Source organism: Phoca vitulina, unplaced genomic scaffold (assembly GCF_004348235.1).
Source record: "Phoca vitulina isolate PV1807 unplaced genomic scaffold, GSC_HSeal_1.0 scaffold14, whole genome shotgun sequence".
Classification (NCBI taxonomy): Eukaryota; Metazoa; Chordata; class Mammalia; order Carnivora; family Phocidae; genus Phoca; species Phoca vitulina.
This window is the reverse complement of record NW_022589717.1, coordinates 42,575,606-42,805,803: the sequence shown is the minus strand read 5'-3', so window position 1 is coordinate 42,805,803 and position 230,198 is coordinate 42,575,606. Positions and strand designations below refer to the sequence as shown.

General features: G+C 36.1%; 1 protein-coding gene, 1 long non-coding RNA gene and 1 other non-coding gene across 14 annotated transcripts; all 3 read left to right on the top strand.

Annotated features, from left to right (window-relative positions):
• The first annotated feature begins 46,179 nt into the window (after positions 1-46,179).
• LOC116637607 (probable ATP-dependent RNA helicase DDX60) lies at positions 46,180-156,987 on the top strand. 12 transcript variants are annotated; one of them, XM_032413163.1, is made up of 39 exons: positions 46,180-46,256; positions 47,284-47,446; positions 53,221-53,330; positions 53,443-53,512; positions 54,117-54,306; positions 55,612-55,953; positions 58,368-58,484; positions 64,764-64,925; positions 66,758-66,916; positions 76,111-76,252; positions 77,340-77,495; positions 80,810-80,915; positions 81,376-81,491; positions 82,769-82,929; positions 87,829-88,075; positions 89,645-89,811; positions 90,360-90,512; positions 91,975-92,124; positions 94,324-94,443; positions 95,620-95,715; positions 99,032-99,147; positions 99,998-100,140; positions 100,227-100,336; positions 104,757-104,861; positions 105,419-105,547; positions 106,855-106,979; positions 118,080-118,238; positions 121,319-121,466; positions 122,838-122,990; positions 125,192-125,296; positions 126,874-127,074; positions 132,111-132,215; positions 132,479-132,620; positions 134,269-134,390; positions 140,485-140,632; positions 142,321-142,463; positions 145,962-146,113; positions 153,165-153,227; positions 156,250-156,987. In XM_032413163.1, exons 3-39 carry the CDS (start codon positions 53,327-53,329, stop codon positions 156,347-156,349), a joined length of 5,127 nt encoding a protein of 1,708 aa, XP_032269054.1. In that variant the 5' UTR covers positions 46,180-46,256; positions 47,284-47,446; positions 53,221-53,326; the 3' UTR covers positions 156,350-156,987. The 12 variants fall into 12 exon arrangements, with proteins under 12 accessions (XP_032269054.1, XP_032269056.1, XP_032269048.1 ...); XM_032413165.1 differs by lacking the exons at positions 153,165-153,227; positions 156,250-156,987 and adding an exon at positions 147,735-147,874; XM_032413157.1 differs by lacking the exons at positions 153,165-153,227; positions 156,250-156,987 and adding an exon at positions 51,369-51,472 and having other exon boundaries at positions 47,284-47,405; positions 145,962-146,322.
• Positions 156,988-158,520: 1,533 nt separating this feature from the next.
• LOC116637666 lies at positions 158,521-158,625 on the top strand. Its single transcript, XR_004300526.1, has one exon. It is a non-coding gene; the product is annotated as a U6 spliceosomal RNA (small nuclear RNA).
• An 11,652-nt stretch (positions 158,626-170,277) lies between these two features.
• On the top strand, positions 170,278-188,880 carry LOC116637509. The gene is made up of 4 exons (XR_004300495.1): positions 170,278-170,372; positions 172,422-172,512; positions 173,785-173,942; positions 188,694-188,880. It is a non-coding gene; the product is annotated as an uncharacterized LOC116637509 (long non-coding RNA).
• The last annotated feature ends 41,318 nt before the right edge of the window (positions 188,881-230,198 follow it).

Sequence of the window (230,198 nt, the reverse complement as noted above, 5' to 3'; positions counted from 1 at the left end):
TCTTTCTTTCTTTCTTTCTTTCTTTCTTTCTTTCTTTCTTTCTTTCTTTCTTTCTTTCTCTCTCTCTCTCTCTCTCTCTTTTTCTTTTTCTTTTTTGGAATGTTGAGTGAGACCATTTTTTTTAAGTATTTAAATTCCAATTAGTGAACTTACAATGCAGTATCAGTTCCAGGTGTATAATATAGTGATTTAACATTCCATACATCAGCTGGTGCTCATCACAAGTGCACTCCTTAATCCCCATCACCTACTTAACCCATTCCCCACTCACCTCCCTTCTAGTAACCATCAGTTTGTTCTCTGTAGTTAAGAGTGTTTCTTGTTTTGCCTCTTTCTCTTTTTTTCTCCTTTGCTTGTTTGGTTTGTTTCTTAAATTCCACGTCTAGTGAGGGATTTCTGTTTCTTAAATAGGAAATTTTTTCCCCCCCGCCCCTTGGTCTGATGTCTGCTTAGAGACTGTTGGTGTTGAATCTCCATCACCAGGGGATGAAGGGCTCAAAATGCTTTGGAGGGAGGGGGAGAGTGAATAAATTAATAAATAAATCCATAAGAAGCTTTCCTATGGTCAAGTTCAATGACATTTCTTTCTCTTCATTTTATTACGTTTAGTCCTTTATCAATAATCTATACCACTCAGAAATCTAGAAAATTTTCTGTGAGAGCACTATTTACTTTTTTTTTTTAAAGATTTTATTTATTTATTTGACACAGAGAAAAAGAGCACAAGCAGAGGGAGCAGCAGGCAGAGGGAGAGAGAGAAGCAGGCTCCCCACTGAGCAGGGAGCCCGATGTGGGGCTCGATCCCAGAACCCTGGGATCATGACCTGAGCCAAAGGCAGCCGCTTAACTGACTGAGCCACCCAGGCTTCCTCACTATTTACTTTTATAATGAAGTTTAAGTAGGTCTGAGTAGCACAAAGACTTTAATTTTAAGAAAAGTGCATTGGAAATATGCCAGTTCAAGAATAGGATGATAGTCAAAATCATCAGTAAATACATGAAAACTACTTTCTCACTAATGAAATATCATCTTGGAATATTTCCACTTCTTTCATGTTATGTTCCTTTTCTTACTGAGCAGGATGCTGAACCTGATAAAATTATTAGAAAGGAAAAGAAAAAGTTCAGTTTTCAAAGAAGATCAGAAAGAAGAATAGCAATGGGATGATCTACTATTTTCTATTGAGAAGCAGTTAAGAGAAATTTAAACTCTGGAATAAAGAACCTGGAAGATTTTTAAAAAATCATGTAAAAGTAACTCAGTGAAATTCCAAGTTGAAATGGTAGGGTTCATTGCCTCCTTTAAAGCATGGAAAGAACATTGTTGAGGTAAAAATATGTGATTCTATATTCTATGGGTAAAGAGTAATGATAAAAAACATTATTGACTCAGTACAGCATAGAGAATATAGTCAATAATATTGTAATAATTTTGTATGCTGACAGATGGTAACTACACTTACTGTGGTGAGCATTTTATAATGTATATAAATGTCAAATCACTATATTGTACACCTGAAACCAATATAATATTATAGGTCAACTAAGCTTCAATTAAAAATTAAAAGACTTCTGGGGAAGATGGCAAAGTAGGAGGACCCTAAGCTCATCTTGCTTCATGGATGCAACTAGAAAACACCCACATCAATGTAAATAACCCAGAAAATGACCTGGAGACTAGCCGAACAGCCTTTCCACAGCTAAATTTGGCAAATAGTTCACATTGAAGAGGATAGGGAAAGATGGAGATGTGGTCAGGAGAAAACTGATCTGCAGGACTATCTGCAGAAGGGAGGGATACTGTGGGCACAGAGAGAAGAGAGGAGCAGATCCCATACCGGGCATCCCAGACGTGGGGAACCTACATTGGGAAGACAAATCTCCATAACATTTGGGTTTGGAACCAGAGGGCCCTAATTTTGTAAGTTCTTAAAATCAGCAGGGCTCAACAGCTGGAATTTTAAAATTCAGAGGGCTCAGCTCTGGGAGAGCTGGAGGGAGAGAGGAAACTGAGTCTCTGTCCTTGAAGAGACAGCACAACAAACAGCCCCACTGAGATACAGCATAGAAGCAGCAGTTTGAAAAACACCTGGGGTATATGGATGGAGATTTGTTTACTAATCTGAGCGCATGTGCTGGAGGGGCAGAGATCTTTGGGAGACTTTCCCAATAAGAAAAGAGCTGGCAGGCACCATTTCCTTCCCCTTCTTCCCAGCCTATATACATGGACACCTGCGGGAACCAGCACTGCAGGAACACTCTCCATCTAGCTTGTTAACAGCATGCTCCACCCCTGAACACTTCTGTGGATCTGCCCCCTCCAGCCCAGCTGGCCTTGGCAGTTTTCCTGGGCAGCTACAGCTCCTCTCCCGCAGTGGACCTTGTTGGCACCTTGTGCTTAGCCCCCATATTCTCCTCCAGATGCACCCCATCCAGTCCAGTGGCAGGAGTTTTCTAAAGCTGTTGCAAGTCCCCTCCTGCAGCAGACCAATGCAAACCTTGCTAACACTGCATGCCTGCCCCTGTGTTCTCTTGCAGACCTGCCTTCAGCAGAAGTCAATCCAAAGTGGCACCACAAGCCTCGCAGTGTATAAGCAGCCCCAATAGACCAGTACCACTCCAAAGTAACTCCTGTCCCAGGGAGACAAGTGAATAAATTAATAACATACCAGTCTGACTGCAGCCCCAACAGTAGGCTGGGGGCAGACATCTGGTCTGACTACAGGCCCTGCCCACCAATGAAAGCTTCTAAGAGGACAACACAGAGAGAGCACCCTGCAGTTCAGTGCTCCTGCAGCTCTTGCAAATGCCTGGTTTGACTCAACTCAAGCCCAGGGCAGCCCCATACTGGCCCACTAACAGCACAGGGACCAAACCCTGCCACTACAGGCAAAGAGAGCCACTGCAGACAATTAGGCTGAAGGCAAATATGGCTCAGTCACAACACTAGAGTGCACACAACACACATAGGAGATGCTTATGAGGTTCTGATGAACAGAGAACATTGCACTGTAGGACACTACAAGACCTCTTATGATCATAAGACCACTACTTTCAAGAGCAGGAGATGAGCTAACTTTCCTGACATGGAAACAGACATAGAGAGCTAGTCAAAATGAAAAGACAGAAGACTATGTCCCAAATGAAAGACAAGACAAATCACAGCAAGAGAGCTAAATGAAATGGAGATAAATAATATGCCTGGTAGAGAATTTACAGTAATGGTCATAAAGATACTCACTGGACTTGAGAAAAGAGTGGAAGACTTCAGTGAGACACTCCACAAAGAGAACACATGAAAAAGAACCAGTTAGAGATGAAGAACTGAATAACTAAAATTAAAAATAGTCTAGAGGGAATAAATAGACTAAAGGAAGAAGAAGAAAAATGGATCAGTGAGGACAGAGTATTGGAAAGCATTGAGCTGAAAAGGAGAGAGAAAAAAAGGAATAATTAAAAATGGAAGTAGATTAAGGGAACTCAATAACACCATCAAGTGCAATAACATTCACATTATAAGGATCCCAGAAGGAGAAGAGAAGGGGAGGGGTCCGAAAACGTATTTGAAGATATAATAGCTGAAAATTTCCTGAATCTGAGGAAGAAAACAAATCCAGATCCAAGAGGCACAGAGAGCACCCACTAAAAAACCCCAAGGAGGTCTACACCAAGACACATAGTAATTAAAATGGCAAAAGGTGGTATTAAGGGAGAATTTTAAATGCAGAAAGAGAAAAGAAAACAGTTACATACAACGGGGAAACTCCATAAGGTGATCAGCGGATTTCTCAACAGAAACTTTACAGGCCAGAAGGGAGTGGCATGATATATTCAAAGTGCTGAAAGGAAAAAAAACCTGCACCCAAGAATATTCTATTTAGCAAGGCTATTATTCAGAATAGGAGAGATAAAGGTAAAGGAGTTCATGATCAGCCTTACAAGAAATGTTGACCAAGGGGACTCTTTGAGTGGAAAGGAAATACCATAAGGAGGAGTAAGAAAAGTAGGAAGCACAAAAGCAGTAAGTATGTCTATAAAAATCAGTCAAGGAATTCATAAAATAAAAGGATGTAAAGTGTGACACCATATACCTAAAACATGGCGGGAGGAGAATAGTAAAAATTTAATGCTTTTATTAGAGTGGGTTCAAACATAAGTGGCCATCAACTTAATATAGACCTCTATATGCATAAAATATCATATATAAACATAATAGTAACCACAAATCAAAAACTGGTAATAGATATGCAAAAAAATAAATAGAAAAGAATCCAAGTATATCATTAAAGAAAGCCAGTAAACTGAGAGAGGAGAGCAAGAGAAGAAAGGAACAGATAAGAACCACAAAAACAACCATAAAACAAGTAAAAAAATGGCAAGAAGTACATATCAATAATTACTTTGAATGTAAACAGACTAAACACTCCAATCAGGAGACATAGGGTGATGGAATGGAAAAAAGCAGACTCATCTATGTGCTGCCTACAAGAGTCTCATTTTAGACTTAAAGACACATGCAGATTGAAAGTGAAGGGATGGGAAAGCAGTTATTATGCAAATGGAAATGCATAGAAAGTGGGGGTAGCAATACTTATATCAGAGAAAATAGACTAAAACAAAGAGACAAAGAAGGGCATTATACAATCATAAAGGGAATGATCTAACAAGGAGATATAATGATTGTAAATATTTATGGACCCACTATGGGAGCACACAAAAACATAAAGCAGCTAATACCAAACAAAGGAAGTAATTGAAAGAATTTCAAGAACAGTAGGGGACTTTTAACATCTCACATCAATGGACAGATCATCTGAACAGATAATCAAGAAGGAAACAGTGGCTTTGAATGAAACATTGGACCACATGGATCTAACAGATATGTTTGGAACATTCAATCCTAAAACAGCAGAAAAGCCATTCTTTTCTTTTCTTTTTTTTTTTTTTAAGATTTTATTTATTTATTTGAGAGAGAGAGAATGAGAGACAGATAGCAAGAGAGGGAAGAGGGTCAGAGGGAGAAGCAGACCCCCGCTGAGCAGGGAGCCCGATGTGGGACTCAATCCCAGGACTCCAGGATCATGACCTGAGCCGAAGGCAGTTGCTTAACCAACTGAGCCACCCAGGCGCCCCGAGCCATTCTTTTCGAGTACACGTGGAACATTCTCCAAAAGAGATCACATATTAGGCCACAAAGCAAGTCTCAACAAATTAAAAAAGATCAGTGTCATACCATGCATTTTTTCTGATCACAATGCTATGAAACTAGAAATCAATCACAAGAAAAAGTCTAGAAAGAACACAAATATATGGAGGTTACATAATGTGCTACTAAACAATGAATGGGCTAACCAAGAAATCAAAGAGGAAATAAAAAATATGTGGAGACAAGTGAAAATGAGAACACAATGGACCAAAATCTTTGGGATGTAGCAAAAGTGGTTCTAAGAGGAAAGTTTATAGCAATACAAGCCTACCTTAAGAATCAAGAAAAATCTCTAATAAACAACCTAACCTTACACCTAAAGGAGCTAGAAAAAGAACAAAAAACAAAACTAGTAGAAGGAAGGAAATAATGAAGATTAGAGCAGAAGTAAATGAAAGAGAAACTAAAAAAAAAAAAAAAAAACCACTAGAACAAATCAAGGAAACAGAAGCTGTTTCTCTGAAAAGATCAACAAAATTGATAAACCTTTAGCCAGATTCATATGAGAGAAGAGAGAGGGAGGGGGGAGAGAGAGAGAGAGAGGACCTAGGGAATTAACACACACGATGTTTATGCTATGCTAGTTATAGAGTGAATAATAAAGTTCTTTGTTTCTTTTTTTTAAATTTTATTTTATTATGTTATGTTAGTCACCATACAATACATCATTAGTTTTTGATGTGGTGATCCACGATTCATTGTTAGTTCTTTGTTCCTAACCTGAGCATCTCATGTCTTTTTCTAGCATCCATGAAGCTAAGTCAGAGTAAATGGTTAGCTTGCAGATAGGATGAAATCTCAATATAGTTCTTGATGGGAATAAGGAAAGAGAGTGGTTTTCAGAATACTTTGAGAGCTGTAGCTACTGGGCAGTAGATGTCCAATAGCAACCACTTATAAACTATGGTCTAGCAGAGAAGGAATTGGGTCCTGCCTGCTTAGTGTTCTAAGTGCTCCCTAAAGTTTCTGTGGCTCTGCATGATCATTTATTTATCAATGTCTTCAACAGGTAGTAGAGTCATCTTTGTGAAATATATATGAGAAGTGTTGTGTGCGTACTATTTTCAGGTATTATTTATTCATGTGACTCAGATAGTCTGTGTTTTTATTCTTTATTTTCCTGAAGATTGAAACATGAAAGTGACAGCTAAGGGAAAAATTAGAGAAAAATGGGACTGAATAGAGATGTAATTTTGATCCTAGATGAAACTACCACATGTCATTACATTTCCAAACTGACAGTTCTTTTTCAAGTAATTCTACTTAATCATCCTGTCTTGAGTAGTTCCTACTTGAGTAGTTCATACTTCGGCAAGGATGCATGTGACTCTTCTTGGTATTCACCCTCATATCTCATTATTTTGTTATCCAACAAAGCCAGTCCCTCAGCCCACGTGTACCATGCTCATTTCCATCTCTAAGCCTTAACTTATGTATTTTTACTTGTCCATAATATTATATCAGAAATTGCCATTGACTGCAACTAACAGAGAGTTGACAATGGCTTTAAAAAGAGAAAATTTTTTTCTCCCTTATGTAAAGGAAGTCCAGAGATAGGGAGTTTATTCCTGCTGTGGCTACTCTTTTGTGTCACGAGGGACATAGACCCCTCTATCATGTTCCACCATAGCTGGTGTGTGGCTTATATTCTTAAGGTTATTTCATAGATGAAACTTCATTCTTTTTTTTTAAAATTTTTTTATTGTTATGTTAATCACCATACATTACATCATTAGTTTTTGATGTAGTGTCCCATGATTCATTGTTTGTGCATAACACCCAGTGCTCCATGCAGAACGTGCCCTCTTTAATACCCATCATCAGGCTAACCCATCCTCCCACCCCCTCCCCTCTAGAACCCTCAGTTTGTTTTTCAGAGTCCGTCGTCTCTCATGGTTCGTCTCCCCTTCCGATTTCCCCCCCTTCATTCTTCCCCTCCTGCTATCTTCTTTTTTTTTTTCTTAACATATATTGCATTATTTGTTTCAGAGGTACAGATCTGTGATTCAACAGTCTTGCACAATTCACAGCGCTCACCATAGCACATACCCTCCCCAGTGTCTATCACCCAGCCACCCCATCCCTCCCACCCCACCCCCCACTCCAGCAACCCTCAGTTTGTTTCCTGAGATTAAGAATTCCTCATATCAGTGAGGTCATATGATACATGTCTTTCTCTGATTGACTTATTTTGCTCAGCATAACACCCTCCAGTTCCATCCACGTCATTGCAAATGGCAAGATCTCATTCCTTTTGATGGCTGCATAATATTCCATGGTATATATATACCACATCTTCTTTATCCATTCATCTGTCAATGGACATCTTGGCTCTTTCCACAGTTTAGCTATTGTGGACATTGCTGCTATAAACATTGGGGTGCACATATCCCTTCGGATCCCTACATTTGTGTCTTTGGGGTAAATACCCTGTAGTGCAATTGCTGGATCGTATGGTAGCTCTATTTTCAACTTTTTGAGGAACCTCCATACTGTTTTCCAGAGTGGATGAACCTTCATTCTTAAGGTTATTTCATTGGCTGCTAATGGTTCTAGCCATCATGGCCATATTCCGGAATAAAGTAAGAAGAGGAAAAAAAGGCAAATATGTACCATTTCAGTTGTATTTCCTCCATCTAAGGAGGCTTTGTAGAAATTCTACCAACTTCTGCTTATTTCTCAATGGCCAAACTTGTTACAAAGCCATGCCTACCCACAGGGCTGTTAGAAAATACAGGCTTTTAGTTGGGCACATTGCACTATCCTTTAATACAGGCAGTGATAAGGAAGAATGAGTTAATGGATATGGAGGTGGCAATTAACAGTCTCCTCTACAGATACCTCCTTCCTTGTCTTCATCTGCCTAAATTCTATCTGTCCTCCAAATTCAGTTTATGGTCCATCTTTTCATGAAGGCTTCTCAACTACTTCAGTTGTGTAACTCTACCTTTATCTCCTGTTGGACTCTATCTCCTGTTGGACTCTGAATTATAAATTTATTTCATAATTATCTAGGTCAAGAGCAAACCCTTGTTTCACCCACCAGACTGAAAGTCCCTGGACATAGGAACTGTGTTAAATGCCTTTGTACCTTCTTTTTTTTTTTTTTTTTGCCTTTGTACCTTCTTAAAGCATACATCCACCTTCTGCATAAGCAGATGTTCAGGAACACTTGTTGAAGAAAGAGGGCATTACAACAGCCCTGACTTTATATTAAGAGGCTATATGGGAACATGAGAGTTTGTATAGAATGATTGGGATGTGGTGAGTTTCTATCTTAGCCCTCCATGATTCAGAATTTCTGCTGATTGTTTCATAAATGCAAATACCGTATATGGCCAAGAATAGGCCTTGGAAAATGTTGCTCTGTTTTGATCAGATAACTAAAGTCATAGAATTTTTTTTCTATGCATATAGAAAAGAAGATATGCATATTATGTGCAAGTTATTATGTTATTTTCCTGTAGAAACTTGTTCAGAGCTGAGTGCAAGTGATTCTTACTTCTGCTATGAATTACAAAATTTGTTCCTTTTAAAATTTTTTTTGCCTACATTTACACAGCTATTTCAGAGTTATTTAAGATGATGGGGAAGTGTGGATAGATGGAATATTAATTTTATTTAATCATGAGCTTTTTTTTTTTTTAATGGGCTCCATGGTAGGCCTGAGCTCACCACCCTGAGATCAAGACCTGAGCTGAGATCAAGATTTGGATGCCTAACTGACTGAGCCACCTAAGCACCCCAAGTTTGTTGTTGTTGTTTTTTAATGCTCTCAAACCTCTGCTAAAGGCAAGCAGAATTGAATTTAATCAGATTAAGTTAATTGGACTAGATTATTGACATAAGTGATAGAGCAATTATTTCTGATGCTTTCTGTAACAATTTTATTGTTTCTTTAACAAGGCAAAATTTCAAAAGATTAACTCTAGCTGTTTAAATGATAAAAAGGATCTGTTAGCTCCTGGAGAAATACCCAGAGATTTTAGAAGAGGAAGATAATCAATTTATAGCCAAAGCCTTAAAAATTTAGGTTTTAATGCTTTGGCAGACTCTTTAGATCCAACCCTGAGGGTAAATGTAATGTCTCATTACTTTTAATCAATTTTAATATAGTAGAAAAATTAATTGGTGTTAATGAAGTATCTCATATATAGAGTTATCAACTGAACGTATTTACTGATTCTAATTTATAATATAACAGATTTGAGACTAGTTATTGGTAACCTGTTACCAAAATTTGAAGTATATTAGAATTAGAAAATTTGTATGGACACTTTCTGGAAGCAGAGATTAAATATCAAATGATTTCCAGATGACACTTCGAAGCCTCTTAGTAACAAGAATTAATCCTCTACTTGATTCTGGTACTATGCATATCTATAAATTGTAGTGAGAGCTAAGAATAGTCTTTAATAGGCTACTAACTTCCAATTCCAGGATGTACTTTGTTTTTAACATTAATATCTACCTTTTTATTTATCCCAAAATGATGTTTTAGGTGATAAAACTCATCTTACTTAAATATCACACTATTTAACAACATGGTAAAAATGCCTTAGGTGTGGATGTGCTCAGTAAATATTTATTAAATGTTTATTCAGTTTTGTGTTTGAGGTGATTTCAGATAAAACTCTATATTAAAATAATAGCAGATAACAAGAGATGATAAGATAAAGAATACATATTGTAGTGATACCAGACCAGCTTGGTTTCCACTATGATACATGGGCCATTACTTGATATGAGATGAGACAAAAGACCCAGATTCCAAGGTCCAGGATTTTATTTCTGACACGTGGCAGGTAATGACAGCAATCATTGTATTTTTCAAATTAGTGTGATTTTGCAGCTTCTTTTTACTGTGTCTTTACATGTTGTATTTACATAAAATTTTAGATTTTGTATAATGTCATTTGAAACTGTTTCATCAAAAAGGTCAACTACAAGCTTGTGGAATGTGCCCTTTCTTTTTCTTTCTTTATTTTTTTAAGATTTTATTTATTTATTTGAGAGAAAGTGAATGAGACAGAGCATGAACTGGGGAAGGAGGGGCAATGGGAGAGGGAGAAGCAGACTCCCCACTTAGAGCAGAGAGTCTGATGTGGGGCTCGATCCCAAGACCCTGGGATCATGACCTGAGCTGAAGGCAGACACTTAACTGACTGAGCCACCCAGGCGCCCTGTGACTTTTTATCTAACATATAAACCATCACTGCCTCCCTCAGATTTGATGGAGCCCTGACAAAATTCCAGATCAAGCTGGTGTCCTATCCCCACATTCACTTCCCTCTGCTCATATATGCCCATCATCTCTGCTGAGAAAGCCTACCATGAACAGCTTTTTGTAACAGAGATCACCAATGCATGCTTTGAGCCAGTCAACCAGATGGTGAAATGTGACTCTCGCCATGGTAAATACATGGCTTGTTGCCTGTTGTACTGTGGCGATGTGGTTCTCAAAGCTGTCAGTGCCACCATTGCTACCGTCAAAACCAAGTACAGCATCCAGTTTATGGACTGGTACCCTACTAGCTTCAAAGTTGGCATTAATTACCAGCCTCCCACTATGGTATCTTGTGGAGATCTGGCCAAAGTACAGCGAGCTGGGTGCATGCTGAACACCACCTCAGCCACTGCTGGGGACTGGGCTCACCTGGACCATAAGTTTGACCTGTATATGCCAGGTGTGCCTTTGTTCACTTGTATGTGGGTGAGGGTATGGAGGAAGAAGAGTTTTCTGAGACCTGGGAGGACATGGCTACCCTTGAGAAGGACTACAAAGAGGTTGGTGTGGATTCTGTTGAAGAAGAGCATGTAGAAGAAGGAGAGGAATACTAATTACTATTCCTTTCAGCCTTGCAGCACGTGACACTCAGAACTTTAGCTTTAACATTAGCTGACAGGCACTGAAGCTTTCTGGTTAGATTGTCTTCATCACGCATGAGTGGGGAGAGGGGCAGAGGGAGAGGGTTAGAGAGAGAGAATCCCCAGGCAGACTCCCTGGTGAGTATGGAGCCCAACGTGGGGCTTGATCCCAGGACCCTGAGATCATGACCAAGCCAAAATCAAGAGTTGGCCACTTAACTGACTGAGCTACCCAGGCGCCCCTAGATTGTTTTCACTTTTAACTGTGATCATGTCTTTTCCATGTGTATATGTAAGATTTTTCCATCATGTCTCAAAGTAAAGGCTTTAAGAAAAAAAAACTGTGGTTACTTTGATTGAGTCACATAGACATCTTTGAGTTGCATTAGCCTAGAGGAGCTTCCAAATATTGCCTATGATAACAGAAAAACTTGTATGTAGGTGTATATATGTACAGGGAAATTTGGTGGTCTAAACTGGGAGTTCATATCTAGGTGGATATGACTGGATAAGAAAGATAATACTGATTGTGCATTCTTTGCTCTTTGATTGCTAGTAATACAAACTGTCACCATCCAATTTAGGCATTTTTTGAAAGTTAACTTTTTCTAAAGTGATCAGTCAATTTTGTCTTGGATTTACATAGAAGAGTTGTGGGAAAATGGGCTAAAACATTTAAACCGAAGAGAAAGATGTGCAGAATCCATAGACAGTTGTGTGCTGGACTCCCCCTATCTTAGTTGTTCTTAAACAAATTTATTTAAAATTGAAAAATATTGAATAACAAATGAAAATAAAATATATCCATGTAGGAAGTCAGAACCTGATTTTCTGTTTTTCCTAAAGCAGGAGGAGCAGTTTCTCACTTCACTATGGATCACAAGACACACATATTCTTCATTATTCCTACATAAGTTATAATTCTTCTAATCAGTTCACTCTAGCATGTCTCTGGAAGGGGACCTGAGCAAAGAGGGTGGATAGGTAGGTATGTTTTCCTATCTCCTGCCTATCATATAGCAAGCAGATAGTATTAAAATTCTTTGACTAGTCATCATCATTTTGATGTGATATAAGCATGGGTCCTAGCGATGAATGTGTGTGAGACATTCTCACATGTCCTCAAAGGTAGTAGATGGTTTTCTCCCGTGTCCAAAGAATGTAACTAGAGAATGATGAATCATTGACTTTTTTCCTTCTTGGCCTTTTTATTTTCATCATCAGGAAAAGATATATTAATATCTATCTATATGTGAAGCTAGACTGACACGGCATTACTAACTTCTTGGAATTCAGTTATGCAAAACTTTTTCTGTACTTATGAAATACCAAATAATTAGAAAACTAAAAAGGATGTTTCACTCAGCCTTACTTTCCATTTTTCAGAAAGAAAACCCTCCCTCCAGGCCAAAATGTAAAACAAAATTTCTTTTCTGAAGTAATGACTTCAGTAATCAGGCATTCTCCCGAATCATTCCTCTGAATGTTTACCATACCTAATCTTCAGAGATTCAAAGTTCTGGGTGTAGCATAATCTAGGTGAAGAAGAGAAAGAATACAAATGATATCCTCTTTGTTTTGGTAACAGGCTCTTCACTCTCTTGACAAATGATGGTGCTCTGAATCCTGCAGTGAGCTCCCTGATGTGGGTAATAATGAGTCAGCAGCAGTGATTGTTGCCTCAAGTCTTGGCAAAACCAATGCTTCCTACTAGTGCATGGAGAAAGTGCTGAAGGAGAGCAATGAAGGGGTGGTTGTGTATGTTGCACCAACAAAGTTAGTACACAAGTGACTTGAATTCTCTTTCATTCCTGAATCTCTCCTTTAAAAATAATGCACATGGCCATGTGGTAGATTTAGGTCACTTTATTTTTTAAGTTGCATTTTCTCTTTCAGTTTCAAAGGCTGTAATATCACTTTCCTTAGAACTAGGGATAAGAAAAAGCCTTCAGATCTTGAGGTCTGCTCTCAGATTAGGCTTTATGCTTAGATTCAGAGAAGCATCTGCCTTTACTGACTCACACCTTCTCTTTATGCTTGATCGTGTGGGAAGTTTTTTCTGATGGGTGGGGATCTTTTCCTGGATTTTCCTTTGGATGAAGCCATGTTTATCTTCATTTTACTGTTATCTAAGTGTTATCACTTAAGCCTATTTGTTTAGTCAAGTAACACAAATATAGCTATTTAATACTGAGGGATAGGAAAGGCATTAAGCTTTCTAGGCTCATCGAATAATACACTGGCAGACAAAGTCCATTGTCCTTTGAGGTTTTTACGTCTGTTCTCTCTTAAGTGACTAGTGGGTCTTTTTTCTTGTCAGTCAGACCCTTGGCAGCACTGTTGAGAATCATTTTACCAAAAAGTTAACCATGTAGCAGAGCTCTGTGTGGTGTTTTCACAAGAGATTACCATTGTAACACCCTAAACTGTCAGGTATGGCATATTAATGAATTTATAATTAAATTATACAACAGTACTTGTATATATCTCTTTTATTGGGAATCTGCAGAGTTACAAATCCTTGTGGAAATACTTTCATTGAATTTATAAGAAATGTAATTGTTATAGGGAAAAGTTAAGGTTGTTCTACTCTAAAGAGTGAGAACTAGGATCATCATTCCCTAAGGACACTTACATGAAATTTCAACTGATAGGTTATTATATCTCATTCTAATTTGTAAAAGGATTCAAGTAGATTTAACAAACCTGAAACATTATAAAATGACTACCCAAGTTCTTTTTTCCATTCAAAATTCTTGTTCTCATAAATAATATTTAAGAATATTCATAATAAACTTGATTAAAAATAATTGTGTTTCTGTTGTTACGTAAATCATATTTTTTTCCCTTACTGAACTTAAAAGTAAACAATTAAGACTAAGCAAAATGTAGAGCATAAGCTTTTCCAGTTTCATTAATCTAAATGCTCATAAATAGGACTTAAATTACAAATATCAGATATACTTGATCTGAATAAAACTTCCCTCAACAGCAATACTCTATGCTAATTTTTTTATTATGTTATGTTAATCACCATACATTACATCATTAGTTTTTGATGTAGTGTTCCATGATTCATTATTTGTGTATAACACCCAGTGTTCCATTCAGTACGTGCCCTCTTTAATACCCATCACTGGGCTAACCCATTCCCCCACACCTCAGTTTGTTTCTCAGAGCCCATAGTCTCCCATGGTTCGTCTCCCCCTCTGAATTCCCCCTCTTCATTTTTTCCTTCCTACTATATATATATATTTTTAACATATAATGTATTATTTGTTTCAGAGGTACAGGTCTGGGATTCAACAGTCTTACACAATTCACAGCACTCACCGTAGCACATACCCTCCCCAATGTCTACCATCCATCAACCCCATCCCTCCCAACCCCCCACCACTCCAGCACCCTCAGTTTGTTTCCTGAGATTAAGAATTCCTCATTATCCGTGAGATCATATGATACATGTCTTTCTCTGATTGACTTATTTCGCTCAGTATAATACCCTCCAATTCCATCCACGTCGTTGCAAATGGCAAGATCTCATTCCTTTTGATGGCTGCATAATATTCCATGGTATATATATACCACATCTTCTTTATCCATTCATCTGTCGATGGACATCTTGGCTCTTTCCACAGTTTGGCTATTGTGGACATTGCTGCTATATTCCTACATTTGTATCTTTGGGGTAAATACCTAGTAGTGCAATTGCTGGGTGGTATGGTAGCTCTATTTTCAACTTTTCAAGGACCCTCCATACTGTTTTCTAGAGTGGCTTCACCAGCTTGCATTCCCACCAACAGTGTAGGAGGGTTCCCCTTTCTCCGCATCCCCGCCAAAATCTATCATTTCCTGACTTGTTAATTTTAGCCATTCTGACTGGTGTGAGGTGGTATCTCATGGAGGTTTTGATTTGGATTTCCCTGATGCCGAGCGATGTTGAGCTCTTTTTCATGTGTCTGTTGGCCATTTGGATGTCTTCTTGGGAAAAATGTCTGTTCATGTCTTCTGCCCATTTCTTGATTGGATTATTTGTTCTTTGGGTGTTGAGTTTTATAAATTCTTTATAGATTTTGGATACTAGCCCTTTATTTGATATGTCATTTGCAAATATCTTCTCCCATTCTGTCAGTTGTCTTTTGATTTTGTTGACTGTTTCTTTTGCTGTGCAAAAGCTTTTTATCTTGATGAAGTCCCAATAGTTCATTTTTGCCCTTGCTTCCTTTGCCTTTGGCGATGTTTCTAGGAAGAAGTTGCTGCAGCTGAGGTCAATGAGGTTGCTGCCTGTGTTCTCCTTTAGGATTTTGATGGACTCCTGTCTCACATTGAGGTCTTTCAACCATTTTGAGTTTATTTTTGTGTGTGGTGTAAGGAAATGGTCCATTTTCATTCTTCTGCATGTGGCTGTCCAATTTTCCCAACACCATTTGTTGAAGAGACTGTCTTTTTTCCATTGGACATTCTTTCCTGTTTTGTCAAAGATTAGTTGACCCTAGAGTTGAGGGTCCATTTCATGGCTCTCTATTCTGTTCCATTGATCTATGTGTCTGTTTTTGTGCCAGTACCATACTGTCTTGATGATGACAGCTTTGTAATAGAGCTTGAAGTCTGGAATTGTGATGCCACCTTTTTCAACATTCCTCTGGCTATTCGGGGTCTTTTCAGGTTCCATACAAATTTTAGGATTCTTTGTTCCATTTCTTTGAAAAAAGTTGGTGGTATTTTGATAGGGATTACATTGAATGTGTAGATTGCTCTGGGTAGCATTGACTTCTTCACAATATTTATTCTTCCAATTCATAAGCATGGAACGTTTTTCCATTTCTTTGTGTCTTCCTCAATTTCTTTCATGAGTATTTTATAGTTTTCTGAGTACAGATTCTTTGCCTCTTTGGTTAGATTTATTCCTAGGTATCTTATGGTTTTGGATGCAATTGTAAATGGGATCAACTCCTTAATTTCTCTTTCTCCTGTCTTGTTTGTGTATAGGAATGCCACTGATTTCTGTGCATTGATTTTATATCCTGCCACTTGACTGAATTCCTGTATGAGTTCTAGCAGTTTTGGGGTGGAGTCTTTGGGGTTTTCCACATAGTGTATCATATCATCTGCAAAGAGTGAGAGTTTGACTTCTTCTTTGCCAATTTGGATGCTTTTTATTTCTTTTTGTTGTCTGATTGCTGTGGCTAGGACTTCTAGTACTATGTTGAATAGCAGTGGTGATAGTGGACATCCCTGCCGTGTTCCTGACCTTAGGGGGAAACCTCTCAGTTTTTCCCCAATGAGAATGATATTCGCTGTGGGTTTTTCATAGATGGCTTTTATGATATTGAGGTATGTACCCTCTATCCCTATACTCTGAAGAGTTTTGATCAAGAAAGGATGCATACTTTGTCAAAAGCTTTTTCTGCATCTATTGAGAGGATCCTATGGTTCTTGTTCTTTCTTTTGTTAATGTATTGTATCACATTGATTGATTTGCGGATGTTGAACCAACCTTGCAGCCCAGGGATAAATCCCACTTGGTCGTGGTGAATAATCCTTTTAATGGACTGTTGTATCCTATTGGCTAGTATTTTGATGAGAATTTTTGCATCCATGTTCATCAAGGATATTGGTCTGTAATTCTCCTTTTTGATGGGGTCTTTGTCTGGTTTTGGGATCAAGGTAATGGTGGCCTCATAAAACGAGTTTGGAAGTTTTCCTTCCATTTCTATTTTTTGGAACAGTTTCAGAAGAATAGGTATTAATTCTTCTTTAAATGTTTGGTAGAATTCCCCTGGGAAGCTGTCTGGCCCTGGGCTTTTATTTGTTGGGAGATTTTTGATGACTGCTTCAATTTCCTTAGGGGTTATAGGTCTGTTCAGGTTTTCTATTTCTTCCTGGTTCCGTTTTAGTAGTTGATGCATCTCTAGGAATGCATCCATTTCTTCCAGGTTATCTAATTTGCTGGCATAGAGTTGCTCATAATATGTTCTTGTAATTGTTTGTATTTCTTTGGTGTTGGTTGTGATCTCTCCTCTTTCATTCATGATTTTATTTATTTGGGTCATTTCTCTTTTCTTTTTGATAAGTCTGGCCAGGGGTTTATCAGTCTTATTAATTCTTTCAAAGAACAGCTCCTAGTTTTGTTGATCTGTTCTACTGTTCTTTTGGTTTCTATTTCATTGATTTCTGCTCTGAGCTTTATCATTTCTCTTCTCCTGCTGGGTTTAGGCTTTATTTGCTGTTGTTTCTCCAGCTCCTTTAGGTGTAGGGTTAGGTTGTATATTTGAGACCTTTCTTGTTTCTTGAGAAAGGCTTGTATTGCTATATACTTTCCTCTTAGGACTGCCTTTGCTGCATCCCAAAGGTTTTGAACAGTTGTGTTTTCATTTTCATTTGTTTCCATGAATTTTTTAAATTCTTCTTTAATTTCCTGGTTGACCCATTCATTCTTTAGTAGGATGCTCTTTAGCCTCCATGTATTTGAGTTCTTTCTGACTTTCCCCTTGTGATTGAGTTCTAGTTTCACAGCAGTGTGGTCCAAAAATATGCGGGGAATGATCCCAAACTTTTGGTACCAGTTGAGACCTGATTTGTGACCTAGGATGTGATCTATTCTGGATAATGTTCCATGGGCACTAGAGAAGAATGTGTATTCTGTTGCTTTGGGATGGACTGTTCTGAATATATCTGTGAAGTCTATTTGGTCCAGTGTGTCATTTAAAGTCTTTATTTCTTTGTTGATCTTTTGCTTAGATGATCTGTCCATTTCAGTGAGGGGGGCTGTTAAAGTCCCTTACTATTATTGTATTGCTGTTGATGTGTTTCTTTGCTTTTGTTATTAATTGGCTTATATAATTGGCTGCTCCCATGTTAGGGGCATAGATATTTACAATTGTTAGATCTTCTTGTTGGATAGACCCTTTAAGTATGATATAGTGTCCTTCCTCATCTCCTATTATAGTCTTTGGTTTAAAATCTAATTTGTCTGATATAAGGATTGCCACCCCAGCTTTCTTTTGGTGTCCATTAGCATGGGAAATGCTTTTCCACCCCCTCACTTTCAATCTGGACGTGTCTTTGGGTCTAAAATGAGTCTCTTGCAGACAGCATATCAATGGGTCTTGTTTTTTTATTCAATCTGATACCCTCTGTCTTTTGACTGGGGCATTTAGCCCATTTACATTCAGGGTAACTATGGAGAGATATGAATTTAGTGCCATTGTATTGACTGTAAGGTGACTGTTACTGCATATTGTCTGTGTTCCTTTCTGGTCTATGTTACTTTTAGGCTCTCTCTTTGCTTAGAGGACCCTTTTCAATATTTCTTGTAGGGCTGGTTTTGTGTTTGCAAATTCCTTTAGTTTTGTTTGTCCTGGAAGCTTCTTATCTCTCCTTCTATTTTCAGTGACAGCCTAGTTGGATATAGTATTCTTGGCTGCATATTTTTCTCATTTAGTGCTCTGAATATATCCTGCCAGTCATTTCTGGCATGCCAGGTCTCTGTGGATAGGTCTGTTGCCAATCTAATGTTTCTACCATTGTAGGTTACAGATCTCTTGTCCCGAGTTGCTTTCAGGATATTATTTTTGAGTCTGAGACTCGTAAGTTTACTATGAGATATCGGGGTGTTCACCTATTTTTATTGATTTTGAGGGGGGTTCTCTGTGCCTCCTGGATTTTGATGCCTGTTTCCTTCCCCAAGTTAGGGAAGTTCTCTGCTATAATTTGCTCCAGTATACCTTCTGCCCCTCTCTCTCTTTCTTCTTCTTCTGGGATCCCAATTATTCTAATATTGTTTTGTCTTATGGTATCACTTATCTCTCGAATTCTGCCCTTGTGATCCAGTAGTTGTTTATCTCTCTTTTTCTCAGCTTCTTTATTTTCCATCATTTGGTCTTCTATATCACCAATTCTCTCTTCTGCCTCATTTATCCTAGCAGTTAGAGCTTCCATTTTTGATTGCACCTCATCAATAGCCTTTTTGATTTTACTTGGTAGATTTTAGTTCTTTTATTTCTCCAGAAGGGATTCTCTAGTGTCTTCATGCTTTTTATATGCCCAGCTAGTATCTTTATAATCGTTATTCTGAACTCTAGTTCTAACGTCTTACTAATGTCCATATTGATTAGGTCCCTGGCAGTCATTACTGCCTCTTGTTCTTTTTTTTGAGGTCATTTTTTCCATCTTGTCATTTTGTCCAGAGGAGAATAGATGAATGAGAGAACAAAATGCTAACAAGGTAACAACGACCCCAGAAAAATATACACTAAACAAATCAGAAGACATCTGAAACCAGGGGGAATGAAAGGGAAAGAAAGAAAAAAGAAAAAATAATAGAAAAAGAAAAAGACAAAAAAAAGAATATGATCAAATATGATCAGGCTGGTGACTAGATCAGTGCCACACACTAGATTTTGGGTGTATTTTGGTCTGTTAGAAGAAACTGCCTCCCAAATTTTTAAAGAAAGAGATGCTTATATATATACAAAAATAAGGGTAAATACAATGAAGGGATGGAATATGACTGTAAAGATGAAAATTATAAAAGAAAATTATAAAAGGAATTGATGAGAAGTTGGTTGAAAAAAGAAAGAAAAATTTTAAAAAAATGGGGAGAGAATGTGATCAGGCAGGAGACTAGAACAAAGCCATACACTAGAGATTTAGGGTATATTTTGGTCTGTTAGAAGAAACTGTATCCCAAAATTTTAAAGGGAGAACAACTTATATATATACCAAAAATAAGGTTAAGTACTATGATGGGATAGAATATAACTCTAAAAATGAAAAATAAAAAAGATTTTTAAAAAAAGGATTGGTAAGATGTTGGTTGAAAAAGGGAGAAAGAAAAATTCAAAGAAAAAGAAAAAAAAAGAAAATTACAAAAATTAACTTTGAAAGACTAAAGAATCAGGGGGAAAAAAGCCATGAATTCTATGTGCTGTATTCCCCTAGTGGTGGAGTCTGCCGTTCTCTTTGATTGGTAAACTTGGTCTCGGCTGGCTGTTCTTGCTGATCTGGGGGAGAGGCCTGTCGCTGTGGTTCTCAAATGTCTTTGCAGGAGTGGGAATTGCCCTGCCCATGCTGGGTCCGGGCTAAGTAATCTGCTCAGATTTGCTCTCAGGAGCTTTTGTTCCCTGCAAGCTTTCTGTACAGCTTTGGAAGTCGTCCCTGTTTGGAGTCTCCAAACCCAGCAGATTCCTGTGGTGTGCTCCCGCGCCACTCCTCCCTGGGGAGGAAGGGAGTCTCCCCGGATCTGCCACTTGTTGGGTCCCTGCTGGAAGAGCAGTGGCCCGACTGTGCTGCGGATCACGGTTTACGGGAACCCCGAACTGAGAGCCCACTCCTCGGCTCTGTCTTTGCAGCGGCTTCCCTGGTCCGATACCTGGGAGCTCTGCCACACGCAGGCACCCCTGGTCTTCCTGTGACCCTGAGGGTCCTGAGACCACACTGTCCCAGCGAGGGTTCCACCCCCTGCTTAGCCACTGGAGCGATGTCTCTCAGTGGAGCCGACTTCTAAAAGTTCTGATTTTGTGTTCCGCTGCTCTATCACTTGCGGGTAGCAGCTGATGGAGGCTCCCTCCCCCTGCCGTCTATCTTCCTGTATATCGCCTCGGAATCACTTCTCCGCACATCCTACCTTCCAGAAAGTGGTCACTTTTCTGTTCGGAGAGTTGCTGCTATTCTTTTCTTCGATCTCCTGTTGAGTTCGTGGGTGTTCAGAATGGTTTGATCCCTATCTAGCTGAATTCCTGGGACCAGATGAAATTTAGGTCTCCTACTCTTCTGCCATTTTCCTCCTCCCCGCCAAAAAACTAATTTAAATATAAAGACACATAGATTAAAAGTAAGGGGATAGAGAAATATATACCTTGCTAACATTAATTAAAAGAAAGCAAGAGTAGCCATATTAATTTCATATAAAGTGAACTTTAAAGCAAGGAAAGTCATCAGGGATAAGGAAGAGCACGACATAATGATAAAGGCGTCAATTTTTCAAGGAGATATAACAATCTTTAATGTGTATGTGTCTACCAACAGATAATCAAAACATGTGAGGCAAACACTGATAGAACTGTAAGGAGAAATAGAAAATCCATTCCATAGTGAGACTTCAACACCCCTCTATTAGAAATGGATAGATCCAGCAGGCAGAAAATAAGTAAGGACATATGTGAACTCATCAACACCATCAGTCAAGTGACTGAAATTAACCTCTCTAGACTTTCCAAAATAAATTTCTAAAATCAATTTTCTAAGGTTCTACCTTAGGAAATTATAAAAAGCAAGAACAAATTTAATCCAAAGAAAGCAGTAGAAAAGAAACAATAAAAATTAGAACAGAAACCAGTGAAATTGAAAGCAGGAAATTAATGAAGAAAATCAATGAAATCAAAAGCTAGTTCTCTCAAAAGTTCAATGAATTCAATAAGCTGCTAGCCAGGCTAAGTAAAAATGAAGAGAGGAAAAATTACTAAAATTAGAAATGAAAGAGGGACGCCTTGGTGGCTCACTTGGTTGGGTGTCCAACTCTTGATTTTGGCTCAGGTCATGATGTCAGGGTCATGAGGTAGAACCCTTCATCAGGCTCTGTGCTCAATGGGGAGTCTGCTTGAGATTCTCTCCCTCTCCCTCTGCCCCTTGCCTTGCTCTGTCTCTCTTTCTTTATAAAATAAATAAATAAATCTTAAAAAAATGAAAGAGGGGACCTCGCTATAGATATTATAAACATTAAAAGGATAATAAAGGATTACTATGAACAGTTCTATCCCATACATTTGATAACCTAGATAAAATGGACCAATCTCTTAAAAGACACCATCTTCCAAAATTTTCACAAGAAGAAATAGATACCTGAACAGGCTTATATCTATTAAAGAAATTGAATTTATAATTAATAACTTTCCAAAACAGCAAGCCCCAGATCCAGATGGGTTCACTGGTGAATTCTAACAAACACTTAAAAACTATACCAATTCTTTTTTAAAATCCTTATCAGAGGATAGAGAAGGGGGAATACTTCCTGACTCCTTCAGTGAGGCCCACGTTACCCTAATACCAAACAGGCAAGAATATTATAAGAAAAGAAAACTACAGATTAATATCTCTCATGAACATAGATGGCAGAATCTTCAACAAAATATTAGGAAATTCAACAAGGTATAAAAAGAATTATATACTATGATCAAATGGATTTTATCCCATTATACAAGCCTGGTTCAGCACTTGAAAATCAATTGATGTACTTCATCACATCAGCAGGCTAAAAAAGACAAACCCTTGATTATCTCAATAGGTGCAGAGAAAGTATGTCTCACCACTCTTTTCCAACATCATACTGGAAGTCCTATCCAATAAAATAAGACAAGAAAATAAAATAAAATGTATACTGATTGAGAAGGAAAACCTAAAATAGTTTCTGTTCAAAAATGACATGATTGTCTACATAGAAAACATGAGTCAACTGAAAACTCCTGGAACTAATGAGCAATTATAATAAGGTTGCAGGATATAAGGTTAATATAAAAAGTCAATCTTAAAAAAGTCAATCTAATTCCTATATACTTGAAAAAAACAAGTGGAATTTGAAATGAAAACCATGATACCATTTACATCAGTGCCCCTCAAAATTGAATGGTTAGGTAAAAATCTAACAAAATATGCACAAGATCTGCAATGAAAAAACTACAACACTCTATCGAAAGAAATGAAAGAATAAATAAATGGAGAGATAGTCCATGGTCATAGATAAGAAGACTCAATATTATTAAGATGTCAGTTCTTCCCAACTTGATCTATAGATTCAACACTATCCCAGTCAAAATCTCAGCAAGTTTGTGGATTTTGACAAACTGATTCTTAAGTTTATATAAAGAGGGTAAAAAACCCAGAATAGCAATTAATATATTGAAGAAGAAAAATAAAATTGGAGGACAGACACTACTTATCTTCAAGACTTACTATATAGCTATTCTAATTAAGACGTGGTATTGACAAAAGAATAGACAAATAGATTAGTGGAACCTAATAGCGTGCCCATAAAAAAATACCCACAAATATAGTTACTGATTTTTGACAAAGGAGCAAAGGAAATACAATGGAGCAAAGAAAGTCTTTTCAACAAGTGGTGCTGGAACAACTGGAATCCACATGTAAAAAATGAATCTTGTGCCCTTCACAAAATTAACTCAAATGGATTATAGACCTAAATGTAAACCCCAAAACTATAAAATTACTAGAAAATAACATAACAGAAAATCTGGATAACCTTGGTTTTGGTGATGACTTTTAAGATATGGCATTAACAGCACAGTCTGTGAAAGAAATACTTGGTAAATGGGACTTCATTAAAATTAAAAACTTATGCTCTGTGAAAGACACCATCAAGAGAATGAAAAGGCATAGAAACCACAGCCTGGGAGAAAAATTTTGCAAAAAGATGCATCTGCTAAACCGTAACCCCCCGCCCCAAAAAAAGCCTCTTAAAACTCAACAATAAGAAAACAACCCAATTAAAAAATGGGCAAAAGAACAATAGAAAATGGAAATTAAATTTCAGTCATGAATGATGAAAGAGTTCTAGAGATCTTCTGTACAACTTTGTGCTTATAGTTAACATACTGTACTGTACATGTAAAATTTATTAAGTGTATATATCTCTTGTGTTTTTACCACAAAAAAATCATAGAAATAAATACATTACAGACATGTCCATTAATGGAAAAATTTGATCCTTATTTCATGGCATTTATATCACATTTATCAATTGTCAACTTCATGTAGTAAAATCTAAATTAAATGTTAGTGATTCTAGACACATAGAAATATTTGATTAAACAAATATTAATTTGTTGAGTAGTGATAATGTTAGTTCTGTCAGCAGATTTATACATTCCTTCTGAGATTTGATTTCTCTAAAGAGTTAGAGCCCAAAAATGTGTTAAAATGAATGGCATGGTATATTCAGTAAAGTTCTAAAATATCTATAGATTGTTTTTCTACAAAGATGCTACATAAATTTTAAAAAAGAAATAAATAGAATGAAGTAATGGGAGCTTTGCTAAAGCTAATGATCAGATAAATAATTCCACCAACTTAAGTCTGACCTAATATATTGCCTAAAATATTTTTGACATTTACAAATTCTGAATTTAAGAGTTTAAATGACAATTATCCATATTGATTTTAGTTTTTCTTCTGTTGCTTATAATATTATAATCAGTATTTGTAGTAAGTCTTTAAATGAAAAAGCCAGTGTAATTTTTTTTTTTTTTTTTTTTAATGAGAGAGAGAGAGAGCATGAGGGGGGAGGGTCAGAGGGAGAAGCAGACTCCTCGCTGAGCAGGGAGCCCAATGCGGGACTCGATCCCGGGACTCCAGGATCATGACCTGAGCCGAAGGCAGTCGCCTAACCAACTGAGCCACCCAGGCGCCCCAAAGCCAGTGTAATTTTAATGATGATTTGTTTCTTCAAAATAAAAATCTTTAAATGAAGAAAAAGGGTGTCTGGATGGCTTAGTCAGTTGAGTGCCCAACTCTGGATTTTGGCTCAGTTCATGGTCTCAGGGTCTTGGGATCGAGCCCTGCTTTGGGCTCTGCACTCAGCTTGGAGTCTGCTTGAGGATTCTCTGCCTCTCGTTCTCCCTCTGTCCCTCCCCCACACATGCTCTCTCTCTCTCTTTCTCTCTCTCTCTCTCAGATAAATAAATCTTTAAAAAATAAATTAAGAAGAGACCTGAACAGAAAACACACTAACAAAGATATCCAAATGGTAAGTAAGCATATGAAAAGATGCTAAACATCATATGACATGAAAGAATTGCAAATTAAAACAATAATGAGATATAACTAAACACACATTGGAATGGCTCAAATCCTGAATGCTAAGAATGACAAATGCTGACAAATATGCGGAGCAACAGGAATTCTCATTTTTTTCTAGTGGAAATGCAAAATGGTATATCCACTTTAGAAGACAGTTTGACAACTTCCTTTTTTTTTTTTAGATTTTATTTACTTATTTATTTATTTATTTATTTATTTATTTTTAGAGATTGAGGGAACATGAGCAGGGGGAGGGGTGAAGGGAGAGGAAGAGAGAATCTCAAGCAGACTCCACATTCAGTGTTCAGCATGGAGCTCAACCTGGGGCTCAATCTCATGACCTCGGGATCATGACCTGAGCCAAAATCAAGAATCTGATGCTTAGCCGACTTAGTCACCCAGTTTGGCAATTTCTTATAAAACTAAAAATACTCTTAGCAAAAGATCCCACCATCACACTCCTTGGTATTTACCCAAAGGAGATGAAAACTTATACATACATAAAAACCTGCACATGGATGTTTATAGCGGCTTTTTTTTTTTTTTTAGATTTTATTTATTTATTTGACAGAGAGAGACACAGCGAGAGAGGGAACACAAGCAGGGGGAGTGGGAGAGGGAGAAGCAGGCTTCCTGCGGAACAGGGAGCCCGATGTGGGGCTCGATCCCAGGACCCTGGGATCATGACCTGAACCAAAGGCAGACACTTAATGACTGAGCCACCCGGGCGCCCCAGCTTTTTCATGATTGTCAAAACTTGGAAACAACCAAGATGTTTCTTCCTTCAGTAGATGAATGGATAAATAAACTGTGGTATAGCTAGACAATTGAATATTCTTAGCACTAAAAAGAAATGAGCTATGAAGCCATGAAGACAAGGAGGAAACTTAAATGCATATTACTGAGTGAAAGAAGCCAATCAGAGTAGGAGCGAACTGTATGATCCCAACTATATGACATTCTGGAAAAGGCAAAACTGTGGAGACAATGGAAGAATCATTGATTGCCAGAGGATAGAGAGGAGGAAAGGATGAATGGGCAGAGCACAGGGGATTTTTAGTGCAATGAAATACTCTGTATGATACTATAGGGGTAGATAAGTATCATTATACATTTGTTTAAATCCATGCAACACGTTAATACTAAGAGTGGACCTTAATGTAAATTATGGACTTTGGGTGATAATGGTGTGTCGGTGTAAGCTCATTGATTGTAACAAATATACTCTGGTGTGGAAATTTTGATAGTTGGAGAGGGTGTGTGTATATGGTGACCAGACTATATGAGAAATCTTTGTCCCTTCTGCTCAGTTTTTCTGCGAATCTAAAACTGCCCTAAAAATTAAAGCAAAAAAAACCCCACAAAAAATTAGCACACAGACAGCAGTTTTAGAAAAACAGACACCTGGAAACCATAGGGATTTCTGTGTGTGTGTGTGTTTTTAATCATGTACACAAAATGAACAATATTTTACCATGGTAGCTTTTAACTTCTTAGTTCTGGCCTTTGCTTGAGAGACAAAGCCCTTTTTTTCAGATGCCTGAGCCAATGTTGACTTTTCTTTTGGAAGAATAATAGCAGGTACAGGATCTGTTTCAGAGGGGGACTCTTCCTAACCTTTTTCCAGACCTCTCCTTGGGAGGATATTATTGGCAGTAATTGTGTGCAATCATAATTACATTTCTTCATTTGAGATAAGTTCAATAGGCAGGCTCCTTTCTGTTTTGTTTTGTTTTTGTTTTTTAAGTAAGAACTTTAAAGAGCAATCTAACACAGAAATTTCACAGGGAACTCACAGCATTGTATATTCCATTTATTTTAATATTGTGAAATATTTTAATAATGTGAAAGTTGTCTCTTAAGATCCTTCTCTGGGATTTTTTGGACACAGAAATACCAAACTGGATAATATTTCTTTGATGGAAGAAGCTGTGAAATGAAAGCCTCTCTGCTCTGTATCAGAGAAGTAGAGTTGGTTGGTTGGCACAAAGAAGAAAAATAGTAAAACAGGGCGCCTGGGTGGCTCAGTTGGTTAAGCGACTGCCTTCGGCTCAGGTCATGATCCTGGAGTCCCTGGATCGAGTCCCGCATCGGGCTCCCTGCTCAGCGAGGAGTCTGCTTCTCCCTCTGACCCTCCCCCCTCTCATGTGTTCTCTCTCATTCTCTCTCTCTCAAATAAATAAATAAAATCTTTAAAAAAAAAATAGTAAAACAAATCCTTCATAGAGAGAGTATTGACAGCATTTGAGTCTCTAGTTCATTCCTTTTTTCATGAGTATATATTGAGCACCTCCTATGCATCAGACATTGATCTAGAATCTGGGCATAAATAAGTAACTTATATAGGAAAAAACTCCTTACTTTTAAGGAGTTTGTATTCTAATGGGGTAGGCAGATAATAAACAAGCAAACATGGGAGAAGAAAGAAGTCATGCAATCATTTGGGGAAATAAAATTCCAGGCATAAGTAGCAGGAGTTCAGTAGCCCTAAGGAAAATATTAACTTGCATTCAAGATACAGAAAGAAGGCCAGCATAGCTGCAGCATAGCAAACAAAGAATACAGTAAGAGATGAATGTGGAGAGGTAGGAAGACCACAGAATGTAGGACTTGTAGGTTGTAGAATCTAAATATTAAAGAAAACCATTGGAATATTTTGGCCAGTATATAGAAATAATCTGATTTGCATTTATAAAAGATGGTTCTGGTGATTATGAAAATAGGCAAAAAGTGGGGATAAGAAGGGAGGCATATTACTGTGATAGTCATGGGGCTTAGATTAGGTTGGATGCGATTGGAAGGGTTCAGTATTTAGCCATCAGTATGTAGCTTAAGTATGGATGCATTTTCAGATAATTGGCCAAATTTAAGTAAAGCAAAGAATTTGCTGATAGGTCATACAAGGCGTATGAGATTAAGAGGGGAAACAAAGGTGACCTGTAGGATTTTTGCCTTGTGTTGAGGTGGGTACTATTTAGTAAGATAGAGAAGAGCAGATATGAGGATATGGAAGGATGAAGAGTTCTGTTTTGGAACTATTTAGTTTGAGAAGCCTATTAAGTATTCAAACGAACATGTCTTGAACTCAGAGATTGGAGCTTGAGGTAAAAATATGGAAGTAATTAAATAATATATAAAGCCACAGGAGTGGGTTAGACCACCATGAGTGAGTATGAATAGAAGAGAGATGAGACTTGGTTCAGTCCAACACTGTAAAGTCAGAAATCAATGGAGGACCTGGAAATAGTGACTAAGGGGTGGCAGTGAGGTAGGAGAGAAATGAGGAGAGGGTGATGTCCTCCGTCAAGTGAAGAAAGTATTTCAAAAGGAGGGAATAATCAACCATGTAGACCTTTGAGTAGGATGAGGATGAATTTAGCAAGTGGAGGTTGTTTCCCTTGATAAGCAGTTTAATAAGAGAATGATCAAGATAAAAGTGTGATGAAGTTAAGGAGAGACTAGAAGCAAGGGAGTAGAGAAGGCAAAAAAAGACAACTTTCGGCTTCTACATACAAGGAAGCAGAGATATGGAGTGATATTTGGCGTCTGTCTTAGTCTGTTTGGGATACTATAACAAAGTACCATAGATTGGGTGGCTTATAAGCCACAGAAATTTATTTCTCACAGTTCTGGAGGCTTGAAGTCCTAGAGCTGGGCGTCAGCATGCTTGGGTTCTGGTGAGAGCTCTCTTCTGGTTTACAGACTGCTGACTTCTTATATCCTCAAATAGCGGAGAGCAGAGTGAAGAAGCAAGCTCTCTCTTTACTCTTATAAGAACACTAATCCTATTCATGAGGGCTCCCCCTTCATGACCTCATTTGATTCTAATTAATTCCCAAAGGCCCTACCTCCTAACACCAGATCACATTGAGGGAGGTAAGATTTCAAATTATGAATTTGGGGGGACACATTCGATCCATAATAGGGTCATTTATGAGATTAAGTGAATATTTTTTTAATGGCAAAATTAACAACATGCTTGAATGCTGTTAATTTATTAGCTACTTATTAGATTAGAGGGAGAAATCAATGAAGCACAGGATATTAGTTTACTATGGCAGCTATAACAACTCACCCCAAGTTTGGTGGCTTAAAACAACAGAATGTGTTTTATTATTCTGGAGGCCAGTTGTCTGAAATGAGTAACACTGAGTCCAAATCAAGGTGCCAGCTAGCTCTGCTGTCTCTGAACTCTAGGGGCAAGTGTTTCCTTGCATTTTCCAGCTTTTTAGTTGCTTTCCTTGCACTCCTTGGCTCATGGCCCCTGTTTCCATCTTCAAAGCCAGCAGTGTAACATCTTCAAATCTTTCTCTGTTTCTTCTGAAGCAGAGGTGGTCACATCACCTTCTTCTGAAGTCAAATCTTTCTCTGTTTCCCTCTTATAAGGATACTCTGATTGTATTTAGGGTTCACCTAGATAACCCAGGATAATTTCTTTGTATTAAGAGTTTAACGCAATTACATCTGGGAAGTCACTTTTACCATATAAGACAATATTCACAATTTCTAGGGATTAAGACATGGACACATTTAGGGCTCATTATTCAATCTGTCACAACAGGAGAGAGGGGATGATTCCAGGAGCAATGTCCCTGGCCATTGAGAGAGTTTAGGTACGAATAGGAATGAAAATATTTTACTCTTTGTAACAGTGTCTTAGGTACTGATGCTGATAGTCTGATATATTTGCTAGTGGGAAGATGGTACTATTTGCTCTTGAAGCCTAGATAAATTCCAGTCCCTGGATTCTGTGAGACACTTCAGAATCTTAATAAATTTTCCTTTTATGTCTAACCTACTTTGAGCAGGGCTTCTGTCATTTGCAACCAAGGGATTCCTGTTTAATTTATAAGGTGGTTATTTAAATTTGTATTTGATACAATATTTTTAAGTAAGTTTTCTGCAGAGAAAATTTCTTCTTTTTCAAATTTTCCAAAAAACAATTGTTTGATTGTTTTGAGTTTCTAGGAAATATGAATAATATATTAGCTGGTTGGCCAAATAACTCTCTCAGCTCTTGTCTATAATTGCCAATAATTTGATGAGTAGTACTTAATTTTATCATTCTGGATAAGTCAGCTGAACAGTAGAGCTCTTTCTTTAATTCCTTGGGCTATTTTCTCAAACTCTTAGTCATAGCCACAAAGATAAAATTACGGGAAAGGATATTTATCATATAATTGGTTTTGATTTCTTTTAAAAAATGATTGAATGAATTTTTAATGGTTTTATATTGGTGGAAATTTGTCCTTTATAAGTAATTTGTAAAATTATACTAGTAGGCAATTAGCCAATTTTAGCAAATGTCAAAAAATAATATGAGCCTGAAATCATTCCTATTGGCCTCATATACCTCATAACCTTGTAGCTGTAAGTCATCAGCTGCCCTTCTAAACTTCTAACCTGTTCTTAAACAAGTAAAAGTACAATGGGTAATTTCAAGTAGAAAAAGTGACCCTTACAAGGAATGCTCTTATAATCTACTGCTATATGCATATAAATTTTACTCAAGTGGCAGATTATCTTAAAATGGTAATTCAGTAGCTACTTAAAAATAGCTACCCATTTTACCCATATCTACATAAAAATGATCATACAATGATGATGAATATTATGGACATAGTCTATAGCAAGAAGATGAAATAGGAATCATAGAGGCATGGAGCTGAAACCATTTTGCTACATTGAGTTCAGTGCCTGCACATCAACAGCATCCAAATAATGTTTGTTGAAAGAATCAATGATTGAAGGAGTAGATAAACCCAACTTGCATATTTTTTATGGAAACTATTTACCCTTTAAATTGGCTTTCTAAGATTCTATGTAAAAGTTATTCTATATAAAAGGTCAAGATAAAAAGCTGGAAGAATTCTCTAATTGATGTAATTCAGTTTTTTTTAAAAGGTTTTATTTATTTATTTGACAGAGAGAGACACAGTGAGAGAGGGAACACAAGCAGGGGGAGTGGGAGAGGGAGAAGCAGGCTTCCCGCGGAGCAGGGAGCCCGATGTGGGGCTCGATCCCAGGACCCTGGGATCATAACCTGAGCTGAAGGCAGATGCTTAACAACTGAGCCACCCAGGCACCCCGGATGTAATTCAGTTTATAACAACTCATCTTTCCATTTTATTTCATCTATTAACAATATCTTAAATGGGATTATAAATACTTATAAATAACATAAATTTAACTTTAGTGTGGTCAGAGATTTCTTTATATTGCTAATAAATGTGAGGCCATAAGCCAACAGGGGGTGTCAGAATAAAATATATTCTGTCAGGTAAGACCTGTTCATGATAAGTACAAGCCTTCCTGTAGTTGTAAAAATGCTCCACAACCAATATCTCACCTATTCTGTAACATCTCCTTGTAATGTAGTCTAATATTTTATCTCTCAAGTAGCAAATATAGGCAATAAAAACAAAAAGCACTTCCGTCTTGACATCTGGCAGCAGAACCATATCTAAGAGGCAGAAATACACAGGCATACCTTGTTTTATTGCACTTCACTTTATTGCACTCCCAAGACACTGCATCTTTTACAAATTGAAGGGTTATAGCAACCTTGGATCATGCCAATCTATTGGTGCCATTTTTCCAATAGCGCCCTGTGTCACGTTTTGGTAATTCTTTGCAATATTTCAAACTTTTTCATTATTATTATATTTGTTATGGTGATCTGTGACCAGTGATCTTTGGTGTTACTATTATAATTGTTTTGGGGCACCATGAACCCTTCCCATATAAGATGGCAAACTTAATAAGTGTGTGTTTTCTGTCTCACTGATCAGCCATTCCCCATCTCTCTTTTTCTCTCTCTCTCTGGCTCTCCCTTTCTCTGTGATACAACAATATCAAAATTAAGCAAATTAATAACCCTACAATGGTCCTTAGGTGTTTAAATGAAAGGAAAAGTCATGTGTCTGATGGGTATTAAAGAGGGCACGTATTGAATGGAGCACTGGGTGTTATATGCAAACAATGAATCATGGAACACTACATCAAAAACTAATGATGTAATGTATGGTGATTAACATAACATAATAAAATAAAAAAAATAAAGGAAAAAAAAAAAAACAAAAGCTAGAAACAATTAAGCTTAGTGAGAAAGGCATGTCCAAAGCCAAGATAGGCTCAAAGCTAGGTCTCTTCAACCAAACATCCAAGTTGTGAATGCAAAGAAAAAAGTTCTTGAAGGAAATTAAAGGTACTACTTCAGTGAACACACAAATGATAAGAAAGTGAAACAGCTTTATTGTTGACATGGAGGAAGTTTTAGTGGTCTGGATAGAAGATCAAATCAGCCACAATATTTATTTATTTATTTATTTAATTAATTTATATTATTATTATTATTTTTTTAAGATTTTATTTATTTCTTTGACAGAGACAGAGACGGTGAGAGCAGGAACACAAGCAGGGGGAGTGGGAGAGGGAGAAGCAGGCTTCCCGCTGAGCAGGGAGCCCAATGTGGGACTTGATCTCAGGACCCTGGGATCATGACCTGAGCCGAAGGCAGCCGCTTAATGACTGAGCCACCCAGGCACCCTATTTATATTATTTTTAAAAAGATTTTATTTATTTATTTGTCAGAGAGAGAGGGAGAGAGAGAGCAAACACAAGCAGGGAGAGTGGCAGGCAAAGGGAGAAGCAGGCTACCCCACTGGGCAAGGAGCCTGATGCAGGACTTGATCCCAGAACTCTGGGATCATGACCTGAGCCCAAGGCAGACACTTAACCGACTGAGCCACCCAGGAGTCCCACAATATTTATTTACTAAAGCCAAAACTTAATCCTGAACAAGACCCTGACTCTTCAATTCCCTGAAGGCTGGGAGAGGTGAGGAGGCTGTAGAAGAAAAGCTGGAAGCTAGCAGAGGTTGGTTCATGAGGTTTAAGGAAAGAAGCTATCTCCATAACATAAAAACACAAGGTGAAGCAGCAAAATGCTGATGTAGAAGTTGCAGCTAGTTAACCAGAAGATCTAGCTCAGATAAATAAGGAAGGTGGCTACACTGAAAAACAGATTTTCAATGTAGATGAAATAGCCTTTTGTTGGGAGAAGATGCCATCTAGGACTTTCCTAGCTAGAGAGGAGAAATAAACACTGGCTTCAAAGCTTCAAAGCACAGGTTGATTCTGTTGTTAGGGGCTAATGCAGCTGGTGACTTTAAGTTGAAGCAAATGCTCATTAACCATTTCAAAATGGCCCTTAAGAATTATACTAAATTATACTAAATCTACTCTACTTATGCTCTATAAATGGAATAATAAGGCCTGGATGATAGCACATCTGTTGTCAGCATGGTTCACTGAATATTTTAATCCCACTGTTGAGACCTAATATTCAGAAAAAAGATTGCTTTCAAAATATGACTGCTCATTGATAATGTACCTGGTCACCCAAGAACTCTGATGGAGATGGACAGTGAGACTAATGTTATTTTCATGCCTGCTAACACCACATTCATTCTACAGTTTATGAATCAAGGAGTCCTTTTGACTCTCAAGTCTTATTACTTAAGAAGTACATTTGGTAAGGTGATAGCTGCCATAGACAGTGATTCCTCTGATAGATCTGGGCAAAGTAAATTGAAAACCTTTTGAAAATGATTCACCATTTTAGATGCCATTAAGAATATTCATGATTAATGGAAAGAGGTCAAAATGTCAATATTCACAGGAATTTGGAGGAAGATTCCAACCCTTATGGATGACTTTGAGGGTTTCAAGACTTCAGTGGAGAAAGTAACTGCAGATATGGTGGAAAAAGCAGGAGAACTAGAATTAGAAGTAGAGCCTTAAGATGTGGCTAAATTGTTGCAATCTCATAATAAAACCTGAGGAGATGAGGAGTTGCTTATTATGTATGAACAAAGAAGGTAGTTTCTTGAGAAGGAATCTACTCCTGGTGAAGATGCTATGAAGATTGTTGAAATGACAACAAAGAATTTATAATAGTTCATAAGTTTAGTTCATAAAGCAGCAGCAAGGTTTGAGAGGATTGACCCCAATTTTGGAAGAAATCATTCATGAAAGGAAGAATCAATTGATGGAGGAAACTTCATTGTTGTTGTTTCTTTTTAAAGAAACTGCCGCAGCTACCTCAGCCTTCAACAACCACCACTCTGATTAGTCAGCAGCCATCGACACTAGGCAAGACCCTCGACCAGCAAAAATACTACAACTCACTGAAAGCTCAGAGGATGGTTAGCAATTTTTTAGCAATAAGGTATTTTTAAAATAAAGCATATACTTTGTTTTTTTAAGACATAATGCTCTTGCACACTTAATACACTACAACATAGTGTAAACATAACTTTTTTATGTACTAGGAAAACAAAAAAATTATTTGACTCATTTTATTGCAATATTTGCTTTATTGTAGTGGTCTGAAACTAAACCTGCAGTGTCTCCAAGGTATTTGTGTGTTAAAAAAACTCTGTGTTATGTTAACTTAGAATTGAATTGCAGAGGCTTTCTTTATTTAAATGAAACTTCATACTCACATTTGATTGAATTTTTTATGTAAAGGAGTTTCTTGGTGAGCTTGGCTGGTTGAACACATGATTTTCCCTCCTAAACCCCCACATATAGTAATACAAACCTATAAGGATAAAGTTGGGAGTAAGAGATAGTAGAAGATTCCAGAAACCAACAAAATTGTTGGAAATGATAAATAGATGAAGCAGTGGTCTAATTAAATTAGAGAGCAGAAAATCAGTCAACTGATCAATCAATCAATCAATTAGAGAGCAGAGAAGGGAAAACCTAAAGCCCTGTGGAAAGAGATGCTGATGAGAAGCAAATGAATTGTCTACAGAGCCCCAGAGAAATCCAGAAATTGAAGGCATCAGGCACTTCTTTGTAAGTACTTTTAATTGGCAAACTATGGATATATGTGGGAATGAGACAGGAGCTGAAAACAGGGTTGAAAGAATGTCTAAGGGGCACATAGAGTATACCTTCCCATCCCCACTTTTTTCACAAAAAATAAACCAGAAAGGCTTCCACCTAACAACACAAACCCAGAAGACAGCAGATGAATCACTAGAATATGTCTGGGGGAATTGGATTATTTATAGAGGGGGAAATAAGAGCTTCAACCATAACTGTAATTTTATTTCTTCAAACAAGATATGATTTAAATATATAAAAATGTTAATATTTGAAAAATCATGGTGGTGTTGTGTTAGGGAATGGAGTATCAGGATTAACTAGGTAAATGGTGAATAATACCATATGTACAATGTATTATTTTCAAATAAAATTAATTGCTAATTTTTTCTTAACAGAACTATAACAAAATAAATCCATATCATATCATAATAAATCATATCAATGTTTTTAAATGTTTTATTGTTGAATTAATAGTGCATTGTTCAGAGTCCCACCACTTTTTCTCCCCAGACTAAACTATATCAAGACATAACTTTTGGAAATCCCATGTAAACTTTACAACCCCATCTCAATGTGTGCTGAGGATATGTGTGCCCATTTTAATATTTTCTTCAATAAAATAATACTCTTTTCTTTTTGTTGCTGTGGACTATTTGCAAATGAATGTAAAAGTTCCCCTTCCTCCAAGATGTATAAAAAAGTATAAGTTCCCCCTTCTATCTCCCAGGAAGTCTAGCCAAGTCTTTTAAATTTAGAATTCTTTTAATCCCAGAGGGAAATTCACAACTTTTTGTATTTCTGAATCATAAAAATAAAAAAGTTGCAAATGCAGGTATAACCCTTACCCCCCCAAAGTGACATTGATTTGGAACAAACATGTTGGATAATCTGCTGGTGTTTCTAGGGTAAGATGCTGGTTCCAGCCTGGGAGAGAGTTGGGTTCTCAGAACCTAGAAAGACAGAGTGATGGTAGGCTCTGTGATTGGCCATGGTACTCATACAGGGTAGGAAAAGCACCCATTCATAGCAGAGTCTGAGTGAAGACTCTTGGGCACTGAGCATTAAGAATCATGGCCTTGGGGGCTGCAGTGACAGGTTGGATGACTTTACTTTTTAACAGCCATGGGGGCTGGAGCAATAAATCTCACAATGAATCTCAGTGGTGAGGATGCCGGACTAACCAGAGGGAGACCTATCCCACATTTCTTTAGAATACCTAATTCCTAAATCCTGATGTAATGCCATGGAAGGGAGAAATCCAGAAGAAGGAGGAGAAGGGGAGGAAGGAAGAAGAGAAGGAGGAGAGAAGGAGAAAAGGAAGAAAAAGCTTATGCTTCTGAGAGAGGTCTTAGAACTGGACATTCTTTCATTCAAAAAGATATATGACATTTCTTTTGTCTATCCATAATGAAGAAAAACATACTTGTTATAAAAGTATTATAAGAATATGAAATGCAAAATTTCTTTAATTAGAAAATTTACACAAAGTAGTTTGGCTAAAACTCAAGTTATTATAATAAGGTTCCACTGATTTATTAAGGATGGAATAGTGCATGGAAAGTAATAAGGTTTTGTAATAAAGTTTTTAAAATGTTTTTTTGACCCAGTTTTGAGGTCCTGACTAGAAGCTGGTTCGTTCCCCTTCTTGAGCAGTCCTTTAAGTCTACACCCCCAACCACCTCCGATATAGGGCTTTCACACTCTAGGCCACTATATACCCACCCTAATCACCCTAGAGCTCAGTACCAGACAACCAGGAACAGTCCTTGTGCCTCAGAGCCCACTAATTTGAAATTATTCAAATCAACCAATCCTAAGGCTGCTTACCCTGCCTCACCAATTCCTTCCCAGGGAAAGCACAATAAAGATGCTTGTCACATCTTTTTTATCCCTTCATCTATTGATGGACACTTGGGTTGCTTCCATATCTTGGCTATTGTAAAAAATGCTGCAATGAATATAGGGATGCATATCTCTTTGAATTGGAGTTTTGTCTTCTTTGGATAAAAACCCAGAAGTGGAATTGCTGGATTGTATGGTATTTCTATTTTTAATTTTTTGACGAACCTCCATACTGTTTTCCATAGTGGCTGTGCCAATGTACATTCCTACCAATAGTGTATGGGGGTTCCCTTTTCTCCACATCCTTGCCAACACTTGTTACTTTTTGTCTTTTTTATAATAGCTAATCTGACAGTTGTGAAATGATATCTCATGGTGGTTTTGATTTGCATTTCCCTGATTAGTGATGTTGGGCATCTTTTTATGTGTCTTTTGGCCATCTCTGTATCTTCTTTGGAAAAATGTCTATTCAAGTCCTTTGCTCATTTTTAAATCATATTGTTTGTTTTTTTGATATTAAGTTGTGTAAGTCAGTTATACCTCAGTAAAAAATAAATTAAAAAAATGCTTGCCCACAGTTCTCCCTCTTCTTCTACTTCTTAACTGGCGCTTCCTTTGAGTGGCCCTGCACAGTATGCTTTACTCAGGGATCTGTGAATAGCAAAACTGTCAAACTCTTCCTGGTCTCTCTTTCTTGATCTGAATTTGGTCTCATCATATCTCACTGAAGGTGTTATGGTTGAAGCAAGTTTCCCATGCACTTTCACATTTACCACCAGAGCCCATTTCCATGTGCATTGGAGGTTGGGAAGTGAGATCAGTGGCCTTTTTGGTGGGCCCCAGTACAGTTTCCAAATGATTACTTCTTATAAAAAGCCCTGCTTTGAGGGTGCCTGGGTGGCTCAGTTGGTTAAGTGGCTGCCTATGGCTCACCATCATTGGGCTTCCTGTTCAGTGGGATGTCTGCTTTTCCTCTCCCTCTGCCCTCCTTCCCTCAACCCCGTGCTCTCTCTCTCAAATAAATAAATAAAATCTTTTTTTTTTTTAAAGCCCTGCTTTTTTGAAGCTCTTGTCTTTTGAGTTGATCATCATCCACTCTATCTTATTTAATTAAGATTTTGGATCCAGTTGGGCTCTTAATTCTTTTCCTCACACTAAGACCTGCATTATCTTGGGTGACATCAATACCCATTTGTCTATTTATTCCACACCCTTGGCATATTGCCTCATATTTATTGTTTGGCCTGCTTATATCTGCTAATGTTCACCTCTATTCATCTTCAACCCCTTGGTTCTGTAGCCACACTTGGTTGTGCTTCATGTCTGAAATCCTAAATCAAAATGTATATCTGTGTCTTGCTGGATAACAAATTACTCTAAAACTTAGAGGCTTAAAGCAATTCACATGAACTTAGTATGTTTTTATCTAGAGCATTAAAAATGACCCTCATTGATTTTAAACCCCTGAAAGAAAATGTCCTCTACCCTATGCCAGTTTTTGTCTGTGGAATTGCAAATCTTTAGATCCTTTTTTAAAAAAGATTTTATTTTATTTATTTGAGAGAGAGAGAGAGAGAGAGCATGAGAGGGGGGAAGGTCAGAAGGAGAAGCAGACTCCCCGCCGAGCAGGGAGCCTGATATGGGACTCGATCCTGGGACTCCAAGATCATGACCTGAACCGAAGGCAGTCGTTTAACCGACTGAGCCACCCAGGTGCCCCTAGGTCCTTTTATAAAGAGATTAGCTTCTGTAAACTTTAAGTGTTCCCACTTTTAAAAGTTTATATCCTTTGATTCATCCCACCCTACTCTATTTTGAGGACCTATATGATATCATGTTTATCCCAACATTATTTATAATAGCAAAAATGGGTAACAACCTAAATCTCTGATTTATGGAATGGTTAAATAAACTCATGGAATTTTAAAGTGGTCATAGAAAGTGATATTTGTGAAATGTTTATAATAGCATAGAAAAAACTCATAGAATACTAATGGAAAGAAGAAGAAGAAAATCACATGTACTTACAATATGAACACATTATTAAAAATGTAGACTTTTTTATGGCTGATTTTAATGTTTTAAATTGAGTTGATATAAAGAGAAACAAAGGCTTGACTGGATGAAGCATTTTGATTTTTTTTTCTTCACTAGAGGAGAAAGGCAAATCTACCAAAGGAATTGACTATTTAAAAATGGCTTTCAAACTTATTTGATCTAAATAAAAACTAATAGCCTTCATTTTCTCTTAAAATTTGCATTGTACATGCCTCATGGAGTTACTTAGCAAGGAAATATCAAACTTGCAAGTAGAATTGTCACTGGCAGACAACTAGGGACAGCTGTATAACAGTTTCTGGAGCTGTTTACCAAAGAAAGTCTAATGTGGAAGGATGTGGCTGTCAATCCTTGGGAAAACGGAAAGGAAGGAAAAATATGGTAAAGGAGGAAATCAGCTGTTGGACCAAAGAAGGAATTCCATATTAAAAAAATTCCAATCATTGAAGACAGTTGCTCTACCACACAAAATCCTGAGGTATGTTCATTGTCTACTTCTGTTGAACTAACAATTTGCTCACCACTATTTTGGGAAAGAATTTCTACAGAGCTGGCATATCTTCAGCCCCGTGTTTCCTCTCATCGACTCATCAACAGGTGTTGAAAAAGCCTATGGCAGAAATATCACAGACCCAGTAAGCTCATTTTAATTTCATACCTGCATCTCTGATTTTGTTGAAATGTTTTGTTTCTGTAGAATAAAGAGGCAAATAAATTATTGTTGACATGACTGTCTTTCCATAGGTATACATATGAATTTATTAATACGATATGTTTATTTATGATTTGTAAATTTAACATCGAGGGTATGATCACACAATTCAAACCTAAACAAATTTAGTAGAGAATGAATTCTCTTTGTAATGAAAGATGCTGGCGTTACGATTTTAAGAAAGCATGCAACAATCTTGACTTAAAAAAAAATCTATTATATCTGGAAAAATAATATCGAAATTTCTTACAAAGCCACATGTCAGGTAAGCTTCAGAGACAACATTCACATCATTATCAGAGAAAAAATTAAAAACAAAACAATATAGTATTAAATTGCTATACCCTTGACAAATAATTCTCAGGAATTTAAGCATAAGACATAATTATATGTGACCTAATGAATGAAGGAATGATCATCCTCACTGCTTCTCCATTTAACAGCCTAATTTGCCATGTTCCTAATCCTGAAAAGAAGGAATGCCTCCTCACGGTGGGTCACTACAGCTTTAGTGAGGTCCACAGCATTAAGGTCCACCTCATTAAGGCCCTCATTCCCAAGACTCAGTATTGTTAAAATTACTGCTTCCATCCAATCAGCAGCCACTAAATAATTTGGCATTACAGAAATAGTTAATTATGGTCTGTTCAGTGCCTATTTCAAAAGCCTCTCAGTCTCAATACACCTCTACCAGGCTACCCATGGGGTGCCTCAGCAACCTTGCCATTGCACGCAATCTTTGAAGGTAAGATCTTAACTCTGTCCAGCTATGAGGAGATTAATTTATTCATTTGAAATGCTCATTCAGGACATACAAATACTAACAGTGTGCTTTACAAAAAAGGGGATAGGCGACTGCTCCACACATAGTGCAAGGTCCTGCTACCCAGATGAAATTCTTGAAAATTATTTTGTGAACTTTGAGGGCAGCTCTATCTCAGGCCATGTCATGACCCAGCTACTGTCCCTCTTTGCACCTACAATAGTAATACAAGTCTAACAACTTTTAGTTTTTTGGGGGGTCTGGAGACAGCATATTCTGTATTTATTTATTTTTTAAATCTCACCGATACTTTAACTTGCAAGTCAGTCCACCTTAAATGGGGTCCCCTCCAACAAAATGTTATGAAATCTGTCTAAATTGAGATCAGGAGGCACCCTCAGAAGTGTCTTCAGAGACACCCTACTGTAGATGCTTTAACAATCTCCTCTTATGACTCCCAGAGTCTTTGGGCCACCTATGTCCATAAGTTGCCCATGGACTTCTTCTGATACAAAATACTGCCCTTCCTTAGCTCTGTACTATACACTATTAGAGTGGCATTCACTGGCTACACACTGGGATCTTCTGGAAATAGAGACTTTTTATAGACCCTGAGCATATGACCTTGTGTACTCAGTTGCCCATTATGCTTTGGGTCATGGAAGCAATACCTCACAAACTTGGAATTGCAACCAAGGCCTCCTTGCTATAGGATGGAGCCAAACATGGACTTTCTGGCACATCCCACTTTTACAAGTCCTCCTTATCTCTTTTTCTTAATCCCTTGCCAGATGCCATTGTATTGGAGGAGGTCGCCCCTCTCCCAGACACTCTGGCTACCTGGAGAACAAAACTGAGTGAACAGAATTGGGAATTTGCAGGTTTTATAGATGGACTCCCCCACTGTATGTGATGGAGCTCAGTGGAGTGCTGCTGCTTTCCCATCTCTTAACCAAGTTGTCCCTGCTAAAGGAGAAGACCCAAGACTCAGCATAAGTGGCCAAACTTTAGACAGTTATCTCATCATGGATGCTCAGAGCAATAATTGGCCCCAGCTATACATTTTTACATATTCTTGGGTGGTGACCTAAGAGTTTCTCCCTTTGATAGAGAACTCTGGAAATCTCTTGCTTCACAGATACCCAAAATATAAATTAATGTAACAGGTATCTCTGCATATACTAAAGCCACAATACAACACCTCAATAGAACATTCATTATACATTTGGAGTTCCAGACATTACTGATAGTGAGTGAAGACTCATTTCACTTCTTAGAAAGCATAGTGCTGGGCTCTTTAAAAAAACATTCAATGGAACTTCTACCTTCCTTATATGCCATTTGCAGTCAATTTAATTGGTTTAATTCAGAAGCCCAATGAACTCTTCAAAGAGCTCTTATTTAATTAAACAGTAGCAAATGGATTTCCCAGTGGGGTCCTTTGCCACCGTCATTTATTAAACTAAATTCATACCTCCTGGGGACATGTGCTCCCTCCATCAGTGCCACACAGATTCCTCAGCTGCCTTTGTTGGCCATAAAGAGGGGCACCTCTAAAATTTATGTTTTCAATGATCACCTCTCTGTTTGGTTTTCTCCCTCATGGTCAGGTACCTACTTTGCTTCCTAGGGAGGCATTTCTCCTTTTCCTCCTTTCCTTCTCCTTTTCCTTCTCCTCATCACCACAGCTTCAATTGCTGTCAAGGCATTTTATTGTAAGGCCTAAATTTTCATGTGTTGTTGTAAGGGAGGAAAAATTCTCTTCTACCCTCTTTGGGTCTCTGGCTGCGCCTAAGAATTAAACTGACATAAGACAGATTAACAGGAGAGAAGCATACAAATCTTGCTGAATTTTTACATGTACATGGAAACCTTCATAAGAGAATAAAGACCCAAAGAAGTGACCAGAGCAGGAAGCTTTTATACCTTTTAGACAAACAAACAATAAATATGTCAAGAATTGACAAGTCAAAGGTGTTTGGGCTATGGGTAATAAATGGTGAAAAAGTAACAAAGTTAGTTATACAGCCTTTCTGGCCCTAAATTTCTTGTGTCTGATAATAAGGATATCTTCTTTCTTCCTGGTACTGGGAGATGGGGGAAAGTACCTTTCACAGGAGATTTATCTCTTGCTTTCAGGGAAGAAGGGTGTGGGGGGAGGTCAGAGTGATCTGCTTGCTTCTACTGTGCTCTCAACTCTTTCAGCTAACATATTCAATATGCCAGGGTGCCATATCTTTGTGCATCATGTCCTGAAGTCACTATCTTGACTTCTTTGTACCTCCCAGGGCTCCATGAGTTCCTCCACTGGGACATATCTCCTCTCTTGTGGCCATATCTGGTGAGAAGGGTTCCCTACTTGGATAGTTCCTTTATCAGCCAGAATAGCTGCACTTGCATAACAGATTCACTTCCTGGTCAGCCAGCAAAATTGCTTTATTTATTTATCCCTTTTTAAAGATTTATTTATTTGAGAGAGAGAGAGCGTGGCAGAGAGGCAGAGGGAGAGGGAGAGAGAGAGCCTCAAGCAGACTCTATGCTCAGCACAGAACCTGATGTGGGGGCTTGATCTCAAGACCCTGAGATCATGATCTGAGCCAAAATCGAGTCAGATGCTTAACCGACTGAGCCACTCAGGTGCCCCAGCCAGCAAAATTATTTAACGGAGGGGCAGACTAGAGTCAGGAAGGAAGTAGCCTCTTCCAGTTACCCAGATGAGAAATGGTGTTGCTTATTCTAGCCTTTGGAAAATGAGAGAGAGAAGAAATCTCAGATTCTGTAAGTGTTAGCAGAGTTCCAGTTCACTAAGATTTGAGGAAGGTGAAGATGCAGCAATGATTCCCAGGCTTCTCACTTGAACAGTTGTTAGGTGATAATTCCACCAATTCTGATAGAGAAGGTAGGAAGAGAAATAGATTTGAAGAATACTGTAAACTAAAAGAAAAGAGGCTCTATGGAAAAGAGAGCTTGGTTAAAAATCTTTCAAGTATTTCAGAGAGAGAGAGAGAGAAGTAAATGGGATTAAGCAAGCATTGTTCAGGTTTAGATTTCTCAATGATTGGATCATCACTGGTGATCTTTGACAGGGCAATTTCAGAGCACATCTGGACTAAAGGGGCCTGAGGATTTGGAAGAGGGTGAAGTATAGACCACTAAAGTGTACATCACTAAAGGGTACTGTGCCAAAAAGGGAAGGTATGAGATGGAGCAGGAGATCATTTTTGTTACTATTTTAAAATAGACCTGAGTCTATTAGTGGAATGAATAGTACATTTTAGTTGACTGGGTGAAGTTGTGGGTACATCAGTCTGAAGAAAAATGGACTGAGATGCTTGAGGAGGGAACCAAATCCAGATCATAGAGGGTTAGTTATGTTGGGTCTGGGTGGTGCCTGGTGTATTCTTCTCAGACTCTAAGATGGGATGGTATATGGAATTATCCTAAGGTTGAGAGAGAATTGAAAAAAAGAGATATTCTGTCATCAGAAAGAACTTGAGGAGAATATAAAGTGCTATATGATTGTAACCATCATTGTAAAATAGGCAAAAGGCTTGGGGGTAAAAGTAAAAGACATCAGCTGTGTTTGTGAACAGTTTGATGGGGTACAAACTTGGTCATTTTCTTCAGTATCCAGAAACAAACAAACACATTTTCGAATTATTCCAGATTATTCAATTGCAGGCACAAGTGTAGAGGAAAATCAATAAGCTCAAGCGGTTGTACATGTTACTTAGGGGAAGGTTGAAATGTTTACTTACAGGGTCATCCTGATAAGAAAAATTCAGGAGTCTCAAAAGCTTAAATGCAGGAAGTAAAAGGGAGGGGTCTGAAAAGTAGAAATGTAGTTTGTGATTCTGTTTGTGATGATTAAGATTCTGGACAAAATCCAGGGTGTGCATGGGAGTAGGTGTCAGTAGGTTGTTGAAGTGGAAAAGAAAAACTGGAGTTTTTGTGTGTTGTCTAAATACAGAGGGGTGGAAAATTGAAAATAATTGGGTCATGATTTACTGAGTTTTCACTTGATAAATTTAAAGTCAATAAAAATCAAAACAATCATAAAATATTATGTACACTAAAAAACTTATCTCAATAATTTAACCAAAACAGAAAGCAAAATGAAATCATTTGTCTATTAGTGAAAGGCTTTCAGCTGTAGAATGTGAAGAATTTGTCTGAGATCATGTAATGGAGAAGACTGTAGGTAGACCTTTGGGTTAGACCAGATTTTGAATCTTGGCACCATTTACTAGCTGTGTTATCCCTCTAAGGATTATTTATTTCATCTATAAAATGACAAAAATAATAGTACACAGCTCATGAAATTGTTGTGAGAATTAATGTAAGAATAAATATAAAGATATTAGCATATTGCTTAGCACACAGTAGCCTCCTCAGTTAATGCTGCCTCTTAAAACAAAATCCATTATTTGTGCTCCTAGCAAATATGTTTTCTTTCTTTCCTTTCTTTCTTTCTCTTTCTTTTTCTTTTTCTTCTTTCTTCTCTCTCTCTTGCTCTTTTTTTTTTGCTATCAGTTTCTTATTATATGAGTTTACAATAGTGTATCAGTTTCCTATTGGTGCTGTAACAGATTAGAACAAACTCAGTGGCTTGACACACACAATTTAGTCTCTTATAGTTCTGAAGGTCAAAAGTCCAGAATCAGTCTCACGAAGTTAAAGTCAAGGTGTCAACAGCACTGGTTCCTTCTAGAGGCTCAACAAGAGAATCTATTTCCTTGCCTTTACCCAGCTTCTAGAGATCACCTGACTTCTTAAACTGTGGGCCCTTCTTCCATCTTCAAAGCCAGCAGTGTAGAGCTATCACTTTGCCTTCTCTGACACTTTGCTCCTGACTCCCTCTTTTAAGGACCCTTTGAGCCCACCCGGTTTATTCTGCATAATTCCTCAACTCACAATCCTTTATTTAGTTTATTTTGCAAAGTACCTTTTGCTAGAGAATTTAACATGTTCACAGGTTACAAGAATTAGAACACTGGCTTCTTGGCAGGAGGAAGGAAGGGTATTACTATTATTAGAGATGTTAGTGAAGGACAAATATGAATATAGTATAACTTTAGACCAGTCATGTGTCAAGTTCCAAACTTTTTAATTTTCTTTCTCAGTTTCATCATCAACAAACACCATCACAAATTTGCAATTAAGTGAATGAATGAATGGACACCTGATGGATGTGAGAAATGCTCACCCTCTCCATCCCTACCTTTTTCTTTAACATCTTGACTCTCCAATTTATGACCAGAAAATATGTCATTCACTGCTCTGTCTGTTCTCTGTTTTCTCTGTGGAACAGTGTCTGCACATCTGTTCTTTACTCTCCTTGAAGACAAAGCAGTTGTGGCTTCCTGTTGCTAAGATTACCCAAATCCACTGTCACCTCCGCTTGCCTCCTCCTAGAATTCCAATATATTTGCACATGAAATTAAGCACACTAAGAGACTAAAAAGAAAGAGAGGCTAGTGTCAAAACCCAAACTGCAGATATCAACAGGCAGATATTTAGTGAAAATAACATTCAGGCAGAAATAAACGTGAGCATGTTGCATTTTCAATTTAATTTTTAATGGTATTTCTTGGCCCAGGAAAGCTCCAAATACAGTTCACACAGAACAGTAATCATTAGCTTCTCATAATGGAAACTCCGAGTTCATGTATTCTTCTATACTGTTTTTGTTTTTCTTTTTGCTTTAAGATGGAACTGCAAGACTCCACCTCTCACGGTAGAACTTCAGATTCCACACTCTCATATTTCATCTATTTCTAAACAGCTCTTCTTGATTTTATGTTTAGAGGTCCCAGATGTCTCTGCCTCACTTTCCCCTATTTTATGTCCAAATTCCAAAGCCCATATTATTGTTTTTGCTATCTCTTAAGGTTTGGATTGAAGAGAAGGAGGCTAAAACTCATTTTTCTGGAAAACTGTCTTACCTACTTCCTGAAGGAAAACGAAACTCAGACGTCCCTGAGAGGAGAAATGAAACCAAAACTCCCTTCCAGGGTATAAAAGACTGGCTGCGGCGGCTCCGCTAGTCAGAAGCCCGGGTTCAGACCCTCCGCCCAGCTTCCTCTCGGGCTCCAGGTTCGTTCCCTCTTGGTCTCTTCTTCCCGGCGGGCGGCTCCTCAGGCGCAGCAGGTCGGCGCCCGACTTCGGGGGAGGTCTGGGGTGGGGAGTGGGAGGTGCTCGGACGCAGGACCCCAGCTGGGGGCGGGGAGTGAGGAGCGGGGGCTGGCTGTGCGGAGCGGGCTCCAAGAGGACAGGTATAACTAAGGGAGAGACTTGGAGTGGAGATGTCCCGCGCGGGTTCAAGCTCTCTGGTCGGAGCGGGAGGCGGCCCGGGAGCCTCTCTGGGTGCGCGGGGCTCGTGGTGCGGGTTGCTGCGGGCGCCACTACGGCCCCCGGAAAACGGTGGTGGTGGACGGATCTCTTCATTGGCCCCGGGAGGCAAGGCTTGGGGAGAGGCAAGGAAAGAGATGCTGGTGAGGAGCGCCGGGGTCTAAAGTCTGGAGAGGGCCGAGCGTTCAAGCATTTAAGGGGTCCTCTTGAAAGAAAGGGTGCTGGGGATCTGGGGCCTTGAGGAGAAACTAAGAGAGGTCAGATCTGAGCACGGACAATAAAATCTAGACGTTGACAGCAGCAAGCAGCTTCCTACTCCACGCAGAATCCGATGCCCAACTACAAACTTGCAGAACCGGAATCTGCATTTTAATATCTCGCAGATTCCTACGTACCCCTACATTTCAGTGGCTTCATACAATAATTTCTTTCTTTCTTTTTTTTTTTTAAAGATTTTATTTATTTATTTGAGACAGAGAGAATGAGAGAGAGAGAGCACATGAGAGGGGGGAGGGTCAGAGGGAGAAGCAGACTCCCTGTCGAGCAGGGAGCCCGATGCAGGACTCGATCCTGGGACTCCAGGATCATGACCTGAGCCGAAGGCAGTTGCTTAACCAACTGAGCCACCCAGGCGCCCCACAATAATTTATTTCTTAAAAGCAGTTAAAAGAATGTATTCATGGTGAAGGGGCATGCATTAGTTTTCTAGTGCTGCATAACCTATTATTGCAAATTTAGTGGCATAAGTCAATAAAAATTTATTATTTTTCAGTTTCCACGAATCAGAAGTCCAGGCACCTATTAATGGAATCCTTTTACTCAGCATCTCACCCGACTGAAATGAAGGTGTCTGCTGAGCCTGCCATCTTGTCCAGGCCCTGGGTGCTCATTCAGGTTGCTGGAAGAATCCAATTCCTTGCAGCTATGACATTGAGGTTCCCTGTTTTCTTGTTGGCTCTTGGCTGTGGCGGCTTTTGTCTTCAAAGCTAGAAGGAGAATCTGTCTCCTGCTATGTTAGAGTCTTACATAATGTGACCTAATCATGGGAGAGACTATCCCCTTCAATTCACCGATCCTGTCCACACTCAAGGGGAGGATATTGTACAGGGAAGTGCACCTGGGTGGCTGGAGTTTTGAAGGCCGTCTAGAATTCTGTCCATTGCTGGTCAGCTCTTCTCCAGACAGTGTTTCAGGAACTTGAGTCTTTCTATCAAGTGGTTGCGTCATTCCCTGGGCCTTATTCTCTGGATTGGACTGTATCTACTCCAATAATCTATGATTTCTCTTTTTTACCCTTCTCTTCTTCCTTTTAAAGATTGTTTAAATCAGAATCCAAATAGAGTTCTGGCACTACTATGATTGGGTGATATGTCTTTAAGTTTTTCTTAATCTCTTTTTTCCTCTTGTAATTTATTTATTAATAAATTGGGGTCCTTTCCCTTCCTTTTCCCTTCCCTTTCCCTTTCTCTTTTTCCATCTTGTAGAGATTCTCTTAGTCTTCCTGGTATCACTTAACAGGTTCCTCTAGCTTATAAATGTCTTGTTAATTAATTGTTGCTACTAGAATTTTGATCAAATTAAAGTTAAAAAAATTTTTTTGATTGGAGTATTTCAACAATGGTGTAGTTCTACATGGAAGTAGATATTTGCCTGTATTTTTGTTGTGCTATCATCTAAAAATAGCAAGATCTATAAATTCATTAGAAGTTGTAATAGAAATATAAATAAAATTTCCCCATTTATAGTATTTGGTACCCCATTGGTTCAGTACCTATATAAGAAAGGCAATTTAACTTCTTGATTGTAGAAACCCTTAATTTTTGATGTATTATCTTTAGATGCTATCTCTGGGCTTTCTTCTATGAAAAACAAGGGACTTAATATACACTCTTCTTTTTCTACTATTCATCCCTTTCTGAATCTCCCAATTTGGTTATTATATTATTTTTATATTGTCAAGGTTTATCATAGTTTACAATATTTTAAAACTTTAATTCTTGTGATTTGTTTCTAGTTGAATCAAAAATGGAAAGCCAAGTAAACAAGTTATAAAATTATTTATTATGTTATTCATTGTAGAAGCAATCTATATGTTTGGCTTGGAAATGTAGTTATCATTTAGACTGCTGTTTGAAATTGATACTTTTCTAAATTCAAAGTATCATGGATCCTCCTATTTTTCTTTATAGCTTCCTTTAATTTTTCTGGATCATATGTAGTTTCACTGTTTCTTGACTGTCATATGCTTGATCCCCCCCCCCCGGCTAATTTTCTGTATCATCTCTTTAAATAAAATTATCGTTTAGGATAGGTGGTTGGTGAAATTTCTGACTTCTCTAATGTCTGGTGATACTTTCTGCCCTCTTAATGGATTGAATGACTAGATATGGAATTCTAAGTTCAAAATATTTTCCCCTGGGAAATTTGCAAACATTGTTTTTTTTTATCAAAACATCCAAAGATGCTCCTCATTTTATTCAGTTCTGTGTGCCAGGTACTATTTTCATCAATTTGTACACATCAGCTCATACATTTAAAAAGCTAGAAAACACAGCCAGAGGAAAGTAACATTATTGTCTGTCCCAGTTTTATAGAGGAGTAGACTGAGATATAGAGAAAGTAAATAACTTGCCTAAGATTATAAAACTAGAGTATGTTTCAGAACTAGGATTAAAACCTAGGCATTCTGCCAATAATGCTTATGCTTTTAACCACTTTACTTATATTTCTTTGCAGCATATCTTCATCTTTCTCTTTGCTCTTGGAGCTCTGCAATTTGAAGGTGCTATTTCTAAGTGTGTGTTTCTTTTTTGTCATTATTTCTTCTTAGTACTTGGAATAACTTTTCAGTCTAAAAATGTGTACTTTAACTGTGCTCCAATATTATTGTATGACTTTAAATATTATATCTTTGGTTATTTTTATCTCCACTCATTTTAGAATCTTAGTTTTTTCCCTCTGGAATTACTGTGGGATGAATTTAAAACTTTTAAATCTATCCTCTGTATTTCTTAATATTGTTTTCTATTTTCCATCTCTTTGTTTTTTTCTTCTGTCTTATAAATTTCCTGGGGTTGCCTGGGAGACTCAGTTGGTTAAGTGTCTGACTTCGGTTTAGGTCATGATCTCAGGGTCCTGGGATCGAGCCCTGCATCGGACTCCCCAATCAGAGGGGAGTCTGCTTGTCCCTCTCCCTCTGCCCCTCCCCCCACTCATGTTCTCTCTGTCTCAAATAAATAAATAAATAAATCTTAAAAAAAAAAAGAAATTTCCTGGATTTTAGATCTCCAACTTAAGATTTCAGCATGTCCATTTTATTATTCTGCACATGATTTTTTCCTGAAATTATATTTAAAATTTTTATGAGCATTTACTTTTTTTTCTGTAGCGGTCTGTTATTGTTGTATTAGATAATATTGTAATTATTGGGATGCTAATTTGAACTTTTTAAAGGACTATTCTGTCCTTGAATCGTGTTTATTCATCTGGCTTCTTCTTAATAGCCCCCCCCAATATCTAATGATTCTAATTTTTTCATTTACATTTATTCAGTGGTTATTATGATGGGTAGTTTGTTTTATTTTCTCTAATGTGCCTCTCCCTTAAATAAGAAAGAACTGGGCATAGTGATATAAATTCTGTGTAAATGTTAAATGAGGCATGAATTCAGGGTGAAATTTCATAAGGAGTTTCCTGTAGGATATGTGAGAGGAGATAGGCAGGCAGGCTCTGGAATCCCTTAGTTGTCAAATTGAGAAGGGTTTTATTCTGCCACCATGGCTCTTGTTGAAAAGTTGTAGTGTCCAATAATAGGCACATATGTCTCATTAGTAATTTTTTTTTTAAAGATTTTATTTTTTTATTTGACAGAGAGAGACACAGCCAGAGAGGGAACACAAGCAGGGGGAGTGGGAGAAGGAGAAGCAGGCTTCCCGCGCAGCAGAGAGCCTGATGCGGGGCTCAATCCCAGGACCCTGGGATCATGACCTGAGTCGAAGGTAGACAATTAACGACTGAGCCACCCAGGCGCCCTCATTAGTAATTGTTGTTATTTAATTTAAAAATGGTGTTCTTTCTTTCAATTTATGTGTATTCTATTTTCAAATGATTTTGTTAGGACTTATTAATTTGTTTGGAGCTAACTACTTAATAAATAAACTATTAGGTATTTATTTTGTCCTAGGAGTACCATAAACATTTTTCTGAGACATTAAGGGCATTGTGAACATCTGGGAATCTATGAATTACCTTGTTTCATCTTATTTCATTCAGTCTGACCCTACCTTTTCTGGAGCTCTTCCTTCTATAAGATACTTGGGGTTAATTTTCTCCTGTTTACTCAGTTCTCACTGACTCATCTTTTCTGTTTGAGCTTGGTACAATTTGGAGAACTGAAGGAAGACAATATGGCTAATGTGCAATTAGTGAGGTTGAGGATTGCATGAATTGGATGGCAGAGGGTTTTCAGGAAATTCTCTAAACTTCTTGCCTGGGCAAAAGCCCCTTATAACCTGGGCTACACCTACTTTTCCTGTCTCATTTCCAACCAAGTCATTCTGTTTTATACCATGTGGAACAGTCTGTGGCATCAAACTTGTTATGTGGTTTCATATCTCTGTGCATTAAACCAGTGCTATTTTGTTGTCTGAAATGGGATCCTCTATATCTCTTACCTTCTCCAAAATGCTTCCATAATTCTTCCACATTTTTTCAATGTGTCCTTAAAACCTCAGAACAGAGGACCTCTCCAGTTGATTGAAGAACTCTTTCAATTCTCTAATAGCTTCCTGTACCATTTCTGCTGGATCACTCAGCACATTATACTTTTTGATTTAATTCTCTCTAAACCATTACCAGATTGTAAGGGCCGTGTTTTATGCATATTTGCATATGTTGCAGCAAGTACAGTGCTTGGTGAGGAGTAGATGTTCTATATATCTGAAAAAAGGAGGAATAACTAGGTAAGTGAGAGACCGTGATTTTACCCTTGTCTCCATTAAGTGTTTCCTAAACATTCCATTCCAGCCCACAGTAATTTCTTCTTTCTTTAAGCTTACTCATTTTTACAGTCATAAACTTCCTTGCATTGTTATTTTAATATTTAATATCAATGTATGCCTCACCATTATATTTTCCTTAATGTCATATAATATGAATATTTATCTATCTATCTATCTATCTACCTATCTATCCATCTATCAAGTTTCACTGCCCTAACACACTGTATGGCATATTTGAGGAATGTCTCAATATTTGGTTTTTCTGACAGAATGCTCAAGTGCATTCTCTTCTGCCACTTTGACAGTTCTTTCTCAGTTACCTTTGCAGATGCTTCCTCTTCTCTGTTGACATTTATTATATATTAGTGATCTGCAAAACTGGATTTTCAGTCCTTTTTTCTTCTTCCATGATACTGTGTCTCTCTGTCCAAGCAAGCTCATTTATATCAATGGCTTTGTTTGCAATAATATTAAAATTACTCGCATATTCAGGTCTAGCCCAGACCTTGTGTTTGACCTCTAGACCTGTATATTTTTGAAAGATTTTATTTATTTATTATGTCAGAGAGAGAGAGAGAGCACAAGCAGGGGGAACAGCAGGCAGAGGGAGAAGCAGGTTTCCTGCTGAGCAAGGAGCCCAATGTGGGACTCGATCCCAGGACCCTGGGATCATGACCTGAGCTGAAGGCAGACACTTAACGACTGAGCCACCCAGGTGTCCCATTGACCTGTATATTTCATTACTCCTGTGACCTATCCTATGATAGGTCTTGAAATCAAGTCAAACTCAGACTGACCACAAATTTGCATTCATGATCTTTCCCTGAAATGTGGGCTTGTTCCAAGTTTTCCTGCCCAGGGAATGGCCTCGTCCTCCATCCTGTTGCATCAGGTAGAATCCTAAGAATCATCCTTGACAACCCTCACTCAGTACCCCCTCTTCTCCATCCATATCAGATCCATTACCAAATTATGTCAAACTTACCTTCTAAATATTTAATATCCGTAAGTTCCCCAAACTACCAACAAACTATATTACATCAAACTATGATCATTACCCTTCTGGACAATGGTTTTTCTCTCTGCTCCAGTAACAGGAACTTTGCTCCCATCCTATCTATTCTCTCTACTATAGCCAGAGTAATCTTTGAAATTGTCAAGCCATTCATAACACTACCTGCTTAAAATCCATCAATGGCTTCTAGGATGAAAATATGCCCTCAAAGGCTCTGCATGCTCTTATATTTCTGGAACTCTCTAGCACAGCTAGCTCTTTCCTCACTCTCTCCATTCCAGCCTTGCTGGCTTCTATTTTGGATCTAGTAGCACCCACATTCCTTCATGCCATAAGACTTTTGTACATGGTATTTTGATATTCCCTCTGCCTGGAATGCTACTCTCCTCTCCTCCTTTGTTTAATTAATTCTTGTTTCATTCTTCAGAAATCAGCTCAAGCATTACTTCATTAGGGAAGCTTCCTCTGTTCTCTTTGACTTTGTCACATTTGTAATTTTCCATTGTTTATATAATTATCCAATTAATATTTGTCTTTCCTGATGGAGGTTAAGCTCCATGAGAACTGACCGCATGTTGTCTTTTGTTCATTCTTGTATTCTCACTGCCTGATGTTTTGCTTAATACACAGTAGTTATTCAATACTATTTGTTGATGGAATAAATGAATTTCTAATTTTTCTTCTTTCTTTGTAGGTCTGTCATTTTCATTAATAACTGCTGCTTAGAGGTACCAAAGTAAAGGATATTTGCTATATTTAATATTTTCCAGTTCAGGTTCGAGGCCCAGGTAGCAGCAAGAATGGGTAATTTTCAATTTAAAATTTTTATAAATCATAAAATAATGATTCTTTAAGCTACACAATTTAATAGAATTAAAATAACTTTAAATAATAAGTAAACAATCTTTTTTTACAGATTTAGAAGAACACGTGATGGTTTTAGAGAGAATGTCACAGCTAATTTTGAGTGCAGTGCCAAAAGCTGAGTGAGTATTGTAGTAAGAAATAAAGAGATGTACAATTCAATATCATATTTCCTGTATATCTATTTGACATTAAAGTAATGTCTGTCTAAAAAGAGTAAAGTCTATCATCTCAGTATATATTATAGTATATTATATCTATAATTATATATATATGTATGGTTTTTAACACAGAACTTTTCAAGCTGTTTGATGGTGAATGGACACAGTTTTCTCTTGCTTTATTTGTACACAGCTGTCAATGAACCTATTGTTTTAGAAAGATAAGATTGATTAAGTGGGAAGCATTTAATACAGGTCTGTATGCAGAATAGAGGTGTTAAATTCCTGATTCCAATCCAGATTCTGACACGTGGTCTTACATAATTTGCTCTATCTCTTTGAGCCTCAGTTTCTGTATCTATAGAATAGGAATGATCTTCCTATGAAGGACAGTCATGCATATGGATATACTTGAAAAGTCTTATCATAGAGTCTGACATAAAATAATTACTCAACAAATTACTTGCTGGTGATAGTGATAATGGATAATAATAACAACGCTACTGCCTTTTTTGGGCCTTATTGAGTCGATATGTAATTTTTGTTTTAACTGCTTTCATTTTAGATATTCCAGTTTATTCAATGATTTTGTTGAATCTGAATTTTTTCTGATTGATGGAGATTCATTACTTGCTACATGCATACGTGAGAAATCATTAAAGCCAGGGCAGGAGCTCCACTTCTTCTATCTGGTTGAATGCTATCTTATGGATCTTATCAGTAAAGGAGGACAATTTGCCATAGTTTTCTTCAAGGTAACATGTGACAGTAGAATTCTTTACTATGATTTAAGAACTAAAACTAAAATTCCTTACTGTTTTATATTTTTTTCCTTATTACCAAGTTAAATATATCTATAAGAATTCAGAAAATTTAAAGGGAAGAACAGAAAAAAAATACTCGTAATCCCAGTATTCAGAAATTACCATATTTGAAATTATATTTTAGGGATGCCTGGGTGGCTCAGTTGGTTAAGCATCTGCCTTCGGCTCCAGTCATGATCCCAGGGTCCTGAGATCAAATCTCGCATTGGGCTCCCTGCTCAGCGGGAAGTCTGCTTCTCCCTCTCCCTCTGCCTGTGGCTCCCCCTGCTTGTGCTCTCTTTCTCTCTGACAAATAAATAAATAAAATCTTTAAAAAAAGAACATATTTTATTCTCAATAATTAAACTTCATATAAGGACACACAGGATCATGAAGGAGGATGAGAAATCCCCTCAACGGAAGCTCAGTTGATCTCTGGATTCTGCTTTTCCAACTCTGAGAACTGCTTCTGTCTTCAGAACTCAGCAGTCAATTTATTTGAACCCAGAAAAATGTCAAACTCATTAATACTACTTTGTTTATTATTTGCTCTATAGTAAATACTTCTGAGGGAATATATTTTGTCTTCCTTTTCCAATTATGAATATAATTAGTAAAATATTAAGAGTTTCAACTACAGATAGGTATAACCACTACCACCTCTTCCTTATCCTGTCCTGAAGGTAACCAGTGTGTTACTCTTAAGGATTTTGGTGTGTGTCTGTTCACTTTGCAATCTACAATATTGCTAGATTTTTAAACATTGCTAACTTCTTGCAAGCAATGTTTTGAATAAAGAGCCATGATTCTAATGTTTATAGTCTAGTTTACTGCACTAATTCTGATCTGTTGAGAAAAACCTCTGCCGATTCAGGAGGATCATACTAAATTGGAACTATCCTCTCAAAGTGATTCACCTTGGTTCCCTGTTCTGGATAATTTATATCCACCATTTGCTTTTGCATATTTTTCTGTCCTTTTTCTTTTTGAGCTGACATTGGAGAGGAAAAGAATAGGAAGGAAAAGTATGATAAATCTTGACTATTATGTGCCTGCTTAAAGGGGATGTATGTATTTAAATCCAAATTGTGATTTATGGCATGTATTTGTGAAATGACAGTCAAGGCTTAAGGGTCTATTCCCTGACTATAAAGCAGAACAAAACTGTGTTGGAACATATTCCTTTAATGACTAATGATATATGTAAACCAATTAAATGATAATTTCAAAAGAATATACTTTATCCCATCCCCACAGGATGCTGAGTATGCATATTTCAACTTCCCTGAACTTCTTCCTTTGAGAACTGCTTTAATTCTTCATCTTCAGCATAATACCAGCATTGATGTTCGAACAAAATTTTCTGGATGCCTGTCACAGGAGTGGGAGATTTTCTTGGAAGACAGTTACCCATATTACCTGATAGTTGCCGATGAAGGCCTGAACCATCTACAAACATACCTTTTCAACTTTTTAATTACTCAGTCTTGGGCAATGAAGGTCAACATTGTGCTTTCCTCAGGGCAAACATCTGATATTCTTCGACTTTATGCATACCTTATGCCAAGCATGTATAAAAACCAAATATTTTTCAAAGAGGTAATTGATATCTAAAGATAAATTTCTTTTAGAATTTTACAAAATTTTCCATGTTACTTGACTTAATTTTATTTCTGCCACTTCTATGGAAATTATCATAAGCTTAACAGAGAAATCTAGAAAATTGATAAGGATAATACAAATGCAGTCATAGGTTCAGAACTTGTTGTAATAACAACAGTGATTGGTACTTCTCATGAGTCATTTTTTAAAACCTTTACAACAGCCCTTTAAGTTAGGTGTTAGTATCACCTGTGTTTTGCAGGTGAGGAAATAGATACTTGAATAAGCAATTTGCTCATCATCAACACTAAATGAATAAAATAGAGCATGGATTTGAAAAGTAGTCTGACTCCAGCCCTTACTTGACTAACTACTATATGGTATACTGCCTCCAAGTTAATGAAGGCCAGAAATGCATTAGATTGGAGGGAAAAACTTATGCCTCTATTGCTGAGACATACTACTGAAATGATCTTTGATATGGTAGTTTTAAAAAAATTTTTTATTGTTATGTTAATCCCCATACATTACATCATTAGTTTTTGATGTAGTGTTCCATGATTCATTGTTTGTGCATAACACCCAGTGCTCCATGCAGAACGTGCCCTCTTTAATACCCATCACCAGGCTAACCCATCCTCCCACCCCCCACCCCTCTAGAACCCTCAGTTTGTTTCTCAGAGTCCATCGTCTCTCATGGTTCGTCTCCCCCTCCGATTTCCCCCCCTTCATTCTTCCCCTCCTGCTATCTTCTTTTTTTTTTCTTAACATATATTGCATTATTTGTTTCAGAGGTACAGATCTGTGATTCAATAGTCTTGCACAATTCACAGCGCTCCCCATAGCACATACCCTCCCCAATGTCTATCACCCAGCCACCCCATCCCTCCCACCCCCCACTCCAGCAACCCTCAGTTTGTTTCCTGAGATTAAGAATTCCTCATATCAGTGAGGTCATTAATATGGTAGTTTTAATAAAACAATGGAGAAGGGTGATGAGGAAGGAAAATAAGTGAAATGTTTATTTCATAATATTAAATCATTAATAGAACTTTTGAAGTATTTAGAATTTAATCCCTTGCTTGAGTTTACTCTTTTACTGGATTGATATATTTGTCAATTACTCTATTGAACTTTTGGGAGTTAAAAATGCATACTGATATTATAAATAAATCTAGTTTCTGTTCAAATTTCACTACTTATAGTGAATTCTAAATGTGAAGATAATGCTGTATTTCTTTTTTTTAATTTTTTTATTTTTTTAAAAGATTTTATTTATTTATTTGACAGAGAGATAGAGAGAGAGCACAAGTAGGCAGAGAGGCAGGTAGAGGGAGAGGGAGAAGCAGACTCTCCACTGAGCAGGGAGCCCGACGCAGGGCTCGATCCCAGGACCCTGGGATCATGACCTGAGCTGAAGGCAGCTGCTTAACCGACTGAGCCACCCAGGCGCCCCAAGATAATGCTGTATTTCATCAAAATGATTTTTGAGTCAGTTAACATTCTTTACTCTGAGAATAGTAATACCCTCATGGTATTTGGAGACATCCAGATGGTTGTCATGAAATCTGATAAGATAATTTATTTTGCTTTAGTTAGAACTCCAGTCATTAAACTATTTCCAACTCTAGTTGCTTACTGTGAGTAGGAACAGCCCTGGGATTGATTTTTAATTTGGGAAGAGGTACTATAATCACTTGATCTCATTTTATTCTGTTAGAGCAATTTCTGAATCTGAGTTTGAAGGGTGCCTTACAAACATCTTTCTCAATCTCTCCTTAAGAAGATTTTTTTTAAGTGTTAGATTTTATTTCTAGTATATTAATATAGTTCCTAGTTTATTGAACACTCATTTTAAAGAGGTTATTTCATTTATCTCTTTGAGGACTATATGAGATGAAAATAAAAATGTAGTATATGTTGATAATGGTTGTTGCAGGATGATAGGTACCTGGGGGGAGATTATGCTATTCCTTATTTACGTGTGTGTTTGAAATTTTTCATAATAAAATATAATGTATTAAATGACACACTCTTTTTGAGATGTTGGAAATGTTCTAAAATTAAATTATAGTGGTGACTGCACAACTCTGTAACTTTACCAAAAACCATTGAATTGTCCCCTTAAAAAGTGAGTGAATTTTATATTATGTTAATTATACTTTTTATAAAGTTGTTAAAAAAATAAAATGCACTAAATTCCCAAACAAAAATTAATTCAGCAAGAACAAAATAGTGCTGCTTGACAGGCTTTAAAAGCATTGTTGATGATCTGTAATTACATTAGTGTAATTTTTTTAACTGGGAAATATATTTTAACAATTATATCTTCAATATATGATTTTCTGTAGCTGGAAAGTGATTAGCTATTTTATTTGTGACAATTTATGTGACTTGCCATCCTTTTACAGAATAAAAAGAAGATTGAGAGTGCTTATAAAACCCTGATTAAACAATTGGAAGAATGTAGAATTTCAGCACTGGAATCTCTTTTTGGAAATTTAAAATGGAAGAATATGATGGAAGAGGTACTGAAACTTTAAAAAAAAACCTTTTTATTTGAACTAATTTTTTGATTATAAAAAAGTTGCAAAAATAGTACTGATTTCCCATAGATTTCTCACCCAGTTTCCCCTAATATTAGCATCTGATGTAACCATGGTACATTGTTCAAAACCAGGAAATGAACATCAGTATAATACTATTAACCAAGATTCAGACATTATTTGAGTTTCACTTACTTTTCCACGAATGTCCTTTTTCTGTTCCAGGATTCTGACCAGGATCCCACATCCATTTAGTTATTTTTCTCTAGTTTCCTCCAATCTGTAGTAGTTTCTCAATGTTTCCTTGTCTTTTGTGACCTTGATGTTTTTGAAAGGTAATGATCAGTTATTTATTTTTTTGGGCTTGTCTCATGTTTTCTAATGATTGGAATGAGGTTATTATGTATTTTTGGCAAGAATGCCAGTGAGTTGGTGTTTACAATATATCTAAGGTTCATGATGTTGATGTCTTAACACTGATTAAGCTGGTGCCTTCCGGCCTTCTCCACCATAAAGTTACTATCTTTCCTGACTCTGCAAATCCTGTTTTTTCTCAGACTTTTGCCAATTAATTTTAGAACCCATCAATGGATCTTGTCTGCGACAGTTATTGCTAGATCTGTTTGCCTAATGGTTATTTTCTATTTCACTTTTTCCTTCTACTTTTCTTACTTTGCATTCTCCTGTAAGGGAGGGCCCTTGTATCTCTGACCTTTACTTGTTTATTTATTTATATCAGCATGGACTAGTGGATATTTTATATTATAGATTAAAGTCCAATATTACAATTGTTTTGGTGCTCAAATTGTTCTAGGTTTGAACATTAGAGACTCATTCAGGTTTGCACTCTTTTGCATGCCCAACCCCCCTCCCCATCTTTTTTCTCTTCTAAAACCCTTTATTGAGGTTTGATGACATACCTTGTGGTGATGGTTACACAGATGTATATTTATCTTCAAATTCATCAGGTCCCATCTTTTTGAGCACTGTTTTACTTTTTGAAACCACAAGATGTTCCATTCTCATCTTGTATTTTCTCTGCCTCAACCTTGAAATTTACCACTTCTCCAAGGAGTTCTGGTTGCTTTTGTTGGAAAACAGCATTTAGAAGCCAAGATCTGGGAATTATGTTTGTTCATTTCTACTGGGGTGTCATGAGGACTTTTCAGCAGACACAGCTAGGAAATACATGTATGTATGCTAAGCCATGCATATATGCCTGTCTATTTTTTAATCTATCATCTATCTTAAATATCATGCATTCATACCAATAACTTATACTCCAATCCAACTTCATATCCTTCATTTTACACCTCCCCTTTCTTTATTTGTAATTTCTTTCTCCAATTATGAGAAAGTCAGCTCTCATTACATACAATATATTTACTTATTTTTTCAATTCTAGTATATACATGAAGTGGTTTTAGAATTGCTAACCATATCTTGTGAGAAACACATTTACTAATTGGATTACAGGATTTATGTGCAGTTCTTTTTATCTTTAGTCATAGAATATGTAAAACACTGCTTTCCAAAGTTATTTAGGTTAGTTCTTTTCTTGCACACCCCATTTAGTTTGGTTGTTATTCATTAATAATATAGTTAGGTTCATTGGTTAGTATTTGTATTTCACTTTGGGTTCCTGCAACCCATTTCCAGGTTGTTTTTAATTACCTGTTTATTTTGGAGGGTATATGAAATGTATAGGAAGCATACTTAGGATTCTAAGAATCAGAGATATAAAAAAAGATATGCTCAAAGAAGTGACGCTTTGTTCTTATCCCTGCTACTCTGATCCCATTCTCCTCTACAGTTACCCCTTTCCCAAATACTTTCTGTAGGTAATTTTTCTCTTTAGTTTCAGAGTTATCCTTCTTGCATTATTATTACTATTTTTTGCACAAAAAAGCAGATGTGTGTATTTTCTTGTATCATCTTTCTTAAATAAATGATCACATATTATAGATATTTTTCAGTACCTTTCTTTTTACACTTAACAGCATGTTTAGAAATCATTTTAAAAGCAATTTATAGATATCTCCCTCATTATGTTATATAGCTGCATAGCACTCTCTCATATAGATGTACTATAACTTGTTTAACCAATTTCTTACTACAGAATTTATATTTGTTTTCAACATTTTGCAATTATAATCAATGCTATAATAAATAATCATCTGTAGTATATGCAATTTTGTATTATTGGAGGTATAGCCTCAGAGTAGATTTTAAAAATAGAATCGAGTCAAAAGATAAGTGTATATGTTGCTTACTTAGGTTTTGTCAATTTTCTTTCTAGAAGGATTATATCATTATTTTCTTTCAATTATAGATGTTTTCTCTATATTACAGATATTAGCACTTTGTGATATATTTTATGAATATTTTCTTCCAACTTGTCAGTTGTCTTTTGACTTTGTTTATGATTTTTTTGTGTACATTTAAAAAATTTTTTTCCTTCTTTTTATTTATTTATTTATTAATTAACATATAGTGTATTATTTGTTTCAGGGGTACAGGTCTGTGATTCATCAGTCTTACACAATTCACAGAGCTCACCATAGCACATACCCTCCCAATGTAAAATTTTTACTGTCAAATTTATTAATCTTTTTGTTAAGTGTTGTTGCCTCTAGATTTTGAGTCACAGTTAGAAAGCCTTTCCCTACATACATCAAGGTTAAAAAGAAGATTTGCCTGTGGTTTCTTCTTATACTTACAATTTTTTAAAATTTAGATTCCTAATCTATTTGCAATTCATTCTTGTAGAGAGTGTGAGATATGGATATAATTTTTATTTTTTCAAAGGGATGTTCAGTGGCATTTATTAAAAAGTCCACTTTTATCCCAGTGATTTTAGATGCCACATCATTTATTAAATTTCTATATGTATTTGGAAATAAATCTGGACTTTCTGCTCTGTTCCTCTGGTTTATTTGCAAATTTTACACTCTTGATTATAGAGACTTAATAGTATTTTTAATGTATTGTTTAGCTAGGTTTTCCATGTATAGTTTTTCTCTTACAGCCATTTTGCATTTTTATTTTTCCATGTGAAATTTTGTTATCAACTTGTCTAAGTTAAAAAAAATCTTGTTATTTTTGTTAGAGTATATTGAATTTATAAATTAAACTGGAGAGAATTGGCATCTTTATAATGTTGAATTATTCCATGCAAGAAGAGGGGGTGCATCTGTTCTAGTCTATTTTTGTGAGTTAAAAAAAATTCCTTATATATGTTTTGTATATTTCTTGTTAAAGTTTTTCCTAAGTATTTAATGTTTTTTTGTTATTAAGTAAATTTTGCTGTTATTCCAAGATTTTATCTACCATTGTGTTCTTCAGCTCTTTGTTGTTTATACATATGAAACCTGTTGATTTTTGTTGCAATTCTTTGTGCTGATGTCTCATTGACATTTTAATTTTTGAATTAGTTTAATTATTCTTTGGGGTTATCCATATATACTATCATATCATCTGTGAACAGTGATAGTTTTAAATCTTCTTTACCCATTCTTATGCCTGAAGTTACCTTTTCTTGTCTAGATGCATTAGGTAACAAACCTGGTACAATGGTGCATAGTAGCAGATATAGTGAGCCTTGTTCCTAATCTTAGTAGAAATGTCTCTAGTGTTTCCCCATTATACAATACATGTATATATAGATTCATTCTGATGTTAAGACTGTATCCCTCAACTTATATTTTTTTGAGTGTTTTTATCGTGAATGTGTATTGAAATTGTGGATACAATTATGATTTTTAAATAATTAGTTTTATTAATATGGTATTTTGATATAAATGGATTTTTAAATATTGAAGCAACTCTATTTCTGGAATAAATCCTATTGGATCATGGTATTATTTTCTTAATATGGTGTTGGGTTCTGCTTGCTAATATTTTGTTTACAATTTTTGCATCAGTATGCATGAGTGATACTTTTCTGTAGTTTTCTTTCGGTACACTGTAATTATTTGGTTGGGTATCAGTGTCATGCATGCTTCATAAAAAAAGATTAGAATATTTTCTTTTTCTTTTCAGTATTCCAAAATAATTTATGGATCACTGGGATTATCTGGTTTTTGAAGATTAAAATAGAATTTCCCTATAAAGCCATATGGGACTGGTACTTTTTTGTGGGATAATTTCTTAATTTTCTCTATTTGTCCTATGGAAATTGGTTTATTTAAGCTTAGTAACTCCAATGGGGTCAATTTTTATAATTAATCCTTATGAGGAAATTATCCATTCATTTACATTTCAAATTTATTTGCATAGAAGTTTGCAAAGTAGGCTATATGACTTTTAAAAAATTGTTTGTTTCAGTAATTTTATCTTTACATTTTTATTCTGTACATTTTTTATTTCTCCCACTTATTAATGATCAAATTTGCTAGTGGCTTGTCTGTTTTTTAAAGTTTTTCAAAAATCCCTAGAATTTTGATTTATTAATTAGATCTACCAATTTTCTCTTAATTTTTGCATACTTTTATCTTTATTTTTCACCTCCATTTGCTTTCCTTTAGTTCAGTTTGTTGTTCCTTTTTAGATTTTCTTTTTGGAGCTAAGAACTTAATCCATTTTTTTATTCTTTCATTTTTATTGTTAAATATGTTTAATGCAATGAATTTTCCTTCGGCCACTGCTTTAAATTTATCCCATAAATTATGATATGTAGTGTTTTTATTATCATTTTTATAAATTCTGTTTGTATTTCCCTTTCACCAGGAGTAGCTTTATAGAAAATGTTTTTAAGCTTAGATTGAAGGGTCTTTGTGCCTTTTTATTTTTAAAACTAAATTCTACCTGTAGTGTATTTTGATCAGAGCGCAGTTTGTAGTGTTTCTACACTATGGAAGTTACTGGTGTTTTCTTTGTGACTTAACATATGACCAATTTTTATGGATGTGCTGGGGCACTTAAGAGGAATACATATTCTCTATCACCAGAGTTTAATTCATTGGATCTACACTATTGATTATGCTGTTTAAGTCATCTATCTTCTTGCTTGTTTTTTGTCCACTTGATTTCTCTTGTACTGAAAGTAGTATATTAAATTTTGTTATTATTAGTGTGTTTCTGAATATAGTTCCTTTAATCTCCTGTAATTTTTGCATCGTAAATTTGGTTGTGACATTATATGTTGCATAATTATTCATAATTATTCATATGAGATGAATCATTCATAAAGGTTACATCTCCATTATAAATTGTGGCTTTTAGAATAAAAGAGTGCATTTCTTTTTCACATTTAATGCTTTTTTTTCACATTTAATGCTTTTGAGCTTGAATTCTCCCTAGACTGCTGTAAAAATTGCTAGCCTCTCTTCCCTCCTTTTTTTTCCCCGCCATTTGCCTCGTATACTTTTATCCATCCCTTTATTTTTAGTCCTTCTGAGTCACTTTATTTAAGTTGTGTTTCTTGCATACCACATGTATTTGAGTTATTAAAAATTCTTCACATATTCTATTTTTATTGGATGCATAATATTTCCCTAATGCTAAACACCTAAATTATTTGAGAATTGGTTTCTACAAATAATTCTGTATGAACATCTTGGTGCATAAATCTTGGTACAAATTTTGTGTTATTTACCTAGCCTGGATACCTAGAACTTGAATAGCCAGTCACAAAGTATCAATATATTTAATGGTAATCATATGTATTGCTAAATAGCTTTGCAGTAATTATGTACCCATCTGTACTCTTATTAGCAAAGTATAAGAGAAATGACACATCACATGATTTACAGTGCTGTCTTTTATCATTAGAATATTCTAATATTTGTTAATTTGTAAATAATATGCTATTATATATTTTTTATTTATATTTGTATTTTTAAATTTATATTTATTTTTAATTTAAATTTATTTATATTATATTTATTTATATTTTTTATTTATATGTATATTATATATATTTTATAAATAAAATATGCTATTTGTTCATTTATTACTAGAGAGGTTGAACATTTTTTCTATTTTGTTAATATTTGTACTTCTTTTGTGAATTATCTGCTCATGTCTTATTAAAGGCTGAGATGTTTTATTATTGATTTATAGGAGCTCTTTACATAGTTAAATTTTAATGATTTTACAAAAATATGTATTTTCCCATCTTAAAATTTTCTTTATCATTTTTAACAGAAATATTTGTAGTTTTATATAGTCATATCTTTGTATGATTTCTTCTAGTAAGATTACTTATGAATAAAAATATTTTTTAAATATCATGACATTTACAGTTTTCTTCTGTGACAGGCATGTGAAACTATTTCTCAGCTTAAGCAACTCTGGCCAGAAGGATCTGACATTCGGCGTGTTCTTTGTGTTACTTCATGCTCATTGTCTTTGAGAATGTACCATCACTTTTTAGAAAATAGAAAGAAGACTACCTCCATTGAGAAAACTAACATCCAAGAGGTGTGATTGTTATAACTTTACTGTGAAACATCATTGCTTTCCACTTTTGAAATTTTAGTGATTTTCATCTACCTTTTCTTCCATTTGGTATTTTATTTATTTCCCCAATTTAATTATATAAATTTCTCCCAAAAGAGGGAAAAACTGGAATTTGTTTATCAGAAATATCTATGATGCTGTTATATGATTTAGTGTTTTACTATACAGACGTTTCCCCTTAGTACACATTTAATCACATTTGTCCAATTATCTAGAAGAAGGGGTAATAAGAAAGGAAATTAGCGCTTGGTGAGAGCTTACATTATAATGTTGCAGGTTCTTTATATGCCTTGTGTCTTTATATCCTCACAACAGCATTTTAAGGGAGGTATTTATTCCCGTTTCACATATGGAAATCCCTGAGGTTCAGATAGTCCAGGTAACATTCCTTAATTAAATAGCAGTGTGGAATGAGGATTGAACCTGTATCTGTCTTGTTCAAATTCCATAATACCAAACTGTCTTTAGAAGGAACATTCTTTTTTTTTTTTTTAATTTTATTATGTTATGTTAATCACCATACATTACATCATTAGTTTTTAAAATTTTTTTTATTTTCTTATGTTAATCACCATACATTACATCATTAGTTTTGATGTAGTGTTCCATGATTCATTGTTTGCATATAAGACCCAGTGCTCCACGCAGTACGTGCCCTCTTTAATACCCATCACCAGGCTAACCCATCCCCCCACCCCCTTCCCTCTAGAACCCTCAGTTTGTTTCTCAGAGTCCATAGTCTCTCATGGTTCGTCTCCCCCTCCGATTTTCCCCGAACATTCTTGCTGTAGTGTCTTAGTGCCATCCTAGCTGGAAAAATACTAAAGCTGTTAACCTTCTTTATGGTTGATAGAGTTCATTAAGAATCTGTTGGCCAGTATCGTTTGTTGTCCAGCTAAATAGTCATCCCTATAGATATGTGTACATATGCACACGTACACACACTCACACACACACGTGTACACATACCATTTTGTATACAATCTGACTGCTGGGGATTCTTGCCTGAATTTTTATTAAAGTAAATGAAGCTTTCTGTAACTTTTGTGCACACTCCGAAATGAACAAGACTTACTACCTTTTACCTAGCATCCTTTATATTTGGTTTTCCAATATCTACTTGAATATATTCTTAGTAAAATATCTTTTATGTCATTAGGCATGCCATTTTACATTATTATCACAAAAATGATACCGAACCAAGTGTATCTCTTTGGAATTTCTAGTCATTAGACCCGATTTGGCCCTATTTGAGGCACTCCAAAATAAGTCTTAGTTTTGTTCCAGTGACAACCCTGCAAACATTTGAGGATGGTGAAGAGGTCCTTGTGCCGTCATGTTAAATATGCCCATTTCTTTACCCTTTTTCTAATTGGGTAAGTTTTTTTTAGATGTGTCCTGGTTTCTTCACTCTGATACTATTCAGTGTAACTTTTAAAATATGATTCCTTGGACGGAATAGGGCATTTAAAGGATGGCTCCATCCTTGCAAGGTCCTGTGGGATCATGACTTCATTAGCTGCTGGGACAGCTCATGTGAAGTTAAGCTTAACTAAAAATACTTAGAAAATGCTTTATGTAAACTGTTATTGAGCTGGCAGTTCCCTGCCCCCTTACCTGACATCTATATTTTATATGCAGCCAAATTTATGCACGAAGAAAAAAACTCAAAAACCTATAGAATGAAGAGTGTAATAAAGCAGAATGTGGCTGCCGACCTTTGTGGTGCTGCATGTGTATCATGCAATTTCATAGCCTGCTGATCTCTATTTTACCTTCTTTATTTTACTCAGGGGGAAAGTACTTGCTTAGCCCTGCAAGAGATGGAAGATTTGTGTAAACTGCATTGTCTCAGTGTGGTTTTCCTACTCCACTTACCTCTTTCTCAAAGAGCCTGCACTAGATTCATCACTTCCCACTGGACTAAGAACATTCACACTTTCTTAGAAATGGTAAATATGATCTTTGTTAGTTTATTTATTTTTTTGTTTCCATTGTTTGATATAAAGAAACCACAGTCACCTTCAAAAGTAGATTTATAAGGGTGTGCCTGGGTAGCTCAATTGGTTAGGCGTCTGACTCTTGGTTTCGGCTCAGGTCATGATCTCAAGGTTGTGAGTTCAAGCCTCATGTTGGGCTCCACTCTGGGCACGGAGCCTAATTTAAAAAAAAAAAAAGATTTATAAGGGAATATTGTCAGCCCTTTGGGAACCTTAAAGATTTAATGTCTTAAGTCAATTTCTTCCTAATTTCAACAACTGTGGTAATAATAACAAATAGCATGATATATACCCAATCTAAGGATAAAAAAAAAGCCTCTCTATTTTCCTTCTAATTTCTGTCAAGATCAGGTTTTTGTGTCATTAATTACAAGAGATTGGTGACCATTGTGTTCTGCTCTTGAGAGGAATTGAAGATATAAATGTAATGGTTATTTTTGTCCATTATAGATGTTAGTTAGAGAAAATTTGTAGACTTTAGGAAAATAGCAAAAACAAAAGAAACACCAAGCGACCCACACTATTCAAATAAATTCATATATTACAATGGAATGAATATATATTCATGTATGAATATATATAAATATTTTTCTTTTCATGTATTTTAAAATTTTCTTTCATACTCTTGGTTAACCTCATTTTTTAATGGCTACTATTTTTTAATGGATGTACCATGGTTTACTCACCCATTCTTCTATTATAAGATATTAAGAGGTTTTAATTATTGTACTATAAATGCTGTTATTTTCCAAGTTCTTTGAGTGTAAGCCTTTTCTTTTTTTTTTCTTTTTTTTTCTTTTTTTTTTATTTTTTTTTATTATTTATTTGCGAGAGAGAGAATGAGAGACAGAGAGCATGAGAGGGAGGAGGGTCAGAGGGAGAAGCAGACTCCCTGCTGAGCAGGGAGCCTGACGCGGGACTCGATCCTGGGACTCCAGGATCATGACCTGAGCCGAAGGCAGTCGCTTAACCAACTGAGCCACCCAGGCGCCCCTCTTTTTTTTTTTTAAAGGAAGCCTTTTCCTTTAATTTGGGGATATTGACTTAGACCTCATGCCCAGAAGTGGGATTAGTGGATCAATTTAAATGGAAAATTTTTTTTTTTTTTAAAGATTTTATTTATTTATTTGAGAGAGAGAATGAGACAGAGAGAGCATGAGAGGGTCAGAGGGAGAAGCAGACTCCCTGCCGAGCAGGGAGCCCGATGTGGGACTCGATCCCAGGACTCCAGGATCATGACCTGAGCCGAAGGCAGTCGCTTAACCAACTGAGCCACCCAGGCGCCCCTAAATGGAAAAATTTTAAAAATCTTGATACTTGCAGTCAAAATGTTCAAGGAAAGTATTTTAGGGGGCGCCTGGGTGGCTCAGCCATTAAGCGTCTGCCTTCAGCTCAGGTCATGATCCCAGGGTCCTGGGATCGAGCCCCGCATCGGGCTCCCTGCTCTGTGGGAAGCCTGCTTCTCCCTCTCCCACTCCCCCTGCTTGTGTTCCCTCTCTCTCTCTCTGTCAAATAAATAAATAAAATCTTTAAAAAAAAAGAAGAAAGTATTTTAGAACCAATCAATTAGTAAGCTAGTCCACAAATATTTATCTAATGTATATGCATTGTATGAGTCACTGGGGATACAGTGAGAAAATATATTTACCCATCTCACCCCACCACATTCATAGAGCTACATTTTGCAGGAAGATAGGTGTTGAATTTTTAAAATTAATATTAAGGAGGAACTACAGGATACTTTAGAGTCTGATAATAAAAAGATCCAATTCAGTTAGAAAAAGGTGGCTTCTTTTAAGAGATGAAGAGAAGTGAAGTAATGTAAATCTTGAAGGATTTGCAAGTTGGAGAGAGGATGAACACTGGATGCTAGGAGATGAAACAGCATGTGGGGTCACCATGAGAATGACATGATCAAGGAACTGGAATACAACTTGTGTAACGAATAGAAAGAATATGGGAAAGTGATAAAGCTGAAGAGATGGATAAGAGACAAATCATATAGGACCGTATAAATCCTGTAAAGAGAATGGAGATTTAACTTGATCATAAGTACAATGAGAACCAACTGAATGATTTCAGGCAGATGAATGGCACTTTCATTAAATTTTTTTTTTCTTTGGCTTGCAATGCAGAGAGTGCATTGTAGAGACAAAACTGGATTTAGGGAAACCAGTTAGGTGACTGTTACCTCAGTTCATGTAAGTGTTAGTTATATTAGGGACTAAGGAAATGGTAAGTAAGGATGAATGGCAATAGGCAATTTCAACAATCATTTAACAAGTTAAGTGTGGGCATGAGGGAAAGGGAGGAGTCAACTGACTCTAGGTCTCTGGCTGGAGCATTTGTAGGGTTGATGTCATTGTATGAACTGTAATTGCAGAGGAAGATCACAAGTTCAGTTTTGGAAATACTGAGTTTGAGATGCCAATGAAATACCCAAATGGAGATATCTATTAAGCAATTTGAAATACTGGTTTGGAGCTTAGCAGAGTAGAATGCATTGGTGATCAAGATTTGGGAATCACTAGCCTATGGATGTTAATTGATGCCATGGCAGTGGATAAGATTATTTTGGGAAAGACAAGAGGGCCTAGGACAGAGACCTGAGATCCTCCAATATTAAATGGTTAGGAATAGATTGAGACACTGGCAAAGGACACTGAGAAGGAGCTACTTAGATGAATAGAGTGTAAAGCTAAGAGAATGGATTATTGTGAAGGTCAAAGGATCTGGGCTTTTCAAAAGGTGGGTTAATAGTACCAAATGCCATGGAGAACTATAGGAGGTTGAGGACTGAAAATAGTACTTTGGGTTTAATGGCATAAGACTCACTGTTGATTGTAATTAAGAGAAATATTTAAAAAATATTTTTAAAAAAGAAAAATATTAATGGAGAGGCTAGAAGCAAAAATCTATGGTAGAGTGGATTCAGTAGTGAGTGGAAGAGAGAAAATAAAGGTGAGGCGAAGTTTATATGTAAGGAGTTGAGAATAAGGGAAGTGACTCAGGATAAAATGGGATAGGAAAGTGGGTCAATTAGGAATATTTTTAAAATGGCAAAGACTGAGCATGTTTAAATTAAGAGAGAGGATAGGGTGAAAATACAGGGAAAGTAAGGTGAGAGGGATGGGGTCTAAAGTATGTTCTTATATAGAGGGAGTGATATTGCCATTCTCACAGGAAAGAATAAAGAAAGAATAGTGCAACATTGGCTGTTATGGAAGTTGTAAGATAACTTTGTTCCTATATGCTAGTTTAATTTTCTTTGTGAAGTAGGAGACAAAGTCATGCTGAGTGTTGTGGCGAGGAAACAAGCCCAGAAGTTTAAGAACAATGAAATATTTTGGAAATATTTATTGGGGATCTTAGGGGAGTAAACTATATTGAGAAACAATAATGCTGTCCTGCCCAGCACTTTTGAAAGCTAATTTGAAGTTTTTGACAAAACAATTATAGTGGCATCAATATGCGTTATTGTATGATTTTCTTTTTCTAGTAGTCTCAGCAACATGGCCATAAGCACAAGGGAAGCAACTGATTGGATGGTATGAAAAAAAAGGGACAAGATAATTTAGGCACAGAAAAGCTATTAGTGGATCTATATAGTTTTATGGAAAAGAAAAAAGGAAAAAAAGAAAAGAGATTTTAGTATCCTTGCAAGAAGATGGTAAAAATGATAGACTAGAAAACAAAGTTTCATGGAGATAAACCAAGTGGACTCTACTGTAGGGCCTATCCAGAACTGAGGTCCTGATATGATCAATAAAGAGGTGTGAATGATCATTATACAAAGTTAGAGGGATGGGTCAACAGGTGGGAGTAAGGAATTATTCATCAGGGAGGGTGGCATACACTTATTATTTCCTTGTCTATGTCTCCCATTCACTTATTTTTCCATCTTACTATAAATGTCTGCAACTCTCCGCCTGAAGGATTTATTTGCTTGATCTGAAATGCTGGGTGTTAATTCTCATGACCTCCACCAATGATAGATGAGGAATTGGTGGATGAAGACCCCAGCTTCCTTGTATGTAAGTTGAAATAAATACTGAAATGTATTCTACACTGTCTCCTAGAATTCCCCAGTGGAATTAAGTTCCAGTTGTCCCCAGTGGTCATGGATTGGATAATGTATCCTTTATTGGTTTCTTTTCTTTCCTGTCTTACTTCTGCATTCCCTGGCTGGTGTTTCTTGTGATCATTCCCAAATAAACTTTATTACTTGAAGTTGAGTCTCAAGGTCTGCTTCTAGGGGAAGTGCAAACCAGGACAGAGAGGGAGGGTAAGTTTTGGTGATGACAAGGTCATGGGTGTGTCCATGAGAATGTGAAATGGATAGAGTGGTGAGGGAGTCACTGGATATAAGAAATTCAAGAAATGTTGCAATAATTGTCTGCTTGGAGGTTAAAGCTATACATGGTGTTGTTAAGAGAGAGGCAGAGGAAGAATGTGAGCCAGGCGTGAAAAAAATCATTAAGTGAGGGGAAGTGAGCAAGGAATTTGCTAAATGAACATGATAGGGAGGACTTTTGAATAGTACAGACAGATGGAAGGCTGAATTTTATAGAATAGTGTAAAAAATAGTTTGGAAATGATGAGTTGGTGATTGATGAGGCTACCACCTCTACTTCATAATCCTGAGGTAAAACTGTGTGTGGAAGGATGAGCAGCTTTTAGCTGTTAAAACTGCAAGGGAAGTAATGTTATTGGGGAAGAATCAGAAATTGCATCCAAGTCTCTATTTGCTCACTTTCCCATTCTCAGCAAACAAGTGTGTCAGAATGACCTGAGAAGAATCATTTAGGGTTTCTTACCCTTTTTTTCCCTAGGGTCCCCTATGGCTGTCTGATGAATTCTTTGAAGGGAATTCTCCCTTTTTCAGGATAATATAAATGCATAAAATAAGATACTTAGGATTACAAGGGTATCAGTTATATTGAAATAGTTATTAAAATATTAAAACATACATTTGTGATGTGGTAATATATGTATTACCTCATTACTACATTAGACAATCAAATAACTACCATACTTTCAATGTATGATAAGTATAAACAGTATCTCTAGATGTTTGTAGCACTTGCAATGTAATGTAAAAATATGTTATTTCTACTGGTGCCAAATCCCAGCTATGGCATAGGAATATGACATATCATCTGGGTTTATTATTGAAAATATACATTTTTGCTACAAGTTAGCAAAAATAAAAATATAATTTTCTAATCTAGTTCATGAACTCCCTAAATTCTATCAGGTAAAAAACTCCTGTGATAAGATCTTTTCTGCATGACCTCCCTCCTTACAACCCCAACTTCTGGTTGGACTGGCATGTGCCCTTACTTTAGGGATTGGGAAAAAAAAGTCAAATTTCCTGCCCTTTGAAAGAATAATATTGATCTATATATAACAAATATTATTGAAAAAGACAATCACCTTTTTCTGTCCACATTGTACCTCCCTCATAAAGTGTCCGTGAATTGAGGAGGGGAGAGAATTGGAGAATAAATGAAGTCACCATGAGTGGGGTGGGAAGGGCATGATAGAATCCCCCTAAAGTTTCAGAGGTCTGTGCATAGAGAGAACCTGTGATTTAGTTTTCAGGACACAGACTGGGAGATAGCTAGTCTCATGTAGGATACCTGTGGCTATATGTGCCAGGGAATTGGACTGGAAAATGCAATGTTGTGTCTATCCATGAAAATGTGGGAAACGGTCCCTGTACTTCCTGAAGGAGGGTCTGAAAGTTCTTGTAGGCTCTAAAGGAGTCATGCTAGTTGATTGAGAGGGAAGGGGAAGCTGCTAGTCTTTACAGAATTCTCAAAAGCCAGATGAGCGGATAAGTGGGAAATGACATGGAAAAGACCCCTTTAAATCTGAGGACTGTATTTCAGTAGACTATGAGCTCTATGGAACCAAATGGAAGCCACTCCACAGCCACTGACCATTTAATCTCTATTCAAGGGACCTGGGTTTATTGCCTGTGTAGAATACTGGAGTGAGGTATAAATGGAGATAGCCATACTGAATGGTGGGCACCGTTTTTTACCAAAATGTATAAATCTTTTTATACACACTTTTTTTTTTTTTAACCACAAGTGTATAAGCACTCTTGTCAAAGCCTGGCATGGGGGACTCATGAAGAGACTTGATCTGAGTGTGACTAGGAAGTAATTGAATTGGACTGATTTTACTTTGTAGTGCTTACATTATATTTACTGAAATAGCATAATGTGTACGTAGGATCAACAAAGTTCAGAAACAGAAAAATACATTGATTGTGTATCTAGGTTTATATTTGTGAGCATTTACAACTGCTCTAACAGAAGTGTAAAAGGTTTTATGATGTGGTATACAAAATACCATGTGGTTGTGCTGATGTTTGGGGGAGAAAATATTTTCCTATATCTCAAATCCCATTGGGGAACTTTCCTCTAGGCATTTTGATAGTCTGTTAGGAAGAGGCTGACTATGGTTAATTAAAGGAACAGGAAGACTGTATTTCCAGCTCCTTTTAGTTTACTTTATTTATTTAATTTTGAAGATTTTATTTATTTATTTGAGAGAGAAAGAAAGAGAGAGAGTGCATGCATGAGCGGGGAGAGGGACAATGAGAGAGGGGAGAGGGAGACACAGACTCCCTGCTGAGCAGGGTAGCTGGAGACAAGGCTTGATCCCAGGACCCTGAGATCATGACCTGAGCCAAAGGCAGATGCTTAACGGACTAAGCCACCTAGGCACCCCTAAATTTACTTTAGACATTTCAATAAAAGTCATGTCAGACTAATACATTAAACCTATTGATATGACATGTCAGATATTGAAATAATGCATTATAACATCAATATTATTGTGCTACGAGTTTTGTTGTAAAGTTATTTCTCAGGTAATATTTGATTTTTTGTCAACTTTTTGTAGGTTGAATTACATATACTCAGTTACTGAATGGTATGAATGTAATGTAGTATTGATTTACAGATTTAGATGAATGCTCTGTATGTATAGTTTTCATTTATAAAGAGTTTTATAAACAATTTTTATGGACAGTAGTAATTAGGTGAAAGGATATTACAAAGTTTTTCTAAATTATGGAATGTTCTAAGATGGTTCTGCAAGACATTGTGGTTTTAGCTGATAGAAAACATCATTCTTCAATTAGGATGGCATGGATTGCGGACATGATAGAAATAGCTGCTAGTTATTTTGCACCAGTTTTATGTGTGTACTTTACCTATATTACCTCATAAAGACATAACAATACTCCTCTTATGTCCTCATTTTACAGTTGAAAAACTTGGGTTCAGAAAGCCTAAGTGGCCCATTAACACAACTAATAAATGATCAAGGTGGGAGATAATTTCATTTCTGTCCAGCTTCTAAATCTGTGCCCTTCCCACCATCCTCTGCTCCCTTGATAAGGGGAAACAGCTGATTATCCCATAGTCAAGCACCCCTCTGGTCTTTTCTATACTCCATGCTTCATTTTGGTAGCACCCAGTAGCTGGAAGTGTAAATTCAGGTAGCCTCTGAAATTTTTACAATAAAAGGCATATTCTGAGGTCTCTGGAGAAAGCAACTAAGCAAACTTTGAAAGGAGAGTTTCCTGTTTACTCAAATAGTGACACTTGGAGACCATATGGAGGCACTTCTTAATTGAAGTTAATAAAATGAGGAATGTTTGCTGTACTATATTCACATATTACCATTTGTTTACTCAGTGGTATTATGGGAAAGGATTGGATGGGGAGAACCTTACATGGCAGTGGTTCTCCAAGTATGGTTCTCTTGACCAACAGCATCAGCATCACCTGGGAGCTTGTTAGAAATGCAAATTCTTAGGCTCCATCGCATAGCTACTGAATCAATCTTGGGATGATGCCTAGCAATCTGTGTTTTATTTGACAATCTTTCCAGGTGAGGCTCCTGCTGAAGTTGGAGAACCACTGTTCTATGGCTCTGTGGAGAGCTCTTTAGTATTTTATTGTAGTTAAAACTACACTGTAGGTAGGAGGATCTTACCTTGATATTTATGACTTTTCATGAATCTTGGGCAATCTCCCTAACATCTGTTTAGAGCTATGTTGTCCAAAACAGTAGCCCATAGCCACAAGTGGAATGTAGTAGTCTGAAATGAGATATGTTCTAAACTTAAAACAAACACCAGATTAAAAAAAAAAAACTAGCATGAAAAACATGTAAACTACTCTGTTAAAATTTTTATATTGATTACACGTTGAAATGATAATACTTTGGATATGTTGAGTTAAATAAGATAAAATTTTGCTTGTTTTTAAAAAAAATGTGACTTCTGGAAGTTTAGAATAAAATATGCAGCTTACCCATGTTATATTTGTGTTGGATAATTCTGGGTTCTATTTCCATATCAATATAGATAAATAAATTGTTCACATTTGGAAAGCATTTGGTTTTATCATTGAGGGAGTGTGGAGCAGAGAAGCCTCGGTTTCCCCCCACTGAACTTAATTCCCCAAACACTATCATTGACTGAAAAGATGACTAAGCTCTCACTCGCTAAGGTTGTTTACTCATGTCTACTCAACTCTGAACTAAGTGTGGCCAGTGAAGACATTCTGTCTGTGTTAGGCATGAAGACATTCTGTGTTAGGCATGAAGGTAGCCTCACTATTATAAATTCAGCAGGTGCACACCAATGTAGGTGGAAGGGAATCTTTGAGTTTGAAGGATTCAGCATCTTCTAGACCCCTAAACAATCAAATACTATTTCTTAAATCCTCTTTTGACCTGAAAGTAGACTCGGAAAACATTAAAACCTCAGTAAAGAACAGAGGCACATTTGAAAACAAAAGTATTTCTGTAGCATTGGGACTACATCTGTGAATTTGTGTGAGAAAAAAATTGTATTGAGTCAAACACAGATTTCTATGATTCAGAATAAAGAATTATGCTGAATTAATTTTTTGGCCAGTTTGGTTTTATTTTATGATCTAACCTTTTACGATATAAAGCATTCATCATTATCCAGCCTGAAAGGACTTACATTAATAAGAATTGGAATAGCCTTGCCAACTTGCCTTTCATTGGTTTATTGATGCATTTGAAGTTGTATTATAGTTTATTGTTAATATAACAATTGTCAATGACTTGGTTTTATATCTAATTTTCAGAAAAAGTGGTGTGAATATTTCATCCTAAGTAATATAAACATTTGTGAGTTTTGGAATCTGAATTTAATTCACCTTTCGGACTTAAGTGATGAACTTTTGTTGAAGAATATTGCTTTTTACTATGAAAATGAAAATGTTGAAGGTACCACCTTAGTATATTATAATAATTGTACTTTCATCCAGAGATAAACATTATACAGTCTTTAAAACTTCAAAATCATTTTTTTATGTCCAACATATAACATAGCAATTATTTTCCTTTCAATCTTTGTTTATACATGTATATAAGTTTTATTTAGTTGCAGTCAGAGTGAGTGTTATATTTTAAAACATTTTTAACTTAGTATACTCAAGTATTCTCAAAAAATATGTGTTTGGGTATTTGGCATTTCTAGATAATTTTAATAGTTGAAATTTTCATTTAAATATATGCATTACTTGGGACGCCTGGGTGGCTCAGTTGTTTAAGCAACTGCCTTCGGCTCAGGTCATGATCCTGGAGTCCCGGGATCGAGTCCCACATTGGGCTCCCTGCTCGGCAGGGAGTCTGCTTCTCCCTCTGACCCTCCCCCCTCTCATGCTCTCTCTCTCTCATTCTCTCTCTCAAATAAATAAATAAAAATATTAAAAAAATATATATATGCATTACATTTTTAAAAATATTTACTCTAATCAAGGTAATCATCCCACTACTATGAGATATTTAGGAAATTTTAATTTTTTTCCAAAGACAAAGCTGATTTATATGTTATATGTAATTTGTTTTTCTTTCTTTGAATTATTTTGTTAGAATAAATTTTCTGCTGTTTCTTAATAGTCAAAGAAAAAAAACATGTTTTAAGAGAGCCATAACTCATTGAGTATTCTTGAAGCTTCTTTGACCTCTAGAATTTGGTTCCTACACATTGCAAATATTGGAATGAGTTAGCTACATATAAATTTAGCAACTTTCTACAAATTTTCTTATCTCTGAAAAATAAGTTATATTCAGTTTTATTGGTTGTAAAGTTATATGTGTCATAACCTTTTTTTTACTTTATAAAATAGATATTCATAATCTATTATACTGTTATGATAGCTGTAATTTATTCATTTAGGTGCAGAGTGGAACTCACTGAAAATTTCACTCTTTGACAAATATTTCAGAACTCTATGAATGTAGTCAAAGTGCACGCTTCTGTATATATAGGAATGACTTTTAATATTTAGTACTTTTAACTATTATATAGGCCTACATTTGAATTTGGGAGATGTCATTATGAAAGATTATGAACATCTCTGGAATACTGTGTCAAAGTTGGTCAGAAAGTTTGCTGTTGGAAAGCCATTTCCTCTGAGAACAACAAAACTTTCTTTTCTTGAAAAGAATCCATCACCAATCAAAGGTAATAAATCTCTAAATTAATTTGAAATAACAGTTCAGATCTCTGGAAATTTTTTTGAAAACACTACTAATTAAATGCTGTATATCTAAATAATTTTCTGGCACTATGCATTTAAATAATAAATAATAAATAAATAATAATAAATAAAAATAAGATTACCTTTTGCTATATCATTGGGATAATATGCTATGACTATAATTTTGAAGAGTTATATGTTTTGCTTGTAGCTAATGTTGTTGCCAATTAAAAAAAAAGCCAGATATATGTGACTTCTGTTTCTATCAATTTCTATCAATATGGCAGTATAGGTTAGGGGAAAAATCTCTTTTGGGAAACAATTGAAATGCTGGTAAGACACACCAAACATCTTTTTGTATTATCATAGCTAAGCTCAAAACAATAGAAGTGCAATTCCAGGAGCCAAAAATAAAGGGAGAGATGGATCTCTGGCTAATACAAAATGAATTACTCTGATGATTTCCAATTATAGGCCCATCCTCCCAAGAATCTGGGGTTTCAGTTATTCTTAGTAGTGTCAAGACAACTCTAAGCCAGAAAATTAGCTTCAAGTGATCAGAAGAATCTAGTACATTCTTTGTAGAGGAAAAACATCATAAACCCTGGGAACGCCTGGGTGACTCAGTCAGTTAAGCGTCTGCCTTCAGCTCAGGTCATGATCCCAGGGTCCTGGGATTGAGTCCCACATTGGGCTCCTTGCTCAGCAGGGAGCCTGCTTCTCCCCCTGCCTGCCACTCCCCCTGCTTGTGCTCTCTCTTTTTCTCTCTGACAAATAAATAAATAAAAATTAAAAATATCGGGGCGCCGGAGTGGCTCAGTCGGTTAGGCGTCTGCCTTCGGCTCAGGTCATGATCCCGGGGTCCTGGGATCGAGTCCCGCATCGGGCTCCTTGCTCCGCGGGAAGCCTGCTTCTCCCTCTCCCACGCCCCCTGCTTGTGTTCCCTCTCTGACTGTGTCTTTCTCTGTCAAAAAAATAAATAAAATCTTTAAAAAAAAAATTAAAAATATCATAAACCCTGGTTTTACAAGATACAGGTTTTACTCATATTCTGCCAAATACGAGTACAAATATGAATTTATAAAGAAGTAGAGGAAATAATCTAAGAGAAACTGTAAGCTATAGAGCTAGAACTTCATATTTTGTAATTATCAAAAGTAGAATATACTATATGTGTATTTAAAATGCTCAAAGAAATAAAATATGAAATTTGAAACATGAGAAAATTACAAAATTCTATAAAACACCATTCATATTTTAAAGTAATCAAAGTTGTAGCAATGAAAATATTGCCAATGGATAGGTTAAAAAGCTGATTGGATATTGCTAAAGAGAATGTGTGAACTAGAAATTCATCAAAAGAATTACACTTAAAAGTAGAGATGAGGTGTATAACCATGTTATACACCTTAAGCTTATGTGTCAATTATATCTCAATAAATCTGCAAAAAAAACTAAAAAAACAAACAAAAGAAATAAGAGCTGAAGCAATATAAAAGATATGTCAAAAAACAAGATATAATGAAGAAGTCTAGCCTTCTATTCATTTGGAGATTCAGAAGGAAAGAATGAGCCAATGTGGGTTAGACAATATTTGAAGAGATCATGGCTGGGTATTTGCCTGGATTGAGGAAAGACAAGAATTTGCACATTTAGGATATATGATGAATCCCAAGTGGGATAAATGAAACATATGAACATACACACTCACAGATAAATACACACACTGGATACAATATAGTATAATTATAGAATATAGAAAATGAGTATCTTAACAAATTACCTAGAAAGGAACAAAAATTAGTCTATAATAGACTTCCTCTATAACAATGATAGAAATCAATATAGTGAAATTATATGTTTCTTAAAATATTTAAGAATGAAGAAGTAATATAAACATTTTTAGAAATACAAAAACTGGGACTCCTGGGTGGTTCAGTTGGTTAAGCGTCTGCCTTCAGCTCAGGTCATGATCCCAGGGTCCTGGGATTGAGTCCCACATCAGGCTCCTTGCTCAGCAGGGAGTCTGCTTCTCCCTCTGCCTGCTGCTCCCCCCCTGCTTGTGCTCTCTTTCTCTCTCTCTGACAAATAAATAAATAAAAATAAAATCTTAAGAAAAGAAATACAAAAACTGATTTATCCATCATCATAGTATCATGGAAGATATTTCCATTTGATGAATTTGAGGAAGAATAAAATATCCCCCTAAGGAACGTGAAAAGGAAATCTAATGGGAATTTGGGATGTATCGATATATTTTTCAGAATATGGGGAAGAATATATATACTCTTATGTCCAGATAAGTTCTACCAGACAAAGACTCTTGAGGAAGATCAAATAAGGGGTTTGAAGATCAAATAAGGGAGTGGTTAGGTAAGATCAGGAAGAGAATAAAACCAATGTAGGACATGTTAATGAGTAGGTTTCCACTGTGGGCAACTACAGGTAGATTTTACTGGGAATCTTAGAATGTTGTACAAACCACCTCAGAGATGTCTTACCTGAAGAGCAGGATAGATGGGGCATTTAACCTGCAACTCCTGTCATACTTTTGGCTGAGGCTATCTCTGGGGCATTGAATCCTTAGCACTTCTGGCCTTCTTCACATGGCTATAAGAAGAAAAGTGCTCAGGCAGAGAGTTGCAGAGACCTGCAGTAAGAAGGTGTCAGGCAAACACAGGAACAGTGAACACCAAGGGGATAATGGGTAGAGCAATGGCAGCTTACCTAGAATTATGAACCAGATATAAATAAAAAGGCATTCATTAGCCACTATTATATATAGGATATATGTGTGATATGTATTGTATCTATCACATGTAGGTGTATATGTGCAGATACATATATATGTATACATATATATAATATCAAGGAGGATGTAAGAAAATACTGTAATGATATCAAATTATTTCATTATTATCCATATATTTTCCCCTACTTTTTTAACATTTCATTTCCATAAAAGTATTTATGTAGGAGGTCTCTGAGTGAGAGTTCCATATTCAAATTCCTTGTAATAAGGGACAATGAAGGAAATAAACATTTAAAAATAGGAAACAGTTATTTTTCTACCTACCTACCAACATCCCTAAATGCTGCCTATTTCTTCATACTCTGCTATGTTCCAAAATGTTTTAATGTGGGCAATAGCTTTATGGGAAGGTCTGGAATTGATAAATGTAATTAAAATCAATGAAAAATGTTTTTGAATATAAGGTTTTAGAACATGATGTGTAATGTTTCTATGTGAAAGTTTCACATTTGACACTGTCTTAATTTTTTTTTTACTTGTTTACAGATACCGCCAAGGAAAACATTCCTAATTTGGGATTTATTTCAATGTCATGTGAAGTGGTTGATAAGTTTGTTGGTGACCTTTTGACAGATTTGCCTTTCTTAAAGAGGTATAAGACCAAAAATGTCTCAGTAAATGGGTGGAATGGATGACTTACTCATTAAAGATTCTATGAAATGCAACAAATTAAATGGAGTATATTAGGTGCAATATGTGTTTGTAACAAATAATGAGTTTAATAACAAATTTATCAATGTCTTTGATCTTAACTAGGTTAAAATCAACATAGTTTTAATCTTAGAGTAAAATTACTCCAGCTGGATGTTGTTAATTAGTGGCTTAATTAATGAATATTTGTTGATGTTGATGGGACTGTTAGAGATGTGGGGTAGATTCTGCGTTCTTAAGCACCTAATAAACTGCTTTTTGGATTCTAACACCCACATCATATTATAGAAAGAGGAAAGGTGGCTATGATTTTTTAAAATATTAAAAAAATGAAATCTGTGCTGTGTTCTATTTAGAGGCATGAAATTTAAAATATGCATGTGTTTCTTTTTGTCTCATAGTGATGATCCTATTGTAACTTCACTAGTTAAACAAAAGGAATTTGATGAACTTGTGCATTGGCATTCTCACAGACCCCTTAGTGATGATTATGACAGGACGAAGTGTCAATTTAATGGTGAGTTATGTGACTCTGGTGAAATAAATTAAAATCAATTTCATTCTTTTTATTTTGTAATAAAAAGTTATCATATCATGAGCCACAAGTTATATTTCTTGAATAATAATAGTCTACAAGATATTTAGATGTATGTCAGTAAAGATGGTAATGAAAAAGTCCCACTCTGTTTACTGAGTCATAGGAGCACAAATGCTGATGTCCTAGGAAGTGCACCAATACTGCATTTGTCACCACAAAATATGAAACTGTTTTAAATAAATATGATGTGTAGTTTAAGATATTTGTGTATTCCTTGAAGTTCATAATACTGAGGCAATAGTCTTTCAAGTAATTTCAGCTACTTTCACACTACCCAGTTGATGACGTGTAACAAGTGCCAGTATTTTATATACCTTCATTCTCAGGATGGTTGGAACTGCAAAAGGAGGCCCATGAAACCACTAAAAGTAGATCAACAGAGATTGATTTAGGGATCTTGTCTCCTTAGTTAATCCTTTGTCTTCATCCATATTTGTCTACCCCTATCTCACCTCCACCCTTCTTCAAGTTGACAAAACTTACTTTCAGAAGAATCTAGGAGTGTGCATAGTAAGCTCGCTCATACTTATCAGCCTGCTTACATAAACAGCTACTAAGATCCTGCAAGATGTGAGGGGATCTTTTAGATTAACCATTAATATCCCTCAAAATGGTTTAATTTGATATATGTAGATACAGACATAGAAAAATCAACCAGCTTAATTATCCCCTTAATTGTAGTTTTCTTTGGGTATGGAAGTAAATCATACCTTGATTGTTGGGATTTCCTATGTCTTTGGATTTTTCCATAGTGAAAGTGTTTTTTAGCTGCCAAGCTCTTGGCTCTGTGGTTATGGTTTAGAGTAAGGATTTTTCTGTCAAGCAGTGCCAGAAGCCAGGATATCCAAGATGGATATCTTCTTGATTTTGCCTCTATCTTCTTAAACTCATTCATAGGGCAAATAACAGAGGTAATACACAGAATCTGTTATTCTTTATAGCATCCTGATATTTGCTTTAGGAGGTAGGCAGTGAAAGAGTGTTTTGTCACTTCCATCTTTTAAATAAGGTAGGAAATTACTCCATAGACAAGAATTTGCCTGACTTGATTCCCTCTTTAACAAAGGTAAATCTAAATTACTAAATTACTATTTCAAACTAAAAAGTACATGTGTGGGTGGGATGGTATGAAGAATTAATGAGAATGCTGTTGAAAAAAATATAGTAGTTTTACATTTTAAGTCTTTCTTTTTCAGAAAAATCTAGAGATCCTCATTATCTTAGGTCTGTGCAGAAGTATCATGTTTTTCAACGATTTTATGGGAAATCATTAGAATCAGTCTCTCCAAAAGTTGTTGTAACTCAAGCTGTCAAGCCAAAGGATAAGTTCATTGCACCCAAGAACAAAAAGGCACATGTAGGTTCTATTAATTCTATCAAATTTTAAAACTGTTTATTGACTTTTCTTAAGTTGCTATTTGTTCAATTCCTCTGGTAGTTTCTTTCCATGCTATGCTTTTTCTTTTTATATATGATCACTTAGATTATTTTATTTACTTGGTAAGAAAGTCTAACCTCCATATACAAGGTTATATATGGTCCTGTATACATAATAAAATGTATATATATTTGAAAAAGAATATAAGACAATAGGTTACTAAAGGCTTAGATTTAGAAATGTTGAAATAAAATTAAAAATATAGTTCTTTTTTCTGGTTTAAGATGGCAATATAGGAGGTTCCTGAACTCATCTTCTCCCATAGACATACAGAATTTACAGATAAATACAGAAAAATTCTCTCTGAAAGCAATCCAGAAACTGGACAAATAACTCCTATACATTGGACAAATGAGAAAAATCCCACAATGAAACAGGTAGAAGAGGCTGAGACATACACTCCCTATAAACCCCATCCCTGGTGCAGAGACATACAATTGGGAGAAAACTCACAAGCCTCAGTTTTCCTCTCAGGAGGAAAGGATTGGGACCAGATTTTTGGTTTGGCACCCCAACTTTTGAGGTCCACCTGAAGAAAGGGCCCCTCATAACATCTAGCTTTGAATGCCAACAAAGCTTGCATCCACAGGACCCACAAGACTATAGCCTGACTATCCCCCCCAGGGCACAGAGGCAGCAGACTGAAATGCTTATTCCCAGTCTTTCCCTAAAAGAGACTGATTTGCATACTTTAAAAGCAGCAAAAGGAATCTAAGCATACCACTACAGAAAGCTATCAAATCACAAAGGAGGAGAAAAAGAGAAGAACAAAGGAATTGTAAATCAGTCAGAAAAAAATTAATGGCCATAGTAAGTCAATACCTATTAATAATTAAATTAAATGTAAATGGACTAAATTCTCCAATCAAAAGACATAGAGGGGATGAGTGAATAATAATAATAATAATAATAATAATAATAATAATAAAATACCCTACTATATGCTGTCTAAAAGAGACTCACTTCAGCTTTATTCAGCTTTAAGGACACACACAGACTGAAAGTAAAGGGATGGAAAAAGATATTCCATGCAAATGGAAGCCAAAAAATGCAGGGGTAGCTATATTTATATTAGAGAAAATAGAGTTTAAGGCAAAGACTGTATTAAGAGATAAGGAAAGTTATTATATAATGATAAAGGTGAAAATCTGAAAGCATTTTCTCTAAGATCAGGAATAAGACAAGGATGCCCACTGATATTCAAAATGGTACTGGAAGCCCTAGTCAGAGCAATTAGGCAAGAAAAAGAAATACAAGGCCTCCAAATTGGTAAGGAAGTAGTAAAACTTTCACTATTCGCTGTTGACATGACATTATATATAAAAAAACTCTAAAGACTTCACCAAAAAAATGTTAGAACTAATAAATGAATTCAGTAAAGTTGCAGGATATAAAATTAATGTACAGAAATCTGTTGTGCTTCTATCCACAAATAACACACTGGCAGAAAGAGAAATTAAGATAACAATTCTATTTACAATTGCATCAAAATACCTAGAAATAAATTTTACCAATGAGGTGAAAGACCTGTACTGTGAAAACTATAAAACATCAATGAAAGAAATTGAAGGTGACACAAAAAAATGGAAAGATATTCTGTGCTCATGGATTGGAAGAATTATTATTCTCAAAATGTCCATGCTACCCAAAGCAATCTACAATCTTAATGCAATCCCTATCAAACTACCAACAACATTTTTCACAGAACTAGAACAAATAATCCTAAAATTTGTATGGAACCACAAAATACCCTGAATAGCCGAAGCAATCTTGAAAAAGATGAACAAAACTGGAAATATCGTAATCTCAGATTTCAAGATATACTACAAAGCTGTAGTAATCAAAACAGTATGGTACTGGCACAAAAACAGATATACAGATCAATGGAACAGAATAAAGAGCCCAGAAACACACATATACACTTAATTCAAGAAAAAGGCAAGAATATGCAATGGGGGGGAAAGACAGTTTAATAAATGGTGTTGGGAAAATTGGACAGCCACCTGCAAAAGAATGAAACTAGACCCTACCTTACAGCATACACAAAAATCAACTCAAAATAAAGACTTGAATAAAAGACCTGAAACCACAGAACTCCTAGAAGAAAACAGGGGTAAGTACCTTGGCATTGGTCTTAGCTATGAAATTTTTTTTTTTTTTTTGGATTTGACATCAAAAGCAAAGCTAACAAAAGCAAAAATAAATAAGTGAGACTACGTCAAACTAAAAAGCTTCCATACAGCAAAGGAAACCATCAATGAAATGAAAAAGCAGTCTACTCTATGGGAGAAGATATTTGCAAATCGTACACTGATAAGGGATTAATATCTAAAATATTTAAAGAAGTCATATCACTTAATAGCAAAAAACCCCCCAAAACCAAACAATCTGATTTTAAAAATGGACTGAGTACTGAATAGAATTTTTTTCAAAGAAGATATATGAATGGCCAACAGGTACATGGAAAGGTACTCAACATCATCAGTCATCAGGGCAATACAAGTCAAAACCAAATGAGATATTATCTCAGACCTGTCAGAATGGCTGTCATGAAAAAGACAGGACGTAACAAGTGTTGGCAAGGATTTGGAGAAAAGGGAACCCTTATGTACTGTGTGTGGAAATGTAAATGTGCAGCTACTATGAAAACAATATGGAGATTACTCAAAAAATTAAAAATAGAACTACCATAGGAGCTAGCAATCCACTTCTCGGTATTTATCAAAGGAAATGAAAATAGGCTATGGAAGAGATTATCTGCACTCACATGTTCATGGCAGCATTATTTATAATAGCCAAGATAGGGAAACAGTGTAAACATTTATCAATGGATGAATGAATAAAGATGATATGATATATACATATACAATGGAATATTATCTATCCATAAGAAGGAATTCCTGCCATTTGTGACAACATGGATAACCTGGCAATGCTGAGTGAAGTAAACCAGACAAAGATAAATACTGCATGTTATCACTTACATGTGGAATTAAAAAAAAGTCAAATTCATAGAAGCAGAGGGTAGAAAAATGGTTTCCACAGACTGGGTGGGTAGGGGCAATAGGTAGAGGTTGGTAAAAAGGTACAAACTTCCAGCTATGAATAGTGTCTGAGAAGCTAATGTAAAATATAGTGACTGTAGTTGATAACACTCTAATGCATCATTGAAATTTGCTAATTGAGTAGATTTTAAATGTTTTCTCCCCCCAAGAAGATAAATGTGTGAGGTAATGGATGGGTTACTTAACCCAATGGGGGAAATTCAACTACATGTATTCATATATCAAATCACCATGATGTGCACTTTAAATATTTTACAATTATATTTTTCCATAATAACTCAGTAAAGCTGACATTTTTTAAAAAGTCCAAGCAGAAATGGGCACTTTTGCTTTAGTAGCTAAAAAGCAGCCTTTCTGAGCCCAGGTAGGTGGTCATTGTTTTTCTCCTTGTAGTGACAACCTCCTTTTTATTTTCATAGTCAATTTTATTGTTGGTGAAATCATCCAATTACAACTTTTCCATTTTCATTTAGGGCTACAAAGAAGTTTCTATTTTTTTTTTCAAGGGGGATGTTATGAAATAGAAAGTTTGCAGCAAAAATTCTCATTACATAGTATAAGGTATGAAGACTGAAAAAATCCCATTTTTTCTTTTACATTATTAGAAATTAAATAAATTATCTCATTAGAGTTAAACACTCTCAGCACTATATAAATGTGCTCTTCTAGCAACCGTTTAATAAGTCTGCATATTCAGGATATAATAAGCATTGTGCATGGCAAAGCGCCAAGGTCACCCTTGTCTTATTGAGAAAGAACCATGCTGAGTTAACCTAGAACAGTACATTTGGCAGATTAAAACATTGGGAAACCTCAAATAATGTTGATTAGAATTAAGTACTGAGAAAGTGCAGACAACTAATATTGACTTCATTGTAGACAAAATTTATATATTAATTTCATGACTAACCGGAATAGTGGAAGGTTTATAGAATTCTCTTGTGAATACAATTCTTTAATTTGTTTTTGCAGATTAATAAATCAGATTGGTAAAAGTATAGTAAAGAGGGTCCATATTGAGTTTAAGTCAATTGGAAAAGCTTATCTAGATAAAGCAAATCAGTTGTATTTATGTTGTTCCTTTCTGTCCACTCCTTTCCTTCATGTGCTTTCACTTTTCCTCATTCACTTATCAAATATTATAAGCTAAATGTTTTGTGCTTGAGACATACAGACAACTATAGCATATTCCTGTTTCAAGGAAGTTAATCTAGATCGGAGGTATGACAAGTAAAATCATAACTACAGTATGTGTAATGAGTACTTTGATAGAGAGATGCCCTGGCAGAGAAGGAATATATGAGTTAGGCTTGGGAGTTAGGAAAGGCTTCATGGAAGAAATATTTTGAAGGACAAGTAGGAGACAGGGAGGTGACCATGGAAGAATGGAAGAGGAAAATCCATTCTAGAGAGAGCAGCAAGAACCAATGCAGGAGACATGAGAAAACAGTGGCCTGATGTTTCCAATTTTATTAATTTACTCTTTGATTTATAATCTATACAACTCAGAAATCTACAAAATTATCTGCGGAGGCTTTATAGTGATTAAATTTAATTGTAATAAGTTTTCAATTAACAGAGGCTTTAATTTTAAGAAATAAATACTGAACCTAAAAATTGTTCCTATTCAAGAATGGGATGATGGTCAAAATAACCAATATACACTTAAAAATATTGTCTCATATATGAAATTTAATCTTGGAATATTTCCAACTTGTTTTATGATATGCTTCCCCCCCCCCTTTTTGGGCAGGAGACCAAGGCTGAAATAATTACTAGAGAGAATAAAAAGAGGTTATTTGCTAAGGAAGAAGAGAAAGAGGAGAAAAAATGGAGTGTTCTGTCATTTTCTATCGAGGAGGAAATGAAAGAAAACTTAAACTCTGGAATAAAGAACCTGGAAGAGTTTTTGAAATCATGTAAAAGTAACTCAGTGAAATTTCGAGCTGAAATGGTAGCCTTAACTGCCTGCTTGAAAGCATGGAAAGAACATTGCAGAGGTAAAGTTGTGTGATTCTGTATTTTTTGTTTTGATGAATTGGAGAATTAATAAAAGGATGTAATGATGATAACTGTCATTTATTAACTGGAAGTTTGTGTTAGAAGCCTTAGATGCATTATGTGATTTTATCCTTACAAAATTCCTCTAAGGATTACTTCTTTTATTGGTGAGCAATGAAATCTCAAAATAGCAAATATACAGCACATTCTTAAGCAAATTCAAATCAAATCAGTCAAAGATAGGCTTAAGGATAACTACTTATAAAATTGTGGGCATAGTCAAGGGAACCAGCAAAGCCGGTGAGGCACTCTGGGAGAATCTGTCACTCATTTTTGAGATCTGAAGTGCAAACATTTTCTTTCTGGGTAAAACTAAAGATTATGTTCGCTGACCATGTTGAGTTCTTCTAAATGTTGCTGTGGCTCCCGTGTGCTCTACTTTGCAATTTCTATAACACATAGTAGGATAAAAAAGAAGAGACAGGAAGACGAAGATAAGGGGAAATAAACCTGGGTAGAGATATGTAAATTGATAACAGGTGAAATGATCATGTGCCATAAGAGCTCCAAACTGACAATTCTTCCTAGTAAACCTAGTTGATCTGTCTGTCTCGAGCATCCCCACACTTGAAATCCATTTAACACATGGTCACCAGGTTCTTCTTTTCTCCCCCCTCCCCACTCTCATTCTGTTTACTTCAATCTGCTCTAAAGCAGTCAGCCTTTCACTGTGGATTCTGTCACAGTGAGAAGCATAAGATTTGGCTTATATATTTCTCCCCAAACAAGATGTTGTATCAGAATTTGCAGTTGACTGCTACTAAGAAAGATCAGAATTAAGTGGCTTACTCTCCTGAGGGGAAGAATTCTACATTAAATTTTTTTTGTCGCCTCTTATAGCATTCAGTGGGTGTTTGGTAATATTTTTTAGATAGCTAAAATATAGGTTTATTGGAAGAAAGTTGGAATTAAAAACAGCCCTAACATGGCAAGTATGGAAAGATTAGCAGTGAGGAGGAATAAAAAGAATGTATATAACTATACAGAAATGAAGAAGAATTAGCAAAGTCTGTATTTGGCAGTTGTAATAAACTGATTGAACTGGCAACCTCCAATGATTACACCAAATAGTTATCTATTGTCAACAGTAGGACTCAATAAATTTTGCAGAGATTTTAACCAGATATTTAAAGTCATCTAAATATTTTTCTTTGACCATAGTAGAGGAGGCATGAAAATAATAGGTGGAGAAAAGATTTGTTGTTCCCCAGAACACTTATACAACCTTGAGCTCTAACAATCTTATTTCTATCATGAACTATAAGGCTTTTCTTTGTCTCTATTATTTGCACAGCTACTTTCCAGTTATCCATGGAAATGATGAAGTGGGTATAGTTGCACTTTAATTATATTTTACCTAGTCCTCTGTATTCTAAAACCTTTATTAATGTTAAATAAGATAGTGAATTTAATTAGGTCAGATTGCTGGTCTAGATGATTAATCTTGGGTAATCTAACATTATTTTTCATGGTCTTTATAAAAATTATATTGTTTATTATTTGCCAAGGTGAAACCACAAAAGATTTAAATATAGCTGTTCAAATGATGAAAAGGATCCATTCCTTGATGGAAAAATACCCAGAACTTTTGCAGGAGGCAGATCAGCAACTCATAGCCAGATGCCTGAAGTATTTAGGATTTGATGAATTGGCAAGTTCTTTATATCCAACCCAGGTAATTTTCAGAATAGCTCCATTTTAATAGAATAATTATGGGGTGTACATAAAGTGTCTTGCAAATACAGTCACCTCTTCTAGATTTTTTCTTTTTTTCAACTGACAATATTTACTCCTACGTTCAAAGTCATTACTAGTAATTCAGCTGCCCAAACTTGAAATAATCTAGAATTAGAAAACTGATACAAATGCTTGTCTGAACAAACAGGTTAAATGCCAGATAATTTCTGCAGACCCTTAAAATTAATACTGTGTTTAATTCTAGCAAACAATTTAAAAGCTATGTTGTGATTGTTCAGCTGTTTTTAAATGTATTAGATTGTAGCTACAGATACCATAATGGATATTTGAAAATCTTGATGTCTATCAATATACTCACAGTTAAGATAATGATTTAGATGGTAAAGAACTTCTTCAATAAATATTACAAAATTGAAAAGGTGGTAAAATCCTTTTCTCATAAAAAGTACTCAGTAATATATATTTTAATTATCTAAATAATGTAGTTTAAAATCACTTTCCAAATGGACTTTTCAAATAATGTAGGTTGCAAGAGATGACATGAAGAAAACAGATAAATACTCAATTGGCATTGGGCCAGTTCGGTTTCAACTACAATACATGGGCCATTATTTGATACGAGATGAGAGAAAAGATCCAGATCCCAGGGTTCAGGATTTTATTCCTGACACATGGCAGGTAATAATTGAATGAAACAAAAATTTTATTTTATTTGTATTTTATGATTAAATGTGATCTCAGGAGCTTCTCATTATTGTGGCTTTACATATTATATTTGGCATGAACTTAATATTAAGTCATGTCATTTAAAATTATTTTATCATTGGAAATGACAAAATGGAAATTCTTTTCCATTTAAAGAAAGTGAAATTTTCATTTTGTTCATTTTTTATAAATAGACCATCTCCTTGGAGGTACTTTGATGAATTCACATATATATATTTTTAAAGTTATGTTTGGGTCATCCAGTTGTATCATTGTGGAGCAACCTCCATGTTTTCTCTGTGTCAGTAGGATTTTATATGTAAATGTGCCCAGAGCAATTTTGGTAGTCTAAACAATATAGCAATTGTTTAGATATTTACATGCTACACCTGTCACCATCGTAGCCATTCTTCTATAAATAAATGTAAAATTGATGGATATAAAATTTGGAATAAAATGGTGTGTTTCTGCGTAGATTGAACCATATAAAATCGCTGATAAATTGAATATGTTTACCTACAAAAGTACAATTTCATAGGTTCAATCTACTAGACTTCCAATTCAGAATATGACTTTATCTTTCTTATATTGATGATAGTGGAATATCTTTAAAAATTCCTGCCTCCTTTTCAGGAACAGGAGGATCAGTTCCTTACTTAAGTGCAGGACACAAAGCAGCCAAGTGCTCTCTATTAATTCTACACACATTTCAATTCTTCTGATGTCCACTTTATTTTGAGGTGTGGCTCAGAGTGGACCTAGATTAAGAGTGTGCAGACTGAGGTTTGGGGATGTTTTTCCATCTTCTGCCCATCATAGAAATTTATGATTCTTTGATTAGTCATCATTTTGATGATTAAAAGCATAAACTGAAGGGATGAAGTTTTTCATGCCCTTCAAAGTAGGTACCTGACATTCTTCTGTATATAAAGTAAAAGGTAAGTAGTAAAATTATGAATGATTGATTTTTTTTCTCCTTAGCTACCATTTCACCATTGGCTACTTCTTAGAACTTAATTTCTCAAAGCCTTTGGAGAAGCACTGTACTTAATGACAAATACTTAGAAAAAAAGAAACCTTCCCAATGACAAGATATTTTATTCAGGCTCACTTTCCATTTTGGAGAAGGGCTGGACTTAATCAATGACAAATACTTAGGAAAAAAGAAATCTTCCCAATGAAAAGATATTTTATTCAGGCTCATTTTCCATTTTTCACACACAAACTCACCTCCAGATGGTCAAAAGCATAGCAATTCTGTCTTCTGAGAGAATGCCATGAGCTCTTCAGATTTTCCTATGTGTTTCATCAGTGTTTTTAACTCCCCATCATTCCATTTGAAGTTCAGAAAATTATATTAGAAGTGTATTAATAGATTTGTTTTGATAACACGCTGTTCATATTATTAACTCAAATGGTGCTCTGAACCCTGCAGCGAGAGCTCCTTGATGTTGTGGATAATAATGAGTCAGCAGTGATTGTCGCCCCAACGTCCTCAGGCAAAACCTATGCTTCCTACTATTGCATGGAGAAGGTGCTGAAGGAGAGCAGTGAAGGGGTGGTTGTGTATGTTGCACCAACAAAGGTAGCCCTCAAGTGACTCAAACTTTCTCTTTCATTCCTAAACCTCCTCTTTTAAAATAATACATGTAGCCATGCAAGTGAATTTATTTTATTATTTATTTATTTTCCAGTTTTATTGATCTATAACTGGCATATAACATTGTATTAATTAAGGTGTACCACACATAATTTGATATATGTATATATTGTGAAATTATTGCCATAATAAGTTTAGTTAACATCCATCACCTCATATAGCTACAAACTTTTTTTCTTATGATGAGAACTTTTAAGATCTATACTCTTAGCAACTTTCAAATACGCAATGCAGTATTGTTAACTATAGTTGCCATGCTGTACATTACATATCTACTACTTATTTATATTATAACTGGAAGTTTGTACCTTTTGTCCACCTTCACCTATTTCACCCACTGCCTCCAACCCCTACCTCTGGCACCCATCAATCTGTTCTCTGTTTCCATAGCTTTCACTTTATTTTGTGACCTGTATTTTCTCCTTCCAGTTTCAGAGGCCAACATAACACTTTTCTGAGAACCATTGTGAGGAAAAAGCCTGGTCTTGTGATTTTGTCATTCAGCATTATGCTTACATTGAGAGAAGCATTCAGACTTTGCTGAGCCATGTTGGTCACTTAGGAATCTAATACTGCTTTTGCAGAGTTTATGGGATTTATCTGATCTGCTGCTGGGCATTCGTGACTGGCCTGTTTCTCAAGCTAGGCTGTTTTGCCATGTTTCTTTTATGTCTATTACTGCTTAATGTTGAACTTAAAAACAGAAAGTATGATCTTTGTCATTAAGGAGAAAGTTTGACTTACAGAAAGTAGAAGTTTCCATATCCTCACTCATAACTCTTTGCTTGTAATGTGGTTACTCTTAGGAAAGGCAAATTTAGTTGAGATAACTTTAATTCTATAAATTAAAATGAATTCAGACTCCATTTTAGCTTCTAGAAAAAGTTTAGTGACTTGTGGTCAGCCTTAGAACCAGATTGATCAATATGATTAATTGAAATGAGCACTTTATTTTTTATTGTAGCTTTTTTTGTTTTTCATGGCCATTAATATGTGCTCATTGCAGGAAATTAGTAGTATATATAAAAAAAATTAACCTGGCCAGAAGTGGAATTTTAGTAACAACACAGTAGATTTTGCCAAATTACTCTTTTAAAAGATATGACGGTGTATATTCTCTTATCTTCTCTAACATTTCTATTATCACTTAAAATGTTTTTGCCATACTGATAGGAGAAAACTTCTATCTCATATTTAAATTTGCTTTTCTGTGATCACTAGTCATTTGGGTATCTTTATGTGATTTTGGGCACTGACATTTTTTTATTCATGAACTACTTGTGGATGCATTTGCCCATTTGTCTTTTACTTTGGGGGTAGTGGCATTGTCTTTTCATTGATTTGTCAGAGTTTTGTATACTAAGTACATTACTTCTTATATATCATAACAAATATACCTTTATTTGTCATTTTATCTTTTTACTACTATATTGGGTCATATTAACGATAATATTTTGTTCATATCTTTGTGTACTCAGGTCTATCAGTATTTTCATTTTGTGTTTCCATGTGTGTGCTCAGATATGTGAAAGTGTTCACTTTTTAGTGTCTTTATGCTTATGTTTTAAAATTTATGTTTTAATCTATATGTATCTTTTTTGGGGGGGGGCATAAAGTGTGAAATAGATGTTCATAGATTTCCCTATACTCAGATTCCACTAGCCAGGCTACCCACCTGATCCAAAGTACTCATGTATATATTCAAACTCCAGATGTCTGAAGGAAGTCCCCAAATATAAGAACCACAAATCTATCTGATAATCCTTCACTTGATCTTCCTTCTATAGTAGACTCACAGCTTCTTTCTAAGCCTTGGTCATCCAGGTATTCAGCTATTTTTTTTCTGATGTGTGAGCAACATTTCCTGTTTTTTTTTTTCTTCTGATTAAGCCATTTTTTCCCCCATTTTACTTTAAGTTGAGGTTTATCAATGAGGTTCACATACTTAGGTCAAATATCTCAAAGAGAGCATGTTAGTGTATTTAGAGTAGATGGGTATAAGAAAGGGGCTGTTAAGCTTTCTGCACTTATAACCGTACATATTTTTAGACAGTTTCTGTCATTCTCTGAGGTTTCATCTGTGTTTTATTATGTGATTATTGAATTTCTTCCCTTGTCAATCAGGCCCTTGTTAATCAAGTGGCAGCAACTGTTCAGAACCGTTTTACCAAAAGTCTGCCAAATGGTGAAGCTCTATGTGGTGTTTTTACAAGGGACTATCGTCACGATGCCCTAAACTGTCAGGTAGGATATATTAATTAATGCATTTGTTACCAAATTATGCAATAGCACTAATATATGTCTCTTTCAATAGAAATTCAACATCTTCACAAAGCCTCACAGAAATAATTTTTTTGAATTTACAAGATGAAATGGCTTTACAGAAAGTTTAATATTGTTAATATTCCAAAGAGTTGAGAAATAGCACTCATCTTTCTCTAAGGACACTTACGTTTTGACTTCAGGTTTCACTAATAGTTTATTGCATCCTTTTGGTTTATAAATGGATTCAAAATGATCTGAAGAACCCAATGCTATAAAAAATTAACAAACACCGATTTCTAATCAGAATGACTTTTTCTTGATAATTAAGATACTGTCACTTTTCTTGATGAGTAGGATACTCATCATAATTTTAAAAATGTATTATTGATAGAATACCTGATGCTAAGTAAGCCATAGATAGTTTTCCTCCTTAACAAATTCATAAATATATAATTAAGACTGAACAAAAAGTGAAATGATGATTCTAGAACATTGCAGAGCAGACATGAAGATGTGTTACCCAGATTGCCTTTCAAGGATGGACTTGCTGCCCAGATGTGGGGAGAGGGGTCAAGACAAATGCCAGCTGTCAGTTCCTCCAGGTCTGCCTCCACAGTCCATGTCCTGTGGCTGAGCTAGGCAGGGGTATAAACGCTGGGACATAAACACAGGGCTATAAATGCCTGCTGTGGAATAGCTCTGACAGCCAGTATTCACTCCAGAATTCTAAGCCAGGTTGGCCAAGGTTTCATCAGGCCTCTTTTGAAATATAGCTTCTCCCTCAACACAATTCTGCTTCTCCCCACATCCATAGTTGTTGATCCTAAATAGACATTTTTTAAACAAAACTATCTCAGGGTCAGATTGAAGAAATAAACCTGTGATGATTAACTCTTTCTATTTGTATTACTTTGGATGTTTATAAATAAGAATTAAACTTCAAATCTGATATTTTACCATTTTGACTCATAAGAATTACAGTTTCATAAGGTTCAACCTAATATATCACAATTTTAATGAAATATTCTCAGAAGTGATATTATATCATAATTATTAGCAGGTACATTCAGGAGTTATAACTCTTTCATATTCTTATAACAAAGTCTGTACATAGTAAAGTACTCAAACTTTTTGTTTATACAATGTTATTTTTAGGTACTTATTACAGTGCCTGCCTGCTTTGAAATTCTGCTATTAGCTCCTCATCGCCAAACATGGGTGAAAAGGATCAGATATGTTATATTTGATGAGGTAGGTTTAGTATTATTTCTCTAGGTTGATTTCCTAGTGTACGTAAGTGCTATAATGAAGATTTTTGGTGCTTCAAGACAATTGTCCCTTTGTATAGAGTTCAGGTTGTGGGGGGTACTTCCTTCTGAATGGTTTCCTCAGTGAATCATACTCAGTCTTTTGGTTCCGTTTTCCTGTTGAGACTCAATAGGGGATGTCGGTATATGCTGTAGAGGTCTGTGTAGCAAGGCAGAGTTAACCACCAGGGTGTGAGTTTTCCTGGTAGAGATTTCAAAATCCAATCTTTGACCTCTAAAGCAAAGCTTTTTGGTCTCTAACAATGATAGCAGTTATGTGGGTTATTTTATCAGTCATCGACACAATAGAAAACAAATGGCACAGTCAAAACACAATTTAAGAAGAGAGTTTTCCAGGGCGCCTGGGTGGCTCAGTTGGTTAAGCGACTCCCTTCGGCTCAGGTCATGATCCTGGAGTCCCTGGATCGAGTCCCGCATCGGGCTCCCTGCTCAGCAAGGAGCCTGCTTCTCCCTCTGACCCTCCCCCCTCTCATGTGCTCTCTCTCTCTCATTCTCTCTGTCTCAAATAAATAAATAAAATCTTAAAAAAAAAAAAAGAGAGTTTTCCAAAAGTGTGTGTGAGGGAAACTATAAAGGTTAGTACAGTAATCCAGAGCTAGTAACTTACCCTTATGCTTAAAGGGACAAGGCGAAGCAGTTACCGAGACGCAAAAGATTCTAATTAAGGTAGCCACATTGTGAGTACTTATCTTAGTTAAGGGACATAACTAGTTCAAGGTAACCTTTCAGGAAGGGGGATCCAGTGAAATAAAGACCTCATTCTCATTCTCCTCCCTTCTCCTGATCCCTTGACAAGGCTCTCCATTGGCTAAGTCCAGGGGAACCAGAGAGCATTGGAGTCCCTTTAAAGTAATCTCTGTAAGTCCGTTTCCCTGGCCAAAGAGAGCAGGATGGAAAATAATGGAGATTTATAGGGACAAATGGAAGATATATATAACATTTTTGTCATACTTATAAATGTTATAAAATTTTATAACATTTATAAATGATAGTTATGACATTTTATCCTTTTATATTTTTATAAATATATTTTATTTTTTATTTTTTTAAGATTTTATTTATTTATTTGACAGATAGAAACACAGAGAGAGAGGGAACACAAGCAGGGGGAGTGGGAGAGGGAGAAGCAGGCTTCCCACTGAGCAGGGAGCCTGATGCGGGCTCGATCCCAGGACCCTGGGACCATGACCTGAGCCGAAGACAGATGCTTAACAACTGAGCCACCCAGGCGCCCCTATAAATATATTTTAATATATACTTAAAAATATACTTATATAATATAAAATATGTGTTTAAAATATTATATATTAAATATATAAATATATTTATTAAATGTTATATGTATATCTATTAAACATTTATTATATTTATATATTTTATTTTTGTATTATATAGTATATTATATATTATATAGTTTATATAATATATATTTATATAATATGTACTTTATATATAGCATGTATTTATATAATACATATATATATTATATTTATATATTTATATAATGCATATAAAATATACATTTATGAAATATTTAGTATATTTATATATTCATTTATATATGTTATATATAATATAATTTTATGTATGATATATAAAATATACATATTTTATATATTATATTTTATTTTGTAGTATTTATAAATGATATTTATAACATTTTATCATCATATTTTATCAAAGATATTTATTGAAAAAGATTTAAAGTATTATAAAAGGATATATTCCTTTGCTCCAAAGAATTTCCAGCCTAAAGTGGAAGAAGATGATAAGCTTGTATTTAACTTAATTATTCCTGTTGTAAACTTGGAGCTACTAAGCAGGCTATATATTTTATTTGTTTGATACTGATTTTTTGTGTTTATTTTTGGTTACTCTGTATATATTGCATCTTGAAGGCCTTGAATATTCCTGTTCAAAATAAAAATTCGACAATTCTCTGTAATCAAGAACTTGAGTTGTACTCTAATTTCAAAACTCTGACTGGTATGACATTGGTACCTTAATTTCCCCACTTTGATATAAAGTAAAGCTGAAGGATTTTGAAGGCTAATGCCTATTCTGGCAGGGCCAGAGAAAAGAACTATTTGCTTTTATGAAGCATTCAGGAGAGTTGTATACTACTGACCAGGCCAAAACCAAATGGGCTGTGGAAAAGATTATTTTAATCCTCTGGCTCAGATGGTCCTTTCCAGCTAATTGCCAGGCTTCATAATTTAATCTGTTTAAAGAAGACTACATTTGAGAATCTTCTCTGAATCGAGTTCAATTTGCCTTATTTGATTTAAAAGACATTCATTCATTAATTCAGCAAATATTTAAGGGGTGCCTCTGCCATTCCAGGCACTGTTGGTGCTAGGAATGCCCAGGTCTAAGGCCACAGAGTAATTGAAAACCAGAGAATTAAACAAGTAAGCATACGAGCAAGTACACATGTGACTGTGCCCGCCCACACTGGTACATACTGTAAAGAGAAAGAGCAGGCTGGCATGACTGAGAATGGCAGGAAAGCGGTAGGAGGAAACTCTGGAGTGGGCAGTCAGCAAAGTCCTTCTAACGGAGTGACATTAGCCTGAACTCTGTCAGCTGAAAAGCATGTTAAGCAGAGGGAATGATACATGTGAAAGCTCTGAGGTAGGAAAGGTGTGTTTAAGTAACACAGAGAAGTCCAGTATGTCTTAAGCAGAGGGGGAGCAGTATGGGACAGAATGGCTTGATACAAAGCTAGAGAGACAAGAGGGGGCCAAGTTATGCCAGGTATAATGTACACCCTGTTAAGGAGTTAACATTCTGTTCCATGTGCAAAGGAAGATATTGAAGGAATTTAATTAGGGACATGGACTGATCTAGTTTGTCTTTTAGATATATCATTTTGGCTGTGATTGGAAGAACGTAGGGGGCACTGAGGGAAGCTAGGTGGTAGTCGGGAGGATATTGCAGCAGTGTAGCTGAGATGAGATTGTGGCTTGGGTGGCATTAGACATGGAAAGAAATGCATAGATTTGAAAGAAATTTTTGAAAGTAAGAGAAAGAGGAGTTATTGATGGATTGGTTATGGAGATTGAAGAAAATTTGTGTCAGGATTTTCTATTACCTGATTTGTGGATATTTATATAAACTTGGCATGGTCAATTAAAGGTAACATGAAACTATGTATAGTGATTTGAGCTTCTGTGTCTTATTTTCATTTGCTATTTTTAAATCATCTTTTTAAAGGAGAAATTTTTTTCTTTTAATAGGTCCATTGTCTTGGCGGAGAAATTGGAGCAGAAGTCTGGGAGCATCTCCTTGTCATGATCCGATGTCCCTTTTTGGCTCTTTCAGCTACCATAAGTAACCCTCAGCATCTCACTGAGTAGGCATTATGTTCGGTTCAGTTTGGATAAATGCTTTTCTATTTTAAATTTTATACTTTCTCTATAGGTTCTGAAGAGTTTCATAACTTTCTGGTGGGTTTATTAACTTATCTCTGGCTATTCAAGCAACAGAGCATCTAGAGCACCTCCTGGCAGGTGCTGAGAAAGGCCACACTCAATAAAGGAAAATCAAGGACTGTCCCAGCCAGATCTGCTATTGAGTGGAAAATTTCTTCCATATGTCAAAAAAAGTCCACCAGCAGTGATAGATCTATGTTCCTTTTTTTTTCTTTTAGCAAGAAATAAAAAATGAAATAATATAATGACATCCCCTGCCACAGACTTTGAGATTTCTTCTATTGTCCCACTTTGTAGATGCTTAGAAAGATAGCAAAACCTTACTAATTGAAAGGCCCATATCATTTTGTCATTGGGCTAGATTTTTGCCTCATTGTTATAACAATTATAGCAAAGGCTACTATGTGCCAGGCACTATTCTAAGTGTTTTGCAAATATTAATTTATTTTAAATACCCAACAACCCTTATGATTTACTATTTCAATTACTACTATTAAATCATATTTCTACTACTACTATTATTATTTCCATTTTTATGGAATGTAGAATGTGGAAAATGAGGCATAAAGAATGTAAGTGATTTGACCAAGAGCCACAGACAGCAGTAAGGAGGCTGGGATTCAGTCTCAGGTAGTCTGCCTCCAGGGCCTGTTCTTTTAATTACAATTTTTAAGGCATGTGAAATTTTCTTCATTTAAATTATTTAATGTCACAGGAAGTAGTACTCTATTACTGCCTACAGTAAAATTATTTGTAAATTTATTTTTTAAGGTGGCTACAATCAGTAAAACACTACTGGAAACAAGAAGACAATACAATGGGAAAAAATATTGCTTTTAAAAGAGATGCTGGCTGTTGTGCCAATTCTCCCAAAGATTACTTCCGAATAAAGGAATCGTATAAAGTTAGACTTGGTATGTTTGGAATTTTTCTTTTACTTTAAAATCATTGCAGTCCTTATGTGGCCACTGATTTGGAAATTCTTGCTCTTCATTGTTAGTGCTCTATGGAGAGAGATACAATGATTTAGAGAAGCATATATGTTCGATAAAACAAAATGACATTTCTTTTGATCATTTTCACCCATGTGCTGCACTAACAACAGATCATGTAAGTAATACTTTAGCCATATTTGTTCTGAGTAATATAAATTACTTGTATATATGTTATAATTGAAAAGCTGCCTAGTTGATTCTTAGGAGAATTGTAGAATAGATACTTTATAACAGATATTTAACCTTAGTTTTATTTTTTGTTTATTGAATATATTTGACATGTAACATAATATAAATTTAAGGTGTATAACATGTTAATTTGGTATATTTATATATTGTAAAATAATTGTGATAGCAATATTTAGCACCTCTATCATGTTATATGATTATAATATAATATTATTGTCCATATTTATTATACTGTGCATTAAATCTCTATGTCGTATTTACTCATCACAAAATTGTACCCTTAAATAACACTGATCTTTACTCCCCCACCTCGCATCCCCTGGTAACCATCATTTTACTGTGTTTTTTACGAGTTTGACTTTTATAGATTCCACATATAAGTGATATTATGCTGTTACTTTTCTTTCTCTGTCCGACTTACCTCTGTATAACTTAGCATAATGTGCTCAAGGTGCATTCATGGTGTTTCAAATGGCAGGATATCCTCCTTTCTCAGGGTTGAAGAATATTTATTAACATTAGTTTTTTAAAAGTAACAAAAATAACTTTGTAGTCTTCAATGAACCCTCAGTGGTGTCTGGATCCACAAAGCTTGAAAATGACTAAGAATATTAACCTGAAGTTTTTTTTGGTTAATTTTATTTGTTCTTGGACATTATCTTTGCCCATCTTCCTTCTTCTCAGTACCCATGTCTCTCTGTCAACCTTTGTGACACTAACCCTTAGTGCACTATATGTGGACAGCTCCTAGAACATGTGAGCATCTGATCACTGCGAGTTAGGTTAAATAAGGAAAAGACATTTCACTAACATAACAGTCATAACATGATTTTTTGGTGGTGAATCAATAAAGTGGAAGTCTTAGGATATCATTTGGGACATCGAGGTGTCTGTGGAGGAAGACTTCTTAATTTTCCTTGCACAATTCTCTTCCTTTCTTTATTTTTTTAAAGATTTTATTTATTTATTTGAGACAGAGAGAATGAGAGAGAGAGAGCACATGAGAGGGGGGAGGGTCAGAGGGAGAAGCAGGCTCCTTGCTGAGCAGGGAGCCCGATGCGGGATTCGATCCAGGGACTCCAGGATCATGACCTGAGCCGAAGGCAGTCGCTTAACCAACTGAGCCACCCAGGCGCCCAATTCTCTTCCTTTCTTATCCTATTCTTAGGAACAGCCCATTCAAACTCTTATTGCCTCTCAAAGTGATAATTAGTCATTAGTTTGCCTTCCTTTCAAAACCTAGCAAGTAGAATATAGTCCAAATTCTGTTGTCAGGTAAAACCCCTAAAACATAATTATGATCTTGCCAAGCTTTAATGGCTTTCCTTTGGAAGTGATTAAATCCACAACTCCTTGGCTTGGCTTCCTAGGTCTTCTCTGACCTGGCCCCAAAATCTGATGTATCTTACCTGGAGGTCCTCATGATTTATATTGTTCCTGGAGTATTTCACCACAGATGCCAAATGCCAGTTGTTCAGATCCTGTTTATTTTTTATGACTCCTCTAACGCGAAACATCTTCAGAGTCCTTCTGTGACTTCCTTAGCTGGATGTAATCTTCGGTCCAAAGCACCTTCTTGTATGACATCAATCATGATCAGCTTACTACTAAAGTTGCTTATATGCATGTCTCCTTTATCTTACTAGAATAACTCCTTGAAGACAAATTTTATGTCCTTATGAGTTCCTAAAAAACTGTGTATATAAAAGATGCTTAATAAATGTATGTTAAGTAAAGATAGCCAACTTAAATTGAGCATTTACTTTGTGTTCTAAGAATTTTATGTATTTTGTCCCTTTCAACTATCACAACAGTTTTAGGATGAATGTCTTGTTAATATTCCCATTTTACAAATGAGGACAGTGAGGCATAGAGCATTTAACTAACTCATTATTGCACCGCAAATAAGTGGTGGGGCCAGGATGCAACCAAGATAGACTCCAGAGCTTGCCCTATCATCACAGTATTCTGAATGATCTATTGAACAAATACTGAATGAGTGAATGAATGAGAATCACTTTATAGCCTTTCGGCTATGATACAATGGCTTCTGAAAGCAACTGAATGAATCCTAATCATGGTAATTTTCTAATAAGATTTTATCACAGAAGTTTCTCTTTTGTGTGGCAATGGCCCAATCTGAACCCTAAATAAAACTAAAATATGGACAAAATTCCTGTGACCTCACACCCCAGACTTAGAATATAGATGATAACCCACACATAAATAATAGACTTCTTTTTCTGTCTCTGTCTTTCTGTCTCCTTTTTTCCCCCCATTGTCACCTGGCATTTTTAAAACAGCATAGTATTTAAAAAATTACTTATTTTGTGTAGGACAGTTCCAGACAGGTTATCTTTAAGTAGCAATGAGTGCAGTTTGGAGTACCTAGCAAGATTGGCATTTTGGTCCAAGTGCCTTTCCTCTATTTTCAGTAGCTATGAATGGAGTAACTGGAAAGCAACAGAACTGCTACAGTATGCTCTGACCCGGTATGACTTCTGCAAAGGTCACGCTGTTGTATGAGTCTTCTTAAGACTTCTGCACTTTTGCAGCAGGAATGGAGGATAAACTCAAAGGCTTGGGCATTATTAAATGTGTTTTGATAGCTGTGTGTGTAACACGTGTTGATACAGTGTGTTTCCTATCGTAGCAGCAATACAAAGCAAGCAGACCTTTCTGAATGAGTAAATTATTCCCGATGTTGTGTAGTATACTTCAGATTAATATGAAAGAACTCAGTGGCAAGAAAAAGCATAATAAATTGTGGCAACCTAAAGAGAAGAACCATCCTCCCTGATCATTGTCCCTATAGCTTCGTCATAGAAATAGTTTGAGAAGGGAAGGGGTGGAACAGGATGAGTAAGCTGGCCTTCATCCAACTGAGGTGAAGGATTGCCCTTCAATCCATATGAGGCTTATTTCTGGCAAAAAAAAAGCCGAGCTTGGCCTTTGCGACCAGTTACCATGCCACAAAGGAGCAGCCGCTCACTCCTGGAGTTGTCAGCCCCAGGAAGCCCTTGAAAGAACTGTTGCCTCTTTCTGCTCAAGCACAGATCAATTCTCACCATCACTTGGGGCATTAGGGACAATGTGGTTCGCAAAACAGCATCGTAATATAGTACTATTGTGTTTACAAATGAAGGATTGTACACATTTATAACCTTTTATTTCTCTTCCTTCTTTACGTAGGCTGGCTCAGGTTATGCCAGTTCATTAGTTGCTGTGTAGTGGAGAACAACTGAATTGAATTCCCAGCTTCTAGCCACAGAGTTATTAAACCGATTTTAAAAATTAAGACTTGTCAATCAGAGAAAGACAGTTATCATATGATCTCGCTGGTATGAGGAATTTGAGAAACAAGACAGAGGATCATAGGGCAAAGGGAGGGAAAAATGAAACAAGATGAAACTGGAGAGGGAGACAAACCATAAGAGACTCTTAATCGCAGGAAACAAACTGAGGGTTGCTGGAGTGGTGGGGGGTGGGAGGGATGGGGTGGCTGGGTGATGGACGCTGGGGAGGGTGTGTGTTATGGTGAGTGCTGTGAATTGTGTAAGACTGATGAATCACAGACCTGTACCCCTGAAACAAATAATACATCATATGTTAATAAAAAAAAAAAGAAAAAAATCATAAGAGAAGGGGTGCCTGGGTGACTCAGCCAGTTAAGTGTCTGCCTTTGGCTCAGGTCATGATCCCAGGGTCCTGTGATCGAGTCCCGCATTGGGCTCCCTGCTTAGCGGGGAGCCTGCTTTTCCCTCTCCTCCCCGCTCATGTTCTCTGTGGCAATCTCTGTCTCTCTCTCTCTCAAATAAATAAATAAAATCTTAAAAAAAAATCTTAAGAGAAAATACAAAAAAAATTAAGACTTGTGAGTTGATCATTGACAGTTGAGGCATCAACCACGTGACAGGTACTTCACTAGACTTATTACATACATTATCTAACTTAATTCTTTCAACAAATTTATGGCACAGGCAGAATTGTCCATTTTAGAAACAGAGAAACTCAGCCTTCTATAAAAGGCTAAGAGACTTAAGAAATCACAAGCATTCTAGTGACAGAAATAAGATTTATATCTTAAAAATTGTGATAATTTTTGGATTTATCTTACATATATGTTTTTTAGTGAGGCAAAATAATTTACCACTTTCAAGTAGTATTAATAAGAGCACACAATGCTTACATCCCAAAAATAACGTATTCAGTTACTATGTTGACATGGACTCTGTTGACATAATGCAGTCTCATGTTCAGAGATTTTACACAGGTTCGCAGGGCAAAGGACAGACCATAGATAAAATGGAAGAATATTAAAATTTTTAATTTTATCTTAAATGTAGATTGAAAAGTATGGATTTCCTTCTGATCTTACCCTTTCCCCTCGAGAAGCCATCCAGCTTTATGATACCATGTTTCAGTTCTGGGAAAGCTGGCCCAGGGCCCAGGTAAGAAATAATTACACATTTAACTTGAATTAATTTTATTATAGTGGATGGTAACATTGCTGTTCAGAAAGACAAAGTCTCACCTTTTCTGATCATGTGCATTTAATCTTTTAAAATTATAGACTGTTTCCAAAATAAAATCACCCCTTCTAAGACATTCTTCTTGCTAACATATTGTGCTTTACTTTAATGGTGTGTAATGCCATTGAATTCCGGAAGATATTTCTTCTTTCAGTTTCTGGGATGCTAGGATATTTTAGTCTCCTTTTACATCTTGGATTCATATTCCTTCATTTTCTCATTGTACTCTCCTTTTCTCTTTACACCCTAATTGCTGTCTGTTTTCATCTTCTATGTGGTTTTGCTCTGCATTCTTTCTTCGAAGAGTTCATCCATCCTATTAGGTTTATGTACTGGAAACATTGGGGGGATAAAAAGACATCAATAATCTGTACTCTCAAGGAGCTTGTAATTCTGTTAAATGAAATGCATAATTGAGAAACATCTTTGGATTTTCTTGCATGATTTTATTTAACTTTGTGACATTTCTTTTCAAGGAGTTCGATCCAGAGAAATTCATTCATTTTAAGAATAAAATAGTCATTAAAAAGTTGGATGCTAGAAAATATGAAGAGAGCTTAAAGGCAGAACTAACAAGTTGGATCAAAAATGGCCATGCCGAGGAGGTAATTTTCACATGTTTTTGGCAAAACCCTATGTTCCTTGTTTTCTTGACTTACATTGTTGTCATCATCATCATCATCATTATTATTATTATTATTATTATTACTTTATTATTTTAGTCTTCAATTTTCATTTTAGGATTTTAGGCTAAACTGGAAATCTAGTGATTCTGCGATAGAATAGAAAGAGGAAAAGGACATTGCTCTTTTTTTAATCCTTTGTGCTTCCTAAAACATATCCCAGAAGCCCACCAGTTCCTGTTCAGTGTTACAGTAGACAAGAACAGAGTTGTCATTATCCACAGTCAGTGTTCTTGATTCCGTGGCAGCAGAGATTGAAATCATAGTAACAGTAGCTCAGGAGAATTCTTTACTCCTTTATCATTTTTATCTTGGGATTTTTTTCTTTTATGATTTTTATTTCAGTTTGTAGGAACTATTTGTATATTAAAACCTTCACCTGGGGTCATGTAAGTTTTGCATATTTACATTAAATAAGTTGATGATGGTCTTTATATTTTGAAGTTTGTTTTATTGTCACACATCGAGGTTTCTCATTTTTGGTGAGTGACATATATTAGACTTTTCCCATTTGAGTTTTTTCCATTACATTATTATTTTTTTAAATTTTTAAAGATTTTATTTATTTATTTGACAGAGAGAGAGAGAGAGACAGTGAGAGAGGGAACACAAGCAGGGGGAGTGGGAGAGGGAGAAGCAGGCTTCCCGCCGAGCAGGGAGGCCAATGCGGGCCTCGATCCCAGGACCCCGGGATCATGACCTGAGCTGAAGGCAGACACTTAACGACTGAGCCACCCAGGCGCCTCTCCATTACATTTTAACTTAGGTAACCTCCTCCCATTCAGAAACACAATTAATTTACATTTTCTTCCATTTATTTTGTCATTTAAAAACATTCAAAAGGTACTTGAAAGTGGTTTTTATACATGACATGGAGAGGACCTGATTTACCCCACCTTCTGCCGTAGTGGTACCAGCATCATTTACAGAACAACCTCTTTCTGACTGATTTGTGTTGCCTTACATAATTGCATGTTAAATTGCATGTATGTATGCATGTGTATATATTAGTCTTTTTGTTGTTGTCGTTCTTTGGTGCATTGATTTGTATATTTCTTTGATGGTTCTTTACAAAATGTTATATTTTCATAATTATTTTATTATATTTTATTTGAAGGAAGCACAGAAATATAGATTAGACAACTATGAAAATATTTTAGCCAAAAGTATTAATTCCTTCCTTTATTATGCAGAATTTAAAACTAATAATTTTTTATTCATTGCTACAGGCCAAAATGGTTCTGAGGAATCTTAGTCCTGGTTCAGCTTTTAGTTCAGAAAACATGAAAAGAATGTTTCCACTTCTCGTTGAAAAGCTAAGGAAAATGGAAAAGTTACCGGCATTATTTTTTTTGTAAGTCATTTAATTTAATTAGTTTTTGTTTGTAATTTGTATCAGGCTTATTCTTTTAAGTTGAGGAAAATTACACAAACTTCACTGTTGTAATAAAGTATTCATAACTATTTTTGGTGCTCATTATCAGAATACATATTTAAAAAATACACCTTTCTAGTTAAAAAAAATTTAGTTCCTAAAAATATCAGTTCTTAAAAAATAGTTTTACTTGTGCTATTACAAATTACCATCTTTGAATAGTTTCCTACTCCATTTTTTGTTATCTTTTTACTGTAAACTATTATATTTTTATTTAGGTCTTATAAATTTCCAGTAAATATTTATCTTCCAGTAAATAACAGAATTATTTCTTACCTGAGGTTCTTTGCAAAATAAATTGAATGCTTACACACACAAGTATCCCACATAAAATTAAAGTATCCTTACAACATGTTAGCATATTTATTGGTGGGGTATTTTATTGTTTTTAATTTACAGTTATGAGAATTGTAACTTAGAGACACTGCTGTCTTGCTAAAGTTTATATGCTATAGAATGAAAATAACTTAAAATTGAATATAATCATCCAATTTTGGTGAGGTATAAGTTATACCAAAATATATTCATTCAATGGATAATACTCTTTATCTGGATTAACTTTGATCACATAGTTTGGGATTAGAGTAAAATGCTTTCTTTACTTTAGACAATTTCAAACAACTCTTAGCCATGGAAGTTTAAGTAGGGCACAGATATAAACAAACAAACACATAAATAAAGCTACATAATCTTGTTCAGCTGGCAAAGTTTGATGAAATTTGTTTACACATAAGTAGACATATAGTAATGAATCATTATTGGTGATATATATTTAAAATAATGATAATTAAATGTATGGTTGTGTTTGGAACTTTTGGAGATTGCAATACAATTGTTCCTTTTATCTGTGTTGTTGGGACAAGGAAAATAAATTTCTGAACTACCAAGAAGTAAAACAGCTCACCTACTTTACTTTAGAACATGGCACAGATTTTAGTTAGAAACAAACACAATTTTGTGCATCTGAGATATTCCTGAAAGCTTAACTGCAAATTAGAAATCTAAAAATAACTGTATTTATTGTTCATGCACACATACATTCTTAAAACATTTAAGAAGTAAAATATTTTCACCCAATGTTTGAAGGAAGTCAAGAGTTACAAACTTCCAGGTAAAAAATAAATAAGTCGTGGGGATGTAATGTACAGCATAGCTACTATAGTTAATAATACTATATTGCATATTTGAAGGTTGCTAAGAGATTAGTTCTTAAAAGTTCTTATCACAAGAAAATAAATTCTGTAACTATGTGTGGTAACAGATGTTCATTAGACTGATTGTTGTGATCATTTCACAACATATGCAAATATTGAATCATTATGTTGTACGCCTAAAATTAATATAATGTTGTTTGTTAATTGTACTGCAATTAAAAAAAATAAAGGGTGGAGTACAATAGAATACATAGTGTTTTGTGCACCTGTAAAAGCTTCTTTGGAAACTATACCTAGGAGCACAATCACAATATTTTGTAGTATGGGCAAACTAATGGGATAAATGGAACATGAATTTTTCTAATGTGGCTTAACTTATGTCCCATCAGTAGTTCATGAGGTTCCCATTTTGACCTATCATCACAAGCTTGTAGGATTGGTTTTTCTAAATGTTGTCATTCTGATTGTGTAAAATCATGTCTTGCTAACTGTTGTAATTTGCATTACTCTGATCAGTTGAGCATTTCTTTCAAGTAAGTAGTCTTTTAACTTTTTCCTCATGTGCTATTCAAATAATTTTTCTTTTGGGTTTCACAGCTTTTTTTTTTTGCTGTTTTTCAGGAATTTTAATTCTTTGTCAGTTATTAATTTGGCAATTATCTTCTCTGAGACAAGCACCTTTACTTTAAGTTTGTCTACACTATCTTTTGTTAAACAGTTATGTTTAATTTTGATGCATTAAAATTCATCAACACTTAAAAAAGGAAAATGTTTCACAAAAGCATCATAGATTTAATTTTGCTTGAGGAATTGAATCTTGGCATGTCTGTGGAGTTTTGGGCTCTGTGCAGAACATACTGTGAAAATCCTTGGTCTTACGAAGTTTGATTTAATCCCAAGTAGCCCCAGATCATCAATAAATCAGGATTTTTTAGGGTTCAATCTGTACAACTGAGAGCTTATCAAATAATAGTTGTCCCTGTCAACCTTCTCCAGTTTGGTCTCTAGAAAAAAATGTGAGGAGCATGTTTAATGTTTAGTGACAATATCAGTGTGTGCTTAAGAACACACATTTCATAGTCAAGCCCAAGTTTGGATCATACCTCTGCTCTCATTTAGTATGGCACTTCTAGACAGCTAATCAATGGCTTTGAGCCTTAGTTTCCTTATTTGAAAAATGAGGTGATAAAAATAGTAATGCATAGGGTTGGGTGAGAATTAAATACAAATAAATTATGAAAGCCCTTAGTGCAGTATTGCATAAATGATATTGACAGAAGCCCAATCTTGATCACATTCATTCTAAATAGGTTATCAGAGGATTTAAGAGAAAAAATTATTTACAAGTGATCTAGATTTTTTTCCACAAATTTTTTATTATGTTATATTAATCACCATACATTACATCATTAGTTTTTGTTGTAGTGTTCCATGATTCATTGTTTGCGTATAACACCCAGTGCTCCATGCAGTATGTGCCCTCTTTAATACCCATCACCAGGCTAACCCAGCCACCCACCCTTCTCGCCCCTAGACCCTCAGTTTGTTTCTGAGAGTCCATAGTCTCTCATGGTTCGTCTCCCCCTCTGATTTCCCCCCCTTCATTTTTCCCTTCCTGCTATCTTCTTTTTTTTTTTTTTTAACATTTAATGTATTATTTGTTTCAGAGGTACAGGTCTGTGATCAACAGTCTTACACAATTCACAGCACTCACCATAGCACATACCCTCCCCAATGTCTATCACCCAGCCACCCCATCCCTCCCACCCCCCACCACTCCAGCAACCCTCAGTGTGTTTCCTGAGATTAAGAATTCCTCATATCCGTGAGATCATATGATACATGTCTTTCTCTGATTGACTTATTTTGCTCAGCATAATACCCTCCAGTTCCATCCATGTTGTTGCAAATGGCAAGATTTCATTCCTTTTGATGGCTGCATAATATTCCATTGTGTGTGTGTGTGTGTGTGTGTGTGTGTGTGTGTGTGTGTGTGTGTGTATACACCACATCTTCTTTATCCATTCATCTGTCGATGGACATCTTGGCTCTTTCCATAGTTTGGCTATTGTGGACATTGCTGCTATAAACATCGGGGTGCACGTACCCTTTCGGATCCCTACATTTTTATCTTTGGGGTAAATACCCAGTGGTGCAATTGCTGGGTCATAGGGTAGCTCTATTTTCAACTTTTTGAGGAACCTCCATGCTGTTTTCCAGAGTGGCTGCACCAACTTGCCTTCCCACCAACAGTGTAGGAGGGTTCCCCTTTCTCCGCATACCAGCCAACGTCTGTCATTTCCTGACTTGTTATTTTTAGCCATTCTGACTGGTGTGAGGTGATATCTCACTGAGGTTTTGATTTGGATTTCCCTGATGCCGAGCGATGTTGAGCACTTTTTCATGTGTCTGTTGGCCATTTGGATGTCTTCTTGGGAAAAATGTCTGTTCATGTCGTCTGCCCATTTCTGGATTGGATCATTTGTTGTTTGGGTGTTGAGTTTGATAAGTTCTTTATAGATTTTGGATACTAGCCCTTTATCTGATATGTCATTTGCAAATATTGTCTCCCATTCTGTCGGTTGTCTTTTGGTTTTGTTGACTGTTTCTTTTGCTGTGCAAAAGTTTTATCTTGATGAAGTCCCAATAGTTCATTTTTGCCCTTGCTTCCCTTGCCTTTGGCCATGTTTCTAGGAAGAAGTTGCTGCAGCTGAGGTCGAAGAGGTTGCTGCCTGTGTTCTCCATTAGGATTTTGATGACTCCTGTCTCACATTGAGGTCTTTCAACCATTTTGAGTTTATTTTTGTGTGTGGTGTAAGGAAATGGTCCAGTTTCATTCTTCTGCATGTGGCTGTCCAATTTTCCCAACACCATTTGTTGAAGAGACTGTCTTGTTTCCATTGGACATTCTTTCCTGCTTTGTCGAAGATTAGTTGACCCTAGAGCTGAGGGTCCATTTCATGGCTCTCTATTCTGTTCCATTGATCTATGTGTCCATTTTTGTGCCAGTACCATACTGTCTTGATGATGACAGCTTTGTAATAGAGCTTGAAGTCCGGAATTGTGATGCCACCAGCTTTGCTTTTCTTTTTCAACATTCCTCTGGCTATTCGGGGTCATTTCTGGTTCCATACAAATTTTAGGATTATTTGTTCCATTTCTTTGAAAAAAGTGGATGGTATTTTGATAGGGATGCATTAAATGTATAGATTGCTCTAGGTAGCATTGACATCTTCACAATATTTGTTCTTCCAATCCATGAGCATGAAACGTTTTTCCATTTCTTTGTGTCTTCCTCAATTTCTTTCATGAGTATTTTATAGATTTCTGAGTACAGATTCTTTGCCTCTTTGGTTAGATTTATTCCTAGGTATCTTATGGTTTTGGGTGCAATTGTAAATGGGATCAACTCCTTAATTTCTCTTTCTTCTGACTTGTTGTTGGTGTATAGAAATGCCACTGATTTCTGTGGATTGATTTTATATCCTGCCACTTTACTGAATTCCTGTATGAGTTCTAGCAGTTTTGGGGTGGAGTCTTTTGGGTTTTCCACATAAAGTATCATATCATCTGCAAAGAGTGAGAGTTTGACTCTTCTTTGCCGATTTGGATGCCTTTTATTTCTTTTTGTTGTCTGATTGCTGTGGCTAGTACTTCTAATACTATGTTGAATAGCAGTGGTGATAGTGGACATCCCTGCCTTGTTCCTGACCTTAGGGGGAAAGCTCTCAGTTCTTCCCCATTGAGAATGTTATTCGCTGTGGGTTTTTCATAAATGGCTTTTATGATATTGAGGTATGTACCCTCTATCCCTATACTCCGAAGAGTTTTGATCAAGAAAGGATGCTGTACTTTGTCAAATGCTTTTTCTGCATCTATTGAGAGGATCATATGGTTCTTGTTATTTCTTTTATCAATGTATTGTATCACATTGATTGATTTGCAGATGTTGAACCAACCTTGCAGCCCAGGGATAAATCCCACTTGGTCGTGGTGAATAATCCTTTTAATGTACTGTTGGATCCTATTGGCTAGTATTTTGGTGAGAATTTTTGCATCTGTGTTCATCAAGGATATTGGTCTGTAATTCTCCTTTTTGATGGGGTCTTTGTCTGGTTTTGGGATCAAGGTAATGGTGGCCTCATAAAATGAGTTTGGAAAATTTCCTTCCATTTCTATTTTTTGGAACAGTTTCAGAAGAGTAGGTATTAATTCTTCTTTAAATGCTTGGTAGAATTCCCCTGGGAAGCCATCTGGCCCTGGGCTTTTGTTTGTTGGGAGATTTTTGATGACTGCTTCAATTTCCTTAGTGGTTATAGGTCTGTTCAAGTTTTCTATTTCTTCCTGGTTCAGTTTTGGTAGTTGATACATCTCTAGGAATGCATCCATTTCTTCCAGGTTATCTAATTTGCTGGCATAGAGTTGCTCATAATATGTTCTTATAATTGTTTGTATTTCTTTGGTGTTGGTTGTGATCTCTCCTCTTTCATTCATGATTTTATTTATTTGGGTCATTTCTCTTTTCTTTTTGATAAGTCTGGCCAGGGGTTTATCAACCTTGTTAATTCCTTCAAAGAATCAGCTCCTAGTTTTGTTGATCTGTTCTACTGTTCTTTTGGTTTCTAGTTCATTTTGATTTCTGCTCTGATCTTTATTATTTCTCTTCTCCTGCTGGGTTTAGGCTTTATTTGCTGTTCTTTCTCCAGCTCCTTTAGGTGTAGGGTTAGGTTGTGTATTTGAGACCTTTCTTGTTTCTTGAGAAAGGGTTGTATTGCTATATACTTTCCTCTTAGGACTGCCTTTGCTGCATCCCAAAGATTTTGAACGGTCGTGTTTTCATTTTCATTTGTTTCCATGAATTTTTTAAATTCTTCTTTAATTTCCTGGTTGACCCATTCATTCTTTAGTAGGATGCTCTTTAGCCTCCATGTATTTGAGTTTTTTCTGACTTTCCTCTTGTGATTGAGTTCTAGTTTCAAAGCACTGTCGTCTGAAGATATGCAGGGAATGATCTCAATCTTTTGGTACCGGTTGAGACCTGATTTGTGACCTAGGATGTGATCTATTCTGGAGAATGTTCCATGGGCACTAGAGAAGAATGTGTATTCTGTTGTTTTGGGATGGAATGTTCTGAATATATCTTTGAAGTCCATTTGGTCCAGTGTGTCATTTAAAGTCTTTATTTCCTTGTTGATCTTTTGCTTAGATGATCTGTCCATTTCAGTGAGGGGGGTGTTAAAGTCCCCCACTATTATTGTATTGTTGTCAATGTGTTTCTTTGCTTTTGTTATTAATTGGCTTATATAATTGGCTGCTCCCATTTAGGGGCATAGATATTTACAATTGTTAGATCTTTTTGTTGGATAACCCTTTAAGTAGGATATAGTGTCCTTCCTCATCTCTTATTATAGTCTTTGGTTTAAAATCTAATTTGTCTGATGTAAGGATTGCCACCCCAGCTTTCTTTTGATGTGCATTAGCATGGGAAATGGTTTTCCACCCCCTCACTTTCAATCTGGAGGTGTCTTTGGGTCTAAAATGAATCTCTTGCACACAGCATATCGATGAGTCTTGTTTTTTTATCCAATCTGTTACCCTGTGTATTTTGATTGGGGCATTTAGCCCATTTACATTCAGGGTAACTATTGAAAGATAGGAATTCAGTGTCATTGTATTGCCTGTAAGGTGACTGTTACTGTATATTGTCTCTGTTCCTTTCTAGTCTATGTTACCTTTAGGCTCTCTCTTTGCTTAGAGGACCCCTTTCAATATTTCTTGTAGGGCTGGTTTCGTGTTTGCAAATTCCTTTAGTTTTTGTTTGTTCTGGAAGCTTTTTATCTCTCCTTCTATTTTCAATGGCAGCCTAGCTAGATATAGTATTCTTGGCTGCATATTTTTCTCATTTAGTGCTCTGAATATATCCTGCCAGTCCTTTCTGGCCTGCCAGGTCTCTGTGGATAGGTCTGTTGCCAATCTAATGTTTCTACCATTGTAGGTTACAGACTTCTTGTCCCGAGCTGCTTTCAGGATTTTCTCTTTGTCTCTGAGACTTGTAAGTTTTACTATTAGATGTTGGGGTGTTGACCTATTTTTATTGATTTTGAGGGGCATTCTCTGTGCCTCCTGGATTTTGATGCCTCTTTCCTTCCCCAAATTAGGGAAGTTCTTTGCTATAATTTACTCCAATATACCTTCTTCCCCTCTCTCTCTTTCTTCTTCTCCTGGGATCCCAATTATTCTAATATTGTTTCATCTTATGGTTTCATTTATCTCTCAAATTCTGCCCTCATGATCCAATAGTTGTTTATCTCTCTTTTTCCTCAGCTTCTTTATTTTCCATCATTTGGTCTTCTATATCACTAATTCTCTCTTCTGCCTCATTTATCCTAGCAGTTAGAGCTTCCTATTTTGTTTGCACCTCATTAATAGCCTTTTTGATTTCGACTTGGTAGATTTTAGTTCTTTTATTTCTCCAGAAAGAGTTTCTTTAATATCTTCCATGCTTTTTTCAAGCCCAGCTAGTATCTTTAAAATTGTCATTCTGAACTCTATTTCCGACATCTTACTAATGTCCATATTGATTAGGTCCCTGGCAGTCATTACTGCCTCTTGTTCTTTCTTTTGAGGTGATTTTTTCCATCTTGTCATTTTGTCCAGAGGAGAATAGATGAATGAGAGAACAGAATGCTAACAGGGTAACAACGACCCCAGAAAAATATACACTAAACAAATCAGAAGAGACCTGAAACCGGGGGAAAAGAAAGGGAAAAAAAGAAAAAAGAAAAAGAAAAAGATAAAAACAAACTAACAAGCAACCCCCCCCCCCCCCCAAAAAAACAGAATATGATCAAATATGTTCAGTCTGGTGCATAGATCAGTGCCACACGCTAGATTTTGGGTGTATTTTGGATTGTTAGAAGAAAGTGCCTCCCAAAATTTTAAAGAAAGAAAAACCTATATATGTAGAAAAATAAGGGTAAATACAATGAAGGGATGGAATATGACTGTAAAGATGAAAATTGTAAAAGACTTTATAAAAGGAATTGATAAGAAGTTGGTTGAAAAAAGAAAGAAGAGGATTTAAAAAAAGAAAAAGGGAGAGAATGTGATCAGGCAGGTGACTAGGACAAAGCCATACACTAGAGATTTAAGGTATATTTTGGTCTGTTAGAAGAAACTGTATCCCAAAATTTTAAAGAGAGAACCATATATATATATATACACCAAAAATAAGGTTAACTACTATGAAGGGATAGAATATGACTCTAAAAATGAAAAATAAAAAAGATTTTTAAAAAAGGGACTGATAAGATGTTGGTTGAAAAAGGGAAAAAGAAAAATTCAAAAAAAAAGAAAAAGAAAGTTAAAAAAAAAACTTTGAAAGACTAAAGAGTCATGGGAAAAAAGCTGTGAATTCTATGTGCGGTATTCCTTAGTGCTGGAGTTCTGCCGTTTTCATTGATCGGTAAACTTGGTCTTGGCTGGCTGTTCTTGCCGATCTTCTGGGGGAGGGGCCTGTTGCCATGGTTCCCAAATGTCTTTGCTGGAGGCGGAATTGCCCTGCCCTTGCTGGTCTGGGCTAAGCAATCAGCTTGGTTAGCTCTCTGTAGCTTTTGTTCCCTGCAAGCTTTCTATACAGCTTTGGAGGACAAGAGTGAAATGCAGGCTTCCCAATCTCCACCCCAGAGGAGCTGAGAACTCAGGGCCCCACTCCTCAGTGAGCCCTCAGAGAAAAGCAGTCAATCACTCCCATCTCCCTGGTCTCTGGCCGAACTCCGTGCTCACCCGGCCTGCTACCAAGCGTTTCTATCTTTGGTACCCGACCCCCGTGTAGAGTCTCCAAACCCAGCAGATTCCTGTGGTGCGCTCCCACACCGCTGTTCCCAGGGGAGGAAGGGGAGTCTCCCCGGATCTGCAGCTTGTTGTGTCCCTGCTGGAGGAGCAGTGGCCTGACTGTGCCACGGATCACGGTTTATGGCAACCCCGAGCTGAGAGCCCACTCCTCTGCTCTGTCTTTGCAGCCGGCTTCCCCGCTCTGATACCTGGGAGCTCTGCCGCACTCAGGCACCCCTGGTCTTTCTGTGACCCTGAGGGTCCTGAGACCACACTGTCTCAGTGAGGGTTCCACCCCCCCTTTAGCCACTGGAGCCATGTCCCTCAGCGAAGCCGACTTCTAAAAGTTCAGATTTTATGCTCCGTGGCTCTATCACTTGCTGGTAGTGGCTGACTGAGGCCCCCTCCCCCGCCATCTATCTTCCCGAATATCACTTCAGATTCACTTCTCCTTTCGTCCTACCTTCCAGAAAGTGGTCGCTTTTCTGTTCAGAGAGTTGTTACTGTTCTTTTCTTTGATATCCTGTTGAGTTCGTAGGTGTTCAGAATGGTTTGATCCCTATCTAGCTGAATTCCTGGGACCAGAGGAAATTTAGGTCTCCTACTCCTCCGCCATCTTGCTCCTCCCTCCCCCAAGTGATCTAGATTTTAAAACATGAAGTTCTATGATGAAAATGATGCCATTTCATACAGAATGTACACCTAGATGAAGTAAATTGCATTAAAATAAAAAAAGAAGTAACATGATTTCATGACTAAGAACATGGGCTTTGGAGGCCAGACTCTCCACATACAAGCTGTGGAATCCTGGACAGATCACTTAATCTCTTTATATATCCATTTTCTCATCTATGAAATAGGGAAAATAATGGTGCTTTCCTCATAGGGTGATTGTGAGTACAAAATGAATTAATATATTTATGATACTTAGTGTCTGAAAAATAACATGTTTAAGTGTTTACTAACTTTATTATTTTATTGTCTACTATATAAAATTTCTTGCCATGTGTCATAGACTGCCATTTATTTAATCCTTACTTCATCAGTATACCATTCCTGCCTAAGAGCAAAATTTTACTGTATGATCTCACTTATATATAGAATCTAAAAAAGCTGAACTCATAGAAACAGAGAGTAGATTGGTGGTTGCCAGGGTCTCAAGGGGGTAGGAGTGAGAGAAATGGAGAGATGTTGGTCAAAGGGTACAAACTTCCTGTTATAAGATGAATAAGTTCTGGGGATATAATGTATAGCATGTTGACTATAGCTAATAATACTGTATTGTACACTTCAATGTTGCTAAAAGAGTAGATCTTAAATCTTTTCAGACTAACACAAAAGGCAGCCACCAGAGGTGATAGATGTGTTAACTGACCTTATTATGGTAATCACTTTGTGATATGCAGATGTATCATATCATCATGCTGTACACCTTAAACTTACACAATGTTACATGTCAATTATATTTCAATAAAAATGGAAAAAAACAAAGGAGTCTCTAAAATTCACAAAAGATTTGTGTAATCTGAACTTACACATATTTATATAATGCTAAGGGCCTTTGATTCTATTAGGAGAAAGGCCTAAATTTGAGTGGAATTAAATACAAAAGCAACTACAACAATACAAATAAAAGAGCATAATTCTTTTTTGTTTTTAAACTTCTTTTTCTCACCTTGTTTTGGGGAGGCAATCCCTTTTCTGTATATAAATAGAGAAAATCCATTGTTCTCTGTCCATTACCTGTGGAGTATTTTACCTACTCTTACAGGAAAAATATTCATGGGCTCTCATTGTTGCCTCAGGGGTAAGGTCTCAACAAAGAGAGGAACTAACCGTTTACTATAATGTAGTTAATAAGGAGTCTGCTGACCCAGAATACCTTGTGTGCCTATTCAGGATAAAACTCATAAAGATGGATATTAAAATCTCAACAGGTATATGTCAGGATGTTAACAGTAGATGGAAATATGATTTGAATTTTATTTATGACACTGTTTTCAAGGCAAGTGGTCTTTTCATTTGCTTGTAGATTCAACTTAAGAGATGTAGAACAAACAGCTATATGTGTGAGAAGTTTCCTGGAGAGAAAGCAAAGGAGACAAAGACCTCCTAAAGCTGATAAAGAAGCCTATGACATGATTAACAAACTTCGAAAAGTTAGAAAATCCATTGAGAAACAAAAGACAATGTAAGTATTTAATGAAACAAATTAGTGGTTAAAGGGTTAAAATACTCCACAAGTCGAATCGGAAACATAGATTGAATGTGCTACAAAGAAGTTCTAGTTATTGCTTGAACTTATTTGCAAATTGTGTAAATTTGGGTGGGAGAATGGGATAAAGATAAGTGGTCATAATATTTATATACATATTCTTTAGTTGCATAGATGAGTCTCATTTGGGACTTCAGAGAGGCAGGACCACAGCTTATCAGTATTGGTGGATTATGTACCTGACATAATCATCCCTCAAAATAAGCATATGTGACTCCAACTCTCAGTCAGTCCTCAGAACAAAGTCAAAACACGCTGTCTTGGGTCACAATATGGAGGTGTCACTGATTTATCATCACGGTCACATAAGTGAACATCGAATGAATTTGAGAATTGATTGAAATGCCAGTTTTATGCTTGATAGAACTTTGCTTTTGACTCCTCTTCCTTGTTCTCATGTCTAATCCTGACAACTCTACTTCAAGATGTTTATTGTCTCCCTATTATTCTATCTTATTTGCTGCCTGATGTAGATGCTTATTATGTCTTCCTTGAATGATTGCAAGGGTCTTTTTTTTAGACTCCAGAACCTTAGGGTTCCCTACTCTCCAGTGTAGCTAACAATTGCTCTTGCTAACATTCAAATTAATTAAATTATCCAATGTTCAATATTCTTTCTTCCTTCTTCCTTGCTTTGATGATAAAGTCTAAATTTTTTGGATGTTGTTGGTATGTCAACAGGTTTTGGGCTTTGCCCTAACTTTTCCAGTTTTACTTCCTACCACTCCCTTCTGATAATAATCAACATTTATGGTTCTCTTACATGACCTGTTCTTCTACCTCTATGTTTTTCCATGATCTGATCCATCTGCCTTAGGTACACTCCTTTCTGATTGCCCCCAAAGCTTATACTTGTAATTTTGCTATCTCTTCTCTGAATCTTGCTGTAATTCCCAGTTAAATTTAGTACTCTTTTTCTCTGTGTCCTTGTTACATTTTCAGTATTTAGTAGATCAGTTATTATAATGCATTACTGTTATTTTTCATTTGTCTTTCTTTTTTCTACATTATTAGTATTTTCCTCTTTTTATCTGCAGTGCTCAGCACGTTGTTTGGTAGGTAATAGTCATTTCATAAATATTTTAAATGAATCTGAGCAATCAAAAAACTCAGATATTTCTTCAAAGTAGACACAGTTTTTAGAGCTTCTCTGATTCAGATTTCTCAAATTTTAGAGCAAGCTATAATTTGCTGCTGACCTTTCTTCTTATCTTCCCTCTGCCTGTTGTGCTGTTTCCTTGGAAGTAGAGGGAGGTGAAGAGCCCAGATAGGGACAGCATAGGAAGTATGAGCCTTTTCAGTAACTGATCTTTAGACAACTTTTCTTCAGGGCATCATTTCAAATTGGATTAGTGACCAACAATTCAAACTATAAAAATATAAAAGATGTTTTAATACCTTGTTCAGTACCATCATTATATGGAGAGTAAGAGGGGGCCCTGTGTTTTGGAGAGTACCACTCTGACCCTCTTCTATCTGCATCTGTTCCTATAATGTTAGGAGTCAGTGGATATTAGGAGGCGTGGCCACCCGGAGCTCATTCTCACTTTTTTATTTATTTATTTATTTATTTATTTATTTATTTATAAAATATTTTATTTATTTATTTAACAGAGAGAGAGACAGCGAGAGAGGGAACACAAGCAGGGTGAGTAGGAGAGGGAGAAGCAGGCTCCCTGCAGAGCAGGGAGCCCGATGCGGGGCTCTATCCCAGGACCCTGGGATCATGACCTGAGCCGAAGGCAGACGCTTAACGACTGAGCCACCCAGGTGCCCCTCATTCTCACCCTTTTAAATTCCACATTATTATGGAGCTATATTTATTAAGGTAGAAGGAGAGAATATATTTTATTTGGCAGTTTGTTACCTTGATTCAAAACTTATAGTTAAACAACAATATGTGGGCCTCCATTAGTACCCTGCCCCATGCTTTCCAAACATTAGGGCCAAGCCTTTCCATGGTCATATCATTCTCCCTTGAATTAAGGGTAATGTTAGTTGGAGGTGGGAGCTCTTAGCGATGAGATACTTCTCATATTTGGAGTTGTCTTAAATTCACAGCTAAGAGACAAAGTGAAAAATATTAAAGAAAGGGTAAGTGATCTGGGTATCTATAAAAGGCCGTTACATTGAGGGATAATGGATAATATGGTCTGATGACATAGCCAGGGTTTATGCAACCGTGTCTGAGGTAAGATTCCTTACTAGCACACTCTGAGATGGGGATATCTGTGTTGGTGATTTATTGAAAGGCTGTGCTTATGAGGGACCTGTGGGAAAGTGAAGGAAGCAAAAATAAAAGGGGAGGGGGAGAAAGTAAAGAAAATATGCATGGATGTGCATGCCTAAGCCTCGTCCAATAGAGAGATCTGGGAGCATCACAGAATTGTCCCAGCTTGGGTCCAGGTGGCTGATTTTTGTACCTCATATTAGTTACTGGCCTTAGGCTTCTTCCTCTCTCCCAAGAGAGGTTGTAACCTCACAGGCATTTCTAGGAAGCTCTTGTAGGTTGAGGACAATTCTCCAGGGAACAGTGTAGCTGAGAGCCCTTCCTTAGCAACCAAACTCAGAGCTGTTGTAGCCTCTACCACAAGGAAAGGACAATGGCCTGAAATTGGCAATGTGGAGCAAGGGGGGGACACTTACCTTACCTCCAAGCCTGGTGTCCTAAAGGCTGAAAAAGAGAAAATGATTACCACTTTAGCAAGGGGAAACAAGGTCATCTGGGGAGAATTGGATTTGGTAAGAAGGCTACTTGCAGCAAGGAGGGGAGGGAACATTCAGGGAAGATATGGGTACATAGGGAAATGTTTACTGAAGGACCCCAAGTCCCAGAGGCTAATGAGGAAGAGCATTAGAAGAGGAAGTCTGAGTCAAAATAGTACAGATGTATATAGAAGTGAATGTCTGGGTGATGAGGGAATCTAGGAAGTCTTGGGCTCATGATGATAGCCAAATCTGACTATTCATTATTTAAAATTTATTTTTACAAACAGAGATGAAAAAAGCCAGAAAAATCCCAGAAAAATGGATCAAATCCTAATACATGAAGCTGAACATAATAATCTACTCAAGACTTTAGAGAAGAACCTGGAAATCCCTCAGGAGTGCACATATGCTAATCAAAAAGCTATAGACACTGAGGTCAGTGCTTGGAATAAAATACTCCTCCAGGAAATGACTTCACTCATCAACCATTATTTCTCAGTTATAGACAGTGCTGAATGTAATAACTAAATGCAATCTCTAATAGAATAGAATTCTCTCTATGTGACCTTCTAGTTACACATAAGTCTTGAGGGCTCTGCAGAGCATGTCTAAAAAGGACAGGAGAAGTTTTATAGGTTATCTCTTGCTTGTTAACAATTAACTCCTGAGAGGGTCTGTCCTTTTATTATTTTTTCTTTCACAGAAAGGCTTTTTCACAGCCTGAATTCTAGACTTAAATCCCATACACCTCATTTGAATATTTGTGTACATGTGGTACAATACCATTTAAATAATGTACACAGAATTTGTCAAAATCAGAAGCTGTCTATATTATAGTTAAAACATTCTACCAAAAGACATTGAAATATAAAAGCGCTATGCCATTTTTTCCGTAAAATTTTTTTTAATGCAAACAATTCATGCTTATGGTAGATGAATTTGAAAATACAAATTAGTAACAATAAAAACAATGTCATCAATCAGAAGTAAACACTGCCCTTCTGGATGAACCCTTTATATCTTTTTCATTTGTGACTACACACACACACACACACACACACACACACACTCACACACACAGTTCTATTGTATATTTTTTTTTGTAAACTTCATAGTTTCTTCCTTTTTAATAACCATGAATTTATATCATCATTTGAATGGCTCCTCAATATTCCATTGCGTGGATGACTACACAACCGAAGTGTCTTTTGCTTTTGGATGCTTAGGGTTTTTTTTTTCTTTCTTTTTTTTCGCCCTCTCATAAGCAGTGTTTGTTTTTGTACGTATAACTCTCTACACAAGTGGATTTCCCCCCTAGGGAATGGTTATTTTTTAGGCCATTTGTGACTGATTTACAGTGAGAAGTAAGCACTCCCAGACGATATGGGGTAAGGAGCCCACTCTGCCTTCCTGGAGAAGTCCCTCTCTCTCTCTCTCTCTCTCTCTCTCTGTCCCTAGGGAGAACTTGTAAGGCTCCAGTAGAGAACTGACTTCCCTCAGGCAAGAGCAGGTCATACACTCACACCTCCTCTGGGTGTTTTGTCTACTGTTTTGTCAGTACTATTCACCCCTGAAGTGGGGTGAAACGGTGAGAGACAGTCTGTTCAAAAATTTGGGAATATTTCCTATAGTTACTGTTGCTGCCATAAAATGTTCTTTGTACTCATGTAAAGTCAATTTCAAGTAGTTGCTTCGTTTAGTCAAACTATTACACAGTATGACTGCTACTTTCTTTAAATATTTTATTCTGATTTAAATTAAACTTAGATAAATGATCAAAATCCCTAATACTGTTGTTTCTTTCAGACTTTGCAGATGGTGTTTGATCGAGTAAAATTCACAAGAAAGGGTGCAGAGCTGAGGGCTTTGGCAAGAAGGGGTATTGGATATCATCACAGCTCTTTAAACTTCAAAGAAAAGCAGTTAGTTGAGATTCTTTTTAGGAAAGGTTTTATTAGGGTAGGTAAATTTTTTCATTCTAAAAGTTGAAGCTGTGTCTGTATGAAAGTGAATGTCCATGAAAGGAGAAAATAGTAACTTTTTTTCTCATCTAATTATATTTTATTCATTATTTTATTATTTTATCTTTTATTTATTTTTTTTTACAACTCATGATATCACTGCATATCCTTCCATCTCATTTAATTGAGGGAGGGGGTTTGAAGTTTATCATGTAGTTTATGTCTTTGTCAAGAATTAAAATATTCCCTAAACAGATACAGATATTTCTATAATGAAGTATACCTATTATGATCTTGGAACAACAATCCCTTGCTTTTTCATTTATAATATCTAGGGAATTTTGTCAGCTGTTCATATAATTTTGGTTACAAACGTTCTTTCATGGGCTTAGAGGACACTTATAATCGGTTTTGGTCAAATCTTTTCTCAGTATAATAGCTGAAGTAAGAGCAAGAATGTATCACTTCCTCAGGACCCACTGCGTATTTTGGCAGTTTTTAGATGAGTCATTCCTAAATGCTCTCTCTCCCATCACTCATAGTGGACAAGAGGACGATTACCTTAAATAGCTTGAAAACCAACGCTTATTATGTTTTATTTATTATCTTACATGAGGATGCATGGGGATAGTCTCGATAAATCTACATGGAGGATTAACATAATTTCTTAGTTTAGATCTTGAGTAATATTTAAGGATAGCCTCTGAGTTTTTTAAATTATCCATATAAAATTTTTTGTGTGATGTATATTATATTTGTGTATGTGAGAGAGAGAGAGTGAGAGAGAGCTCAAAAGCAGGGGGATGGAGAGAGGAGAGAATGAGAGGATAAAACCCTAGGTAGTATTTTTTAAAGATTTTATTTATTTGAGAGAGAGAGAGAGAGCACAGAGGGAGAGGGAGTGGGGGAAGCAGACTTCTCACTGAGAAGAGAGCCTGATGTGGGGCTGGATCCCAGGACCCTAGGATCATGACTTGAGCCGAAGACAGACGCTTAACGACTGAGCCACCCAGGCACCCTTCTAATTATTGACTTTTAAAGTAAATAAAAAACTTGTTATTAGTTAAGAGAAAAGCTAAGCAAAGTTGTTAATAATATATTTTGGTTTTTATCCAGATTAAAAAATCACCTTTTAACTTTCCTCAATATTTTGCCTTCAGCTCAGGTCCTGATCCCGGGGTCCTGGAATTGAGCCCTGAGTCGTGCTCCCTGCTTGACAGGGAGTCTGCTTCTCCCTCTCCTTCTGCCCCTCCTTTCCACTCAAGCTCTCTATCTCTCAAATAAATAAATACATTCTTTTAAAAAAAAGGTCAGTAACTAGAGACAAAATTTTCTACATGCTTATAAATTGAGGAAAAGAGGCACACCTATTTTGATCGGCATATCTTGTGTCTAAAATAGTATATGTTAAATAGTAGTGGCTTAATTACTATTGATTTAATGAATGAATAATTAGATCACTCTAGAGAAGGCAATATGGAAATAGTGATAGCTTTGTTATAGAGAGCACATTTTTAAAAAGGTATTTATTCTACTTATAGTATAAATTTAATGTTCTTACTTTTCCCATTTTTGTTTTTATTAAAGAACTTTAGAAAAATAGTTAATAAATGGTGTGTTTCATTTTCACAGATGTATAGGTCTCAGTTACAGAATAATTAGAGAGAATTATTCCATATACTGAAACATTAACATTAAGCCATGGCGTATATGACAATCAATGTAAAGAGAAAGAGAGGGCCATTAGAAATACCCAACATTATATGAGAGAATGAGCAAAAGTTGGATCATTTAAGAAACTTAAAGTTTGCCCTACTCCCATTTTTGGTCAGTTGTCAAGGCAATTCAGGGGGGAAAAATGAAACTTTGTTTTGCCCTTATTACAAGATATGTTATCCCCATAGAAATAACCTTCACAAATAAATTGTAGTGGATGAAGTAGGCAATATCCCAGAAGGTGGTTTGTAAAAGTATTAATACCCTGCCATGAGGAAATTCCCTTTTTTAGTCATTCATTAAGAAATAGTTACTGAACACCTGTCAAGTGCCAGGTACTCTTGTCAGTGTGGAGGTCCAATATCAAATAGAGCATCTTTGGCTTTCCCACTGGGGTTCAATTGAAGTGCAGAGAGTTTCAGTAACTATATGGCATTCTATTGAAATGCTCTTTCATGAAGAATTGATTTATTCTCTTTCTAGGTGGTGACAGCTACTGGGACACTTGCTTTAGGAATCAACATGCCTTGTAAATCTGTGGTTTTTGCTCAAAACTCAATCTATCTGGATGCTTTAAATTACAGACAGGTATTACAATATGCATACACTCACTATTTCATTATGAAAGTACGGCCATAAAATGGTAAAAAATGTGAGCTGTTAGTTTACAAATATATTGCAATTCATGTGCTAGCACACCCTGGCATTCATTCGTGCCTGACTCTCTTGATTAGCTGTAGTCTAGTGGTAGGCACATGAGCGCAGAATTATGTGGCCTTCACTAACCAGATATGTGACTTTGGGTGAGACAACTGAACTGCCTGATCCTTTTTTTCCTATCTCCAGAATAGGGGTGACAGTTACTATCCCACAACATTTGCAAGAATTAAATGAAGTTATTTGTAAGAAAGATACATATCAAAGGTGCTAGATGGATGTTTACTCGTTCATTTCCTGTGCACATGATTTTGCACTCTGGAGTTAAGCCCACTTCTTTATTCTCTTACATGTATTTGATTTTGCCTTGCAATTTCTGTCTTCACTATCTCTCATCATACATTCTTGGCCTTGTATTATTAAAACGGTTCTTTTGATTTTCAATTCTCCTTACTTTGCTATGTCCTGTACACAGTATAGTGTGTCTTCATATGGCTTCCCTGCTCAGGAATATTTGATGAATATTTCTGCTAGCAGCATCATTTTTAGGTATCAGCCAATATTCAAGTTTTTATCAAAATGCCCCCCTCTCTTTCTCTCTAAACACTTACTTCTTATTCTTGTAGGCCTTGTTCCTATCCAATATAACACCCCTCTTATTTCCCACCACTTTACCAACCCCTGTCCTTCTGATCTCTCCTCCTGGGGCTGTGTTCTGCGTGAGCTCTCCTCTCCCATATCATCTTTGGGAATCACATAGTAGGGTTCTCCAGAACCCTATGTGTTATGATGTTTCAGATGATAAACTTGGAAGCCAAAATGCCAGGGTGTGAGTTGGATCCTCCACTTTCTGGTGTTTGACTACAAACAAGTTTCTTCTATCCCTCATGATCCTACTTCTACATTATAAAATGGAGATAATGATTATATTTACCTTATATGGTTGTTGTTGTGAGGTCTGTATAAAAACAGTTCAAAGGATTTAACACCTTCTCAGCACTTAATATATGAGAACTAATACAACTTCTATAAAGAGTTTGTTTGCTACAAGTAGAATTTCAGAATTTTATCTTACTCATGTATTCCTCAATTTGTGCACAATTTTTATGGTGATTTGTAATGCAACACACTGCTGTGTGAGAAAGGAACAAGGGAGAGGAAGTGGGAAAGGAGAGAATTGGTGTAATTAGTTCAGTGGTAAGTGAATTTGAAATTAGGGTCTAGTCTTCTTGTGCTCTGTTTCATCTATATATCATGATATAAATATATAGCACAATTTTTGGCATGAAATAAGTGTATAATAATGATAAATGTCTCATTCTCAGCTCTGTCTTAGCCATGGTAAATTTCCTAAGTGCTACACCATTGGATTTTAGTTTCAGTTTATATAATGGTTGGACATATGCACAATTTACTTGCTACAACCCCATGTAAAAGGCTCAATTCTTATACTGTGATGGAGAAAGTATTTAGGGAAGTTTTACTTTGTGATTCTCTTCTGTTTCCAGATGTCTGGACGTGCTGGAAGACGAGGTCAAGACCTGCTGGGAGATGTGTATTTCTTTGATATTCCATTGCCCAAAATAGAAAAACTCATTAAATCCAATGTTCCTGAACTGAGAGGACAATTCCCTCTCGGCATTACCCTGGTCCTGCGACTCATGCTGCTGGCTTCCAAAGGAGATGACCCAGAGGATGCTAAAGCAAAGGTACTGTGCTTGACATTTTCTGAGGTAGAGTCTTCACTACTGGCTTGGCTGTGGTTAGGTTTGCTCTTCTTTAGAAATCTGTAGCAATAACTTTTCAGTTTCATCAGTTTTTTATGCTTTGCAATGTCTTGCATAGTATAGGGTTGGGCAGAGTGAGAGAATAATAATTAGTTTTGTTTGTCTCCTCTATCAGTCGTAGAATTTGTGCTGGATGGGCATTTGGAATTGAAGATTACTTTTTTCATGTGTGATTGATATTGTCCTATAGTAGTTAAGGGTGCTGGCTATCGATTGTATTTTATTTTATATTTTAAAGATTTTATTTATTTACTCAGAGAGAGAGAGAGACAGAGACAGAGAGCATGAGTGAGAGAAGGGGCAGAGGGAGAGGGAAAGGAAGTCTTAAGCAGACTCCCTGATGAGCACAGAGCCTGATGCGGGGCTCGATCTCATAACCCTGAGATCATGACCCTGAGATCATGACTTGAGGTGAAATCAAGAGTCACATGTTCAACCCACTGAGCCACCTAGGCACCCCTGGCTATAGATTTTAAAAGATCTGGATTAGATTCCATTTTCAAAAGGAACACGATTTGTTGTGATCATTTTATAAGAAAAGAGTTTATTTTTTGTAAAAAACAAAGTAATCCAAATTCACCATAGTGCAAAAGGTTGAAAGAAAGCAAAAACCATACCAGGTTTCATCATCCAAAGACAGTCATATTATCATTTTGGTATTTTGGCATAGGTGTACATTTGGTTTTCAAACACTGATATATTTGATTAGATATTGATTGGTATGACTGTAAACTTTTCCTGAAGTTTTTCCTGAGATAAATATTTTGTGTCTAATCTCACAATGAAAGATTTAAAATTCATAATGAAACAACTTGGTTTTCATCCTTATGAAGATGCATTGTTTTCGTATATTGATTAGTATGCCCAATTAAATCAGATACTGTTTGTTGATGTGAGGACTCTTTCAGGACTTTCGTGATGAGTTGGCTCTTGTGTTGCTGATGGTCCTACAGAGCAGGCACATATCATTTTAGACCCAAACTTCCCCATTTCTGCATACTTAATTTTTACTTCTGTGTTGGAGAGAAGAATACATCTTTTAGCGAGCGTTTAAAGATTTTTAAAGAAAGTTTATTGGAGTGGTTTATTTTCTTTGCCTTGGCATGTTTGATGGCATGTTTGAGAAGATCTATCTGCAATCTTCACACATAAAAGGCTCAAGTATGGACATAAAATTCTTAGAATATTCTCTTTACTCATCACATCAAACTAAGACAGTTTCATTACCTCCGGCATGTACTGTTACAGTGGAGTAGACTCTTTTAGTCTCCCCTGTGGAACCATGTAATTCCTGCTTTCTTGTAGTTAATTTGATTTTTTTCTGCCTATGTATTTATATGAATCTTCTAAAAAAATCCTTATATTTAAAATTCTTTTCCCCAGGATTTCTTGTTTTGTGGGTCATTTTTTAAATTGATGTTTTAGTTATATGCTAAGAACTTTGAATTTCCATGCTTACATGAAGCATGCTCATAGGAAGCTTCATGCTCAGTTTTTAAAATTGTGGTAAAATAAAAATAACATGAAATTTACCATCTTAACCATTTTTAAGTGTATGATTCAGTACTGCTAAATACATTTGCATTGAATAATGCTCAAGTAGTTTTGGAACTAAGAAGAGATATCTTAAATTAAACCTTTGATATTTGCTTCTGTTTTAATTTTTTCAATTTCTTTTCAGGAAGTGTTATAATTTTTAAATCAAAAATTCTTTTTCTGTACTCCAATGCTATGTTTTTCTTCATTATGAGAAAACATGTGAAGTTTATCTTTCACATTGCTGATGCTGCTCTCCAGAGTTTCAGTTCTGCTCTTTAGTAATACACATGTGGAATTTTAATTTCCTGAAATTCTTCACTATTTCTTATATCACTCTTTTACATATTAATAAAGTATTTTTAATGTCAATTTATAATTGTCCATTTACCTTATGCTGTTTTGCCTTGTCTTGTAGAGGTCATATCTTATGGTATCCATTGAGGATGCCAAATAATTTTTCAAAAAACTTTTTGCTGCATAAAGAAAACAATTTTTATAGGTCAGCTCCCCCCCTTTTTTTTTGTTTAAGAGTAAAAGCCAATGTTTTTATGGTGGTTCTGCAGAACCTGATCCCTGATTATCTTGTTGAACTAACCTGTTCCTGCTCTCCCACATGAGCCCACTCCCTGCTCCATGGATATTTCAGGCACATTACATACCTCACTCCTTTATCTCATTCCAGTTTTTGCTCTAACATTACTCTCAGTGAAGCCTACTGTCCACTGTGCTTTCTAAATTGTAAATGTATATCCTGTCTGCTGCACTATGATCCGTATTCATTTATATATAGCATGTATCACTCCTTACATAACATCAAATATCTATCATCTATCATCTGTCTATCTTTCTATCTATCTATCTATCATCTATCTATCTATCAATGTTTTTATTTATTTTCTCTATATTTTCCACTGGAATATAAGCACTCTGTGGCCAAAGATGGTTGTCTTAGTTCCTGGTATAGACATTTAATAAATATTTTTAGCATATTTTAGTATTTTAGGAAGGTGATCAATTTTCTTATAAAGAGTTGATCTATTGTGGGTTTTTCTATTTTCTCACTTTTGAATATAGGTACATTTTTCTAAGTCTGATGGATTGCCAAAGAATAGGATGTATGATTTCACTCTGGCTTCTCCCTGGCTACCTAAGTGCTATTCAAATACCCTATTAAATGTGAGGCTAGATGAATAGCTTTTGGCCCAAATGTTAGTGTTTAGTAGATTTTAAACTTACGTAGATTTTCTGGACTGAAAGGTTATTGATCCACTTTTGCCAGTCTCACTGCCACATTGATCATGTGGATGTCATTCGTCACTAAAAACTATGGTATGCATTGCTCTCAGGGTCCTTACCACCTTAATATGACTTTAGTTATGTGTCTACATCTCTAAGATTACAGTGAACCACGATGAGTTGCTCACCCTCTTACTACTCAGCTGTTTTCTTGCTGTTGCCATCTATGACTAAATGTAGAGCAACAGAGAGAGAGAGAGAGGTAGTAGGAAAGGGCATTTTTGGCACTCTCAAAAAGAATCATCCTAGAGTAAAGGTGAGGTACACCATGTCCCCCTTCCTATCTCCCTTCTTTTTCTCATCTGTATCCTCCCACCTTCTTTTTACATTGTCCATTGGCCTTACAATGAGTACAGACTCTTCCCAGGTTCTACAAACTCTCAGGCCTAATGGTAGCCAGGCTTAAATTTGGTGATGTCAGGAAATTTTCCTTTTATTGGAACCTCATAGATGTTTTAGTGGGCAGCTAAAAGGTTATCTGAACTGCTATCTCAGTGCTGTTTTACCCCAAAAACCAAGCAATATTTTTTTAAAAGATTATTTATTTATTTGACAGAGAGAGACACAGCGAGAGAGGGAACACAAGCAGGGGGAGTGAGAGAGGGAGAAGCAGGCTTCCCGCTGAGCAGGGAGCCCGATGCGGGGCTCGATCCCAGGACCCTGGGGTCATGACCTGAGCCGAAGGCAGACGCTTAACGACTGAGCCACCCAGGCGCCCCTCTTTTTCTCTTTTTAAAGACTTATCTATTTTAGAGAGAGAGAGAGAGAGAGAGAGAGAGCATGAGCGGGGGAGGGGCGGAAGGAGAGGGACAGAAATCCTCAAACAGACTCCCCACTAAGCATGGAGCCTGACACAGGGATTGATCCCAGGACCCTGAGATCATGACCTGAGCCGAAGGCAGACGCTTAACGACTGAGCCACCCAGGTGCCCCAACCAAGCAATATTTTTATTACTTTTGTTTTAATCAACCTAGTTCTATTATTTTTGCCACAACACTGCAGGGAATGCAATAGCATATCTTGTTTTCCTCTAGAATAAACCTAGAGCTGTAAGCTCTTAAACTGGGTTTACATTCATTATCAGAATTTTTGGCAATATGTGTCATTTCTGATGATTCTGTTTTATATGTTCTATTTGTTGAAGGATGTGCCATGTAAGAAGATGGTAAAGCAAATAATGTGAAATTTAACTGAGTCTTATATATTGCAGGAATCTGTGTGGTATAATAGATATGGGTAATATCTATCCTATTGTTTTATATTCTTTTATGTGATAGGTGCAGCGACGGGAGGAGACAGAGGTAAATTTCAGGAGAATAAAGTATAAGCCTCAGAGACAGGAGTCAGGGCACACTATGTGGGACTATATGTGAAGGGTACCAGGCTGGTCAGCAGGAGAAAGACAGGAGCTGTAGGAAGGTTTAGGTGACCTGCCTTTATTATAGTTTCTATGGAAAAGGCAAGACAGGGCAGAGTAAGCAGTTAAGGACGGGCTAGTTTGTTTATTTATTTTTTATTTTTTTTAAAAGATTATTTATTTATTTATTTGACAGAGAGAGACACAGCGAGAGAGGGAACACAAGCAAGGGGACTGGGAGAGGGAGAAGCAGGCTTCCCGCGGAGCAAGGAGCCCGATGTGGGGCTCAATTCCAGGACTCTGGGATCGTGACCTGAGCCAAAGGCAGACGCTTAACGACTGAGCCACCCAGGCGCCCCGGACAGGCTAGTTTGAATAATTCTGCTGGGTTTGGGGCTGTGCAGGTGGCCTCTTGTTGCCTGGGACCTTGCTCTGGGATGATTTAGGACACAAGAAGTATTGACTAGATGTGTGAGAATTAGGGAAGGAAGTAGTTGGGGGTATAAACTTGGGATTGGTTGGTTTGTATATGATAGGCATGCTTTTAGGCAAGTTGTTGTTATCTTTAGGATTTAGCTAGCCCGGGAAGGGACAGTCTCTTCCCAACCAGAAAAGTTTTTTGTTTGTTTGTTTGTTTTTTTCAAAAAGGTTTTTTTAAGATGTCAAAACATCATAAGAAAAAATTTAAAATTATAATATACTTATATTATTATTTAAAAATATATTTCATAAAACTAACATGGTGTGAATTATTCTTCTTTAAAGGTGCTGTCAGTGCTAAAGCATTCATTGCTGTCCTTCAAAAAACCCAGAGTCATGAAGATGTTAAAACTTTATTTCTTGTTTTCTTTGCAATTCCTTGTGAAACAGGTATGATTGTCCTTTGTCTTTTTGTGAAATAGGAATGGCACTATCTTTATTTTTTATCATGCTGAATTAATTGTGGTCTTTAGAAGGTTATATTCAATGATGAATATTTCTTTACTTGATATAATTATCGCAACTGGGCCAGGTAACGATTACCAATCTCTCTTATACTGGCATTAAATACTGTTTTAAACTAGCACTTAATAAGTTAGTTATTAATTAATGGATGTATTGAGTCAAACTAATAAATTATTTTTGTTCTTTAGGGCTATTTAGATCAAGAAGGTAAACCAATGGGGTTTGCTGGACTTGTATCACATTTGCATTATCATGAGCCTTCTAATCTTGTTTTTGTCAGTTTTCTTGTAAAAGGCCTTTTCCATAATCTCTGTCAGCCAACTAGAGAAGGTAAGCTTGATGTTTGTGTGTATAATCTTAAAAGAGTAACAGAGACTATAGTGAAGCTAGCACTTAGGAAAATTTTTTCTACGAAGAAAACACAAGTTAATATTTAGATAATTTAGAGATATGAAATTGGATAAAATAAAGTTTTGTATACCTATTAATATAGATCATATGGGAGACAACAATATTTTGTGACACCTATTTTAAAATGTCAGTTTCTTATGAACTTTAGTGATCTATGGACTCCAGGACTCAGAACATACTAAAAAATATATGATTTTTTAATAAATTTTTTTTTCTTAATTAAATGTAATATGTGCTCATCATAGAAAAGGGATATAGGAAGGCATTATGTTAAATATAATGTTCACCATTAGTATTTGTGAATATTTTCTTCCAATCATATTTTCTTAGAATATAACTATATAGTATTTTTAAATAACTGATATATTAATTGCATAATCTAGAATCTTGTTTTCCCTGAAATATAGTTTTGCCAATATCGTGTAAACTTTTTGTGAATTCCTTTTAAATGCCCGCCTAATATTCCGTTTAATACATTTTTAAAATTAAAAACCTTTGATTTTTATAATTAAACCATAGACCCTTAAACAGTGTCCCCATAAGAAATGTTTTCCTTTTGGTGCTTAAATTTGTTATATTTCCTAATGCCTGGCAAATACAGTGCCTTTCACAGCATTTCTTTATCTTCTGTCATGAACTGATAGCAGCAACACTTTACTTTGTGCAATAGGTCTAGTCACTATGCTCTGAATATGCGTTGTTCTGTGAAACAAGAATACTCAGGAAATTCTGTCCCCCTAAAAACTCTGTAAGAGGAGAAATAATTTCCTGCAACAGGAAGTATAGTTGTGTTCATTGCTGTATGGGTGTGGGTGGGGTGGGAGGGTGTATGCTATTATAATCATGGATATAGAAAATTTGATAACTTTATGAGGCACATAATATGGACTATCACTCTTTTGTAAGTAAGGAAACTCAGACACAGAGAAGTTAAATAAATTGCCATGGTCACACAATTTTAATAAGTGTCAGAGCCAAGATTCAAATATAAGTAGTCTGACTCTAGAGCCCAAGTTATAAAAGGTGTGACCTTTTTAATCACTGCAGTGTAATGCTCATGTGTTGTGAAAGACAGAAAATAAGTCAAGTTGATGGTATCTTAATATGAGTGGCAAGAAGGTAAGACAGGGAGATAAGGCTGGGAGGTTATTTGTGGGCTGAATTTTGGAAAGCCTTAAATGCTAGGCTGGGGAGATTGAATTTTGTTTATGAGGCATTGAGATGCAATCAGAGATTTTTGAATGGGTGAAAGATATGATCATAAAATGCTTTAGGAAAACTGATCATAGCCTGAAGTTGGAGGGGCGTGGGGTGGGTAGAATCCAGTAAGGAGATGAGGCAATTTGTGGTTGGAATGATTTTGGTCCGAACTAGTGTGGGAGTAGCAAGAATGAAAAAGAAGGCACAGATGTAAACTGTCAGCAGATATAGTCATTCCTTGGTTGCTGTATTTGTCACATATTTTCAGTTTCCATGAAATGAAATGCAGTATAACATTCAATTTAAATGTTGAAAATGGGATTGACACACTTTTTTACATTTAAACAAGGCACTTTGTTTTGTATAGGCTCAAAACATTTTTCTCAAGATGTTATGGAAAAGCTATTGTTAGTCTTGGCAAATCTGTTTGGAAGAAGACCTCTTCCAGCAAAGTTCCAGGAGACTACTGTCAAGTTTTATCAATCAAAGGTAAAATTTATGCTTCTAATAACATTAAATAATCAATGTAATTAAGTAGATCCTACCATAAATGATTCAGTGGCAGTAGGATTTTATCAATATAGGGTTCATTTGTTTTATAGAATAATAGTTTGTTCTTTCTGTAATCGCTGTTATATTTAACCTCTAATTCATAAGCCTCTCCATATAAATATATCAAGAGATTAAATTTCTTGAGGAAAAATAAGATAAAGAATTTTGCTCATGTTTTCCATTTGATGGTATGACTCTATCAATTATAGTATTCAGTGACTAGAGAAAAAATGTAGATATTTATACAATAAATGAACTAATAGTTCCTATCATTGAATCTGTAGTTCCCTTAGGGTCTTTTTACCTTGAGGTAGGGCTACACGCAAAAAGCATATGTTGTGAACTATAATGTCCTCACTGAAAAAATATTAGAATAGTCATTGAAGAAATAATTCCTTGACCCACATAGAATAAAAGCAGGAAAACTCTTTTCCAATTTTATTTGCAACATATTCTTTGATCAGGATTTGCTATTATTAAATCAACATCAAATACTGTTACTAATATACCCCACTAGAATCTGAGAAAGTGGGATAAGCAGGTTATACTAAATAACCTTAGTAAAATGTTACAAGGAACAAAAAGAGATGAGTTAAATCTATATTGTCTAACTCCACAATGTCAAATTACAAATCTTAGCCTTCAGAATGTTCTCTTGACCAGTGAACACAACTTTAGTCATTGACCTATCATCTTCACATTTTTTCATCACATGTAAATTCTTGAAGTATTATTTGTTTTTTTAAATAATTTATATTTAACTTAGAAAAGTCAGTATCTAAATTCTCACAAAGAAAGACATCATAAAAATATACAGTAAAGGAAGGTTTTGTGTGGGGGCCTCCTGTCTTTCTTGCTCTCTGTCAGTCTCTTTCTCTCTCTCTTTTTTAAAGGTTATTGGAAATTTGTGTGCTTCCAGATGGATATAGTAAGTGGTTATCATTCGTATTGCAACAGAAAGCTGTGGAAACAATGGGGATTTGGCTGGCTAAAATTGTAAAATGGCAAGAACTTACTAATGGTGTGATGGGAATCTTTAATCGTGGTTTCCTCACAAAGAATTTGTTGATTCTGGACATGGTTTGAAAATTGTACTTAGCATATACAGAGAGCCTCTTCTATGAGATTAAAAAAATTATTAAAGCTTTTAGTGACCACATGGGACTAGAGTGACAGAAACTTGGGAGACATAGTGTTTCTATGAGTTTACTGAGGATGTTTACTGAGTACCAGATCTGCATGAAATGTTGGAGTACTACACCAAATTTTTTGCAGTCTTGTGGCAATTATTAAGTAAAAAGCCACTAGAAGGAAGGTTCTGCATTTATTTATGCCCCTGAAGACATTTTTGAAAGCTTTAGAGCTGGAAGATGTAGAAGGTTTAGGAAGCTCTGTAGGAAAAAGGTAGATCTTTGGAAGTCTTTTAGGACTGAGAAAACGAGACCCACCAGTCTCATACTCAAGGTCCAAGAGGGTCATGACCCAGGAATAGAGTTATATCAGGTATAGACTGGAACTTAATAAAACTGGAAAACAATACCAGCAATACCAACAATACCACTTTAGTCTCTACTTGGACTGAAGTGATCACATCTTCAATCATGTAACCAAACAAAAAAATGGGAGAACTCACTCTGGTGGAAGATAACGTCATTTGAAGCTCATCAGGTCCTTTTGTAAACAATTTATGGTGAAAAAAACCCCAAATATAACATAAATAAATGGATAAATATGAACATTAAACTAAAACTACTGAAAGTCAAAAACAAAGAGAAAAATCATAAACCAGCTAGAGCTGAAACAGGGATTTCCTTGAAAAAAAAGCAATAATATTGATAGCTGACTTTTTAACCAAAATAACTGAAGCTAGAAAAAAATGGGCAATAATTTCATCCTACTCTATTTTCGTACATAAATATGTACGTATATTTTGAATATGTTTTAAACATAATTTAAAATAGGATAAATATATTGTGATTGATTTAATAACATATCAGGAGGGTATGCATATATCTACTTTTTTTAGCTTTATTGTTATTGAGGTATAATTGATATACAAGGAATTGCACACATTTAACGTATATGTCTTAATGAGTTTGGACATATGCATATACCCATGATACCATCACTACAACCAAGGTACTAAACATATTTATCACATCCCATATTCCTTGTGTGTGAGGTGGCTTTTTCCTTTTTTTTTTTGGTCGGAACACTTGACATGAGATTTATCCTCTTTATGTATTTTAAAGTTTACAATATTGTATTGCTAACTATAGGTACTTTGTTGTACAGTAGGTCTCTAGAATTTATTTATCTTGCATAACAGAAACTTTATATCCAATGAAAAACAATTCCCCATTTCTTCCTCCACCCAGGCCCTGGCAGTCATCATTCTAGTCTCTGCTTCTATGAGTTTGACTATTTAAGATATGAGTGGAATATAAGTAGAATTTATAAGATATAAATTCCATTACATGAAATCATGAATTACTTGTCCTTCTGTGACTGGCTTATTTTACTTAGCATAATATCCTCTAGGTTCATCCATGTTGTTGCAAATGGAAAGATTTTCTTCCTTTTAAAGATGGAATAATATTCTGTTGTATGTATATACCACATTACCTTATCCGTTCATCTGTTGATGGACATTTGGTTTGTTTCCATATCTTGCTTATTGTGAACAATTTTGCAGTGAACATGGGAGTACAGATATCTCTTCAAGATCCTTATTTCAATTCTTTTGGATATATACATCAGAATGGGATTGCTGGATCATATAGTAGTTCTATTTTTAATTTTTTGAAAAAACTCCAAATGTTTTCCATAGTGGCTATACCAGTGTACGTTGCCACCAAAAGTGCATAGGGATTCTAATTTTTCTATATTCTCCTCAACACTTACCTTTTTGATTTTTTGATAATACCCATACTAACAGGTAGGAGACAATATCTCATGTGGCCTTCATCTGCATTTCCCTAATGATTAGTGCAGTTGAGCAACTTTTAATACACATGGTGGCCATTTGCATGACTTCTTTGGAGAAATGTCTAATCAAGTCCTTTGCCCATTTTTTTGATTTTTTGCTATTGAGTTGTAGAAGATTCTTATATATATTTGGATATTATCCCCTTACCAGATAGTTGGCTTAGAAATATTTTCTCTCATTCTGGAAATGCCTTTTCACTTTATTATTTCCTTTGCCATGCAGAAGCTTTTTAGTTTGATTTAGTCCTACTTGTTTATTTTCATTTTTGTTGCCTGTGCTTCTGGGTGTCATATAAAAAAAAAGTCATTTCCAAGATCAATGTCTTTATATTTTCTTTTATGGATTTTACAGTTTCAGGTCTTACATTTAAGTCTTTAATGCATTTGAGTTTATTTTTATGTACAGTGTGTGGTAAGGGTCAATATCATTCTTTTACATGTGTATATCAAATTTTGCCAACACCATTTGTTGAAGAGATTATCCTTTCCCCACTGTGTGTTCTTGGCACCCTTGTCAAAGATCTTTTGACCATATATACTTGGATTTATTTCTGGACTCTATTTTGTTCCATTAGTCTATATGTCTTTCATGATACTGGTACAATACTGTTTTAATTAGTGTAACTTTGTAATATATTTTAAAATTAAGAAATGTAATGCCTCTGGATTTGTTTCTTTTTCCCCCCTCAAGATTATTTTGACTATTCAGGGTCTTTTGTGATTCCATATGAATTTTGGGATTGATTTTTATGTGTCTGTAAAAAATGCCATGAGATTTTGATAGGAATTGCAATGAACATGTAGATCCATTTGGATAGTTTTGACGTCTTAATAGTATGGCATGCCTTTGCATTATTTGTGTCTGCTATAATTTCGTTCATGAGTGTTTTATACTTTTTAGTATAGAGATCTTTCACCTCCTTGGTTAAGTTTATAGCTAAATATTCTATTCTTTTTGATGCTATTACAAATGAGATTGTCCTAATTTTCTTTTCAGATACTTATTTAATGTATAGAAACCAACTATTTTTTTATGTTGATTTTGTATCCTCCAACTTTGCTGATATTGTTCTGACAGTTTCTTGTGTATGTGCTAAAGGGAATATCATATATTGTAGGCAGACAAAAAAAATCTAAACTTGGGAGAATTGAAAATGTAATAGGGCAAGAAGTATACTAGAAAGGATAATGTGTGGGTAGATATAAATAAATATCTACTGTATCTAAAAATAATTATAGTGTATTATGAAATCTATAATATATATACATAACTAAAATGCATGACGGTCATAATCAAGTGTTGGGAAGGGTAAATATATTTGAATATTTTAAGGTTCTTACACTATTAAGAGTTGTAAAAATTAAAGATGTATTTTGTAATCTCTGGGATAAAGACTAGCAAAATAGTGCACAAATAAGTGTTAATAGAAGAAAAACTGATAAAAGACAAGAACATAGAAAATAATATATAATATATGGTCGGGATAGAAACTGAATACTAAAATAGTATATATAAACTCAACTGTATAAGTAACTGCATTGAATATATATGTACTAAATACTTCAGGTAAAATACTAACATTTTTAGATATTATTAAGAAAAAACCCACAATTATATGCTGTTTGTACAAATCACATCTTAGCCATAAGGTCCCAGAAAGGTTGAAAGTAAAATGATAGAAAAAGAGATATGCCAGGTAAATACTTACCAGAAATACTTGCCTGAAAATTAGATAGCTTCATTTCTAAATACATATAGGTCACCAGAAGAAATAGCAAAAAAGTTTAATATGGTTCTGGGACTAAGGGCATGGGTGGTAAGACAGAGCCCTGATTAGTCGTTGTAAGCCTTGTAACACTGATTTTTTTTTTTAATTTGTACTTGTAGTGCTTACTGTGATAAAATACCTTTTGAATATAAATAGAATTCTTAAAAAAGAAAATTAAAAAATTAGGAAAAATACATATAGGATGAAAATAAAATGGAATTATAAAATATTTTAATTAAACAATAATAAATATACAAATACAAGATGTAATTCATACAATGATTAGAGCAAAATTTATAGTCTTATAATCATATCTTAGAAAAGAATAAAAGCTGAAAAAAATCAATGATTTAATTTTTCAGCTTAAGAAGCTAGGAAAACAAAACAAATAGAAAATCTAACATAAGGGACACCTGGGTGGCTCAGTCGTTAATTGTCTACCTTCGGCTCAGGTCATGATGCCAGGGTCCTGGGATCGAGCCCTGCATCAGGCTCCCTGCTCTGCGGGAAGCCAGCTTCTCCCTCTCCCACTCCCCCTGCTTGTGTTCCCTCTCTCGCTGTCTCTCTCTCTGTCAAATAAATAAATAAAAATCTTAAAAAAAAAAAAATCTAACTTAAGGTAAATTTTACAAATATCAGGAAATAAAATGGGACATTACTACAGATCTTTCTTTGGACATTGAAAAGAACAAAAGAGGATATTATGAATGATTTATGCCAATACACTTGGTTATTTGGACAAAATGGGAAAATTCCTAGAAAATGCAACCTTCCAAACTAACCAAGGAAGATATAAAAAGTCCTGTGTCTGGTATCTATTAAAGAATTGTGGTCAGTTATTTTAAAAACTTTCCCACAAAAAAGGAAAAAGTGCACTTATGATGAGCACTCGGTGTTGTATGGAAGTGTTGAATCACTATACTGTACACTTGACACTAATATTACACAGGATGTTAACTATACTGGAATTTAAATAAAAATTTTTCTTAAAAAAGAAAAAAGATGGTGTTGGTTAAGTAATGTGAAAGCAAATTTTTAAGAGTGAAGATACTAGTTTTTATAAATGCACATAGAAACAAAAAATGAACTTTACTTCAATTTCACAGATGAAGGAATGAAACAATTACATTATTGAATAAATAGGTAACTACAGAATTATAGTGCAGTGTTCTTTGCCATTCTTCCAAAGTTTCAGTTTTCAAAGAAAGTATATAGATGTCTCTAAAAAAATATTTGGTTTTCCGGAGTTCTTAATGATCTCTCTGATGATTTAGGTGTTCCTTGACGATCTTCCTAAGGATTTTAATGATGCTTTATGTGAGTATAACATGGACGTTACAAAGGACTTTGCCTCCTTCCTACTAAATGTTGCCAAATTGGCTGATATGGAACAGGAATATCAACTCCCATTGTCAAAAATAAGTAAGTATATCTTAACTCCACTGTGGAACGATTTAAAGAAAAAATAATCTTTCTAAGAATATTTTTCCCAGAGGAAGAGTAGAGCCTGGGAAAGATCAGTCTGCCTTAAAAAAGGGGAATTCCTTCTGCTTTCAAAGAAAGAAACTCTTGGTTTTTAGAAGTCAAAAGGGCAATGGAGAATAAAACTAAATAGAGTCATTTATAAACCATCTTGATTAAAGGTTGCTTTGGGGGCAAGCCTGGCAAATGCAGGAAGGGCATTTATGAAGTGAAGATAAATGAGAGACCATTCTATCACTCATTTTCTTGAGAGGAAATATGTATAGACTCTTGGAAGATTACCGGGGCCCAAACTCTGGTTCTGCTATTCTTAGAAGTGAGACCTTGGGCAATATTCCTTATTCATGCCTCAATTTTCTCAAAAGATGTATAAAAAAGAGAATAGCATTACAAACCTAGTTTGGGTGAGCTTTAAATAATTCAGTTAATATATGTGACTATCTTAAAACAGTACCTAGCACATAGTAAACACATTAACTTTGCTCTTATTTTTCGTAAGGTATTGGATAGAAATCTTCTAGGGAAAAGTAAACAGGAAAAGCTGACTGGGATAAAAGGAAAGGGTTGAGCCATGGGTAGTAATTTCCTAATTTCATTATACCCCAACATCCTCAATTGGAAAAAGTTAAGGAAGCAGAGCCTCTTACTTCCTGGGCCCTATTAAAGTGGGAAACAGCATGAACAAAAGCAAACAGCAACAGTGGAGCATTGTGAGCATCCCAGAGGAGGCAAAATAGGAGTGCCTTCATTACAAATTAGAGCCACCTTTGAATGCACAATCTGGTGCTTTTTAAGAGTAGGAATGGAGGGGGCCCCTGGGTGGCTCAGTCAGTTAAGTGTCTGCCTTTCGCTCAGGTCATGATCCCGGAGTCCAGGGATGGCGCCCCATGTTGGGCTCCCTGCTCAGTGGGAGTCTGCTTCTCCCTCTGCCCCTCCCCCTGCTTGTGCTCTCTCTCTCTCTCTCTCAAATAAATAAAATCTTTAAAAAAAAGTAAGAATGGAAAAAAATATTTCTTCTTGTACACCATTTCCAAACCTACTGATAGTGGCCTCTTAGAATACCCTGTCTGGAAGGATTGTGAGGCCAGATCTGAAGTCAGTGGGAAAAAGCACCAAGGTAATAGCAATAATTCTATGTTAAAAGCATGCAATTTAGATGTAGTCTTTTATTACCTGTTGATCAAGGAACTAAACTAAGATCTTTATAAAAAAAAAAAAGTGAGTAGCACATCTTGGCACAATATATATTCAATAAATGTTAGCTATTAATATTATCAGTATTATAAAATTTTGTATGATGTTTATTTATTTGTCAGAGAGACAGAGAGAGTACAAGCAGGGGGAGCTACAGGCAGAGGGAGAAGCAGGCTCCCCGCCGAGCGGGAGCCCGACGTGGGACTTGATCCCAGGACCCTGAGATCATGACCTGAGCAGAAGGCAGATGCTTAACCCACTGAGCCATCCAGGTGTCCCATGCTATGCACTTTATGTGATATATCTCATCTGGTCTGATATAGGTCCTGGAAATTTGGATGACTTCATTTGTAGCATGGTCTAGAGTCTGTGCATAAAGCGTAACAATTTGGCTGATTTCTAAAAACTAATCTATCCCAACCTATTATGGACAGATTTCACAGGAAAAGAATGTGAGGGCTCTGAACTGGTTTCTCATTTGATGAACTGCAAAGAAGGAAGAGCAGCTATTTCTCCATTTGTTTGTCTCTCCGGGAACTCTGATGGTGATTTGCTTCTACCAAATACTCCGAACCACGTAAGTGGAAATGGGGTTTATAAATAAAAGATCTTTAAGAAAGAATTGGATTTATGCTTCTAGGCTGTTTAGAAAGGATTTCAAATTTCTCAAATTGAAAAAAAAATTCCAGGTGTATGAACAGAAATATCCAGGAAATGGTACTCTTGAGGCCAGTATGGTTTCAGTTTTTCAGTGTTGACCTGCGGGACCCTGCTCCATTCTGCTCCACAGAATTCCCAAGTACCACCACTTTTCTTCCATCTTTGTAGGTTGATGCAAGTTTGCTATGGAAAGAGCATACAACTATCTTCAGGCTTTCCCGGTATTGCTATAAATGCTGTAAATCCCATATATGTTCTGGATCACTGATGTCCAAAATGGAGTACAAAGACCTAGACACATTGGGAATATTCTGGATAATTCACTGAATGTTGTAATAAACTTATAGAAATTTAATTTATATTTTAACACAAAGTTTGAGAAAGAAAATAAGTTTTGTTATATTTGATATTATGGTTTGACACTAGAGTTTCAACTCTATTCTAGTCCAAAATCAGACAGTCCTCTATTACATAAAATAGTCCAGTATCACTTAAAAGAGTTTTGAAAAACTAAATATTAGACCCTTGTGCATTTTAAATGGACACATACATTTTTATCACAAATCCAAATAATTTCTGATGATATAATTTCCAGCTTCAGATAAATGTTGATATGTTAAAATAAAGCCATCATATCATTTTTAATGTATAAAATGGAATATGAATACTGAAGCATTTGAATACCCATAATTATGAAGTTAAAACAGTCAAGAATAAAATTTCCAATGATTTAAAATTTGGCACTGTTCTTTTCTCTTGTATTTAGATTATACACTCCCCCACATAATTTGACCTCAATGTAATATATTTTTAAACATGAAGCCACCCTATCTATCAAATTTCTTAGCTTAGATAGTATGCAATTTCAATTTAAATAGTATGCAGTTTCAATAGTATGCAACAGGTTATTTCCTGCTAATTACAAAACCTTATAATACAAATTTTGAGAAGTAATGACTAAAATAAAATTAATATTGTATTAGAAATGTATACATTAATGGGATGGATGAAGCTATTTATTTTTAAATTAGTTCATATAACTAAGAATGAATATTTACTTATTTTTAGAATGAGACAGAGTTCCACTTTAAATTTTAATTTGAATGTTGAGAAACTTTATTCAAATAGATAAGTAGTTCAGAACGGAACAACTTTTCTAACAGTGATACACAATTCTTCTAATTTCTTCTGAGCTGTTTGCCCCAAATCACCTACCAGACTATTATCACAAATATATTTTTAATGTTCTCTTAATTAGCAACTTAATTAGATGCACTTTAATTTTGTTGAATTCAAGTAATTGGAAACAACCTAATTTAAAAGAAAAAAATTATTTTTTTACGTAGTCTTTAAAGTCATCCACTTTCTTAATAGGAAAGCAATATGGCTTTTTGTTGCTACTCTGTACATTTTCAAACCCCAAGTAAGTTTGAGGAAGCTTTTTGTTTTATAAAATGAGAGAAAAGCATTCATGAAAGAAGAAATGAGAACGGATTTTTTTTTTTTTTTTTACTGATAACGTACATGGCTTAAAAATTACTTATAGACCACTGCTCCAGGTCTTACGCGAAGCTCTCTAAGGCTAGTTCTTTACCCTCATGTGACTGGTGTCTTACAGAATGTGGAAGAATGTGGAATTCTGGCATAGAAATAATAGAGGACTAAACTTTAGCTGATAAGATCAATAATTTTATGAAGCTTTTTTCCTGTATTTTATTTTTATAATTGCAATTAATTACTTATGTAAGAAGTTTGTAGGTAATCACATTGAAGACAAGACATATTAATTATTATAATTTCTTTTTCTCTATTTTACAATTAATTCAACTTATGGTTAGTAAGTACCATTAACTTTTGTTTCCTTTCCACATGCAAAATTTTCCATGGGGTTTTCGAGGGACACTGATACAGTTATAATAGGATATAATGTCTGCGTCTTATTGCCACACAGTGACCATCAATTAGAAGAGATCTTTAGGTACAGGGCATGACCTAATACAGGCTTTTCATTGTTCCTGCTGGTGTGCTAGAGAGAAGAGGCTGGTTCTATTTCATTTATTTTGTAGCATCCTACACTGACGAATATTTCTAAAGTATGCCTTGATGGCAATATGCCCTTTGTCTTACCCAAATCACTTTATACAATTTTACTTTACTAGTGTAAGTTATAACCTCTCAAAACTTATTTTGCTTTTATTGTTTGTTACATTTTTAATGTAATGCTAAATAAGCATTCATATTATCTTTAAATAACATGCAGATAAGCTATAAAGCATAAAACTAAAATGAACACCCATGGACTCAGGACCCTCCTCTATTTCATTCCCTTGTCTCTCCTCTTTCCCCAGGATATCAATTACCCTGAATTTTGTGTTTTTAATTCACCTTTAAAAAACATCATATTCCAAAGTCACTTTTTATATTTGCTGCTTTTGATTTTTATAAAAAGTAAGAGAACACTTACTGTAGTCTCCTGGATGTTGTTTTTTGCTTTTGTTTTGTTTTGCTTTTTGCACTCAGTACTCTGCTCCCAAGATTCATTCATGTTGTCACATGAAGCTCTATTTTATTTTTACTACTTCATAATATTTCAGAATGTGGATATAAAACAAGCCATTGATCTAGTTTCCTCTTAAACTGTTTGTGTTTGTTTTTAGTCTTTACTGTTACAAACAGGGCTGCTACAAATGTCTAGTGCACATGTGCAACAGTTTCCCTTGAATGTAAATCTTCTGGATTTTTGAGGTCAAAACAGTTTTCTGGATCATAATGGAATAAGAATATTCCAAGAACTTATAGTAGTAAAAGAGCTTTCCACACTACTACCAAATCATTTGAAAAAGTAGTTGTACCAATTAGTGTATTAGAGTAGTTCCTATTGACCCTGTATAGTTTTCATAAAATGAGCAGACATCAAAAGCTATTGACTTGTTAACTTCCTATTCTTACTTTCCTTCTCTTTCCCCCTATATCTCTCTCCCTTCCCTTTTTATTCTGGTGATTGGGTTCTTGCAATTGTTAGAGTTGCTCTGTTGAACTCTTCTCTTGAGATATACAAGGCACGAGCTCTCTGATACTCTGTTTACAAGGTATCTCCTATACCAATTAAGATAATGAAAAATAATTAAAATTAACTTTTCTTTCCTAGTGACTCTTGTTATTATTCTCATGGCTGGACGGTTGAAATTGCCAAGAGTATGCTAAGAGGCAATAATGTTCATAGATCAATGACCAAGTCATTCTCCAGACTTTCTTAGGACAGCACCAACCCAGTGTGTATGAAAGACACCCTCTTCCTTCATCACGAAGAGTGTGCTTCAAAAAAGTTGAATAAAGAAAGGAACTACAAAGCACAATGTAAGAAACCAAAGACTTTCTTTACACATAAATAACAAAAAGAGTTGTGTTTCTTCAGGTCATTCTACGCACAATTGGTATCAATCACACTCAGGCTCCTGTGCTGTTGTCAGAGATATTGGATGACCAAGGAAGAAGAATGCCACTGAATGCTTATGCACTTGATTTCTATAAACATGGTTCCTTGACAGGACTAGTCCAGGACAACGGGTATGTTTTATCCATCTTCACCTATCTGTCCCCCTCTAATCTTTCTACTTCTACCTTTCTGTGTCCGTGTCTGCATTCCTGTCTGTCTCCATCTTTCTCTTTCATTTCTACCTCTACTTCTAGTCCTATTTCTGTATCTACCTATACATCTATATCTAATGGATGAACCTAATGAATTCTAGGGCAAAGCTTTTTACAATTTTTTTAAAGAGTTTATTTATTTATTTGACAGAGAGATAGCGAGAGCAGGAACACAAGCAGGGGGAGTGGGAGAGGGAGAAGCAGGTCCCCCACGGAGCAGGGAGCCCGACGCGGGACTCGATCCCAGGACCCTGGGATCATGACCTGAGCTGAAGGCAGATGCCCAACGACTGAGCCACTCAGGCGCCCCAAAGCTTTTTACAATTTTAAGTGTAGGTGAATCATGCTAAATATACTGGAATTTTTTCCTGCAGATTAATGGTGAGAGAGAATAACAAACTTTGTGTTATTTTTGTTTGTGGTTTACTGGCAAAATCTTGGGACTTAGGCTGACTCACTTGACCTAAAGGTGTACCCTACAGATATATTCACGTACACTCACAGATATATTTTTATTTATTACCATACTATCTATTCATTATAAGATATTTTAAAACTGAAAAACAATAACATTGCCATACCCACCATTATGAGAGAAGTATATAAAAAGGTATATAACTCACACATCTGAGGACTGAGCATAGGACAATTGTTTTAGCTCTTTGGCAGGGAAATCATTTTCAAAAACAGTAAGGAAGGGTAAACCCTCTTGGATTTACCTGGGAATAGAGAAATTGGCCCAGGCACTGAGCACATAGTTGTGGGAGGGGCATTCTGTCACACTAATCAGTAATTCAGTAGACAATTTACATAAAATTTTGAACAATCTTTATTGAATTAAAGGATTTAAAACTTGGGACACTAGAGAAATGTTGATTTTTTTTTTTTTATTTCATAGCTCACTCATGCAAATGTATTTTATTCTTTTTAAAAATTTTAATTTTAATCACCTTGTGTTCATTATGACAAGTGTGCTCCTTAATCCCCATCACCTATTTCACCCATCCCCCGGCCCCCCTCCCTTCTGGTAAACATCTGCTTGTTCTCTATAGGTAAGAGTCCATTTCTTGGTTCGCCTCTCTCTCTTTCTCTTTGCTTATTTGTTTTGTTCTTAAATTACACAGATGAGTGAAATCCTTTAGTATTTGTCTTTCTCTGGCTGACTTATTTCACTTAGCATTATACTGTCCTGCTCCATCCATTTCATTGCAAATGGCAAGATTTCATTCTTTCTAGTGGCTGAATAATATTCCATCCGTCACTTGATGGACACTTGATAATGGGCTGCTTCTATATCTTGGCTTTTGTAAATAATACTGCTATAACATAAGGGTGCATATATCCCTTTGAACTAGTGTTTTTGTATTCTTTGGATAAATACCCAATAGTGTGATTGATGGATAGTAGGGTAGTTTTAACTTTAACTTTTTGAGGAAACTCCATACAGTTTTTCATAGTGGCTGATCCAGTCTGCACTTTATCCATGTCCTCACCAAAACCTATTGGTTCTTGTGTGTTTTTTTTTTTTTTTTTATTTTAGCCATTCTGACAGGTGTGAGGTGATATCTCATTGTAGTTTTGATTTGCATTTCCCCGATGGCAAGTAATGATGAGCATCTCCTCACGTGTCTGTGGGCCATCTGTATGTCCTCCTTGGAGAAATGTCCATTTGGGTCTTTTGCCTTTTTTAATTGGACTATCTGTATTTGGATGTTGAGTTTTAAAAATTCTTTATATATTGTGGATACAATCCTTTATCAGGTATGTCATTTGCAAATATCTTCTTCTATTCCCTAGGTTGTCTTTTAGTTTTGTTGATTGTTTCCTTCACTCCAGAAGGTACTTTTTTTTAAAAGATTTTATTTATTTATTTGACAGAGAGAGACACAGTGAGAGAGGGAACACAAGCAGGGGGCGTCGGAGAGGGAGAAGCAGGCTTCCCGCTGAGCAGGGAGCCTGAGCCTGATGCGGGGCTGTATCCCAGGACCCTGGGATCATAACCTGAGCCGAAGGCAGATGCTTAATGATTCAGCCACCCAGGCGCCCCTACCTTTTTTTTTAAATAGGATCCACGCCCAACATGAAGCTTGAACTCACAACCCTGAGATTAAGAGTCCCACATTCTACCAGCTGAGCCAGCCAGGTGCCCCTGAAGCTACTTATTTCTAGTCCTAATAGTTTATGTTTGCTTTTGTTTCCCTTGCCTCAGGGGACCTATCTAGAAAAAAGTTGCTATTTCAATGTCAAAGAAATCATTGCTGTGTTCTCTTCTAGCATTTTTATGGTTTCAGGTCTCATATTTAGGTCTTTAATCCATTTTTAATTTACTTTTATATATGGTGTAAGAAAGTTTTCCAGTTTCACTCTTTTTTTTTTTAAAGATTTTATTTATTTATTTTGAGAGAGAGTGAGAGAGAGAGAGAGAAGAGGGGGAGGGGCAAAGGAAGAGGGTGAAGCAGACTCCCCACTGAGCAGGGAACCTGATGTGGGGCTCAATCCCAGGACTCTGGGATCATGACCTGAGCTGAAGGCAGACACTTACCTGACCAAGCCACCCAGGTGCCCCTTCCAGTTTCATTCTTTTGCATGTTGCTGTTCAGTTTTCCCAACATCATTTGTTGAAGAGACTGTCTTTTTTCTATTGGATATTCTTTCCTGCTTTGTCAAAGATTAATTGATCATATAATTGTGGGTTTATTGCTAGGTTTTCTGTTCTGTTCTATTGATCTATGTATTTATTTTATGTCAGTACCATACTGTCTTGATCATTATAGCTTTGTAATATAACTTGAAGTCTGGAATTGTGATGCCTCCAGCTTTGCTTTTCTTTTTCAAGGTTGCTTTGGCTATTCAGGGTCTCTTGTGGTTCCATACAAATTTTCGTATTGTTGTAGTTCTGTTAAAAATGCTGGTGGTATTTTGATAGGGATTGCATTGAATCTGTAGATTGCTTTGTGTAGTATAAACATTTTAACAATATTTGTTCTTCTAATCTATGAGCATGGAATGTCTTTCCATTTCTTTGTGTCATCTTTCATTTCTTTCATCAGCATTTTATAGTTTTCAGGTTACAGGTCTTTCACCTCTTTGTTTAGGTTTATTCCTAGGTATCTTTTGTTTTTGGTGCAATTGTAAATGGGATTGATTTCTTAATTTCTCTTTCTGCTGCTTCATTATTGGTGTATAGAAATGCAACAAATTTCTGTACCTTGATTTTGTATCCTGTGACTGTACTGAATTCATTTATCAGTTCTAGCAGATTTTTAGTGGAGTCTTTCTGGTTTTCTATATATAGTATCATATCATCTGTAAAGAGTGAGTTTTACTTCTTCCTTACCAATTTAGATGCCTTTTATTTGTTTTGTTGTCTGATTGCTGAGGCTAGGACTTCCAGTACTATGTTGAAGAAGAGTGGTGAGAATGGACATCCTTATCTTGTTCCTGACCTTAGAGGAAAGCTCTCAGTTTGTCCCCACCGAGGATGATACTAGCTGTGGGTTTTTCATGCATGGCCTTTATTATGTTGAGGTTTGTTCCCTCTAAACCTGCTTTGTTGAGGGTTTTTGTCATGAATGGATGTTGTACTTTATCAAATGCCTTTTTCTGCATTTATTAAAATGATCATATGGTTCTTACCCTTTCTTTTATTTATGTGATGTATCATGTTGGTTGCTTTGTGAATATTGAACCACCCTTGCAACTCAGGAATAAATCCCACTTGATCATGGTAAATGATTTTTTTTTAATGTGTTGTTGGATGTGGTTTGCTCATATTTTGTTGAAGATATTTGCATCTATGTTCATCAGAGATATTGGCCTGTAGTTCTCTTTTTTTGTGGTGTCTTTATCTGGTTTTGGTATTAGGGTAATGCTTGCCTCAAAATGAATTTGGAAGTTTTCCTTCCTCTTCTATGTTTTGGAATAGTTTGAGAAGAATAGGAATTAACTCTTTTGTAAATGTTTGGTACAATTTACCTGTGAAGCCATCTGGTCTTGGACTTTTGTTTGTGGGGAGTTTTTTGATTACTAATTCAATTTCTTTACTGGTGTTCAGTCTGTTCAAATTTTCTATTTCTTCCTGTTTTAGTTTTGGTAGGTTTTATGTTTCTAGGAATTTAATCATTTCTTCCAGGTTTAATTTGTTGGCATATAGTTTTTCATAATATTCTCTTATAATTGTTTGTACTTCTGTTGGTGTTGATAGCTATTTCTCCCTCTCATTTATGATTAGAGGTTTATCAGTTTTATTGATTTTTTCAAAGAGCCACCTTCTGGTTACATTAATTTCTTCTATTGTTTGTTTGTTTGTTTTAGTTTCTGTATCATTTATTTCTGCTCTAATCTTCATTATTTCCTTCCTTCTGCTGGTTTTAGGTTTTGTTTGTTCTTTTTCTAACTTTTTTGGGTGTAAGGTTAGGTTTTTTATTTGAGAGTTGTCTTACTTATTGAGGTGGGACTGTATTGCTATAAACGTCCCTCTTAGAACCACTTTTGCTGCATCCCAAAGGTTTTGGACCATTGTGTTTTCATTTTCATTTGTTTCCATGTATCTTTTTTATTTATTCTTTGATTTCCTAGTTGACCCATTCATTGTGTTGTACCATGTTATTTAACTTTCATGTATTTGTGGTTCTTCCAGATTTTTTCTTGTGATTGACTTCTAGTTTCTTAGGGTTGTGGTTAGAAAGGATGTATGGTATGATTTTGATCCTTTTGAATTTTTGAGGCTTGTTTTGTGGCCTAACATGTGATCTATTCTGGAGAGTGTTCCATCTGCACTTGAAAAGAATGTGTATTCTGCTGTTTTAAGGTGGAATGTTCTGAATATATCTGTTAAGTTCATCTGGTCCAGTGTGTCATTCAAAGCCACTGTTTCCTTGTTGATTTTCTGTTTAGATGATCTGTCCATTGATGTAAGTGGGATGTTAAAGTCCCCTACTATTATTGTGTTATTATCAGTTAGTTCCTTTATGATTGTTATTAACTGTTTTATGTATTTAGGTGCTCCCATGTTGGGTGCATAAATATTTACAATTGTTATATCTTCTTGTTGGATTATCCTCTTTATGATTACATAGTGCCCTTCTCTGTCTCTTGTTACAGTCTGCTTTAAAGTTTAGTTTGTCTGATATAAGTATTGCTAGTCTGGCTTTCTTTTGACAACCATTCCTTTTTCTCTTTTGTTCAGCTTGACTACTTTCTGTTACTGTGTTTTCTAGGTCATTAATTTGTTCCTCTGCTTTCCCGTCCTGCTGTTCATTCCATCAAGCATGTTTGTCATTTCATTTATTGAGCCCTTATTTCTGGTATGTTATTCCTTATCTCTGTATTAAGGTTCTCACTCATGTCTTCCATTCTTAAGTCCAGTGAATATCTTTATGATCATTACTTTAAATTCTCTTTTTCACTTAGATCTCTGGCCATGGCCTTATCCTGTTATTTCATTTGGGACAAATTCCTCTGTCTTCTCATTTTGTCTGTCTCTGTGTCAGCTACCATGTGTTAGGAAAGTCAGCTACTTCTCCTGTTTTTGAGGGTAATGGCCTTATGTAGAACTTCTGTGTCGGGAGGTGCAGTGTAGTCAGGGGTTTGGGCTGGTCTTCTGGGGAAAGGGGCCCACAGTGCTGGGACTGAGGCAAGCATGACTTGGGAGGGTGGATCCACCAGAGCATGGCAGGTACAGAGCTTGGCATAAGCAAGTTAGGTAGTGAGTGTTGGCATGCTACTGGTTCCTACAGGTAGCCCTGTGCTTATTCCAAGGGGTGGGGGAAGGAAGTGGTGCTGGTCAGTTTCTTTCTTTTTTTTTTTTTTAAAGATTTTATTTATTTATTTGAGAGAGAAAGAATCAGAGACAGAGAGCATGAGAGGGAGGAGGGTCAGAGGGAGAAGCAGACTCCCTGCCGAGCAGGGAGCCTGATGCGGGACTCGATCCCGGGACTCCAGGATCATGACCTGAGCCGAAGGCAGTTGCTTAACCAACTGAGCCACCCAGGCGCCCGGTCAGTTTCTTTTTTCACAGAGGGGTCTCTTGTGAACACTGCCTCTATGGGACATGCTCTGAGAAGAGCAAATAACCTCCCCACTGTATGCCACAGGCACTCTTCAATTGCTGTTTCCACACTATACATCCAGGGGTTGTTTGCCCTGCCTTTTCTCCAAAAGCAGCCCCAATACCCCTGGGCTATATCTGAGCCAAACCCACTGACCTTTAAAATTCTAGGCTTTAAGCCTCATTGGTTGCAAGAACTCATGATATTCAGCCCCTCTGATTTTCCAAGCCGGTTGCTATGGAGAATCATCTTCCCTTTATGCTCCACTGTATGCTAGTCTGTCTCTTGCCCTGCTCCACCTCCATGGCTGCCACCCCACTGCAATGGGCATGATCCAGGTTCTCTCCCAAACCACATCTCTGCACTTCCTACCTTCTTCAATGTAATTTCTTTTCTACCTTCAGTTGTGGAGTTTGTTCTGTCAGTCTTCAGGTTGATTTCTGGGGTATTTAGGATGTTTTGATAGTTATCTAGTTGTGTTCATGGGATGAAGCAAGCCTAGGGTCTTTCTACTCCACCATCATTTTCCCTCTTGGATATATTCCTGATCATTTTTTAAAATATGACTCATTATTGTGAATTAAGTTGTGATATTAGTAAATAATCCATTTGATTCTTCCCTTTTGATTCTCCAGCTCCCATTCACTCTCCTGAGCTTAACTTTCCTATTTTGTTTTTCTCCTGAGATGGTCAGTCTCCTGTGTGTATTGATTATGTGTGGTTGTGATAATTGTGACTTTTGAATTCATAATCATCATTCCTCTTGATTGAATCATCATCTAGGATTTGTGGTGAAAGGTTTTAGTAAATATGTCTTGATAGACAAAAGTAATTTATTATTGACAAGTCCAGCATTTCAGTATGAAGTAAGTTCTTTAATGTTTTTATACTATTAATTTTCAAAATGATATTTTGTTTAGGATAAATGAAGGAGCTGCTTATTACTTGTTGAAAGATTTTGCACTCACCATTAGATCTATCAGGTATGTTATATATTTTAAATATTGATTTCAGATTTTCCAAAAATTCAATGGTAATTTGAAAAATGTTGACCTCATACTTAAAAATGCCATTGAGCTTCTTAGGTGTCACACATTTTAACTCCCCAAACACTTTGCAGAGCTTCTCTTCAACACCCTGTTGCACTGGCTCTATAATAGAATTAATCCCAAAGCCCATTTGACATAACGTTTTATTCAGACCAGAGCCTCAGCCTCAGGCACTGCATAATAACAGGATAATATTCCAAAGCCTCAAGAATTCCTAAATCCTAGTATTCTCAGTTTTCACAACCAGTGTTTGTCAGATACGTGATACTTCAGAAGGCCCCTTAGGGCTCCATCAGGTTTATATCAACTTACATAATCTGGACTCTCTTGCTTTATATAATGTTTTTTTTCCCAGGGTTTATCTGACTCTGTTCTCTCATATTGGCTTCCTGTTTTCATCTTTAGCAGAATTCAGTGGGGACCCAAACAACTCTAAACTTTATATAGATAAACCTATCCTAAGGCTTTACTACATGGTCCATCCTTAGGCACATCTAGTGTTGCCTGGTTAAATTCCAGTCTGCATGCCCTTCAATACTTTATGGGTTTTCCCTTTTCTAACACTTACTTTAAAAATTATATATCTTCACATACATGCATACAATTGCCATGAATCTCTTCATGAATTTCTTGCTAATCAGGTCATTGATTTTTAATTTTTTGATTTGAGATTAATCAGACCTGTTTGGATGTTTTATACAGAGAATGAAACTATGCGGATGCTAGAACAGAGGGAACTGCTCTATATAGTTTCTTGAGTATCTTTAGATAGTGTATTTCTTGAGTGGCTCATAGTTATTCAAGAGTATACCAGGAAACCCCAGAGACTTTGGAGCCATCTCAAAATCTGATCCTAGAAATATCATTCATTGATCTGAAAAGTATTGAAATATTATTGGTTTGAGACATACTTCTAAGCATTTGAGATATAGAGAATCAGTAAATCTATCCTTGCTTTAAACATAATCTTACAGTGTAGTGTGAGGAAACTGACTTGTAGCTATTACAAAGGCAATAAGTGCTAGGATGACAGATAATGGGGCAACCTTGGATTCAGAGAAGGATTTTCAGTATATGTGCTGCCAAAGTGAGCACTAGAGAAGCATTTTCAAATGAAGTAATTTTTTCACTAAATCTTAAAGGATCTTAAGGGATGGGGCAGAGGAAACAGTGTTTTCAAAGTACAGAAATGAGAAAGGATCTGATATGTCAGGGATAGGCTTCAATCTCACTCTAGTGGCATGGGGAATATGGGAGTTGTGATAGGGATGGGGGAAGATACTGAGTTGCTTAAAGCAGCTTTACAGCAATTTGGATATGCATTGGAAAGAGTCTTAATTCTCATATTATGGAGGTTAGGCTTAGTGTTCTGAATAATGTGTAGACAGTGTATAGGCATGAGTATGATATGGGTCTGTATTATATGTGTGACAGACATGTGTATGGTTTATATATGTGACAGAGACTCAAAGGCTATAAGAGCCATGCAGGTGAGAGTGAGTGTGAGTCTGAAATAGAAGTAATGATGGAAAAGAGTGGTTAAAGAAATAGTTATGGGATAGAATTCAGAGAAATTGTCAATAAAGTTCATGTGGTTGGTGATGATAATGAAGTTTCTATTTTAGTTAATGATACATTAGAAGTGAGGATGAAGTTTGAGGACTAAGAACCAAAAATAGTGAGTTAGAATTTATACATGTCACATAATATCTGTGGGAAATAATTCAAGAGGAAAGGGTCAGTGTCATAATTATAGGTCTATGACTAGGAGTATATTCAGTGTTATAGATACAGATCTGGTCATTCTTTGTGGTAGGTCAATGAAGACACTAGGAAAAATTCTGGAACTCTAGTGCAACCAAGGTAGATAAGGAATTACAAAAGGCTGATAAAATGTCAGATCCTGATCGTGGTCAGTACTTTATCAACCCAGCCGCACTGTTCATTATTGAATTTCCTCTCTCCTTTCTTTTCACTTGCATATTCATTCCTGTTGCTGCTGTAACAAATTACCACAAACTTAGTGGTTTAAACCAACACAAATTTATTATCTTACAGTTCTGGAAGCCTGAAGTCCAAAACAGGTCTAACTGGGTTAAAATCAAGATGTTGGCAAAGCTCATTTCTTTCTGGAGACTTTAGGACAATCTGCTTTATTCTCTTGTCCAGCTTCTAGATGTTGCTGGCATTATTTTGATTATCGTCCCCCTTCATCTTTAAGGCCAGCAATGGTGGGGAAAGTCTTATATTGCATTACTCTGAGATGAACTCTCTCCTGCCTCCTCTCTCACAAAAGTCTTTGAGACTATATTGGGTCCACCCAGATAATCCAGGATAATTTTTCTATCACAAAGTCAGCTGATCAGCAACTTCAATTCCACTGCAACCTTAATTCTCTTTGCTATATAAACTAACATAGTCCTAGATTTCTGGGGATTAGAACACAATTTAAAGGCCACTATTCTGTTTCTTACACCCTGTTTTAAAAAATTTTCTCACATATCTAGGCAAAGGAAGTAATATTTTGCTCTTCATAGAGGTACTTGCTTGTGGATTTCAGTATATACTGGACACAATAGCCAAAAAAACACAAAATAGCCTCCAAAGAGATGTGTGGCAAGAAGGAAGGGACTTTGTGTTGCTGCTATTGAAGGGAGAAGGGATAAAGTTACATGGAATTTGGTGGCCTTTAAAATCCTCTTGGCAATTGACATGAAGAGGAGCTGCATGGGAATTTTTTTGTTATCTTTATTTTGTTTTGTTTTTTTTATACACTTTTTTTTAGATAAATATATTTCTTATCAGTATTCTTCATATTTTGCTAACATTTCATCATTTCATTATTTAGTGGGATTTACTTAGTTCCTCCTGCCTGGGGAAAGTCCTTCTTATAATGCTGACTCTCACTAAAATGTGTGCTCTGTGTGTGTGTCTGTGTGTGTATTTCCATTTATAGTGTTTCCTTGCGTGAACTATGTGAAAATGAAGACGACAACGTGGTCTTAGCATTTGAACAATTGAGTAACACCTTTTCTGAAAAACTTGATGGAGTTTAAAAATAAAGATTATCCAGACCACTTAAAATATTGCCATGGGCATTTTTAAAGTCATATTTTATGATCCTCATACTTTTTGTCAGAAATACATATATGATGAAGTGGAAAGAGCAAACACTTTGGAGTCAGAATTGTGATCAGTTGTGATCCATGTAACTTCCATGTTCTCTCATGAGTACTCTTGGACAAGTTATTTAATATCTTTGGAATCTTAGCTTCTGTATATAGTTGAATCATAATGCCTATGTTTCAGTTAGTTTGTGGACTGATTGAGAAAATGCAAAGATTTTGTATGTGACTGAAGAACAATTTTTACTCTGTGAAGCCTAAACAAATATTACATTCTCAGCATTTTTCTTCTGGATGTTATAATTTATAAAGGTCTATCAAGGCTATAATAAACTATTACAGTACCCTGAAGTTTAGAGAAATATTTTCTCTAATTAACTTAAATGTGATTATATGACTTAGATATATGGTTTTTAAAAATGACAACTTCTAGTAAACTTGAATTATTTTTAAAAAAATATAAATGAGAGTTTTGGCATAAATCCTGTGATGCTTTAAGATAAAATATAGCTGGTGATTTGACTTGATTTTAATTGTATATAAATGATTGAAAAAACGCAAAGAAATAAAATGGGTTTAATCAATTTTCCATTGGTCTCTTTGTGTAAAGTCTATACATCTTTCAATCCATTTACACATACATATGCATTTTATATATAATAAATAGTTTATGTCTAATCACTCTCCCTCTCTAGTCTAAGCCTCAGATCACAGTTTTGGAATCCATTTTAGACCCTAAACTTGAACAGAACATTTTATCCTCAGAGCAAAAGGACTGCTCTCTCCTTCTATCCAGGTTGTCTTACTGAAGATGATCTTTTGTATGACATTATTTATACATATATTACATTGGCTTAGAAAAACACCCATGTTTCTTGGGCGCCTGGGTGGCTCAGTCGTTAAGCGTCTGCCTTCGACTTAGGTCATGATCTCAGGATCCTGGGATCGAGCCCCGCATCAGGCTCCCTGCTCCGAGGGAAGCCTGCTTCTCCCTCTCCCACTCCCCCTGCTTGTGTTTCCTCTCTCGCTGTCTCTCTCTCTCTGTGAAATAAATAAATAAAATCTTTAAAACAAACAAACAAACAAAACACCCATGGTTCAATTTGTCTGGAGATAAAAGAATATTGTTACCTGGAACTGACCCATTATTGCATGTGCCATGTTAGGGGACTCTAGTTTCTTCAGACTAAATCCATTTACATTATTTTAAAATATGCACTGCAACAATTTCTGGACACCAAAATACTTAGAAACCAAAGTGGTTTCTACTGACCTCTTAATCTCTACTCAAAACACTGATACACAATATTATAGATTGTCATGTTGGTTTTCACCTCTTACTTTTCTCATGGAGACATGAAAATTTTTTTTTCCGTGTGACTGAGCCAATCTGGTTTCCTAATTTTTAGAGGTAGAATAAGATTATTTCCTATAATCTGGTATTCTATTAAAATAGGGAGTTACACCTAACCTCTTTGAGGTGGGTCTAACGGGCAGCTTCCTTTGCTTCCTTTTTGACTTTTAGCAACGACTTTAAAAAAGTAATTTGAAGGGGGGAAAATCGGAGGGGGAGATGAACCATGAGAGACTATGGACTCTGAGAAACAAACTGAAGGGTTCTAGAGGGGAGGGGGGTGGGGGGATGGGTTAGCCTGGTGATGGGTATTAAAGAGGTCACGTATTGAATGGAATACTGGGTGTTATACGCAAACAATGAATCATGGAACACTACATCAAAAACTAATGATGTAATGTATGGTGATTAACGTAACAATTAAAAACCTCTTCAATTTGTAAGAAAAAAAAGTAATTTGGAATAGCTTATGCAAAGAGAGTTTATATAGAAACTCTGAAAGCATTTTATGTTCCATTTGTTGTAATAATGTGAAATTTTTCTTTCTGAGAAACGTACAGAGACCCTGGTGAGATTTACTGGAGAATCATTATTACCACCATAATTTATTCCTATCTTTTTCCTATGAGAGGAGAAAATCATATTGGCACTAGGCCTATAAATGGTCTTCTGGAAGAGCCATTTATTAAAAATTTGTATTTTGAGAAAATTATAGATGCAAATGCTGGCATAAGAAATAATATACTGTGCTTGCTTCAGCACTGCATATACTAAAATTGGAATGATACAGAGAAGGTTAACATTGCCCCTATATAAAGAGGACATGCAAATTTGTGAAGTGTTCCATATTTAAAAAAGAAAAGAGAAATAATATACTCATGCATATATGGTTAATTAATATATGACAAAGGAGCCAAGAATATACAATGGTGAAGGGATCATCTCTTCAATAAATGGTGTTGGGAAAAAAGGACAGTCATATGAAAAAGAATGAGACTGGATCACTCTTACCCCATACCCCAAAATTAATTCAAAATAGATTAAAGACATGAACATAAGACCTGAATCCATAAAAATCCTTGAAGAAAACTAGGTAAGTTCCCTGACATCGATGTTGGCAATGATATTTTGGATTTGACACCAAAAGCAAAGGCAACAAAAGCAAAATAAACAGGGGAGACTACATCAAACTAAAAAGCTTCTGCACAGCAAAGGAGACCATCAACAAAATAAAAAGGCAAAATGCCAAATGGGGAAAAATATTTGCAAATGATAGATCAGATAAGGGGTTAATATCCAAAATATATAAAGAATTCATACAAGTCAACACCAAAAAAAAAAAAAAAAGCCCCACAAATAGCCCAATTAAAATGGACAGAGGACCTGAATAGACATTTATTCAAAGAACACATACAAATGGTCAACAGACACATGAAAACGTGCTCACTAATCATCAGGGAAATGCAAACAACACCACAATGAGGTATCACTTCACATCTCTTAGAAGAATGACTATTCAAGTGTGGGCAGAGACGTGGAGAAAAAAAGAAATGCTTGTGCCCTATTTTGGGAAGCATGCAGCCACTATGGAAAATAGTATGGGAGTCCATCAGGAAATAAAATATAGAAGTACCATATGATCCATCAATCCCACTTCTGAATATCTATCTGAAGGAAATGAAAACACTAACTCAAAAAGATATATGCACCCCCATATTCATTGAAGCATTGTTTACAATAACCAAGACATGGAATAAACCTGTGTCCATTGATGGCTGAATGGATAAATAAAATAGGAGATATATATATGAATATTATTTAGCTATAAAAAGGAATGAGATCTTGTCATTGGTCACAACATGAATGGAACTTGAGGGTATTATGCTAAGTCAAATAAATCAGACAGAGAAAGACAAAGATCATATGATCTCACTTATATATGGAATCTATAAAATAAAACAAAACAAAAATTGAACTCATAGCAGAGAAGAGATTGGTGGTTGCCAGAGGACGGGAGGTGGGGGTGGACAAAATGGGTAAAAGGGGTAAAAAGGAGCAAACTTTCACTTGTAGAATAAGTAAGTCATAGGATGTAATGTAAAACGTGGTGATTATAGTTAATAATGCTGTATTGTATATTTGAAAGTTGCTAAGAGAGTAAGTCTTAAGAGTTTTTATCACAAGAAAAAAATTTGTAATTATGTGTGGTGATGGATGTTAACTAGACTGTTTGTGGTGATCATTTCACAAAATATACAAATATCAAAACATTATGTTATACACCTAAAACTAATATGATATTATATCAATTATTCTCAACAAAAAAAGAAATAATACAGAGAGATCCTATGCAGCCTTTACACAGTTTCCCAAATGGTAATATTTTGCATAATTATTGTATAGTACAGTATCAGAATCAGGAAATTGGTATAAATATAAACCATTATTCAGATTTCATCAATTTTACATGCTCATTGGTGTGTATTTTATTGCATGTGTAGTTTTGTGTTTTCACCATTACAGTCAAGATACAGAACAGTTCCATTACCACAAAGAACCTTCTCCTTTTATTATTACAACCACTTCCCTCTCACTCCCTCCTGCTTCTCCCTTTCTGAGTCCCATCTGATTCCACACCCCTTCCCCCAACTTTAACCTCCATCAACATCTAGATGTTCTCTATTTCTATAATTTTGTTATTTCAAGACCTATATAAATGGAGTCATACAGTACGTAACCTTTTGAGATTGTCTTTTTTCACTCAGCATAATTCCCTTGAGATTAATCCAGGTTGTTACATGGATCAGTAGTGTGTCCCTTTTTATTGCTGAATAGTATTCCATAGTAGTATGGTTGTATCACAGTTTGTTTAAACATTCAACCCACTGAAGGACATTTGGGTTGTTTCCAGCTTTTGGCTATTACAAGTAAAGCTGCTATTAATATTTATGTTTCTATTGTTTCTTATTCTGTTTCTCTTTTCTTGCCTTCCTGTGAATTACCTAAAATTTTTTGGATTCCATCTTGATTTATTTATAGTGTTTCTGAGTATATCACTTTGTATAGTTTTTTTAGTGGTTGCAATATACCTGTATGACTTATCATAGTCTACTGGCATCAAATTTTACTACCTTACTTTTACTTAAATCCCTTTACTCTCCCTCCTTTTTGAATATAATTATCTTAAGTATTTCTCTACATACATTGAACATCACATCAGAACTTCACAATTTTTATTTTAATCATCAAATATGATTTAAGAAGTTCATGAGAAGAATATTATATTTAATCCTATTTTTACCCATTCTCATTTTCTTTTTTCCTTCTTGAAGGTGCAAGCTTTCTTTTGTAATCCTTCCCTTCTAAAGAACTTCTTTTACCTATTCTTGAAGGATAGGTTCGCTAGTGAAAATTATCTCCATTTTCTTTCAGTGGACAGTTTTTATTTTCTCTTCATTTCTAAAAAAATATTTCCAATGGCTATAGAATTTATGATTGGCAGGTTTTTAAAAATTTCAGTTCTTGAAAAGTGTGCCACTTCTGGCCTTCATGGTTTCAGATGAGAAACCCAATGTGAATTGAATTAGTATTCTGCTATTTGTTGTGTGTTGTTTTTCTCTGTCTACTTTGAAGATCTTTTCTTTGTCTTTAGTTTCCAGAAATTTAATTATAATGTTTGCTTTGCATGTATTTTTTTTTTAATTTGGGGTCCACTTACCTTTTTCATTCTATAAGTGTAGTTTTTTTCCTAAATTTGGGAAGTTTTCAGCCATTATTTCTTTGAGTATATATTCAGCCCCACTCAGTTTTCCTCTCTTCCGAGACTCCAACTATATGAATGCTGGCTTTTTTGTTTGCCTCACACGTCTCTAGAACTCTGTTATTTCTTTTTCAGTCTACTTTCTGTTATTCAGATTGGCAAATTCTATTGATTTATTGTAAAGTTCACTGATTCCATCATATGTTATCTCCACTCTACCATTGAACTCATCCAGCAATTTAAAAAATTTCTGTTATTGTATTTTTCCATTCTATAATCCCCATTTCATATTTTTGTAACTTCTATGTCTTTGCTGGGATTTTCTATCAAGAGAATGTGCATTTGCGGGACAACTAGTGGTGCAGTTGGTTAAGCATTTGACTTTTGGTTTTGGCTCAGGTTGGGATCTCAGGGTTCTGAGATCAGCTCCCTGTCAGGATCCACACTCAGCTCAGAGTCTGCTTGAGATTCTCTCTCCCTCTCCCTCTACTGCTCCCACTCGTGCTCTCTCTCTAAAATAAAGAAATAAATCTTAAAAAAAAAGAGAATGTGCATTTGCTTGTTGAAATATTTTAATGACAGATACTTTAAAATCCTTATAATTTAATTTTGACATCAGCTTGATCTTGGTATCAGCATCAGTGTCTTCTCATTCAAGTTTTTTAAAAAATTTATTTTTTTAAATTAATTTATTAATTTATTTTATTATATGTTATGCTAGTCACTATACATTACCATAAATTACATCATTAGTTTTTGATGTAGTATTCCATGATTCACTGTTTGCATATAACACCCAGTGCTCCATGCATTACGTGCCCTCCTTAATACCTATCACTGGACTAACACATCCCCCCACTCCAAAACCCTGTTTGTTTCTCAGAGTCCATAGTCTCTCATGGTTTGACTCCCCCTCTGATTCACCCCCCTTCATTTTCCCCTCCTACTATCTTCTTCTTCTTCTTCTTTTTTAAACATGTAATGTGTTATTTGTTTCAGAGGTACAGGTCTGTAATTCATCAGTCTTACACAATTCACAGAGCTGAACATAGCACATACCCTCCCCAATGTCCATCACCCAGCCTCCCACCACTCCAGCAACCCTCAGTTTGTTTCCTGAGATTAAGAGCCTCTTATGGTTTGTATCACTCGCTGGTTTCATTTTGTTTCATTTTTTCCTCCCTTCCCCTATGATCCTCTGTCTTGTTTCTTAAATTTCTCATATCAGGGAGATCATATGATACTTGTCTTTCCTGATTGACTTATTTCGCTTAGCATAATACCCTCTAGTACCATCTATGTCATTGCAAATGGCAATATTTAGTTTGGTTTTTTTGATGGCTACATAATATTCCATTGTATATATACTCCACATCTTCTTTATCCATTCATCTGTCGATGGACATCTTGCCTCTTTCCATAGTTTGGCTATTGTGGACATTGCTGCTATAAAATTGGGGTGCACGTACCCCTTTGGATCCCTACATTTGTATCTTTGGGGTAAATGCCCAGTAGTTCAATTGCTGGGTCATAGGGTAGCTCTATTTTCAACTCTTTGAGGAACCTCCATACTGTTTTCCAGAGTAGCTTCACCAGCTTGCATTCCCACCAACAGTGTAGGAGGGTCCCCCTTTCTCCACATCCTCGCCAATATCTGTTGTTTCCTGACTTGTTAATTTTAGCCATTCTGACTGGTGTGAGGTGATATCTCATTGAGGTTTTGATTTGTATTTCCCTGATGCTGAGTGATGTTGAACAATTTTTCATATGTCTGTTGGCAATTTGGATTTCTTATTTGCAGAATGTCTGTTCATGTCTTCTGCCCAATTCTTGATTGGATTATTTGTTCTTTGGATGTTGAGTTTGATAAGTTCTTTATAGATTTTGGATACTAGCCCTTTATCTGATATGTCATTTGCAAATATCTTCTCCCATTCTGTCGGTTGTCTTTTGGTTTTGTTGACTGTTTCTTTTGCTGTGCAAAAGCTTTTTATCTTGATGAGGTCCCATTAGTTCATTTTTGTCCTTGTTTCCCTTGCCTTTGGTAAAGTGTCTAGGAAGAATTTGCTGTAGCTGAGGTCAAAGAGGTTGCTGCCTGTATTCTCCTCTAGGATTTTGATGGACTCCTGTCTCACATTGATGTCTTTCAACCATTTTGAGTCTACTTTTGTGTGTGGTGTAAGGAAATGGTCCAGTTTCATTCTTCTGCATGTGGCTGTCCAATTTTCCCAACACCATTTGTTGATGAGACTGTCTTGTTTCCATTGGACATTCTTTCCTGCTTTGTCAAAGATTAGTTGACCATAGAGCTGAGGGTCCATTTCTGGGCTCTTTATTCTGTTCCATTGATCTATGTGTCTGTTTTTGTGCCAGTACCATACTGTCTTGATGATGACAGCTTTGTAATAGAGCTTGAAGTCCGGAATTGTGATGCCACCAGCTTTGCTTTTCTTTTTCAACATTCCTCTGTCTATTCAGGGTCTTTTCTGGTTCCATACAAATTTTGGGATTATTTGTTCTATTTCTTTGAAAAAAGTGGATGGTATTTTGAAAGGGATTGCTTTAAATGTGTAGATTGCTCTAGGTAGCATTGACATCTTCACAATATTTGTTCTTCTAATCCATGAGCATGGAATGTTTTTCCATTTTTTTGTGCCTTCCTCAATTTCTTTCATGAGTATTTTATAGTTTTCTGAGTACAGATCCTTTGCCTCTTTGGTTAGATTTATTCCTAGGTATCTTATGGTTTTGGGTACAATTGTAAATGGGATCGACTCCTTAATTTCTCTTTCTTCTGTCTTGTTGGTGTATAGGAATGCCACTGACTTCTGTGCATTGATTTTATATCCTGCCACTTTACTGCATTCCTGTATGAGTTCTAGCAGTTTTGGGGTGGAGTCTTTTGGGTTTTCCACATAAAGTATCAGTATCCAGAATCTATAAAGAACTTATCAAATTCAATACCCAAAGAACAAATGATCCAATCAAGAAATGGGCAGAAGACACGAATGGTCATTTTTCCAAAGAAGACATCCAAATGGCCAACAGACACATGAAAAAGTGCTCAACATTACTCGGCATCAGGGAAATCCAAATCAAAACCTCAATGAGATAACACCTCACACCAGTCAGAATGGCTAAAATTAATTAAGTCAGGCAACGACAGATGTTGGCGGGGATGAGGAGAAAAGGGAACCCTCCTACACTGTTGGTGGGAATGCAAGCTGGTGCAGCCACTCTGGAAAACAGTATGGAGGTTCCTCAAAAAGTTGAAAATAGAGCTACCCTATGACCCAGCAATTGAACTACTGGGCATTTACCCCAAAGATACAAATGTAGGGATCCGAAGGGGTACGTGCACCCCGATGTTTATAGCAGCAATGTCCACAATAGCCAAACTATGGAAAGAGCCAAAATGTCCATTGACAGAGGAATGGATAATGAAGATGTGGTATATACACACACACACACACACACACACACACACACACACACACACAGTGGAATATTATGCAGCCATCAAAAGGAATGAAATCTTGCCATTTGCAATGATGTGGATGGAACTGGATGGTATTATGCTGAGCAAAATAAGTCAATCAGAGAAAGACATGTATCATATGATCTCACTGATAATGAGGAATTCTTAATCTCAGGAAACAAACTGAGGGTTGCTGGAGTGGTGGGGGTGGGAGGGATGGGGTGGCTGGGTCATAGACATTGGGGAAGTATGTGCATTGCTGAGCACTGTGAACTGTGTAAGACTGTTGAATCACAGATCTGTACCTCTGAAACAAATAATACATTATATGTTTAAAAAAAAAAGAAGATAGTAGGAAGGGAAAAATGAAAGGGTGGAAATCGGAGGGGGAGACGAACCATGAGAAACTATGGACTCTGTGAAACAAACTGAGGGTTCTGGGGGTTGGGGGGATGGGTTAGCCTGGTGATGGGTATTAAAAAGGGCATGTACTGAATGGAGCACTGGGTGTTATATGCAAACAATGAATCATGGAACACTACATCAAAAACTAATGATGTAATGTATGGTGATTAACATAACATAATAAAATTAAAAAAATAAATTTAAAAAAATTAAAAAAAAAACCCAAAAAACAAAATAAAGGAAAGTATCAAAGTAGCAGTACAAACTAAAATATACTCAGGAATAAATCTAGCAAAGCATGCTAAGTAGAAAATAATTATGTGAGATTACAGAACTTAATTATACTTAATAAATGTAGAAATATACTAGGTTTTTGCTTGTTTTCACTTAATATCATAAATACATAAATTCTCCCCAAACTGATGTTTAAATTCAATATATATTTAATCTCAATCTATTCTTTCATCTTTCCTCTACAAAAAAAAAAAAAAAAGTGCAGTAGAATATCTGAAGAATCCTGGGGTAGGGCTGAATTTTTTAAATAAAAAAAGGTAAAATTCAAATAAATAAAAAGTCTGGTAAATTTTACCATAATAATAATAAAAAAAGAAATTTCTGTGTAACAAAATTTCCAACCAAAGTTAAAGTATAAGGGACAGATTGGAACAAGACAATAAATCCACATGTAAGTATAAGAATTATTTATCTAGGAAAACTAGAGACTGTACAAATTAACAGGAGAAAGAATCTAAAAGAAAAATGGACAAAAGTTACCAATAAGTAAATCACAAAAGGGAAATTTGAATGTTAGAAAAAAATAGAGATATATATATTCTACAAGATACCTTTGGTAGTAATATAAATTAGAACTACGAGACACCATTTCACACTTCTCAAATTAAAATATTTAAAATGTACAATATGCCATTATTTGTGAGACAAAGACAAGAAAACAACTTAAATGTCTATCGGTATGGAACTTGGCTATTTATAGTGATATACTCATATGGTGGAGAATTATCAGTTGCTAAAAGAATGTGCTATCTATGTGTGTCAACGTGGATAGATCTCAAATATCCTGTCATGGGTGATGGATTGAGTCTAATCTTATGGTGTTTATCTCCATATTCAAATTTTCTAAAATAATTTAGAATAAGTATACTGTAAAATCAACCGTATACAATTACAAAATAAAATACCCAAAACATCATTTATAATTATATTTTAAGCACACATTATGACCTAAGCATAGTTTGCTTATAATCATTTTATAGATATTCATTTTACTAATCCTCACCACAACCACATGATTAGCTGCTTTTAATTCCCACAAGTCGAGAAACTGAAGCACAGAATAGGCAAGCAACTAATATAAAGTCTCAGAGCTTATAAGTGATATATCCAGGATTCTAATCGAGGCAGTCTGACTGCAGAACCTGATCTACTATATTATGTGTTAAAATATGCAAAGGGTAAATTTTAAAAGAATATGCAGCAGAATTAACATGTTTCTGCAGTGTTTTAATTTTTTTTAAAGTAGCATGTGGTGGTTTCCCACATCCTAGCCAAGAAGCCAAAAAATTAAAAATTAAAAAATTAAAACATTTTAAACAAGAGAAAGTACATAGTTCATGTTTTATATAATACCAGGTGTTAGAAATTGAATTGAATTTCTAACGTCTATTAATGCAGGTATAACTCTGTAAAATTGCTTTGGAAAACAATTTGTTATTACCTTAAAATGTACAGATTAGTAGGGCACCTGGGTGGCTCAGTCGTTAAGCGTCTGCCTTCGGCTCACCTCATGATCCCAAGGTCCTGGGATCGAGTCCCGCATCGGGCTCTCTGCTACGTGGGAAGCCTGCTTCTCCCTCTCTCACTCCCCCTGCTTGTGTTCCTGCTCTCGCTATGTCTCTCTCTGTCAAATAAATAAATAGAATCTTTAAAAAAAAATGTACAGATTAGTAATTGTCTATGAATGTATTTTGGTGTTTTATCTGTACATTAGGAAATACCCACAAGAATGATCATTGCAGCATAGTTTGTACTAGCAAAAACCAAAACAGAACAAAACAACAACAAAAAAACCCATTTGAATGCCTTTTGAAAGAAGAGGATGTAGAATGAATTGTGATGTAGATATATAATTGCATATTATGTAGCATTAAATTTATTTAAGTATAGCTTCCTGTAACCTTATGCCTGAATTTTAACAGTAATTGGCAATTAAGTCTACCAAACAAATTCCAGAAAACACAATTAAGATTTTGTCCTTTTAATAAAGACTCAAAATTAGGCATATGTATAGTATCATAAAAACTTTAAAAAATTAAGCAAGAGGATGATAAAAACTAAATTCAAGGCAGCAGTTACCTCTGAGGGGAGAGGTAGGGAGATGAGTTTTGGAAACAGTGCAAGGGCAAAATTTGAGTAACCAGTTGAACTGTGGAATTTTCTCTCAAGCTGCTATTATTTTTTATAATCTTTGTGTTATGTACTTTGTATTTTTATTCAGCATGGTAAGCTTAACTTAAAAACTGTTGAGTCTGAATGTTTTTTGATTGATGAAGATTCATTATTCATCACTTGTGCTTTCAATGTGAACTTCAGGAAAGGACCAACTCTTCAGTTCTATACTGTGGAACAATTTTGGCATGATTTCATTCAAAAGGAAGCCAGATTTGTAATAGTTTTTTTTTTTAAGGTAACAAATTTATTTTATAGAGCCTATGAAATTCTCATCTCATAGAGCCTGAGAAAAAATATTCAATAATTTTAAAATTTGATCAATCATTGCTTTTTTATATATTTTGCTTATTTAGATTATAATTAAAATCTCTACTAATAGGAATAATATGAAGTATTATCAATAGGAAAATAGCTAATGAGTATTTTTTTAACATTTCTTTTTTTTTTTTAAAGATTTTATTATTTATTTGACAGAGAGAGAGAGAGCGTGTACAAGCAGGGAGAGCAGAGGGAGAGGGAGAAGCAGACTCTCCGCTGAGCAGGGAGCCCAATGCAGGCTCCATCCCAGGACTCTGGGATCATGACCTGAGCTGAAGGCAGATGCTTAACTGGCTGAGCCACCCAGGTGCCCCTTTATTTAACATTTCTATAGAAAAATATATCACAGAAAAATATATTTTAATCATCTTAAAATTCTTAACACTTCGTATTGTCTTAATATGATAACTTGTACATAATTCTAATCTTTAGAAAAATCACTAGTTACTCTACTTTTATCTTGAATATTAATACTGGTTTCCTTTCTCTACAGGACACAGAAAATATGTATTTTAATTACTTGAACTTCTGGCACTTTGTACTACATTGATTCAACATTTAGGACACAATGCTGATGTCACTATCATACAGAATTTTGCAATTGTCTGTCAACAGAATGGGAGGTATTTCTTACAGAATGTTAACCATATTTCCTAATTGTCTCAGAAAGGGGAATAACACCTCATCAAACAGACTTTTTTTTATGTTCAAACATTTTTATCATTCATATTCTTTAGAAGAAAATCAATATTCGGCAGCCTTTGGGAATAGTCAGATGTCCTTACAATTTGTGGATACTGTGCCTCAAGTTGCTATGTTCACAAATGGTTTTTTGAAATGGTAAGTTAGGTTAAATTGCTCAGGAGAAATGAATGATATAATATGGGAAAAATTAACTAGAGAACCAATAGCATAAGTCTTCATTTGAAAATTCTGAGTATAAAAAGACTCCGAAGGAGCATTCTAACACAGGGAAGGAGGGCAAAGATATTTTTATATGGCTTTAGCAACAGAGGTTAGTTGAAGTTCTTGGGAATTAAGCCTTTGTATGAGCAATTTTGAGAGATGGGGAGGAAAACTATGCACAAAGTTCACATACAAGAGGCAATGGGGAGAAAAAACTCAGAGAGGCCAAGGACATCTGAGGATCACAGTGGGAAATTCTCAGTCAGTGTCTTGTAAATAAATGTGTAAATACACATACACACATTCACATACTCACTTATATACTCCTATGTATTACATATGTATACTTTTTGTGTATATATTTTGTATATATAAGTGCATATATATTATGATCTGTGATATTTGTATTCTTTTAAAATTAAGATAAAAAGATAAAAATTTAAAAATTAAGAAAAATGATAAGGAAAGTATTTTATTATCTTATTTGTTAGTACTTTTTTTGTAGCTATTTTGAATGGTTATGTCCATTAAAAATAGATAGCTATGAATATCAAGGGTTGAGAATATCACTTATTTCTTCCTCCCCCTTTCTCTCCCCTTCCTTCCTTCCTTCCTTCCTTCCCTTTTTCTCTCTTCCTTCCTCTCTCTTTCTTCAGTTCTCTTCCTTCCTCTCTCCTTCCTTCCTTCCTTCCTTTTTTTTTTTTTTTAAAGATTTTATTTGTTTATTTGACAGAGAGAGACACAGCGAGAGAGGGAACACAAGCAGGGGGAGTGGGAGAGAGAGAAGCAGGCTTCCTGCAGAGCAGGGAGCATGCTTAATGGCTGAGCCACCCAGGCTCCCCTCTTTCTTTCTCTTAATAAGAGACCAGTGTGGGGAAATACAAACCAATTATACTACTACTAAGACCAGTAATTTCTTAATGGCTGGTTTATTAGAAATAAATGCATTTAAAATTTTCTTCTTATATTCGAATAACCCAACAATGAACAGTCCAAGCCAAAAGACTGAAAATCTATTTCTCTTGAACTGATTTTTTTTCTGTAGCTGAATGATCATGAACATTATTTTCCACCTTGTATTTCATTTCATTAGAGGTTTGTAATATGCATTTTTATTTGATCCAGAATATTTACTTGTGTGTTTTGTTTTTTAGAATGAAAAACATTTACGGCATGCCTTGCCAGCCTACATAATTGATTACCAGAAGTCACAGGAAACAGAAATATGGTTATTTGAAACTAAACTTGGGAGACATGCAGAAAGGTAATAACACATTTATTTGGAAACTAAAGTTCAGCATCTAGGAAATATAGCTTTAATGATTTGTTGCTTCTGGAAGACAAACATTTCCTTTCACAGCATCCATGTTCTTACTGATTATATAGACTTACATCTTTAGGATGTATTCTCCATCAAGATGCATAGCACTGAAGCAGGAAGAGCCTTGCTAAATTTATTGATTACAAAACCCTAGTCATTTTCTTTTCTTTTCTTTTCTTTTTTTTAAATTTTATTTATTCATTTGAGAGAGAGAGAGAGCATGAGCAGGGGGAGAGGCAGAGGGAGAAGCAGGCTCCCCACTGAGCCAGGAGCCTGAACCCTAGTCATTTTCTAAAAAGAAAAAAACAAAACAAAACAAAAACCTAACTTTGTATAAAATATACACTAAAATTGAAGACAATTACTGTGTTAATTTTAAGATATCAAACTTTTATTTTTAAAATATACGAAGGACCACTGAGGAATTTTATTCTAAGAAGATAAGAGTTTTTCAGTATTTTGGAGAGGAAAGATATCTATAGAGCTAATCAATGGAAGCTAAGTAATTGATTCTTTGGTAATCTCTCATGAAGAATATGACCTAAGTTAATAGTTATTCTACCCTTTTGGTTTCTTGAAACACATCATCTGACATTGTTTTCCCTTCAACAGATCATTCTTTTTGGAAGAGTAGATATGATGTGATGATGTAATCAGGGTCCTATGACTCTGGATTAAATATGCTTACAAGCAAGATATTTAGTTTCTCCTGTATCTAGCAACTTATTAGGCATCTCCACATTAATTTTTAATAGGCACTGCAAACTTAACATGGCTTAAACAGATCCTTACCCCAAACCCACTCCCTTGGAGTATTCCCCATGTCAGTTAATGGCATCTCTATTCTTATAGTTGTTTAGGACAAAAACCTGGGAGGTGTCCTTGACTTCACTCTTTTCTTTATACCCCACATGTCATTCACCAGTCATCCTGTCACTATGCACCAATTTCTCACCATCTCCATCACTATGACATTAATTTAAGACTATCATCTCTTCCATGGACAAATGCAGTAGGCTAGCATACATTAACCTACTTATATTTCTCCTTCTGTTCTTGATCTCACATGATTTACTTTCTACACAGTAATCAGAGTGATCTTTTAAAAATATAAATATGATGTCATGTTATCACTCTACTCATAACTCTGTGGAAGTGTGTTAATCAATCTTAGAATAAAATTCCTATAAACCCTACATAATATGTAGACACTAAACAAACATCTTTAAATGAATGAATGAGGTTCAGTGACTTGTCTAATTAACATTGTAAGTTTTTAGGAGAAGCTAAGTTTTTTGAGACCGTGATACCCTGCCAAAGACAGAGCAAGATTTCTTAAGTCTGTATAGCTACCTCCTGCTCTTATTTATTTATCTTGCTGAACTTTTCAATTTTTTGCACTTTTCCAACCTTCCCCAAATACAGACATTGTAGTGATAATATTGTTTAGTGGTAGTAGTTCATAATTACTAACCTATGAGAAGATAGCTGTTGAACATCAGATAAATACACAGTATTTGTCTCATTTGTGGCCACTGAAAAATGTCTGACCTGACAGCACTAAGGAATTTACAGATTAATTATTCAGAGACTTGCAAATTAGTCATGGCTTATGTAGACTTATTAGTAAGTATACAGATCTGGAGGAGAAATAGTTGTTAATATTAAAATGGCGCTTAGAACCTAGTGAGATACAGTGCATTCTCATTTTCCATTAGACATATTCCAACTGTTCTTTTCACTTCTTAGGCATTTCTTTGATACTTTTTCTTTAATTTTTTTAAAGATTAAATTTTAATATTGATATTATTAATGGAAAAAAAAAGAAACTCCTTTTTCTAGGGTTAAATATCACGTAGGCTTTGAATATTGTCTCTTGTAATCACTAGGCTTTAAAAAAAATTTTATTGTAGGTGCATCAAACCTTGTCCTTGCTTCAGAATCTGTGGCTGGAAGGAGCTGACAGCTGAAGTGTCCTTTGCTCTGTTTCAGGCTCTGTGATACTAAAACTCTGTAAAAAAAGTTACATGATGCACAAGACTGTGAAAGCCTAAATACATGCATCAAAAATCATAACACACAGGTGAGATTCCTTCAAAAATTAATATTTAATTTTACTTTTAAAGATGTGACAGTGCTTATGAGTAGTAGCCAAAGGTGTAACCTCATCATCAAACAGAAAATATGTGTTTGTTATGTGTTTGCTTAATAAACATTGGTATAAGTATATTGATCATATTTTTATGAAAGCATATAGGGCTCTTTTCAAAACAAGTTAAGATTTTTTTCCCTTATGGTGAGAATAAATATCTATTTATTCTTGACTCAGCTGATCCTCACTGCTGCTGAAATTTCATAGGCCAATTTCAAGGCATAGGTGGTAATATCACACAGGAGATTTAGCTTTTATAAAAGCTCTTAGGAAAGGTGTTACTGGTGGCAATGATTATGGTGGTGATCAAGATATCTCGCCATCTACTCTGTTGCTTAGAACGCACATTTTCTGTTAAGAAGACCAATAATAATGGTGATATTACTATTAATAGCAGTTAACTTTTATTGAGTCTTTATTATATGCTCATACCAGGTTCATTATTCACATTATCATTAATTTTTACAGCCATTTAGCACATTAGATATTCTTGTTATCCTGCTTTATAGGTGAATAAGAGTGAAACAGCTAATTGATGGGCAGAGTTGGGATACAACCCAAGTTTTTTTTGTTTGTTTCTGCTGGTATAGAGATCTTATCTCCTACTCAGCCCTGGTCTTCCACATAGGAACATGTATGACAATATGAAGCTTATCACTTTTCTTGTATTGCTGCTTTGAGATTGTAAATAAATACATAGTAGACATACCTCTAATGGGTGACCATCCTCCACCATTTTAAAAAATGCAAGTATTAGGGGCACCTGGGTGACTCAGTCATTAGGCGTCTGCCTTTGGCCCAGGTCATGATCCCAGAGTCCTGGGATCGAGCCCCGCATCGGGCTCCCTGCTCAGCGGGAAGCCCGCTTCTCCCTCTCCCACTCCCCCTGCTTGTGTTCCTTCTCTCACTGTGTCTCTCTTTGTCAAATAAATAAATTAATTTAAAAAAATGCAAGTATTAGATACAGTGAATGCTAGGCCCTATTTATTTTGAAAAATCTTCACTCAGGCAAAATGACTAGTTATACTGCTTAGAAAAATAAATTATATGCTTATTAAATTTTTTCTTAAAATGATTCTGAAAAAATAAATCTATCATATGGGAAAGCTATGGATAAGATACTTTAAGATACTGTTATTGCATATCTGAATTTTTACATTGTCTATCTGTAGGTTGATACTTTCTAAATTCATGTTTTTCTAGGACTCGAGGAATCACCAACACTAAATGAAGCAGCAGATCTTTGCAGAATGTACTGCCTTAGTGAGATTTTCCTTCAATACTTACCTCTGTTTCAAAGAGCGAAGAATAAAATTATTACTTCTATTTGGGACAGAACACTTATACCATTTCTAAAAATGGTAAGTCAACTACATGGAAATTCACAAACATTTTAAATTCAATAAGGCAAAAGTTTAAAGGCATAATACTTTGCTTTTCCAGATACTGCTTTTTTTTTAATATGCATCTTAAAAATTGCTACCAGCAAACAATGAATGTTTCTAGGAAAAATAGTTCCATCATATATAAAAGTACTCAACAAGAGAAAGTATTTCAGCCACATATAAAATGATACATATTCCTAAGAATTCCAGATAATAGTATCATTTCTTGGAAGAAACAATACTATTGATATACATTTACATTAAGGTAATAATTTACATAAATTGTGTGTTTATACTTCGTTAATTAAAACAGAGAAAAAGGAATGTAAAAGTCATTTGTCAGCTATTGTGAAACTAAAGAATCTTAGTTTCCATATTTAGCATAGTGTTTCCCAGTTTGATATTATTTTTGTATAGTTTATTGCAATCTCATTTTGGATTGACACCTTAGCTCAAGAAAAAGGATACATTTTGGAGTGGATTTTAACCAAAGAACATGAGGTTGTTGTCTCATGGAGTTGAAGAATGAATCTCACAGACAAAGGAGAGTGAGTAAATCGATAGAATTTTATTAAGTGAAGATACAGAAAAAGCTCTCAGGAGTGAGAGGGGTCCCGAGAGGGTTGCCACTGAGGGCTTTTAGGGTTGGTCTTTTATAGAAAGCTAACCAGGGAACTTAAATCATTTTAACATCTCTATTGATAGCACCTTGGAGTAAGGACTAGTGATAACACCTTCAATGGCTTACTTCCTTTTTAAGGTCCAGTAAATTCTCTGTTGGTCACAAGTAGCTGTTATAGCAAGACCCCACCTCCGACACCTAGGACAGGATGGTCTGGTTTGTTTCCTTATCTCTGGTTTCCTTACACATCCACATTTTTGGGATTTTTGTAAGCCTGATCCCATAGCCCCATACCTATCTCTCCCTACCTAGTCCCTGCCTGTCCCTTATTCAAACATCATGTAATATGTTGTTATAATAACTTAAGCCTGCTAAGAGAATTATTCCCATTGCCTTAGCACAGTATAAGATAAAAGGATACTAAGTTACATGAAGCTAAAGCAATGTCTGTGTGAAATATTGAGAAACCCATATAATACAATACATTAAAGCACGGTTGTGTAGTTGTAAAACTACATTGTTGATTTTATTATCTAGTTGCTGTCAGCACAGTATCACTGTGCATGCAGATGACATTCCATTGTATACTTAAGAAATCCCGTCTGGTATGTACTTGTGTTTTATTTAGGTCTAACCAATGAAATGATGCCATAAACATTTTTAAAATAATTCATTTATTTTTAAAATTTTATTATTTCTTTCTTGATATATAGTTGACATACAATGTTATGTTAGTTTTAGGTGTAAGGTATAGTGAATCAACAGTTTTGTACATTACTTAGTGCTCATTATGGTAAGTGTAGTTACCATCCGTCATCATATGATGTTATTACAATACTATTGACTATATTCCCTATGCTGTACTTTTCATCCCCATGACTTATTCACTTTATAGCTGGAAGTTTGTACCTCTTATTTCCCTTCACCTATTTCACCTATTCTGCGCCATTCCAGCAATCACCAGTTTGTTCTCTGTATTTATGTCTGTTTTTGTTTTTCCGTTTTGTTTTTTAGATTTCACAAATAAGTGAAATCATAGGGTATTTGTCTTTGTCTGTCTGACTTCTTTTTTTTTCTTTCCAATTTTATTTAAATTCCAGTTAGTTAATATACAGTGCGATTTTAGTTACAGGGGTAGAATTTAGTAATTCATCACTTACATACAACAAGTGCCCTCCTTTATCCCCATCACCTGTTTAACCCATCCCCCACCCACCTCCTCTCCCATAACCATGTTTATTCTCCAATATTAAGAGTCTGTTTCTTGGTTTTCCTTTCTCCCCCTTCCAATATTCATTTGTTTTGTTTCTTAAATTCCACATATGAGTGAAATCACATGGTATTTGTCTTTCTCTGACTGACTTGTTTCGCTTAGCACAATACTCTCTAACTCCATTCACGTCATCGCAAATGGCAAGATTTCATTTTTTTTTTATGGCTTTGTAATACTTTGTTGTAGATATATACCACATCTTCTTTATCCATTCATCAACTGATGAATGCTTGGGCTGCTTCTATATCTTGGCTGTTGCAAATAATGCTGAAATAAACATAGGGATCTATATACCTTTTTGAGTTAGTGTTTTGATTTTCTTGGGGTAAATACTCAGCAATGGAATTACTGAATCATATGGTATTTCTATTTTTAATTTTTTGAGGAACCTCCATGCTGTTTTCCATAGTGGCTGCACCACTTTACATTCCCACCAACAGTGCATTGACTGTTCCTTTTTCTCTTTATCCTCACCAACACTTGTTATTTCTTGTCTTTTTGATACTAGTAATGCTGACTGATATGAGGTGATATCTCATTTTGGTTTTGATATGCATTTCCCTGGTGATTAGTGATGTTGAGCATCTTTTCACCTGTCTGTTGGACGGTATATCTTCTTTGGATAAATGTCTATTCAGGTTCACTTCCCATTTTTAAAGCAGATTTGTTTCTTTGGTGTTGAGTTGAATAAGTTCTTTATATACTTTGGGTATTAACCTCTTACCTGATATATCATTTCCAAATATCTTCTCCCATTTAGCAGGTTACCATTTTGTTTTATTTTTCTCAGTTAAAGAAATGTGAATTTTTCATCCTAAAACAATTAGAGGCTAGACATAATTGGAATGTGAATTTCACTGGCCTGCCTGACTTAACTGATAATATTTTGTGGAAGAATATTGCTTATTATTATCATATTTAATACAGTAGAGGTATGTTTTAAATAACTGTATAATTAAGTCTTTTATTCATTTTTTTGGTGAATGGGTCAGAATTGTATTTGACAAGTAATTACAGTTGACTATTCATCACTTAACTACAATTGGGTGGGAAGCTTTCTTCACAGATATTTTCTGTGGAAAATCTGTATTTTCACAAGGGGTAAGTGGTTCTATTGAAGGTCTAGTAACTAACTATGAGATAATGTGAGCTATTTGAGAAAAAAGAAAAAGGAGGTTAAATTGAAGGAAACTATAGGAGCTACCCCTAGAATACTAGACAGTTGTTACCGTTCATTGTGTTATCTTTCCTAAATCAGATATTTTGCATACATAATAAAATTTGCTGTTGATCATTTTTAAAAAAGGTGTTGTTTCTATGAAAACTGAAGAGGAGTGTCAGATTGGAGTAGTATTATCTGAAGGAGGAGGATGGACAGTTCAAGAGCCCTGTCCCACTTCACCCAGCATGACTTTCAGCATGATATTGATTCCTGACTCCTTCACTTACCATATTGGAGCCATGGGCTCCCTTCTCATTGACCTATCTGGTTTTGTTTTCTGAATGAGAGAAAAATATAGCAACACCAGTAACAAGTTCAAAGATACTTTACTGTCTTATAACATTAGTTCCAACATGAAAAATATGCCAGGACCTATTCTATTTTCTTTTAAGCGTCCCAAATGAGATACAGACATAAACTTATGAAATAATTTATATACTCATAAAACAAAAAACATGGTGACTATCACTCAGACTTTAATTATAGTTTGAATATATTTTCTAAATTTAGGATTGAGTGACAGTTTGATGCAGGAATATCAGAAGCTGTGGCTCGCGGTCTTAACACTCTCAGGGGGTGATAACTTGGGGAGACCCATGCCCTTGAGGACAACGTCCAGACCATTTCTTACACAGGAAGATCCACGTCACCAAGAAGTGCTGACAACGTTTTCAAGTTGATCTCATTCAGGACAGAAAAAGATTAGCTGTATAATCCTTGTACAGAAAATAGATCTTGCCCTTTAAAGTTTTGTCTTTTTGCAGCATTGGTCCTGCTGATTAGCTGCCATACCTATAGCACCTTCTTTGCCTTCCTCTTGTTTTATTTGTTTATTTAAGTGAGAACATGAGAAAGGGAGCTAATATTTATTAAGCACCCATTCTGTCAGGTATTGTGATTTGCCCTTCACATGATATCTGAATTTGGTTTTCAAAACAGCCCCACTCATATTAGTGTCATTCTCATTTAACAGATAAGATCTTGGGAAGTTGTCTTAAATCACAGAGCAAATTCATGGTAGAGAGAAGATTTGGATGCAAGTCTGTCTGTCTCCACAGCCAGACAGAGAAGATACCTTGTAGTACTATCTTTAGTGTATTTTCTATAAAAAGTAATAGTTTTGCTAAAGCATATTTGCAGAAACCAGCTTGTATTTAAATAGATCTCAGGGGATTGTGATTGACAGATTAGACCAGGCTGTTTATGTAGAAAAACTTTATTTGGGATTTAAATGAAATATATAAAGGTTCTTTAAGTTTCAACTCTTCAGAGATACAGAATTAACTTTATTACTTTTCATCTTATTAATACTGATGATTAAATTTAGAAAATTTTTATAAACTTTACAACTTGCTTCCTTTGGTCTATGGAAAAAATAGGTATATTTTTTACTGTGGCTCAGAATAAATACTTGTCTTTTCCAGATTGCATGGTGATCTTTTGACATTTCTCAAATGTGTTCAACTGCAGTTGAAAGGAAATTCTACATCAGTTCACTCAATATATTTTTACATTGTGATTTAATAGGTGTAATATAAATTTTATTTAAACATCCTGATTTGCAACAATTCTATTGAAGTATTATTTATTTTGCAATAAATACTGAAAATGTTTAGCTTTGTTCTTTTAGAAACACTTGCATCACAATGGTAAATTCTTTAGAGTTCTGTGTTCAAATATTAAGTGTATTCCTAAATACTACCAGAATCAAATCAAGAAAATTATAGATCAGGACTCATTCCCCTGATAATTGAGATTATAGAAGATTATGCTGGAGATATTTTGTCAGAACTACCTTTTCTAAGAAAGTACTTATAGAAAAACTTTGCCTTGTTTGTGGTATTTATTTTCTGTATTACTGGGTATAATGAGCTGGATTTACTGTTGTATATGCTGTACATGCATGATTAAAATTCATACTGGGAAATAAATTTTAATGAGAATTTTAGTGAATTTTCTTTATACAAAATTGATTATGATTTTAAAAACATTAAAAAATTTCTTCAAACAACTTTCCTTCATCCCTCGCATGTAAAGATACCTCTTTTACCTTTATTCTCTATAATGGGCATGATAAGTTAAGGGAGTGAGTGGCTGAGGTGTTGTGGTAGCCAAGATACAGAATTTAAAGGCCAGATGTGAAATGAATCATCAGTGTGGATTTTGAAATCATCAGGAACAAATGAGAGAAGAAGATGATTAAGGGAAAGACATTTTTATATCTTCAGTGAAAGAAAGGGCATAGCAAGGAGGATAACAGCAGGGAAGGGTTTTTGAAATTGACACTGAAGTAAGGCTGCATGAGGGATATTAATGCTGAAATGTATCCATTTTTTATCTGAAATTCAAATTTGTCCTACATTTTTATTTGCCAAATCTATCGGTCTTTTATCAGAAGCATGTATTTCAATGGAGTAGAAAGGGAAAAAGAGGTCTTGAAACAGCAAAGAAGAACAAGGACTGTATTAAATTGCCTCTGGGCCCAATAGTAAGGGATGAAGAAAATGAAGAAAAATTAGCCAGACTTAAAGAAGAAGCAAAGGAAGCAGAAAAATCCTCAGGAAAGAGTCAGGTGTTAGTCAGGAACAGTTGGGTAAAAGGAATATTCAGAGTTTATGGATATAGGGAATTATTGATCACAGTCCCTAAGGTCTAGAAAATACAGTGAAAAGGTTTGTTGAGGTTATAGAAACTAGTTTTAAATGTGGTTTAGGTAGTCCAAATATTAACCATCATTCTAGGGATGGGTCTTTTAGGCAGTTAATGGTGAAGAGACAAGGAATGCTGAAATGTGTATGGTGGGGAGAGTGTGAACATTAGTGGTCTCACAAGAAGATTGGTGCATTTGGAAGCAAAGGTGATCCGACCTATTGCATATATGGCAGGTATGACAAAACAAATCATGGGGAAAATAACAAATTATTCTGCAAATATTATATGTTTTTTTAAAAAATGAAAGTCTATCCCTAGATGACACTATGCAACAAAATAAGTTTTAAGTTGGTAGAAATCTAAATGTGAAAGACAACAGTTGCACTTGTGGAAGAAAATATAGGAAAATATTTTTATGACCTCAGGGTAGATGTATTCAGAGCATTCAAATGCTATATAAAACTTACATCATTAAGAAACATGTGATACATTTGACAATATTAAAATTAAATACTGTAAGACAAAAATTGTGGAGATATTTAAAATGTATATAACCAGCATAGAATTAATATAAAGGATTTAGTATAAAGAATTCCTAAAATTCATAAGAAAATGATGAATGAGAAAGAAGAAAAAGAACAAAAGAAGAGAAGCAGTTATTTAATAGAAGAGCAAGTGTGATAATAGCCAATAAAACTGTGAAAAGATGTTTAACTTCACTGTTAATCAAGGAAATGAAGATTTAATTAGAATTAAAACTACAATTGGCCGTTATTCAACACCCTTCGTTTTGGTAAAATTTACAAGACAGAGAGATGGGGAAGATGTGTGGCAATGGAAACAATCTAGGGAAGCAATGGAAACATTGCTTATTTATTTAATTTTTTATTATTTTTTTAAGATTTTATTTATTTATTTATTAGAGAGCGGGAGAAAGAGAAACAGCATGAGAGAGGTGAGGGTCAGAGGGAGAAGCAGGCTCCCTGCTGAGCCGGGAGCCCGATGCAGGACTCAATCCCAGGACTCCGGGATCATGACCTGAGCGGAAGGCAGTTGCTTAACCAACTGAGCCACCCAGGCGCCCCTGGAAACATTGTTTAAACATTGACCTAGAAATAGAAGTTGGTAAAACCTAGTGAAATTCAAGATGTACATTCTCTACAAACTGCAGTTTAATGAGAGGAACTCTTGTATATTTGCATAAGGAAAAATTGCTTTAATTATCATTGTAGCATTGTTTGTTGCAGTAAGCTAAATATCCAGCAGTAGGATAATGAGAAGTAAATTTTGGGAAATTAATATAATGCAACACTTCACAATAAAAAGAAATAACTGCACACAAACACACACATATCAACATGCATGAATCTCAAAAGCGTATTGTTGTTGTTGTTTTTTTTAAAGATTTTATTTGACAGAGAGAGAGACAACACAAGCAGGGGGAGTGGGAGAGGGAGAAGCAGGCTTCCCGCAGAGCAGGAAGCCCGATGTGGGCCTCGATCCCAGGACCCTGGGATCATGACCTGAGCCGAAGGCAGACGCCCAACAACTGAGCCACCCAGGCGCCCCTCAAAAGCGTATTGTTAATGCAACACAGAAAGTTAGAGAATGATATACCTGTTATGATTTGATTTATGTGCAGTCTGTTTAGCAATGGTATGTAAATATGCCTGGGCATGATGAATACAAGGTAGCAGTTACTTTTGGGAGAGAGATGAAGGGTTTCTCAGAGGTAACTAGGAGGTTTAAAATATATCTGCAATGCTTTATTTTTTTTAAAACAAATAAGATCTGAAGCAAACCTAGAAAACCATTAACATTTGACTAAGTAAGTGATCATTCCTTTGGTCACCTAGTGTCATGGTTTTAAATACCTTTTTTTTTTTTTTTTTTTTGCTATAATATCAGCAAATCTTGAATTCATATCTCCAGCATTTTTGCTATAAATTCCCAAAATTGTACCTTGATTCAAGTCTCTAAACTCCTGATTCTAATTGGATGTCTCATAGACATCCCAAACTCTGTGGAAATGCCAACTCCTGATCTCACGGGAACCTGGTCTTCCCTCAGTGTTTTCTATCTCTACCTTCTCTTTTTTTCCAGTTTCTCAGGCCGGAATTCTTGGAATCATCCTTGACTTCTTTTTGTATTTCTCATATCCCATCCAGTCTATCAGTCAACCTCATTTCTCCTCCTTCAAAGTCCATGGAGAGTATTTCCTTTTCTTGCTTCTGCCTATCCTGCATGTCCTATACAATCTACCATCATCTCCTGATTATTGCAATAGCCCCTTACCGGTCTCTTATTTCTGCCTTTGCCTCTTTCACTATGTTCTCAACACAGCAGCCAGAGTGATGTTATGGGGGGAAAATCAGATTATTTCTCTCCTTTGCTCAAAGCCTTCCAAGGAGTTTCAACTCACTCAGATTAAAAGGACTATTGGGATCCACTGCTCTCTATCCTCCAAAAACTACTCCCTCACTTCTTTTTTTTTTTTTAAGATTTTACTTATTTGTCGGAGAGAGAGAGCGAGCACAAGCAGGGGGGAGCGGTAGGCAGAGGGAGAAGCAGGTTCCCTGCTGAGCAAGGAGCCTGATGTGGGACTCGATCTCAGGACCCGAGGATCATGACCTGATCCAAAGGCAGACGCTTAACCGACTGAGCCATCCAGGAGTCCCTCTTTCTTATCTCTTTGACCTCATTTCCTACTAATCTCTCCCAAGGTCTCTGGCCCTGTCCATGTTGGCCTCCTTTCTGTTTCTACTCACAACCCCTCCTACTCACCCCATCCCCCCCGCCCAGCTTTTAAGATATAATTGACATATAACATTGTGTAAGTTTTAGGTATAAAGTATGATGTTGTGATACATGTATATATTGCAAAATGATCACTATAATTAGGTTAGATTAACACATCCATCACCTTACATAATTGCCTTTTGTTGTAAGAACATTTAAGACCTACTCTTTTGGGGTGCCTGGGTGGCTCAGTTGGTTGAGTGGCTGCCTTTGGCTTAGGTCATTATTCTGGTAGTCCCTGGATTGAGTCCCTCATTGGGTTCCCTGCTCAGTGGGGACTCTGCTTTTCCCTCTGACCCTCCCCCCCTCTCGTGCTCTCTCTCTCTCTCATTCTCTCTCTCTCAAATAAATAAAATCTTAAAAAAAAAAAAAGACCTACACTTTTAGCAACTTTCAAGTATATCAAACAGTATTGTTAACTTACTTAGCATGACATATATTAGATCTTCAGGACTTATTCATCTTAAAAATGGAAGTTTGTGTCCTTTGACCAACATCTTTCCATTTTCTCCATCCCTTAGCCCCTGGCAACCAACAAACTACTCTGTTTCTATAAGCTTGCTTTTTGTTTAGGGTTTTTTTTTTTTTTTTCTTGGTCTGGCTCTTTTCACTTAGCATAACACCCTCAAGGTCTAACTATGTTGTCATAAATAGCAGGATTTCCTTCTTTTTAATGACTGAGTAATATTCTGTATATGTGCACCACATTTTCTTTATTCATTCATCTATTGATGGACATCTAAGTTGTTTCCATGTCTTGGCCACTGTGTTTCTTGAAAGCAACAGTTGCTCTCCCACCTCTCAACCTTCTTGCTGTTCTATTTGGTCAAATTTTTCTGACTCAACCAACCTTTAACCCATTGCTCAAATACCTTCTCGGCAAGGCTTTTCCTGACCATCTTGCTTAGAATCACACCATCTCTGCCTCCCAGAACTCACTATTCTGTCTCCCTGCTTTATTTTTTTCCTTCATGCTTTTTTTAATCATCTGGCATAGTATATATTCTGCCTTTATATTTCTTTATTTTCTGTAGACTTCTGTTAGTATATAAACTCATAGAGATGTTTTTTTGACTTTTTAAAGTCTGTGTTATTCACTGATGTAGTCTCCGAATCTGGAAGACTAGCTGGCACATAGCAGGAATTCAGCGAATAGTTTGGAAGGAATGAATAATACGTTCACAGGTGTCTTTTTTCTCGAATCTTTTCTCCATGTTTGAAATATTTTACAAATTCACACATACCCCCACAAATAAACAAGCTAAAATAATCCAGAAGGGTCTTTCCATTTCAGAAATATCATGTTTTATCAGTGAGGCCATATCTCCTTCAACATTATTTGGTACTTAATTAAATCCCACATACAAATAAATTCTTAACATGTTCTTTTTATCACCATAGAGACAATTTTACAGAATTCCTGCCCCCTTCTTAACTATTTCTTCAAGAAATACATTAAGTTTTTTAAAACCTATTTTGCTTATTCATAGTTATAAAATTAAAGATGGAGACCCATTAAATAAGTTCATGGCTAGAACTTTTTAAAGTAGAAAATAAAACAAAATCATGTATATTATACTGTATGCCTTTCAATTTTTTTTTTTCCCCAGTGATGATCCAGCTATTTTATCTCTTTTTAAGAGGAGAGAATGTGATGAACTCACACACTGGCATTCTTTTAGACCCCTCAGTGATGATTTTGAAAGGACTAGGTGCAACAGTAATGGTAAATATAACTAATATCTAGTAAACATTTTCAATTCTTATTTATTAAAGAATTACATCATACATATCAGAAAAATAAAAGACTCATCTGAGATGAATGAATTTATACTCTTCTTTACTCTCTCTGCCACCATACAAACTCCCAACCTTTTGCAGCAGAACTGGAAAGAAGCTAGTTTCTATAGTATGAAAAATGATATTTCAATTGATCTATTGGGGTAAAAAGCTGTTTTGTCTAGACAGGATCTTTAGCTTTTTATTTTTCTTAAGTTGCTACAACATATTTACATATTATTATTAAAGTTTCTTTAGTTCTTTGTTCCTCTTGGTTAAAAATTCCTGTTGTATTATCTTGTAAGGCCCAATGCCTTCATTAATCATGTTATATTGTCATTGTTTCCAAAATTACTAACTACATTAGTTATTTGCTCTAAAATATTGTTTAGTAATTGTATTTATTAAGTGAAATAAGGTTTAAATGTTCAAATAACCTAATAATTATTTTGGCAATAAGATATCACGGGCCAGTATAGTTTTGTAATCTTGTTCTCTTCTTGGATTTCAAACTGGTACAAGAAAATCAGTGTAGGAAAAATTAAAAATCAGTTGCACACAATTAGGATTTCTTATAGCTTGGGAAGTGGCAGCCAGATTGGTATCGCAGATCTCTGACACACTCATTCAACATCTATCCTATGAATTGAGAGCTACTATGTGCACAGCTTTGTGTCAGGTTCTGGGAATACAACAGGGAACGTGAAAGATATTTCTGCTCTTGTAATGCTTCACAGTCTAGCAAGGCAGATATTGGACAAACCATTACAGAGATACTTCTTTAAAACTACGAATACTACAACTAGGTAAAGGGTATGAAGAGGGTAGGCTACAAGGATTGGGGAATTTTCAAGCCAAATCTGAAAGATGAAGGTGATTAGCGGGGTGTGTGGTAGTGGGGGCGAGGGAGGATGTAGTCAGTAGAGGGACGCCATGACAGGAAGTGGCTAATGAGCTCGGAGTACAGAGAGTGATGAGAGATGAGTCTGGATCATGCAGACTTCTGTAGGCCTTAATGAAGATATTGAATAATAGAAGAGCAACAGGAAGGCATTGAAATGTTCAAACCACATGAGAGACATGATCAGGTTTACATTTTAGAAGATTTGCTTTGGCCTCAGTGTGGAAAAAGGATACACTCCTTTTAGTTGTATGTAGTACTGCTGCAGACTAAGAGTAGTCTGAAAATTGATAATATCCTGTTTCCAAGTCTACTCTGTGATATCACCTGGAATTTGATTAAATTGTTTTAGCCAGTTATTTCTGACTTAATTTTGGGGTAGTTCTCGGAGACTCTGTTTCCAAATCCAATGCTCTTATGGAGTGTTCACATGCTTTGTTCTTGAGCTTGTGCTATTGCACAACAATGCCAAAGAGCTGGTGTTTTCTCTTGTGGTTTTGATGGCCCAGAAGAAAAGAAGGGCATAAGCTCACCATCAACTTATTCTATGGGATACACCCATAATGCCTAGTAGATTGTAATAAAGTGAAAATGCAAATACCAGATGCTGATTTAGATCCCTCCAAGATATTTAAATATGGCTCAAATAATTTGAGTTCCTATATCTCCATCTCTAACATGTTTATAATTAGTCTAATGTGAGTTGTAAGGGTATCTGTCAAAGTCTTTTTCATTAATGAGACTCATAAATAACATTGTCAGCATATTTTAATAATTTATTTCCTACTGCTAAATCCAAACATGCCAAAGAAAGAAGAGAAATACAGAAATTACATAATTTTTATCACATCTTTGGAAACTTTGGTAGGATGTAACAGATCAGTAAGGATTTTAAGAGAAATATCTCTGTCACCTCCAGAAAATTCTTCTGTGCAGAAGGGAAGAAAATACCAAGTACATTCTTGACTAGTAGGACTTTGTCATGTGGGGGTCCTAAGGCTCTACTCTTTCCATGTGAGATCCTCATTAACAATATCCAGCATTGTACAGATTGATAATCTTGTGTTATTAGAGAAGAAAAAACTCATTTTTCTAAAAAAAAGAAATAGCTGCAAATCAAGTATACTCTAAATACTAACCATGAATTACAAAAGATAAAATAATTTATTCTCCTTTTGGAATAATTGTAAAATGAAGAAACGTGTAATGAAGAAAAACATACTAATAGGATCTTCATACAGAGTTAAGTGCTGTTCGCATGTGCATTTCTTTGTAGTCATTTTCCCTTTCATATTTTTAAAAATTTTTTGAAACACAATTTTGTAGCTGCATAATTTGTAATATGGCCATGCTATTATTTGCTTATTTCCTTTTGAAATATGGAAAAATAGATAAGAAAAAAAAGTTATCTCACAGATAACCACTATTATCATTTTGACATATAACCTTTCTGTCATTTTTATTCATGTAGTGTATTTATTTACAAGAAAAACCCCTTTCTATATTTTTAACATATTTCCCCACCTATCAACATATAATGGACATTTTTCTGTGTTATTAACTATACTTCCATAATAGCACATTGTTTCCCAAATTTTAAATAGCTTTAAAAAAAATGATTATACAGGCCAAACACATCTAGTAAATTTAGGTTATCTGGAAAAGTATCAAAAGAGTGAGAAATCATTAAAATTTTAACCCCCTCAAAGTTACATCTATCAACTTTCGGGTGACTGTCCTTCCAAATATTTCAATCTGTACATATTTATAAATATACACAAAATTTTAAAATGTACATGTGGTTTTATTATTTTCTCCCTTACACAATGTATTTTGGAGAGCCTTCTGTTTCAATGAGCTAGAAATAAAATTTTCCTTTTAGTATTTGCATTATTTTCTATAATGTATTTATTTATATTATTGTTTATTATATTTTCATTACTTTACTGTGATATCCTGTGCTATGAATCTTTCTACCTGTTTCTAATTACTTAAAGAAGTAATTGCTGGATCAAAGACTATGAAAAATTTTAAGATTTCTCATATATACTGATACATTCTTATTTAAAAAACTATAACAATTTTTATGCTTATTTTAATACTAATACCTGTAATAATAATAGTGTTATCAATTTATCAAACTCTTATGTGAAAAACACTGTGCTAAGTCACACAGTGAGTCACTGACACAGGTTGGACTGGAGAACCTGCCCTTTTGACCATTCAGCTATAATTACCATCATGAGTATATGAGAGTCCCTGCTTTTTCTTCCTGGAATCCTCTCAGGGATTTTAATCTCAATTCTTTGAACACCAGTGACATGAGTATCTTTCAAAATTTGGAGTTCTTTTGTGTCTCTTCCTTATTAATTTTTCTTTCATGTCCTTTATCTACTATTGCTATAGTATTTTCTTTTTGCTTATTCATTGCTTGCAGCTACACATATATATTTTTTTAAGATTTTTATTTATTTATTTGACAGAGAGAGAGACCGCGAGAGAGGGAACACAAGCAGGCAGAGTGGGAGAGGGAGAAGCAGGCTTCCCGCTGAGCAGGGAGCCCGATGTGGGGCTCGATCCCAGGACCCTGTGATCATGACCTGAGCCGAAGGCAGACGCTTAACGACAGCCACCCAGGCGCCCTTGCAGCTACACATATTTAAAAAATAATATTCCTTGTCATATAGGATGAAAATATTTCCTTAGTCTCCATTCTCTTTTGTGCTTAAGGAAGATCATGTTTCTGGGTGCTACCACACTCTCCAAAGATATCCTTTTACCCCTGGTTAGGTATGTGCTCCTCCTCAGGAGCTAACATTACTTCATTGGTACTCAGGAGTCCTTGATCCTATTGCTTCCATATAGAGGAGGTAGAGGGTGAAGGAGATCTGAAGAAGGACATGCCCTGAGTTCTGGAAAGAAAAGTTTGTCACAGATTGTCTATGGCAGCATTCTCTATTGCATATGGTAATCTAGATATTAAGATATTAGACCATACAACTGCTTCCCCATTCAGACTGATTAGATTTCTTCTGGGAATCACTGGGCAAAAGCTTTATTTCTTCTTCTATGAAGTGCAGCATGCAACAGGCCTGGGCAGTTTTTGTGATTATACCACAATTTGTCTAGTCTTATAAATGATATCTATCTCAATTGAATATTAGTTTGAAATAGACTTTTTTCTTAAACTCAACCACACAGACTTGGAATGCCAGAACACTGATTTTCAGCATAAGGGATTAAGGAAATAATAGCTGAAGAGACAGACAAGGGAATGACAAATTATCATACTTGTATAAAGTATAGACATTTGCACTTTATTTAGGAACCTCAAGATCCAATTTGATGTGCTACTTGAATGTCCTAAATGGTAAACTAATGGCCTGAGATTTTCAAGATTTCTCTCAAAAATATCAAATGTATTATCCTAAAAACATTTGTTTTATTGTTAATTTTTGTTCTATTTCTTTGTCTCTTAGAAGGCAAATGCAGAAGGACTTATGGAAGAAAATCAAAGGAGACAGCTAAACTAGAGAAAAGAGAAGAAGAAAGATGGAATAATTTGTTCCTGTATATTGAAAAGGAAATTAAAGAAAATCATAGTTCTGGAATAAAAAGACTAGAAGATTTTCTCCAAACATGCTTTGTTAAAGCTACAAAATTTACTGCAGAAATGGTAGGATTAGATGCCTGCTTCAAATTATGGATAGAATACTGTTCAAAACCAGGTATATAAGTATGTTAATTTTAGAAATGTTTTTGAAATAAAAGGTCAGAAGAATTGGTATTGGCCACATAATTCTTATTCTTCTGTCCTGTATGACTTTGGAAAACTTTTTGATGTCTAAAGAATAAGATTTTCTCTTGTTTAATCCAGTAATAACATCATGGCTATTTGTGTATGTGATAGGTCTTGGTGGATGGATTCAGTTTGAAATTCAATTCAGGAAACAGTTCTTCAAGATCAATCATGAGCTAAGTATCTTGTTAAGTACCCATGGGGCTTCTGAAGAGAATAGCACTTGCTCTGCTCTGAAGGTGGTTAATAATCAGTATCTCAAGGGACTCAGGCACATGCTGAACTAACTGCAACAAAATGCAGTAACCACAACCATATATATATATTTATATAATTTTTACACATTTATGGAATCATCATAATAATTTATATGTAAATTATAAAGAGTTTTATTAAATATGATTATTTTATAAATTATCATTTATTATAATATAAAATAATATATATTATATTAATATATATGTATAAATTCTTATTTATTTCTCACAATTCTTTGAGGTAGGTTCCAATACCCTGATATTACATGTAAGAAATCAAGTTTCCAGGAAAACAAATTATACCCAAATGTCAGTGGAAGAGCAAGGATTTTAATATAATACTCTTTATCCAAGGAATATGCACAAATTAAATAATCGGCAAATTGGGGCACAACCATGTTGTGAATTAGGGCCAGAAAATGAACATTTTTGATTGGAGGGAAGATGAAAGACATTTATCTCTTAATTATGGTCACGGGAAAGTAAATATTAAAAGAGTAAAACATGGAAAGACCCTCTTCTTAAAAAATGTCAGTTCAGCCCATACTCTATATTAATCCTTATAATTAATAATAACTCCTGCCATTATGGTATCATTTTATGTGGATTAATTTGCTTAAATCGTATAATAGCCACATGAGGTGAGACTTATTACTATCCTCATTATACGTATAAAGAAAATAGGGTTGGAGATGTAACTTTCCAACTTCCTAAATCAAGCACAGGCAAGTTAAATTTGAAGTTCAGATAAACAATTAATTTTTAAAATACAAGTTTGTGTCATGCAATAATATATATCCCAAACTGGGTCTTCTATATTTTTATTTGCAAAAGTGGGTATTACTCCTCTAACTCAAGAGCCCACCTTAACTGCTGCTGTTGTTCTAAGCATTAAGTGAAATGATGTATGTAAAGCATCTAATATATTGTCTGGATGTAAACAATGATCAATAATTGGTACTGTTCGCACTTGATTTTTATTCATTTTATTGCTTAAAACTCTCCAGGTCCAGCAGTTATTAAAAGACAGTATTTGACACTTTTGAGTGGCTCAGTTGGTTAAGTGTCTGCCTTCAGCTCAGGACATGATCTCAGGGTCCTGGGATGGTGCCTGCTCAACTGGGAACCTGCTTCTCCCTCTGCCCCGTCCCTGCTCATGCTCTCTCTCTCGCTATCTCTCTCTCAAATAAATAAAATCTTTAAAAAAAAAAGAGAGAGAGAGCATGGACAAGTTCACGAGAGAGAGGGAGGGAGAGGGAGAGGCAGCTATTCTCAATTGTGCTGTGGTCGGTTAAATGCTCCGTGGAATAGCCACTGATGACTGCAGGCTTCTTCCTTCCCCACAACTGTATAAAGCAGTCAAGAAGCTCTTGGCTAAATCAGAACTTTTCTCTTCACCCAGAAGGGACTCGGGGTGTTCCTTCCTCTCTCTTTCCCTAGGAGAAACCTTAATTGCAAGCCTTAAAGATGCACTGAGAGAAGAGATTCAGAATGCTTATGTTGGGAAGGATCATCTGTATTGTATGACCCAGTCCTCTCACTTTAGAGATGGGGAACCTGAGGCTTAGTGAAATTAAGTAATGCATCTATCATTGGATAGCTAATTCAATTTTTTAATAAAAAATCGTCTGATTTCACCTGTACAGATGTATATCACATTTATGTGGCATGGATTGTTGTTTATAGTTTCTAGCTGTCACATCAATAAACATTGTGTGATATATTATACATTAGGAAAAACTTTAAAATGGACCAGTGGGAACCATTTAGATATAAAGTAGAGTTGACCCTTGAACCCAGGGTTGGGGCACTGTCACAGTCAAAAATCTGAATATAAGTTTTGACTCCCCCAAACCTTAACTGCTAATAGCCTACCATTGACCGGAAGCCTTACTGATAACATAAACAATTCATTAACATATTTTGTATGTTAAATTTACTAAAAAATGTATTCTCATAATAAAGTAAGCTGGAGAAAAAATGTTATTAAGAAAATCATAAGGGGGGCGCCTGGGTGGCTCAGTCGGTTAAACGTCTGCCTTCGGCTCAGGTCATGATCCCAGGGTCCTGGGATCGAGCCCCACGTCAGGCTCCCTGCTCGGTGGGGAGCCTGCTTCTTCCTCTCCCTCTCCCTGCTGTTCTGCCTACTTGTGCTCTCTCTCTCTCTGTCAAATAAATAAAATCTTTAAAAAAAAAAAATTCTTAAAAAAAAAAAAAGAAAATCATAAGGAAGAGATAATCCATTTACAGTACTGTACTGTATTTGTTGAAAAAAATCTGCATAGAAGTGAACCTGCACAGTTCAAACCTATGTTGTTCAAAGGTCAACTGTAATTCTTTTATTAAGAAAGAGTTATATAAAATTGGTACTGCACTTTTTTGCACATAAATTGTTCCAGACATTGGTTTACTTTAAACAATTTTTTGCAGTCTAGTCAATAATTACTGAATAGCAGATTATGTCTTTTATGATTTAAGGTTCTTGTTAGTCAAATGGTAGGAACTCTCCGCAATTTATTTACCAAAGCACTGCCAAAAGGACTAGTGGTGTGTAGAGTTTTTACAAGAGATTACCGTCATGACACCTTGAATGATCAGGTACTTCGAAGGCATACACATGTAATGGATATTAACACGTATTATGGCACTCCATTATGCAGTTGAAGGTTTTAATGTGAGGATAAATTAAATTCACAATTACCTTGACAAATACATTTGAATGGATTATTTATATGATTTTTCTTATTTAATAGTTTGGTCAATGTTCAAAGAATTATATTTTCTATACAAAGTAGAATGCTTTCCTTATCTGACATTTTAACATGAGTAAGTAGCTTCCTTTAGTGGTGATGGTTTCAAACTGTAATGATTTCATATTCCCAATGTATTATGTGAGAGAATATTTTTTAATGAAATAAGCTTAAGTCCTTTTGAATGCATCAACCACAACATAACATCTGTTACACAAATTCATTTCATTTTTCCACAAATGAGATTGTTGTTTTAATGGAAATGTCAATGTGCACATACTGTGCCATCTAAAATATGTTATTAAGGTTTTTTTTCTCTTTTTATTTTTATTTGCATTTATTCTGCAGAATAAATTTTTTTTTGTTTTTGTTTCTTCAGTTTCTTCTGGGATATCTTTTTCTTCTGTGCAACTTCTTCTTCTGGTTTAGGAACAATCTGCTCTTTTTCAGTAAGGATCATCTCAGTGTGGCAGGGAGAGCTCATGTATTGGTTAATCCGACCATGAGCCCTGTACGTTCTACGCCGCATCTTGGGGGCTTTGTTCACCTGGATGTGCTAATGTTTAAAAGTTAAAGCTTGAACTTTTTTTAAGCATCAAGTCAATGTTTCTCTATTTTTTAAATTTAATTTAAAAAATTTCTTCAAATTTTTATTTAAATTCTAGTTAGTTAAAATGCAGTGCAATATTGGTTTCAGGAGGAGAATCCAGTGATTCATCACTTATAAATAACACCCAGTGCTCATCACAACAAGTGCCCTTCTTAACACCCATCAACCATCTAGCCCATTCCCTACCCACCTCCCTTCATTAAGCCTCAGTTTTTTTCTCTATCTTTAAGAGCCTCTTATGGTTTGTTTCCCTCTCTCTCTCTCTCTCTCTTTTTTTTTTTTTTTGTCCTCCTCCCATATGTTCATCTGCATTGTTTCTTAAATTCCACATGAGTGAAATCGTATGGTATTTGTCTTTCTCTGACTGACTTATTTTGCTTAGCATAATACACTCTAGTTCTACCCATGTAGTTGTGAATGGCAAGATTCCATTCTTTTTGATGACTAATATTCCATTGGATATATATACCACATCTTTTTTATCTGTTCTTCAGTTGATGGACGTTTGGTCTGTTTCCGTAGTTTGGCTATTGTTGATAATGCTGCTACGAACATCAGGATGCACATACTCTTTTTAATCTATTTTTGTATCCTTTGGGTAAATACCTAGTAGTGCAATTGCTAGGCTGTAGGGTAGCTCCATTTTTTAACTTTTTGAGGAACCTCCACACTGTTTTCCAGAGTGGCTGCACCAGTTTGCATTCCCACCAACAGTGAAAGAGGTTTCCCCTTTTTCTGCATCCTTGCCAACATAGGTTGTTTCCTGTGTTGTTAATTTTAGCCATTCTGACAGGTGTGAGCTAGTATCTCATTGTGGTTTTCATTTATATTTCCCTGAAGCTGAGTGATGTTGAGCATTTGTTCATGTGTCTGTTAACCATTTGTATGGATTCTTTGCAGAAATGTCTGTTCATGTCTTCTGCCCATTTCTTGACTTGATTATTTGTTTTTTGGGTGTTGAGTTTGACAAGTTCTTTATAGATTTTGGATACTAACCCTTTATCAGTTATGTCATTTGCAAATATCTTCTCCCAGTCCATGGGGAGTTTTTTTGATTATTTCCTTTGCTGTGCAGAAGTTTTATCTTGATGAAATCCCAATAGTTCATTTTGCTTTTGTTTCCTTTGCCTCTGGCAATGTGTTTAGTAAGAAGCTACTATGGCCGAGGTCAGAGAGGTTGCTGCCTGTGTTCTCCTCTAGGATTTTGATGGATTCCTGTCTCCCATTTAGGTCTTTCATCCATTTTGAATTTACTTTTGTGTATGGTGTAAGAAAGTGTCCCAGTTTCATTCTTCTGCATGTTGTTGTTCAGTTTTCCCAACACCATTTGTTGAAGAGACTGTCTTTTTTCCATTGGACATTCTTTCCTGCTTTGTCCAAGACTAGTTGACTGTAAAGTTGAGGGTCCATTTCTGGGCTCTCTATTCTGTTCCATTGATCTATGTGTCTGTTTTTGTGCCAGTACCATACTGTCTTGATGATGACAGCTTTGTAATACAGCTTGAAGTCCGGAATTGTGATGCCACCAGCTTTTCTTTTCTTTTTCAATATTCCTCTAGCTATTCGGGGTCTTTTTTGGTTCCATACAAATTTTAGGATTATTTGTTCCATTTCTTTGAAAAAAGTTGATGGCATTTTGATAGGGCTTGCTATGAATGTGTAGATTGCTCTAGGTAACATAGACATTTTCACAGTATTTTTTCTTCCAATCCATGAGCAGGGGATGTTTTTCCATTTCTTTGTGTCTTCCTCAATTTTTTTCATGAGTATTCTATAGTTTCCTGAGTACAGATCCTTTGCCTCTTCGCTTAGATTTATTCCTAGGTATCCTGTTGTTTGTGGTGCAATTGTAAATGGGATTGACTCCTTAATTTGTCTTTCTTCTGTCTCATTATTGGTATATAGAAATGCAACTGATCTATGTGTATTGGTTTTCTATCCTGCCACTTTACTGAATTCCTGTATGAGTTCTAGCAGTTTTGGGGTGGAGTCTTTTGGGTTTTCCACATAAAGTATCATATCATCTGCAAAGAGGGAGAGTTTGACTTCTTCTTTGCCAATTTGGAGGCCTTTTATTTCTTTGTGTTGTCTGATTGCTGTGGCTTGGACTTCTAATACTATGTTGAATAGCAGTGGTGATAGTGGACATCCCTGCCATGTTCCTGACCTTAGGGGGAAAGCTCTCAGTTCTTCCCCATTGAGAATGATATTCGCTGTGGGTTTTTCATAGATGGCTTTTATGACATTGAGGTATGTACCCTCTATCCCTATACTCTGAAGAGTTTTGATCAAGAAAGGATGCTGTACTTTGTCAAATGCTTTTTCTGCATCTATTGAGAGGATCGTATAGTTCTTGTCCTTTCTTTTATTTATGTAGTGTATCACACTGATTGATTTGTGGATGTTGAACCAACCTTGCAGCCCAGGAATAAATCCCACTTGGTCGTGGTGAATAATCCTTTTAATGTACTGTTGGATCCTATTGGCTAGTATTTTCATGAGGATTTTTGAATCCATGTTCATCAAGGATATTGGTCTGTAATTCTCCGTCTTGCTGGGGTCTTCATCTGGTTTTGAGATCAAGGTAAGGCTCGCCTCATAGAATAAGTTTGGAAGTTTTCCTTCCATTTCTATTTTTTGGAACAGTTTCAGAAGAAAACAGATTACTTCTTCTTTAAATGTTTGGTAGAATTCCCCTGGGAAGCCATCTGACCCTGGGCTCTTGCTTGTTGGGAGATTTTTGATTACTTCTTCAATTTCCTTGCTGGTTATGGGTCTGTTCAGGTATTCTATTTCTTTCTGGCTCAGTTTTGATAGTTTCTATGTCTCTAGCAATGCATTCATTTCTTCCATATTGTCTAATCTGTTGGCATATAGTTGCTCATAATATGTTCTTATAGTTGTTTGTATTTCTTTGGTGTTGGTTGTGATCTCTTCTCTTTCATTCATGATTTTATTTATTTGAGTTATTTCTCTTTTCTTTTTGATAAGTCTGGCCAGGGGTTTATCAATCTTATTAATTCTTTCAAAGAACCAGCTCCTAATTTTGTTGATCTGTTCTACTGTTCTTTTGGTTTCTATTTTATTGATTTCTGCTCTGATCTTTATTACTTCTCTTCTCCCGCTGGGTTTAGGCTTTATTTGCTGTTCTTTCTCCAGCTCCTTTAGGTGTAGGGTTAGGTTGTGTATTTAAGACCTTTCTTGTTTCTTGAGAAAGGCTTGTATTACTTTATACTTTCCTCTTAGGACTGCCTTTACTGCATCCCAAAGATTTTGACCAGTTGTGTTTTCATTTTCATTGGTTTCCATGAATTTTTTAAATTCTTCTTTAATTTCCTGGTTGACCCATTCATTCTTTAGTAGGATGCTCTTTAGCCTCCATGTACTTGAGTTCTTTCCAACTTTCATCTTGTGACTGAGTTCCAGTTTCAAAGCACTGCAGTCTGAAAATATGCAGGGAATGATCCCAATCTTTTGGTATGGGTTGAGACCTGATTTGTGACCCAAGATTTATCTATTCTGGAGAATGTTCCATGGGCACTAGAGAAGAATGTGTATTCTGTTGCTTTGGGATGGAATGTTCTGAATATATCTTTGAAGTCCATTTGGTCCAGTGTGTCATTTAAAGCCTTTATTTCCTTGTTGATCTTTTGCTTAGATGATCTGTCCATTTCAATGAGGGGGATGTTAAAGTCCTCTACTATTATTGTATTATTGTCCATGTGTTTGTTTGATTTTGTTATTAATTGGCTTATATAATTGGCTGCTCCCATGTTAGGGGCATAGATATTTACAATTGTTAGATCTTCTTGTTGGATAGACCCTTTAAGTATGATATAGTGTCCTTCCTCATCTCCTATTATAGTCTTTGGTTTAAAATCTAATTTGTCTGATATAAGGATTGCCACCCCAGCTTTCTTTTGGTGTCCATTAGCATGATAAATGGTTTTCCACCCCCTCCCTTTAAATCTGGGGGTGTCTTTGGGTCTAAAATGATCTCTTGCACACAGCATATCGATGGGTCTTGTTTTTTTATCTAATCTGATAGCCTGTGTTTTTTGATTGGGGCATTTAGCCCATTTACATTCAGGGTAACTATGGAAAGATATGAATTTAGTGTCATTGTATTGCTTGTAAGGTGACTGTTACTGCATATTGTCTGTGTTCCTTTCTGGTCTATGTTACTTCTAGGCTCTCTCTTTGCTTAGAGGACCCCTTTCAATATTTCTTGTAGGGCTGCTTTGGTGACTGCAAGTTCTTTTAGTTTTTGTTTGTCCTGGAAGCTTTTGATCTCTCCTATTTTCAATGACAGCCTAGCTGGATATAGTATTCTTGGCTGCATATTTTTCTCATTTAGTACCCTGACTATATCATGCCAGTCCTTTCTGTCCTGCCAGGTCTCTTGGATAGGTCTGCTGCCAATCTAATGTTTCTACCATTGTAGGTTACAGACCTCTTGTCCCAAGATGCTTTCAGGATTTTCTCTTTGTTTCTGAGATTTGTAAGTTTTACTATTAGATGTCAGGGTGTTGACCTATTTTTATTGATTTTGAGAGGGGTTCTCTGTACCTCCTGGATTTTGATGCCTGTTTCCTTCCCCAAATTAGAGAAGTTCTATGCTATAATCTGCTCCAATATACCTTCTGCCCCTCTATTTCTTCTTCTTCTGGGATCCCAATTATTCTAATATTGTTTTGCTTTATAGTATCACTTATCTCTCAAATTGTGCCCTCATGATCCAGTAGTTGTTTATCTCTCTTTTTCTCAGCTTCTTTATTTTCCATCATTTGGTCTTCTATATCACTGATTCTCTCTTCTGCCTCATTATCCTAGCAGTTAGAGCCTCCATTTTTGATTGCACCTCATTAATAGCCTTTTTGATTTCGACTTGGTTAGATTTTAGTTCTTTTATTTCTCCAGAAAGGGATTCTCTAGTGTCTTCATGCTTTTTACATGCCCAGCTAGTATCTTTATAATCGTTATTCTGAACTCTAGTTCTAACATCTTACTAATGTCCATATTGATTAGGTCCCTGGCAGTCGGTACTGCCTCTTGTCCTCTTTTTTGAGGTGAATTTTTCCGTCTTGTCATTCTTGCAGAAATTGGTCACTTTTCTGTTTATAGAATTTCAGCTATTCTTTTCTTTTATCTCCAGTTGAATTCACAGGTGTTAAGAATGGTTTGATAGCTATATAGCTGAATTCCTGGGACCAGATGAAATTTAGGTCTCCTACTCCTCCGCCATCTTGAACTCTCCTTTGAACCAACTATCTTTTAAGGGTTACTTCCTATTTACTTAGTACCAGGTACAATGATGGCTAAAATTAGACATGTTTCCTCTATTGCCAGTTTAAAAATGCTTTGTACTTCTAGCTAACATTAGTTTGATGAATTTTACTAGGAATTAATTAAAAAACAAAATAGAAACAAGCAAACAAAAAAGGTAAACAGACTAAAACAAACAAACAGAACAAGCAGGTTATAAATTTAGGAAGATGAAATGTAATTTGAACATTACTTCTCAGGTCTTTTGTAATACAGGCATTTGAAGATTATATATTAATCTTAAAGTACTGTTTTAGCTACACTTGAAATATTTAATTTTTCAATCATTCAGTTTAAAGTGTCTTTTAATTTTCATTATGATTTATTTTTTGGTCCACTGAGTATTTAGAACTGTATTTCTTAATTTCCAAAATTACTATTTTTTAAACTATCTTTTTGTTTCATATTTCTAGCATAGTTACATTTAGGTCAAGAATATAATATATTTTATTATTATATTCTGTATTATATTTTATATATTATATATAATATATAATACTATATTTTATTATTATATTTTATATTATACTTTTCATCCTTTGAAGTAAGTAATTTTCATGGTGGCAACATATGTTGAGGAAACGAGATAAGCAAAAATCTTAGTAGCATTTATAATAGCACAAAATATATGAAGTACTTTGGAATAAATCTTTAAAAAGATGTGCAAGAGTTTTATAAAGACATCTTTAAACTTTACCAAGTGATATTTAAATAGAATTTTTTTAAAAAGAATAAAACTATTTAAATAGAGATACATAGAGAAATAGTCCATGTTTTTGTATTGGAATATTCAATATTATGATTATAATTGCCTGAATCTGTAGATCAGTTTAGACACACATATTATTAGGTCCCTAAATTGTTCTGTAAATTCAGTATAATAACAATAAATCTTCCAGATTTTTTTTCCTTGTGTTTCCATTTTGGGGTGGGAGTGGGTATGCTTGATAGGAGGAATGAGCAATTGATTATCTGATTCTGAAATTTACATGAAGATGCAAAAGGACAAAAGTAGCCAAGATACACTTGAAAAAGATCAAGGTGAGCAAACTTGCTCTATCAGGAGCCAGGGTTTATTACAGACCTATGATAATCAAGACAATGTCCATTGAAACCAGGGATAAACACAGTAGCAAAATGTGCCAGAGAACCCAGAAACAGAACCTCATATAGATAATTTAAGGAAGGAGTGACATTGCAAACAGTATTGTATTTTTGATGTCCTTTACATGCTTTTCTTTTCCTTTTTTCTTCCTATTTTGAAGAAAAGTCCTTTGAAACCTTCTCTTTACTTCTTTACTTCTTCACAGTGCCTGTTACATAGCGACCTTTAAAGGATAACTGTTTTAGTAAAAATCAGAAATAAAGCATACACATAGGACTTTTGAAATGGAATTATTTGTTTGTTTTTTTCCTTCTCGTTTTCTTATTCTATTAGATATAAGGCATAATATATATATGGATCTAATTTTACTAAATAAAATTTTATTATTAGTTGAGAATTTTATAGAAAATTTTTAAGGAATTCCTGGATGGCTCAGTCAGTTAAGCGTCTGCCTTCAGCTCAGGTCATGATCCCAGGTTCCTAGGATCGAGCCCTGTATCGGGTTACTTGCTCAGCGGGGAGCCTGCTTCTCCATTCCCCTCTGCCTGCTGCTCTCCTTGCTTGTGCTCTCTCTCTGTCAAATAAATAAATAAAGTTAAAAAAATTTTTTTAAAAAAATCAAGTGTCATAAAGTTGTTCCTACTTTCACATATTATTATTAATTGCACTATTTTATATATTTATTTTAAATTCAGTTAGCCAACATAGAGTAGATCATTAGTTTTTGATGTAGTGTTCAGTGATTCATTTGTTGCATATAACACCCAGGGCTTATCACATCACATGCCCTCCTCCAGATGCCCATCACCCACTTACCCCATCCCGCAACCCACCTGCCTTTCTGCAACCCTCAGTTTATTTCCCAGAATCCAGAGTCTTTCATGGTTTGTGTCCCTCTCTACTTGCACGTATCATTGTGGCAAAGTTGTAACAAATCATTCATTTATCTTGCCTCCATTTACAGTCACAGGACTCAAGCTTTCTTTAGATTTCCAATTGGTATAAAATAAATGCTCTATGTACATTTACAGGCTAAGGACTGGAGTAGTTAATTGATTTCAAATTAATTTATTTTATAGACATTTTTGTCTGTATTTCAGTGGTGGGTTGTGACACATAAATAAATGTTTTATTTTGTAGTTTTTTCATATATTTTCTTTTCATGACAATCTATATTTTAACCAAAATTTCATTTGTAAATAAAAGTTACAAAATTTGTGTGTGTGTGTGGGGGGTTGTTCATTTGTTCTTATTTATGAATTATTACCATGGCATGTAGAAATCTTTATTATAGTTTAGCTATCATAATGCATGGTAGAGCAAGTTATTTTTTAATATATATTGGTAAAGTCTCAAATCCACTTTTATTCTTCTCAAAATCATGTTGGATTCTTTGACTAACTTTGTCAGTTGGTGAATGAATTACTGAATGTGGAGAGAGAAGGGAATAATAAGTTCTGGTAGCATAATAATTAGCATTTTGGAAAAAAATTGTAACTGATTTTTATGTTGAGTCTATTTAACCACACTGCCAGGTTTACTGTCTGGGGGCAGAAATTGGAGCAGAAGTTTGGGAACATCTTGTTATGATTTGGTGTCCCTTCCTGCACTTTCTGCTAGCGTAAGTAATCCTGAACATCTCACTGAGTAAGCCTGAGTTTTACATTCATTATTGTCACAATTAATAGATAGCTAATTCTATCTGGTCATAGGTTATTTAAAATAACCTCTAAGACAAAACAAAACAAAACAAAACAAAAAACAAAACAAAACCTCTCTTCAAAACTTATTTTCTTTGAATTTGGTTGCATTTAACTAGAAAGCATTTTCTCTCATCCTTTGACTAGATGTGATTTACATACTCACCTGATCCCTTAAGAACTTTGTATGAGAGTGATTTAATTTTCCTGTTTGTAGTTTGATATTTAGATTCTCAGAGAACAGCCGGAGGCAGTTAATTTGGAATTACCCTTCCAGTACACTTTGCATACTACTTTCTTATGCAAAACACCAAAAAATGTTTTCAAAATGGGACATGTACAGTGCAAATGGATATTACCAATATATTTAGTCAATGCATTTCTTGAGGAAATTCAAAGTATTAGTTCTTGGTATAAAAAGTAACAACTGACTAAACTATGTGAACATAAATATAGTTTTTAATGTGTTCAAAATTAGAGAAGATTTTTATTCTCTTAAAAATCACTTTTTAGGGGCACCTGGCTGGCTCAGTCAGTAGAGTATGTTATTCTTGATCTTGGGGTCATGAGTTCAAGCCCCATATTGTGTGTAGAGCCTACTTAAAAAAAAACTATTAAAAATAACTTTTTAATGATTTTTATTAGAAACAAATGATACTATAGAATTGTTTTTCTGTGACAATAATAGCTTGCTTGCTTTCTTTCTTTCTTTCTTTCTTTCTTTCTTTCTTTCTTTCTTTCTTTTTTTGTTAAAACTAGATGGTTGGTGTTAACTAAAAGATACTGGCAACGTCTTGGGAGCACAATGGAAAATTCTGGTTCATCACAAAAAAGCTAAAAGAAACAACAATGAAAAAGAATAGAAAAGCCATTGTACAGAGTTAGACTAGGTATGACTATGTCAACCAAGGTGGGGGGGCTCAGAATTATTGAGCATACTCTATGTGCTTGTGACAGATTAGGGTCTCTTATACATTTAAAATAATTGGTCCTTATATAACTCTGAAAAGAAACCAATTTTATTTTAATTTACAGAGGAAATAAAAAAGAAACTTAGTTCGAAGAGATTAAGTAACATGAGGAAGTCCACATAGCTAATGGTAAACCTATTAAACTTGAAGATGAAGCTCTTTCCCAAAGATTATCTATTTTGAAATAATGTGATTTACTGCAAATTTTAGTGTGACTAAGTATAATGTAGCTAGGGTGTTTTACACCTTATTTTATAAGAACAAAATCAAAGTAAAGAACATATATGGAGGGCAGTTTGGGCTTGCAGAAAAATAATTGCTTTGAAATACCTTATTTCACTTGTGGTCTAGTGCTATGCTGTCATTCCTGTTTCACACCACAGGAATCTCATTTTTCATGTATTTTCTTGATATCTGGATTATTCATGTTTCTTGCATTGCTTTTCAATTCCTTTATCTGGAATGACTTTTCCTCCACACTTGAGCAAATCCTATCTATTCATTATTTAAAAAATATTGTCTACAGGCACAGCTCAAATACTACCTTGATTCTCTTAGTTCAAGTGCCATAGTATGCCCTACATTATGACATTTTGTACTGCCTATTATAAGCATTTTTATATGCTATATTTTCTTGGAAAAATGCTAGACATTTAAAATATATATATTTAAGTAGACACTATTATTTATATAATATATTAAGTATATATATTTGCTTTTATCTATATCATGGTGTCTTTTTTTTAAATTTTACTATGTTATGTTAATCACCATACATTACATCATTAGTTTTTTTTATAATATCTGTTTTTTTTCTTTATTTTATTATGTTATGTTAATCACCATACATTACATCATTAGTTTTTGATGTAGTGTTCCATGATTCATTGTTTGCGTATAACACCCAGTGCTCCATGCAGAACGTGCCCTCTTTAATACCCATCACCAGGCTAACCCATCTTCCCACCCCCCCCCCTCTAGAACCCTCAGTTTGTTTTTCAGAGTCCATCATCTCTCATGGTTCATCTCCCCCTCCGATTTCCCACCATTCATTCTTCCCCTCCTGCTATCTTCTTCTTCTTCTTTTTAACATATAATGTATTATTTGTTTAAGAGGTACAGATCTGTGATACAATAGTCTTGCACAATTCACAGTGCTCACCATAGCACATACCCTCTCCAATGTCTATCACCCAGCCACCCCATCCCTCCCACCCCCCACCACTCTAGCAACCCTCAGGTTGTTTCCTGAGATTAAGAATTCCTCATATCAGTGAGGTCATATGATACATGTTTTTCTGATTGACTTATTTCGTTCAGCATAATACCCTCCAGTTCTATCCACGTCATTGCAAATGGCAAGATTTCATTCCTTTTGATGGCTGCCTAATATTCCATTGTATATATATACCACATCTTCTTTATCCATTATCTGTCCATGGACATCTTGGCTCTTTCCATAGTTTGGCTATTGTGGACATTGCTGCTATAAACATTGGGGTGCTTGTATCCCTTTGGATCCCTACATTTGTATCTTTGGGGTAAATACCCAGTAGTGCAATTGCTGGGTCGTAGGGTAGCTCTATTTTCAACTTTTTGAGGAACCTCCATACTGTTTTCCAGAGTGGCTGCACCAGCTTGCATTCCCACCAACAGTCTAGGAGGGTTCCCCTTTCTCTGCATCCCCGCTGACATCTGTCCTTTCTGACTTGTTAATTTTAGCCATTCTGACTGGTGTGAGGTGATATCTCATTGAGGTTTTGATTTGGATTTCCCTGGTGCCGAGCAACATTGAGCACTTTTTCATGTGTCTGTTGGCCATTTGGATGTCTTCTTTGGAAAAATGTCTGTTCATGTCTTCTGCCCATTTCTTGATTGGATTATTTGTTCTTTGGGTGTTGAGTTTGATAAGTTCCTTATAGATTTTGGATACTAGCCCTTTATCTGATATGTCATTTGCAAATATCTCCCATTCTGTCGGTTGTCTTTTGGTTTTGTTGACTGTTTCTTTTGCTGTGCAAAAGCTTTTTATCTTGATGAAGTCCCAATAGTTCATTTTTGCCCTTGCTTCCCTTGCCTTTGGCGATGTCTCTAGGAAGAAGTTGCTGCAGCTGAGGTCAAAGAGGTTGCTGCCTGTGTTCTCCATTAGGATATTGATGGACTCCTGTCTCACATTGAGGTCTTTCAACCATTTTGAGTCTACTTTTGTGTGTGGTGTAAGGAAATGGTCCAGTTTCATTCTTCTGCATGTGGCTGTCCAATTTTCCCAACACCATTTGTTGAAGAGACTGTCTTGTTTCCATTGGACATTCTTTCCTGCTTTGTCGAAGATTAGTTGACCCTAGAGCTGAGGGTCCATTTCTGGGCTCTCTATTCTGTTCCATTGATCTATGTGTCTGTTTTTGTGCTAGCACCGTACTGTCTTGATGATGAGAGCTTTGTAATAGAGACTGAAGTCCGGAATTGTGATGCCACCAGCTTTGCTTTTCTTTTTCAACATTCCCCTGGCTATTCGGGGTCTTTTCTGGTTCCATAAAAATTTTAGGATTATTTGTTCCATTTCTTTGAAAAAAGTGTCTGGTATTTTGATGGGGATTGCACTGAATGTGTAGATTGCTCTAGGTAGCATTGACCTCTTCACAATATTTGTTCTTCCAATCCATGAGCGTGGAACATTTTTCCATTTCTTTGTGTCTTCCTCAATTTCTTTCATGAGTATTTTATAGTTTTCTGAGTACAGATTCCTTGCCTTTTTGGTTAGATTTATTCCTAGGTAATTTATGGTTTTGGGTGCAATTGTAATGGGATCAATTCCTTAATTTCTCTTTCTTCTGACTTGTTGTTGGTGTATAGGAATGCCACTGATTTCTGTGCATTGATTTTATATCCTGCCACTTTACTGAATTCCTGTATGAGTTCTAGCAGTTTTGGGGTGGAGCCTTTTGGGTTTTCCACATAAAGTATCATATCATCTGCAAAGAGTGAGAGTTTGACTTCTTCTTTGCCAATTTGGAGGCCTTTTATTTCTTTGTGTTGTCTGATTGCTGTGGCTAGGACTTCTAATACTATGTTGAATAGCAGTGGTGATAGTGGACATCCCTGCCGTGTTCCTAACCTTAGGGGGAAAGCTCTCAGTTTTTCCCCATTGAGAATGATATTCGCTGTGGGTTTTTCATAGATGGCTTTTATGACATTGAGATATGTACCCTCTATGCCTATACTCTGAAGAGTTTTGATCAAGAAAGGATGCTGTACTTTGTCAAATGCTTTTTCTGCATGTATTGAGAGGATCCTATGGTTCTTGTTCTTTCTTTTATTAATGTATTGTATCACATTGATTGATTTGCGGATATTGAACCAAGCTTGCAGCCCAGGGATAAATCCCACTTGGTCGTGGTGTATAATCCTTTTAATGGACTGTTGTATCCTATTGGCTAGTATTTTGATGAGAATTTTTTCATCCATGTTCATCAAGGATATTGGTCTGTAATTCTCTTTTTTGATGGGGTCTTTGTCTGATTTTGGGTCAAGGTAATGCTGGCCTCATAGAATAAGTTTGGAAGTTTTCCTTCCATTTCTATTTTTTGGAACAGTTTCAGAAGAATAGGTATTAATTTTTCTTTAAATATTTGGTAGAATTCCCCTGGGAAGCCATCTGGCCCTGGGCTTTTGTTGGGAGGTTTTTGAATACTGCTTCAATTTCCTTAGTGGTTATAGGTCTGTTCAGGTTTTCTATTTCTTCCTGGTTCAGTTTTGGTAGTTGACACATATATATTTATATACACAATGGAATATTATGCAGCCACCAAAAAAAGAAAATCTTGCCATTTGCAACGACTTGGATGGAACTAGAGGGTATTATGCTAAACAAAATAAGTCAATCAGAGAAAGACATGTATAATATGACCTCACTGATATGAAGAAATCTTAATCTCAGGAAACAAACTGAGGGTTCTAGAGGGGAGGGGGGTGGGGGGATGGGTTGGCCTGGTGATGGGTATTAAAGAGGGTATGTATTGAATGGAGCACTGGGTGTTATGCACAAACAATGAATCATGGAACACTACATCAAAAACTAATGATGTAATATATGGTTTCTCAGAGTCCATAGTCTCTCATGGTTCGTCTCCCCCTCCGATTTCCCCCCCTTCATTCTTCCCCTCCTGTTATCTTCTTCTTCTTCTTTTTTAAAACATATAACGTATTATTTGCTTCAGAGGTACAGATGCAGTACATTATTAACTATGAAGTATATTCCGTATTTCAAGGGCATGTATCATAGCATACAGTCTAAAAAACGTGTGACAAAACATTAGGTGCTTTCGAGTTTAGTGGGAAGAGATAATGCAATGGGTTGGAGTGGTTAAAGACATTTTCACAAAGAAACCAGGTCTCAAAGGGTAGATATGCTAGATACGGAGGAGAGCGGAAGGACTTTGAGCCTAGGTCCAATTTATTCTGCTCCATTTGAAACAAAACAAGACCCCTCCAAAAGAAACAAATGAATGATAGATTATAAGCAGAACTTATATTATACATATGTAATATAATTATACATATAATATCTCTTTCACATAGAGCTCTTATATTATCTTATATACCATATATACCTCATATATTTCTCATTTATGTCCAGTGTACATGAGAAAAATAAAGAGAATAGCTATGGCTTGAGATTATTTTAATTTATGAATATTTATTTTGATATGTATACATCCACCCACCTTCTTATAAGCTTTATATGCACATAAATATACAAATTTCATAGTTCAAAGGGTAATTTCAGACTAAATTATTAACGCCTTCAAATCCCTATAACAGAATTTGCATTTTATTTTTTTGTAAATAGGAAACTTTTTGAGCAAAAATAAAAACGTTAAGCCAAATATGAAGTACAAAAACATTCATAGAAACCCCCACAAATAAAATTCCTGAACTGCATTTCATAGGTGAAAATGAACTAACCAGTATAACAACAAAAAACAGTAGTCTATTCTTCACAAGTGTTCAGAAATCTTAATATAGGGAGTGTTTAAATGGGGAAGAGAACAATTTTAATCCTAACATTTATTTGGCTATTGTGGACATTACTGCTCTAAACATTGGGGTGCTTGTGCCCCATAAAATCACTATTTTTCTATCCTTTAGATAAATACCTAGTAGTACAATTGCTGGGTCATAGGGTAGCTCTATTTTTAAATTTTGAGGAAAATCCATACTGTTTCCCAGAGTGGCTGCACCAGTTTGCACTCCCACCAAAAATGTAAGAGGGTTCCCTTTCTCTGCATTCTCGCCAACATCTGTTGTTTTCTGAGTTGCTAATTTTAGCTATTTTGATAGGTGTGAGGTGGTATCTCATTGTGGTTTTGGCTTGTATTTCCCTGATACTGAGTGCTGTTGAGCATTTTTTCATGTGTCTGTTAGCCATTTATACTTCTTCTTTAGAGAAATATCTTTTATGTCTTCTACCTATTTCTTGACTGGATTTTTCATTTTTTGGGTGTTGAGTCTGATGGGTTCCTTATAAATTGTGGATACTAACCCTTTATCTGATATGTCATATGTGACCATCTTCTCCCATTCTGTAGGTTGCCTTTTAGTTTTGTTGATGGTTTCCTTTGCTGTGCAGAAGCTTTTTATCTTGATGAAGTCCCAATAGTTCATTTTTACTTTTGTTTTCCTTGCCTCTCGAGATATGTCTAGCAAGAAGTTACTGCAGCTGAGGTCAAAGAGGCTGCAGCCTGTGTTCTCCCCTAGGATTTTGATGGATTCCTATCTCACATTTAGGTCTTTCATCCATTTTGAATTTATTTTTGTGTATGGTCTAAGAAAGTGGCCCAGTTTCATTCTTTTGCATGTTGCTGTCCAGTTTTCCCAACACCATTTGTTGAAGAGACTGTCATTGGGTATTCTTTCCTGCATTGTTGAAAATTAGTTGACCATATAGTTGTGGGTCTATTTCCGGGTTTTCTCTTCTGTTCCATTGATGTATGTGTCGGTTTTTGTGCTAGTACCATACTGTTCTTGATGATTACAGCTTTGTAATAGAGCTTGAAGTCCGGAATCATGATGCCTCTAGCTTTGTTTTTCTTTTTCAGGATTGCTTTGGCTATTCGGGGTCTTTTGTGGTTCCATACAAATTTTAGGATTGCCTGTTCTAGCTCTGTGAAAAATGCTATTGGTATTTTGATAGGGATTGCATTAAAAGTGCAGATTGCTTGGGGGAATGTAGACATTTGAACAATGTTTGTTATTCCAATCCATGAGCATGGAATGTTTTTCCATTTCTTTGTGTTATCTTCAGTTTCTTTCATAAGCATTCTATAGTTTTCAGAGTAGAGATCTTTTACCTCTTTGGTTAGGTTTATTCCTAGGTATCTTATGATTTTGGGTGCAATTGTAAATGGGATCAATTCCCTGATTTATCTTTCTCCTGTTTCATTGTTAGTGTATAGAAATGCAACAGATATCTGTACATTGATTTTATATCCTGTGACTTTGCTGAATTCCTGTGTCAGTTCTAGCAATTTCTTGGTGGGGTTTTTAAGTTTTTCTTCATAGAGTATCATGTCATCTGTGAAGAGTAAAAGTTTGATTTTTTCCTTGCTGATTTGGATGCCTTTTATTTTTTTATGTCATCTGATTACTGAGGCTGGGACTTCTAGTATTATGTTGAACAATGGTGGTGAGAGTGGACATCCCTGTCATGTTCCTGACCTTAGGGGAAAAGCTCTCAGTTTTCCCCGTTGAGGATGATATTTGCTGTGGCTCTTTTTTATATGGCCTTTATGATGTTGAAGTATGTTCCCTCTATTCCTATACTGTGGAGGGTTTTTATCAAGAAAGGATGCTGTATTTTGTCAAATGCTCTTTCTGCATCTATTGAGAGGATAGTATGGTTCTTATCCTTTCTTTTATTAATGTGGTGTATCATGTTGATTAATTTGTGGATATTGAACCACCCCTGAAGCCCAGGAATAAATCCCACTTGGGCGTGGTGAATAATCTTTTTAATGTGCTGTTGGATCCTATTAGCTAGTATCTTGGTGAGATTTTTTTGCATCCATGTTCATCAGGGATATTGGTCTGTAATTCTCCTTTTGTCAGGTCTTTGTCTGGTTTTGGATCAAGGTAAGGCTGGCCTCATAGAATAAGTTTGGAAGTTCTCCTTCCATTTCTATTTTTTGGAACAGTTTCAGAAAAAAAGGTATTACTTCTTCTTTAAATGTTTGGTAGAATTCCCCCTGGGGAGCTTTCTGGCCCTGGACTCTTGTTTGTTGAGAGATTTTTGATTACTGATTCAATTTCTTTGCTGGTTATGGGTCTGTTTAGGTTTTTATTTCTTCCTGCTTCAGTTTTGGCAGTTTACGTGTTTCTAGGAATTTATTCATTTCTTCCAGATTGCCTAATTTGTTGGTATATAGTTGTTCACAATATTCTCTTATAATTGTTTATATTTCTTTGGTATTGGTTGTAATCCCTCCTCTTTTATTCATGATTTTATTTATTTGGGTCCTTTCTTTTTTCATTTTGATAAGTCTGGCTAGGGGTTTATCAAACTTTTGAATTCCTTCAAAGAACCATCTTCTAGTTTCGTTGATCTGTTCTACTGTGTGTGTGTGTGTGTGTGTGTGTGTGCACTTAATTTCTATGTCATTTATTTCTGCTCTCATCTTTTTTTTTTTTAAGATTTTATTTATTTATTTGCAAGGGTGGGGGTAGAGAAGGAGAGAGGCAGAGGGAGAAGCAGGCTTCCTGCTGAGCAAGGAGCCTGATGTGGGACTCAATCCCAGGACCCTGAGATCATAACTTGAGCCGAAGGCAGACGCTGAGCCACCCAGGCATCCCTCTGCTCTCATCTTTATTATTTCCTTTCTTCTGATGGATTTAGGCTTTATTTGCTGTTCTTTTTCCAGCTCCTTTAGGTGTAAGGTTAGCTTGCATATTTGAGCCTTTTCTTGTTTTTTTAGGAAGGCCTATATACTTTCCTCCTAGGACTGCCTTTGTTGTACCCCAAAGGTTTTGAACTGTCATATTTTAATTTTCATTTGTTTCCATGTATTTTTAAAATTCTTCTTTAATTTCCTTGTTCACCCATTCATTCTTTAGTAGGATGTTCTTTAACCTCTGTGTATTTTTGGTCCTTCCAAATTTTTTCTTGTGGTTGACTTCAAATTTCATAGCATTGTGGTCTGAAAATAGGCATGGTATGATCTCAATCTTTTTGTACTTGTTGAGGGCTGATTTGTGACCAAGTATTTGATCTATTCTGGAAAATGTTCCATGTGCACTCGAAAAGAATGTGTATTCTGCTGCTTTAGGATGAAATGCTCTGAATATGTATGTTAAGTCCATCTGGTCCAGTGTGTCATTCAAAGCCCTTGTTTCCTTGTTGATCTTCTGTTTAGATGACCTGACCATTGCTGTGATTGGGTGTTAGAGTCCCCTTCTATTATTTTATTATTATACATGAGTTTCTTTAAGTTTGTTTTTAATTGATTTATATATTTGGCTGTTCCTAAGTTAGGAGTATAAATATTTACAATTGTTAGATCTTCTTGTTGGATAGACCCCTTTATTATGATATAGTGTCCTTCTTCATCTTTTATTACAGACTTTAGTTTAAAATCTAGTTTGTCTGATAAAAGGATGGCTACTCCAGCTTTGTTTTGATGCCCAATAGCATGATAAATGGTCCTCCACTCCCTCAGTTTCAATCTGGAGGTGTCTTTGGGTCTAGAATGAGTTTCTTGTAAGCAGCATATCAATGGACCTAGTTTTTTTTTTTTTTAATCCATTCTGATACCCTATGTCTTTTGATTGGAGCATTTAGTCCATTTACATTCAGAGTAATTTTTAAAAGATATGAATTTAGTGCCATTGTATTACCTGTAACGTACCATCGTTCCTGTAGATTGTCTCCATTCCTTTCTGGTCTTTGTTACTTTTGGTCTCTATTTACTCTCAAAGGGTCCCCTTAATATCTCTTGCAGGGTTGGTTTAGTGTTCATGAATTCCTTGAATTTTTGTTTTTCTTGGAAACTCTTTATCTCTCCTTCTACTCTGAATGATAACCTTGCTGGATAATGTATTCTTGGCTGCATATTTTTCCCATTTAGCATGTTGAACATATCATCCCAGTCCTTTCTGGTCTGCCAGTTCTCTGGACAGATCTGCTGCCAGCCTTATGTGTCTATCCTTGTAAGTTAAGGAACTCTTGTCCCTAGTTGCTTTCAAGATTTTCTTTTATCTTTTTAATTTGCAAGTTTCACTTATAAAGGATAGCCATTAAAATACCAAACATCTCATTAGAGCAAGCTATCTAACATATTTACCTTTTAGTATAACTTTCAAGAAATATATTTTTAGGTTTTTATTGTAATGTCTTAATGTAAAATGCACAAATGTGTAAAGAAATTCCTCTTTGTTTCATTCTATTGTTTAAATTTACCTGGGAAATAAAATTATTTATGATAATAGTTACAAATACCCACCCTCATTCATGATTCTTTTCTGGTATTTGTCCTTACCTACTGTTGAAAGAAATGACCATAAATAAATTATTCTCTTCTGACTGTTTTGGGTGTATTTCTGAGATGGGGATGTTCGTACAGAATAGACTTGGGTCTGGAAAGAGTGAGATTGCACACATCTGTGCACCCAGGTTTTAGTGGCGCAGAGGCCAGTTGGTATCTTACAAGATGGCTGATACAGGCCTGTTCTAATGACCAAGGAGGCTCTTCTCCCTTCTTCCCTACATCATTCCACCCAAACAATGAATTATTGATTGAGGAATACCCCAACATATCTCAAGGCTAATTTTGGCACCAATAGAAAGTCAATGACAGTGTGTGTTAGAAAAAAGAGATTCTAGCAGATAAAATTTTTCTCTACTTATCCAGCTATAAAGTACTTGAATTTGTATGCAATTGTTAGGATAATTAAATTTTTTTCATCAAATTTAATGTTAAAAATGCAATTCCAAATTTTTAGAAAATAAATAAAAATTTGGTGGGTATGAAAAGTGAGAGAGGTACAGAGGTTTTTAAATTTCTTGTTAAATATATATTAATGCAAATTCACGCAAATTAATTAAATGGTAAGCTGATAAACAGACAACATAGGTAATGACTGATGAATATCCTCTAATAGGGGCAGTTATGTTTTGGGCTTGAATTACCTGGCATTCTTTTGACCTGGGGTGCATAGACATAACCTTAAAGTTAAAAAATAAAGGAACACATTGTAATCAATATATTTACTAATTTTTCTGAACATAACTTTATATTCAGTTTTTAAAATCAGTTTCAACTGCTTGAGTTCAAAGAATAATTTTGTGGATGGCTGAAATAAAAAAAATGAAGAAAAACCTTAAGAAGCATTATGAAATTTCTCTGGCCTGTACTTACACTGACTGTGCAGTTGTGGATAATCAGGTAAGAGAAAAAAAATGGGGATACATTTAGTTTGCTAACACTGTTGTAACAAAGTACCACAGACTGAGGGCTTCAACAATAGAAATTTATTTTCTTATAGTTCTGGAGGGTAGAATTCTGAGATGGAGGGGTCAGCAGGGTTGGTGCCTTCTGAGAGTCGTGAAAGAAGAATCTATTCCAAGTCTCTTTTCTGGCTTGTAGATAGCTGTCTTTTTTCTCTATCTTCACATCATGTCCCTGTTTTGTGTTTGTGTCTGTTCATTGGTATCAGATTTCAAGTTTCAATGTTGGGTACTGTGGAACTATTCTACTTAAATACCATGTATCAGATATTTTATAGGTTAAATAGGCTTTGGGTTCTAGACTAAAACACAATCACTCTTTTTTTTTTTTTTAAAGATTTATTTATTTATTTATTTGAGAGAGAATGAGAGACAGAGAGCATGAGAGGGAGGAGGGTCAGAGGGAGAAGCAGACTCCCCGCTGAGCAGGGAGCCCGATGCGGGACTCGATCCTGGGACTCCAGGATCATGACCTGAGCCGAAGGCAGTCGCTTAACCAACTGAGCCACCCAGGTGCCCCCACAATCACTCTTTTTAGAAGTGTGTTTAACTCTGCACTGATTTCTAAACATTTTTTAAAAATTTTATTTACATTCAATTTAATTAACATATACTGTATTATTAGTTTCAGAGGTAGAATTTAGTGATTCATCAGTTGCATACAACACCCAGTGCTCATTACTTCAAGGGTCCTCTTTTTTTTTTTTTTTTAAAGATTTTATTTATTTATTTGAGACAGAGAGAATGAGAGAGAGAGAGCACATGAGAGGGGGGAGGGTCAGAGGGAGAAGCAGGCTCCCTGCCGAGCAGGGAGCCCGATGCGGGACTCGATCCAGGGACTCCAGGATCATGACCTGAGCCGAAGGCAGTCGCTTAACCAACTGAGCCACCCAGGCGCCCTCAAGGGTCCTCTTTAATGCCCATCACTCAATTACCCCATCCCTAACATATGACACAATTGTTAAGTTGAAGAATAAATGCTTTAATTTGATATTGTGTACTCTTTGGGTATTTCAGACTTTAAGGCAGATCTTACACAGACTGAGAGGAACAAGACAATGCTATAAACTACATTGTCTGTTACAGTGGGGCATTGGGTATCATCACAGATCAATGGAGTAGAAACAAAAATTGTAGAGATGCTTTTCAGACTGAGGCACATCAAGGTTGGTAAAGTTTGTTGATCATTTTCCTAAAAACACTGCCTTCATTCCTTTAGACTAAGTAGGGGAAAGAAATGTACCCTGACAGCTTATAAGAAAGTCACCCTGTCTACCTTCTCCATAATCCTTCCACTTAGAGGGATGCTCTGCTAAGGTTTTAGCATATTTTAGTCCATTCTTTTAAATACATTTGTACATGGTTAATATATAATGTGTACACAATTTGGTATTCTGTCTAGTTGCCTAATAGTAAATAATTAAGAATATTATTAACTGGCATTACATAATAAACATTTTACGACTGCATCAAGATATACACATACATAATTTACTTAAATAGTCTGCTAATTGTTGAGACTTTTTGCCTGTAAACATATATTGGCATTTCTGATTTTTGACTTGGAAATCAATTGATTCTGCAAAGTGAAGTAACAGTTCAGAGGGCAAAAGTGATTTTAAGAAAATGTCTTTCCAGAATGACTCTGTTTACTTCACCTTGACAAATTTTGAGTATTATGGTTGGAAAGTGGAGTTGTATATATAGTACAGAGAGTATCCTATATACCACGCACCCAATTTCCCATATTATAAATATCTTACATTAGTATGGGTATATTCATTACAATTAATGAATTAATACAGGTAAATTATGTTTTAACTTAAAGTCCATTCTTTATTCCGATTTCCTGTTATTCCCCCTAATGTCTTTTGTCTAAAAGTTCCAAGATCCCATCCAGGAGACCACTTTACATTTAGTTGTTGGATCCCCTGAGGGCCTCTTAGCTGTGACACTTTCTCAGATTTGCCTTGTTCTTGAAGATCTTGGTGGTTTTAAGGATTACTGGCTAGGTGTTTTGTAGAACATGCCTCCGTTGGAATTTCTCTGGTGTTTTTCTCATCATTAGACTAGGGTTATGTATTTCTTGAAGGAAGACCACAGAGGTAATGTCCCACTCTTACAATATCAAATCAAGGATAAGACTACTGACATGACTTACCACTATTGATGTTAATTTGGGGCACCTGGCAAAGATAGTATTAGTTGTATTTTTCCACTATAAAGTTACCTCTTCTTCCTGCTTTCCATACTGTCTTCTTTGAAAGGAAGTCACTCTGTGTGGCCAACAGTTAAGGAATAGGTAGTCCCACTTCTTTATAGTTGGAGTATCTACATAAATTATTTGAAATTCTTTTACACAGGTGATATGCTATTTCTCCTCCATTTACTTATGTATCCAACATTTATTTATATCAGTATGGACACATGGGCATTTATTTTATGCTTTGGATTATAGTTCAGTGCTACTTTATTTTTTTTATTGCTCAAATTGTTCCAGTTTTGACCATTGGGAGCTCTTTCACCTACTTCTTGCATTCCTTCGGCATGCTTCCATTATTGTGTGTTGTTGTTGTCATTGTTGTTGAACACTTTCTTACTTTCCAGCAAAATAAGATGGTGCAGGCTCACCTTGTATATTTCTTGTCCCAGTCTTAGAATCAGTCATTTCTCCAAAGAGACCTAATTTTTTTGGGGGGGGGGCAAGTCTGAGAAACTATTACAATTGAGAAGAGCCTAGTTACACATGTCTACTAAATGTAAAGTGATGCCCTGGATGGATCCAGGAAAAGGAAACTAGGTAAAAACTAAGAAAATCTGAAAAAAGTATGAACTTTTGTTAATAATCCAATATTTTTTCATTAATTGTAACAAATGTGAGTACAAATTTAAAATGTTAGTAATAGGGGAAACTGGATGCAGAGAATTTAGGAACTCTGTGCTATCTTTGTAAATCTAAAAAGGTTCTAAAAATAGAGTTTATTTAAAAATATGTTTCATACATGAATTAAAAGATGTATTCTATAGGTACGGCTGTAGTGTCCTGTCAGCGTTCTTAATTTAAATCTGTATTAGTTATAATTTTTTTTGTCTTCTATCAATTACTGAGAGTGGAATTATTGAGAGTAGAAAGTGTTAAAATCTCTCACTCTTACTGTAAAATTTTTTATTTCTTTTTGTAGTTCTGCAAGTTTTAGTTCATATGTTTTAATATAAACTATATTGTATAAAGATATAGCCTTAAGGACAAAACACACAGAAAGCTCCCTGAGGAAAATAGAGAGATTACTGTAACTGACTTCCTGAAAAGAAAAATTAAATCCAGATAAGTAAAAATTTACCTATAAAAACTGGAAGAAAATAATCATCCAATTAGATGTTTATACAAAGCAAAGCTATCCTTCAAGAATGAGGGCAAGTGGAAAATTTTGGACTAATAAAAACTGAGAAAGTTCATCATCTCACCTGATCACCAAAATGAAACTAAACAATTCAGGCAAAATAAAGATGATTTCAGGAAAATAAAAGATGGTCAAACATACACAAAAGATTCTAGAAAATGGTAAATGGGAGTAGATTAAAACTATTATTATCTAAATAAAAACATTATTTTATTTTTATTTTTTTAAAGATTTTATTTATTTATTTGACAGAGAGCAGAGAGAGAGAGCACAAGCAGGTGGAGTGGGAGAGGAGAAGCAGGCTTCCCGCCGAGCAGGGAGCCCAATGCGGGACTCATCTCAGGACCCTGGGATCATGACCTGAGCCGAAGGCAGGTGCCCTAAATAAAAAAATTTTAAATAACATCTTAAAATAAATAAAGAGATAAAATTTGTTTCAGAAATGGGAGTTGTTTGAGGTAATGTTCAAAAGGAGGATAAAATTATTGATAAATTTTGGACTTTTTTTTTTTTAAAGATTTATTTATCTCGGAGAGAGAGAGCAGGGGGAAGGAATAGAAGGAGAGGGAGAGAAAAACTCAAGCAGACTCCATGCTGAGCACAGAGCCTGACTTGGGGATCAGTGCCATGACCCATGAGATCACTGCCACGACCCATGAGATCAGGACCTGAGCTTAACTGACTGAATCATGCAGGCACCCCAGTTTTGGACTTTTATAGGATAAATACAGATTATGTAAATTTGTCAGTACTCACTGAGAGAACAGAATTTGAGTGTATAATATCCAAACTGCAGAGGAAAAATAAATAGCATGAGAAACATCTAAATAAATCAAAAAGTAATCAAGAAAGCAGACAAAAAGATTTAAAACACAAATAGAAAGCACGTATAAAATGGTAGCTACATCATCAAATATATCAATTATATTAAACGCATTGGGGTTCTTGCTTTGCCTCCGATTTTATTCCCTACTCTTTTCTCTTAGAAATATTTTAATATAAAAGTAATACTCCTTTTATAACCTATTGCTTTTATTTATACAAAAAAAAGAATGCTTACTGAATTCACATTATTTTGTAATCTGGATTTCACATTATTTTGTAATCTGGAAATGTAATATTAAGGAAAAACATTAAAGTGAATGCAGATCTCTAGGAGACTCACAATTATTTATTCCAAATGAAAATGTAGTTTGCATTTTTGGTGACACTGGCTTCCCATTGGATTTTACTCATAATTTCAGGGGGTCTAATTAAGTCAATATTTAGTGCCTATGTATACACCTATGTATTTGTATGTTAAATTTGTTTTTCTGATTTTTTTCTACCTTCCACCCATAGGTAATAACAGCTACCTCAACCCTTGCTTTGGGAATTAATATGCCATGTAAACCTGTTGTTTTTAAAAAAGATTCTGTTTATCTGGATGCCTTGAACTTTTGACAGCTATTTATGCTACATGCCTTTTGTTACATTTGTATACACAGGGATCTGGAACATCCATTCAGTAAGCCAAGATAAATCACATTTATTGTGAAACATTTGGAGATTACATAAAATATTTGAAAATCGGTTCTAGATATATGACATGAATATGATTATATTTAGAGATGTTTTAAGCAATCATTGACTGGCTAAACAGATTAGTTTTCTTGATAATATTCTTGCTTTGGTAAATATTATTGAACTTGAACAAAAATAGTATGAAGGAGAGGTAACCACATCTTTGGAGTACCCGATTGGTTCCAGGCACCGGTGATTATAAATGGGCTGTCTACAATGTTCTCAGTTCAGACTAATTTCTAGAAATACATTGGTAAATAAGATGAAAATTGTCTTGCTTAAAAATCATGATCTTCGAACAGTGATTACTAAAAAAGCAACCACATTTTAGGAATATATTTGTAAAATAAAATATTTTAAACTTCTCTAAAATTAACATACCAACCAACAAAGAACTCTTTCAAGGTTTTTGAAAGTTTAGTATTTCACATGATATAGGTAAGTTAGACATTAACCGATTACAGAGACAAAACATGAAATTATTTAAAAGTTATGTGATCATCTCTTTAAATGTCTGGTTGTGCAGGAAGACGTGGAAAAGATCTTATAGGAAATGGGTTCTTCTATGATATTCCATTACCTATGACAGGCACTTAAAGTCTAATGTGTCCATCCATACAGAAGGGTCAATTTCCTCTAAGAATATCTTTGGTTCTCTGACTTATGCTGTTAGTTGCTAAAGCAAACGACAAAGAGGACGCCAAAGCAAAGGTAAACTGTTTCATATTATTTAAATTACTTTAATGAATTTAATTATTTCAGCTCAACTTTATAATAAGTTACATAACATGAAGGGAATAAAATGACAACGTGCTGTAAATAAACTCACTGTAACATTTGCTTCTATTTTACATTACCCTTATTTAACACAAAAGCATGTTTTTAACTTTCATGCTTTCAAACATATGGAGAATTAAGCCCATGATTTTTCTGTTATAATTATCCCTGGGCTCTGCATATGTTAAAAAAGAAACTTTTTTCTGTAAATATATATGGGCTAAAACATTTTAAAAGTCAAATTTCAAAGAAATAATTAATGGTTCAAAAAATGTACAAAATACTGAAATGTTCATAATTCTTGGTTCTAAATTTTTATGTTTACTTCTCACCTGTCATGCAATTGTGATTATTCCTCTCTCCCTCTGAATTTTTTTACCATTTTCTGTTTATACATACATGTATTTAGTATAAAACATTATGAAATACCTAATTATAATAAGTATTATAAGAATATAATAAATAACATAATAAAGCAATATGCAATGCCTAATTTAAAATGTAAAAATGTACCATACAGTGTATATAGTACATAAATATATATAGTAACATGTTCCATGATAGAAATGTTTAATTGTCCTTTTGGGTATTACCTTTGGAGGACCTACTACAAAATTTGCTTAATATCTAACTTGATATTTTGAGATATGTCTCTATAGACATTATCAGTTCTCCAACAGTCATTGATATTTTCTAAGCAACTAAAGATCAAGTGCATGGTAAAATTTTACTTTATATATTCTTTGCAATTCTGGGTCACAGAGGTAAGATTTAAACCTGTTTTTCACTAAGTCAAGGTGTTAGTACATGTGTGTACCTCTACTGCACTAACATCTCCCTTGTTAGTGTGTTTGATAGTTCTTATTTGTTTGATATTTCTGAGATCAAGAGACTAAGGTTAACATGTTAAAATTGATTTCTAGGAGTATGTGCGTCAGGAATGTATTCCCATTGGATATTCTAGACTTGTGTCCCATTTGCACTACCATGAACCTGTGAATTTTGTTTTAGTAAGCTTGCTAGTGAAAGGTTTTTTCACAGGTTGTGTATTCTGAAACATAGATGGTAAACAAGTTTTCCTTTCTCAAACTTCCACTCATTAGATAGTGTGCTTACACCGATAGAATTATAGCAAACTGTTTTCAGTTTTTTATTCCTTTAATGTTGTAGTACAATACACACAATATTTATGAAATAAGTATAATTCAATGATGATTACTTTCTATGATCCTTTCATGGAAAAATATAGACTCATATAGATTAAAAGCTTTATGGTGTGATCTAGTAGTTACTAAGGAATGTGATATAATATTATTTTAATCATTTTTATATAATGGAATATTGCCCAACCATCAAAAAGAATGAAATCTTGCCATTTACAATGACGTGGATAACTAGAACTAGAATGTATTATACCAAGTGAAATAAGTCAGTCAGAGAGACAAATACCATATGATTTCACTCATATGTGGAATTCAAGAAACAAAACTGAGCATAGGGGAAGGGAAGGAAAAATAACATAACATAAAAACACAGAGAGAGGCAAACCATAAAAGACTCTTCACTAGAAACAAACTAAGGGTGCTGGAGAGGAGGGAGGTGGGGGGATGGGGTAATTGGGTGATGGGCGTTAAGAAGGGCACATGATGTAATGAGCACTGGGTGTTATATGCAACTGATGAATCACTAAATTCTACCCCTGAACTAGTAATACACTATATGTTAACTAACATGAATTTAAATTAAAAAAAAAAAAAAAGGAGAAGCTGAAAGAAAAAGTAAAAAAAAAAAGCCGGATTCGTGGACTCCAGCGCTGCCCCTTAGCATGTAGTATCCAGGGCTGTTTCTTATCTGTAAATTGGGAATCATAATACTATCTACTTCAAAGGATTGCTATGAAGATTAAAATAATTAATATATGTAATTGGCACTGTTAGCTCTTAATTTCATAACTACTGTTATTTTCAGATGAAATGACTGGCCACTGGAAAAGCCAAAAGAATCAACAGAAAAAAATGATTATAATTAATGACAGTTTAGTAAGTCTTCAAATGCAAAAGAGGTTTAATAAAATGTATAGTTTTCCCACATTCTAAAGTTACAGAGAAAATAAAATGTAAAATAATCTAATAGTAAAAAATGGAAATTAACAAGATAATATAGTTCATTTGTTAATTTGGCAAAGATTGCAATTACTAGTTATGTTGATAGGGCTATAAATAGTTTTATGATTTAAAAATATTCTTTAATATAGTAATTCTACTTCTTAGAATTTATAATAATTATATAATCAAAGATAGAAAAATGATGTAAAAATTTATTTTATTAGTTTCCCAAGGCTGCTGTAACAAAGCACCACAGACCGGGTGGCTTAAACAACAAAAATTTGTAAGCTCTCAGTACTGGAGGCCAAAAGGTCAGGCAGCATTGGTTCCCTCTGAAGACTGAGGGATAATATTCCTTGCCTCTCTCCTAGCTGCTGCTGGTTTGCTGGCAATTCCTTGGCTTAGTCAAATCAGCCCAATATCTGCCTTCATATTCATGGTGTTCTCCCTGTGTGCATGTCTCTGTGTCCAAGTCTATCAGATTAGGGGTCCATCCTACTCTAATATGACCTCATCTTGACTACAACTGCAATGCCCTATTTCCTAATAAGGCTACATTCTGAGATACTGGAGCTTAGGATTTCAACATGATTTTGTGAGGAACACATTTCAGTCCATAATATATCATACTTATATATAAATAAAAATTGGTGCTACTTATATATCCAACAATAAAGGAAAGGTTAGATAAATTTTAGCATGCCTAAATGTGGCTATATTATACAGCCACTAAAATTCATGTTTGCAAATAATATTCTGTAACACAGCAAATGCTCCAGATATAATGTTAAGCATTAATATTAGACTGTAAAACTGAATACTACATCATAAATTTGTATATACAAGACTGGAAGGGAATACTATATACCAAAATCTCCATGGCCCTCTATCCCTTTAATTTTTATATTTATACTTCCCTATAAATAATAGAACTCATACTTAGAAATATATTTCCATCCAGACTTTAAAAAATATTTTGACTCTGTGTCTCACAGACTTTGGTAATCCTCTGCCTTTATTTTGGATATTTACATTCATCCATTTCATTGTTTCCAGGTAATTCTAGATGATCTTCTCAAGGACTTTGCTACAGTGGTTGAGAACCACAATGACAAAATTCAAAAGAATTTTGGTTTCTCCCTCTTAATGATTTCTAAGTTGGCTGACATGAAAAAAGCATACCAACTACCTCTGTCAAAAATTGGTAAGATTGTGGAATGTACATGAACATAACGCAAAGTCAATAAAAGACAATAAATGTAAATATTTTGAGATAAAGCTAAACTTTAGAAAATGAGGACAAAATTATTGCAAATAAAATATACCAGAAACAATCTTTCAGATCTATGCTCTAGAATTTTATACCAGAAAGGTCTCATATTATTTGGGATTAGTTAAACCACCCTGGATTTGACTTGACACTAAATGTGTAAAATATGTCTATATTTTTCTAGTGTCATTATAAACTAACAGACCATTGCATGGTCTAAATTTATTCTAGAATATCTCCTCTCCTACTGATGCTGTTTGCCTTTTAGTAGATACTGGCATTCTTAACTAGTTAAACTTTCAAATCTGGATAATGTTGAAAATATACGAAAAGGAATTTTGGCATATTTATTAAGGGTCATAAGTGTCTTATATTTCCTTGAGTACTATGGGGGCAGCAAAGAAGGTATTTCCCATGTCTTTGAGGAAAGGATAGAATAAAAGAAAAAGAAAATAACAAAAATATAGGGAAAATTCTGTAATGTATGCCAGGTAGAGTAAAGGCGTTAGAAGTAGAGGATATACTTAGCACCCGAAGATGAAAAGGAGAGAAGGAGAGAGCACTCAGAGGAAAATGAAAGGTGGCAGAATTTCCCTTCCTTCACTTCCAGAAGCAAGGAGAAAAAAATGGAGCAGTAAGGGTTGCTTTGGTTTATTTGTATTTCTGGATAGACTATTATGTTGGAATGTAGAGGCTTGTGAAGGACAAGAGAAAATGGTCAGTTTATTCAATCATGGAATAAGAAGTTAACTAATCAACTTCACGGAAAAGAACTTAAATGTTTCAGGGCAATTACCTGCATTTGGGACTTAGAGGGGTGAGTACATTTATTTTTCCTCTCTGTTTTCCTCTGGGATGATTTCTGTGGTAGGCGAAATAATCCCCCTCCCCTAAAAAAAAAAAAAAAAAATGTCTGGATGCTAATCTTGGGAACCTGTGAATATGTTATGTAGCCAAGGTGTTACAGAACCTGGACTGGATCGCCCGACGGAAGAACCAAGCGGCACTCAGAGATCTTGGAGGATAGGAGGTTTATTTAATGCCAGTGGGCTCAGAGGAGAGTGATCTCCAAAGGTCTGAGACCCAAGCACAAACAAAGGGGGTTATTTATACACTTCTACTTCCACACACTGGGCAATCTTGGTGTGTGCGCAAAGCAGGGCGGGGAGAGGAACCTGGATTGGCGCGTGTGGGAAGCAGAGCAGAAAGAGAAGAACCCAGAAGAGCCCTGGGGCAGGGATTGGGACTCCCTTGTTGGCTCGGTTGGCCATCTTAGGACACAGATTTTTCCTTATCATTCCCCCCCTTTGATGCCCCTTTAAACACCTAGTTTAGAGGGCATCATTTTCATTCTCTAAGGGGCGATAGTGAGTAAGGAGCAACTGGAGTCTGATCTTAGCAATTTGAGCAGTGATAAACCTAGTAAGGGCTCACAAGGACCAAATGCTGCTGTGAGGAGGAGCATTAGGAGGGGGCCGATGAGCGGGGCAAACCAAGGGAACCATTGTGAGAGGGAATCCCACCAAGTCGTCTGCTGGAGTGCTTCCCACCAGTGATTCACTCCTTCCTGTAATTGGTTCAGAGTTTCTTGGACCACCCCCGACTCATTAGCATAGAAACAACATTTCTCCTGTAAGAAGAGGCAGAGTCCCCCTTGCGTGGCCATGAGCAAGTTGAGCCCATGCCTGTTTTGGAGGACCACTGAGGCCAGTGAATCGAGTTGGCACTGCAGGGCCAGGGCTGATTGAATGAGGGTGGAAAAATCTGCCATGAGTTGTTGAGTTAGCCCCTGGTACTGAACTTGAGACATCCCAATGCCGGTGGTGCTGAGGGCAACACCTGACGCGGCCAGCACGCTCACAATAAGAGGGATGGCTGTGGGGGAACGCAGCTAGGAGGTCTCCATATAAGTGGGGCATCGCTCCCGGGGAGGACTGAAAGATCAGGTAAGAGACTGACAAGTGTGCATGATTGATCGCGTGGGGTGATGCAAATATATACACCTTGATCACAAGACAGAGAATTGTTGTTAGGCACACAGACCCTACTGTGACCTATGACAGGAGAGGAAGGTTTCCGTACAGTGGTACCAGAACCAGAAAGGGATAATCTGAGGTCCCTGGTGCCAAGGTGGGAGGTGACATGGTGGACTGTCATTGAGGATGACACTTAGGTATTGGACGGGACTGGGTTTCATACAGATCCAGCAGTCAGACGCTGGGGGTGGTTTTGAGTGGTTAAGTGCTTGGTGGGAGGCATTAATCATACCTAACAGTTGCACTATAGATGCTTGGTGTGTGTGGATGGGGGACCCAGGGATATGCCAGGGTGAGTTATTTTCTGTCTGACTCTGAGGGTTGACTGCAAGGCTTGGGGTGAACATGGACTTAATCATAAACTTGGCCATGGGGTCGGTCCCTATAGAGTGATATTGGCCCAACAGGAGAGTGATTCTTGTGGCCCATGATGTGGCATTGGGTTCTAGGACTGAGAGAGTGCATGGTATACAGTGATTGTTAGGACAAGAGGATGTTGTGTGACAAGGAAATCTGGATGTCACTGTGCTGTATGAGGCTCCACCACCCATTGGACCATTGTTCCATTCCCGGCCAAGTTGCCACCCAGGACTTGCATCCCCAGGCTTGTGAGCAGAACTGGGGGCAGGTGTTTGGCTGTTGCATAGGGCCGCACAGATGTAGATATCTACCAGCCGGTAACCTCTGTGAGGGCCATGGTAGGAACAGAGTCTATGAGGTTCCCAGGCGGTATCAAGAAGCTGGCATCCATCAAAATGGAGGTCAAACTTTGGTGTGTGCCCATCCCAGTTGGAAGAAGTCAGTGGGGGTGCTGGTGGGGGATTGAGGGGGATAAGCTGGAGAGTCCATTTGCCGGTAATGGTGATATGAGAGTTTGCCCCCCTTGCCGGGCCGGGCAAACTAGAGGCAGTGAGGAGGAACAGCACACCAGGTAGCAGAAGACCAGGACTGACTGGGGCCAGGAAGACCATGGTGAAATGCGCTCAAGGGTAGACCACAGAGGGCCAGTAAAAGTGGGGTCTACGACCTTAGGTAGAGGGAGCCATCGTGCCTAACCTGGCAGCAGATGAAACCTGTGGACAAATGAGTGCAGTAATACACCCTGGGGTCACCCAATAAGCAATGACAATAGTAAGCCTCTGGGGGAAAGTCCAGTCAGGAGGGGCAGCAGTGTAGAGTTTAACTCCCAAGATGAGGGAAATCACGCCGATGAGAGCTAGGGACCATGGTGAGCAGGTGTCCATCAGTCGGTGGGGTCTCATTGAAGGTGAAGCCAGAGCGGGTTCGTGAGGTCTGGCTGGACTCTCCACTGGCACGACTCCTCATTCGAGTGATGAGCTTTCTTCACTCTTGAGTGGTGGACCCATGGGGTGACACCTGAGACCTTGAGGGAGTAGGGGTGGTTAGAACAACAGTGTGGGGCCCTGTCCACTGTGGTTTGAGGGGGTCTTTCTTCCAATATTTGACCCAAACTGAGTCCCCTGTCTGGAAGGAGTGTACCTGAGACCCTAAGGAGATTGGGGCCTTCTCAATGGTATACTTTTGTAATTTATTTAGGGTGGCCCCCAGGGCCTGAAGCTGCTCCTTTATTTTTTTATCTCCAACCTGATGTAAGTTTCCTGGAAGGCTCCCCAGGCATGGGGGAGGCCGTCCATATATTAACTCGAATGGGGAGAAACCTAATGTCCCAGGTGTGCAGCGAGCACGCAGGAGAGCTAGGGGTAGCAGATCTGGCCATGGGAGGTTAGTCTCCAGGCAAAACTTTGCTAAGGTTCCCTTGAGGGTGTGATTCATTTGCTCTACTTTCCCTGAACTTTGGGGCTGGTAAGCGGTGTGGAGTCTCCAGGTGATGAGAGATTTGGTCAAGACCTGTACAATGTCTTCTACAAATGAGGGTCCATTGTCACTATGATTGTTAATGGCAGGCTGAACTGGGGCATGATCTCCAGCAAGAGGACTTTAGCTACCTCTCAGCTTTGCTCCGTCCTGGTCAGAAAGGCTTCGACCCATCCAGAGTATGTGCATACTATTACTAGGAGATATCTGAACCCCCTGCTCAGCTGCACATCCGTGAAGTCTACCTCTAGATCCTCGAAGGGGGTTGCTCCTACCCTCTGGACACCTGGGGTGGGGGGCGCTTTGCCATCTGAGCATTATTTTTAGCACATGTTATGCACCATTCACTCATTGCTCGTCACAGTGCTGGCAGCTGACTGACGTAGTAGTGCTTCTTGAGAAGGGCCTCTAATGCAGTTTTCCCCAGATGAGTGAGTTGGTGGTATTCCTTGACTAGATGCCTTCTAGTTGCTGTTGGAACAAAGATGAGCCCATCTGGCATTATCCATCATCCCTTTTCAGTCAGGGTGGCTCCCTCAGCCATGGCCCATTCTTTCTCTTTTTCAGTGTAACTGGGCAGAGGGACTTCTTCTGGGGGTGTCAGGGCCATGGTGAGGGAAGGGGCTCTGTTCATGTCCTCACTGGCTGTGGTCTTGGCTGTCTCATCCGCCAGATGATTTCCCCACGCTATGGGGTCGTCTCCTTTCTGGTGTCCCTTACAGTGAGGGATTGCTACTTCCTTTGGAAGCCAGACAGCTTTGAGGAGTCTCAGTATCTCCTCCTTGTTTTTTTTTTTTTTAAAGATTTTATTTATTCATTTATTTGAGAGAGTGAGAGAGAGAGAGCACATGAGAGGGGGGAGGGTCAGAGAGAGAAGCAGACTCCCTGCCGAGCAGGGAGCCCGATGCGGGACTCGATCCCGGGACTCCAGGATCATGACCTGAGCCGAAGGCAGTCGCTTAACCAACTGAGCCACCCAGGTGCCCCTATCTCCTCCTTGTTTTTGATAGCCTTTCCTGTGGTGGTTAGGAGGCCCCTTTCCTTGTAGATGGCCCCATGTATATGTACAGTAGCAAAGGCGTACTGAGCGTCAGTATAGATGTTGACTCGCTTGCCTTCACCGAGGGTGAAGGCTCGGACTAAGGCATATAATTCAGCCCATTGAGCTGACCATCCAGCTGGTAATGCCTTAGCTTCTAGGACTTTAGTGGTTGTGGCTACTGCATAACCCACTTTCTGAACACCCTCCTGTAGGTAACTGCTGCCGTCGCTGAACAGCCTGAGCTCTGTATTCTTTAGGACTTGATCCCACAGATCTGGATGGCTCACGTAGACCTCATCAGTTACCTCGGAACAGTCATGTCTGGTTCCCCCTCTTCCGTGGGGAGAAAGGTTGCTGGGTTTAATGTCTTTACTGTTCCAAGGGTAACCCATGGGTTTTCACAGAGGAGCCCTTGGTATTGTGCTAGCTGAGAGTTGGAAAGGAAGCGGTGCCCCTGTGTGTTCATGAGGGACACAGCTGTGTGAGGGACCTTGACGTTAAGTTCTTGCCCCCAGGGTGAGCTTGTCTGCCTCCTTGATGAGCAGGACCGTGGCTGCCAGTGCCCTGAGGCACGGTGGCCATCCTGCTGCCACAGAGTCCAGCTTCTTTGACAGATACGCAACTGGCCATTGCCAGGGCCCAACAGTCTGGGTGAATACCCCAAGCGCTCTCTTTTCTTTTTCATGTACAAAGAGATTGAAGGGTTTCTCTATATCTGGTAGGCCCAGGGCTGAAGCCCGCCCCAGGGCAGTCTTCATCTCTGTGAAGGCAGCTTCTGCTTCCTCAGTCCAGGCAGGGGGTTCTCGATCTGGTCCCCCTAAGAGATCATAAAGGGGTCTTGCTATTGTGGAGAACCCAGGGATCCAGATGTGGCAGAATCCTGCAGCCCCCAGGAATTTTCACAGGCTCCTTTTTGTCTGGGGCTGTGGCAAGGAGACGATTTTCTTTCTCTCCAGCCCTAGTTCTCTCTTCCCTTGGGTGAGGAGGAAACCAAGGTATCAGACCTGTTGTTGGCAGATTTGTGCCTTCTTCCATGAGACTAGGTATCCCGAGTCTGACAGGAGCTGTAGGAGGGCCTTTGTGCCTTTTGTGCAGTCTTCTTGAGTGTCACTGGTGAGGAGGAGGTCATTTACATACTGGAGGAGGGTGCATCGTGTGGCCTCTCTTGGGAAGCTGGCGAGGTCCGCGGCCAGTGCTTCCCCAAAGAGGGTGGGTGAGTTTTTAAACCCCTGCGGGAGGCGTGTCCAAGTCAGTTGCATCTGGCGCCCTGTGTCAGGTTCAGACCATTCAAAGGTAAACAGTGGCTGGCTCTGGGGAGCTAAGCTGAAGCAGAAGAAGGCATCCTTCAAATCTACGCAAGTGAACCATCTGGCTGACCCTGGGATTTGGCCGAGGAGGGTGTATGGATTCGGGACCACTTGGTGCAGAGAGATGGTCACCTTGCTGATGGCCTGCAGGTCTTGAACTGGTCGGTATCCCCCTCCTGGCTTCTTGACTGGCAGGAGTGGGGTATTTCAGGCTGACTGGCACTCGACTAGAATACCTGTTTCTTTGAGTTTGGCCAGATGTTCTTGGATGCCGATCTTAGCTTCTTGTGGAAGGGGGTATTGCCTTTGCCTCTGAGGTTGGGCTCCTGGGATCAGTTCAACAATAATAGGGGCCTGATTCCAGGCTAGTCCAGGTGGGTTGTTTTCAGCCCATACTGAAGGGAAGGTGAGTCTGAACTCCAGCGGGCTGCTTGGTTGGGCCTGGGTACAGAATAGCCCCCATTCTTCTTCTCTCAGTGTGGTAATTGCTAGTACCAGAGACCCTGTCTCCTCTTGCCTTGGGTTCAGTCGGAGGCTTGTGTGTCCAGTGGGCTTAAAGGTTATCTGAGCCCTAAGCTTGGAGAGTATGTCTCAGCCCAGGAGAGGGATGGGGCAATCAGGCAGATAGAGGAATTCATTTTGGACCTTGTGGCCCCCAAGTTCGCACTGGTGAGCCTGGCAAAAGGGCTGTTGTATCGCCCATGTCCCGGTGGCCCCGAGGATGGTTGCAGTCCTTTTGCTGAAAGGGGCCACTGGGGAGGTGACAACAGAGTGCTCAGCCCCAGTATCAACCATAAAGGTCACTGGCTGGCCCCCCACCTTCATTCTGATCGTGGGCTCATGGGGGCCAAGGAGGAAAGAGCCTGGTCCCCCTCAGTCTGAGTCCATTCCCGCAAGACCTATGAGGTCCTCCTCTCGGGGTTCTTCCTTGTAGTGGCTGGGCTTCTGAGCCTTTCCCCGGTTGGGACATTCGTTTTTCCAATGCCCTTTCTCCTTACAGTAGGCACATTGATCCCTTGCCAAGGGGGTCCTGGGTCTCCCGCCCTTTTGGTGGTTGGGGTCTCCCCACCTTTGTGCTGTCCTTTTCTTTCAGGGTGGCGGCGAGGAGGCTGACTTTCTTTTTCATCTTTTTGTTGGCTTCCTGTTCGGCTGTGACCTCCCTGTTCATGTAGACCTTATTGGCAATCTCTGTTAGCTGGGTGATATTCATCCTGGCGAAACCCTCTAGTTTCTGAAGTTTTTTTTTGATGTCTGGGTGGCCTGAGCCACGAAGCAGGTGTTTACCATCTGTTGGCTTTCCTGTGCCTTGGGGTCAAATGGAGTGTATATCCTGTAGGCTTCACGTAGTCTTTCGTAGTAGTCCCCGGGGGACTTCCCTGGTTGTTGAGTGACTGAGGATACCTTAGTCATGTTCATGGGTTTCTTAGCTCCTGCTCGGATTCCCCAGAGGAGGGCCTTCCTGTGCCGGTTTCGGCTTGTCCCTCGGTTGTGGTGAAGTCCCATGCTGGGTGCTCTTTGGGTTAGGCCGTATTAGCCCAGGCAGCAGGGTCGATTACTCCCACTGGTCTTCCTGGTACTGCCGTGCACCTTTTATTATTCTCCTCCTTTCCTCTGTGTTAAATAGGGTGCAGAGTAACTGTTGACAGTCTTCCCAGGTTGGCCTCTGGGTCTGGGGGTGCTCGTGGATCCTCTGGGCCTGGGGGCACCAGTGGATCCTCTGGGCCTGGGGGCGCAGGTGAGGCTGAAGGCTGCAGAGTGTCTGGAGCTGAAGGGCCAGGTGTAGATGGTCTTGGAGATATGTACGGTGGGGGCGGGGTCAGTTCCCACTTGGAATCTCCGGCTAGGATTTGTGGAGACTGGGGCTTTTGCTGATTTTCTTTAGGTCACTTGGATGAGGTGATTAAGACCCTGGCCTGTCCCTGCCTATTGCAAGCAAATCACACCCAGGGGGGGAAGGTCTAGGCAATTCCTAGCCAGGAGTCAATGTACAAAAACTGGTCAGGGTGTCCTGGTTCTTCTGTTAAGACTCACCATACTCGACGAATCATTGGGACATCCAGTGTCCCTTCTGAAGGCCACCTGACATCAAAGGTGGGCCATTCCAATTCACATAGGGTTCTCAACTTGCCAGGGTTCATCCCGACTCCATAGTCTCCCAAAAACCCCTTCTTGAAATTTTTGATCATGGTCTCTAGAACCGTAGGTTTTCTCTGCCCTGACCCCATGGTGATGTCCCTGTGTGCGGTGGTGCAGAGACAGACAAAGGCGGGGGTGCCTCCTGAGGTGAGGAGACCAATCAGATGCCCATCTGGCCGTGTCCCAAAGGAGCTTAGGTGAGGCTTAGCCATAGCGGTCTCAGCGTTGTGACTGACGATCTGAAACAATTCCGATGCTGCCATAGACTGCATGCCATTCACCACGGAATTGCAGATGGGCCCACTCAGACTCTCTAGGCTTCTGGGGACCTTAAGGGTGCCCACCCGTGGAGTCACAGAATCAGTCTGCTTGAGCAAGCCAGGTCAGAGTGCACATTCACTCACACATTCACTCCAGAAGTTATTACATTCCCTCTCTGGGAATCCCTACTTGTGAGACCTCTAAGGTCTCTGGGAGGTGATCAGGCTCCCCTTTC

Coding starts and splice junctions, on each gene's coding strand:
- LOC116637607 (XM_032413156.1), top strand. Junction 94,444..95,619: donor ACGATGCCCTAAACTGTCAG/GTAGGATATATT, acceptor TGTTATTTTTAG/GTACTTATTACAGTGCCTGC. Junction 121,467..122,837: donor AAAAAGCTATAGACACTGAG/GTCAGTGCTTGG, acceptor TGTTTCTTTCAG/ACTTTGCAGATGGTGTTTGA.